At 43.4% G+C, this 288,358-nt stretch overlaps 1 protein-coding gene and 1 long non-coding RNA gene across 2 annotated transcripts; both read left to right on the forward strand.

Annotated features, from left to right (window-relative positions):
• Positions 1–40,515: 40,515 nt before the first annotated feature.
• hs3st3l (heparan sulfate (glucosamine) 3-O-sulfotransferase 3-like) lies at positions 40,516–187,974 on the forward strand. Its single transcript, XM_072558252.1, has 2 exons — positions 40,516–41,515; positions 186,544–187,974. The coding sequence occupies exons 1-2, from the start codon at positions 40,995–40,997 to the stop codon at positions 187,160–187,162; spliced, it is 1,140 nt and encodes a 379-aa protein (XP_072414353.1). The 5' UTR covers positions 40,516–40,994; the 3' UTR covers positions 187,163–187,974.
• A 27,184-nt stretch (positions 187,975–215,158) lies between these two features.
• LOC140463851 (uncharacterized) lies at positions 215,159–222,848 on the forward strand. Its single transcript, XR_011954792.1, has 3 exons — positions 215,159–215,308; positions 219,584–219,676; positions 222,781–222,848. It is a non-coding gene; the product is annotated as an uncharacterized lncRNA (long non-coding RNA).
• The last annotated feature ends 65,510 nt before the right edge of the window (positions 222,849–288,358 follow it).

Here is a 288,358-nt window from a genome sequence, read left to right on the forward strand (position 1 = left end):
CTCAATAAAGGAAAAGGACAGTTGTTTGTGTCTATATCACACCTTATCACACCCCTCTGCAGAAGTACTTTTTGGAGGTTTGAAATAAAATGCCATAATTTGGGAAGTTCTATTAAAAGAAAGGACAATAAATTTCATTGTCAGTGCCATGGAGGTGACTTTTTTTTATGAAAGGGTCAGAAAGTCATTTGGAACAGTGAACAAAAGAGACAGATTTTCCAAGGAAGCATGTCACTTAAGCCAATCAGTTAGCTGGGGAGTTAATTGCTGAACATTTACAATGTTTAGAGCTATAGATGGTCAGAGACCATGAATTTGTTGAGGTCAGAAGAAAATAAGTCATACCAACAGCAGGGACATTTTCAATTTTCTAGAAATCTACAAGCTGTGAGAGTCAAAAGGAAATCTCCAGGCCATCAGAGCTGCAAAGAAGTCTAAAGCTGTTTTAGAAGTATAAGGAGGAAGACGGGGATGAATCAATAACTTAATCTGTACCTACAGAGAAATGGAGAGAATTACATCTGATGCATGTGCAGAAAGTTGGTTGAGTAAGAAATCTTAATGGGAAGTGGTTGAGCATCCGTAAATGATACAGCTGAGAAAAGTTGAATTTTTTAATGCTTTTTTGTTGAGATCCTTATAAATTGTCTTTTTTTCAAATCCATTTATGGGATGTGGTGTCACTGGCTGGCAAGCATTTATTATCCATCCCTAGTTGTCCTTGAGAAGGTGGTGGTATGCTGCCTTCATGAACTGCTACAGTCCATCTGCTGTGTGTTGACCCACATTAGAGAGAGAATCCCAAGATTTTGACCCAGCGACAGTAAAAGAATGACGATACATTTCCAAGTCAGGATGGTGACATTATAGTTGTTTTTAAAATTTTATGTGATAATCTTATGCTATTTTGTCAAAAGTATGCTTGCAACCTCGTGTTCAATATCTGACCACAACGGTCACAAAATTACAAAAATAAACATTAGCATTACTGAAGCCAGGTTTTGTACTTCACGTGAATGGAATTAAATGGAAATTACTGAGTCAGTTTGAGGGCAGCCATTTTGTGGACAATAAAGCTCCCCAATAGTAATGAAATGAATGATAAGTCTCTGCATTTAATTTTTGATGCTGTTGATTTAGGGCACTGGGTGGATTCCCCAATGGTCTTTCATGAGTGGCATAAGATATTAGGCAATGACCTGAGTAGGCAATAGTTTAACATTTATACTTAAAGGATGACACCTCCAATAAGGAAACACTCCCTCACTGCTGCATTGAAGTGTCAGTCGAGATTATATGCTCAATTCTTAGAGTAAAGTTTGAACTCATAGCCTAGAGACAAGAGTGAACTGTCATAAACTGAACCAGGTTGATACTCCATTAACTCATAGTATGGACCTTTCACAGAGTGGTCATGAAAAACATCATTCTGTGACTGTTGAAATGTAGACCTTTGTATAACATTGATGCATTCAGACACCAAAGAAAAACAATTCATTCTTTTGCAGCTGAAGCCATCAGAATCTAGAGTGAAAACATTTGGAACCAATTTGTATAATGTGTGTCAGATTTCTAACCTTCCTTTAAACCCACAAGATAGCTTTCAGTGTGTGTCTGCATGCTGGCTTTATGAAAGGCTGTCTGAGCGGATAGTACTGAGAATAACAAGTGACAAATCCTTTCAGCTGTGCACCCACTCTCCAGAATGATAGCCTGATGACTTTGGAGCGTGATCCAACAGGTCATTGTGGAAACCTGTGTCAAGGGAAGAGGAGCCTTAGTGGTTTGCAATATGATAGCCTGTGGGTTGAACTGCTTGCAAGCTCCTTAACTCTTCCACCACTAAATTTCATTTTTAATTTCTACAATGCATTTAGATTTCAATTGTGTCATGATGATTAATGCAGATCGGAGCAGGATGGGGGAATAAAATCTAATTGTAGCATTGGATTTCCCAGAGTTTACACATAGTTTTGAGTAGATCGAGGTTTGAGTTAAAGGGAACACCTTCCTGCCAATCTTTGCCAATGTGTAGGATTATCCATCAGCTCCTGAGAATGGAATATATTGACTATGGTGAGAATGATTGTAGCATAATGAACCTTAGCTATTCAGATGGATTGAAGAGTTTAAGTCTGTTTATTTTAGGGCAATTTGTCACTACAGATGATCTGATAGAGGATCAAGTGATGAAAGCATTGGATAATGAGTCTGTTGATAGACTATTTCAGTTTAAAAGATTTGGAGGACAAGAGATATAAATTTAAACCACGCACGAGTAGGAATATATTGGATGTGAAGCTGTTCCTTCTAACAGAGAGAGTAGAGAGCTTCCAACATCCATTGATGTAATGAATGCTGTCACTCTCCATTCTCTTCAAGATGGAGCTGAACGTGTTCATGACACAAGTCACATCCATAGAAGATGTGGATCTATTGATTTACTGGATTTATTTTGTTTCCTTGAAGATAGTGAAGGAGAAATTTTCTAGAGTGGTTTTCCCTTCAATTTTTCGGCTTTTATTACTGTTCATCCGGGAGGTTACAGGGCAATGATAGAGAGGTGGGATGAGATGGCTAAGGAGGATAGGGTTATTAAATCAGGTCATTCCAGTCACCATGAGTGAATGATCATAACATGCCTTCCAACAATGTAATGTCTATATTTCTTCACAAATATGGAAATGATGACGCAGCTACACGGATCGCTGGAGAACATATTCAAAAGGTAAAAACAATGACTGCAGATGCTGGAAACCAGATTCTGGATTAGTGGTGCTGGAAGAGCACAGCAGTTAAGGCAGCATCCAAGTAGCTTCGCTTTTGCCCGAAACATCGATTTCAAAGCTACTTGGATGCTGCCTGAACTGCTGTGCTCTTCCAGCACCACTAATCCAAAACATATCCAAAAGGCAACTGTATCATCCAGATTTCCGGGTAAGAAGCATCAATTCACAGATGGAAACTTTACAATTAAGGCTCTGTCTGGATGGGATAATTTCTTAACAAACCTGAACATCAGATAATGTAGATTGAGTAGGCAAAGTATTGCTGGATTGCCTCTCCTGGTCTGAGTATGTCACCCTAAGAAATGTCACTGAGTGTGACAGGGTTATGAGATGTACGTTTCTGGTGTTGGAGATCCAGCTACGTCTACCAAACCATGTGGGAAGGTAGACATGGAGAGTTTCAGGGATCAAGAAAGATTATTGTGCCAAATAGTGCCCTCTTTGCCTGCCTGACTAATCTCAACACAAACTTACATTCTGCATTTCAAATTAAATCCAATTCCTTCCCAAACCTACATAAGTGGAACCATAACACGAAATTTAACAAAGCCTTTTAGAAAATGATAAATGAAAATGTAACAAATTCTTGAAAAAGAAAGGCAAGCTTAGCCAGCAACAATATGTTGAATCTAGGGATTGGTAAACTGTTGACAAAATGTCAAGGAATTCCCAGAACTCATCCCTCCTGATAAGACAGAGGCTACGTATTGTTGCATTTCTCATATTCACAAACCTCCAAAGATCTCCAGCCAAGCTTAAAACTGTCACCATTCTGCACTGACAAATGTATTCGTTGCAAATGAAAAAGAAAGATTATCTTTGATCCAAAGGATTCTGATGCCCTTGCAACAAACAAATGCAACACAGTAGTATTAGAATCTGTAAAGGGGAGAGTTCTGCTGAAGTCTTTACATCCAAAACATACCTGTCTCTTCTGCTTATGGATATTGATAGCCATAGTGTGTACACACATTATGATTTCATTGTGTCGTGCACATAAGAACATAAGATGATAAGAACTAAGATCAGGTGCATACCATCTGGCCTATCCAGTCTGCTCTGTCATTCATGGCAGATCTTTTTGTGCACTCAGCTCCATTTACACCCACTCACCTTAACCCTTAATTTCTTTACTGTTCAATAAACTATCGATCTTTACCTTAAACACATTCAATGAGGCAGCCTCAACTGCCTCACTGGGCGGGGAATTCCACAGATTCACAAACCTATGGGTGAAGAATTTCCTCCTCAACTCAGTCCCAAATCTGTTCCCCTTTATTGTGAGGCTATGCCCCCGAGTTCTAGTTTCATCCACCAGTGGAAACAACCTCCCTGCTTCTATCTTATCTGTTCACTTCATAATTTTTTAATGTTTCTATGACATCCCTCCTCATTCTTCTAAGTTTCAATGAGTTTTGTCCCAATCTACTCAGTCCTTCCTCATAAGCCAACCTCCTCAATGCCGGAATCAACCTAGTGAACCTCCTCCGCACCCCTCTCTAGTGCCAGTACATCCTTTCTCAAGTAAGGAAACCAAAACTATACACAGTACTCCAGATATGGTCTCACCAGCACCCTGTATAGCTAACTTCCCTATTTCCCCATTCCATCCCTCTAGCAATGAAGGACAATATTCCATTTGCTTTCTTACTTACTCACTGCGCATATTCACACCTTAGTGGAGCACCCTTTTAAAGCATGCGACAGGAAACCTTGTAACATTAAGTTCTTGTAGAAACATTCCCTTGGAGCCATTGTAGGATGACTGAGTGGTGTGGTGCACAATCGAGCAATGGTGCCAGACTTGCTGTTCAAGTTAAGCGTGCGCATTTTACAGATACGCCATACGCTCTCTTTTAACCCTCAGTCTCTTTACGTGTTGAGGTAGCACCCTTCCATCTTGGGAAAGGTCTTTCTGAGTCAGGAAAGGTGGCACAATCCCATCTCCTCTGTTGGGGTCTGTAGATGAAACTGTTGTGTGTGATCGATGGTGACAGTATCAAGAGATATGGAATGAAGGTGAGCAAATGCTCTTTACGGAGCTACGCATACCTTGGCTCTGGCTTTCTCTAACAATTCCATTAGAATTCCTGCCTGACCTGCCTTTCCTCAAAGGCAAAACAAAATCTGGTGCCAATCACCATGGAGATAGATGGCAAAGCAAAAAGGGAAAAGGTTATGGTGAAAAATTTAGGTGCAGACAACCTGAAAGTAAAATAAAAGAAAAGCATTCACAAAGGCAAAGAACACAGAGCAAGAATGTGCATTCACATAGCACCTTTCACATGCACAAGGACATCCCAAAACTCTTCAAGTCAATGAAATGTTTTTGAAGTGTTGAAAGATAAACAACATTGGCAAGGTCAGACAAATTGCAATTGGATAAATTATCGTTTATACTTGTTTTATGTCATTGTTTCAGGGCTAATTGTTTGTCAGGCCAACAAGAGAACTCCTCAGTGCTTCTTTGAATTGTCCGTTGGGATCTTTCACATTAATCTGAACAGGCAGATGGGGCCTGAGCTATTGCTGCTTGCATGAGACAGCACTTCGAACAATACAGCGGTCCACTGAAGTGTCAACGTAGATTATGCTCTCAAATCCTAGAATGAGACTTGAACCCCTTGCAGAATGCTACCAGTCAACCAAGTTGACAGCTACGCTTTGAAAAAAATGGCAGTCTGAACTCTTTGGCAGCAAGTCTGTTTTATACAGCTGTGGGTAATCTGGATCAGGAATGCTGCTGTCTTCTGCTGTGGGGGTTTGTACATTTAATAGAGCCTCCCTCTGTCCAGTCAGAAAATGCAGCCAGGACATGGCTAATGTATTCCCCACAGTTCCCAATGCACACAGCTGTTATCTAGCATTTTGTCAAGCTGATAGCTGGGACAGTATACCCCACAAAAGAGCAATGACGGTAGTTCAGTGAATGAACATGCCTTGGATCCTCAGAGTGACGTATTACATTTCTTGGAACATTTTCAAAGATTTGTCACTGGACTAGTAACACACCATTAAGGGAAGGCAATGGCCTAATGGTATTATCATCGGACTATTAATCCAGAGATTGAGTAATGTCCTGGGGACTTGGGTTCAAATTCCACCATGGCAGATGGTGGAGTTTGAATTCAATAAAACAAAAATCTGGAATCCACTGTCAGAAAAACAAATCTGGTTCACTAATGCCCTTTAGGGAAGGAAATCTGCCATCCTCACCTGGTCTATATGTGACTCCAGACCCACAGCAATGTGTGGTTGTCTCTTAACAGCAATTGGGGATGGGCAATAAATGTAGCCTTACCAGTGATGCCTATGAATGAATAAACTATAATGTTCTGTGGACATAGGTTTGAAATCCATCGTGGCAGATGGAGTCATTTGAATGCAACAAAAATATGGAATATTATAACCATGTAACTGTCATGGATTGTTGCAAAAAAAAGTTCACTAATGTTCTTCAGAGAAAGAAATCTGATCTCATTACCTGGTCTGGTGATTCCAATGTAGTTGACCTTTGACTACCCTCTAGGCAATGGGCAATAAATGCTGGCTGAGCCAATGACATTCACATCCCATGCACAAATAAGAAATATGCAGTCGATGGCTTTGAAATGGAACAGTTCTTGTACAGTTAATTGATACACACCTTAGTTTTAAAGGTACAGAGACTGTCAGTGGAAGAATAGTGCTTTATGCACCGTTTATATTGTCCCAGTGACATGAAGAAAGGCAATGATTTTGATACTTGGCTTTCTATGACTTTTACAGCACTAGGGTGTTCACTACAGATTCAAAATTCATAAGGATGTCTGGAACTTAGTTTAATTTTGTATTCTCGGTACATGGAGTGAATACGGTAACAAAACTGCTTCTGTAAGATGCCTAGCTTTGTACATATATGAAGAAACCTTAGTTTACAACATCACAAAGATGTGTCAGATTTAATATTTTTTCAATAGGCAAACAGAGAAACTGACAGAAAACATCTTAGATAGGCTGATTATTACCAGCATTAGAAGTTGAACAGCAGTCATGAATAACATCTCTGCTGTTTTTTTAAATGGTGCATGGCCTATTCATTTACGTGAGTAGGATCTTTAAATTTTTCTGTGTAGTGAATTTAAGGAGCTGACATGTACTTGGCCTATAAAGGAACTTCTGGGTTGCAGCATGGGAGCATCCATTATAGATCGTCTATAACTGCAAATACTCTGCCTCCAATTCTATACATCTGGAGCTGAGTTGCTATGCTGGGGGATGGTGGACAACTAATGTCACCAGCTGCTAACTGAGAGTCAGGGAAATTATGAGAGTGTGCAGTGGACAATTGCCGTACTCCCTCCATCCATTGGGCTCTTTGCAATAATCAAATCCTATTAACTCTGTAACATCTTCAATAAAAACTACCTGACACTTTGGACAGCAGTATTCATCCAAAAATAGCTCTCACTGGCTTTAAAAATGTACTGATACCTACAACCTCTCTTCTCAAATTATATCCATGTACAGTATATCTTGTTACTGAGCAGAAGAAAATGGCATTCTGTTTTATTTCTGCTGCTGGTTAATATAATGAAACATGGCAAGTGTATGGCACCAGGGGAGATCTTTATTCCAGAATTAGAAAGGTATTGTTAATGTGCCTGTGTGCTTTGCATGGGTTTGTGCCTGCTACATGTGTACACATGGCTAATGCATACATGTGTCTGTAAAGCTTTAGGGACACACAGACAAATACATGCCAGTTGTAGTCCTTTCCTCTGTCTGCATATCTTTACATTACCAAGCTGTTTTATCTGTCAGATAGTAGAGTCATACCGCAAGGAAACAGACCCTTCGGTCTAACCAGTCCATGCCAACCATGTTCCCAGACTAACCTCATCCCACTTGCTTGCATTTGGCCAATATCCCATCCCAACCTTTCCTATTCAATGTAAATGTTGTAACTGTACCCACATCCACCACTTCCTCTGGCAGTTCATGCCACACATGAGCCACTGTCTGTGTAAAAAGTTGTTCCTCATGTCCTTTTTTAAATCTTTCTCCTCTCACCTTAAAAATATGCTCCCTGGGGACTTAACAAGATGGCGGCGATTCTGTAGAACTGCTGTGGACAGCTCTGCCTAACAGCCAAGGCATACTGGTGTTTTTTGCCATCCTTGGCCAACTTATGTGGTGGAATCATTAGTTCAAAACCTTGCAGAACACATATTTATTAATATTTGAGAGTGGGAAGGATGCCAAAGGGAAAAGGGGTGAGCAAACAGCAGCAGGGAGGGCACTCCCCTGAAGCACCTACAACACCAGAGACTGCAGCAGCAGCAGCCTCTCCTGAACCTCCCAGGGACCTGACAGACTCACAGGGATTGGCTGCGGCAATGGAGAGACTTACCTTGAAAGTTGCGGCTGTGATTGAGAAGATCCGTCGGGAGATTTCGGGCCCTGGTCCAACTTATTGCATCCATGCTGCAGTAGCATGAGCAGGAGATCCAGGGCCTTGGGGAGAGGCTGGAGGAAGGTGGAGGGTCGAACTAAGGCCTCGAAAGCTGCAATGGAGTCCTCATCCATTCGGATCCAGGTGCTGGAGCAAGAGGTGCGGGCCTTGCGAGACCATATCGACGATCTCGAAAATTGAGGCCAGAAGATAAATCTCCGAATTGTCGGGCTCCCTGAAGGTGAGGAAGGTGAGCAGCCAGTCAGCTTCTTTGAAAGCTGGCTGCCAAAGTTTTTGGGCCTTCACATTGAGTCCAGCAAGCTGCAGATTGAAAGGGCTTATCGGGTTACACTGCTCAGGTCAGGCCCAGTGCAGCATCCCCACTCAGTCCTAGTGCACTTCCACTCATATCAGGACCAGCAAAAAGTCATAGAAGCTTCCAGATTCCTGGGAAAAGTTCCGCAGGCACTGCTGTACAAGGGGTCAAAAATCATGCTTTTCCAGGATTTCTCTGCAGCTATAATTCGAAAGAGGAAGTCCTTCGATGAAGTTAAAAAGAGGCTGAGGAGCCTGGGCACCCAGTACTCCATGAGTTACCCCGCAGTGCTCCATTTCAGCCACAAGGACTCAGTTTATACATTTGACTCAGCGGATAAAGCTAAAAACTTTATAGACACTTTTACGCAGACAGACTGGCCTGAAGAATACAGTTAATGTTTGTTCTCTTTTCCCTCTTTCCCCATGTTTTCCCTTCCTTTTCTTATTCATTTCTTTGCCCCTAATAATTTCTTTTATGGAAAGGGGGAAAAAATCCTTGGAATAACTTATTGCTTTTTTTTAATAACTGGATTTTCTGATTGAAAATTTTGTGGATGTTCTTTGTTGTCTCCCCCTTTTTTGTTTGTTTGTTCTGATTCTCTTTTAGTCACAAGTAGAGGTGACATGAAGCCAGGGATGGGTGGAGTGCTCATCCTGAGTTTGTCTTTTTTCTGTTGATTTAAGGATAATTTCCTTGTTTTTTTTCTGGTCTAAGGCTGGTCACGGTCCGGATTTAAAGGAGCTGTGAGGGAAGGAATGGGTAGGGTGAGTGCCTCCTATGTGCAGGAGGAAGAGTCTTCTATTCAAGGTTTTATAACTGGCTTTCTTGTAGTTTTTTTGGTAGTAATAGTTGTTTATAGTTATGATAGAGTAGTTTTTGTATATATAATTCTTCAAGTCCATGAGTTGTTATTTACTTGTGCTTGGACCTTTGTAAGCAGGATTCTCCCTCCCAGGGCTTCAAGGGTCTCTGAAAGGGGATATGGCTAAGTGTCTTATTAAATAGTGCACCTGGAACATCAAGGGAAGTAATTCACCTGTTAAAAGAAAAAATGCTTTCTAGCCTTAAGAGGGAAAGGGTTGATATCACTTTGTTGCAGGAAACTCATCTTGATGACGGGGAACACCTGAAATTACAACAGGGGGGTTATGACCGGGTATTCTTTTCATTCTTTACTATTAAAAGTAGGGGAGTGGCGGTACTTATCCAGAAAAATCTTCCGTTCACATTATTAGAGCAGGTGAAAGATGCGCATGGACGGTTTGTGATACTTAAAGCCCTGATACGTGGAGAGGAATATGACATTTTAAATGTCTACTGTCCTCCGGTGCATCCCCTCAAATTTCTGAATGGTGCTGTCTCTAAGCTGAGTGCTTTTGGAACACGGCACATTATTATAGGGGGGTGATTTTAATTGTCTTTTGGATCCGACAGTGGACAGGATGCCTTGTGGGCCCCCAATTATTTCTTTGAAGGCCAAGCAGGTGGTTGACTTATGCAAGGAGTTGGGCCTGGTGGATATTTGGAGATGTCTTCACCCTACCAGCAGGGACTTCACCTTTTTGTCAAACCCACACAAATGTCACATGAGGATTGACCTTTTTCTGGCTTCCTCGGCCCTTCTAGATTCGATTGTGGGTTGTAAAATTGGGACTATAGCTAACTCTGATCATGCAGTGGTATATTTGGAGATTAAGGCCAAGAGTGAGGGGCTAGGTTTGCGGCATTGGTGTTTGGACCCTTTCTCCTTAAGGATTCCAAATCTGTGGAATACGTTTTGAAGGAGTTTCAGGAATTCTTGACTATCAACTCAGGCACATCTAGTAGTCCATCTATGCTATGGGAGATTGCTAAGGCCTTTGCTAGGGGATTAGCTATTTCCTATTTGGCTAGCCAGAAACAACTGGGCATCTGCTGGGCGGCACATTTTGCGCGGCCTTCAGTGACTAAGGTACAGTGGATCACAGCCCTCCGGGCTGCCTTGAATTCAATCCTGACACAAAACGCAAAGAAAGAACTTGTTTTTGCTAGGCAAAGGCTGTTTGAATATGGGGATAGGCCAGGGAAGTATTTAGCATACCTGACGAGGAAAAAGTGTGCTCCCCACTCCATTACTGCAATCAGAAACAGCGCCGGGGTCCTTACGTATGATGCTAAAAAGATTAATGAGGCTTTTCGGAGCTTTTACTTTGAATTGTATAGGTCTGAAGGTTGTGACGACAGAAGGGCTAAAATGGAGGCCTTTTTTAAGAACCTGGACCTCCCAGGGGTAACCTTGGAACAGGCCTCTCTCCTTAATGCCCCCTTGACAGTTCAGGAAATACAGGAGGCAACTAAGCAACTTCAGAGTGGGAAAGCGCCTGGCCCTGATGGTCTCCCGGGTGAGTTTTATAAGGAGTTCAGAGGGATTCTGTCAGGGCCGATATTGAAGATGTACAATCAATCCTATATGCATGAATACCTACCACCATCTTTGAGAGAAGCTAATATTTCCTTAATTCATAAGAAGGGGAATGTTCCTGAGGATTGTGCCTCATACAGACCCATCTCTGTATTGAATTCAGATTTCAAGATTCTGTCCAAGATCCTGGCGTTAAGATTGGAAAGGTATTGCCCCGTATTATTAACGAGGACCAGGTAGGCTTTATAAGGGGCCGTAAGTTTTCTAATAATATTAGAAAGTTGCTGAATATGGTCCAAGTTTGTCAGCAACGATCGATTCAGGGGTTGGTGATTTCCTTCGATGCAGCGAAAGCATTTGACCAGGTGGAATAGCCGTATCTTTTTTATGTTTTAGAACAGTTTGGGTTGGGTGGTGTCTTTGCTAGGTGGGTGGAGCTTTTATATCGCCACCCTCTGGCCGCGGTCATTCACCAACGGGGTGAAGTCTGGGAATTTTAGGATTGGTCGGGGTAGTCAGCAAAGCTGCCCCCTCCCACCATTGTTGTTTATGTTGGTAATAGAACTGCCGGCAGAGGCTATTCATCAGAACATCCACATAACCGCTCCGGAAGTGGGATCGAGAGCACACAAGATTACACTGTATGCGGATGATGTCCTTCTGTTTTTATCAAACCCGATGACCCTCTGTACCCCATTTGATAGAATGTATCAATTCATTTGGGGCTATTTCAGGATATAAGATTAACTTTGCAAAATCGGAGGCTGTGCCTTTGGGGAACCTCAAGGATGTGCCAGAAGTTGAAGGTGGCCCTAAGTTCCCTTTTAAGTGGTCACGGGTGGGTTTCCAATACCTCGGCATTTTTATTACCCTCAAGTTTGATCTGTTATTTCGGACTAACTTTGCTCACTTGCTTGACAATATTAGGCGAAATGTCTGGAGATGGGAGGCTCTTCTAATTTCATGGCTGGGCTAAATATCTCTCATTAAGATGAATGTTCTTCCTCGTTTACTTTATCCCATGCATATGCTCCCTATAATGTTTCCCAGGTCAATGCTGCAGAAGCTTATGGGTTGGTTTGGTTCCTTTGTCTGGCATCCTGGGCAGCCTCTCATCAAACTTACTAAATTGCAGTTGCCTCAAGGAGGGGGAGGAGTTGATTTCCCAGACATCAGAAGGTATCAATTGAGTTCCCTGCCGTCCTTTGTCTGCGACCGGGTAGGTAATAATCCGAACTCAGTATGGCTGGATATTGAGGCCTCCCAGGCAAAGTGCCCTCTTATTAACCTGTTGTTCATGGACAAGATGAGGACATTGTCATTAGTACAGTCAAGGCATGGAGGGCACTGCGTCAGAGTGAGGGTTGCTTATCCAAGACTTCGCCACTTACACCTATAGTTGGCATGCCAGGGTTCCAACCAGACAGTGAGAGGAGTTTCTAGTTTGGGAGGCTTGTTTGAGGGGGAGGTTGTGATGTCTTTTGAGCAACTGACCCGCGAATACGGGTTGCCCAGCAGAGATCGTTTCCATTTTTTGCAGGTTAGAGATTTCATCCAGAAGAAGACTACACTTCTCACTAAGCCCTAGAAGCCCAATAATTTGGGTTTTGTTTCTTTTAATTATACTGATATTTGTTATTGATTGTATTTTTCAATAATTTTACATGTTTGTAAAGTTAAAATAATTTGTTAATAAATATATTTACAAAAAAAATGCCCCCTAGTTTGAAATGTCCCCACCCTAGGGAAAGGACACCTGCCATTTGCCTTATCTATACCCCTCAGGATTTTATAAATCTCTGAAAAGGTCATCTCTCAACCTCTTACATTCCAGTAAAAAGACTCCCAGCCGATCCAGCTTTTCCCTACAACTCAAACCCTCCACTCCTGGCAACTTCCTTGGCAAATCTTTTCAAACTCTCTCAAGTTTAATAATATCCTTCCTCTAGCATGGTGGCCAGCACAAGACGATGGTGTGGATATTGTATGGTTCATTGCTGAAAGATGTGTTGCTGGAAAAGCACAGCAGGTCAGGCAGCATCCAAGGAGCAGGAGAATCGACGTTTCGGGCATAAGCCCTTCTTCATTCCTGAAGAAGGGCTTATGCCCGAAACGTCAGTTCTCCTGCTCCTTTGATGCTGCCTGACCTGCTGCGCTTTTCCAGCAACACATTTTTCAGCTCTGATCTCCAGCATTTGCAATCCTCACTTTCTCCTCATTGTATGGTTCATTGCGTGAATACAGCAGCTCCTGCACTTTATGAAGGCTCTGAAGCCTTGCTAAATTGATAATTAGGGTGAATCTTTCTAGCCCACAAGATAACGCTTGTTCTTCACAACCATTAATAGGATTGATTTGCAATGTTGAATGATATGGCCAAGAGAATGTGTGACCGGAACTCTCAGTCGATAAAATAGATCAATGTATGAGATTCACCGACAGCATTTTGTGATAACAAAGGTTCTTCAATGGTATTATGTGGATGGCTGTTTAATGTTATTGACCTTTGAAGGGCTTCCAATCACAACTAAGTAAAGCACCCATCCACAGATTAAATAAGAAACACTTACTCTGCCATTCCAGGAGTACTGGATGAACAGAAAATTCATCCAGTTGATTATTGGATTACTCAAGCCATTGGCTTTGATCTTGACTGGAAATTCTGCACCCTGGCCTCTGACTCCAATCCTCTCCCTGGTAACTGCCTGGGTCTGGTTTGCAAACTTGATATTTGAGCCTGAAGTGAGTATCTGGTCACATGTCCATGCCATCTTCCCTCACTTTCTAACATTACCGGATTACACTTTCCCCTCAGCTCTGCTGCTGCTACTGAACCCCTCCTCTATAACTTTGTTATCTCAAGATATCACTGCTCAAATCCTGGATGGTGTCCCACATTCTAAACTTCCAAAACAAGGGCTCATCCGAAACTCAGCTATCTACATTCCTGCACACACAAAGCCGTATTTGATTTGGTTTAGGTTCATTGCAACACGTAGTCAGGTCCTTGGTGCAAGAATACAGTGAAAAGTGTACAGTAAGGCCATTCCTGGCACCATCTTATTTTCAAATTCTTTGGTACAGAAATAGAGAAGTAAATAAATAAGGGAAAAGTCAAGTGTTACAGTCCTTTCTTAAAGCATGGGACTGCATATGCTCGGGCACACTCTCCCCCACACTGGGCACACTCTCCCCTGCTCTAGATACACTCCCCCCCACACTGGGCACACTCTCCCCACACTGGGCACATTCTCCCCTGCTCTAGGCACACTCTCCCCCTGCACTGGGCACACTCTACCCCACACTGGGCACACTCTCCCCTGGACTGGGCACACTCTCCCCTGCTCTAGACACACTCTCCCCTGCTCTGGACACACTCTCCCCTGCTCTGGGCACACTCTCCCCCCACACTGGGCACACTCTCCCCTGCTCTGGATACACTCTCCCCCACACTGGACACACTTTCCCTCGCTCTGGACACACTATTCCCTGCTTTGGATACACTCTCCCCCACACTGGACACACTTTCCCCAGCTCTGGGCACACTCTCCCCTGCACTGGGCACACTCTCCCCTGCTCTGGATACACTCTCCCCCACACTGGACACACTTTCCCCTGCTCTGGGCACACTCTCCCCTGCTCTGGGCACATTCTCCCCTTCTCTGGGCACATTCTCCCCCACACTGGGCACACACACTCTGCTCTGGGCACACTCTCCCCCACACTGGGCACACTCTACCCTGCTCTGGGCACACTCTCCCCCACACTGGGCACACTCTCCCCTGCTCTGGATACACTCTCCTCCGCTCTGAGCACACTCTCCCCTGCTCTGGATACACTATCCCCCACACTGGGCACACTCACCCTGCTCTGGGCACACTCTCCCCCGCTCTGAGCACACTCTCCCCTGCTCTGGATACACTCTCCCCCACACTGGGCACACTCACCCCCGCTCTGGGCACACTCTCCCCACACTGGGCACATTCTCCCCTGCTCTAGGCACACTCTCCCCCTGCACTGGGCACACTCTACCCCACACTGGGCACACTCTCCCCTGCACTGGGCACACTCTCCCCTGCTCTGGACACACTCTCCCCTGCTCTGGACACACTCTCCCCTGCTCTGGGCACACTCTCCCCCCACACTGGGCACACTCTCCCCTGCTCTGGATACACTCTCCCCCACACTGGACACACTTTCCCTCGCTCTGGACACACTATTCCCTGCTTTGGATACACTCTCCCCCACACTGGACACAATTTCCCCAGCTCTGGGCACACTCTCCCTTGCACTGGGCACACTCTCCCCTGCTCTGGATACACTCTCCCCCACACTGGACACACTTTCCCCTGCTCTGGGCACACTCTTCCCTGCTCTGGGCACACTCTCCCCTGCTCTGGGCACATTCTCCCCTTCTCTGGGCACATTCTCCCCCACACTGGGCACACACACTCTGCTCTGGGCACACTCTCCCCCACACTGGGCACACTCTACCCTGCTCTGGGCACACTCTCCCCCACACTGGGCACACACACCCTGCTCTGGGCACACTCTCCCCCACACTGGGCACACTCACCCTGCTCTGGGCACACTCTCCCCCACACTGAGCACACTCTCCCCTGCTCTGGATACACTATCCCCCACACTGGGCACACTCACCCTGCTCTGGGCACACTCTCCCCCGCTCTGAGCACACTCTCCCCTGCTCTGGATACACTCTCCCCCACACTGGGCACACTCTACCCTGCTCTGGGCACACTCTCCCCCACACTGGGCACACACACCCTGCTCTGGGCACACTCTCCCCCACACTGGGCACACTCACCCTGCTCTGGGCACACTCTCCCCTGCACTGGGCACACTCTCCCCTGCTCTGGATACACTCTCCCCCACACTGGGCACACTCACCCTGCTCTGGGCACACTCTCCCCCGCTCTGAGCACACTCTCCCCTGCTCTGGATACACTCTCCCCCACACTGGGCACACTCTCCCCTGCTCTGGGCACACTCTCCCCTACAGTGGGCACATTCTCCCAGCACTGGGCACACTCTCAATTGCCAATGGCAAGGACAGGAGTGTAAGGGGAAAGGGACTTGGTGCGAGCAAGGAGTTAAGCAGCAAACATTTGGTTGACTTCATTCTTGGATTCCTGTGTGCCCAGTGCCGAGGTGATACTGTGGGAGCAGGTCAGGAAGCTATTGTGAGTGATCCTCCTGTTATGATTAGATTGATAAGAATGGAACCAGTCTCACCCAGCTGGAAGATCCTTCAGGAAGGATGTTGCTTTAGAGGGTTGCAAAATAGTCAAGAGGGACAAGAAGGGGGATGTTTACCTTTGTCACAGTCACATATGATGTCATGTATGACTTTCAGAAGATCTATTTTGACACTAGGCAGGGGCAGAAACCTTACTAAGGGAATTTGAAACTTGATTTGGGAGGTGACCACACTTTCGAGGAAATTGGTGAGAGAAGGAAGGTCGGTGGTGACAGGGTAGTCTGCCAGGAGAACGGCATCAAGGGTTAACTTTTTGAGAAGGAGGTCAAGTCGGCAGACTTAATAAAGAGAAGAATAGGTAACTATAGAGAGGGACCATTAATAACCTCAAATAACACAGAAGTGGTCTCCCCTAATTTTGACCAATATTTATCCTTCAACCACTATCACTCAACCAGTTTCTCAGGTCATTGTCCTGTGATTTGCTCTGTGTATTTTTAACAATACACCATTGGGGGTACATTTAAACAATCCGTCATTAGGGGTAAAGCACTTTGAGAAAGCTTAATGTTGTTGAATACAATTGTTTCTTTATTTATTTAATTGAACAATGCTCACTTCAAAGTTGCTTACCCGTTTTGTGTTTGGGGCACAATGCTAGTGGACTGTTTGTCATTCCAACAACTGCTGATCCATTCATGTACTTTCCAAACTCACAGCTATGCCTGTGTTCTGCCAAGGCTTCTACATGGCAGCCACCACAATAACATACTGTACTGTCCACAAATGTGGTGAGCAACCAACACTCTCTGCTGTTTACTAGGTATCCCGCTAAAAGCAGCAGGATATATAATTACATGTGGACTTGCATCTGTATTCTACATTCACACATTGTGTCTCTGATACCTGTGTGTATTGCACATACATAGCTGCATTTGAACACAAGTATCTGAAGTGATTATAGATACAATATGCTGAATATATGATATGTTTCCGTGTGCATATCTTCTGAATTCTTGTGTGATTTATGTACCATTTGTAGTTGTGGACATTAATGTGTAATCCAGTTACACTCTGTCCACAGAGCTCCGATCAGAGGAATATTAATTATTGTAGTGAGTGGTATTGGCTGCAATAGCATAATGATTATGTCACTGGGCAAGCAATCCAAAGAGCTGGAATAATTGACTGGAGACATGAGTTCAAATCCCATTATGGTAACTTGGAAATTTTAATTCAATTAATTTGATGAACATGAAATTTTTTTAAAAAATTAATATCAGGAATCATGGGTGAGAAATCACCAGATTGTGGCAAAAATCCAAATGATTCACTCTTGTTCCCTCGGGAAGGAAATCTGCTGTTCAAAATGGCCTGACCAAAAGGCCTCACCAGATCCACTGCAGCGCGGTTGATTACAGACTGCCCTCTGAAATGGTCTCACAGCCATTTAGTTATTTCAAACCATGACAGGAAATTCTGAACAGAACTTCTGTTTTAATTCACCCACAAGACATGGGTGTTGCTGCCTGGGCCTAGGACATGACACTGAGGAACTCCTGCAGAGTCACCATGGTAGGGGAATGGCCCTGGGTGGGATACTCTTCGGAGGGTCGGTGTGGACTTGTTAGGGATTCTGTGATGATTTTTATGATCTGTGATATCCTGGAGCTGAGATGACTGACCTCCAACAACCAGAACCATCTTCCTGTGTGCCAGGTGTGACTCCAACCAGAGGAGAGGTTGCACCTTGATACCCATTGATACTAGCTTTGCCAGAGAGATTTGCTGCCTCCCTCAGTCAAATGTGGCCTTTAAGTCAAGGGCTGTCTCTCTCACCTCACCTCAGGAATTCAGCTCTTTTGTCCATATTTGAACCAAGGCTGTAATGAGTTCAGGAGCTGAGTGGTTATTATGGAGTGGGTGCTGCCTGGTAACACTGTTGATGACACTTTCCATCTCTTTACAGCTACAACATGGGACAACACATATGCTAAAGTGTGGAGGCAGCATGCTATAAACAGTGTTGAGAGTTTGGTGCTGGAAAAGCACAGCAGGTCAGGCAGCATCCGAGGAGCAGGAGAATCAACGTTTCAGGCAAAAGTCCTTCATCAGGAATGAGGCTGGGAGCCTCAGGGGGTGGACCGATAACTGGGAGGAGATGGGGCTGGGGTGAAGGTAGCTGAGAGTGGGCTAGGTAGATGGAGGGGACGGCAATGGTGATAGTTCAGAGAGGAGGCTGGGGCATATAGGTGGGAAGGAAGATGGACAGGTAGGACAGGTCATGACGGTGGTGCTGAGTTGGAAAGCTATCATGTGGCCCAGTGGTTAGTACTGCTGCCTCATAGCATCAGGGACCCAGGTTTGATTCCAGTTTCAGGCTACTGTCTGTGTCGAGTTTGCACATTCTCTCTGTGTCTGGGCGGGTTTCCTCTGGGTGCTCCGGTTTCCTCCCACAGTCCAAAGATGTGCAGGTTAGGTGAATTGGCCGTGCTAAATTGCCCATAGTGTTCAGGGATGTGTAGGTTAGGTTCATTTGTCAGGAGTAAATGTAGGGGAGTGGGTCTGGGTGGGTTACTCTTTGGAAGGTCGTTGTGGACTTGTTGGGCCAAAGGGCCAGTTTCCACACAATAGGGATTCTAATTCTTCTCAAGTTGGGCCCTAAACATTGGCCTTACCTTGCCAGCAATTCCCACACCTCATGAACAAATTTTAAAAAAAGAATTCATAAAGTCAGACTATAGCATTCTCTGTTAAATGTTGAGTCACTTTTTTTTAGATTCACACTCTTTAGAACACCTCCATCTACACAAGGTAACAGCCACATTTCAGAATAATGTTGCTACATTTATTTACAGACCTGCAATTCTGTACCTTTTGAGAATCCCCCGCATTGTTGAACCTGCTGCTGTTTATAGTGCTGAGTGCAAGGAAGGAACAGGTAACTAAGCAATGAATTAACTGCCTAGGGATCCTCAGTGCAATAACAGATAGGCAGCAGTGAGCAAGTTGTCAACTGTTTAGAAGGGAAACAATTCTCCCACGATTGGGCGTTACCAAAAGCTGCTCCGTGTCACTCTTAATCCTTGTGCATTGCAAAGCTTTCAATCCCTTCAAGGTGTGATGTGCTGCCAGAGTCGGCAGCACATGCTGTTATGTTGTTCAGTGTCAAGGCTCATCAATATGAAATAAAGTTTCTGGGCTTTGGTTGGAATTCATTACCAAATTACGACAGATGAGTAAGAGAAAATATCAGTGCATTCTTTCTTTCTCAAGATAAGCAAACTGCTGAAATGTTAACTATTGAAACCAGTGTGAGAACTGAGGAACCCAGCACTTCCCCATTTTGGACATCTTTTGATGTTTGAGTACAGTTTTGTTCCCCAAAACGTAGCCCTCAGTTCAAACCACAGACATAACTCCCCCTTCTGTACAGTGACAGAACTGCCTCCATGTGCAGCCACCTGAGCGAGTTTGCTCATTAGGTCCAATGTCATTTTATGAACCAGGTACACTTTAAAGGTTAATCCGTGGGATGTGGCTCCGATTTTCCAGTAATATCATTTGTTCCTGTCATGACAGTAATCAGCACCCTGAAGTACTTATGGACATATAGAACATTTAATTGTGTGTTTCTTAAAAAGAAAACATTCATCCAAAGATAACTGTGAATGTAAATTCACTGGCTGCTTGGAGAGAGAGAGGGAGAGAGAGAGAGAGAGACTCTGGGATATTGCACTAGGCAAGATAGCTTGAAATATTGGGGCTTAAAAAAATACAAGTACAATACAAATTGAAGTTTAATCCCCTCAGAGTTATCTCAGACCATGAACATGATTCGAGAAAAAGGAGCAGTCGAGAGACGTGTGTCTGCCTTTCCTTCAAGAATACACAAGAACAGGGGTTAAAAGTCAATGCAATCCTTGGCTGGGTATACTAGGGAAGAAGGCATGCTAATGAGCTAAGGCACTTATGTGTAGCAACCTAAATTCAATTGTCAGTGTGCTGTGAGAACCAGCCACTGGTCACCCCTGCATTGCATGCAATGTGTTCCATCACTCTGAGTGCTATCAGTGTTCCACTATCTGTTGTTCCTGTTCAACCCAGAGACAGCTTTTAAATTCATATGTTTTTGGACTCATTTCTCCTTTCTAATCTTTGTCTGTGTTGGATTGCTATTTCTTCTTGCAACTAGTAATTAATAAACTCACTCCTTTGCAGAGGCAAGCAAACCTGACTAATTGGATACTTTCAAAAGATAAATGTGTTTGGAACAAAGGCAGGAAGTGCTGAAGAAACTCAGTAGTTCTAACAACATCTGTAGAGAGAAAAGCGGTTAATGTTTCAAGTCCAGTGGCCCTTAAGAAAAGATATCTATGAGGGATGGAATTCTTTGTAAAGTAATCTTATTGTAAATGACGAAGCAGATAGGGGAGCCAGTTCATTCCTCCTCATCAGGAAATTTGATAATTTGGGACATCCCGTATAGAACTGTAAAGACTTGGGGAACCTCACTCAGTCAGCTTCCCCATTTCCCCTTCCCCCACCTCATCCTAGTTTCAAACTTCCAGCTCAGTTACTGTCTCCTTGACTTGTCCGACCTGCCTATCTTCTTTTCCACCTATCCACTCCACCCTCTCCTCCTTGACCTATCACCTTCATCCCCTCCCCCACTCACCCATTGTACTCTATGCTACTCTCTCCCCACCCCCACCCTCCTCTAGCTTATCTCTCCACGCTTCAGGCTCACTGCCTTTATTCCTGATGAAGGGCTTTTGCCCGAAACGTCGATTTCGCTGCTCGTTGGATGCTGCCTGAACTGCTGTGCTCTTCCAGCACCACTAATTCAGAACCTCACTCAGTGTCCAGTTGTACTAGTCCCTGACCACTTCTTTTACCTGAGGGATGAGTGGGGGGGGTGAGGTGGAACAATAATGGTTCCTTACCAGGTCAAAGCAGTGGCTCAGTGATGGGCACTGCTGCCTCACAACTCCAGAGACTCAGTTCGATTCCACCTTCGGGCGACAGTCTGTGTGGAGTTTGCATATTCTCCCTGTGTCTGCGTGGGTTTCCTCAGGGTTTTCCATGTTCCCCCCACAATTCAAAGCTGTGCAGGTTAGGGTGGATAGGCTGTGCTAAGTTGCCCATAGTGTTCGGGGATGTTCAGGCTGGATGGGTGAGCCATGGGAAATGCAAGGTTACAGGAATAGGGTAGAGGAGTGGGTCTGTTTGGGATGCTGTTTGGAAGGTCGGTGTGGAATTGATGGGCAGAATGGCCTGCTTCCACACTGTAGAGATTCTATGTCATACCTGAAAACGGTTTTTCTTATGTCGCCTTTGTTGCTGGGCATCTAGCATCCTGAGCCAGATTAGACTGGTGCTGGAAAAGCACAGCAGGTCAGGCAGCATCTGAGGAGCAGGAAAATCGACATTTTGGGGCAAAAGCCCCAAATTCATGATGAAGGGCTTTTGCCCGAAACGTCGATTCCCATGCTTCTCGGATGCTGTCTGACCTGCTGTGCTTTTCCAGCACCACTCTAACCCAGACTCTGATCTCTAGCATCTGCAGTTCTCACTTTCATCTAGCATCCTGAGTCCTTGCCAATACAATGCCAGGATGTAAGAACAATTTGTGTATCACTGCTGATGTCTTAGAGAAAGTTCTGAAAGGCAAACAAGTAAAACTGGTGACTGAAACATACGATTGGACTGATCTTGAATATTTCAAAATGGATGCTCAGTACAGCTAATTCCTTCATTTCCAAGTCTGACTGTTTTTCTTTTACTGATTTTTTTTCTCCTTCTGAGGGAATCTGACAAAAAACATTCACATAAGAACACAGGTTCTGCTGAAAGTTCACAGATACCAAATGTTAACTCGGTTTCTCTCTCCACAGATGTTGCCAGACTTGTTGAGAATTTCCAGCATCTCCTGTGTTTACTTCAGAGCCAGAGAATCCCCACAGTGTGTAAACAGACCAGTCCGCCCGTCAATTCTGCACTGACCCTCCCACTCAGACTCCTACCCTCATGATTCCACATTTCCCATGGCTAATCCACCTAGCATGCACATCCCCGGACACTATGGAGCAACTCAGCATAACCAATCTACCCTAACCTGCACTTCTTTGGACTGTGGGAGGAAACCCACGCAGACTCAAAGAGAATGTGCAAACTCAACATAAGCAGTCACGTGACAGAGGAATTAAACCTGGGTCCCTGCTGCTGTAAGGCACCAGTGTTAACCAGCGAATCACGATGCCACCAATGTACTTTTGTTCAAGTCAACGCAATTTGGCTTAGGGAGGAATAAATTAGCAGCAAAGCAAATGCGAAGATATTATGCAAGGTGAAAGATAGGTTTTAAGGGTAGGTCAAGAGTTTGATAAGTTTAGCAAGTGAATTTCAGAGCTTGAGGGCTTGACAATTGAAATCCTGCTTCCAATATGAAAGACAATTCACCATCAAATGTACAAATGCATTACTCGTATCCCCTCATGAATAACATGGATGTCTACTACAACCTCCGAAATACCAGCCCTACCAATTGGAGGCTCAGAATTCAACACTACATCTTCACCTCCAGTTAGTTCTGGTTTGGCACCTGTCTTTTTAAATTAAGCACAATACATGGAGCTTAAATAAGACACCTGCATATCCTCTGTCTATACTGTTTCATGTGTAATAAGATTCCTCATCGCCATCTCCCTGGAAACAGGCTTCATGCACAGTTTACCAAAGTATGTGAGTGTTGTGATTATTTCAGGCGGATATGACAGCCTGTTATTTCTTCAATGAGGCTGTCAATTATGAGTTCCTAATTGGACTTGACAACTTGTTGATGGACAGTGAAAAGCAAGTGGGTTTAAAGCCCAGAGTTACGCAATTGTTAGAAGGAGGCCATTCTGCCCAATGTGTCTATACTAACACAGTCTTGGGCAGAATATTGCCCTTCCAGTTCGGGATTATTCTCCACCCTTGATGGCAAAGTATCTGGTGCGCTGACATCCGATCGCACAGCATCATCACATTGGGATAATATGATTGGCTGGTGGTCTTCACAATCAGGAGCTCACCCATCATTATCGAATTAAAGAGATTTCAAGCTCAAAAGTTTAAAATAGAATGTCTCTACACAAAGTCCAGGTTCAAATCCCACCTGCCCCAGAGGTACATACTGACATTGCTGAGCAGGTTGGTTAGAAAGTACTTAGACTTGAATAAATTGTCCAGTTTGCAGTAATGTGGCCTGTGAGTGTGTGAACAAGGCCCGGTGAGGATCTCAGTACTTACTTGTTCTGTTTGTCAGAGCAGATTTAGATGAAGCAGATGGAACCAGTGTTACAGTGAAGTGGGTCCTGAGTGGAGGTTTTGCATTTGTGCACACTGTTGTGAGGATTGGGCACCTCAAAGTTGCAGTCATATTTGTGTAAGTCTGCACCGTAACCTGGGTATTCACAGGAGAACGGGGATGGTGATTTTCTTGGAGACAAAACATCCAATGAGGAGGTGAGGACCATCAGGATGAACCTGCAAGAGACAATGAGGAGTCAGTTAAAGTGATGGTATAGGGTGAAGGCGCATCAGAGGACAGGGTAGTGGTGACCCAAGAGGTGCGCCAAGATGTATTATACAGCCAACTCTTTTTACAGAGTTAGAATGAACTACTTGCAAATGTCCAAAACAGTTTGCAATAGGAGATTGAGGCTCCTCGAATCCACAGTAAGATTATTTTTATTCGCTCGTGGCTATCGGAGTCACTGGCTGGACCAGCATTTACTGCCCGTCCCTAGTTGCCCTTGAGAAGGTGGTGGTGGGTTTCCTTCTTGAACTGTTCTGTAGGTAGACCCTACAATGCTTATCCAGGGGAGTGAGTTCTGGCATTTTGACCCAGCGACACTGAAGGACAGATTAGATATGTGATTAGAATAGTCAGGTGCTTGTTTTTGACTGATACAGACTCAATGGGCTGAAGGGCATTTTTCTGTGTAGTATATCTCTATGACTCTAAGACTGTATGTGTACAAGCCCATATGGCAGATGGTTGAAGGGGAACTTGTAGGTGGTGGTGGTCCCATTGACTGTAAGACCTGTTTGCTAGGGAGATCGCCTCCCACTCTTAGCTTGCACAACATTCCAGAGCTTACCTCATTCAGTATATACCATGCCTGCACAGGATCACTCTTGTACAATCTTACACTCACACTAGTAGGAGTACCCGCTGGGGTCAGGGACTTCCAATGTTCAGGTGGCTGTTGCCATAGTTATAGCCCAACTGGTCATCATTTCAAACATCACCTGCCAGGAAATGCCCTTCACAGTTCCAGAGTGGGTGGTTGTACGTGGGATATGGCCGAGAGAATCAAACTGGCCCCGAGTTCAGGGGCAGGGGCCTGTGAGGTCTGTGTGGATGGGATGGTGGAGAGGAGGCTGTGGCACCAGACCCTGCCAGCTTGACCCACCCGGGTCAGTGACATTTTGGAGGAATGCCCAACACTGTACAAAAAGAAGACTAATGTTGTTCTTCACTCTACCACAATCAGTGCCACCATCTTCTCACCGCTCCGTCACACTCACTCTATCCTTGCACACTCCCATGAAGCTTCATGGTGGAAGCTTCCATCATTGCTGGCAGCATTTTCTCTCAATGGCTCTAAGCCACTCCATTCCCCAAGGGTATTAACCCATCTGCTGTGCTGCACTCACTGGGTAAACCTCACCACCTCTGCCCACCACCCACCAGCTGTGTCGCCTTTCACCGCACTCAGTCCAAGCTTTTATCTCTTTGTAGGAGAACACGGCCCACAGTAGGGCAGAGAGGGTCAAAATCGATGGTGGGGGTGCCAGACATTTGTCTTTCCACCTGATACGAAGAAAGAACCCTTCTAGAGTAAGTGCTTGTAAGGTGCTCAAGCTTCTATCCAATTATGCAACTCGCTTCCTGTCTTGTCTTCTGCTGGTGCCCGATGTAACCCAGGACTGTCTTCTGCGAAGAAGAGCAGTCTGTCCAGCCACCACTTCCTGCTCTGTCTCTGAGAGAGGAAGCACCAGCAAGGCTGCCTCCTGTACTCACTCAGATCCTGACACCTCGATGGGTACTCTCACTCAATCACAGGTGGGTGCGCATTCGTGTGAGCACATCGCAGCTGGCAGAGGGAGGAGTGTCCCAGGTCACTGGGATTGCTGGAGATCAGGCTGCAGAGGGTGCTGTGGTGTTGAGCATGGATAACTTTGTGTGAAATGCACAGGTACAGGAGCAGCAGGCTGGCTTGTCAAAGAAACTTGAGAAAATGGACTGAAAGTTAGAGAACTCCACACCTGTAACTGGGCAGTGGTGCCTCTGGAATGCATCCATTCAGCTGCCTCCATTGTCCAGTGGCCATTGAGAACCTGGTCCACCGGGATGCTCAGTGGCTGCTGGAGGTGCACACAGAGCTGCACTCCATCACTGTAGCCATTGGCAGTCAGTGACAGGGGATTTCTGACCCTCAACCTCGCTCTCGGTGGGCCTTCCTCACAAGGAGAGAGGATAATGTTTGCAGGCTCCCAGCTGGAGGAGGAATCATAGACTGGCTGCCCCAATGTCTCCTCTTAGAACACTCATTAAAAATGAGTTTGGTATCTCATTATTTAAAAACTGCAACATTATTTTCTGCAATCCCTTGGTTTAAAGCAGCATCTTTTCCCATTTTTCAGTCCTCAGTCTAGTAAAATGAAAATGGTCCTTTCCGGAAGAGAGATGAAATACCATTTCTAAAATGCATTTCATCACAAGGCATATTAACACCTCGACAACAAACACAAGCCTTACATCTGTTCAAGTTCATGCATCTCTTATCCATGTCATATACAATCTTTATCATCTTTCTCTTAAATGCTTAATCTATTCTCCCATTTCTACATCTGGACAATGTGTCTGCTATCACATTATCAATTACCAGTAATGTGAAAATTCTTTATATTGAATGGTTATGTCAATAACCTCTGAGCAATCTTGCATTTCAGCTTTTAAACTCTTCAATACATGGTAGTAGATTGCGGTCAGTACAGGTTAGTGTTTCATTGTAATCCTGTCAGACATTAAAAATATTGAACAGCCAAAACTAATCCCAAGATCTCTTTGACTACTGGAGAGTACATCCTCTGATGTTAGTTTAATTTGTTTGAAATGTATCGTATTGGCTTTTCTTTTCCTAACTAATAAGCATGCAATATGATAGCACCTACTCCTGAGTCTCAAACATCAGTCTCCATTTTAAAAGGTTAGGAAAGTCAAGGGTGACCACACTGGTTAATTTATTAACTTTATCTTCAGCTTCTCAAAGTATGCTCGTCATTCTACTAACTGTACCGGCTTCACCTATTTCAGTGATAAAGTTGTTAAATATACAGCTGTTGTATTGAAGTTAGGAACAAATTTCCAAGAAAAACCACAGTGTCCTAAAAATCTCATGATGCCTCGTTTAGTTTTAAGAACAGGAATTTGATCAGAGCCTCAATGTTTGCCATTCATGCCTATATTTACTCTTGGCCTTTGATATATCTAGATGAGTTACCCTTATTTAATTTTGCAAATTCATTTTTGTCCCGATTTATTACTAAACCAGCTAATTGCAATTTATCAAACAGACCTTCTATTTTCTTAGATGTTCTTCCCATGAGTTATTGTACAATATAACACCATTTAAGTAAACTACACATTTAGGTACTACAGCCACTACTTGATTTGTAAGTCTTTGGGATATAGCTGTTCATTTTTCAATCCAAATGGCATTGCCCAACTTTAATTTTAACTTGTGCAACAAAGGTAGCTACTATTTGAACTGTTGATGCTAGTGGGACTTGACACTACTGAACAAAATCCATTCAACAGTTCAAATTTTGAAAGAAATGAATTAATGTCAACTTTGTTAATACAATCTTCTCATCAAGGAATTAGATATGAATCTGTTTTCAGGACTGCATTGACTTTTCTGTAGTCAATTCAGAATATTGTTGGCTTAGGAACTAACACCACCAGTGAGCTCCAATTATTTGACTAGGTTCTCTCAAACGATTTTCCAACATTGAATCACTATTTCCACTTTAGCTTTTTTTTTGAACACAACTGAAAGAGATGTTCTTCTACACACCCTGAGATTCCTGTGTCTATATCATGTCGAGCTAATGTAATTCATCCAGAGTATTACTAAAGATATCTTTATACTCCCTCAGCAATCTTCTTGTTGTCTTTCCTCCAAATGCAAGTATAGATGTCTAACTATTTTAGTATTCCTATATTGACACATTGAGATTTGCTTTGTGAACTTCTCCTTCTGCCTCACTTTTACTGTTGCATCATCTTCCACGACAAGTACTACCTGACATACTTGCACTTTCTAACCTTCCTTGTGATTATGTCATTTCAACATGTTCACATGACATAATCAATTTTCCTTCTTATGATCGGGAGTAGCTATCACACAACTCGCTTTACTAATCCTCCTGTCTACATAATAAGAACCACTGAAGTTTATTTTCAGAGGTTCACCTTTTCAAGGCAATAATACAAATGTCTTTGACACTGCTTGAAATGCTCTAGGTTTACCATGCTGGTCTGTCCATTCTTTCACCTTTGATAATTAAGTGTTGAATGCTCTTGTCTTACCTTACATACTCATGTGAGTCTGTCTAGAAACACAGGCACATAATCCAACATTGAGGATTCATCTTTTCATCTTGAGAACTTTTCCTTAATCAATTTTAATGGACCTCTTATCGTAAGCCATTGATCATTACAAATGGACTGAACTCAGCAGATTCATTAGTAAGAAATTTAATCTTTTGTCCCAGTCCTGTAGGTATTTGTGACAATAGTGGATGCATGGTAGCTGAGCAGTTAGCACTGCTGCCTCACAGCACCAGGGACCTGGGTTCGATTCCACCCTTGGGCAACTGTCTCTGTAAGGTTTGCGCATTCTCCCCCTTTCTGTGCAGATTTCCTCCTACACACCTGCATCCAAAGATGTACAGGTTAGGTGGATTGGCCATGCAAAATTGTCCATAATGTCCAGGGATGTGCAGGTGAGGTGAATTAACCATGAGAAATGTAGGGTTACAGGAATAGGGTAGGGATGTGGGTCTGGGTAGGATACTCTTTGGAGGAGTCAGTGTGGACTCGATGGGCCAAATGGCCTGCATCCGCACTATAAGGATTCTATGAATAGTCTTTAAGCATAGCTTTGAGAATCTGATGGTAGCTCTCCAATGCTCCCTGTGTTGGATATGTAGAAGGCTTCATTGGGCTGATTAAGTCCTGGAAAATATCAGGCCCAATGTGTGATCCAATTGTATTTCTATCATAATGGGAAAATAAAACAGAGTTAAATTTTCCACCACCACCTCAGCTGTAATTGTCCTCAAAGCAATAGTTTCTGGAAATCTGGTCGTCAAATCTGTAACTGTAAGGAAATACAAGTGTCTTGCTTTTGTCTTTACTAACAGCTCTAAAATCTACCAAGCCTCTGCTCAATGGTTCTTCAAAACCTGTGGGGATTAAACATGCTGGTTTGATTACATGTTGAAGTCACTACCTGACACGTGACATGTTTTCCAAAAAATTAAAACAAATTGGTGGAGAAACTCAGCAGGTCTTTGTTCTGATTTTCAGTATCTGCAGTCTTTTGCTTTATTTTGAAAATTACACTCATCCTGATGAAATCTTGGCCAGATAAAATTCTTGTTTACTAATGCCTCCATTTTCCATATTCCTACATGCCCTACTGTACGAATTTTCATGAGCTACTCACAATGTCACCTTTCAGTATTTGGGCGGTATCAACATTTGAGGAACAACATCCACTCCCCATCTGCATGTCACTGAGAGTGCCTCTATTTCCTTGTCAGAACTCCATTCTTAATGAAACGCGTTCAGTCTTAGCTTTGCTGAGAGCTGCCTGTATTAACAAATTCAACTGTAGATCTATTTCCTAAGCCTCAATTAATAATGTTATGCCAAATGCTTTCTCTGAATTACCCCTTCTTTAAATAATGTTTGAGCTGCTCTAACAGCTGCTTGTGTTATTACTGTGTCACCTGGTGATGGACTTGATTTAGCCATTGTTCTGGTCTGTACACACAATGAAAAAATACCTGTTCCCGTACCTGTGTTTCTCTTCAAACACATTCGGGTTTTCCATGATTTGGAGATGCTGGTGTTGGACTGGGGTGTACAAAGTTAAAAATCACATAACACCAGGTTATAGTCCAACAGGTTTAATTGGAAACACCAGCTTTCGGAGCATCGCTCCTTCATCAGGTGGTAGGGGAGGGTTTTCCATGATTATGGACGAACTTAACAACTTCACTCTTTACTCAGGGGTAAGTTCACTTCACATACAGCTATATTCTAACCTCGTACTGCCACAACTCCAGTTAAAAAGCCACACTTCATTTGCACTCTGCATAGTGGAACCCTTTACTCATCCTGTTTACTAGCACAATGGCTTTCTCTGGATGGAAAACTGGATCCTTGCCAGCAACGAGTTTGAGTAACTGCTATATGCCCCTCAACAGAGTTATAGGTTAAGCTGCATCTTTGAAATAAGAGAAATGGTTTTCGCTTTTGACAAAACCCCTTTCTACCCTTCATCTATCCTATTGACCTTATTTTTACTCATAGCAGTGCTCACCTCTGGTTATCTGGTTGCACTTCTAGTTGGTTTAGCATGGAAATACATTTAGATGGAAACTTCAAATAATTTTCATTTTCTATAACATAACTGGCACATTTGGAATGTAAAACAACTATTGAACTTTTTAATGATTAGACATAAAATACTGCATGTTAAATTTCAGTATCCTTTTAAAATAGTAATTCAACTATGCTTTGCAAAAAAAAAACCTACAATTTGATCCACGTTCCTTTTGAGTTCTCTTTGCAGTCTCATTCTTATGAACCTCAGTAAGTCCCGTGGACATCTCTCACAACTGGAAACATCTGAGTGAAAGTGTTCCACTTTATTCCAATGGAAACATCCTTGTCTTCAATTTCTACTTTGCCCTCAGTATCTTCCTTTCCAATCTGTGGAGGGAATTTTGGGGCTTGTCAGCTGCCCTTTTCATTCCTTTCAATCCCATCCTCTATTACTTCTCAGATTTATGGGAGTGATGGAGAAAAGGGTTTGTTTTATGGATCAGCTCATTATCATTAGCCATTTTTGCTGCCTGTTTAGCAGTTGCAAAACTTTGATCTTCAACATAGATTCTTAATGTGGAAGGTTGTGAGATTTTGAAGTCCTCTTAGCGGATAATCTCTTTGAGAGCTCCATATGTGGTATTCTTAATGCTCGTATTGATGGATTAGAATTACTTTGTTTAATTGTTTCAAATTCAACAAAGACTTGTCCAGGGTGTTTCCTTAAATTCCAAAAGTTTTGCCTACATGCTTCTGGAACTAACTCGTATTCACCCGAAATCGCCTGCTTTATGGCATCACAATCTTTTGAAACTTCTTCTGACATGGAAGTGTAAATTCTAAGTGCTCTGTCAATTTAATTCACAAGGGACAGCCGACAGCTTTTCTTTGATCAATCCATTTGTCTCGTTATTTTCACAAATGTCATAAAGACTGCCTTCACATCCTTTTCCTCAAGTTTTGGTAGAGCTTGTACAAGCTGAAACATTTCCTGACTAGATTTTAGAGAAAATATGACTCACATTTTACCTGTCAGACCATGCAATGGCACCTGAGGTCTCCTTTACCAATTGCCACATTTTCAGATGTTTTTTTTATGTCTAACTTTCTGCTTTGCTCTTTCCAACTATAACTCTCAGTTTCCCATTTTCATTCTTTTTAACCCCTTTCTATAGCAAGTTGCTTCATTCCACCTGCAAACCTCCAACTGCTTGAACTGGAACATAATATGAACTGGACTTTAGTGTTTCACTATTTGGAGCCCCTGGTTTCTCTTGTATTTCTACCAAGCACAAACACAGTGCTAATCCATCAATTATCCGTCTTTTTAGCTATGGACGTCAAATCCATTTCTTTTCCATTAATTTTCTAGCAACCTGTTTAGAGTTGTTATGGGATTTAAACCTGGGCCACCTGGTCTCGAGGTAAGAACACTACCACTGCATCACAAGAGCCCTCGCAATTCAATTTCCAAAATACTTGGCAATTCAATCAACTTGGCTTTTCTGATCTCTTTTAGTTTAATCAGAGACATTGCCTTCACCTGCTTAAGCCTTCAGTACGTTCTTGGGTCATCTTTCTTTAAGTACAAAACCTAGTGTTTCTTCCTCTATCCTATACCAGTAATTAACACACAATCTTACCTTGTCTTGCTTCCAGTATCTCTGACAAAAAGCCCCAAGCTTTAGTAGTACATTGGAAATTAAGTCCCATTACTCCTGGATCATCACATTGTGAGCATTCGACTAAAGTGCAGAATGCCCCAATTTTACCTAATTCAGAATCCAGGAAAATGCGTGCCAGGTTTTTTTTAGCATAAGAGGAAAATCATTACTGCAATCACAAACAGTTTTAACCAATGGCAAGAAAGGAACATGATATGCTAACTCATGATTATATAACTTAAACTCTACCCCTTTCAAAATATTCCCATTCACGTGTAAACAGACACAAAAAAAGTCAAGACAAGACACAAGTATTGTGGGAACTGAAAACCACAGTTCTGACACCAGTGCAGATTACCGGCACCAATTTTTTTTTAACTTTAGGTTCTTTCTAATTCCTTTCAAGTCTTTGAGGAGGGCACAAGGTTGTGGATACATCAAGTTGCAATCTTTCATTCACTGTTGCTGGTTGGCCTTTGTAGCATGTCTGAAGATGTTGCTTTCCCCCATTTTCGTTTCAAGAAGGCAATTCTCAGAGAGACAGAATGTAAATAGACACTCAAAACTATTTGTCATGTCTGCACTCACAGAAAGGAGAGAGAGAGAGATTCAGGTGTTCTCGCTTTCATAGGCTGGATGGTTCTATTGAATTGTTCAAACACAACGCTGTAGCCATCCGCCCAGGAATCAGTCAAGGAGGTGTTACAATGGTTAGTACATGAGAACATGCACAAATGATCCTGACTGAAAAGCTAATCTAAAGTATGTCACTGGGCAAAACTTTCCAGAGCAGCACCCCTGCAGAGCTGGCATCCCCACACTGCTGCTTGGAGATGCAGCTTACAATGTAACTAATTTTTAAACATCGGCAACATCTTCCAAAGTCACTTGGTTTAAAACAACATCTTTTCCCATTTATCAGTCTACCATCCAAAAAACTAAAAATGGTCTTTATATAATGATCAATGTCATGGCAAAGATTACTTATGCCTAGAGTCTGCAATTGATGTAATAGGTCATTGCATGACATACGAATGTGGAATATTGTGATTGCTCCTGTCTGCACCCTGCCATGTAGGTCCCTGGGCAGCAGTCATGGTTCTTATACATTGAAAAACCTTGAGGTGCCAGATTTACATAACGGCCTCATGCTCTAGAAGGATGGAAGCTGAACAAAGATGCAATGACAGACGTGGCGCAACATGGACTATCAGACTGATCGTCTGCTGAAAGATGAGAGTTAGGTGCCTGGGTGAATAAGGAGGAGCTGTCCTGAAACCTCCAGCCTGCTTGTCTCTGATGGTAAGGCGAGCTGTCCTCTGCACAAACTCATGACGCAGATGCCCTAGAGGAAGAGTAGGCACAAGATAACTTCATGTCATTGATGGAGATCCCCTCAAGAACGTGGACAAACCACTGCCTGGAGGGTGGATGCAGGGCCCTGCAAGGGAGCACCCTGATGGCTGTGAGATATGTGAGGCATTAATAACGCAGCAGCTTCAGTCGAACACTCAGTACGTCGCTCTGAACAACGTGCAGTCAATTGACATCTGCACACTTCTCTTCAGGACTTTCGCATTCTAGCTGACACCTGCCCAGCAGCCCTGTTAATGCCTGGAGTGAGCTGCACCTTGTAAACCTCAGACTTCATCTACCTTCCTTCGAAGATTTGTATAAAAATATGTGTTAGTGCCGTAAAAGTCCACTTGACGTATTTTCCCAACATCATGGGCAGACCAAAAGCAAAACAAAACGTACCCAATTGTGATGACTGTTGTGTCATGTTGAATCTTTCTGGGATGCTGCAGCCTTCCACACACCCTACCTTCCTCTGCAGTGCAGGCTGTGGGTAACTTTGGTGGGCATCCTGTGTTGGCTTTGGCCTTCAGGGCCCAGTCACGGAGGATGTTTCAAGTGAAGCTACAGGAGTACCATCTGCCACCACGCCACTAAAATAATGATCCTCTCAATGGCTGAGTGTTGGAGAGAAGGCTAGTCCCTTCAGAGGTGCAGTCATCCACTGGCAACAGCTACTTGACCCCAACCATGAGGTCTGTTTATACCTCCCTGCTTTCCAGAGCGGCACTAGGAGTTGGATTAGGTCTCCCATCTCTCTAGTTCTGTATCCCTGAACACAAAGCCAGGCGATGGGATGCAGATCAGTCTGATCCCAACCTGTGCCTCAGAACATGGCTGGATCAGCCCCTCCAACTCTATCACTCAGTCTGTCCAGGGTGGAAATAGAGCACTCTGATGACTGGGGGACTGCAGTGCACAGAGCTTGTCCTTGCCAGACTGTGCCAGGCCCCTAATAATTGACCATATCCCCTGCACATCACACCTTACAGATGGCTCCAGCAGCTCATCATCCAACTGGGACTGAGCACTTATCTGGATCAGTGCAGCAACCCTGCCAAAATCCTGAGTCACCTCTCCATTTTTCTCTCTTTCCATCTCTCTCTCCCTCTCCCTCCCTGGCTCATGCATGCTGAGTCAAGCCACTTACCATCCTGACTTGGAAATGTATTGCCTTCGTTTCAGTGTCCCCCAGTCAGACTTGTTGTATGTCTATAAAAACAAAATACTGGGGCTCATTGTGAGCTGTGTTTACACTGTTGCTTTGCCATCAGTGGGGGCGGGGGAGATCAGATGGTGTGGCACTGGGGAAGGTATGTGCACTGTAAGAGTGCACCAGGAACAGATTAGTTTTTGATTAGTTTCTGACAATTTGTGGCTGCCTGGCGACACTCTCTGATTAGTTCCTGGGCAGGGGGAGAATTTGGATGCTTATAATAGAGAGAGAGAAACCCCTGGGCTGGTGAAAAGCCAGATTCTGTGTCTCTGTCTCTGTGCAGAAAAATTATCTGAAGCCGGAAGAAAGCCACTTATTTATTCCCACCAGTAGCTGCAAGCTGTTGCCTTTAGCCTGTAACTTTATGTTTTCAGTTTATTCATCAAAGAAAGAGCCTGGAGAAAGCAGACCAAGGTCCTGGGAAACAAAAGGAACATTGCATTAAACCCTGTGGAGTTTTTTGTTCTTTCACAGGATGTGGGCACCTCTGGCTAGGCCTGCATTTATTGCCCATCCCTAATTGCCCAGAGGGCAGTTAAGAGTCAACCACATTGCTGTGAGTTTGGAGTCATGTGTAGGGCAGACCAGGCAATGATAACAAGTTCCTTCCTTAAAGGGGCATTAGTGAACCAAATGAGTTCTTCCCCAAACAAATTGCTTCATGGTGATCGTTGCACTCTTAATATCAGATTTTTATGAAATTCAAATTCCGTCGCTGGAATTGAACCTGCATCCCCAGAATATTATCTTGGTCTCTGGATTAACAACCTAACACCAATAACTCTAAGCCATTGCCTTTCTTGATACTATCAGCCTGTGTTTCCAATACTTTTTCCAATGCACCCATAATACTGACGTTTGTCTGTCTGTCAGTCTGTAAGCATGAGCAGAGTTCCAAAGGGAGTTAGATGGAGTTACAAGTTTCTTTAGAGACTTGATTATCTACTAAAGCTAGAACTTTACTTGTGATGAACAGTAGTGCTTGTTAACTATAGCAGCTTTGGTGATGATAAACTGGGGACTTTGATTAAATCAATGACTTTCATGGTGACCCCAGGGTAGTGGGTCTCGAGAATCAGCCATTTTCCTGAGTGAGTCAAAACAGAAACGTGAAATAGCTTATTACCTGACAGTTAAGATGATAAGATGAACTAGTTTCAGATGGTTAGTTACATTGACTCTCGATACTAGATGTTGGTATTTCCTCAGAGATAGGAACATGGCTGTAGACTGTAGACAGTAGAACTATCAATGGATTAACTCCTTCCCGAGACAATCATTTATATATCAGTGACCGAAGCAATTCCAAAGTTTCTGAGTTAATCCTGTGAAGCTGTTTTATGCAACACAGCCTCACCATGTTAAAAAAACTCTATGCGCAGGTTTTTGGCAGAGGCCTTAACCTCACTGGGCAACTTATAGCACCTTGTGGGCTTATGCTTAAAATGTCGACTCTCCTGCTCCTCAGATGCTGCCTGACCAGCTGTACTTTTCCAGCGCCATACTTTTAGACTCTGATCTCCAGCATGTGCGGTCCTCACTTTCTCCCTGTTATAGTGCTATGTCAGCAACACCCTGCATCCTGGAGAAGTAATAATGGGGAACAAAGAAAGATTGGTACTTTGCATCAGTCTTCACAGTGGAAGACACCAGCAGCATACCAGAACTTCAAGAGGGACAGGGGGCAGAGGTGAGTGTCTTGGTCATCACTAAGGAGAAGATGCTGAAAAGTCTGAAGGTGGATAAATCACTCAGGCTGGATGGATGACACCCCAGGGTTTGGAAGGAGATAAATGAGGAGATTGTGGTGGTGAGTTTTCAGGAATCAATAGAGTCAGGGAAGATCCCAGTTAACTCAAAACTGGCTAAGGTAACACCGCTGTTTAAGAATATATTATTGTCTGGTTAGCTTGACCTCATATGTTGGCAAGATTTTGGAGTCCATTATTAAGGATAAGATTATGTAGTACTTGGAAGTGCATAGTAATATAGGGCTGAGTCAGCACAGCTTCTTCAAGGGGAGGTCATGCCTGAAAAATCTGTTAGAATTCTTTGAGGTGATAGTGAGGAAGGAGAGTTAGATGAAGGAGAGCCAGTGGATGAGATATATTTGGATTTCTAGAAGGCCTTTAACAAGACACCACATAGGAGACAGCTAAATAAGAGAAGAGCCCATGATGTTAGAGACAAGGTGCTGGCATTGAATAGAGGATTGGTTGAGTGGCAGAAAGCAAAGATTAGGGATAATGGGGTCTTTTATAATATGGCAGCCATTGACTAGTGGAGTTCTGCAGGGATCAGTTTTGGGACCACAACTATTCATGTTATGCATTCACGATCTGGATAAAGGAACTGAGGACATTGTTGCTCAGTGTGTAGTTGACACGAAGGTAAATGGATGGACAGGTAGTGTTGAAATATTGTGAGCAGTTTTGAGCCCCGTACCTAAGGAAGGATGTGCTGGCATTAGAGGGGTCTATAAGAATAATCCTGGGGAGGAAGGAGGATGTCATATGAGCACCGGTTGAGGACTCTGGGTCTGTACTCAATGGAGTTCAGAAGGATGAGGGGAGATCTCATTGAAACTTACAGAATACTGAGAGATCTGGATAAAGTGGACATGGAGATGATGCTTCCAACAGTAAAGGAGACTAGGACCTGAGGACCCAGTCTCAGAGGGAAGTGAAGACCCTTTAGAACTGAGATGAGAAGGAATTTCTTCATCCAGAGATTGGTGATTCTGTGGAACTCATTGCCAGAGAAGGTTGTGGAGGCCGAGTCATTGAGTATATTTCAGATAGAGGTAGATAGGTGGTTGATTGGTAAGGGGATCAAGGGTAATGGGGAGAAGGCAGGAGAATGGGATTGAGAAATATATCGGCCATGATTGAATGGCGGAACAGACTTAATGGGCCTAATTCTTCTTCTATATCTTATTGTCTGCCAGTCCCTAGGGTTTCCTCTACATGTAAGGCTGCAATTCTATCCTCAGCTCTCTGACTCCTCATGAAGTTGTCAGTTCCTGCAGTGAGAGAGTTCAGAGTGTGAGGAATTGACTGATTGCAAAGGATGGAGTCTTGACATTTTTGGATGGGGACTGTGGGGAACACCAGGTTGCAATTGAAAGAAAAGCAAGGAAGCCTTGTATTTATAATTATACTTTTCCCAACCCGCAGCCATCTCAAAGTGCTTTGCAATCAGAGACGTGTGGTCGCTTTTGCAATGTTGGAAACACAGCTGCAAGCAAATGCCCGCAGTCAGTGAAAAGCAGAACTCTGTGGAAATCTCAAATAAAACCAGAAAATGCTAGAGAAACTCGGCAGGGCTTGGCAACATCTGTGGAGAGAGAAACAGATCTGGAAGAGCACACTTTCAGACAGTGGGAGGAAACCCATGTGGATACGAATGTGCAACCTCCACACAGACAGTCACCCAAGGCTGGAATCAAACCCTGGTCCCCAGCGCTGTGAGGCAGCAGTGCTAACCGCTGAGCCACTATGCTGACCCCAGTCTTGACTTCTTGTCTGCCAGCCCTTGAATGATATTTAAGACCTGGACTTTGTGATTTTGAGCCAATTGTGTGAACAACTGAGCTAGCAGTATGCTACTCAAGTGCATGTGAGCTATGTCTGCTGCAATGAAGATTTGAGGAGCAGGCTGGAGAGGGAGAGAAATGTGGGTCACAAAAGAGATATGTCAGTCAAAAGAATGATGTGCCAAGTTGGTGAGAGAATGAGTGATGGCTGCTTGCTCTGAGGTTCAATTTACCAGAGGTCATTGAAACGATTCTGACATCGATTTTTATTTAATCACTCACAGGATGTGGGCATCACTGGCCAGGTCGGGATTTATTACCCATCCTTAATTGCCCAGAGGGCAGTTAAGAGTCAATCACATTACTGTGGGTCCGGAGTCACATGTCGACCTGACCAGATAGAAAACAAAATCAGAAGTTGCTGGAAAAAAAACTCAGCAGATCTGGCAGTCTCTCTGGAGTGAAATCAGAATTACCATTTCAGGTCCTGTGACCCTTCTTCCGTTTCTGATTTCCAGCACCTGCACTTCTTTTTGAACCAGGTGGGTTTTTCCCAGTAAATGACTATAATTTCATGGTCATCATTATTAGAACCTTAATTTCAAATTCTTCGACTGACACTATCTGGCATGGTGGGATTTGAGATTAGAGCGGTGCTGGAAATACACATCGGGTCAGGCAGCATCCGAGGGTTAGGAAAATCAATGTGTAGGGTAGGAGCCCTACACTCCTGATGAAGAGCTTTTGCCTGAAATGTCGATTTTCCTGCTCCTCGGATGCTGCCTTTTCCTGCTGTGCATTTCCTACACCACTCTAATCTTGACTCTAATCTCCAGCATCTGCAGTCCTCACTTTCCCTTTTGGTGGGATTTGAACCCAGGTCCCAAGAACATTAGCTAAGTTTCTGGATTTACAGTGTAGCAATAAGACCACTTGGTCATTGCCTCCTCAATCCAGGTGCTGGGAGTTCCCGCCCATTGCACAGAGCCCCTTTCCAACTTGAGATCTGCTTGGGTGAGTCCATCTTGCTCCTCCTGCTGTCCTCTGAAGCCCACTTCCCTCACTGCCAGAGTAATGACAAAAAGCCCTCTCCTCTTGTCCCCCAACTCCACCTGCCAGGCACTTTGAAACTCCACCCTGACATTACATTCTCCCTCTGAACAGTTGCCGTTATTGTGAATCCAGGTGGAGTTCCTGTCAAAATTCCTCCTTTACGCACCTTTCAGCTTGCGGTCTAAAAACATATTATCAAGCTGAAATGTTAACTTCTTTCTCAGGGACCCTGCCACACCTACTGAGTCTTTTTTTTCCAGCATTGTTTCAAAATACAGATTTCAGATTTCCAGCAGCCACAGTCTTATGCTTTTGTATCCAACCATCACATCTGTTTCTGTTTGCATCCACATTGGCCCATTTGGTGTCAACAAAACAATCTTCTGTCATCTCGTGTTAGCACTTTAAAAAAGAAAGATTTATTTTCTGGATTTCAGTGAAGAATAATCCTTTGAAATTTCTGTCACACATAGTCAGGGTGGTTAAGAAAGCATTTAGTATGCTTGCTTCATTCCTTCATTGAGTATAGGAGTTGGGACTCATGTATGGGATATTGGCCAGGCCTCTCCTGGAGTATTGTGTGCAGTTTTGGTCTCCCCATTATAGGAAGGATATTACTAACCTGGTGAGCATTCAGAAAAGATTTACCAGAATATTGCTGGGAATGAGTTATAAGGAGAGGCTGGCTAGGCATGGGCAGCATGGTGGCACAGTGGTTAGCACTACTGCCTCACAGCGCCAGCCACCTGGGTTCAACTCCTGCCTCAGGCAACTGTCTGTGTGGAGTTTGCACATTCTCCTCTTGTCTGCGTGGGTTTCCTCTGGGTGCTCTGGTTTCCTTCCACTGTCCAAAAATGTGCAGGTCAGGTGAATTGGCCATGCTAAATTGCCCGTAGTGTTAGGTGCAGAGGGAAATGGGTTTGTGTGGATGCGCTTTGGCAGGTCGGTGTGGACTTGTTGGGCCAAAGGGCTTGTTCCCACACTGTAAGTAATCTAATCTATAAGGCTGGGACTTCTTTCACTGGAGCGTAGGAGGTTGACGGGTGACCTTATAGAAGTTTATAAAATCACGATGGTGAATAGCAAGGATCTTTTCCCTTGGGTGAGTTCAATATGAGGGGGAATATTTTAGGGTGAGAGGGGAAAGTATTAAAAAGGACATGAGGGGCAACCTTTTTACACAGAGAGTGGTTTATGTGTGGAATGAATTACCAGAGGAAGTGATGGATGCAGGTACAGTTGCAGCACTGAAAAGACTTTTGGATAAATTAATGAATGGGAAAGGTTTGGGTGGGGGGATATGGGCCAAACACGGGCAAGTGGGTTGAATTTAATTTGGGAACATTGGTTGGTGTGGATTTGACTGAAGGGTCTGCTTCCGTGTTGAATGACTATAATTCTGCAGATCATTTAATGAGAATCCCAGATGGATTCTGACGGTGACAGGAGTATTTTGAAAGTTTTCAGAGTCAATTTGCAGAAATACTTTTTTTCACAAAACCTCTTCATGTCACAACACATCCCTGTGGCAGGTGGGACTGAATCAGGGTCTTTGGCTCAGAAGTAGGAAGGCTACCAATTTCTACAAAAGGCCTGTCGAATAGCAATGCATGAGGGATTGGCTACGATTTGAACCCAGGACTCTCACATATAAAGATGTTGGTTAATATCAGATCCCTACACCAACCAAACAGCAGCTACTAAAAAACAGCACTCTAATCTAACAGCGACGAACAGGATACAGTGTAGACCCGCCTTCTCGGGGAGGTGTTGTCCAATTTAAATACCCACACCTCCAATCCGGCCTGACCCAATGAAAATAGGCTGGTCTGGTTGGGTCGGACGCAGTGTGGGAGACTCTGTGAATGAATGAATGAAAAGTTGCCGGTTGCCAGTTCCTCTGCAAGAGGAGGGGGTTAGAGAGCAGGGATGATGCGGGTCTGGAGGTGGTGTAAGAGAGAGGGAGATTAAACTCAGCATCACAGACAGCGAGAGAGAGAAAAGGGAAAGAGATTAAACTCAGCAACACAGAGCGGGAGGCAGAGTAAAGTCAGTATCACAGAGAGAGAGAGAGAAGGGAAAGAGATTAAACTCAGCATCACAGAGAGAGAGATTAAAGTCAGTATCACAGAGAGAGAGAGAGCATTTAAATTTTGCTCCACTTCCAACAGAGACCGGGAAGGGGTATTATATATTTTTAAAAAGCCCTAAACAGCCAAGAAACTGTGAACAGAGTGTGGCTGGGCGCTGGAAGAGTTGGCAGAGCAGCGGATATGGAATGATGGTGCCTAGTGCTGGCAGAAGAGGAGATGAAGGGGCACTGATGCCAGTGGGATGCCTGTGTTTTGCTCTGAGGGATGGGGTGTAGGAGCGAGCAGCGGCTCAGGCAGGTTCCTGCACACACTGCTCGCCATGTGCTCCGTGCTCAGTCTCTCCCTGATCTGCCTGTCTCTGCTCGCCGCCCGCTGTCACTCGCTGCCGCTAGACACCAGGAACCAGGAGGCGGTCTGCACCCACCAGCGGCCGGCACAAGGGATCCCGGGGCCGGACAGCACCTCCAGGCCGGCCGGACAGGAACCCTGGGCCGGCCAGGACGGCACGGAGTCACAGCAAGGCAGCGGAGCCCCGGAGGTGACCGGGCTGCCTCCTCTAGCCCCAGCTAACAGCACTGTCAAGGCGGGCAGCCGCTGGTGGGGCGCTCTCCGGCGGCTGCCTGAAGCTCTCATCATCGGAGTGAAGAAAGGAGGGACCCGGGCTCTGCTCGAGTTCATGCGGCTACACCCGAGTGTCCGGGCGCTGGGAGCCGAACCACACTTCTTCGATAGACACTACGGCAAAGGGCTCCAGTGGTACAGGTAAGGGCAAGCTCACCCACACACACACACACTCACTCACATACACACACACACACACACACACACACACACACACACACACACACTCACTCACACACACTCCAACACACACACACTCCAACACACACTCACTCACACACACACACACACTCACACACACTCACTCACATACACACACACACACACACACACACACTCACTCACACACACTCCAACACACACACACACACTCACTCACATACACACACACACACACACTCACTCACACACACTCCAACACACACACACTCCAACACACACTCACTCACACACCCACACACACACTCCAACACACACACTCCAACACACACACACTCACACACACTCACCCACACACACACACTCACCCACACACACACTCCAACACACACACACTCACACACACTCCAACACACACACACTCCAACACACACACTCACACTCCAACACACAGACACTCACACTCCAACACACTCACACTCACTCACACACACACTCACACTCACTCACACAAATTCACACACACTCACACACACACATTCACTTACACACACACACACTCCAACACACACACATACACTCACACACATATTCACACACACACACTCACAATCACACACTCACACTCATACACACACACTCACTCACACACACACATTCTCACACACACACTCACACACACACACACACGCATTCACTTACACACACTCACACACACACTCCAACACACACACACTCACGCACATACACACTCCAACACACACACACACACACACACACACTCACACACACACACTCAAACACACTCACATACACACACTCACTCACACATTCACACTCACACACACACACACACACACACTCACACACACTCACTCACACACACTCCAACACACACACACACCCACACTCACACTCCAACACACACACTCACACTCCAACACACACAGACACTCACACTCACACACACACACTCACACACCAACACACACACACTCTCACACTCCAACACACACACACTCACACACACACTCCAACACACACATACTCACACACACACTCCAACACACACATACTCACACAGTCACATACTATCACATACACCAACACACACACTGTCATATACAAACACTGTCACATAAGCCAACACACACACTGTCACATACACACACACTGCCACATACACCAACACACACACTGTCACACACACACATACTGTCACATACACCAACACACACTGTCACATACACCAACACACACACATGCTCATACTCACACACAGTCAGATACACCAACACATACACAGTCACACACACAGTCATACACACTCTCAAACACAGTCACATACACTCTGTCACACACACTGTCACATACACCAACACACAGTCACACACATCAACACTCCAACACACACCAACACACTCTCTCGCACACACACCAACAAACACACAGACACACACACAATCTCACATCCACCAACACACACTTTCACACAGTCACACTCATACACAGTCACACCCACACACAGTGACTCACACACTCGCGCACACATCAACATGCGCGCACACACACCATCACACACATACTCACGCCCAGCTCACCAACATACACATACAAATCCACTCCCTCAGACACACACAATATCACACTTTCTCTCTCTCACACGCTGACACAAACACACTTTCATACAGTATCTGTACCTCCCCTCAACTCACCATGACACACACACACTGACACAGCCCTGTACACGGAGAGAGCACAGCAGCGAGCAAACAGCTTCCCGGCGGAGAGATCTCTATTAGATTCTAGATCCCCTCTGAACGGCCTCCCACACACAGTCTTCATTCAGAAAGCAAGGTCCCAGATACCCTCTCGCCCAAGATGGGCTCCCAGATTGGGCAAATAATCAATATCTAGCAAACTCAGAGCAGCCGCGTCAAGTATCCAGAACACGCTCTCCCACTCTCATTGTGTCCCTCCCTCTCTGTGTCCCTCCCTCACACACTCAGTTTCACTCACACATGCACTCAGTCCCTCATACACAGACTCCCGGATACACAGACTCTCTCAGACTCTCCTTGACAAACTATGCCGATTGCCCAGAGGTGGAAAGGGCTGGGTTAAGTGTTACCAATACAGACGGGTCGCTATTTACGGGAAAATCTGCCCGAGTTATTAACCTGTGCCAGCAATGGTCCATATCCAGTGCTGCTGTATAATTTATCTGTTTGCAGTCTAACAAGCCCATTTATAGTCATTATCGGTGCTCATTTGTCTCTGTTTCTCTATTTATCATATCACATTATTACCTAGAGCTGTAAATTGTCTATTAATCTGTAAATATTGTTGTACAATCATTTACTGTGGGCGATCGATCTAACGGGATACAGCGATCCATACCATCTGTCTATATCTAGTTTCCTACCGCCTATGCTGTGATCTCATCAATCTCTCTGCCACCATCTCCATACAATATCCATCGGATTTTTCTCCTTCACCTCGCCACTCTCTTTCCCCAATCCGAACTACTCTTCCCTATCAGCTTGCTCTCTCTTTCTGACCGCGCTCTGAAATCTCTCTCTCAGATATCGCCCTGCTCTCGGCTACACCCTGGGATCTTTCCTCTCTCTTTCTAGCCTGGTACCCCCTGGCACTGCCCAGCTCACTCCAATCTTTTCTCACCCGCCCGGGACACTGGGCAAGTGGCAAACTCCCGAGAAATTGGGAAACCTGTCGGTTAGAGCCATTGCCTCTTGGACACATACTGTGCGGAAAAGGGAGAATTCCAATTGTCCACCTTTGTGCAGGCCATTGATATTAGAGCAAACTGGGTCAAATCTCTCTGATAAAGAAACACACCGTTCGGCCAGTCTGACAGTTTCTGGTGTTTAAACTCTCCAAGAGCCAGCTCCAGACCCTCAATATCTCACCCCACTCTCTTTCAGCATCTTTACTACAGGTTCACAACCTCATATATATCAAAACTGTTGGTGTCAGTTTCACACTGTTCCCCTCCAGCCTCCCTCCTCTCCCCCACTCCTTTTCAATTTCTCCCTCCCCCCACCTCCCCTCCCCAACCTCCCTTTCCTGCTCTCCGCACCTCCCATCTCCTCCTCTCCCTTCCTCTCCCTCTCCTCCCTCCCCACCTCCCTCTCCCCCACCTCCCTCACAGTTCTCCACCTCCCTCACCCTCTCTCCCCTCCTCTCCCTCTTCTATCTACCCCTCCCCAACCTCCTGCTTCTCCACCTCCCTCTGCCCTAACCTCCCTCTCTTGCTCTCTCCCCACCTCCCTCTCCCCCTTGCCTCACCTCCTTCCCCCACCCCATCCCCCTTTCCCTCTCTCCCCACCCTCCTCTTCCCCCTCACCTCTGTCTCCCCCTCCCACCACCTCAATCTTCTTCCCTTCACCCACCTCCCTCTCCCCTCACCTCACCTCCCTCTTCCCCCTCTCCCCTACCTCTCCCCCTCTCACCTCCCCCTCCCTCTCTCTCATCTGCTCCCTCCCCATCCTCTTTTCCCTCCCCTACCCTCTCTTTCCCCCTCACCATCCCTCGCTTTCCCCATCCCTTTCTTCCCCACTCTCCAACCCCCCTCTTCCCCCTCCCACCCCATCTTCCCCATCCCTCTTCCCCACCCCTCTTTTTCTCCCCTTTCCCCATCCCACGCTTCCACCCATTCCTCTCGAGATTTCACCCCATCCCCCCCTTTCCCCATCCTTCTTTCCCCTTTCCCCATCCCTCTTCCCCTCCCTCATCCTTTTCTTCCCCCACCTCCCCATCCCTCCTTCTCCTCCTCTCTCACTTTCCCCATCACCCACCTCCCTCTCTCCTTCCCTCTCTTTGTTTCTCTCTCACCTCCCAATCTTCCTTTCCCATCCTCCCTTATCCTGAAATCCCACACTGAGACAGTCCCCTCATTCCCACTTTTCCTCATCAACCTCTTCTGCTGCACTTCTCCAGCTGTGCAGAATGGATACCAACTCAACCGAGTAAAGGTCTTGGGGGGTGGAAACAATAAAAGTTGGAGATCACAGCAGGTCAGCCGCCCTCTGTGGAGAGAGAAAGAGCAAACAATTTGAGTGTAGACTTTTCATCCAAGCTGACATGAAGTGTAGAGGGGGCAGCATTTATGCTCTAGGTGGGGGTGGGGGAGGAGGGGGCAATGGAGGGCTGGTGGAGAAAAGATGTTGATTAGTTCAGGTTAAGTGATCAGAATGTGAGAATTGCAGAAGAATGGTGGGTCTGACTGCCAGACTGGAAAGAGCAGACAGTCCCACTGGGATTGGGGAGAGTGGAGACACTACATGGTGACAGAGAGTGTAATAAGTAATGCTCAAGGAAAGGGGGAGGAAAGGGTTCACAATCTGAAGGTGTTGAACTCAATATTGAGCCCCGAAGGTTGGAGAGTGCCTGGTCTGAAGATGAGATGTTATTGCTCCAGTTTGTGTTGCGATTTGCTGGAACACTGCAGCCAGCTAAGGACCGACACATGAAGGGCATGTGAACCGGATGCTGTGTTAAAATGGCCGACCACAGGAAGGTCAGGGTCATGGTTCCCACATGGACTGGAGGTATTCTGCAAAGCGGTCACCCAGTCTGCATTTGATCTCCACCGTGTGGTGCTGGAAAAGCACAGCAGGTCAAGGCAGCATCCGTGGAGCAGGAGAATTGATGTTTCAGGCATAAGCCCGAATACTTCATCAGAGAGGACCTATACCCAAAATGGTAAAAACAATGACTGCAGATGCTGGAAACCAGATTCTGGATTAGTGGTGCTGGAAGAGCACAGCAGTTCAGGCAGCATCCAAATAGCTTCGAAATCGACGTTTCGGGCAAAAGCCCTTCATCAGGAATAAAGGCAGTGAGCCCTGAAGCGTGGAGAGATAAGCTAGAGGAGGGTGGGGGTGGGGAGAAAGCAGCATAGACTACAATGGGTGAGTGGGGGAGGGGATGAAGGTGATAGGTCAAGGAGGAGAGGGTGGAGTGGATAGGTGGAAAAGAAGATAGGCAGGTAGGACAAGTCCGGGCAAGTCAAGGGGACAGTTACTGAGCTGGAAGTTTAGAACTAGGGTGAGGTGGGGGAAGGGGAAATGAGGAAACTGTTGAAGTCCACATTGATGCCCTGGGGTTGAAGTGTTCTGAGGCGGAAGATGAGGCGTTCTTCCTCCAGGCGTCTGGTGGTGAGGGAGCAGCGGTGAAGGAGGCCCACGACCTCCATGTCCTCGGCAGAGTGGGAGGGGGAGTTGAAATGTTGGGCCACGGGGCGGTTTGGTTGATTGGTGCGGGTATCCCGGAGATGTTCCCTAAAGCGCTCTGCTAGGAGGCGCCCAGTCTCCCCAATGTAGAGGAGACCGCATCGGGAGCAACGGATGCAATAAATGATATTAGTGGATGTGCAAGTAAAATGTTGATTCTCCTGCTCCTCAAATGCTGCCTGGCCTGTTATGCTTTTCCAGCACCACTCTCTGGACTCTGATCTCCAGCATCTGCAGTCCTCACTTTCTCCCAGCATTTGAATTCTCCAGAGTAGGCCCCATTGGGGGCAGCAAATACAATATCCAATATTGGAAGAAGTAGAGGCTTCACCTGGAAAGACTGTTTGGACCCTTGGCGGATGAGCAGGGAGGAGGTGAAGGGGCAGGTGTTGAACCTTCTGCACTTCCACTCATTCCGTCTTAACACGCAATGAAAAGTGAGTGCCTGAGATTCTCCCAGTCACCAGGAGAAGCTGGAATGTGTAAATGGAGCAGATCACAGGGGGTGCTGGAAGTGCTCAGGGTTTATTATTGGTGGAGAAAACGCTAACAAAGCAGGCACATACAATCTGCCAACACCAGAGCGTGGAGCAAGGTGAACCCTCACTGACGTCCCCTTTAGATTTCGGGCTATTGCTTCTAATCAGAGCTGAGTGGAAATATTATGGGATGCCAATTGCAATCATCAAGACCAGATCACCCACAAACTGACAGGCAGCACATTGCCTGGAGTTTGACAATGACACTTAGCATCACACGGAACTGGAGATTTCACCAGGTCCTAACTGGGCTGTGGGCCTTTGCTACTGCATTTATATCCAGCATCATGCACGAGTCTGCCTCCTGACCAAACAAAACAAAACTACTCGCAGTTGTCCCAGTGTATTGATTTCAGCAAAGACTTGCATTATTGTTTAAAACCAGCGCCTCTTGTTTCATGTTTTACACACACACACACACAGAGTCATAATGCAGATGTCGCACTACCGTTTACTTGCCATTGGAAGGAGCTGCAATGCACTTCCTAGGCCCCTGCACGGTCTTACAGTTTCAGGTTGAGAAAGGAAAGCTCGATTTTGTTTTATAAATGATAAAAGATTTCACGACCTCATTCACAAGTTTAAAGCTGCCACATCGGCGCCATCTGGCGGTGTTTCCTCGTCTCATTTCGGCAGCTCTCAGCCGACTCACAGACTTGACCCCAGTCTGACTTTGTACAGGTGGCAAATGCGTCTTTCTTTTAAAAAATACTGTTCAAATAGTTCTCCACTTTTCTAGAAAGGAGAGGAAAACATGGGAACAAGGATGAGAGAAAAATAATGTGAATTAAAAAAAAAACAAATTGATTTGCTTGCTGTTAGAATGAACCCTCAAAGTGAGCTTTGCATATAAATATCAGTTCAACATTGTCATACAGTGATACAGCACGGAAACTAGTCCCCGCCAACCATGTTCCTAAACCAAAGTAATCCCACTTGATCGCATTTGGCCCGAATCCCGCCAAACATTTCTTGTTTAGGAACTTAGCCAAATGTCTTTTGAATGTTGTGACTGTACCTGTATCCCCCACTTTTTCTGGCAGTTCATTCCACACATAAATCATTCGGTTTAAAAAAAACAATTACCCCTCATGTCCGTTTTTAAAACTTTCTCCTTTCACCTTGAAAATATGCCCTCTAATTTTAAACTCCCCTACCCTAGGGAAAAGACTCTTAGTATTCACCTTACCTAGCCCCCTCCTGCTTCGTGAAAAATGTCTCAGTCTATTTTTACAACTCAAACCCTCCATTCCTGGCAACACCCTGGTAAATGTTTTATTTACCCTCTCCAATTTAATAATATCCTTTCTTTTGTTTTACCTTTGTTAATTGAAATTGTTTCCAATTTTACGAGCTAATTATTGAAAGTTCATTACAAAATCTATTATCACCTGTCCTAAAGTTAGAGCACACCAATAGAATAATTGGTGGAGCAGAAACTAGTTTATTTTTAACTAAAGATATGGTTCATTGCAACACACGCGCATAATCCTGATCTACAGTGCCAAGTTATTAACTGACTAATTGCTAAATCTCTATTACATGTGGAAAATTAGGGACAGCTGCCCTGTTATTAATCTGGAAAAAAAATGAAAGAAGATTGTTTTGCTTTTGACTTTCAACATGTCTGAGTTTAGTGCACTGCTCGACTGAATCAGGAGACTGAGTGAAGGGTTTGGTTAACTGAGAGGCGGGGAGAGGATGGTGGTAGTGGGTAGGAATGGCATGGGGACTGGGGAGAGGAACCAGCAGGAGAGCTGCTGTGGGCCAGCATCAGTATCTCTTAGCAACAGGCCTACAAAGGGGGATTGGCAGAGGCCCGGGGAGCAGATTTTTGGCACTTCAAAGTGGCTGTGTGTGTGGTGAGGAATCAGTGGGCATGTGCCATGTCAGTAGTAGGTGATTTTATGGAACATTGTCACGCCATATGGTGTCCTCCGAAGGATAATGAAACTCTTAGCACTTGGAGAAACAAAGCAGTTCATTACGGGGGAGTGCTGTGCCCTGTATGTCGAGGTTTATAAAATCATGAGGGGCATGGATAGAGTGGGGGATTTCAACATTACAGGACTTGGGTTTAAGGTGAGAGGAGAAAGATTTAAAAGGGACCAAAGGGGCAACTTTTTCACGCAGAGGGTGGTGCGTGTGTAGAATAAGCTGCCAGAAGAAGTGGTGGCGACTGATAAAATTACAGCATTTAAAAGGCATCTGGATGGGTATCTAAAAAGGAAGGATTTAGAAGGAAATGGGCCAAGTGCTGGAAAATGGGACTAGATTAATTTAGGATATCTGTTTGGCATGGATGAGTTGGACTGAAGGATCTATTTCCGTGCTGTACATTCTAGAATGGAATAACGGTGAGTGCGGCAGAATGTTCATTCAAGTTTAATACCTGGATTTTCAAATTTTGATTAGATTTGGTGAGATGAAGGCATGGCCCCTCTTTCAGCTGCACTGTCATATGCTTGCACCAGTTCCACCCAAATTCTTTACTGTTGTGAAGATTGAAAATTGTCGTGATCCATCAGGGAAGGGCGGGAGAGTGAGGATGAAAAAGACATTTGAGAGCATGGGGCAGGGGAATGAGGAACTCTGCAAGTGAGAGGAGAAAGCGACTTTTCGTGTCAGAACCCGCGACCCCAGGATTTCAGCTCGTGACTCCACATGGGGTTCCTTATGGGAAGGCCTCTGCTGGAAGTCTCATATCTGCAGTGTGCAGCTGCTCTCAAAGTAATACGAAGAAATAAAACTTCTAAAAGTCCAAATTCACACCTGACTGTATAAATGAAATTTGTTCTTTCAAATCTATGCTGCACTCCCTCCAAAATCGTTAAATCCATTCCCAGAGTGTGGTGTCTAGAACTGATCACAATATTCCAGATGTGGCCTAAAAATAGCATTGTTCTGCTGAAACCCTGTGACCGATGGATCTCAGTATAATGCCCTCCCAACTGAGCTATTTCAGCATTATAGTAGAGATGTAACTTGTTCCCCATTGTATCCTTTAGATATACAGGGCAGCATTCCAAAAGCTTTATCATCTTCAGTTCATGACATTTTTTTGATCTATATATCCAGACCTTTACTATTTGTAGCTTCTCACCAGGTAGGAAGTTTCTTTTCCTACCTTTATGAGGTCCAAAGTGAATGACCTTCCAGTTGCCCAACAATGAAATCCATTAGCCATAGCTTTGCATGTTCTCTTACTATATCTGTATGTGAATATACCTGTGAACATATGAACTGGGAGCTGGAGTAGGTCAATTGCCTCCTGAGCCTGTGACCACAATCTCATCTACTCTTAAAAGCAAACATATCTCTTTATAATTTTATGCTCCCAAGTACATGACTTCTACCAGCACTTATCTTTGTTCATCAGAGGTTTGACTTTAAGACTCTTTCTCTAAAAAGTAATGTGAACAGTTGAGATCCGAAAGCCCATTATCCTAGGATATCACTAGTCACATCCTGACATTTACAGTAGCTGCTCGCTATTTGCTCTCTGTCTCTTGCCACTCAGCCAATTTCATAACCAGGTTAATAGCTTGCCTTCAATTTCATAGACTTCAATTTCATCTAACAGTCTTTATTTAGAAACTTTACTAAATGCTTTTTGAAAATCAATATCAATGCTATCCATAGACATTGTTCTGACTGCTACTTTAAACACTACTACAAAAAATTCAGTGAAGCAAGTTTTACTTATTGATGAGCTATGCTGACCTGAGGTTTGCACGGGTTTGGATAAAGGTCTACTATCCATTATGGACTACAGTGGGGAAATACATTTATCAATCAAATGTGAAGTTTGTTTGGTTATTTTAACTGTGATAAAGAACAATGTGGATATGTTGTAATAACCCAAAACACTGCTTTAGTCTTGGATTGAAACCGAAAATGCTTAGGGGACTTGACAGTGTAGATACAGTAAGTTTGTTTTCCCTTGTGGGAAAGTCTAGGACCAGAGAGCATAATCTCAGGATATGGGATTGTGCATTTAAAACAAAGTTGAGGAGGAATTTCTTCAGAGGGTAGTAAATCTGTGGAATTCTTTACCACAGAGGGCTATTGAGGTAGGGTCTTTAAGTAAGGCTGAGATAGATTTCCAATCATTCAGGGAATCAAGGGATGTAGGGTAAAGGCAAGCAAGTGGAGTTGTGTTTTACTGGATAAGTCAAGATCACATTGAGCAGAGAGCAGACTCGATGGGTCGAACAGCCTACTTCTGCTCCTGGGCCTTGTGGTCTTATGAAGTGAGACCACTGATAATGATTATGTATGGGCATTTAACGGGCGGTGGGGGGGGGTGGGGGAGGAGGGTGGCGAGGAAGGGAGTGAAGGAGGGCAACAGTGTCTAGCTGCTGTGACACCTTGTATAATAATATTACAAACAGTGTGTGAGATGATTGTAAGAGAATTGATAATGTGGAGCCTATGTGTGAGAGTGCCATCCAAGCTTATCGGGTCGTTATTTTTAACCAACCTGTTCATAAATCTTATTCTCCACCTCTGGAGTAGTTGAGACTTGTACCCAGGCCTCCTGGTTTTAATATTGATACCTTACCCTCTATGCACCATATATACCCTCTATGTAGGGCATGACTTACCCATATATGATGGGCAACTGTCATCGCACAATTCATTCTTATTTTGAACAAGGAATAAGTTCAGATAATTTGTTGAACCTTCTTAGGATTGATGATTTAAACAGCAAACTTCTTTCTGAATTAGCTTCTAGTCAAAGCAAACCAGGACCATGTGGTGAAAAGTTTAATCTCCCATCGACTTTTTAATCTTGCTTGGAGATTGTGATTTATACCAGCGTAGGATGGAAAATTAACATCTCCCAGTTGGAGATCCTATTTTTACATGATTGTGTTACTGTGCAGAGGATGTGTCTATGCTGAATGTGAAATTCATGCAAATGCTCCCACTCTTTGTGTGTATTGGTAAAATATTGGTTTTGTCTCTGTGTGTTTATACATAGCTCTCTCATTATCTATCCCATCGTTTTTATCAACGTACATATTGTAGAGCTACACACATAATATATTTATCTCTATCACCTGTCATCTAAATAGCCCATCTCACATACAGAGAACTCCTGAAGGAACTTTGTCAGAGTGTAACCGTACTGTGCTAAAGAAGGATAATTGACCATAAACCTGTTCAAGGAAGTATATTTTTAAAGCAGGTTAGAGAATAAGAATTGGGAGAGGTTGGAGTTGTAGGGTGCAGGATAATTCCAGAGCTTGTAGCCTAGATGAACAGCTGCTAATGTTGGGAACAAAGATGGGTAGAATCACAGAGTCATAGAGATATACAGCATAGAATCAATCTCTATGGTCCAACTTGTCCCTGCCGACCAGATATCCCATCCTAATCTAGTCCCATCTGCCAGCACTTAGTCCATATCTCTCTAAACCCTTCATATATCCATCCAGTTGTCATTTAAATATTGTAATTGTACCAGCTTCCACCACTTCCTCGGGCAGCTCATTCCGTACATGCTCCACCTTTTGCATGAAACGGTCGCTCTTTAGGTCCCTTTTATTTTTTATATCTTTCTGCTCTCACCTTAATCCTATGCCATCTAGTCCTGGACTCCCCCAGCCCAGGAAAAGACCTTGCCTATTTACCCTATCCATGCCCTTCATGATTTTTATAATCCTCGATAAGGTCACCTCTCAGCCTCCAACACTCCAGGGAAAACAGCCCCTTTCCAAGTTTCACAACATCTTTCTTATAGCAGGGAGACCAGAATTGCGCACAACATTCCAAAAGTGGCCTAACCAATGTCCTGCACAGCCACAACATGACCTCCTAACTCCTGTACTCAATGCTCTAACTAATAAAGGAAAGCATACTAAATGCCTTCTTCACTGTCCTATCTACCTGCGAATCTACTTTCAAGGAGATATGAACCTGTGCTCCAAGGTCTCTTTATTCAGCAACAGTCCCCAGGGCCTTACCATTAAGTGTATAAGTCCTGCCCTGATTTGCCTTTCCAAAATGCAGCACCTCACATTTATCTAAATTAAACTCCATCTGCCACTCCTCAGCCCACTGGCCCATCTGATCAAGATCTTGTTGTACTCTAAGGTAACTTTCTTCACTGTCCACTACATCTCCAATTTTGGTGTCATCTGCAAACTTACTAACTATATCTCCTGTGTTCACATCACATCATTTATATAAATGACGAAAAGCAGTGGACCCAGCACTACTCCTTGTGGCACTCCACTGGTCACAGGCCTCCAGTCTGAAAACCAACCCTCTACTACCACCATCTGTCTTCTACCTTCGAGCCAGTTCTGCATCCAATTGACTAGTTCTCTGAGTAGGAGGATTTAGTTGGAGAAATGCAGAGTTCTGAGTGTTATGGGCTGGAGGATGTTAGAGGTAAAGAGGGATAATCCTGTGATGGGATTGGGACATGTGACTGAAAATTTTAAAATCGAGGCCTGTCATTTGGGAGACACTGTGAGTCGATGAGCACAGAGGTGATGTGGGTGCAAGTGGGTTATTGTCTGTACGTTACTTTTTGACCGCTTGGGTCACCCTTGCCAACAATATTCACTTCTATTGGCACCAACGAATACCAATAGTCTGGGACAGCTATTTCCTCAGTCTGTGTATAATTTACAGATCACAATTGGGCAGACATCAAATCCTTCTCACATGACAGAGCGAAGTTTTATTACCAAATTCTAAAAAAAAATGACATTCCTCTAGCTTCATTTCTGAGGCAGTTGACTGGTGTTGCAGTTCTTGTGAAATTTGCTCCTCTGAGACATGATATCAATGTGTCCATTGTAAAGGTTCCTGTTTGTGATTTTGTTGCAATATCAAGCAGTGAATCTTTGTGGGTTATTTTTATGTCAGCAGAGATTGAGAATTATTTTACCTTCAGTCCAACTGGCCTGACACTTAAAACTTTGACCATGTTAAGTATCTTGAGTCTCTCTATATTCATCTCACCTCAATAAGTAGCATGTTCACCAATTGTTGTGTTCTATAACCACTAGGAACGGGCCTTGAACCGGCCATCATGAAGATCACCAGCTTTTGCATCCTAACATCGCCTATTTCCACCTATTGCCCCAATCCAAATACTGTTGAAACTCTCTCCCATTATTTGCCACCTCCAAATAGTTTCAACAATCTCTTAGCCAGTTTCCTATCAAACATCTTTCCCAGAACCATGGTTCATCCAAACTTCTGCTATCCCGCATTATACCTCACACATCCCATGGCTCAGATACCTTAATGTGGAAATGGCTGACATAACTGCCTCTGGAATCTGGTTCCGAATCCGGTCTGAATTGCTGGGGTGTAGGTCTTCTCTTTCTATTGGTAATATTGCCTCGACAACAACAAAGCTGGTTAACATTATTACCAGGATTTATATAGTGCCTTTACCTGGTAAAGCATCCCAAGGCACTTCACAGAACTTCACAACAAGTTTGATGGCAAGCTCTTTGGGCAACACAGTGGTGATTGTTTGGGTGGGATGCTCTTTGGAGGGTCAGGTGTGGACTTGATGGGCAGAATGGCCTGCTTATACACTGTAGGGATTCTATGATTGTAAGTCACATAAGAAACTATTAAGACAGATGACCGAAAGCTTCGTCAAAGAGTTAAGTTTTGGCAAATGTCTTCAAGGAAGAGAGGGAGAAGATTTGAAAGAATATTCAGTAATATAAGGGCTAGGTAGTTAAGGCACTGCCACCAATGGTGAAGAGATTAGAGTTGTAGACATGCAAAAAGCCAGAATTAGAAGGAGAGAGGCTTGCGAGGCGTGGCCTGGCAGAAAATGACATCTTCCAAGCGCAGCTGCGATAGGTTGTAGGTTCTCTGTGTAAAGTTATGTGTAACTCAATGTTGAATTCAGAGTTTCACTCAAAAGTTTGAAGAAAGAAAATGTATTTTTCCAACAAATGAGGTGAATCTGGAAGAGGGATGATGAAAAGTCTAAGTGTGTTTAAGCTGAAATCGTTATTTAGGGCAGAGAAGATTTCAGTGACAGTGTAAGAGAAGTGTCCAACAGTTTGCATTTTGGCATGGGATATGGGCTAGTGAAGTCGATGAGTTTTTAAAATCAATAGATAATAATTTCATAGACCCCATTATTAAAGTTAAGAATTAATAACTAATAGAATTCTATTCATTGCTGTGATGGGATTTGAATCCAAGTTGTCAAAGTATGAATTGAAGCATCTTAACTATTCAGGTGGCGTTACCACAATAACCTTCCTATAACCAGGTAGAGTAGGTGGGAAGAAATTACTAGAAGTGTTGTTATTCAAAGGGCACAGATAAAAGCAGGTGGGAAATGAGTTGAAACTTCTGTATCTTAGCAAGTTATGATCTACAATGGTCTGCCTCAAGGGATGGTGGAAGCAGATTTGATGGTGACTTTCAGAAGGTAATTGGATATACCCTCATAAAGGAAAATCTGCCAGACTAAAGGAAAAGAACTAGGGAATTGGACAAACTTGTGGACGCATTCAGGAAGCTGACATATTGACGAGCCAAAAGATATCCTTCTGACCTATCTGATTCTATTGTTTTCCGGCAGAAAATCCTCCCTGCGTTGGAGACGGCAGAGTAGTGCACCTGAGTATTTGTCTGTGTGACAGATTGTTTTACATCTGCAGTCAAGGAGATCGGCTCACCTGCTCCTCGATGTATTTTTCAGGAGCTGTCAGAGAGCTGGCAGAATTGTTAATGAAAGTGGGGAAATCAACACCTCGAGCACTGAGTCTACCCTGCACCAAATAAATTGCCTGATTTCTTAAAACAACAAACAATTAGCTTCAGTCCTCTGGAGTACTGTTTATCACCTTGTGAGCATTCCAATTACTTTGCTTGATAGCTAGAAAAACATCAGGACTAATGTGTTAAGTTGGGTCTCTCAAATCCTCTCCAAAATTGTATCCAGTTCAACCCTTGAATGATGTGAACACAATCTCAAAAAGAAACCTTGCATGTAATTCTCAAATTGTTTTGAATTGGCAACACTGTCGTCAAACACTGACAATTAAATCCAAGGCAGTGAGATTTGTATTTCCCCTTCTTTAACCTTCTGGTGTAATGGCTGTCTCCCTATTTAGGGGCTCGAGGCTCTGGGTCCAAACCCCATTTGTAGCTTGTCTGATCAAGTTAATTACAGCTTATTCTTTTCGGTTAATAATAACAAGGTTCCATTTCTTGCCCATGCCCAGCTGTCACTAAGAAATCCAGAGGTTGGACTTCTCCCTGAACCACTGCAGTGTGTGTGGTGATGTCGTAGAGTCATATAAAATGGAAACAGATCCTTCGGTTCAACTTGTCCACACCGACCACACATCCCAATCTGACCTAGACCCATTTGCCGGCATTTGGCCCTTTATCACTCTAAACCCTTCCTATTCATATACCCATCCAAATGCCTTTTAAATGTTGTAATTGTACCAGCCTCCACCACTTCCTCTGGCAGCTCATTCCATTCACGCACCACCCACTGTGTGAAAACCCCTCTCACCCTAAATCTATTCCCTCTAGTTCTTGATTCCCCCACCCCTGGGAAAAGACTTTGTGTATTTATCCTATCCATGCCCTTCATGATTTTACAAACCTCTATAAGGTCACCCCTCAGCCTCCGACACTTCAGGGAAAACAGCCCTAGCCTATTCAACCTCTCCCTATAGCTCAAATTCTCAGCGCCAGAGACCCGGGTTCAATTCCTGCCTCAGGCGACTGACTGTGTGGAGTTTGCACGTTCTCCCCGTGTCTGCGTGGGTTTCCTCCAGGTGCTCCGGTTTCCTCCCACAGTCCAAAGATGTGCAGGTCAGGTGAATTGGCCATGCTAAATTGCCCGTAGTGTTAGGTAAGGAGTAAATGTAGGGGTATGGGTGGATTGCGCTTCGGCGGGGCGGTGTGGACTTGTTGGGCTGAAGGGCCTGTTTCCACACTGTAAGTAATCTAATCTAATCTAAACCCTGGCAACATCCTTGTAAATCTTTTCTGAACCCTTTCACAACATCTTTCCTGTAGGAAGGAGACCAGAATTGCATGCAATATTCCAACAAAGGCTGAACCAATGTCCTGTACAGCCACAACATGACCTCCCAACTCCTGCACTCAATACACTGATCAATGAAAGAAAGCATATCAAGTGCCTTCTTCACTATCCTATCTACCTGTGACTCCGCTTTCAAGGAGCTATGAACCTGCACTCCAAGGTCTCTTTATTAAGCAACACTCCCTCGGATCTTACCATTAAGTGTATAAGTCCTGATAAGATTTGCTTTCCCAAAATGCAGCACCTCACATTTATCTAAATGAAACTCCATCTGCCACTTCTCAGCCCACTGGCCCATCTGATCAAGATCCCATTGTAATCTGAGGTAACCTTCTTCGCTGTCCACTACATCTCCAATTTTAGTGTCATCTGCAAACTTACTAACTGTACCTCTTATGCTCACATCCAAATCATTTATATAAATGATGAAAAGTAGTGGACCCAGCACCGATCCTTGTGGCACTCCACTGGTCACAGGCCTCCAGTCTGAAAAACAACCCTTCACCACCACCCTCTGCCTTCTACCTTTGAGCTAGTTCTGTAGTCACTGATGGAATGTCAAAGGCTTAACAACCAATTTGCACATGGCAAGTTTCCTTGGAAACATTCTGTACCACTAATAGGCTTGTATCATTTGTACATTCAGAGGAATATTGTGTTTCCATATTGGGGTCAGATGGAATGGTTATTGGTGTTGAAGGAATGATAATATATCTGAATGGTGTCTCTTTGGTGAGAAACAGGAAGGCTTGTATTATATAATATCTTTCATGATTTCAGAACATCTGCCAAAAAAGCTGTGTAGCCAGTAAACTGCAATACAGTTACTGTTGTAATGTGGTGGTTAATTTGTACACAGGAAGATCCAACAAATGAGGTAATTACCAGATGCTATCAGTAGCATTGCTTTGGAGAAAATATATTGGCTGGGAAACCAAGGAACACATTTGCTCTTTCTTTCAGTGATGTTTTTGTTTCACCTTGAGAGAGGAGACAGGACCTTGATTTAATCTTTATCCCAAAGTTGACCCTGCCAACCCACAGTGGAGCACTCCTTCCATCTGTCCTGGAGGATCAGCCTGCATTCTGGTGCTGGAATGTCTGAACTTGGACTTGAATCTTTGACCCAGAGGAGTGAGCGTGTGTTAACCTGTGAGCTAATGTTATCTGGAGGCCATGGTGTACCCACAACTTTGCTCCTTCTGTTCTTTAGCACCAGCTTACTGAGATGGGACTGTACTTCCATTGGTCAGGTTACTAGGATGTAGTTGTGGGCCCTTTTAGCCAGAGGCTGGAGTCTCAGGATGCTGATGCCTATTTGGTCTGGGGCTGGGGGCTTTCTAATTGTGGTAACCACCTGAGATTTTATTTCCATCATCTGTGTCTCTGACTGAGAACACATTGTTTGTAGAAAATGCTGAATTCCTATATTTGCCATCTGGCATTATTCCAATCATTGTACAGATTTCTGGTGTTACCTCCTCTCAGACTCCCACTCACACTCCTTTCTCCTACATTTTCTCACACTTGCCTCTCACTGAGTTTGGCGATTCCAGGTTTGCTGCATTATTATGGGCAGGATCAGTAACAGGCACCACGGGGACACTCTAGTCATTTAAATGTGTGGGTGTTTAATGAAACATTGCGTGTCCTGTGATAATTGCATCGTAAGTCACCCTGCAGCGACTGTTATTACCAAATTATATTTTGTAAAAGATTAAGGAATAAAGAGCACATTGCAAAGGACAAAGGAGTCATGGTATCCTTCTATCTGACAGTGGCTTTGGTACTGAGCAGTCTCCAGAAAGAAAAGGGAGAGAGGAATCTGGTGCATTCAATCCTGATCTTACAATAAAAGGCAATCGCTTATACCCGTGTGATAAATTTACACCAGAACCCCAGTGCTATAGCCTTCCCTATCTCAGTCACCTCCTCTAGCTGTACAACGTTCCCTGTCTCTGTAACCTCCTACAGCCCTCTCTCTGTAACCTCCTACATCCCTCGCTGTCCCTGTAACCTCCTCCAGCTTCACTCTCTCTCTAACCTCCTACAGCTGTTACTGTTCCTGTAACCTCCTACAGCCCTTACCTCTCTCCCTGTCTCTGTAACCTCCTACAGCCCTCTCTCTGCAACCTCCTACAGCCCTCACTGTCTCTGTAACCTCCCACAGCCCTCATTGTGTCTGTAAACCTCTATAGCCTTCACTGTCTCTGTAACCTCCTACAGCTCTCACTGCCTCTGTAACCTCCTACAGTCCTCACTCTCTCGCTAACCTCCTACAGCATTCACTGTCCCTGTAACCTCCTACAGCACTCCCTGTAACTTCCAGCCCTTTAGTCCACCTTGTCACTATAACTGACAGCCCACCTGATCTCTGGAACTTCCTCCAGCCCTTCACTCTTCTGAAGTCATCTGTAGCCCTCCGGATCTGGTCTCTTGAACATCCCTGATTTTCTTATCCTGATCACTGCAGCCATTGTGCTGAGGCATTGGATCTCTTAAACATTCACTTGAAGATTCTCTGCCAATCTACCTCTCTGCTCCCTCTTTACAATTCTCTTGGAAATCGAATTCTTTAACCAAGCTTCTGGTCATCTTACCGAACACCATCGTATGTGGCTTTGTGGCAAATTTTGTTTGCCAAACCCTCCTGTGACGTGCCTTGTGAGATTTTGGTTTATTAAAGGCTCTGTTGAGATACAAAACTGAAACAGCTAATGCCAGACATGCTCAGGTCAGACAGCATTGGTGAAGAAGACAGAGTCTGTGTTTTAGGTCAGTGACCATTTGTCAAAACTAGAAAAGGTTGCAGATGCACCAGATTATCACCAGATGCAGAGGAATCTGAAATATTGAGGACAATAACCTGGAGCTGACTGAGCACCCCCACCATTGCTCACCATCATTCTCACAATCACTCTCTCAGTTTATCAATGAGTAACACAGGTAGGTGACAGCTGCCTGTGGAACAGAGCCTCATTGTCAGCCAGCACCTTTCAAACAGCTAGAAAAGACATTGCAATTGAAAAGAGAAATATAATCCAGGTGTTTCTGCCTTCAGAAACTCAGCGGTTAGCACTGCTGCCTCACAGAACCAGAGACCTGGGTGTGTGTGGAGTTTTCATGTTCTCCCCGTGTCTGCATGGGTTTCCTCCAGGTGCTTCAGTTTCCTCCTACTGTGCAATGATGTGCAGACTAGGTGGATTGGCTATGGGAAATGTAGGACAATAGGAGTGGGTCACTCTTCGGATGTACGGTGTGGACTTCCATAGAATCCCTACAGTATGAAAATAGACCATTCGGCCCCACAAGTCCACACCAACCCTCCAAAGAGTATCTCACCCAGACCCAACTTCCTATCCTTTCCCTGTAGCCCCGCATTTCCCATGGCTAATGCACCTAAACCGATGAGCAATTTAGCATGACGAATTCACCTAACCTGCACATCTTTGGACTGTGGGAGGAAACTGGAGCACCTGGAGGAAACCTACACAGACATGGGGAGAACATGCAAACTCCACACCTGAGGTCAGAATCAAACCTGGGTCTCTGGTGCTGTGAGGTAACAGTGCTGACTACTGAGCCACTGTACCGTCCTTGATAGGTCAGATGGCCTGCTTCCACATTATAGGGATTCCATCACTCATGACCTGATCATTTCATTTATTCTGCACTGGAATCAACCATTGATGGATAAATAGATTATAATTTTTAATGACATCACTTAAACTTTGCTCCCTCCCCATCTACAAAGGCTTCAGTTTCTAACACACACATTAACCTCATTGACTTATTCTGAATTGACCAGTCCTCCCTCACTTTTTACTGTTTTATTTAATCTTGATTAGCACTTCACGCCATTCTTCCATTTTGCGTGAGTGATGTTTGCTAATTTAGCTTGTTTTTTTTAAGTAATTTCTTTATACCTTTCTGCCAAGGTCCCTAGCATGTTAGCACAGCAGTTAGGACTGCTGCCCCACAGTGCCAGGGACCACGGTTTGACTCCTTCCTTGGGCAACTATCTGGGAGGGATGCTCTCTGATGGGTTGGTGTGGACTTGATGGGCTGAATGGCCTGCTTCCACACTGTGGGGACTCTATGATTCTAAATCGGGTGGTTGTGGGTCCAAATCCAAATCCAGGGAATTGAACATCACAAATCAAGCTGACATTGCAAAACCTGCCTTTGGAAAGTTGGGAGCAGACACTTTCTGAACAAGTCAGCTTCACAGTAACATGTCCATTAATGGATATTTTCCAATCAACCTAGTCAAAGATGTTATTATACATCGCTGGAGCAGATGGAATGAACCCAGGCCTCCTGGCCCAGAGGTATGGACACTTATGGTGGCTCAGTGATTAGCACTGCTGCCTCACAGTTCCAGGGTCCCAGGTTCGATTCCAGTCTTGGGCAACTGTGTGTGTGGAGTTTGCACATTTTCCCCGTGTCTGCGTGGGTTTCCTCTGGGTGCCCCGGTTTCCTCCCACAGTCCAAAGATGTGCAGGTCAGGTGAATTGGCCATGCTAAATTGCCCATGGTGCTAGGTGCATTAGTCAGAGGGAGATGAGTCTGGGTGGGTTGCTCTTCGGAGGGCCGGTGTGGACTGGTTGGGCTGAAGAGCCTGTTTCTGCATTGTAGGGAATCTAATCTACTACTGTGCCATGTCTATTAATGGAATCTTAGGACAGATCAGTCCTTTCTGGCAATGTCAGTGATTTGTGTGCAAACCACACTGGTCTGTCATAGTTGAAAGCTCTATTGTGGTATTTTTAATCAACCTGCCCAGAACTCTGGAGGAGGCGGGACTTACTCAGAGGTAGGGACATGACCAATACAGCACAACAACACTTGGAAATTATTAGTTTGGACACCTCCAGTGCAGGTGAGACTCTCCTATCTGGAGGAAGGGACACTCCCACTGTATATACAAGAACCCTAAGCAGATCTCTGTTGATTGTTGATCAACAAGTAGATCATTTGCCTTATTGGTGAAGTCAAACAACCAACATTTGGGGGTGAGGGAGTTTGGAACTCCATCTATTTGACATTGCAAGCACTGACCTGATGTTCTGTCTTCACTCTCTCTAAAACAGGGTCCTCATTTGTTCGGGTAGGTGGTGTGGTTTTGACTAGTTAAAAGTCCAGCGCTTACTATTCTCAGATCTTGGTAAGCTTTACCTATGTTCACCATGGTTTGATAAATGTACCAGATGGAAAAACTACATAATGAGCAAGAGTTAGTTTCTCTGCAGTTTGTGAAGGATTATGACGCTGAGTTCAATTTTATTTGGTAAATTGGGTAGAAACAGTTTGCAAGATTAAATGGAGCATTTTGCATCTTGGCTGCTATTGATCAGATTCAATGAATGGATAAAGGCTGTAATTGTAACAATTTAATCCCATTAGATTGAACAGAACATTTCACACTTGTTCATTCGCTGTTCTGTAGAGCCTTTGATTAGTTCCCAATAGCACAGCTCATCTTGTACAACTGCAGCATAAATACAATCACGGTAAGATTGGCTACAATTATACTTGCTCTTCAGGTCAGATTTTGGGAACTGAAACTGGCTTCTGGTCAACAAAGAAATTGTTTAGTCACATTAACTGGTCTGTGCAGTTATAGAGTCACAGATGTAGAGCACAGTAATAAACTCTTCGGTTCAACTCATCCATGCCGAGCAGATATCCTAAGTCAACCTAGTGCCATTTGCCCATTTGGCCCTTCCTATTCATGTACCCATCCAGATGCCTTTTAAATGTTGTAATTGTAGCAGCTTCAACCACTTCCTCTGGCTGCTCATTCCATACACGTACCACTCTCTGTGGGAAAAAGTTGCCCCTTAGGTCCCTTTTAAGTCTTTTCCCTCTCACCTTAGACTCCCCTCCCTGAGAAAAAGACCTTGACTTTTCACACTATTCATGTCCCTCATGATTTTATAAACCTCTGCAAGGTCACCCCTCATCCTCCGACCCTCTATCTAGGACTCACTGAACAAACGTGCTGATTCGATAGAAAAACTTCAATCTGTTCTGTTTCAAAGTAGTGTATGATTTTTGTAGTTCACTCCTGCACATTCACAGCTAAAGTGCTAAAGGCGATAGTGTAACTCCAGTGATAAGTGGCCTGAATAATAAAAAAGGGAAGATCTTCCATTACATAAAATGTTTTTTATAACCTTAGGATGGTTAAAATGCCTCACAGCTAATAAAGTACTTTTGAAATATAGTCACAGTTATAATTCAGGGCACTCAGCAGGTAAGCTGGGGACACAAACTCTCACGAACAGTGATTACACAATGACCAGACAATCTGTTTCCATGATGCTAGTGGCGGGATAAATGTTGCCAAGATACTGAAGCGAACTCCCTTGGTCGTCTTTGAAATCATGCCGTGGGATCTCTTCTGCCTCTGGAGAGGCTTTGTGCCATATATCCCACTTGAAAGAAAGCATCTCCAAAATCAACACTCCACTAGAACCGCATTGGAAGGTCAGCTCAGATTTATGTTCAGCTGTAATTATTCTGAGATGTTTCCCGTATCTGAAATACGAGAAGAGACAGTCTGGCCTATCAATGTTCACCCCCTATTTCACTGCATACTCCACCATCTGTTTATAATAATTGATGACATATAAACTTTTCATATACTCATTGAGTACATGTGCCAATGAAGGCATCCTCTTCTCTTTTCTCGTCTCTTTTCTCTTTGCTATTCTGTATTCTCTCTTCTGTTCTCTGTTCTATATTCTTTTCTATTCTATATTCTATTCTGTAAGAGTTCAACATAGAGGGACAGGAAACATATGATTTGCCCTAATGCAAAGGGTAACACCATGAGAAATGCATTTCAGAATCTTAACCTGCTTGTTATTTCTAGTGAACATGTAACATGCTAAATCACTGTACACAGTGAACAGAATGATTCTTCACTAAGTATCATCTTGAACAACTGATTGTGAAAATATTTTCATTCCAAGGAGTGTTAATGATCCTCCATTTCCTTAGCAGACAGAATGCCCTCTGGTGACTCAGATTCAGAGATCCCCTCAGCGTTTGCCAGTGTGCTTAGTTGTCAGGCACGGATTGAGATATCTCTTTATTTTAAATCTATCTTTACCTCTTGCTGTGCTGTGCCGGATTGCCTGGAACTGGGAATATTTTCAAAACAAATTGGTTTCATTAACTTCCTTCAGTACAAGTGGAAGATAAATATACTTATTATCCAAGTGCTTGCCTGAGATTTACTTCCTTTAATCGAGCTGTTGTTTAAAGAGCTAATCTTTTTAAATTGCCTTGAGCTGTTTTAATATTGTAAATATGTGACTTAGAATTATTCAATTTGAGGAAAAAAATCTATACATGCTTTTTTTTTGTAAAGTAAGTTTTGTTACTTCTGTATAATTATAAAATTGGATTTAAACTTGCAATATGCATCTTTCAGACTTCTGTTTCTGGATAAAAGTGCATTCTTTAACAGCAAATCTCTAATTTGAAGATTATGCCTCTATCCTCTGAATTCCACAACCAGGACAAATAGTTAGGGGTCAGTAAAGATTCATTTAAATATCTGAAGATGATAGCTCTCTGGATAGTACCCGATTGGTAATAAACATCATGTTGGATTGAATTCAGCTTGAGGCTGAATGAAGGGATGGACGTTTCGTGACTGCGGTACAATAAACAAAGGAACTGAACTGCAATCATGATTGAAATGGTATTGACTGGAGTTAAGGGAGATTGTTCGTCCAGTTGCCATGGCGGGAATGGATTGGAACAATGCCCAGATCCCTTTTCTGCCTGAACCCCGCTGCTCCATGTGCTGACTTTCATGGCTTCTGCCTACAAGCCTCTAGATAGAAGTGTGACTCCAACAGAGGTCACACAATAATGGCACAGTGTACATATGCAATTCTCCAAATGTGCCCTTTTCATAAAATAAAACCAAAATCTGCCTACACATATTTCATTTATAGCTGCAACTTATTCAATAAACATGATCTATTATGAAAATGATATCTCATGAACAAGTACTATTCGTTTATTCTAGTCTGCCCCCTTTTATTGGTTCCTTCATGTGCATTGCATACATAATCTTTAAAGCATTCAAGTCTTCCAATAACATGAGTGCTGGTTATTGTTGGCTGTTCATCTGGTTTCTGATCACCCTTGGGTGATGTTCCTACTCTCATAAGTGTGTGATTAAAATTTGGAGAAATTCTATTGTCATATCCATATGAATAGGCACAGAAATTTCAAAGCCATCCTCAGTCACTAAATGATATCAAGTTGAAGATTGAAATTTGTCATTATTCTCTGATGTTTCTTGCAGTATCTAGCTCCCTTTCAGCACTGAAAATCCACACAATTATAGTTCATACTTCTGATATCATGTTGCATTGTCCTTTAGTTATTGGCTTTTGCCTTCATGCCTCGACACAGAAGAGGGATCAGTTAGCTCAGTTGGTTGGATGGCTAGTTTATGATCCAGAGTGTTGAAGTGGGTTTGATTCCTACACTGGCTGAGATTAACATTAAAGTCTTCTTCTCATTTTCTCCCTCGTGGGTCATGCTGATCGTCAGGTTAAACCACCCCAGTTTCCTCTCTCTAACAAGACAGCAGCTCTCTGGATGGTTGGACTAAAACAGAAAAGGTACCACAATAGAATCACTTGCCTATGGCAAGTCACAGTGCACAAGCTACAATAAGGAAGTACACTTCTCCAAACCCTGATCCCTCACTTGTTTAATTAGATCTTGATATATTGAGATGGTGTCCATGCAGATCTATCAATACTTGGTATTGTATGTTCCAATAGTCAGAGTACTGAAATATGGTTTGCCTAAGCTACTAGAAATTAATGGGTTTGTGCTGTTTGCTATTATGTTCATTGTCAAGTTGATGCAATGATAAATACAGATGAGGCGATGCTTTTTCCTTCAAAGCTCATTCATCTGTCACTGTCAGATGAGTAAAGGTTAGTGTTTGATGATGATTCATATTGCCAGCGCACAATGAGCAGAAAGGACAGGTGAGTCTGAAAACAACAAAAAAAATCATACGATCATGTTCCTATTATGAAAAGGGAAGATAAATAAATACTTGATTAACTGGCAAAATGCTATAAAAGGAGTTGGAAAAACACTTTGTGTTATAGCTGTGACAGCATTGTTCATTAGCCATTGAATAAATGTCTGAGAGGGAAACAGGCTCACTTAGATAATATTGGCTTGTCGAACAGATTATTGTTCCCTTAAGGAACACAAAAGCCCTCAGCAATAGTGAACCAACCATGGCTAACAAGAAAATTTAAAGACACTCTGAAGTCAAAGGAAGTAGCTTATAATTTAACCATAAAGGTAGTAATCCTGAAGATTGGGAAAACACTAGTATTCAGCAAAGGATGATAGCGAAATTAACAGGAAAATTTAGGAATAACCTCACAAGAAACAAACTGATTGTACAAAGAGTACATGAAACAAGAGTAAAGTGTGGCTCCTTTTGAGGCAGAGAAAAGTAGAAAACAATGAACCTCATTCTCACTCTCCCCTAAGCCCCTCATTTCTCTTCAAACAGTCCCCCACCCTATCCATCCTAACCCATGCCATCCCACCCATCCCCTATTGCCCCAAATATCTCCTTTTCAACCTAGTTTTACCAGAACAGATAGCATTTTATAGCCCCTATGCCAAATTAATGCTAATATGTGCCCTCCATATATGAGTCTTTGCCCCTCCACCTACCTTGGACAGTCCTCACAACCCATATATAAACTTTAAAATTAAAGGTCGATTAAACAATGTTCTAAGCATTTTTACAGACTTCATTTTTAAAAAAAGCTCATGAAAACCCACTTAATGTAAAATTAAATAGCAAGCAATGTTTTTTTAAAGAGTCCCGTCACTTTTTTTCAAAGGCAGACCTTTGAATGTCTTGGCAGCTTGGCAACTGCTGGGTCCATTTGACCGCTCCCTTTGAAAGGTGCTTTGGACAGCTTTGACAATTGAATTTGGCAAGTCTATTGACAGTCTCAGTCTGATCTAGCTGTAAAGTATCCTATGTGCTGACCCAAAGAAGCATCTCAGCTCTTCAACACAATGCTCTGGCAATTCCACACGAATCCACAAAGTTCAGAACTGCTCTTAGCAGGCCTAATCTGCAGATTTCAGGTTTTGCACCTCAGAGGTATCAGATTCTCTGTTTAAAATAATTAAAATAGCTGGCTATCTATGTACGTGCATGAAATGCCACACTGGAGGTGCTCTCTACTGTGGGAAAATCTAGGCCTTTGTATCTACTTGCACATTGGAAGGTCAGAAAAAAATTCCAGAAATAGTGAGAAAACAAGTGAAAATGGGGAGTTTAAGTGTTTGAGTATTAGTAAAGAAACAGTACAGGAAAAATGAATGAGACTAAAAGCTATCCAATGAGTTGATAACAAGCTCAATTGAACCTTAAGTATTTATTTAAACGTAATGGATAAGCTGCCAATTTCAGCGCTTGCCCACCTAAAGTGTTGTGGGGCTGAGCTCAGAGGTGGGTGAGAAGGTGCTGAAATAGGTACACCCCAAATTTAACATGTTGCTGCTCATCCCAACTCCCTTCACTGCCAGAAAGCACATTGTTACAATGCCATTATTACTGGACAATTCAATCCAAGGCTGAAATCTGGTTTACTACATCATAATTTTGTTTTGTTTCGGTTTTAATGAGTTAACCTCTAACTGAAGCATAAGCACACATTGTTGAAGATTTATTGTTAAAATTAAAGTCTATTAAGCATAAGAAATGAAGATGGAATATTGTGTGCAATTCTGGTCTCCCTCTTATTCGAAGAATGTTGTGAAGCTTGAAAGGGTTCAGAAAAGATTTATGAGGATGTTGCCAAGGTTGGAGGATCTGAGCTACAGGGAGAGGCTGAACAGGCTGGGGCTATTTTCCCTGGAGCTTCGAAAGCTGAGGGGTGATCTTATAGAGGGTTATAAAATCATGAGGGGAATATGGATAGGATAAGTAGACAAAGTCTTTTCCCTGGGGTGGGGGAGTCCAGAACTGGAGGGCATAGGTTTAGGGTGAGAGGGAAAAATTTTAAAATGGACTGAAGAGGCAACTTTTTCATGCAGAGGGTGGTGCGTGTATGGCATGAGCTGCCAGAGGAGGTGGTGGAGGCTGGTACAATTACATCATTTAAGAGGTATCTGGATGGATATATGAATAGGAAGGGTTTGGAGGGATATGGGCCAACTGCTGGCAATTCGGACTAGATTAGGTTAAGATAAGGACGAGTTGGACCAAAGGATCAGTTTCTGTGCTGTACAACGCTATGACTCTATAAGATAAAATAGAACAAACCCAGCTATTTATACATAATATGCCTTTAAAGATTTTGAAACATAGTCGAAATATAATCCCATCAATCCCAAAACCCTCTTTTAATCATTATCAAAAACACCCTTTTCTATTACTGTTACCAGAGAAAAACCTTTTTTTCAACTCCCAATCTGGAAAATCTGATAACTTTTCCTAGATATTTCATTTACTTGAGTTTAAACATTCTTGGCTTTTAATAACCTTTTCAGGGTTTTATCAAAACACTTCTGGTGTGGAACTGTCGCTATCTTCTTAACTCAAAGGTGAGATGATTTTACTACCCTCTTCCCTTCTTGGGAGCATGATTTTGTACATCCATCTCCTGCCAAGAAATTCTGCACCAGTGCTTCAAAATGGAAAACTTTTTGTTTTAAACCAAGCTAGCAAAAAGCTTTAAAACTTCAGAATTTTCTCAAAGAGAAACTGTGATGCACAATTGCTTGCATGGTTCAGAAATAAACCCTCCTGATGTAAAGGAAAACCCTTTGTTTTGAAAGCTGTTTAAAAATAAATTGGCTGCAGAAATAGCTACAAGTTAATCATTTAACTCTTCAGTCAGACCGAAAAACCCATATGTCATTAATTCAAAATTCAAGAATCCAAACTTAAAATAAATGGTATTAAAAATATATATAAATCACACTGTCTATATCACAGCATAAAATTCATGCCAGAATTTGACAAATTTGGTCAAGTTAATAAGATTGTCACATGCAGATTAGATGAATGAGAACTAATGGATGAAGTGTACTTAGATTTTCAAAAGCATTTGATAAGGTCCCGGCTATTCACAATCTATGTCAATGTCTTGTGGAAGAGGGTTAGAAGAATGTGTTTAAGTTTGCTGATGATATAAAGTTAAATGGGAAAATAAGCAGTGAAGAAGTGAATTACAAGATAACTTCGCAGATGGACTGAGATGCTGGGATTTGTGAAGTTAGTGCCTTTGGAAGAGAAAGACAGAATATTTTCAATTGTCAGAGATTGGGAGATGGCAGTACTTAGTGGGATCTGAGCATCCTTTTCCCAAGTTGTAGTTTATTAACATATAGTAGGCAGTTAGAAATGCACATGGTATCATCACATTTATTACTGAGGGATTGGGGTATAAGGGTAGTTTTGCTACAGTTTGATGAGTCTGGAGGAGATCTGGAGTACTATAGACAGTGATAATTTCCATATCAAGGGAGGATATGTTCCTTCTGAGCTAAGCAGAACTAAGATTCATTTGTCTGATTACTGGGATGAAGGGATTTTCCATGAGGAGGATCGAATGGAAGGGGACTGAGATGAGAAGTTCTCTGAATCCTTGGATTTCTCTACCTCCCAGGGAGTTGTGGATATAAGAATATATTCGAGACAGAGATCAAGTGAAGGGAATTGGAGATGTGTTGGTAGTATGAGAAAGGAAATTGAAGAAGCAGATCAGCCGTATGTTTGTTGAGTGGTAGAGCAGGCCAAATGGATGAAACCTAAAAGGTACTTCATATACAACTCTGACAGAGAATTAGATTAAATTTCTCTTCCTGTCAATAGACAGGTCAAGCTTTTTGTTTTACTCTTAGGATCAATTGAAAGGTAATTGTATTCAGGTCCTGGACATTAAATAGGGATTAGATGGTTCTTTTGTATACAAGAGAAACTGTAAATAAAAGCTTTTAAGTCTATGACAGTTGGACTCCAGTGAATTATCCTTCATGACCTGGCTATCTTAGTTATAGAATATACAACATAGAACAGTACAGCACAGGCCCTTCAGCTCTCGATGTTGTGCCAACCTTTTATCTGACTCTAAGATCAAATTAACTGACATACCCTTCATTATGCTGTCATCCATGCGCCTATCCAAAAATTCGCTAAATGTCCCGAATGTATCTGACTCTACTACCACAGCTGGCAGTGCATTCCACACACCCACCACTCTCTGTAAAGAATCCACCTCTGACATCTCCCATAAACCTTTCTCCAATCACCTGAAAATTATGCTCCCTTGTGATAGCCATTTCCGCCCTGGGCAAAAGGCACTGGCTATCCACTTTATCTATGCCTTTCATCATCTTGTACACCATAGCAAAGATAAGTGGGAAAACGGAGAACTGGGAAGCTTTTAAAGAGCAACAGAGGATTACTAAGAAGGAAATACGCAGAGAAAAAAATGAGGTACGAAGGGAAACTGGCCAATAATATAAAGGAGGATAGTAAAAGGTTTTTTAGGTATGTGAAAGGCAAAAAAATGGTTAAGATTAAAATTGGGCCCTTGAAGACAGAAACAGGGGAGTATATTATGGGGAACAAAGAAATGGCAGAAGAATTGAATTGGTACTTCAGATCTGTGTTCATTGGGGAAGACACAAGCAATCTCCCTGAGGTAACAGTGGCTGAAGGACCTGAACTTAAGGGAATTTATATTTGCCAGGAATTGGTGTTGGAGAGACTGTTAGGTCTAAAGGTTAATAAGTCTCCAGGGCCTGATGGTCTACATCCCAGGGTACTGAAGGAGGTGGCTCGAGAAATCATGGATGCGTTGGTGATTATTTTCAAGAGTTCGATAGATTCGGGATCAGTTCCTGAGGATTGGAGGGTGGCTAATGTCCTACCACTTTTTAAGAAAGGTGGGAGAGAGAAAACAGTAAATTATAGACCAGTTAGACCAACTCAGTGGTGGGAAAGATGCTGGAGTCTATTATAAAGGATGAAATTATGGCACATCTGGATAGTAGTAACAGGATAGGTCAGAGTCAGCATGGATTTATGAAGGGGAAATCATGCTTGACTAATCTTCTGGAATTTTTTGAGGATGTAATTCTGAAGATGGATGAGGGAGATCCAGTAGATGTAGTATACCTGTACTTTCAGAAAGCTTTTGATAAAGTCCCACATAGGAGGTTAGTGAGCAAAATTAGGGTGCATGGTATTGGGGGCAGAGTACTAACTTGGATTGAAAGTTGGTTGGCTGATAGGAAACAAAGAGTAGTGATAAACGGCTCCATTTCGGAATGGCAGGCAGTGACCAGTGGGGTACCGCAGGGAACAGTACTGGGACTACAGCTTTTTACAATATATGTTAATGATATAGAAGATGGTATTAGTAATAACATTAGCAAATTTGCTGATGATACTAAGCTGGGTGGCAGGGTGAAATGTGATGAGGATGTTAGGAGATTACAGGGTGACCTGGACAAGTTAGATGAGTTGTCAGATGCATGGCAGATGCAGTTTAATGTGGATAAATGTATGATTATCCACTTTGGTGGCAAGAACAGGAAGGCAGATTACTACCTAAATGGAATCAATTTAGGTAAAGGGGTAGTATAAAAAGATCTGGGTGTTCTTGTACACCAGTCAATGAAGGTAAGCATGCAGGTACAGCAGGTAAGTGAAGAAGGCTAATAGCATGCTGGCCTTCATAACAAGAAGGATTGAGTATAGAAGCAAAGAGGTTCCCCTACAGCTGTACAGGGCCCTGGTGAGACCACACTGGAGTACTGTGTGCAGTTCTGCTCTCCAAATTTGAGGAAAGACATTCTGGCTATTGAGGGAGTGCAGCATAGGTTCACGAGGTCAATTCCTGGAATGGCGGGATTACCTTACACTGAAAGACTAGAGCGACTGGGCTTGTATACCGTTGAGTTTAGAAGACAGAGAGGGGATCTGATTGAGACATATAAGATTATTAAAGGATTGGATACTCTGGAGGCAGGAAACATGTTTCTGCTGATGGGTGAGTGCAGAACTAGAGGACACAGCTTAAAAATACAGAGTAGGCCATTTAGGACAGAGATGAGGAGAAACCTCTTCACCCAGAGAGTGGTGGCTGTGTGGAATGCTCTGCCCTAGAGGGCAGTGGAGGCCCAGTCTCTGGATTCATTTAAGAAAGAGTTGGATAGAGCTCTTAAGGATTGTGGAATCAAGGGTTATGGAGATAAGGCAGGAACAGGATACTGATTAAGGATGATTAGCCATGATCATAATGAATGGTGGTTCAGGCTCGAAGGGCAGAATGGCCTACTCATGCACCTATTGTCTATTGTCTAGTGTCTATTGTCTCTATTAAGTCACCTCTCATCATTCTTCACTCCAGTGAGAAAAGCCATAGCTCACTCAACCTTTCTACATAAGACATGCCCTCCAGCTCAAGTAACCGCCTGGTAAATCTCCTCTGTACCCTCTCTAAAGCTTCTACATTCTTTCTACAGTGAGGTGACCAGAACTGAACACAATATTCCAAGTATGGTCTAACCAGGGTACTGTGGATTCGCAGCATAACCTTATGGCTCTTAAACTCAATCCCCCTGCTAATGAAAGCCAACACACCATACACCTTCTTAACAACCCTTACAACTTGGGTGGCAACTTTGAGGAATCTAAGGACATGGACCCCAAGATCCTCTGTTCTTCCACACTGCCATAAATCCTGCCTTTAACCCTGTAATCTGCATTCAAATTTGACCTTCCAAAATATATCACTTTTCCAGGTTGAACTCCATCTGCCACTTCTCAGCCCAGCTCTGCATCCTGTCAATGTCCGTGTTGCAACCTACAACAGACCCTCCACACTATCCACAACTCCACCAATCTTTGTGTCATTAGCAAACTTACTAACCCACTCTTCCACGTCTTTATCCAAGTCATTTATGAAAATCACATTGAGCAGAGGTCCCAGAACAGATCCCTGTGGAACATCATTGATCACCGAGCTCAAGGCTAAATACTTCCCATCTCCTACCACTCTCTGTCTTCTATAGGCCAGCCAATTTTCCCTGTATCCTATACCTCCTTATTTTCTGAATGAGCTTACCATGGAGAACCTTATCAAATGCCTTGCTAAAATCCATATACACCATATCCACTGCTCTACCTTCATCAATGTGTTTTGTCACATCCTCACAGAGTTCAATAAGGCTTGTGAGGCATGACCTGCTCCTCACAAAGCCATACTGATCATCTCTAATCAGACTATGCTTTTCCAAATAATTATAAATCCTGTCTCTCAGAATCTTCTCCAATAATTTTGCCCACTACTAATGTAAGCCTGACTGGTCTATAATTCCCATGGTTATCCCTACTCCCTTTCTTGAACATGGGAATAACATTTGCCACCCTCCTTTCATCAGGTACTACTCTAGTGGATGCAAAGATCATTGCCAAAGCACAGCAATCTCTTCCCTTGCTTCCTGTAGTAACCTTGGGTATATCCCGTTGGGCACATGGACTTAGTTATTCTCATATTTTTCAAAATTTCCAGCACATTCTCCTTCTTAACATCAACCTATTTGAGCATATCATTCTGTATTACACTGTCCTTACAAAGGACAAAGTCCCTCTTACTAGTGAATACTGAAGTAAAGTATCCATTAAGGGCTTTCCCATCCTCCTCCAGGCACAAGTTCCCTCCACTATTCCTGATTGGCCCTACCCTCACTTTGGCCATCCTCTTAATCCTCTTACTCTTCACATAAGTATAGAACATCTTGGAGTTTTCCTTAACCCTACTCACCAAGGCATTTTCATACCCCCTTCTAGCTCTCCTAAATTCATTCATCAGTTCCTTCCTGGCTACCTTGAAACCCTCTAAAGCCCTGTCAAATCCTTGCTTCCTCAACCTTACTTAAGACTCCTTCTTCCTCTTGACTAAATGTTCCACATCTCTTGTCATCTGAAGTTCCTTCAGCCTACCATCCCTTCCTTGCCTCAGTGGGACAAACCTATCCAGCACTTGCAGCAAGTGTTCCCTAAACAATCTCCACATTTCTATCGAGCATTTCCCTGAGACTATCTGTTCCCAATTTATGCTCCACAGTTCCTGACTAGTAGCATTGTAATTCCCCCTTCCCAATTAAATACTTTTCCATACCATCTGCTACTAACCTTTTCCATGACTATAATAAAGGTCAGGGAGTTTTTATCACTGTCCACGAAATGCTGTCCCACCAAAGGATCTGACACCTGACCTGGTTTGTTGCCAAGCAGCAAATCCAATATGGCCTCCCCTCTCGTCAGCCTTATCTACATATTGCATCAGGAATCCTTCCTGGACACACCTGACAAAATCTGGACTAAGGAGGTTCCAATCAATATTAGGGAAGTTGAAGTCACTCATGACAACAACCTTGTTACTTCTGCACCTTTCCAAAATCTGCCTCCCAATCTGCTCCTCCGTGTCTCTGTTGCTATTGGAGAGCCTGTAGAAAACTCCCAATAACGTGACTGTTCCTTTCCTGTTTCTGACTTCCATCCACACTGACTCAGTAGACAAACCCTCCTCGACAGCCTCCTTTTCTGCAACTGTGATATTATCCCTGATTAACAATGCTACTCCCTCACCTCTTTTATCTCCCTCACTATTCCTTTTGAAATATCTAAACCATAGAACATCCTGCTCCTGTGTGATATTTAAGTCTCCATAATGGCCACAACATCGTAGCTCCAAGTACTGATCCATGCTGTAAGTTCATCACACTTATTTCTAACACTTTTTGCATTAAAATAGACACACTTCAACCCGTCAGGCTGACTGCAACTTTGGCCTCTCAACTGTTCATCCTTCCTCAAAGAGTCTTTGCACATCGTGTCTACCTGTTCACCAGCTACCCCATCCTTTGATCCATAGCTCCGGTTCCCATCTCTCTCCCAAACTAGTTTATGTTATGCATTTACTATTCAAACCTCGCTTTCCTGAGGCAGCAACTGTTCACAGCAATTTCTGACACTTCCAGCATAGTGGCAATGTCACTGCACTGTAATGCAGAAGCCCAGACTAACGCGCTGTGGAGATGCGTTCAAATCCTGCCATAGAATTTAAATTCAATGATTAAATTTGGAACGTAAAGCTAGCCTCAGTGACAGTTACCATGAAACTACCATTGATGTTTTTTGAAAGAAAACTGTCTCATTCACTAATATCCTTTAGGGCAGGGAATCTGTCGTCTTTAGCTGGTCTGGTCTACATGTGACTCCAGGTCCACAGCAATGTGGTTAACTCTTATCTCCCCTCTGAAATGACTCAGTAAGATATTAAGGATGGCCTTTCCAGTGACACCCACATCCCAGTGAAAGAGTAAAGATAGTGGAAAATCCTTATGATTAATGGTGTTAGGTAAGGCATTTCAGGATATTAAACCAATGATATTGGAGAAATGATGGTTTCAGTCCAAGTCAGGTTGGTATGTGATGTGGTGGCTATCGCACCCACCCCTTATCTTTCCCTGTATTCAGTACAAGCTAAGGAAGGACTGTTGAGGGAATGCTGGTGGGCTGATACGGAACGTGCACACACACTCACTTACTCGCATGTGATGCTGGTTTTACAGTGTCACAGTGATTCCTGTGACAACACTGCCAATCAAGTGGCCTGCTTGAGTTCAGTTTTCCCTAGCCTTGTGGGTTTCCTATCATTCTCCTCGGATGAGCATTCTGAATGTTAGACAGGCTTCAAGGGGTGCTCCAATGGGCTACTCTGCCGAAGATTACTTCTGCCCTTCTGTTGTAGTTGATGTTGTACTAACTGGCCCAGTTGGGTTTCTGGTGAAACATGATCTTCCCTACCAGGACATTCAGCAATGGTGGAGGCATTGAAGACCAAAGGGATGCTGTTCAACTTCAGTTTGACACTTGTGTACATTACCTGCTTTGTGTTAGTGCAAGTCTGGATGCAATCCATATGCTGGTGTAAGTTGGCACCAGTTGCTTCTTTATTAGTGGAGCTACAATGAAAGTGAAAATTATGTTCTCAATAAAAGTCTCACTGCTTAATTGGGGAGTGACATACATGAAGCAACTGAGGATAGACCAAGTGTAATCACAGGGGTCCCTGAAAGAAGGATTGTCCTGGGGCTGGCTTGACCGGCTCCTCCTCATATCAACAATAAGAAACATCCTCCTTAGTGCAAACCATTGGATTGTTTTTGTATCAATATTAATGTGAAGTATTCTGTAGAATCCAGTCTGGATAATGTTGGAGGCTACAGTAACCATTTTGTATTCAGATTCAGCTCCTGCAATGAGCCTGAATTGAGATTATGGTGTGCTCTGGTGCCAACATGTTCTTGAAGAACTGAGTGTCTGTTAGTATGTTACCAGTGACTAACCCTTGCTTGGTGACTATTGATAATTACAATACACATTGAGGAAGCTGTGCAGAGTGTGATCAAAGATTGATTAGCATATTTCCTTTTTATAGTATTGAGATAAAACTGAAAATTTCAGGAATGTAATGTAAGATGTACTGAAGTGTCCATCATAGTTTCAATTCATATGAAGTTTCATATGTTATGTTGTTCATTAAAGTTTTGATGTGGGTGTGCAGGCGTTGGGCTGGGGTGGACAAGTTCAAAAGCCACATGACGCCAGATTATAGTCCGACAGGTCTATTTGAAATCACACCTCAGCGTGACTTCAAATAAACCCTGTTGGACTATAACCTTATGTTGTGCGACTTTTGACATTAGAAGTTTAACTAGGACAATGTCTTGAACACTTTTTTCTCTGGAAATGCATTAAAATGGTGCTATAGGGCTAGCTAATGTCACTGCCTTCAGTGTAGCTGGACCATTCAATGTCTCAGTAGGCCTTTGATCTCTGCAAACTAAGCTATGGATCTTTTTTTTATTTTGGTGTTGCTCTGCTATGAACATACAAAAGAAAGAATGGTAAAAGGTATAAACCAATTCTTTGTCATTGTTCTGTCAGGGAGCATCCTGCTAGGACAAACAAAAAGTGGAGTCTTTGAAATATATTTCCATTGACAATTCCGTTTTTTTTATTGCAATGATAAATGTTTTATCTTCCTTCTATGTCAGCTTGACTTCAAAAGGATGAAAAGCACATATCCCAGGCTGATGGTGTAAATTCACTCTTACTTTGTCATTTAGATGTGGATGTTGGAGTCTTGTTGGGCTCTCCATCAATGCTATGTAAAATTGTTCATCACAAATGTATGATCAAACTTATGAAAGAAAATCATGAAGACTTTGGAACTTTCATTCTTTAAAACAGAAAGACACTTTGTGCTTGACATAGTTCTGCCTCTGCTTAGCCTTAGTTAATAATAAATACGAATTAATAATTCTAACCTGAAGCAACATCTCTCCTTTCTAGCTCATCCCATTCTCCAGCCCTATCCATGTCACTCTCTAACTTCATCAGTTCAAATGTAAATCAAAACACAGCTGGGTATGGATTTGAAAGTGCTGAGTACAGCTAGAAGATCCTTTATCCAAACACCCAAAAGCTGAAAAGCTCCAAATTCCGTTTTTTTTCTGAAGTTCTTTTCTCATTAACAGGGTTGTTTGGCGTGCAAACAGTTAACCCAAGTTGATACCCACTTGATGTGTGTCACTCAGATGTGACGTGGGGGGGGGGGGGGGGGGAGGGGCATGGCCAAACACCAACAGGCCTGGGGTTTCTCTGTGAATGTCCCCAAGTTGACACCCACTTGATGCATGTCACTCAGATGTGACCTGGGCGGGGGTGGGGGGGGGGGGGGGGCGCGATGGGCATGGCCAAGCACATTCTTAGGTAGAAGTCTGCTCCTCTGGTAAGACTTTTTTAAAATTTCACCATTAAACTGTCACTTATTCTGAAAACCGAAACATTCTGAATTCTGAAAACAGCTGGTCCCGAGCATTTCGGATAAAGGATCTTCTACCTGTACTGAGGTAGTCGCTGGAGAGCAAGAGTAGCTCGGTAGCTCTTTCAAGAGCTGGTATAGACATGATGGGTTGAATGGCTTCCTTCTGTACTTTAAAAGTTGATGATTCAAGAGAATCAAAAAGTAGTTTCTATGCATATGCCTGAGATAAATGAGTTTGCTGTTTTTCACTGAATGTGCCTCAAATATCACCTCAAAAGGGGAAAGGTTAACCAAGGTTAGGCAAAGTTTAAGCCCTTAAAGCTTCCAGGTTCTTAAAATCATGGAAGTTAAAAAGTTTTGTCTTTTCCCCGTGTCTGCGTGGGTTTCCTCCCACAATTCAAAGATGTGCAGGTCAGGTGAATTGGCCATGCTAAATTGCCCGTAGTGTTCGGTGCATTAATCAGGGGTAAATATCAGGTAGGGGAATGAGTTGCTCTTTGGAAGGTTGGTGTGGACTTGTTGGGTTGAAGGGCCTTTTTCCATACTGTAGGGAATCTAATCTAATGTCATGCCTATCCCTAATGTCCATAATTTTAATGGCTCACTGGGACATTTCAGAGGGCAGTTAATCTGTGGGTCCTGAGTCATATGTTGACTGGACCAGGTGAGGATGACAGAATTCCTTCTTTAAATGGACATTAGTGAATCATTGGACCATGCAGAATTAAACAAATTAATTCCCCAAAATCCAATTTTTTAAAAAATTTAGATTAGATTCTCTACAATGCGGAAACAGGCCCTTCGGCCCAGCCAGTCCACACCGACACTCTGAAGAGTAACCCACCCAGACCCATTTCCCTCTGACTAATGCACCTAACACGATGGGCAATTTAGCATGGCCAATCCACCTAACCTGCACATCTTTGTGATTGTGGAAGGAAACCGGAGCACCCGGAGGAAACCCACGCAGACACGGTGAGAATGTGCAAACTCCACAGTCGCCCAAGGCTGGAATCAAGCCCGGGTCCCCGGTGCTGTGAGTCCGAGGTTCAATTCCAGCCATGGGCGACTGTCCGTGTAAACTTCACACAGACAGTCACCTGAGGAGGGAATCGAACCCAGGTTCCTGGCACTGTGAGGCAGCAGTGCTAACCACTGAACCACTGCATCACATCTTGGCCTTCCCAGTGACACTACATCACATGAACTAATTTTTTGAAAAAAGGAATCTTAGTGAGAGATAGTGTGGAGCATGTATGTATGTAGCTTGAGAAGGAGCATGAGCAAAGGATTGGAATAACAATATCTGATAAAGAAGAGAAAAGAAAGAGCAGTAGGAAAAAGAGGGTTATTTCCATAAGCTGAAATGTCAATGATCTGTCATATGTGTTACTCATCACTTGGAGGAAGAAGAACTGAGGGAAACAAGAGGATAAAATGTATTCTTGACTGAGGACTTCAATATCAACCAGTCAGAATGGCTTGGTATCACACAACTGACTGTGTTCTGAAGGGCATAATGCCAGACTATGTCTGTGGAAGTTTGTAAGGAACCAGCAAGAGGGAGAAAACCTACTTGCCTTTAAACTCACTGGTTTACCTGCCACTGATGCATCGTTCCAAGTCATTATTGATGGGATTGACCAACCATCCAGTCCCAGTGAAGAAAATGCCCTTGCACCATGTTGAGGACAGTGTCCTTTGTGTTGTGTAACGCTACTGCCATGCTAAAAATAGGATGGATCAGAGTAGATCAAGCAACTGGTCATCCCTGAGGTCATGTAGGTCATAAACAAAACCAGAATTCTGGCGGCTCAGTAGTTAGCACTACTGCCTCCCAGCGCCAGGGACCCAGGTTCAATTCTAGTCTCCAGTAACTGTCTGCATGGAGTTTGCATATTCTCTCCGTGTCTGCATGGGTTTCCTCCCACAATCCAAAGACATGCAGTTTAGGTGAACTGGCCATGCTAAATTGCCCATTGTATTCAAATACGTGTGGGTTAGGTACATTAGTCTGGGGAAAGTGCAGAGTATTAGGTTAGGGAAATGGGTTTGGGTGGCTTACTCTTCGAAGGGTCGCTGTGGACTTGTTGGGCCAAATAGCCTGCTTCCACACTGTAGGGATTCTATTCTATTGAGGGATGACCTACAATTGCCAAGGTACCATATCCCTCTCCCATTATCATCAAGCTGATGGTTTCCATGAGAGAGATAAGAAAGTTAACATCATCCAGGACAAGGAGCCCGCTTTACTGGCAACACATCCACAAACAATCAATTCTTCAACCACAAATGTAGCAGAACCTGGGAACCTGCAATTTCCCCTCCAAGCCACTCACCATCCTGACTTGGAAATATATGCCCATCCTTAATTGCATTTCCTTACTGTTGCTGTGTCAAAATCCTGGAATTCCCTCCCTAACAGCATTATGGGTCTACCTACACCATAGGGGTTGGAGCATCTTAAGGAAGCAGCTCATCACTATTCTCTGAAGGGTGATGGGAAATGGGTAATAAATGGTAGCTTAGCCAGTAGCACCCACGCTGCATGAGTGCATAAAAAAATGTTAGGAAATTATTGAAGAGAGTGGATAATGCAAAGTTTGAGTTCTGACAGTATTCTGTCAATAGTACTCAAGAGCTGTGCTCCAGAATTAACCATACCCCCAGCCATAGTGCTCCAATACAGCTGTAACAATGGCATCAATCTATCAACATGAAAAATTTCCCAGGTATGTCCTGTCCATGAGAAAAGAAGGACAAATTAAATTTGGCCAATTAGCACCCCAGCAATCTAGTCTTGATCCTCAGTAAAGTGATGGTAGGTATTATCGACAATGTGATCCAATCGGCATTTACAATGCAATAACTTGCCTACCGATTTGGGTTCTGCTAGGTCAACAAGCTTCCAGGCGTAAGTACAGCCTTAGTCTCCATGTGGTCAAAACAGATGAAATCCAGAGGTAAGGTGAGATTCTGGAGTTGAGAGGATTGGGTTATGAGGAGAGATTGAGTAGGCCCGGGCTATACTCATTGGAACTTAGAAAGATGAAGGGGCTTTGGATCGGTTTTACAAGTTGTGAATGTGTGGAATTCCTGGCCACTGAAACAGTTGAGGCTACCTCATTGAATGTTTTGAAGGCAAAGATAGATTTTTGAACAGGACATTAGATATGATGCAGAGCTGGGCTGAGGAGTGGCAGATGGAGTTCAACCCTGCCAAGTGTGAAGTTGTCCATTTTGGAAGAACAAATAAGAATGCGGAATACAGGGTTAATGGTAGGGTTCTTGGTCAGGTGGAGGAACAGAGGGATCTTGGGGTCTATGTACATAGATCTTTGAAGGTTGCCACTCAGGTGGATAGAGTTTGTAAGAAGGCCTATGGAGTATTATCGTTCATTAGCAGAGGGATTGAATTCAAGAGTCGTGAGGTGATGTTGCAGCTGTACAGGACTTTGGTTAGGCCACATTTGGAGTACTGTGTGCAGTTCTGGTCGCCTCACTTTAGGAAAGATGTGGAAGCTTTGGAGAGGGTGCAGAGAAGATTTACCAGGATGTTGCCTGGAATGGAGAGTAGGTCATACGAGGATAGGTTGAGAGTTCTCGGCCTTTTCTCGTTGGAACGGCGAAGGATGAGGGGTGACTTGATCGAGGTTTATAAGATGATCAGAGGAATAGATAGAGTAGACAGTCAGAAACTTTTTCCCCGGGTACAACAGAGTGTTACAAGGGGACATAAATTTAAGGTGAAGGGTGGAAGGTATAGGGGAGATGTCAGGGGTGGGTTCTTCACCCAGAGAGTGGTGGGGGCATGGAATGCGCTGCCCGTGGGAGTGGTAGAGTCAGATTCATTGGCGACCTTTAAGCGGCATTTGGATAGGTACATGGATGGGTGCTTAATCTAGGATAGAAGTTCGGCACAACATCGTGGGCCGAAGGGCCTGTTCTGTGCTGTATTGTTCTATGTTCTATGTTCTATGTTCTATGAAAGGATTATGATGAGCGGGTGGGTAAGTGGAGCTGAGTCCATGAAAAGATCAGCCATGTGTGTATTGAATGGCAGAGCATGCTGGAGGGGCCAGGTGCTTATTCCTGCTCCTAGTTCTTATGTTCTAACATGATGTTTACAAAGCCATCTTGAGGCACACTGTTGGCAGTAGGGTTCTTGTGGTGCAGTGGTTGTGCCCTTACCACTGAGCCAGGAGACTCAGATTCAAGTCTCACCTGCTCCAAAAGTGTGCAATAACATCACTGAACAGGTTGGCTAGGGAAATACCTGGCACAACTTTGGTATGCCTCCCTCCGGTCCATCAAGGGCCAGGTATAAGTCCCACACACAGATGGCAAAGTGTCAAAACATGTGTAAACAGCCTGGTTAAAATCAATTTTATTGTTTACAAAACTGAAATATAGAAGGACCCAGTGCAGTACATCACTACCTGGGGGTCAATATAAGATTCTGTCCTGAAAAGTGCGCCAGCAATGACTCATTGCCTACAATACCATTGTAGATTGAATCATGGCCGAACAAGTTTAGACCTATAGTTGGCATCCATTCATTTGTGTCTTCAGTCAGGCAGTTCATCAATAATGACGTAACTTTTCCAGCTGTCTCAATCCCCTTGGCATTCAAAATTCTGACTGTCTGTTTCGCGAGCCATAAGTTGCGTAGCCAGACACTGGAAATTATTGAGAAATGACAATAAGCAGCTGTAAAGGAATAACTCAGGCCCAATTATAATCGTAGACGAGCTGAGAAAGCACTGTCCCCTTGGGACAATCAAAGGTAATTAGCTGTTTAACGTGATTGTGCACCTCTGGTTTTAATAGAGCCCCGGTGACTTGCTAAATACTGTAGGGGGGTGGTTTGCTCACTGTAATATATTGAAGTAAGAGTCTCTCTTGGAAACAACAGAGCCCCGACCGCCGCTAATTGTCTCGAAACGCAGCACCCACCTGTTTGTAATCATTTCACTGACATGTCGTCACCTTGTGGCCTTTTTGGATTCAGCCCTGATTTCAAATTGGAAAGAACAGTTACCAAGGGGAATGGATTCAGACAGTAAAGTTCCAATTGTCTTGTTACTAATTAGCAATGGCAGCAGAATGTGAGGCCATGAATCTATATGGTTATAGTGGTGTTACAACATCTGGTTTTAATCCCCTTGATAGCAATGACACAACAATTTACTGCAATGTCACCTGATTGAAAGAAGAAGACCATTTCCAGCTAAGAACTTAATTGTTTAATTTGATTCTGAATTCCACTGTTCTCAAGCTTGTTTCCTGGTATTTTACTCAGAATTCATCCTTCAACCCATTGGAAGGAAAACCAGATTGGTCTTTTTTACATTGCATTCTGTCATTTTAAATTGCACTATCATTGGGAGCCCAACCTTCAGTTGATATCTGATATCTGGAACAGTTGCCCCACCACCCCTCCCAAACCATTTACCTCACAGTCCTCCTTTTGAAAAATTCTGTAAACTACTCTCTTTCTCAAAATGTTGGTGACCCAACCTACTATCCCTTTATGCAATTTGGTGCCATGTTTTGTTCCATAATGCTCCTGCAAAGACCTTGGATGGTCTTATTATCTTGAGGGTGTTGTATAAACTGCTGGTGTGACCATGATGGATACAGATTGTCTGTCAAGTTTCTGACATTACCATAGTGACTACCCTTCAAGAATTTAATTTGTGCAAAGCATTTTGGGCATTCTTGCTAAGTAAATACAGCTTTCTGAATTTATTTCAACTGAGGTCACGTCATAGAATCGTGCAATCCCTACAGTGTGGAAGCAGGCCATTCTGTCCATTGGGTTCACACCAACCCTCCAAAAAGCATCCCACCCAGCCCCAGCCACCTACCCTATCCCTGTAACCTGTGGCTAATCCACCTAACCTGCATATCCCTGGACACCGTGGACTATTTATCAGCACATCTTTGGACCGTGGGAGGAAACCTGGGGACCTGGAGGAAGCCCACGCAGACACGGGGAGAATGTGCAAACTCTACACAGACTGTCACCTGAGGGTGGAATTGAACCCAGGTCCCTGGCACTGAGGCAGCAGTGCGAACCACTTAAGGGGATATTAATGTGCTAATTGGAGTGAAGGGTATTTTCTACACCTAACACCAAATATTCCAAGTTTTGATGTCATTTAAAGAGCGAAGCTATCTCAGTGATGTACCTGTGAATGGGAGAACTGACGGGCTGAATGGCCTCCTGATTCCAGGCTTTAACAACTCTGTGAACTGCTACATTCTGCTCTTTAGGTTGGCTAGCCCTTGTATCATCTCTGGATGAAGTCACTAACTTTGTGTGATAGTGTGTCTGATCCAACTTTTTTGTAGGAGGTATGCACCAGCTCAGAATTGCGCAAGACTGTATGTTTTCTTTCAGCGAAGGTGGGATCTGCAGATGCTGGAGATTAGAGTCAAGATTAGAGTGTGCTGGGAAAGCACAGCAGGTCAGGCAGCATCCAAGGTGCAGGGAAATTGGTGTTTTGGGCAAAAGCCCTTCATCAGGAATGACTGGTTTATTTATCTATTTATTTTCTTTATTCTTTATTCGTTTCTTTATTCTTTCCTGGCTTGTGAGTGTCAGCACTAAGGTCAGAGCTTGTTCTATGTGCCTAATTTCCCTTGAACTGCTTGTTTACTTGGTCATTTGAGAGCGTAGTTAAGAGTCAACCACACTGGTGTGGGTCAGCAGTCATCTGCTAGCCAGACTGGGTAAAGATGGCAGATTGTCCTTCCCCAAAAGGTATTAGTGAACCAGATGAGTTTTTACAACACTCGATGATCATTTCATCGTCTCCATTATTGAGACTGTCTTTATATTTCTGGATTTTAATCACTGAATTTAAATTCCACTAGCTGGAATTTGAACTCAGAGCACGCAACTGGGCCTATGGACCACTAGATCATGTATAAACATTACAGATGGCTTCTCAATGCTTTGACACTGGTGCAAACTAATGACCATTTGTTCAGTATTTACAGAGAAGTTGTTAAACATCCTAGCTCTGTGCAGTGTTACAGCGGCTGACAGTGCTTAGGCTGCCCTTGATCTATTAGTATAAGTGTTGTCAACCCCTTATGATACAAAACCAGAGACATTCCGATTCCACTCACACCTTCGTCAACTGGTCAACCTCATTGCAAGCCGACATTTTGTAGCTAATGGGAGAAGGCCTCGCCATCAGTCAAACTAAATAAGGAGCAACGCAAGTTCTGTATTCATCCCTGGAAGAGACGATAGAGCTCTTGAAAATGATCTTCATCAATCCCTGACAGGGGTACTTGGGCCTTCTGGCCAAGAGGTAGAGACAGTACCATTGCACCATATGACCTATAATAGAGTTTCTGAAAGGACTGAGTACCTAATAAGTACTTGGAGACTATTATTGGAATACATTTAGTAGAAGGAGTGGCAGCAATTTGCATGGATGTTTTGTACTAATATAAGACTTTCCAGATGGTACACTAGTTCTTTTATTGTAGAATGGCAGGAGCTGAAAGGCTATTCTTAACTAGTCTTCATAATACGAAGAGGCCTCTGCAATTTTCCAATATTTTCCTCTATTTTCCTGTTTATACAGGAATAGAAACTAGGTAAAGCTTGGATGTTGAAACTGTTCTTATTTACTTACTCACATGTTTTTGTTTGGTGCCTTCGGAAATTTAGTTGCATGTTGGTAATGAGGAAAGGAAATATAGATTGTATTTCACCTTTTGATTCTTTCAGCCACAGGCAATGTTGTATCTACATCATCAGCAAAGAGATGGGCTCGACCCTACAGTTATTTATCGCAGATTTTAGGATCTTATTTGCTTAATGTTCCTCCCCAGCTCTACTTGGTCTTGTTGAAGATTGCCAAAGAGTTTGAAATTCATTTCCTAGTTTCCCCCTCAAAGCTCACAAAGATTTTATTTCTTCCTTAAAAAGCGTCCATTTTCTTTAAGTGAATGCACTGTATAAGTTGCTCCAATTATCTGATGTCTGCACTGATTTAAGTCAGCTCCCTGCATCAAGCCTGAGCTGTGTTGTAACTTGTGAATAATTGTATTTGTTAATTTACAGATGAATATTTTCATCCTATTAGCATATTAGATTTCTGGCCGGATTTGTACTAATTTTTATCCAACTCAAACTGGATTTTGTTAAGATGAAGAAAAAGCTGTCCTATAACAGTGAGTCCAAATTTGTGAGCTCTAATTAATGATCTTCAAACCAATTTCCAGGTGCACTCATTGGAACTATTATGATATTCTGAGGCACATATGTTGCTAGTTAAATTCACTTGGCTGGGTGAAACGAATCTTACTTGTATTCAGTTAAATTGGAAGATATGGATCTCCAGAACTGGGGCAGTTTGTTCTTGCAAATTTCTGATGGATTTGGCCAGGGTTCCAGACGGGATTTGCAAAGGAGGAAAACTGGCACAGAATTTCCACAACTGATTCCCTGCCAATCTAGTTCCTGAGTTACAGGAACCAATGTTCTCAAACTGATAGTTGGCGATGAGTGAGATACTGCACTGTGGTCACACCGTGGATCGATGATACAAACTCAAAATTCAGACATTGGCTGATGACCAACTACCTGCAGACTGTATTGATGTAGCCTCAAGGGCATAGAAAAGCTTCCAAAGTGGTTTACTGAGAAGGGCACCATTAAAAAAAGGTTTTGACATAAAACCACAGAAGGACTTTTCGGAACAAATGATACAACTTGGCCAACAAGTTGGATTTTAAGGAGCAACTCTCATTAAAATGGAGGGAGGAGGAGAGACCTATGGAGAGAATTCCACAGCCTATTGCCTTGGAACTGGAAAGCACAGCTGCCAAATGGTAGGGCAATTATAACCGGGATATGTGTGAGCACAGGATATGGGGTTTGACATAAAGAGACCTTGAAGGTTTGCGGGACTGCAGGCAGTTAGCACAAGGGGGACACAAGGCTCTGTGAAAGGATTTGGAAACATGTTCTTCAAATGTCGTTAAAATGACTGATGTTTTAAGAATTGGCACAGCACTTGGCTGCGAGTCAACACAGGTCAGTAACCAGAGGCATCACAGGAGAATCGAATCTGGAGCCAGTCAGGATATGGGAAGCAGCAGTAGACAAGGTGGTTAATTGGCATTTAGTACACTTGCCATCATTGTTCAGACCTTTAAGTTTGGAGTTGGGAAGTCATGTTGAAGTTGTACAACTCTTCGGTGAGGCCTCTTCTGGAGTGCTGTGTGCAGGTCTGGTTGCCCTGTTATAGGAAGGTCATTATTAAACTGGAGAGAATTCAGAGAACATTTACCAGGATGTTGCTGGGAATGGAGGGTTTGAGTTATAAAGAAAGGCTGGATAGGCTGGGAGATTTTTCACTGAGGCATAGGAGGTTGAGAGGTGACCTTTTAGAGGTTTATAAAATCATGAGAGGCATAGATAAGGTGATTGGAAGGTGTCTTTTTCCAAGTGCAGGGCAGTTCAAACCTAGGGACCATATCTTTAAGGTGAGAGGAGAAAGTTTTAAAAAGACATGAGGCAATGTTTTTACAATTCTTACACTGGTTTGTGTGTGGAATGAACTGCCAGAGGAAGATATGGAAGCAGGTTCATTTATGACATTTAAAAGACATTTGGATAATTTCATTATTAGGAAAGTTGTGGAGGGTTATGGGCCAGTGCAGGCAAGTGGGATGAGATTATTTTGGGAAAATGATAGGCCTAGTTGGACAAAAGGATCTGTTGCTATGCTATATGACTCTATGACTTTATTTGTTAACGAGTAAAATCTGGCTAACTTGTTTCTAATACTAAAATAGGTACAGTGTAAAACCTATTTAATTAGCCATATCCTCACCCGTGTTAAAGTAAGTATTTATTGTTACCAAAGCAAGAGTGTGACCAGAAAGATATCAATGCAAACTCTTCAATCTTAGGGTGTAGGTTTGCTCGCTGAGCTGTAGGTTTTATATACAGATGTTTCATTACCTGCTAGGTAACATCATCAGTGGCGACCTCCAAGTGAAGCGAAGCTGTTGTCTCCTGCTTTCTATTTATATCTTTCTCTTGGATGGGGTTCCTGGGGTTTGTGGTGATGTCATTTCCTGTTTGTTTTCTGAGGGGTTGATAGACGGCATCTAGATCTTTGTGTTTGTTTATGGCGTTGTGGTTGGAGCGCCAGGCCTGCAGGAATTCTCTGGCATGTCTTTGCTTAGCCTGTCCCAGGATAGATGTGTGGTCCCAGTTGAAATGGTGGATTTCTTCATCTGTGTGTAGGGCTACGAGGGAGAGAGGGTCGTGTATTTTTGTGGCCAGCTGGTGTTCGTGCATCCTGGTGGCTAACTTTCTTCCTGTTTGTCCTACGTAGTGTTTGTGGCATTCTTTGCATGGAATTTTTTAGATGACATTGGTCTTGTCCATGGGTTGTACTGGGTCTTTTAAGTTTGTTAGCTTTTGTTTGAGAGTGTTGGTGGGTTTGTGTGCTACTAGGATTCCGAGGGGTCTCAGTAGTCTGGCTGTCATTTCTGAAACGTCTTTGATATATGGTAAGGTGGTTAGAGTTTCTGGCTGTGTTAGGACAATCTTGGTTGTAGCAAGTGTTTGTTTTGAAGTTTTAGATGCAACCTGCTGATACCTTAAAATTTGGGATACATATTTCGATAGTTGGGAAAAACATGCAACACATACTGACCATGGGTATAAAGGGAATACAAAACTTCTATCTGTAGCACTTGCCTGATCTAAATAGACCCACACCAGTGGGGGGTGACTCTGAAGTGACTGAGTAGCCCTCTCAGTATGGACGGCTCAGCATCACCAGTTCAAACTTAATGAGAACTGGATAATAATTGCTGGGCTTGTCAGTGGCATTTACATTCCAAACTTAAAATTTAAAATAAGTCATTGCAATTTCCCTCATTGTGTCAGTTCCTGTGTATCATTTCCCTGCTCTTTTAAAGAAACAGTGCCGAGGTAAATGTATAAAATGTATCCCTGTCCAGAAAAAGTTAGTGAGAAGCGTTGAGTATGGGTATTAAAAACCAGCTTGTGTCTCAGCCAAAATGGGAGTGTTGGCATGTGTGATCTCCTATTACCAACCCACAATTTCCATCCTGGCACTGACTAGGCTGGTTCAACAGTAGCTGGGTGATATTGCAGTGCTGACAGCTGACTGCCCTTTGTTTCAACATTGACTAACCCTGTGCTGCTGCCCAGCTGCCCGTGTGGTACAAATTGGTACAGGTCTAATTAATGAGCATCATGTTATACTAAGTGAGTGGCTTGCATTGCTTTTACTGTTGAGACAATGGGCATTTTTCTTGACCTTTATCACCCTTGGTGCTACCAAAGCCAGTGAGAGCTCCATGTTGCATTGCACTATTGCTGCATTTATAATGACCGTACTGCTGCCTGGTTGACTTCACTTGGGCACACACTGGGAATTAAACTAGAATGCATCAGTCATTTCTTTTTTGCATGCCTGTTTTACACAGAGTCCCCTTCACCTGTCACCCCTATGTTCTCTGACCTGCAACAGCTTTCACTAGCTAAAATGTTTGATTTTAAAACACTTGCCCATATTTTCAAATTGTTCCATGGCCTCTCTCCCACTCTACGTTCATAACCTCCTCCCAGCTCAAGGATCTCCGTCCTCCAGTTCTGGATTTTTTTGGACATTCCTTCTTTGCATAATTCATCTAACAGCCCAGCTATATTCTCTGCCTCCATATGTTACTGCCTTTTTTTGCCTAATTGATGCTCCTTTTTCTATCATTTTATGTATTTGAGATTCCCTTTTGTGTTAGCTCCCTCCTTGCTTTCTGGGTTCTGTATCCTCCCTCTGAGCATACTATATTCAGTTTTAGTTATCAATTCTTTCTCTAGCTGAAACCTGTCAAGTGCTCACACTTTTTCTATTCATATCGCCTTTAACTGTGCCCAGCCTTCAGCTGCCTTGGACTTAATCTCTGGAATATCTTCCCAAATCGTTTTCACTCTTCAACTGTTTTTCTTACAAAATGCTCCGTAAAACCTACCTCTCTGACCAAACCTTTTTGATAGGAGCACATTACTGCAAACGCTGGGATCTGTACTGAGAGCAACAAATGCTGGAGATCACAGCGGATCAGACAACGTCCATGGAGAGAGAGAGCAAGCTAACATTTCGAGTCTAGGTGACTCTTCATCAGACCCTGAAGCATCGGTGCAGACTCGATGGGCCGAATGGCCTTTTCTGCCCTGTAGGGCTTCTCTGATTCTGAAGTCTCTTCCTCTTTTGTTTATGTGTTAATCTCTGTAGCATTAAGCTGAGGACAGCAAGCGGACATAGCATCATTGAGTCATAGAGTAGTACAGCACGAAAACAGACCCTTCAGTCCAATTCGTCCATGCTGATCAGATATTCTAATCTAATCTTGTCCCATTTGCCAGCACTTGGCCCATATCCCTCTAAACCCTTCCTATTCATATAGCCATACAGATGCCTTTTAAATGCTGTAATTGTACTAGCCGCCACCATTTCCTCTGGCAGCTCATTCCATACATGCACCACCCTCTGAGTGAAAAAGTTGCTTCTTAGGTCCCTTTAATATCTTTCCCCTCTCACCCTAAACCTATGCCCTCTAGTTCTGGACTTCCCCACCCCAGGGAAAAGACCTATTCTATTGATCCTTTCCATGCCCAAAAATGCTATGCAAATGCAGCTGTTTGTGTAGTTCTGGACCTTTGAGGGTGCTAAGGTTTACTTTTTGCTGCCTTCCGGATTCCGCATCAAACTAGGTTGAAGCGTCAATCTAATGACATTCACTATTTTCATTCTGCAAAATGACTGAGGATGCCTGGATATAGTCACTCTGCCAATTTTATCACTGTCTAAGGTGAAGTGGGCATTGCATCCTTGGCTCCGTGGCTGAGAATCTGTAACAGACTCTCTGTGAGTAAGGCTGCAGCACACGCTGAGGTCAAAATGTAACTGGAGAACCTGGGTAAGTTCCAGGACAATGCTTAGTGCATGTGGAGCCAAAATCCAAGAGAGGGCCTGAAGTCCGTTTGACTGACCTTGTTCTCGTTCAGCCAGTTATACATAAGGTCTGTTCAAAACCTTCAGGGAATCTAGGCAGCCTGGGATTCAAGAAGGGCAGGTAAAGAAACGTAGCCACAGTTCAGCCCCATTCACTGTTGCACATGTGCCCAGGCTAGTGCCATCAAATAGCTTCCAATGCTTTCACGTCTCTGTTAAAAATCACACAACACCAGGTTATAGTCCAACAGTTTTAGTTGGAAGCACTAGCTTTCAGAGCACTGCTCCTTCATCAGGTGGCAACCACTTGATGAAGGAGCGACGCTCCGAAAGCTAGTGCTTCCAACTAAAACTGTTGGACTATAACCTGGTGTTGTGTGATTTTTAACTTTGTACACCCCAGTCCAACACTGGCATCTCCATATCATTCATGTCTCTGTGTTAGCCTCTATAATTGTGTCAGTTTTAATAGGCTATTGCCAATGGGTCTGCAGCAGCCTGCTTTTCACCTAGCAGGGACTTTATTTGCTGCAAATGAATGACTCTGTTAGTTTCAGTGCAATAAGCAGCATGATGCAAAGCGTGTGTTTCCTGGGACAACATATTATAAACTGGGTTAATTGCTTCTATTGGTGCCAGACATACGTTATTTGCATATGAGCAAAAGAGGTAGCTTTGAGAGCCGGCTTGGGCGCAGCTGTTGTCGGTAATCTCCACCCTGCAATCCTTTTAAGGTAATTACACCCTAACTGAGAATGATCAATCATATAATCAATGGCAACTTAACAAAAGGCACATTGCTGTGGGCCTGAGATGAGCCCAGTTGGCTTCTGTTCCTAAAAGCTCTATTGAAGAATGTTTCTGTGTTCCTTGGCCACCCAAGGTTCATTTCTTTTCCCTTCCTTTTTCTAATAATCTTCTCTTTCCCTTCTGCTCTTCCTCTTGAAGGAGCTAAACCCCGCTGTTAAATGGCTCCATGACAGCAATCTCCCTGTGGTGGCTCGCTCCCCACAGGCTCAGGTTTCACTCTGGGTACTGACAGATACTGGTTCACTGACCAGGGTGGACCCATGTCCCCCATATCTGCAAACATAAGGCTTAATGATCAGAAACACATGTGTAATAGAGATGTTTCAGGCCATTCAGCCCATCCAGGCCATTCTCCCAAAGCAATCTGCGATTTCCTCACCCTCTCCCCAGCTACAGAAGCACCCACAATCCATCACAGAGAGTGGTTCGTGTGTGGAATCAACCGTCAGAGGAAGTGTTAGATATAGGTACAGCTACAACATTGAAAAGACATTTGGATGGGGATATGAATCAGAAAGGATTGGAGGGATATGGGCCAAACGCAGGCAAGTGGGACTAGTTTAGTTTTGGAAACTTGTCGACATGGATGACTTGGACCAAATGGTCTGTTTCTGTGCTACGTGATACTCTGAAAGGAGGCCAGAGATCTAATCTCCCCCTCCTGTACTGCTCAGAAGACCATTATTACCTGTTAATCATAGTGCGAGTGAAGAAGTGCTTCCTGATATCAGTTCTGAGCCTGCAAATATATCAACAAGGAATGAGAGTGGTCACTCAGCTCTTTGAGCTGCCATATTCAATAAGGTCATTTTTGCCTCACCCTCTACATTCCTGCATACCACCAAGCCAACCTTTATCGACCTCTCTCTCTCAAAAAAAAGAAATAAAGATTCTTCATCCACTGCCTTTTGAGGAAGGGAATTCCAAAGACTCACATCCCTCTGAGAGAAAATGTGGTTGCATGATCTGTGTTTTAACTGAGTGACTCTTTACTTTTTGATTTGATTTGATTTAATTTATTATCGTCACATGTATCTAGTTACAGTGAAAAGTGTTGTCTTATGTGCAGTACAGGCAGGTCATGCCATACAAAGTGCATTAGGATAATTGAACAAAGTGAGGAATACAATGTTACGGCAGCAGAGAAGGTGACAGAGTGCAAGGATGACGTTAAACGTGAAAGCTGAGAGGTCCATTCAGAAGTCTAATAACAGCGGGGAAGACTTTTAAACTATGACAGCCAGTTTCAGATTCTCCCGCAGGTGGAAACATCCTTTCCACATCCACCTGTTCAAGACCCCTCAGGACCTCATCTATTCATCTCTGGCTGTTCTAAACTCCAGGTGATATCAGCCCTGTCTATTCTTTCCACATAGGGCAATCTGCTCATTCCAGCTATTACTCCTGTAAACCTTCTCGAAACTGCTTCCCACACATTAACATCTATAACTATGGTGACTAGGCCTCGATAGAGTGCTCCAGATGCAGTCTCACCAAAGCCCTGTATAACTGAAGTATAACCTCTCTGCTTTTACAATTAATTCCTCTCACAATAAAACATAACATTCCATTAGCTTTATAATTACTTGCTATACCTGCATACTAAACTTCTGCAATTCAGCAACGAGTATACCCAGATCCCTCTGCATCTCAGAGCTCTGTAACCTCTTACTGTTCAGGTAGCATGCTTCTTTTGCATTTCTTTTTCCAAAATGACTGGCACGGTGGCACAGTGGTTAGCACTGCTGCCTTACAGCGCCAGGGACCTGGGTTCTATTCCCACCTCAGGCAACTGTCTGTGTGGAATTTGCACATTCTCCCCGTGTCTGCGTGGGTTTCCTCTGGGTGCTCTGGCTTCCTCCCACAGTCCAAAGATGTGTAGGTTAGGTGAACTGGCTGTGGTAAATTGCCCATAGTGTTAGGTGCAAGGGGGAATGTGTCTGGGTGGGTTGCTGTTCGGAGGGTTGGTGTAGACTTGTTGGGCCAAAGGCCCTGTTTCCACACTGTAGGGAATATAATCCAAAATGTATAATTTCACATTTTTCCACATTGTAGTCAATTTGCCAGATCTTAAGTCACTCACTTAAGCTGGGCATGTCTAGCAGCTCCTTCAGTCCTCTACACAACTCAGTTTCCTACCTATTTTTGTGTCATTAATAAATTTAGTCACTATCCCTTTATCCAAATCATTTCTATAAATTGTAAAGAGTTAAGGCTCCAGGACCAACCCCTGTGGTACACCACTTGTGACATCCTGCCAACCTGAAAATACCCATGGTCTCATTGTTAGGTTTTTCACAACGTCCTCTGGTCTTTTGGTTATTGATTTATTTGCAATCATCTCAGGACCTTGGCAAATCCCTTACCGTGTAGCCCAGGAATACCCAATAGATGAAAATAATATGGACAACAAACTGGAAGAGATTATTAAGTGCCCAAATACATCCAACCCAATTAGACCGAAAGAAACTCTGACATGTTTTTGCTGAATTGACAATGACAACATGAACTTTTACTCATGTATTTGTAACACAAAAGGCTCCAGGTACTTTGAAAGATGGTTTCATGCAGGAAGGGAAGAAAAGGTCATTGGAGGTGACTAAGACATGGTTACGAGTTATGTGTTGAAGAGACAGGTAGTAAAAAAAGGAAGAAACTCTCCAGAGGGGGAGAAAATGGTCGAAGGCTGTCCAACTAGTGGTGAAAACTTTGGAAAGTAGGATGGCCAGTGAGAACAGTGGTATTGGGATTCCATATTGGACAAGATGGCTTTGACACTGTCGAATGTTGGAACTTTGGAAGCTGGAAAATAAATTGTTGGGGAGATCACACCTGGGTGTGACAGAAGGAAAGATGCAAAAGGAAACTTGTCGTTGTTCATTACACATGATGACATTATGTTCAGAAAACAGTCTGGGAGATGTTCATTTCGGTTGAGAGAAAATTATGAAGAAACAGGTTTGCAGTTGGCACAGCACTTACAGCTTACATTTAAAATGAACAACTAGAGGCCCTGTTTGTCAAGGCAGGCTGGAGCTAAGCCAGACTGACTAGACAGGACCTTCCATTTGATTTCTAGGCTGTGCTGAGTTGGCTAGATGCAGTCAGGATACTTAAATTAATCCTCGGGAGCCCTGTACTCAGGAGGAAAAATAATCAGCAAGAGTTCTTGCTCTTCCTGGCGATTATAATGGTCTCTCCTGGAGAATGGGAATGGGTCTGCTTTGATGCTAATTCCAGAGCAAATGACCCAATTGGGACACCCACTCATTTGTGAAGAAAGGCTGTTTCAGAGAGGGTGACCATAATGCCGAAGGATTTAGTACATTCAGGAGCGGAAGAGAAGGGAAATCATATAAACAATCTCGTATGGTTTTAAAAAAATGTAACTGTATTTCACTCAGGCTGTTAATTCTAAATACTCAGCCGATGTGTGGTATAAACTGAAGAGCTGATGAAGACCCAAGGGAAACAATTCATGGCATTAACCATATGTTACCTGGGATGTTTCAAGTTATCAGATCATTATTTGAATAAAAGTCATACATCAGGCAGTTTTTATCACAAATCTACTGCAAGGACACACGCTGTATTGGAGGCAGGTCAAGTTCAGCAACATTCAGGACTGGTGGCCACAATGGTTAAACCAGTGGAGAGTCATGGGATCTGCACTTGGAATATGCCAGTGGGTCTGTGTGGGGCACTTTGTTGCTTCTGCACGATTTCTATGTTCAATTACACAGTATCACCTGATTAAAAGCCAGCAAACATGGGGCAATAATCCCTGTAATTTGCTTAGCTGTTATGTGAGACTCTAAGGTCCATGCCCAGCAACACACTCTGGACGTGGAGGCCATTTGTTGGCACACCTGTCAATGTTACAAAGCTTCACCTGAAACCCCGAAGCTTACAGAAGAGACGTTGCTGTGGGTATACCTAGCCCTCAAAGGCTATAATAGCTTACAAATGCAGAGCCACCACCTTTTCCAGGACTATTAGGAATGGACAATAAATGCTGGTCCAGTCACAGGCAAGTAACTTTTAACAATCCTGTTTTTTTTAAAAATTGTAATGGCCAGGGTCAACAGTACTCTGACCTGTTCTGCTTAACAGCAGTGCCATTTTGTTTCATTCTATTGAAAACTATCCAGTTGCTGTTCAATGTTCCAAGTCCCAAAAACTTAAGCCATTTTATCTCTCTCCAAATGCTAGTAAGCATGGGATTTGCATCTTTTTTCTTCTTTGTTTTTATCTCTACTTTTTTGACGCATTTGCAGCTACAGGAAAAATACAATTCCTAATCCTCTAGTTTGTGTGAATAAAATTATGTTCAGTTCCTACTCTTGCCCTGAAAGAGATAACTTGTTAGAACGGAGTCCCTTGGGGTTGTTCAGAGTCCTCGCTGCCAAAAGGATCAGTCTGGCTGATGCTACATTTCCCACTTTTATTTAATCATTTGTCTTGCCTTCTGCATTCTCGTCCAACGCACTGAGGGGCGACCATCTCTCTTTTTCTGCTGTTAACATGCTAACTGCAGATATGTCAATATTTTGCATAAGTTCATTAAAAAATTCTCACACAAAAGCAAAGTACAAGATTCCAAATGACAGTCAATTCGAAATGTTCACTCCACCATGCCTCTCAACCTGCTGAGTTTCAATTCTGTTTTTAAACAAAATGTTAAGCTGAGTATAAGTCCGTCAGTTTGTTATGGCAATGGTTCCGGCTTTTTTTGGACATTTTTAGCCTGGATGCTTTGCCACTAAACATAAAGTCAGCACTCCAAGCCAGACCTGAGTTCTGCCTGCCTGAGCAATCTTGCTGCATTGCCAACCTTATTATTTTAACACAACCCCATGGGTGCAATTCTCCTCAGTAATTTACACGAGTCCTATTCAATTTGCTTGTCTTTGAACACAGTGACCTGTGACTCGCGTCTTCCAACCATTCATTTAAAGAAACAAAAATAACTAGGGTCACGGCGGTGTGGCAGCTACCTGCGGTGACTTGTTGTTGCGGACTCAGTGAGTCATGGGATTGGAAGGTCAAAGTTGGGCAATGACTTGAAATGCAAAACACCTCCTTTTGTGCCTGGCAAGGCAAGCACGACTTGCGAACCGCAGGGAGAGAGTTTGGGACAAGTGTATAATGGGAACTCTTGCGCTCACACTGGCCATTTCTCGAGACGATCGAGAGGGAAATAGCAAAGGGTTGATGGGTACTCTCTGAGGCACACTGCTATCAAACTGAAATTGATTATCTTCAACTCAAGTGAGATTGTACATAGGGCTTGGTGCTTTCTTTTATTTTTAAAGCACCCTCAACATGACTTTGGCAATACAGAGATGTCTGACTACAGACAGAATGAATCAGTACTTTTTGGCTTGTGATACTGGGCTCGGGCATTGGTATGCAGGCTATGGATGAGTTAGTAGGCTCCCTGTGGAAAGCCAGGGTTACTCACAGGTCACGGGTGCATCTTGTGATTCAGTTCCTATTCAGTTATAATGTTGGCAGATTATTACTAATGCCTGTAAACCACAAAGTGTCTCGTTGGTAAGCTGCTTTGCTAAGAACACTCTTTGGCGGCATTGAGCATACATCAGTCCCGGAATGGGTCTGGGAATGTGTCTGTAAATTCACCCAGAAGGAAATGAACAACTTTACATTTCCAATTTGCTGCTCCAGACACAGTCACCTGCTGGGGGTATGGTTCCACAGGCACCTGCTGCCCTCTGTGTGTCCCTCGCCCAGTGGCCATTCATCATTTGTGAGCTGGCTAGACGCTATGTTTTGTGTAGTTACTCTCTCTGGAGGCAGATCACAGCTGAGCCTTGCAGTGGCCATGTAAATGTACTCAGTAGCTGGACAGAGAGCATCTTGGCTAATTTACCCCTCCTCACCCTCACCTTCCCCTTCACCACCCACTCCTTTTTAGTGGGCAGGTGTGGTTTCTCCACATTGGCCTCAATGAAGTTTACAGGCATTGCGTATGGGGACTGCACAGCTCAGTGCCACACTTTATGACACACTTCCTGTGAAGGAAGGATATTGCTACTATCTTTAATGTTTGTGTTTGAAACAGGTCTCCTCAAAAAACACTCTCACTGTGTAGCAAATGGTACTATTTATGTAGCACAATGAAGAAAGATTCTCTAAATGTACATTTATATTTTTCAAAATGCCATGAAAATTTCACGCTTCATATCCACAAACCTATTTTCTCTTCATCTTAACTTTCTCTTGTTTTTCCATGTTGTTTTACATTACCGTGTAGTTGCAGTCTCTGACCACGAGGCACCTTGTTAGTTATCAATATTTAATTACTGCATGAGGTTGTGAAAGGCATTGTTTATATGCAGGTCTGACTTTCTGTCTTAACTTCTTTATCCCGTGTCCAACTCCATTGTATATTTAAAACAAAAACATCACCATCTGACCGTTGGTAATGCCAACCACAGTTCACTTGCTGTCAGCAGTGTTATACAAAAGATTAATGTGATCAGATTTAATTCCTTTCTGCTCTTTTCATGGAGGTATTAACCTGTTTGTTTTAACTGAGCTAATATCTCCATTATAACATTTGCAAACAGTAATGTGTAACCCTTAACCTCTCTGAATCCTCCAGGATTGACTGTTGACAAATTCTAATTGGCTGGGAATGCATCATGCCTAAGGATTAATGCTTCTCTTGGGTCCATGCAATCTTTCCTTTTCCCACAGAACTTGAGACAGCAAAGTAGCACAACTGGTCAACCCAGGATATTGGAAACCAAGAAACAAGGATTAATCTGCATATTGACAAATGTGATCTTCCTACATCTGCAAATACATGACTCACATCTCAATTAAACAACCATTGCCTTTTATTCTTTCTGACTTATGAGCCGACAGAGCAGGAACAGTCTCCAACTAGAAAGTGCCCCACAGTGAGAGTTGAATGTGCAGTCTGGGATCAGCCTGATAATGTGGGCTCTCAGTTCATGAAGGATGAGGTTAGGGCTGGAGGGAGGAATTTAATATCTGCCTTCATCAGAAATCTCCCTTGCACCCATTATCGCACCAATACATTTGACTGATTCTTTCCAATAAAGCTGCGGTTGAATATTATTGCTGTTCCAATAAATATACAATCATACAGGTGAGGGCTTTTGTGGTGCAGTGGTAGTGCCCCTACCTTTGAGCCGGGGGGCTGGGTTCAAGTCCTACCTGTTCCACAGGTGTGTCAAAGCGTCTCTAAACCAGTTGATTAGAAAATATTTCAAACAGTGCAAGCTGTTATTCTTTCAAGGGTCGACTTGGCCCCAGGTATCAAACTGTTGTTACAAATTGGTTACTCACCTTTTATTGATTTTTATGGAAATGAGAATTGGGTTACATCGAGAAGAGGAAAGGAATTTGTAATGGTGCCCGGGAGGTAGCTTGGAAATTCACTATTTAAAAGCGTCTCTTTGAACCATTAACATTCCAAATACTATTCGGGTTAAACCACACCTTACATGTTCAAATCTATCCAGCTGTGAAACAGTTTTAATCATCATATTAAGACCAACAACAGTCTTCCTTCTTCCTGCAGTCTTCAGTCGACCTGCTGCTCTTTGCTGACTCAGGGCTATGGTCTTGCTTTCATAGGAAGGGTTTGGAGGAATGTGGGCCGTGTGCTGGCAGGTGGGACTAGATTGGGTTGTGATATCTGGTTGACATGGTCGAGTTGGACCAGAAGGTCTGTTTCTGTGCTTTACATCGCTATGACTCTATGGCTCTAAGTGAGATTTGGTGCTTTCTGCACTCCCGTAATTGCTTTTTAAGTGAAAGGAAGTGAGATCCAGTGATAAAGGGAGGCTTGCATTTATATAGCCACGCTCATGGCCTCAACCATTTGAAGTATGTTCACCATTTTATTGCTGGAAGCAGTGGAGTTCATTTACACATACCAATGTTCATAAAAAGCAGTGAAATATCGACCTGGTCATCTGGTTTTTTTTAGTATCATTGCTTGAGGGATAAATGCTGGTCAGTGCAGTTGGAGGATTGGATCTTTTATGTCCCACTAAGGGACATAAAGGTTAGAGCCTCAGTTTAATGACTCATCTGAAAAACTGCAGCGTGCAAGTTGTGCTGCACTGAATTCATTCAATCTGGAAGCAGATTTGTCCTAGTTCATTACCTGAAATGAATAGAACCTGATTAAACAGATCTATTGATGTAACCATGTGTGGCAGCCTTCTAGATACTGAGGCGAGACAAAAGGACAACAAAGAACACGAACCCAAGCTTGAGTTTAATTGTCAAAGTCTGCAATGTGCATTTGCGTGCCAGGGCTTTTCCTGTGTGTGACATATTTTCCATACAATGCTCGATAGTGAAGAAGGCGTTTGGTATGCTTTCCCTTATTGGTCAGAATACTGAGTACAGGAGTTGGGAGGTCATGTTGCCGCTGTACAGGACATTGGTTAGGCTACTGTTGGAATATTGCATGCAATTCTGGTCTCCTTCCTATTGGAAAGATGTTGTGAAACTTGAAAAGGTTCAGAAAAGATTTACAAGGATGTTGCCAGGGTTGGAGGATTTGAGCTACAGGGAGAGGCTGAACAGGCTGGGGCTGTTTTCCCTGGAGCATCGGAGACTGAGGGGTGACCTTATAGAGCTTTACAAAATTATGAGGGGCATGGATAGGATAAATTGACCAAGTTTTTTCCCTGGGGTCGGGGAGTCCAGAACTAGAGGGCATAGGTTTAGGGTGAGAGGGGAAAGATATAAAAGAGACCTAAGGGGCAACTTTTTCACACAGAGGGTAGTGCGTGTATGGAATGAGCTGCCAGAGGAAGTGGTGGAGGCTGGTACAATTGCACCATTTAAGAGATATTTGGATGGGTATATGAATAGGAAGGGTTTGGATGGATGTGGGCCGGGTGCTGGCAGGTGGGACTAGATTGGGTTGGGATATCTGGTCGGCATGGACGGGTTGGACCAAAGGGTTTGTTTCCATGCTGTACATCTCTATGACTCTAGGACTCATGTATCACTGATCAGTAGCAGCCAACTAATCCACAACATTGAGGAAAGCTGACACAGTGCCTAAATGATGATCACTCAAACAAAAATATGTACAAATTGGAAAATGAGCTTTGAATAAAAACCTACGACCAAAATCATTACTTCAATGTAGACTTAAGTTCTTGGATTTCAGGATTTGTATTGGTACTGTGAAGATGATTTTTCTTTATTTGTTCATGGGATATGTGTATAGCTGCGTCAACCAGTATTTGTTATCCGTTTATAATTGCCACGTAGAAGCTGGTAGTGATGAGTTACAATTCTTGGGCGATAGAGACATCCACAGTGCTATTATGAAGGGAGTTCCAGGATTTTGACAAAGGACACTTGAAGGCATTATAGTTCCAAGTCAGGATGGAGTGCGGCTGTTATAGAGGAGAAAGCAAGGACTGCAGATGCTGGAGATCAGAGTCAAAAACTGTTGTGCTGGAAACGCACAGCCAGTCAGGCAACATCTGGGGAGCAGGAGAGTTGACATTTCGAGCATAAGATCTTCATCAGGAATGCACATGCCTGGTGAAGAGCTTATGCTCGAAATGTCAACTTTCCTGGTCCTCGGATGCTGCCTGACCAGCTGTGTTTTTCCAGCACCACATTTTCTGGCTGTTAGGAAGGAGCTTGGTGTTCCCTTGCATCTGTTACATTTATTTTTCTGATTGGTAGAGGTTGTGGATACACCTGTGGATATTGGTACTGTCGAAGGAAGCTTGGTTAATTGCTTTAGTGCATCTTGCAGATGGTACACACTGACATCACAGTGCATTGGTAGTGAAGAGGGTGAATGTTGAACGTAGTAGATGGGGTGCTACCGAGTGGGCTGCTTTGTCCTGGATGGTGTTGAGTTTCCTAGGTGTTGTTGGAGCAGCACTCATTCAGGTGAGTGGAGAAAATTGTATCAAACCCCTTTATCTCAGTTTGGTGAAACAGGAGCATGATAATCTCAGTGGTGATAGGAAGAGCTCAGGGGGATATGAATTTGTTGCAATGTAAGCCACAGATGGACCTAAGATTTCCTTAGTTGTGCTATGTGGGGTAAAAGACCAACAGGTTGAAATTGGGCAGAGGTGCATGACAGGTAACATTGTATTTTTCCTGCATCTGCAGCACATCTGACGTTCAGTTCTTGAAGTTGGTGCGATTGAATACCAGTGTCTGATGTGATTCTGCATGATTTGTGCCTTTACCATGTCATCTCTGACTAGACGCAGAAGTAGAACTTTCAAAGTGGTGAATTTCATTATTTTGGAAAGGAAATGATGGTGGAGATTTAGTTCTGATGGTCAATCAGCTGTGATAGCTGTTTACTGTCTTAGGCTCACTTCAAGAATATTTAAGCTGTTGGTGTTACGTCACAAAATTATATACTCTCTGATTCTGATGGAAATTCAGGAGATAATTGATTATTTCTAGCTTAATATGATGCTGCAAAGTAGAGGCATGAGGATGGATGGTGTTATCCCCCACAAGTCATTCTTAGTACTTTTTCACTTGCATGCATGTACATGAAAAACTAAGTGGACATAAAGCATAATCTGGATAAAATAAAGTAATAATATTCACTCCCTTGTTACTTAAGTTCCTTGTTCAGAACTGTCCGTAAGGACTTGCAATATGGACCCATGTGAAGAGTCCAACTACATGTTGTGCAGGTCCAAAGGCTTGAACAGAAGGGAGAGGAACATTCATGAATGCAGGGCTACCACAGGTTGAAGTGACACAATGGTGACAGAGCTGCATGGGAAAACAGAGAGGCGGTCTAAATTAGACAGAGAGTAGGACCAAGATGGATGTGATGAAGGGCAATGGTGAACACATAACAAAACATATTGAGCTGCTGGCCTGGTAAATTTATTTATTAACACTCTTGGATTCTGAATTCGTTTTTTGTTAGAGTTGTTTTTATCTATAGTGGATTAATGAGAATGCAATATGGTTGTGGGTGGATTCTTTTCTATATTTGAGTGAGTCACATGATCCTTTGAACCTATCACATCTATTTTGGGTCACAAACACTTTTAAAGCATGACATGCTTCATAAAACTCGTATTTTTATCTTTCTCACTGTTTATTTTTTGAACCATGATCCATCAATGAACACGACGGGACAGTTTATTATATTAAAAGGTAATTTAAAAATATAGTCTGCTGGTAGTGCAACCTCAGGAAAGAAAAGCAAGATTTTCTATATAACACTTTCAAACACATTTTTTAAAAATCTACCTTTTTAGCTTTGATTACACTCATAATTATTTGGGTCAAGAAATAATCTTACATTAAGTTCATTGGCAGGTGTGAGAAATTTGAAATATCCACAATTTTAATGAACTACATTTCCTTTCAAAAGGGCTGCCTAAATTTGTACAAGTGACTGTGTAGTTCAGGAGAAATGAAGATTGATTGGAGTTGCATTCCTTGATGCGTAGTGCGTCTTTCTTTTTTAAATTGGAAAACTTAGTCATTGAGGAAGCATTCCCTGCCATCAATATATTTGGTAATTTTCATTAAAACTACTGACTTGGGTAAACTCAGCAGTAACAAGATGGATGTCTGTAGTGGTAATGACTTCCAGATGTCTTTGCAGTAGGTTAAACGCAGCTTGGTGTACTTTTATTTTAATGCTTCATCCATCAAATACGGAGAGCAGCAGTGGGAGGTGGCAATGGAGGAAGTGCCACACATTTATTTCAAATTTCTGGCCACCCCAATTACTTTCTTTAAAGTGAAAATCCGTGTATAAATGAACTGTTCCCTCTCACTTGGCTCGGGAGGTCTTTATGCTCAACAACAATAAATGAAGAATCCCTGTGGTTGACTTGTTCTTGTCTCTCTGCCTGGCACTGAACTTGAACCTCTCCATTGGAGCGGTTAGTTGTTCTTCAATTTTTTCCACTTTCAAGCTTCGTCCTTTGATGAGGTCGATACTGGAAAAAGATTGTCTCCCACCTGCCTTCATGTCACAATGTGTTACTCTATGAATGTATTTCATGAGGTTGTTAATATAGTGAGTGCTTGGTCATATGCAAAAGTTTATCTTTTTCAAAAAAATTACATAATAGGAACAGGAAGGCATAGAGGACCAGTTTGAAGATATTTTTCTCTTCACAGAAGCTTCTTGATTAATTTCTCCCTTTCCCTATTCAAACCACCAATGGTCTAGAGAATGTCTTCCTCAGTTCTCTACCTGAAGACTAAGCTGGACCCACAGTGCTGCGATTTTCACCTTGTTTGATCAAAGATTCAGATCATAAATCCTCTCCATCTGCAATGGGGATCAAACAAATCTGATTCACGCCAGCCGTACAGCAATATGCACTTCTATGACATGTTGAAGTACAGAGCTATGAATGGTGATTGCAGAGGCTTCAATTGACTTCACATCACATACATGACCAGAAATCGCTTCCATTCTTACAGTTTGTCATTGGTAGATTTTAATCATGGTTAGTTCCTTGGTCATCCAGCCCTGAAATGGGATTTGAATCTGCAGCTTCTAGTTTAGAGGCAGGGATCCAACTCATTGTTTTACAACTCATCCTCGAGCTAAATTGTCAAAATAAAAACAGCAAATGGTAAAGCTAATCAGTGCGTCAATCAGTACAAGGTAGACAATGACGAGACAGGGTAGGCACAGAAAGGATGTTCTCGATGACTGGAGAATATGGAACAATGGAGCACAGATTAAGAATATGGTGTCAGCCATTCAGGAATGAGGTGAGGAGAAATCTCTTCACCCAGAGAACGATAGGCCTGTGGAATTCCCTGCTACAGAAAGCAGTTGAACCAAAACTTTGAATGGTCTCAAGAAGGAGTTAGATAAAATTCTTAGGGTTAAAGGGATCAAAGAGTATGGGGAAAACTTGGGAACAGGGCACTGAGTTGGATGATCAGCCATGAATGATTGAACAAACTGAAAGGGCCAAATTACCTACTTCGGCTCCTTTTTTTTGATGTTTCTATATTTCTATGAATGAGAGTGGACTGATGGGCCAGTCACTGGCTGCTGTGGATTTCTCCTGCTTTTTGTGTGCAGGACATACCTCTGCAATTTTCCACATTATCGGGTCAATGCCAATTTAAAAAGAGCATGTTTTATTGATTTCTCTGTAAATATCACTGTGAAGCTGTTTGGTCATAAGTCAGTGGCTCAAGGTCTCATACTTTGCTGATAGACGTGATATCCACAACCCTCCAATTACCCATGCATTGTATGGGAGATCCTGCCAGTGTTGTGCGTGCACAGGATGTTTCGCTCTGTTCTTTCACTAACCTATCAATGTCAATCTACTGTTGAGCCAGTGCATTAATGCAAAACTTAGGGCTGAAACATTCACAACAATCTTTTTGCCAGAAGTGCTGAGCAGGTTATCCATCTCAGCATCCTCAGCGGTCTTCAATATCGCACATCCCGGTCTTCAGCCAGTTCGATTCACTCCACGTGATATCAAGGAATGGTTGGAGGCATCTGGTATTGCGAAGGCTATGGACCCCAGCAACATTCCAGCTATAAAACTGAAGACCCATGCTCCGGAACTTGCTGCACTTCTAGCCAAGCTGCTCCAAATTGGCATCTACCTGACAGTGTAGAAAATTGTCCAGGTATGTCCTGCACACCAAAAGCAGGACAATTCAACCACCAACCCATCAGTCTACTCTCCATCATCAGTAATATATTTCTATATTTCTATGAATGAGAGTGGTGGCGTGGTGGCGTGGTGGCTCAGTGGTTAGCGCTGCTGCCTCACAGCACCAAGGACCTGGGTTCGATTCCTACCTTGGGCGACTGTCTGTGTGGAGTTTGCATAGTTTCTCCATGTCTGTGTGGGTTTCCTCCTACAATCCAAAGATACACTGCTAAATTGCCCATAGTGTTAGGGGTATTAGTCAGGGTTAAATATAGGGTAAGGGAATGAGTCTAGGTGGGTTGCTCTTCAGAGGGTCAATTGATAGATTCTTGTTGTCTCGGGGAATTAAGGGCTACGGGGAGAATGCGAGTAAGTGGAGTTGAAGTGCCCATCAGCCATGATTGAATGGCGGAGTGGACTCGATGGGCCAAATGGCCTTACTTCCACTCCTATGTCTTATGGTCTTATAATGTAATGAAAGGTGACATCAACAGTGCTATCAAGCAGCACCTGCTCAGCAATAACCTGCTCAGTGACACCCAGTTTGGGTTCTGCCAGGACCACTCAACTCCTGACCTCAATACAGCCTTGGTTCAAACATGGACAGAGAATTTTCGAGGTGACATGAGAGTGACAGCACTTGAAATCAAGGCTACAATCAACCGAGTGTGCTATCATTGAGCTCTAGCAAAAATTGAGTTAATGGAACTCAGGGAAAACTCTCTGTATTGGCTGGAGTCACATAGGAAGGTGATTGTGGTTGTTGGAGGTCCATCATCTCTGCTCCAGGACATTTCTGCAGGAGTTCTTCAGGGTGGTGTCCTAGGTCCAAACATCCTCCATCAGTGACCTTCCCTCCATCATAATGTCCGAAATGGGGATGTTCACGGATGATTACACAATAATGACTCTTCAGATACAGAAACAGTCAACGTTCAAGTGAAGCAAGATTTGGACAATATCCAGGTTTGACCTGGCATGTGGCAAGTAACATTTGTGCCACACAAATGCCCATCAATGACCACCTCTAACAAGAGAGAATCTACACATTGCCCCTGGACATTCAATGGCATTTACTGTCTCTGAATCCCCCACTATCTACATTCTTGGAGTTACCATTGACCAGAAACTGAATTCAACTCACCATATAAATGCAGGAGCTTTGAGAGCTATCAGGAATCTTGTAATGTGTAACTGACTCCTGAAGAAGGGCTTATGCCCGAAACGTCGATTCTCCCGCTCGGATGCTGCCTGGCCTGCTGTGTTTTTCCAGCACCACATTTTTCAACTCTGGTACTCCAGCATCTGCTGTCCTCACTTTCTCCCACGTGTAACTGACTGCTGACTCCCCAGATTCTACAATCTATAATTCAGGAATAGTTGAGTGTAGCTCCTACAACGTGCAAGAACCTTGACATCATCCAGGCCAAAGCAACCTATTGAAGGGCCCCACATCCAAAAACATTCACTGCCTCCTGAACTAACGCTCCATAACAATGTTCTACCAACTGCAAGATGGACTGCAGAATTGACCTAAGATCCTTAGGCAGCACCTTCCTAACCCACAATCACTTCCATCTAGAAGGTCAAGAAACAACAGATAGTTGGGAACACCTGTACATTCCCCTGAAAGCCACTCACCACACTGACTTGGAAATATATCACTATTCCTTCACTGTCACTGGGTCAAATCCTGCAGTGCCCTCCCTAACAGTATTGTGGGTCAACCTGGAACACATTGAGTGCAGCGATCCAAGAAGACAGCTCTGCACCATCTTCAGAGCAGAGGATGGACAATAAATACTGGCCTAGTCAGCGACACCTATTTCCCATGTGCGAATGCAAAATAAAATCTGCCTGTGAACTCCTTTAAACATCTTCAAATTGACTATTCCTTCTTTATTTACACTCAGTAACTATATAGATTCTTATTGAAGCCACTCAGACAAATTATAACACAGCTCTTGGATTTAATCTATGATTTTCTCATTCAGAGGTACCAACACTAGTGCTACAAGGCCATTATCCCCAGGAGTTATAAAGCTTAATCTACTCAACCTATCCCCATGATTGAATTTTTTTAGCCCCAGTACCATTCTGTCCATGGCAGGCACTAAAAGGACCATATGTCTACCTGGTGATGCAATGTTCAGAACTAAATACAGTTCTCTGAAACATATTCTTACAAACCTATATAACTGTAACAGAAATCCTGTCCCTCTCTTCATTCCAGCCTTCTCAAGACCAAAAATTCTTTTGCAGAATAAATACACCATTAAGCAAACAATAAGTGGTCACCTATACTCAGTATTGCATTGACTCAGCAGTGGTCCACTCTTCATATGTATGCACAGTCGATGAAAATGATATTTCCCAGCACAGAATGTATATTCAATTCTGAGTGGTTTGGAGTGAGTAATGGCTACAGTGTAATTAACAAATTTAGAGGAACATCTTGGAAATACTCATTGTTATCTGCATTCTGAAAGTACCGGGATATAGTTTTATGGGACCTTTCCCAAGTGTCATTCTTTGTATTGAAATAGTGAATACCAGCAGGTTACGTAACTATAGGGCATTACCACTAAGGTTCACCTGGTCTTCAATTAAAGCAGCTTAAACTTGTATCCAGAGATCCTGCTTTGCTCTGCAGAAATTAGGAGTGGCATAAAAATAGAGAATGCAGGAGAACCTCAGCAGATCTGACAGAATTACAGTGAGAGAGACTAAAATAATGCTTTGAATTCAATTTGACTCTTCAGTTCTGAAGAATAGTCATATCAGACTTGAAACATTAACCCTGTTTTTCTTTTCACAGATGTTGCCAGACCTGCTGAGTTTCTTCAGTATTCTCTGTTTTTTAATTTCTGATTTATAGCATTCAGAGTATCTGGCTGTTGTTATGAGTGTCACAATGGGTTATACAGGTTGATTTTCACAACCAAGAGAATGCATGTTGCTCAGGAGATGGCTTCTGTTCTGTTTATATAATGGAATTTATAATTACTCTCCTAATTTGTCTCATCATTATTTATGGATGCATTACCTAAGCATCTTTCCGTAGAACCATCAGAAATAAGTTATAAGGTATCACACTTTAAAAATAAAATGTTTACATCCTTTAATTTCACTGATTTGACAAATAGTGGGCTCAGAACTCCAAGAGATTGGTCTTAATGCAGCTGATCACTGGAGGTCAACTATCAGCTAAGATGAAGCTTGCTAACTGTTTTTTGCCTTTGTCAGGGTTAGTCATACAACAAGGCAAATACTGGGATACAGATGCAACTGCAACACCCTTTGTCACCCAATGCCTTTTAGAATCATAGCGTCATAAAGTCATAGAGATGTACAGCAAGGAAACAGACCCCGCAGTCCAACTCGTCCATGCCGACCAGATATCCTAACCTAATCTTGTCCCATTTTTCAGCACTTGGCCTACTTCCCTCTAAACTCTTCCCATCCAACTGCCTTTTAAATGCTATAATTGTACCAGCCTCCACCATTTCATCTGGCAGCTCATTCCACACATGCACCACTCTCTCTGTGGAAATGTTGTCCCTTAGGGCAATGGAGTCATGGAGATGTACAGCATAGAAACAGACTCCTCAGTCCAACTTGTCCACACCAACCAGATATCCTAAATTAATCTTGGCCCATTTGCCAGCATTTGGCCCATATTCCTATAAATCCTTCCTATTCATATACCCAATATACCCATCCAGATGCCTTTTAAATGCTGTAAATGTACCAGCCTCCACCACTCCCTCTGGCAGCTCATTCCATACACACACCACCCTCTGCATGAAAAAGTTGCCCCTTTGGCCACTTTTAAATCTTTCCTCTCTCACCTTAAACTTATGTTCTCTAGTTTTGGTCTCCCCATGCACTTTACGATCATTGTATGATATGGTATGATAAGTTGTTGATAGAAATATGTTGATAGAAAAGATGTTGATGGAGGGGGTGGCATGGTGGCTCAGTGGTTAGTACTGCTGCCTCACAGCACCAGGGTTCCAGGTTCAATTCCAGCTTCTGGCGACTGTCTGTGTGGAGTTTGCACATTCTCCCTGTGTCTGCGTGGGTTTCCTTTGGGTGATCCGGTTTCCTCCCACAGTCCAAAGATGTGCAGGTCAGGTGAATTAGCCATGCTAAGTTGCCCATAGGTTAGGTGCGTTATTCAGAGGGAAATGGGTCTGGGTGGGTTACTCTTTTGAGGGTCGGTGTGGACTTGTTGGGCCGAAGGGCCTGTTTCCACACTGTAGGGAATGTAATCCAATACATAAGTGTATCTTCAGGGTTGAGGCCACATGACTGGCATTGATTTGCTTGACTTTGAATATCTTCAGTTGCCATTACTAATTTACTGGAGTTTTCTTTTGAAGAAGAATGGCTCATTGAGGGTAATGCTGTTGATGTGGTTTCCATTGATTTCCAGAATGCATATGATACAGGTGCCGCACAACAGACCTGTGAGGAATGTTTGGGTAGAAATAGTGTGTAAAGTATTTGATTAGCACTACGTAACAATATTCATTTGATGAGCTGGTGCAGACATGATGGGCCGAATGGCGTCTTCCTCCTCTGTAACAATTCTGCAATTCTGCATCAGACCCAGAGGAAGTTCTGATGTGAGATCAAATTGATTCTGTCCAATCTGCTTTCTAAGAAGATTGATAGAGTGAAAATGAAGAATTGAAAGACACATACACAATGTTAAATAAAACATAACAAGGAAGCATTAGCCAGACTTCTACAAATGTACTGAAATGGATTCTAAATGGATGGACTACACTCTACATGGGACAGAAACATAACAGGGTGGTGGCAGGTAGAGACAATATAGGGAAACAGAAATTTAGATTATGATACAGTCTAGATATACTTATTCATTTATATTTTTATCTTGGTTCAGACAGGAATAACCATGGAATAAATGGCATTGTGTATATAAGACACCATATAAAAGTTGCTTGCTTTCTATTGACACTAACAATGTGAATGCTACATTAACATCATGTCAGGTTAATGTTTGATATCTTCAAAATGTTGGGATACTCCAATTTCCTTAAAAATTAAATTTCAGTTTATCTTGTAAACATCCTTTGCACCTCTCTGATATGTGCTGCCTTCTCAGATTGTTCTCTGGGTTTTCAAAACTGGAAGGAGAGGCTGTATGGGTGCAGCCAATTATCACATCTCTCAGGAATGTTTCTGATGTTATATGACTAAATATAGTAGATACTTTCTGACTAGTTGGATCCCTCAAGCAATGAGATGAGTTACCAGTTAATCAGATAGTTGGGGGTACTGGGAGTAAAATATTGCCCAGCATCAGGGGAAGATTTCCTGCTTACCTAATGCTGCTGTGGGATCATTAGAAGCCACCTAAGCCAACAGTGTTTGGGGCCTCAGTTCTGTGTCTTCTGTGATGAGCCTCGTCTCCAGCAGTGTAAGGCTTCCTCAGTACTGCACTGCATTGCGAGCCGAAATAGAGGATGGAGGCACAGCTTTCTGATCCAGAGCCAAAGTGTTAAAAACTGAATCAATCTAACATTTGTGACCACATTCAAATAGAGATGGATGCGAGGAATTATAGACAGCCTAAATAGATGTTGACAGATTTGTCAATAACAGCAAAGGTTACTGATCTGGAACAGATGTGGTTGAAATATTAACTTATCACTTGTGAGGGTTGAACTTCATTTTGTTCTTTACTAATATTATGCATTTCATTTCTTGCTTTTCTGAAGTGTTGCCACATTTCTATATGGACGCTGGTTACCGTTTATATTTGATCTGTGACAGGTTCAAAAAAAACAAGGACAGAGAATGCAATCAAACTAACTGCCGCAGTGCCTAGGATCGATAGATACCCCATTTGACCTTGAGTTGAAATGAGTATCAAAATGCTTAGCCCTGGTCAGTAGATATTCAGTTACAATCAGCGAGGGTCACATCCTGTTTCAATCTAATTTGTGCACTCTCCATGGAGATTCATGTTCCACTAGTAAGCACTCTGTGATTTCAGGGCCTATCAATAAACTGCAGAGTTCAGTGCAATGCTGGTGAAGCTGTTGGCACAGACAATGTTCCAAGGAGTTCCTGGCAGTGGAGGAGGTGATTAAAACTTTTCTGTTTTGTGGATAGACCAGTAAAGGTGAAACTGTCTTCCTTAGGCGGGAAAAGGTTGACAGGAGATTTGGTCGAGTTGTTGAAATTCTTGAGGGGTCCAGGCAGAGTAGTTGAAAATTGTTCCCACGGGAAGGATTGTCGAGGAGAGGGCACAGATTTGAGGTAGTTGGTTTAAAAAAAAAGCATCAGGGAGAACTTATTTTCACACAACTAATGGTTATGATCTGGAATGCACCAGCTCAGAGTGTGGTCGAGGCAGATTCAACTGAGGCATTCATAAGGGGATTAAAATCTGAAAAGGGAGAACATGCAGGTTTACAGGACAAGGCAGGGAAATGACACTGCCCACTCAGAGAGTCAGTGCACATATAATGGACCCTCTTCACTGCTGTAACAGTTGTGTGCTTCTGGTTGGCTTTGTTGATGTGGAATCCCTGAGTAGACATAGAAGAAATAGAGCGGCAAAGAGGAAACAACTCAAGTTTCCAGCCTGCAAATCCCTTTTGTTTTTGTACTTTAAAAATGCAAGAAATGGAGACAATGTTGTTCAAGTCAGTCAGCACATCCTCCTGGTTAAACTTTCTAATATGGAGTTTACCCAGGTCCCTTCATCTCCTGCAGGATACTCCTATGTGTTTGCTTCTCCATGAGTAAAACTAAATTGGGGAACGCGTGCTGAAACACAGAAAAGGAACATAAGTGGAAAGTCTCAGTGGGGTCAGGCAGTATCTGTGGAGACCACAGGTATGTCACACTTTCTGAGTGTGCGCTCCTTATCTCATAATCCTGAGATGTTGATTTACAATTTCTCTCCACACATCTTGCTTGATCCTCTGGGTGCTTCTGTCATTTTTTTTATGTTTTGCTTTGATATTTTTCATATTTTGTTTCTGGCCCATAATGCTTATTTTTACATACAGCTCACTTATCTCTCTCTTCCTTTGAGCAGCCATTAGTTCTTGTTTGGCACGTACCCTGCCTTCGAGAAACTACATTTTACTTCTTTGTTCTTGCACTGGATGGGCATCTGTCACCCATCCCTAGTTGCCCTTTGACTTGCTAGGCCATTTCCAAGGGTGGTTGAGAGGCAAGCACATTCTTGTGGGTGTGGAGTCACATGTAGAACAGACCCAGGCAAGGATGATAGCTTTCTTTCCCTCAGGGGAAGTGGTGAACCATATAGATTTGTACGATTATCACCAGTCACCGTTAAGTTAGCTTTAATTCCAGATTTCACCTTTTATTGATTGAATTAAAATTTCACCAGCTGCCATGGTGAGATTCAAACCTCCTGTCCCCAGGAACATTAATATGGGGTTCTGCTTTACTAGCCCAGTATATGTTCCCCCTAGCTTTGAGAGGGTGCGGATGTGAACCACATTTGAGTCTGTAGGTTGCAAGACTGTATCCTAGACTGCCATTTACATGCAGCACTGAGGGAGCGCAGGCATGTCAGAGTTGTGTGTCTTTTGGATTGGTTATTAAATTAAGCTCAGGGAATGTAGTCACTGTTATAGTGATCAGTTTGCCTTAGATCTGTTTGCTGTGATTGATTAACAATAGACTATGCAGAAGGAAGGAGGTGAAATACAAGGGGTCGAAATTTATTTTTTTTTAAGAAAAGTGCTGACCCTATGGTAAAAGACAAAGACATTGTAGTTATGGTGTAAGCTTCATTGCAAATCACAAATTGCTGGTTGCAATTTTATAAAATCTATTACTGGTTTACTGCACATTGAATAAAAACATGTTTAATGAGGAAGGTATTCCTGATTTTGCAGATAATAGGGAGACTCTGAATGCCCCAGTGAAAAGAGTGTGAAATGTAATTTATCTATCAGATAATGATTTGACTTGAGAAACGAATGGAAAAAACTACAGTTTCTTTTGCATAATTATGTTATTAATGCACTTTAAACATTGATGTATAGCTTGCAGCTATGTATATCATCTAGCCAGCTTTCTGCTTACTCCCATCAACAAAGAAAAATGTAACAGGGGTCATTAGTTGCAGTCTTAACATTATTTATTGAATTAGCCTGCATTCATTTGTTTTGCCTCCATGTAATTAGTTTCCTTTCAGAATCTGTACTGCCATTAAAGAGCCATTGAGGTAAGTTTAACTTGAACTGAACGTTAATCAAAGGTTTATAACCATTTCCATTCAATACAATTACTGTCGGAGGCACTTTCTGCATCTTTCAGCAAGTATATGATACTGTTCGTAAAGAATACTTTTCAGATGGGAACTTTCGTTTTAGCCAGTTCAAGCACAGTGCTAATAGAATTTATGTTTCATTGATACATTTGTTCTTTTAGAATTGTTGATAGCGTGCTGTTTGGAGATTTGTTTTCAAAGTCATTGCCCTCAGTTTTGCTTTTAATTTTGGACATATAGAAGTTGTTGGTGACTGTGAACTGCAAGGATCTCCAATGTATTTAATAGAGTAACGAAAGCATCTTGCATCCGTATTGTGCTTTGATGATAAATAACCTTCAGAGGAAGCATTTTGAACAATTTTTAAAAATTCATTTTGTGAAATGTGGGTGTCGTTGGCTGGCCATCCCTAGTTACCCTTCACAAGTTGGTGGTGAGCTGCCTCTTGAACCACAATGTGGAGGTGGCCGGTTTTGGACTGGGGTGGACAAGGTCAGAAATCACACAACACCAGGTTATAGACCAGCAGGTTTATTTAAAATCACAAACCTTTTGCGCACTGCTCCTTCGTCAGGTGAAGGACTCTTGATCATCACCTGACAAAGCAGCAATGCTCCAAAAGCTTGTGATTTCAAATAAACCTGTTGGACTATAACCTGATGTTGTGTGATTTCTGTTCTTAAACCGCTGCAGTTCATCTGCTGTGGGTTGACCCACAATGCCATTAGAGAGGGAATTCCAGGAGTTTGACTCAGAGGCAGTGAGGTAACAGCAACATATTTCCAAGTCAGGACGGCTAGTGGCTTGGAGGGGAACCCGAAGATGGTGGTATTCCCATCTATCTGCTGCCCTTGTCCTTCTAGATGGAAGTGGTTGTGGGTATGGAAGGTGCTGTCTGAAGAACTTTGGTGAATCCCTGCAGTGCATCTTGTAGATAGTGCACACTGCTGCTACCAAACATCGGTGGTGGTGGGAGTGGATACATGTGGATCTAGTGCTAATCAAGCAAGCTGCTTTGTCCTAGATGGTATCAAGCTTCTTGAGTGCTGCACACATCCTGGCAAATAGGGAGTATTCCATCACATTCCTGAATGTGACACTGATGATTCCAAGGAGATGTTAAGCTGGATGAACAGAGGCTTGGTCAGAGAGGCAAGTTCTGATGACTATCTTACAGACAGGTAGTTAGGTCCCCACATTTAGTGAGGGAATTCGAGAGCTTGAAATTGGGACTATGGTGGCTGAAACCAGGGCCACCTATAGCAGAGCAATTAAAATTGGGAATGCTCAAGCAGTTAGAATTGGGGGGGCACTTGAACTCTAGGGGAGTGATGGAGTCAAAGGAGAATACAGCGGAAAGGAAGGTCCAGGTTCTGAAGGGATTTGAAAACAAGGATTAGAATTTTAATACTAAAATTGCTTGATCAGGAGCCATTGTAGATGAATAAAAATTCAAGGGAATTGGTTGAGTGGCATTTGATTTGAATTAGGACAGAGGCAGCAGAGTTGAATGATCTCAGGTTTATGGAAGTCAGAACATCAGAGTCTGGTCATGAGTTCTGGACTATTGGAACAGACCGATCTAGAAGTAACAAAATTATGGTAAGAGTTTCAGCAACCGATAAACCGATAAGGGTGGAGCTGCTGGGAATTCAGTCATAGCCATCGAATTAAATCCAATGGCTAATCAGTGGCAGTATGGTGGCTAAGTGGTTGAACTGCTATCTCACAACACCAGGGACCTGGGTTCGATTCCAGCCTCAGGCGAATGTCTGTTTGGAGTTTTCACGTTCTCCCTGTGTCTGTGTGGGTTTCCTCCCACAGTCCAAATTTGTTGCAGGGAAGGTAGATTGGTCATGCTAAATTTCCCATAGTGTCCAGGGGTGTGTAGGCTGGGTTATATTGATGACAGTGCATCCTGTGTACCATTATGAAGAAACGCACCAGTTCAGCCAATGAAGACAGCTGTGTGTATTAATCAGAGCTAATCTGACACTTGTACCTGGTTCACTGCTCGGAGATTGTGCAGGGCGAACAACAGTGCAGCTGTCCTCTAGTGCAATAATGGTAGTCGTATGTATTTTTGATATACATGCAAGAAATTAAATTATATCTACCTTATTGCATTATAAATCAAATTCTTTTCTGTTAACACACAATTGCTTTTAAAGGGTCAGCAGTTGCAACTTGGCTTGCCTTTTATATTGATAACACATTATCGCAGCACCTTTCATGTTCCTCTTGAATACCAAGTACATGTTATGCTTTTGTTTTCCTCTCCCATATACAGTTATAGAAATATGCAGCGCAGAAACAGACCCATTGGTCCAACTCATCCATGCCGACCAGATATCCTAATCTCGTCCTATCTGCTAGCACTTGGCCCATATCCCTCTGAGCCCTTCCTATTCATATACCTATCCAGATGCCTTTTAAATGTTGTAATTGTCCCATCTTCCACCAATTCCTCTGACAGCTCATTCCATACACACACCACCCTCTGTGTGAAAAAGCTGTATCTTGGGTCCCTTTTATATCTTTCCCTTCTCACCCTAAACCAATGCCGTCTGGTTCTGGACTCCCCCACCTCAGGGAAAAGACCTTGTCTAGTTATCCTATTTTCAATATGAAGGAATAAGTAGCAGTTCTAACCTGACATGCCTGGCAGGAAATTCACAGGACTGTGATAAATGCTGAATATGCATCTTAATAATTCTTTCGCTCAAAATGTATTGTTTACACTTCTTCATTCTGTCATTGTGTTGCAGTCAAAATTCATCACGCAGTCTCCTTACATTTTAAGCCTAACCTAACCAATCTTTCCACAGCCAATTATTAAACTTTAGTTTGTGTATCCTGCAACGTAAACCATTTTCCATTTGAATGAATGGATGGACTCACCTTTGAAAATAAATGTCAGTGCAGTTCAGTTGAAGAAGGATGGAGTGCCAATACCAATTATGCAAACTGAAAAGGGTCAGACCAAGCCAATTGTGGTGGTTAGCTGATGCCACAAACACAGCAGGGCAAGGACATTGTGGGGCAAGTCAAAACTGAGTTCCGTGGATAATTGACAAGATAATGTTCAATTTTGATTTTTCACCCTACCAAATATTATTGACTTAGTGGCAAAAGAATAATTCAGGCAAGGTATCAATCCAACATTGCTGCTGATCTCCTCATTGTCTGACAAGTTTAATATTTCTCCCAATTGAGCGTCAGCAAACAGACGGGTTATCATTCTTTGAAGACTTTAAAGCTATGGAAGTCACACTTTTCCAAATTATTGGCCTTGATATTTTCTAATCAACTTATTCAGAGCTGCAGTAATACACTTCTTGATAGATGGGACTTGAATCCAGTCTTCCTGGTTCAGCAGTAAGTACATTACCACTGTGTCACAAGAGCCCTCCAGTTAATCTCCTTAGCTATAGAGGATCAAATAGAGGACATGAAAGATAGGTATAGAATCATAGAGTTCTATAATCATGGAAACTGACCCTACAGTCTAACCTGTCCATGTCACCAGATATCCTAAATTAATCTCATCCCATTTGCTAGCATTTGGCACATATCCCTCTAAACCTTTTCTGTTCATAAACTTATCCAGTTGCCTTTTAAGTGTTGTAATTATTCCAGCTTCCACCACTTCCTCTGGTAGCTCATTCCATATGAACACCACCATCTGCCTGAAAAAGTCACCCCTTAGGTCCCTTTTATATGTTTCCCCTCTCACCTTAAACCTATGCCCTCTAGTTTTGGACTCCCCTACCCTGAGAAAAAGACATTGACTGTTCACCCTACCTATGCCCCTCATGATTTTATAAATAGCTCAGCCTCCTACACTCCAGGGAAAATAGCCCCAGCCTATTCAGCCTCGCCCTATAGCTCAAACACTCCAAGCCCGGCAACATCCTTGTAGGTGAGTTTTGAGAACTCCTTGTTACATCCTTATAAATCTACTCTTCACCCTTTCAATTGAATAACATCTTTCCTGTAACCGGGAGTCCAGAATTTAATGCAGTATGCCAAAAGTGACCTAACAGTGTCCTGTAGTGCCACAACATGACATCCCAACTCCTCTACTCAAGATGTTCACCAATGAAAGCAAGTGTACCAAATGCCTTCTTTACTATCCCATCTACTGGCAACTCCACTTTCAAGAAACTATGAATCTGCAAGGTGGGAGAATCAGATGGTTCTTGTGGTCCATGTGCAGTTTTCCATTCAGCTATTTAAATGAATGCAACTTTGTGTTTGCAGTGTTCCAAGCCGTGATACTTCGGCAAGGGCAGCAAATGAATGGGGACACTACCAACTGCTGGTTCCCTTCCAAGTCACACACCATCCTGATTTGGTAATGAATCACTGTTTCTTCATTGTCACTGGGTCAAAATCCTGGAACTCCCTCTCAAACTGCTTTGTTGGTGTCCTCCACCCCAAGGACTTCAGTAGATTCAAGAAAGCAGCTCACCACTTTCTCGAAGGCAATTAGTGATTGGCAATAGATTCAGGCACAACAAGCGATGTCCATATCTCACCAACGTATAATAACTTTATTTCCCACAGTATGCTTTTGCCAATTGTAAATTAGGAAAAAATCACCCACAGAACTCCTGTTTCACCTCATTAATTCCTCATGCTATGTACTACCATGTTTGAAATGTATTTTTGATGGTATTTACCACCAACAAGTTGATGTCTTACTCTCTTCAAGTTGCAATAAGGCTCTTGGCATCTCACTTTACAAAATAGTTTTTAATTGGGTAAGCTGCAGCCATTAATTGCAAAAGCATTCCCAGAAAACTGTTCATCTGGCAAGTAGTTTAACTACTAGAGTAAGCAAGTTGTAAGTTAGCTGGGAGTAGAAGGTTAAAGGAAAGAATAGAAGTTGGACATAAAAATGTAAGGAGACTGTGCCATTCACAAGATTCAATAAAACAGCCCACCAAGGCCACTTCAGCAGCACCTTCCAAACCCATGACCTCTACCACTTGGAAAAATAAGAGCAATAGGGCCATGCAAACATCGCTACCTGCAGGTTCCCCTCCAAGCCACACATTATACTGACTTGGAACTATATTGCCATTTCTTTAGTGTCACTGGGCATAGATCCCAGATTTCCCTCCCAAACAGCTCTGTGGGTGTCCCCTTCATCATGTGAAAGGCAGTGGTTCAAGAAGGGCACTCACTTGTCCATCATCCAGCCCAGGGCAAGTAGGGATGGTTTTGGCAGTGATAGCCATATCTTGTGGACACATAAAGTGTAAGGAGCCTGTGAGGTGAGTCTTGGTTTCACAATGGGAGAAGGAAAGAACATGGTAGTGTATGTGGTGCTAAAAAATGATACATTTTAAAAGAACCTTGTACTGTATGACATAAATCGATTCAAAAATAGATTTGATGTGTTTCTGGAAAGAAAAGGAATTGACAGAGATAGGAAGAAGCTGAATGGATGTGTATTGATGATCTACTGAGCCTAGTAACCTTTCCTGTTTCTAAAAATTCTTCTGTTATGTATTACAGCATTGTATCACTGCACTGAATAACCATTTACTTTCAAGTTATAATCCTGTTATTGAATTGCAACCTATAATGGGAGTACAAACCCTGATAACTGACAGTGCAATAAAACTCATTAATATTCTGCAGTGAACATGATCACTTATCATCGGCATAGAGCAGACTGTCGTACACACTGGAGATGAAACAGAAGCCTCCCACAAATAAAACAGTAGATATTATAAAAATATAGTGGGCACGAGGGAGCAGGTTCTAGGCTTTGAATCTAATCAAGCAGGTCAGGTGCTGGTTATTAACTGCGGGAGTGTCTTGATTAGATTACAGCTTTGTAACTCATTTACGGTTATATATTTTCACAGGATAATTACATCAGATACTGCTCTGGCCACTGTCTACGTTATTTCGCAAATGTATTCTTTTAGAATGCATTACCAATGTCACCACAAGCAGTTCTCCGAACAGAATTGTTCAAAGTTAGTTTGTTCTTCCACATAAGATATGGCCAGTCCTTTTATCAAATATTTCTGTACGTTAAAGTTTCTCGAGTCGAACATTACTCAGGGACCACTGGACATACAGACTTCGATGCTCTATCCATTAGTTTCACCAGACGGTGAAGACTGGCTTTTTGCCAAGTTTTTAAGACCCTGTAAGTCCTTCAAAAACGGTCGGATATCTGGATTCAGAAGCCCCACCCTGTTTCTGATGAACCGTACTTTTGCTGGTAAGGGGGTCAGGAGTGATTCACACTGGAGGAAAACGCAAACTCACCTGGGCCAATTGGTTGTAAAGACTTCAGCCTTGTCTTTTGCGTTGATGTTCTGTGCTCCCCAACATTGAGTCATGGAGCATGGAAACAGATCCGTTGGTCCAACCAATTTATGCTGAACATAATCCCAAATTAAACTAGTCCCACTTGCCTGCTCCAGGCCCATATCCATCCAAACCTTACCTATTCACGGACTTATCCAAATGTCTTTTAAAAGTTGTAACTGTACTCACATCCACCACTTCCTCAGGAAGTTCATTCCACACACGAACCACCGTGTAAAAAATTCTCCCCTCATATCTTTTTTAAATCTATATCCTCTCACCTTTAAAATGTGCCCCCTCGTCTTGAAATACTGCATCCTAGGGAAAAGACACCGACCATTAATCCTGTCTATACCTCTCATGATTTTATAAACCTCGATGAGGTGACCTCTCAGCCTCCTACGCTCCAGTGAAAAAAAGTCCCAGCCTATCCAGCCTTTCTTTATAACTCAAACCTTCCATATCCGTCAACATTCTCCCAAGGGTGAGGATATTTGTGGACCCTCCTCAACCTGTTGTTTAATTGTCTACCAGCAAATATAACTGGGCATGAGACAAACAGAACTGCAGATGCTGGGATCCAAAATAGACAGACAGGAGGCTGGAAGAACACAGCAAGCCAGGCAACATCAGGGGGTGGAGAAGTCGACATTTCGGGTGTAATCCTTCGTCAGGACTGGGGGTGGGTGTAGGGGGAGCTGTAGCTAAAGCGGGTGGCAGGGGCAGGGTGGTGAAGTGGGGATAAATGAAGATAGGTAGAGGGTACGACCTATCTTGGTCGTATGGGAGGTTGGTCAATGGGAGGAATGCATCTGGTACTGGGTGTGGCAGAACTGCAGAGTATAATTCTAAACCACTGGTTGTGAAATTGCTTCACCCATTCCATTACATGATGTTGTTGCTGTTTGGTGTGATGTAGTTCAGTATTGTAACTTCACCAGGTTGACACCCACATTTTAATTTATATTTAGTGCTCCTTTGGCATGCCCTCCTGCACACTTAGTTCAGCTAAACTGGGTTAGTCTCCCAGCCTGGTGGTAATGCTCGATTGGCAGATATGCCAGACCACGAGGTTACAGATTGTGGTCGAATACAATATTGCTGTCGCTAAGGGCCGACAGTGCCCCATGGATGCCCAGTTTTGAGTTGCTGGGTCTATTGGAAGTCAGTCCCATTTGGTACTAACATGTGGCATGATGGAATGTATCCTCAATGTGAAGGCAAGATTTTGCCTCTGCAAGGATTGAGGAGTGGCTTCTCCTCCTGACACTATCATATTTGGCTGTCTCTGTAACAAGTAGATCAGGGAGGGTGAAGTGAAATAATTATTTTCCCCCTCTTGGTTCCTTGACCAGCTTCTTTGGGGCCTATCTAATAGTTCTGACCTTCAGGACTTGACCACTTTGGTCAAAAGAGCTAATGAGTTACTCTGGGTGATGGAGATTGAAGTCCCCAATTTGGAGTATGTTTTGCACCCTCAATGTTTTCCTCGTGTTGTTTTAAACATGAGGAGTATTGATTCATCAGCCAGGGGAGGACAGTGCATGGTATTCAGCAAAAGAGGTTTCCTTTCCCATGTTCAACCTGACACTGGGGTCTCTTGGGATAGGACATACTCCAGGAAGGGGTGATGGTGGTGTCTGAGACTAACTTTAAGCCCAATAACTGACTGTATTTATAAAACACCTTTATAGTATTAATAATTTCAACAGGTACTTCAAAGGAGAAGTATAAAGCAGAATTTGACACCAGACTGTGTAAGGTGATATGAGGACTGAAAGGCGTGTTATAGAGGTAGGGAAAGGAGGAGAGAGAGGCCATAAAGATAAGTCAGAGAATTCTTAGGGCCTAAGGAGCTAAAGGTACAGCCACTAAGTCAAGGCCAGAATGAGATGAGCACAGATATCTTAGGGAGTGTTCATGGAAGATGGGAGTGAGAGAAAAGGCCCATAGAGAAATCCCCCTGGACATACACAAATGTCTTATAAGCTATAATGCACAAATATTCTTCAAATCCTAATCGTTTTACAACTTTAAGTGTAAGTGTCCAATGGAATTGCATCTGGTTGCATATACATTTCAGTCATTAGTTGTAAGCCCTGGGGTTAGGGGAGGGATTTTGCAAGGCCTGTGCAGTTTAAACAAGGCCGGCAGATAACAGCTGAAGGAAAGATGGCTTCCTAATTGCATGCACATCTGCTAGCACACAACAAGCAGCTGATGGGATCAGCTTTAGTCTATATCCATGCTCCAGCTGCCAGTTTTTCACCAGCTGAGGCCTACATTAGCATATGCAGCCTGCATTAATCAGCCCTCCCTGACAAAGTTAGCAATTTTGACCTGATTCTCCACATGCTTGTTAGGGTTTGATTTGACTAAATGATGACGTGGCACAGCATTGCCCAGCAATATGGAGTAAGCAACTAAATGAAGGGCACTGGGCCTCTCTGCTCGAAGATTAACAAGCAATTATTTATGTCCACAGGGCTGCAGATTTTAATTGCAAATTCTGTCATCTGAAATTTATAGGAAAAAGAAGTTGGCCAAAAATTTGCACTTTGCTTGAAAGGCGTTTGACATCTTTGTATGATTTGGTTTTGTTTGTGTTATCATTTATACGGTATGGGTCTTGTGTAAGATAATGGTTCTGAAGGGGTTAATGTTCACGTTACATTGTCTCCACTAAATCTACGGATGTCACACACAGTCTGTGGGTGGTGAAAAGGAGCCTTACTCTAGCTTTCTGATGGAGTAGATTTATTTGCACTAGCTCCCTGACCAACATAAAGAAAATACAATATAAAGATAGGCTAGGACTTTTCTCATGGGTGCATAGGAGGGCAAGGGGTGACTTTATAGAGGTTTATAAAATCATGAGGGCCAGTGATAAGGGGAATGGCAGGAGTCTTTTCCCCAGGGTGGGGGTGTTCAAAACTGGGGGGGGCATGTTTTTAAGGTGAGAGGAGAAAAGGTTTAAAAAGGACGTGAGAGGCAACTTTTTACACAGAGAGTGGTTGATGTGTGGAAGGAGCTGCCAAAAAAAGTAATGGATGATCAGGAAAGGTTTGGAGGGATATGACCAAAAGCAGGCAAATGGGACTAATTTAATTTGGGAACATGGTTGGCATGGACTAGTTGGAGTGAAGGGTCTGTTTCCATGCTGTAAGACTCTATCGGTAGATTTTCTGTAGATAATCAACAGTGATGTTTCCTTTAGCACTCCTCGCTAGATCAGCCTGAGACAAATCAGAGAGAAAGGAGGATTGGTGGCAGTGAACCAGCTTAACTGCCACTTTACTCAGTCCTACATGCTCGAAATGTAGGGAGTGGTCATCTGGGGAAATGCCACATGCCTGAAAGGCAGGACCTGAGACATGCAGTAGCCAAGCTGATAGATCCCAATTACACTGGGAGGGGTTATCATCAGGGAAAGTCTAACTTCACAAAGTGTTACTAGCTGGTGACCACATAGCTGAGGGACAGTTAACTACTTGTGTTGAAGATGATTAACAACAAAGTTTAGGTTACTGACTGGCTTTTTATTTGTTTGTGGGTTGAGGGTGTCACTGGATTATGGGTGTTGCTGGGTTATGGGTGTCACTTGGTTATGGGTGCCACTGGGTTGTGGATGTCATGGGGTTATGGGTGTCTCAGGTTATCAATGTCACGGGGTTATAGGTGTCACTGGGTTATGACTGTCACTGAGTTATGACGGTCACTGGGTTCTGGGTGTCGTTGGATTATGGGCGTCACTGGGTTATGGCTGTCACTGGGTTATGGCTGTCACTGGGTTGTGGGCATCATTGGGTTATGGCTGTTGCTGGGTTATGGGTGTCACTGGGTTATGGCTGTCACTGAGTTATGACAGTCACTGGGTTATGGCTCTCACTGGGTTATGGGTGTCACTGGGTTATGGGTGTCACTGGGTTATGGTTGATGTTGGGTTATGGGCTTCACTGGGTTATCCATGTCACTGGGCTATGGGTGTCACTGGGTCATGGATGCCACTAGGTTATGGCTGTCACTGGGTTATGGGTGTTGCTGGGTTATGGCTGTCACTGGGTTATGGGTATCACTGGGTTATGGGTGTCGCTGGGTTATGGGTGTCACTGGGTTATGGGTGTCACTGGCTTGTGGGTGCCGCTGGGTTATGGGCGTCACTGGGTTATGGCTATCCCTGGGTTAGGGGTGTTGCTGGGTTATGGGTGTCACTGGGTTATGGGTGTCACTGACTTCTGGGTGTCGCTGGGTTATGGGTCTCACTGGGTTATGGGTGTCATTGGGTTATGGGGGTCTTTGGGTTATGGCTGTCACTGGGTTGGTCGATGTTTTTTGCCCAGAGGACAAGTAAGCAGTCACTAATTTGTTCTTGTCTGGAGCACATGGAGCCAGAAAGGGTAAACATGACAGATTTCCTTTCCTAAAGCAAACTGCATGGGTTTTTATGACAATCGACAATGGTTACCTGGTTCTCATTAAAGCTGCCTCGTTGACCCCGATTTTTATTAGCGTTAAAATTTCACTGTCTGGCACAGACGGAGGGTTGGGCTGTAGTGTTTCATTTTGATGGTCTAGGTGGTGAAGCTGTCCTTTAGGAACTCTCCAGTGCATTGGTTTGCTCACACAAACTGTAATGAGTGTAAAGTTACAAAGATGGCCTGCTAGTTGTTTCTCCTTCGTGGACGCTGGTAGCTTCACCATCAGAATTGGTTTCACTCCTCCATTCACTCGAACCCTGCTGCATAATCGATCTGGTGGCATTCAGTTGTACCTGATCATTATGCACTGCCACTTCCAGCTCTCTGAGTAGTGTCAACATAGTGTGTAAACTCTCATCATGTTCAGCTTTGCTGCTGCTATTGACTGGCATGCCATCTACAATGCTGTAAATTCCTTGTGTCTTTTATGTACTTGATGGACGAGCCTCCAGAGCAGTTTCTGACCTGGTGGAGTAACAAATGCCAGCCAACTATTTGGGTGCCCGGTTATCTAGCAAGCTGAATGCAGCAAGCATGAGACAGCAAGTTGGAAAATGGTACCTTATAGTTCCCCAATCTGATATTGAAACTGTAACAGTATCTGGTTACAGTCAAGCATGTGGTTACCTTGCCCAGAGCCAGCATCTATAGCATTTCCTCTTGCTGGCTTCATTCAAGCCATTGAGGTCCAGATTCGATCTCACATTGCCATGTCCTCATGACAGCCATAAAGTTCACCCATTTTTCACACTTTGCAATCTTGGTGGGTTGTCCAGTTTCTACATACACCCCCTGCTTGATCTGGTCGCAAAGTCCTAGGGCCATCATTTCGACTGTTTCCTCTTGATTGAACTTTGCACATGAGCTTCACAAAAGTCAGGTCGCCAATTCAGAAAGAAACTGTTTTGAACACATTCAGATTTGGTCGCACTCCTCCAGTGGGTTATCAGTACAAGTTTATAACAGGCTTTGCTCTTTGTTCTGCAGTTGTTCACCTCGGTCCCGATAGTGAGTTGTGTGCTCCCCAGAGAAGCGTAAGCCTCATGATTTTGTTATGACGATGTTTATCACACTTGGGCTGTAGTCTCTGACCCCCCGCCCCCCCCATCCCCTTTCCCCACCCAGGTTACGAACGAGTTCTGTTTTTTCTGCTGTTCGTAAGTCAAATTTGTATGGAAGTCGGAACAGATACGGGTTAATTAGTTGGCCTGTTCATTAGGACAAAGCATTGTACGTAACTCGGATTTTTAAAAATAATTTTTAAACATGAGAAGCGGGGGGTTGGTTTGTAAGTATGGCACGTTCGTAAGTCGGGCGTTTGTAACCCGGGGACTTCCTGTACAACATTATCTTGCTCTCTTTCAGTATCTAATGAACCATTCTTAGTTATTCTCACAATGCTGAGTGGGTGAGTGAGTTAATATTTGTTTAGGTTCCTGCATTCAGCACTGACCTGATAGTAGGTCTGTTTCTGTTTTCTGGATTATATCTGTCATCTACTTCCAACTTCATCAATTGTCATGCTTCCAAAACAAATCGCTGCTACATTCACCTGGTTCACCCCACTCCTCCCCTCCCTCTGGACTCATTCTAATTGCCTCCACCCCACCCCTCCTGATGCCTCTCCCTGTGCTCACGTCAACCCCCTCTGTACTGCCTCTCTCTAGATTCTTGCCCCAGCCAATTCCCACACCTCTTCCCTCCTCCCCTCCAATGATCAGCTCTTGGCTCACCACCCCTCTCCCCATACCTGTCTCTGAGAGTGACCCAACTTCCCCATATTTCTCTTCCTCTTGGCCTGCAATCTTTTGTCACATCTTGGCTCAGCCCCCTCCTCACCCTTGCCCCATCCCTTTCTGAACTAGGCAATCTCTCCCCACCAAACATGCATCTCTCTCTCTCACCTCGAACCCTCTCCAAGCTTTCCTCCTCTCACCTCTGGATGACTGCCTTCACTTTCCCCTCTAGAGCACCTGCCCCACTTGATCTCTGGACTGAAGCCCAATGGGTTCAAACACCCTCTCCGGCCTTGGTAGAACTGCTCTCGACCGCACCCTCACCTGACTCTTTCCCTGGAGTCAGGCCCCCATTGGATTCAGACCACACGTCCAATAAAGTGGCAGCCATTTCTGTTAGCCAGTTCTGAACCTTTGCAGTTTTAACTTACTCTCAGGCAATTCCCTCCCTCCAACACCTACATGCATTACCACGCAAACCAGGGAACAAGTCATTAAAATGCCAAAGCTGTTGATGCCAAATTTGTCTCTGCAATGACTTTATGTAAATCGGGTTACTGAAACCACGTTTAATCTTTGAATTATGAATTGCCTTCGTTTGAAATTAGTTTTGGGTGCAGAGATTAGAATCCACAGTGACTTCTGAATAATGTCGACATTACTGTTAACAACTGCATCATTCATCACAGCTCCACTGTACAAACACAGAACTAAAACAAAATGGAATAAGATAAACTGTTTTGGGGGCAAAAGGAGGAGCCACATAACACCACCATTTGTTTCTGGAGTCATTTTATTAGTTATTTTCCAAAAGAGGAGAGACACATTGTAACACTCATTATTTGCCTGTCAGAAACTCTGGTCATATGTTGGATGTTTGCTTTGATTTTCATGTCCACTTGCATCGTGTGGGTGTGATGCCTCCTTGCAGTGTCAGTTTGTACCTTCATAATGAACACTGCCTCTCAGTCACATTTTATAACCAAGATTGCCAGGGATTGTTTTTCTTTTTAAAAGCAATCACTTTTTGCATCCCATGGTGTCTCCCAAGAATCATTAAAAGGTCGTTGTCACTGAGCTTTTTCCCACGCACAGCCCTTCTTTAACAGCCCTTGGACAGGTACATGAATAGGAAAGGTTTAGAGAGGTATGGGCCAAACACAGGCAAATGGGACTAGTTCAGTTTAGGACGTGGGTGGGTTAGGTTGAAAGGCCTGTTTCAATGCTATATGACTGTTGGAACAGGAGTTGGATGTCCCACCTATTGAGTTTGTTCATAGAAGATCACAGAATCCCTACTGTGTGGCAACAGGCCCTTTGGCCTATCAAGTCCACACCAACCCTCAGAAAAGTAACCCACCCAGACCCATTTCCTGAATCTATTAGTCTACATTTATTCCTCACTAATGCACCTAACCTACACATCCCTGAACACTACAGGCAATTTAGCATGGCCAATGCTTCTAACCTGCATATCTTTGGACTGTGGGAGGAAACCAGAGCACCCAGAGGAAACCCACGCAGACACGGGGAGAATGTACAAACTCCACACAGATAGTCACCCGAGGCTGGAATCGAACCTGGGTCCCTGGCGCTGTGAGGCAGCAGTGCTAACCACTGAGCCACTGAGCCACATTGAATTAGAAAACAGCTGTTTTGTAGTTCAACTGCATCAACTCACCTCTGCTCAATTTTCACTTTGAAATCTTACTGAACAAAAATCTATCGATTGAACATTTCTGGTTGATCTGGCTTTAATTTCTTCATCTAAAGAGTTTCAGAGTTGCACCGTCATCTGTGTTCCGAATTGCTGCTTGCAAATGCATTGGGTTAGGTGGAGTGAGGAGGGGAAGAAATTTGAAGGAAATTGGGCAGCTGTGTGGAGTTTGCATGTTTTCTGTACGGGTTTCTTCCAGTTTCCTCCCACAGTCCAAAGATGTGCAGATTCGGTGGATTGGCCATGCTGGGATGCTCTTCAGAGGGTCAGTGTGGACTCATTGAGTCGAATGTTGAGAGTGTGGTGCTGGAAAAGCACAGCAGGTCAGGCAGCATCTGAGGAGCAAGAGAATCGGCATTTCGGGCATAAGCTCCTCATGAAGGGCTTATACCCGAAATGTCAATTCTTCTGCTCCTTGGATGCTGTCCGCCCTGCTGTGCTTTTCCAGCACCACACTATCAGCTCTGAGCTCCAGCATCTATAGTCCTCACTTACCTCTTGTTAAGTCGAATGGCCTGCTTCCACACAGTAGGGAATCTGTAATTCTTCTGTTAAAAGTTGGAAGTGTCATGGAGCAGAAGAAATCACAAGAAGGGAGAAACTTGGAGGAATATGTGGAGAGAGTGGGAGATAGGTTAGTAACTCAGAGTGGGGAAGGGGAGATGGGGGTGCTTGGTGATAGAAATTGCGCTTAACACTTTAGGGAATGGAAGAATGTGTGAGAACTGTTTGACAGAAGAAGCCATGGAGCTAGGGCTGGGAAAGTATGGAGTGTTACCTCAGGCAGAAAGAGTGCTCCCTGGTACCTTCCAGCAATCGAATTTCTAATGTCCCATTTCAGACTTCCATGTACTTAACTAGAGAAAGGCTGAGTCTACTCACAGCTCCAATCCGAGATTCCACTTCACTTCCAGGGTAATTATTTGACTTAGCATTTCATAGGATTTTGTTCACAGTCTTTTGTTTTAAGAGTTATCAGAATTTTCTCATGGGAAGTTTCTTCTGTTCTTCTGGACTGGATTCTAGTTCCATCTCAGTGACTAGGTTCAAACCATGGTCATCACACTCCATGAGTTGTGCCAGAGGAAGTTTTTGATTTTGAGTTTGATTTTGATTTTATTGTCATGTGTACTCAAGTGCAAAAGCACAGGAATACAGTGGGAAGTGTATAATGCCATCACTCAAGGCACCATCTCAGGTTCAATTGCCTAGGTACAGAATCTTAAGCACAAGATAAGAAGAAAGGACAAGGTTAAAAGTTAAACATTGCTGTAATTAGAGGATTGTAGTAAAACATGCAAAATAAAGTTAAAAGTTACACATTGCAAACCTTCTTAGTTTTAAGTAGCAAATAAAGAAATAAAGCTGAAATTAGAAAGTTTGACTGGTTCTTATTTTGCAATAAGTCTGAATCTGCTGTGATTTCACCAAGCTTTACCTAAAGAAACATCACACTTTCCAAAAATCCTTTCACAAATCATAGAATTATCTCTGACATGTTTTTGTTCAGTTCTGTTTATTCCTTCCAAAGCGTTGAATGCACTCCTTTTATGAAGCAGCAATGATTTGATCAATGGGGAACCATTGGGAGGAGTTACAGTGGGAGACAGAGTGCCATTAACAGCAGTAAAGCTATCAAGGTCTGAGCTGCTTCTTCAGCCCATCTCCCCTGATGACCATATTGGCAAGCACCGTTGAAAGAAATGTACTTTCAGAAATTGACAGCAGCATTGTAAGACATGGCATTGAAAGGGAATGCATGCTGACATTCAGAAAGGTGAATAAAGCAGCTGAATGCTTTTACCCACAGGAAGGTATAACAAGGTGGGTTTTCTTTACAGTAGCTCACTCAGGATGCATGATTCAATTACCTTTATGGTGAGACATCAAACTATTTGCTACTTGACAACAGAAAATGTCCATGAAATCCCAAATGCTTTTCCATTTTGATGGACCTCAAACCTCTTTCTTAATGTGGCCCTTTAAGGGTCTAGCTCCAGAAATTCCTTCTTGAATCCATGTCTGTTGTCCCATCAAAAGAATTACCTAGTTTTGTTTTGTTTCAACCGTTTGGAAGGAGAAATTCTCCCTGATTTCAATTTCTTGCCTCCAGTCTATTCCTTATTAGTTCTGCCTGGTATTCGTCCCTCAACATTGGTAAGCAATTTACCTGGATCAATGCTATTTGTAATCTTGCATATTTGAATTCTCTGCAAAACCCTCTGTTGCACAGAAAGTATGAACAACTTCCATAAGACTGACTTGATCTGTTGATTCACAGAACTGTCTTCCTTCCTCACCCTCAAATTGACCCCGCACAGTATCCCGTATATATTAGAAACCTCCAGAAACTGTGAATTCATTTTATGTTAGTCTTTTGTTGAGAAGTAATATTGTCCTTCCAGTGTCCTGATGCCATTGCTGCAATCAGGTCAAACACGTTGTAAAAAATAATTTATGGTCCTAATCATCGTGACAGCTATTGGTGAACCTCACAAAAAATGCAACTCTCTTAAGAAATGCCCCTAAAACGAAAGTGTAATATTGATTTGAAAAAAGATACTGGGTTTGTGGTAATGCCGATTTTTAAAAAGACTTTTTCACTTTATGGATACATCCCGCAGGCTATGAGCTTAAGTGCAGACAATCATTATTCACTCCTTGGAATTGTTGCGAGTTTTATGTGTCATTATTAAACTACACTTTTATATGGGTGGAGTGAAAGAAGGATTTGCAAGGGGATGCCATGGTACAGAGTCAAGCAGGTTTCCCATGATTTAACAACACTAGCATAAGTACAGGGTCCCAGGATCAATTCCAGCTTCGGGCGACTATCTGTGTGGAGTTTGCACATTCTCCCCGTGCTCCGGTTTCCTCCCACAGTCCAAAGATATGCAGGTCAGGTGAATTGGCCACGCTACATTGCCCACAGTGTTAGGAGGATTTGTCAGAGGGAAACAGGTCTGAGTGGGTTACTCTTCGGAGGGTCGGTGTGGACGTGTTGGGCCGAAGGGTCTGTTTCCACACTGTAAGGAATCTAATCTAAAGAAAAAACCTATACTCCTAGCATGATACAATACAACCTGTGGGAGAAGAACAGTGAGGAGCAGAGTCTGATCCATTCTCTACCTTACACTTTCCACTGAACCTTCCTGCTCTGGAAATCTGTGAGTGATGATGACATGGCATAGGCAACAGGACATTTAGGACCTTGGTGAATGACAGGGCTAACAGCCTATCTCCTGAGCTGATCAGATTTCAGAGAAAGTACTGGCAATTGGAAGCTGGGTGAATTTAAGTCAAAACAGGGCCAGAAATATAAATTGGACTAATGATTGATGGAGAGAGAGAAATGGCGCAAATAATCTACTATCAGATGAAATGAATGCTAAATTTGAATTCTTATTTTTTTAAAACAGCAAGGTTGAATGGTGTCGTGGGAATGCAAATGATAATGTAAGGGTTTTAGGATCCTATAGCAACCTTACCATGGAGCTGCTCTTCACTAGGTAGAAATAGCACAGTATAAGTGGAGTTAGAAAGGAAAAGAGAACTGTGCAGAAAAGCATATGGAGTAGACTGATCAACATAGGTGGTAGATTTCATGTGATAGCCTTTCAATACAGTATCAGTGAGATTAGAGCCAGGTATCTCAGGTGACTCAATATGTAGATAGGCTGACTAGAGGGGAGGCCATATTAGATTTGATGCTTAGCAACAAACCAGACCAGGTGTCAGGTCTGGGAGAGCATTTCAGAGATCGTGATCACAACTCCCTGACCTTTACTATAGTCATGGAGAGGGTTAGGAGCAGAGAGTATGGGTAAGTATTTAATTGGGGGAGGGGGAATTACAAAGCCATTAGGCAAGAACTGTGGAGTATAAACTGGGAACAGATTTTCTCAGGGAAATGCACGACAGAAACGTGGAGGTTGTTGAGGGAGAACCTGCTGTGAGTGCTGCATAGGCTTGTCCCACTGAAGCAAGGAAGGGATGGTTGGGTGAAGGAACCTTGGATGACCAGAGATGTGGAACATATAGTCAAGAGTAAGAAGGAAACTTAATTAAGGTTGAGGAAGCAAGGATCAGACAGGGCTCTACAGTGTTATAAGGTAGCCAGGCAGGAACTGATGAATGGACTTAGGAGAGCTAGAAGGGGGTATGAAAACGCCTTGGTGGGTAGGGTTAAGGAAAACCCCAAAATGTTCTAAACTTATGTGAGGAGCAAGAGGATGGCCAAAGTGAGGGTGGGGCTGATCAGGGATAGTAGAAGGAACTTGTACCTGGAGTCAGAGGAGGATGGGGAGGTCCTTAATCAATACTTTGCTTCAATATTCATTCGTGAGAGGGTCTTTGTTGTTTGTAAGGGCAGTGTGATACAGGCCGATATGCTCAAATAGGTTGATGTTAAGGAGGATACGCTGGAAGTTTTGAAAAACATGAGGATAGATAAGTCCCCTGGGCCAGATGGGATATAGAGAGAGTGATGATTTGTCATCCTTGGAAGAGACTTCGCAGTAAGGTTATAATCAACTGGGAGAAAGTGAGGACTGCTCCTTGGAGGCTGCCTGACCGGCCATTCTTTTCCAGCACCACACTCTTCGACCCAGACAGGATATACCCAAGGTTACTATGGGAAGTGAGGGAAGAGATTGCTGCGCATTTGACAATGATCTTTGCATCCTCACTGTCCACTGGAGTAGTACCAGATGATTGGAGGGTGGCAAATGTTATTCCCTTGTTCAAGAAAGGAAATAGGGATAACCCTGGGAATTACAGACCAGTCAGTCTTACATTGGTGATGGGCAAATTATTGGAGAGGACTCTGTGAGATAGGATTTATGATTGTTTGGAAAAGCATAATTTAGTTATAGGTAGTCAGCATGGCTTTGTGAGGGGCAAGCCATGCCTCATAAGACTTATTTAATTCTTTGAGAATCTTACAAAACACATTGATAAGGTAAAACAGTGGATGTGGTGTATATGGATTTTAGCAAGGCATTTTATAAGGTTCCTCATGGTTGGCTCATTCTGAAAGTAAGGAGCCATGGGATATAAGGAAATTTGGCTGTCTGGATACAAATTGGTTGGCTCAGAGAAGACAGAGGGTGTTAGTAGATGGAAAGTATTCAGCCTGAAACTCAGTGACCAGTGCTGTTATGCAGGGATCTGTTCTGGGACCTCTGCAGTCTTGATTTTTATAAATGACTTGGATGAGGAAGTGGAAGGGTGGGTTAGTAAGTTTGCCAATGACACGAAGGTTGGTGGAGTTGTGGATAGTGTCAAGGGCAGTTGTAGTTTGCAACGAGACATTGACAGGATGCAGAGCTGGGCTGAGATGTGGCAGATGGAGTTCAACCTGGATAAGTGTGAAGTGATTCATTGTGGAAGGTCAAAAGTGAATGCAGATTACAGGGTTAAAGGCAGGATTCTTGGCAGTGTGGAAGAACAGACGGGTTTTGCGTCCATTGATCCCTCAGAATTGCCACCAAAATTGATAGGATTGTTAAGAGGGTGTATGGTATGTTGGCTTTCATTAGCAAGGGGATTGAGTTTAAGAGCTGGGAGGTTATGCTGCAGCTCTATAAAGCTTTGGTTAGACCACATTTGGAATGTTGTGTTCAATTCTCATTGCCTCACAATAGGAAGGATATGGAAGCTTTAGAGAAGGTGCAGAGGAGATTTACCAAGATGCTGCCTGGACTGGAGGGCATGTCTTATGGAGAAAGGTTGATGGAGCTGGAGCTTTTCTCATTGGAGTGAAGAGGGTGAGAGGTGACTTGATGGAGGTGTACAAGATACTGAGAGGCATAGATAGAATGGATAGCCAGAGAATTTTTCCCAAGGCAGAAATGGGTGTCACGAGGGGCCGTATTTTAAGCCGATTGGAGGAAGGTTTGGGGGAGATGTCACAGGTCGGTTATTTATACAGAGAGTAGTGGGTGTGTGGAATGCACTGTCAGCAGAGATAGTAGAGTCAGAAACATTAGGGACATTTCAGCGACTCTTGGAGAGGCACATGGATGATAGTGCAATGAAGGATATGTAGTTAGTTTGATCTTAGAGCAGGATAAAAGATCAGCATAACGTCAAGGGTTGAAGGGCCTGTTCTGTACCATAACGTTACCTCATAAGGTTTCTCTTCCTCATTTTAAGCTGCAGCTCGACTTGTGCATTATGGACAGAGATGACATTTATAAAAGTTGCTGGCATTTTGGTAGAATATGTGCTGAGTCATGAGTATCCCTCTGCATTCTCAATTATTAGCAACTCCTTAACTGTGCACATGCTTTATATGAAAACCCTTGGCAGTAATCATACCAGAACGTGATTCCTTTCTTGCACACCAGCCACTTGTCTGGCGGAGGTCACTATCTGGCAGTGTGTACTCTTGAGTGTTTCCCAGAGCTCTGAGCGCAGCGCTATCAAAAACCAACCACAATGGCTTCAACTAGTCAACAACGGGAGTAGTGTGAGATATGACCTGAATGCTGCAGAAACATGTATATGTGTAGCACATTTAATGCAGCAAAGAAGGGGGAGAAATAATCGTATGAGACCAAACCACAAACTGGTATACTAGGGCAGGGCTTGATCCAAAAGGTAACTTATAGGGAACTGACTGAAAGAATAGCGAAGTGGGGAGGGAATCCCTTTGGTGTAAAGACGCAGCCACAATATAGGGCAAAGCAAATGAGGGCTGCAGCACATGTCAAAGTTGGAGGAATGCAAATTTTGAAGGGAGTTATGTTGACTGTCTGTTATAAATGATCACTGATGAATTTCCCCTCATGGGGTGTCGTCTGAAGAAGGAATCCAGAACTAGAGGCATAGATTTAAGGTGAGAGGGGAAAGATTTAAAAGAGACCTAAGGGGACAACTTTTTCACACAGAGAGTGTGTGTAGGGAATGAGCTTCCACAGGAAGTGGTGGAGGATGGTACAATTACAGCATTTAAAAGGCATCTGGAAGCGTATATGAATAGGAAGGGTTTAGAGGAATATGGGCCAAATGCTGGCAAATGGGACTAGATTAATTTAGGATATCTGGTCAGCATGGACGAGTTGGACTGGAGGATCTGTTCCCATGCTGTACATCTCTATGACTCTAACTGGACAAAGTTGAAAATCACACAACACCAGGTTATAATCCACAGGTTTAATTAGAAGCACTAGCTTTCGGATGCTGCTCCTTCATCAGATGGTTGACAGTGCTCCGAAAGGTAGTGCTTCCAAGTAAAGCTGTTGGACTATAACCTGGTGTTGTGTGATTTTTAACTTTGTCCACCCCAGTCCAATACCGGCATCTCCAAATCATGTCTAATTGGACCGGCTGTGTAGCCCCACATAGTTGAGTCAACTGTGACTGTCCATTGCCTTGGCTAATCTACGAGAAAGTACCCACACAAGACACTAGGAGGTTATTGAGAAGATTAAATCTGTGAGGAAAGGGGTGATTAGGCTCATGTATTGATCAAACAGTGACAAATACACTCAGTTCTTTGAACTAATTTGTCAAAACAGGAAACCCATCAGCATCCAGTTAGGTACAGCTGTCGCCTCCACCAGCCTCCCAAGTGAGCACCTCACATCTGTGTCCATCCAGGGAAGGAAGATGAATGATTGTCTTCTTTCAACACAATGCTTGGAGTGCAGGTGCAGAACCTGACTGCAGAGAAAGGGGGATGGTAGGCTGGGGAGAGGCCCATTTTTAACCCTTGTACCACTGAGTAGTCATTTTAGCCTCAACGCTTCTATAGATATCTTTTCTCTATACACTGTCTGCCTTTCTTTTGAAATGCAGTCCACACACACACCCACTCTTCGACTCTTCCCTGTCAGCTCTCAGTGAATGACCATTCTTCACTTAAGAACATAGATGTGGGAAATGATCAGCTTTTCCTCTTGGCCTGCACGTTGTTTCTATTTAGATAAATCGCCCTCTTGAATGGCTGAATTTTACCTGCCTACACCACCCTTCCAGACCCTTGACTCTGCTGTGTGAATTTTTTTCTCTCCCATCTCACATTTGTTTATCTTGCAAAACACTTTAAAAACTGTACCCTCTGTTTTTTCCCAAATGGAACAGTTTCTCCCTATCAACTCTGTTCACATCCATTGTGATTTTCTAAACCTCTATCAAGTCCCCTCTTTGTTTTCTCCTCTCAGAGATAAACAGTCCCAACTCCTCCAATGTTTTGTCATAACTGAGATGTCTCTTTGCTGGAACCGTTATGGTAAACTGCTTCTGCACTCTCTCGAATACATTCACATCTTTGCTATAATTTGGTGTCTAGCACTGTACCAAATCCTCCAGCTGAGACCTAATCTCATAACCTCCTTGCTCTTATACACTGTGCTCTTATTAATGAAGCTGAGAATGCTATATTAATGCTTTATTAACTGCTCTCTCTGTCAGGCCCATCACTTTCAATACTCTGTGTACATATACACTTCGATCCTTCTGCTCTTATATCTCCCCCTTAGAATTATTTCATGTCTGCTTTCAAATCTGCCACCTCTCTGTCCACTCCACCAACTTGCAACTTCCTTTAGTAATTCTACATTGTTTTCCTCACAGTTTCCAATTCTCCCAAGTTTTGTGCCATTTGCAAACTTCAAAATTGTCCTTTGCACAATAGAATCTTCATCATTTATTTATATATTTGGAGAAGCAAGGGTTCTGAAACCAGCCCCACGTGGAACTACACGACAAATTTTCTTCCAGTTTGCAAAATAATCGCAGCCATTACTTTCTGTTTCCTGTCCCTCAGTCAATTTTGTACCTGTATTTGTACTGTCCTTTTTATTCTAGGATCTATAACTTTCTTCACAGGTCTGTTGTGTGGCATTGTATCAAGCACCTTTTGGTAGTCCATGTTCATCACATCAATAGACTACCCTTCTTCAAATTTCCGTACTATCTCTTCAAAAGCTCCAACAAGGTAGTTAGACATGACTCTTTCCATGACAAATCCCTGCTAACTCTTCTAAATCAACCCACCATTTTCCATGCAACTATTACTGCTATCCCAAGTAATCGTTCTAAAATCTGCCCCCACTGTCAAAGTTAAACTGATCTCGATTGTCAGGGTCTGTTGCACATAGAGTCATGGAGAGTTACAGCACAGAAACAGACCCTTCAGTCCAACTTGTCCATCCAACCGGATATTCCAACCCAATCTAGTCCCACCTGCCAGCACCCAGCCCATATCCCTCCAAACCCTTCCTATTCATATACTCATCCAAATGCTTTTTAAATGTTGCAATTGTACCAGCCTCCAACACTTACTCTGGCAGCTCATTCCATACATGTACCACCCTCTGAGTGAAAACGTTGCCCCTTAGGTCTCTTTTATATCTTTCCCCTCTTACACTAAACCTATGCCCTCTAGTTCTGGACTTTGTCTATTTATCCTATCCATTCCCCTCGTGATTTTATAAACCTCTATAAGAACATAGAACATAGAACATTACAGCACAGTACAGGCCCTTTGGTCCTTGATGTTGCACCAACCAGTCATACCAATCTGAAGCCCATCTAACCTACACTATTCCATGTATGTCCATATGTTTGTCCAATGACGACTTGAATGCACTTAAAGTTGGCGAATCTACTACCGTTGCAGGCAAAGCATTCCATACCCTTACTACTCTCTGAGTAAAGAACCTACCTCTGACATCTGTCCTATATCTATCACCCCTCAATTTACAGCTATGCCCCCTCGTGCTCACCGTCACCATTCTTAGAAAAAGGCTCTCCCTGTCCACCCTATCTAACCCTCTGATTATCTTATATGTCTCTATTAAGTAACCTCTCAACCTTCTTCTCTCCAACGAAAACAGCCTCAAGTCCCTCAGCTTTTCCTCATAAGACCTCCCTTCCAAACCAGGCAATATCCTAGTAAATCTCCTCTGCACCCTTTCCAAAGCTTCCACATCCTTCTTATAATGTGGTGACCAGAATTGTACACAATACTCCAAGTGCGTCCGCACCAGAGTTTTGTACAGCTGCAGCATAACCTCATGGTTCTGGAATTCGATCCCTCTATTAATAAAAGCTAAAACACTGTGTGCCTTCTTAACAACTCTGTCAACCTGGGTGGCAACTTTCAAGGATCTGTGTCCTGGACACCGAGATCTCTCTGCACATCTACACTACCATTAATCTTACCATTAACCCAGAACTTTGCATTCCGGTTACTCCGACCAAAGTGAGTCACCTCACACTTGTCCGCATTAAACTCCATTTGTCACCTCTCAGCCCAGCTCTGCAGGCTATCTATGTCACCCCTCAGCCTCCGATGCTCCAGGGAAAACAGCCCCAGCCTATTCAACCTCTCCCTATAGCTCATATCCTCCAACCCTGGCAACATCCTTGTAAATCTTTTCTGAACCCTTTCAATTTCACGACATAATTTCGATAGGAAGGAGACCAGAATTGCACGCAATATTCTATTGTCCAAACACTTCTCACCTTGGTGAGGAGATGATGAGCCATAGCACAAGATACTGACAAAGATGAGGAGAGAGAAGACAGGCATTAAATTTGTGTTATGGAATCCTCAAAATAAAAATAAATAGATAGGCATCACATTGAAATAGAACTTGATTCATTCACAGAATTATTGGATTAGATTGCTCACTTCAAATGTGAGCCATTCGAGTTAATGCTGGGTTACCCTGTTCAGCAGCAGTTAGCACATACAGACACTCCTGCTGAGGGAGAAGCCTGGTTAGCCATAACTAAGGATTGGTACACAGCTTGAGTTCCATTTTATCATTTTGGACAGGACTGAGTGTGAACTCTTCATAAAGGCAAAAAATATTGGTGTGAAAATCTCTCTCTTCTGATTGTCTAAAAATAACAATTCCTCACAGGTTTTATCTGTTCAAAACCCTGTTAGATTTTACCAAACTTGTTTGTCCATTCATGGCATTATGGACTGAATGACACATCAAATTCTAGTTCAGAAAAGTGAGTGCTAAAAGCAATTGTACACAGCGTTACACCATACATCATATGTTACCATCACAATGTACACTGGCATATATGTGCTGAGGTGATGTGTGCCTATAATACAGGTGCATTATTTGTACATGCAAAATTGTTTTCGCCAGTTAAAACAGAGCAGTTATAATTACATCACATATGAGAGTGATAGCGCAATAACACAACATGTCATATAATATGCAAAGCACTGTTGGGCTATTATAAAATATTGCTATTGAGTGTTGTGTGTACTATTGAGGTACAATTTGTATCTTGCAGTTGGTGTGCCATTCTGTAAAGTTGACAGTGTATGGATTAATGGAGTTCAGACATTTTTGAACCGAGGTCTATTAGCCAAAATTTCGCTTACCAAACCAGTGTGCCAAACTTTTATTTTCACTCATTGGGGGTAACCATGTTCATCAATGACTTCCCCTATCATAAAAGAAATAATAAGAATTGATATTTGCCCAGTGTTCAATTCCAACTGCAACTGAAACAGTTTGTGCCAACATACAGCAAGATCTGGACAGCTTTCAGGTTTGTACTAATGTTTGCCAGACTGTTGCTTACCACCTATGTATCGAGCAATGATTATATCCAACAGTGGGTTGCTTAGTTTGGATGGCTGCTTTGCAATGCAGACTGATGCCAACAGTGTGGGTTCAATTCCTGTACCAGCTGAGGCTACAATGAAGGTTTCACCTTCAGCTTTCGGTTCACCTTTCTAATCTGGAACTGTGTCAACTTTAGCTCACTGTGTCCAATAAATTCCCCTTGTTGTTCAATTCCGTTACCATCACTGAATCTTTCACATTCCTGAAGGTCAATGTCTGAATAAGACTTAAGTGTAGGCCACTCTGCTGTTTGAGTCAGCTTCAGCATTCAATAAGATCAGGGCTGATCTGATTTTTAACCTCACCTCTACATTCTTGCCAATCCCTGATAATCTTTCGTTTCCCTTTGTAATCGTTAAAATATTGAAATATTCTGCAAAATATTTAAAGATTTGGTATCTTTTGAGGAACGGAATTCTAAAGACTCTCAAGTCTTTGAGAGAAAAAAAGTGGTTTCTAAACTCTGCCCTAAGTCGGTAACCCGTTATTTTTAATGTAGCCTGCTTGAACAGAATCCCATTTGCCACCAGAGTGGCATGGTGGCTCAGTGGTGAGCACTGCTGCCTCACAGTGCCAGGGACCTGGGTTCAATTCCCTCCTCGGGCAACTGTCTGTGTGGAGTTTGCACATTCTCCCCGTGTCTGCGTAGTGAATTGGCAATGCTAAATTGCCCATAATGTTCGATGCATTAGTCAGGGGTAAATATTGGGTAGGGGAATGGATCTGGGTGGGTTGGTCTTCGGAGGGTCGGTGTGGACTTGTTGGGCCGAAGGCCTGTTTCCGTACTGTAGGGAATCTAATCTAATCTTAAATATTTGTTCCCTCTACTGCCTACACAGACATAGGCAGCTAAGTATAAAACCTCTGCAAAATACACTGTAACAACTTGCTATAACTCCTTCAACAGCAGTTCCCAAACACTTGACCTCAATGACTAGAAGGACAAGGGCAGCAAATGCATGGGAGCACCACCACTTGCAAATTCCCTTCCAAGCCCCTTACTGTCCTGACTTGGAGTTTCAACTAATAATAGGGTCTGTGAATGGAATGTTGGCCATTATTTGAAAAGGAATGAAGTATAAAAATAGGTGCTCTTGTGAAGACAAATCCAGGTAAAGGGCTTATGCCCGGAATGTTGATTCTCCTGCTCCTCGGATGCTGCCTGACCATCTGTACTTTTCCAGCACCATGCTCTCGACTCTGATCTCCAGCATCTGCAGTAATCACTTTCTCCCGGTCTTTGAGAAAACCCAGCGTTAACTTGAAGTGGGAAACATTTGAAGTGAGCAGCCTCATCCAACAATTCTGTAAATAAATCCAGTTCTATTTCAATGTGACGGGCTAGACCACACCTGGAATGCTGTGATCAGTTTGGGTCCCGCTATTTAAGGAAAGAAATACCAGCATTGGAAGCAGTCCGGATAAGGTTCACTCAACTGATCCTGGGTATGGAAGGACTCTCTTATGAAGAGGGGTGAGTAGTTTGTGCCTGAACTCATTGGAGTTTGGAAGAATAAGGGATGACCTGATACAAGATTCTTCAGCACTTGATACGGTAGATGCAGAAAGAATGCTTCCCCTTGTGGGAGAGACTAGAACTAGAGACAATAATCTCAGAAGGAGGAGGCCCCATTCAAGTCAAAAATGAGGAAGAATTTCTTTTTTCAGAAGGTAGTGAATCTAGACTTCTTCACTTGAAGAGGATAGGTCATTAAGTATATTCAAGGCTGAGTAAGAGAATCAAAGGTTTTGGGGAAAAGGCAGCAAAGTGGAGTTGCATTATCAGCTCAGTTATGGACTCATTGAATGGTGGACTAGTCTCAGTAAGGTGAATGGCCAACTTATGTTCCTATGTTTTGACATCTTATTGAACAATGCTGGCAATTCCTTCAATGCTGCTGACTTAATAATCTAGAACTCCCTTCCAAGGAGCACTATGACAGTATTTCCACCAAATGGGACTAACGTGGTTCAAGAAGGTGACTTACTGCCATCTTCTCATTAGAATTTAGATCCGGGCAGTAAATACTGGCCCAGCCAGGGCTACCCACCCCCTAAGAATGAAGCGAAAAGCCTGAGGAATGAGATGCAATCAATTTCTGTCACTCCACAAAACAATAAAGCACCCAAGTCATTGTTAACAATTAAATTACAGGCCCCTTTAATTAATACTAACTTTTTCTATTCAAGGCAAATACATTCATATTTCAGCTCGTATCTCTCATTTTCCCTCCGGCTATAAGAAAGTGAGATCCTCTGCCTCTTTAAATATTTCAGATTAGTATTTCCCAGACTGGCTTCTGCTTTGACAGTGAGTCAAAGACCAATGTATGATCGATCACTCCCTCAATGCTGTGCTGTGGAGAGCTGTCAGTCAAAGTGACCACCGTGAATGAAAGCTTGCTTCCTCCGGCTGCTGCCCCATTCTTCCACTGAGTGCCTCGGGCACCTGAGTGCTCTGATTAGCTCTGCCCCTGCTGGGTCCATTGAATGAAACTCATTTGTGCATTAAGGCTGCCAACTGTGATGGGATGTGCTCAACAACTCCCCATTGTCTTAAAACTGATGTGATATGCGGCACTACACAATTTTGATGGCAGATTCATCTGGTAGTCAGTTTAATTGTCTTAATCAACGTTCTGAACGAATTTGTATGCCTAGGATTTAACTCTTCACAAATGATCATGACCAAGTAAATGAACGGAATAGGGAATTATGTAAAACTCCTTCTGGTTTAATTAGGTAAAATATTGTGGGAGGCAGGGAGGTGAGCAAATACTTGGTGTGCATCCCTTAAAGATGGTCCCATGCTTGCAGTGTATCTGTCTTTGCACTGATTCCTGCTTTAAGTTGTGATAAAGTTAAAAATCACACAAAACCAGGTTATTGTCCAACATGTTTATTTGGAAGCACTAGCAATCTACGTTTGTTCAATGTATCATTTCAGTTGCATGACCATGTAAGCTTTTGCTATAAGTTGTCTCATGATCTTGCCCCACAACCACTTGATGAAGGAGCAGCGCTCCGAAAGCTAGTGCTTCCAAATAAACCTGTTGGTCTATAATCTAGTGATTATAGTGATTTTTAACTTTGTCCACCCCAGTCCAACAGCGGCTCCTCCACAATAAGGTTGATGGCACTGTGGTGTGAGTGTGGGGATTTAATATTCCTGAGGCTCTCCTGTGTATTCTTCAAGGACAAAATAACTTGTGATAATACAATGTGTGATACAGCAAAAGCCATTTGACCCAACATGCTTATGCCAGCCTTTTGACTCACTCAATGCAAGTCATAGAGTCATAGAGATGTACAAAATGGAAACAGACCCTTCGGTCCAACCTGTCCACACCAACTAGATATCCCAACCCAATCTAGTCCCACTTGCCAGCACCCGGCCCATATCCCTTCAAACCCTTCCTATTCATATACTCATCCAAATGACTCTTAAATGTTGCAATTGTACCAGCCTCCACCATGTCCTCTGGCAGTTCTTTCCAGACACGTACCACCCTCTGAGTGAAAATGTTGTCCCTTAGGTCTCTTTTATATCTTTCCCTCTCTCACCCTAAACCAATGCCCTCTAGTTCTGGACTCCCCGATCCCAGGGAAAAGTCTTTATTTATTTATCCTATCCATAATTTTGTAAACCTCCATAAGGTCACCCCTCATCCTCCGATGCTCCAGGGAGAACAGCCCCAGCCTGATCAGCCTCTCCCTGTAGCTCAAATCCTCCAACCCTGACAACATCCTTGTAAATCTTTTCTGAACCCTTTCAAGTTTCACAACATCTTTCCGATAGGAAGGAGAACAGAATTGCACGCAATATTCCAACAGTGGCCTAACCACTGTCCTGTACAGCTGCAACATGACCTCCCAACTCCAGTACTCAATACTCTGACCAATAAAGGAAAGCATACCAAACGCCTTCTTCACTTTCCTATCTACCTGAGACTCCACTTTCAAGGAGCTATGAACCTGCATTTCAAGGTCTCTTTGTTCAGCAACACTCCCTAGGACCTTACCATTAAGTGTGTAAGTCCTGCTAAGATTTGCTTTCCCAAAATGCAGCACCTCACATTTATCTGAATTAAATTCCATCTGCCACTTCTCAGCCCATTGACCCATCTGGTCCAGATCCTGTTGTAATCTGAGGTAACCCTCTTCGCTGTCCACTACACCTCCAATTTTGGTGTCATCTGCAAACTTACTAACTGTACCTCTTAAGCTCGCATCCAAATCATTTATGTAAATGACAAAAAGTAGAGGACCCAGCACAGATCCTTGTAGCACTCCACTGGCCACAAAAACAACCCTCCACCACCACCCTCTGTCAAGTAACAGAATGAAAATCAGGTAAAATGTACAATGGATGTGTAATCTGATGTGGCCTTTACATACTTAATGCTCAAAGTCATAACTACCTCCACTATCTGCTACTCACCCAAATTGTTGTTTCCTGTTGTACCTGTCCCTTCCACCCATTGTAAGTAAATTGAGGGTATTCATTAAATCTCAGTTTAGTATGTCCATTAAATAGGTAAAAACAATGACTGCAGATGCTGGAAACCAGATTCTGGATTAGTGGTGCTGAAAGAGCACAGCAGTTCAGGCAGCATCCGGGGAGCAGTAAAATCGACATTTCGGGCAAAAGCCCTTCATCAGGAATAAAGTGATGAAGGGCTTTTGCCCGAAATGTCGATTTTACTGCTCCCCGGATGCTGCCTGAACTGCTGTGCTCTTCTAGCACCACTAATCCAGAATGTCCATTAAATAGCCTAAAGAAAATAAGATTTAATTAGGTCTGAAATCAGCTACAGTCAAAGCATAACTTGCCCCTTTCTGATGTTCTGAAAGAGGTAAATTGTCAGGAAGCTACAAGGAAAATACTGCTATTGGCCAAGAAATGTTTCTGTACTGACCTGGTCACTCACACAGTCCTGGAGTAGACTATGTGGCCTGGACATCACCACTGGCATGACAAGAGGCAAGAGTTTATGTTTCTCTAGGTCACAACATTGAATAGGTCACTTTCAGATTTTGGATACATGGTGCACACTTTACATAAAGAATGGATTTGTTTTAACTGCTGTCAATGTGAAGTGGTAACTGACTTGTTGAAATGATGCCATTTAATTCACTTCATTTTAAGTGAAATCTGAACTTGCTCAGAATAATGGAGAATCAAGGAGTTGGGTGGGGGTGAATCTATTTGTATTTACATGCTTTCATCACTTAATTCTAGTTAAAAGATAACAGTGGCTGCAGCCTAATCCCTTTCCATTTCAGTGCTGTATTTTTATGCTAGCTCTGGGAACATACAAAAGAAGATAACACAAGAGGATCAAACGTCTCTTGTCTCCACAGCAGAGAGGTCAGAACAATAGAGAGAGAGGAGGTGGGAAAAAACATTGGCACTTACAGAGATATTGAGTTTGCAGAGAGCACTTCTGAATAATTGATGTACAGCTCTAATAGACTCCACGGCTCCCTAATGGGACGGGGTAAACACTGAAGTGTTTGAGACAAGGCCTGGCAGGAGTGAAGGAATAGATAATGTATCCTGGCAGGGGATTCGATGAGCTCCCACTGAATCCCGTGTACCGAGGGCCTATACTCAGCTGTAGGCCTTCCCTTGAAATCAATATCGACATCAAACATAAACCAAGAATCAGGCAACAAAAAGTGTCATTTTAACATGGGAGAGCTTTATAGACATATTTTCTAATGTCATTTTGATTCCTATAATTTGTTGTATTACAGTTTATTTTTGTCTCCCTTTGAGTATGGAGGCATTGGATAGGATTTCTGTTCATGGAGTTTATTAGACACGAATAGAAGACTTAAAAAAATTTGTCATTTTTTTCCATTCTAATTTTCTCTCTTTTTCTCATGAGTACACTGAGCAGTGCTGGGTTTGCTATTCCTAGAATTGGATAGGTTCTGAAAGTCAGGTTGACATGGCCCCATCCCCAGCAACCAGGATTGTCCCAGCATCTTCACGTCTTGCTGCGCTGTTTGACGACAAGTCCAGCAGCTTGCCCACTGGATAATCCACTTCCTGGTTTCTCACAGCCCGTCGACAAAGGTGTGAGTTGTTGTGAGATGACTCCTCACCTACCCTTGTCATGTTGTATGAGCTAAAATGAAAGCAAAGACTCTGTGGCTGCTGCAAATCCAGCACAAAACCACAAGGCAGCATGGCAGATCTGGAGACAGAAGCAGAATTCGCGATTTGAGTCTGGTGAACATGAGTCGTTAATGGGATTGACGCGTTAATGTTGCAAAATGCCTCATTAACATCCAGTTTCTCATCATTCATAGAGTCATAGAATCATACAGCACGGAAACACATCCTTTGGTCCAACTCATCCATACCGACCTAGTTTCCCAAACTAAACTATTTGCCTCCATTTGGCTCGTATCCTTCTGAACCTTTCTTATTCATAGACTTACCCAAATATCTTTTAAATGTTGTAAATGTACCTGCATCCACTACTTCCTCTGACAGTTCATTGCACATTCGAGCTACTTGCCCCTAGTATTGCTCTTAAATCCTTCCCCTCTCACCTTAAAATTATGCCCTCCAGTTTTGAACTCCCCTACACTATGGAAAGGAACTTTACTATTCACCTTATCGATGCTCCTCATGATTTTATAAACCTCTAGAAGGTCACTCCACAACTTCCTACATTTTCAGCCTCTTCAATCTCTCCTTCTAATTCAAACCCTCCAGTCTAGGTAAACCCTCCAGTCTTGGTAACACCCTTGCAAATTGTTTCTGCACCCCCTTCAGTTTAATAATTTCCTTCCTAGAGCTTTGCCAAACAAATCGAACGTTGATAATATTCGACATGGAAATCAGATCTGGTGTGGACACACGCACACACACGCGCGCACACACACACACACCCGCATTAGCACGTTTCTCCATATCATTGCTGTTAGGTCCGTGTGCACTCAGGGACACATATTCAGATTGTGGACTGGACCAAGCTGCATCTCTGAGCTGTTCACTTACCCATTCTGTTCCCTCACCCTGAGCTTACCTGAATGTTCACAGCAGCTCTGCATTACAATTTTTTTATATAGGATCCCTATAGTGTGGAAAAAGGCCCTTCAGACCAACAGGTCTACACCGACCCTCCAAAGAGTAACCCACCCAGACCCATTCCCCTACCTTATTATGCTATATTTACCCCTGACTAATGCACCTCACCTACACACCCCTGAACACCATGGACAATTTAGCATGGTTAATCCAGCTAACCTGCACATCTTTGGATTGCGGGAGGAAATTGGAGCACATAGAGGACACTCACACAGACAAGGGGAGAATGTGCAAACTCCACATAGACAGTCACCTGAGGTTGGAATGAACCTAGGTCCCAGGCTCTGTGAGGCAGCAGTGCTAAGCACTGAGCCACCATGCCACCCACAGGCTTGTCTTGCCTGGCCTTGACCTTTGTGCACTTTGTTCTGTCAGCCAGAGATACCAGGCTTATAGTATTTTTGTATTGACAAGCTGTTTAGTGCAGGCACAGAACAAAGCTGTTGGCCATCCTCAGTCAAGCTGAAATGGATGGTCTTCGCTCAGGGGCTCTGGCATAAGACATCAAATGCAGCCTCAGATCTCAGTTCAGGAGCTTGGCCACAGTCAGATAGCCAGTTAAGGCAATCAGAGTCAGGATGTTCTCCATGTATTAGAGAGAAGATACTGACACTTACACAGGCGGAGTAACAAAAGTCATTGACCTTCTGCGTACAGTGCTTGGTATTCCTCCAGACAGCTGACATACTGACCATGGCATGGTGTGGTGTAATGGCACCCACTGTTCATCCTGGGGAAGCAGGAAGTCCCTTATCAACAGCATTCCATCTAACAGCAGGCTGCCATGTTTGGGACAAATGACAGGAAGCATGCAGGGCACTTACAGACCAACAGTCCTTGTCTGGGTGCCCAATGGGCTCCTTAAAATGGCACTAGCAACAGGGATGCTAGTTATTCCAGGATATCGTGGCAGTATTGAGCTGTTGCAGGAACAGTGCATGATAGAATGGGGATGGAATTAGATGTGAGGGACACCATAAGTTTGGGGTTGGCAGTTACTGAGGTGCAGTTGGTAAGATATTGGGAGAGAACGTACCTGGACTCACAGAGAGAAACCAGGATTTGTTGAAACTGACAAAACCCTTTATCATTAGCTGGACGTGATCTCTTGCTCTGAGATGCTGTGGACAGATTGCCTTGTTGGCTTCCTTGTGGGTTGATAAAGTATTAATCTACACCTATCCTGGCAGCTTTGGTCACGTCATGCTGATATCTAAGCCTGCCATTGCCCGTACACTGGGTCAGTGTTAACGTTATTGATACATACCGGGAGGGGGGCGGAGAAAGTATTGACTGCCAACAGCTTTCCAGATATGATTAACACACCCAAAGACTTTATTTGACATCTCATCTTCAGGGAACTGACAAATCTAATAGCCATTTTTCTTTAACACTCTTCCATGCAAATGGAGAGAGATAGTCAATTAGCTCTCGGGAAACCTATTGATGTTTTAAAGCAATTTCCCCAACATATCGACTCTGTGCAGAAGTCACTTGACTTTCTAGAATCCATTTTGGAATGGTTCAGTGTCTATTATTCCATATTACTTTTCAAAAGTACAGTGTTCACCATCCTCGCAATACAGTCACACACTTCCAAAGTACTTAGTGAAGTGCTTGGTGTTTTGAGAGCTGTTGTGCAAGTGCCTTTCTTCCTAATGGAAACCTTTTTCTTTTCACTGAGCTCTCTGTGCATATTAAACTGGTTTCATAAATCCAAATGTTACATTGTCAACAACTCAACCTGGCACTAGCACCTCGATAAGGTCTCTGCAGTGGAAGAGCTCCTACTGAGTCTGACAAAAAATGAATTAACAGGAAATAATAAGGGGATTGGCACACGATGAGCTTTCCATCACAGATATTAGCAATTTGTTTCAGTGTGCATGTCTATATTTGATTCCCCCAGTTCTTCACAGTGGGTCCACTTCCTCACCTCAGATAAGAAGGTTGTTCCAAGTCCTCTCCAATGCATGGGCACATAATCCAGATTGCTTACCCCAAATGGTACTGATTGAGTGCGTTGGAACCAAACCCATGGCCTACTCTTCAGTTTTAAATATTCTTAATCAACCTGTTGGATGATGTTATTGCACTCTGACAGATGTCAGAGGTAGTTTCTTTACTCCGAGAGTAGTAGGGGCGTGGAACACACTGCCTACAACAGTAGTAGACTTGCCAACTAAGGGCATTTAAATTGTCATCAGATAAACATGAAAATGAAATAATATAGGATGGATGGGCTTCAGTTTGGCTCCACAGGTCAGTGCAACATTGAGGGCTGAAGGGCCTGTACCACGCTGTAATGTTCTATTTTCTATACTTCAGGGGCAGGATTGAGAGAATCAGGTTGATAACAGATCCCAAGAAAAAATATTTGGGGAATGTCTGTAAGATTTTTTTTGGAGCCACTAAGGAACAGGCAATTCTAGATTTGGTGATGTGTAATGAATTAGGAAGCTTAAGGTGAAGGAACGTGTAGGGGACACTGATCATAATGTATTAGAATTCACCCTGCAGTTTGAGGGCAATGGGGATGCTGGAATCAGACATAAAGGTCCTCCAATTGAATGAACGTAACTACAAAGCTATGAGGGAGTTAGCCAGAGTTGGATGGAAGTAGAGCTGGGCAGGGAAGACAGTGGAATAGCAATAGCAGGAGTTTCTGGGAGTAATTCGAGATTAACAGCAGAAATTCATCCCAAGGAAGATGAAACATACTAAGGATGAGGTTACCATGACTGACAAAGGGAAACCAGCAACAGCAGCATACAATGTTGTGAAGATTAGTGGGATGCCAGAGGATTGAGGAGCCTTTAAAGACCAACAGAGGACAATTAAAAAATACAATAATGGGTAGCACAGTGGCTCAGTGGTTAGCCTCACAGCACTAAGGACTCAGGTTTGATTCACTCTCAGGTGGCTGTCTGTGTGGAGTTTGTACATTCTCCCCGTGTCTTTGTGGGTTTCCTCCGGGTGCTCTGGTTTCCTCCTACAGTCCAAAGATGTGCAGGTCAGGTAGGTTGGCTGTGCTATATTGCCCGTAGTGTCCAGGGATGTGCAGACTGGGTGGATTAGCCATGGGAAATGCAGGGCTATAGGGATAGTGTCGGGGTGCCTTTGAGGTTTAGGTTGAAATGAAATGTTTATCCATCTTGGGAGATCTGCATTGAAAAAAGTCTAATGATGTTCTTTCAAAGATGAGCAGGGCAGTTCTCCTGGTCCATGGTCATTTCTTGAGCAACATTCAAAGACTGATTGTCTTATTGTATTTGTTTGTGGGATTTGCTGTGCTGCACGAGAAAGGGTAAAGTCACCTTCGTCCTAACAGACCATAGGGCTGCTCTCATTAGACAGTGACAACTGGTTAACCTGAGGTCCACCATGCCTCAGGCAAGGGGAGAGGCCTGCATGGGAACCTTAACCACCACGGGAATTGAACCCATATTGTTGGCGTTACTCCATATTGATAGCCAGCAGACCAGCCAACTGAGCTTACCATGATTCCCTACATGACAGGCAGGTATTTATTTTCTAAAATAGACCCAGGAAGCACAACTGTCCAGAAGAGACACTTCCCAGTGCTGTCATCCTCTAAGACTGGCATCTCCCTGGAGACAGGGCTAGTTATGAATGGAACACTGTGCATTGACTTATCTACAATGCAGCAACATTTTGATTTTATTCGCTCAGGATGTGTGCATCACTGGCAAGGCCAGCATTTATTGCCTATCCCTAGTTACCCAGAGGACAGTTAAGAGTCAACTACATTGCTCTGGGTCCGGAGTTACATGTAGGCTAGACCAGGTAAGGATGGCAGATTTCCTTCCCTAAAAGACATTAATGAACCAGGTGGGTTTTTCTGCCTCTGACAGCGGTCATCATTAGATCCTTAAAATTCCAGCTTTTTAAAAATTCAAATTCTGCCATAATAGGATTTCCTGAACCTAAGTCTCTGAATTAATAGTCTAACGATAACATCAGCAGACCATTACCTCCCCTGCATATAGGATCAAAAGAGTTTTGTCTATAATGAAGCAAAACTACATATTTTATAAATTGTTTTATAAATTGAGAAAGGCAGGTGAAAATTCAAAATGCACAGGCCAGGGACTTGGCTATAGAAGCATTTTATTGCCTGTAAAGTACTTTGGGGTGTTTCGAGCTTGTGAAAGGTGCGGAGAGAATGGAAGTTCTTTCCTGCATCTTTCACGTCTCCTTGTGTTTGCCTCAAGTGCTGGAGAAACTAAGAACATATCAGGCACAGTCATGTCAAATCAGACTCCCTCCAGACTCTCCTGCCACTGAAAATGTTTGAGACCCGAACTTGGCATCAGCTGAACAGTACATTTGGATTTACTCTGTCTCCTCCACTAGCCTTTGTGACACTGATGTGTTCCTGCAGTCTGGGTTTGATTCTGCACCTGCCTTTCCCAATTTAAAAAGCAATTTTTTTTTAAAAAGCGCTTGGTTTGTTCCAGCGACAAAATCCTTAGCCAATTCTTCTGATCCCATATGCTGCTCTATTGTAGATAAGTCCACCCATAATGTTACATTCAGAGCACTGGGGAGATGCCATTGTAGATAGACGGCATTACTGGGATCTGTTTGTACTGTGCAGCTGCACTGTGTTGTTTTTTTGGCTCTGTACGAGAGGATAAGTGTCTGAGGCTCGTGCCAAGATGCTGCGCAGAGTTAATTACATGCCACAGCTGCGGAGTGCAAGCTGGCACAGGGTGGTGCCAAGTGAAAGCAATGGCATCCGCCTGGTGGCAAAACCAAGTGCCACACTGATGACAAGGACGTGTCTGCGTAAACACATCTCAGCTTTGTGCACCCCGCTACAACATGCGGCGGTTCCTTCTGCCACTTGACGGTGTAACAGATCTCTCTCTGATCCTCCCACACCTCCCAGTAGCACCGTAGTGGTTTGGCTGGTACTGAGCTCAATCCGTGGTGTTTCAAACCTGGCGTCATCCTGGCCTGACTGACTCCAGCTGTAGATGGGAAGAATCTTCCCACTCCCTGAACATTGGCAAGTCAGTTTGGAAAATACAGGAAAAAAAGCACTCAAAGCCAGACCTTAAAGGCCCAGAGTATTTCTGCCTTGTCTTGCCAGTTAGCACGGACACAGAGCTAGGTAGCCTGTCATGGTTGGCTCTATTTTCTGGAGGTCAATCATCTCAGCTCCAGGACATCTCTGTAGGAGTTCCTCAACGTAGTGCATGAGGCCCACTCATCTTCAACTTCTTCATCAATGACCTTCCCTCCATCATTAGGTCAGCATTGGAGATATTTACCAATGATTGCACAATGTTCAACACCATTCATGCTGCCTCAGACACTGAAGCAGTCCATGTCCAAATGCAACAAGATCTGGACAATATCCAGGCTTAACCAGGAAAGTGCCAAGTAACATTCATGCCACACAAATGCCAGGCAATGACTATCTCTAAGAAGAAAAGTTCTGGCTATTACTCAATGACATTACCATCACTGTACCTCTCTTATCAACATGTTAGGTTACTGTTGATCAGAAACTCAACTGGACTAGCCATATACATATTGTTGGTACAAAAGCCAGTCAGAGGCTGTTAATTATGAGATGGGTGACTCGCTTCCGGATTCCCCAAAGCCTGTCCATCAGCTACAAGACACAAGACAGGAGTGTGATGGAATACTACTCTCCACTTGTCAAAAGTGAGGACTGCAGATGCTGGAGATATCAGAGTCAAGATTAGAGTGGTTCTGGAAAAGCACAGCAGGTCAGGCAGCATCTGAGGAGCAGGAGAATCGACGGTTTGGGCAAAGTCCCTTCATTGGGAAGGGCTCCATTTGTCTGGTTGGGTGCAGCTACAGCACATTCAAGAAGCTAGACACTACCCAGGACAAAGCAATCCCTCAACTGGTATCCCATTACCAGCTTCCAGATGTATTCCTTCCAGCATTGATGCACTGTGGCATCAGTGTATTATTGACAAGATGTATTGCAGCAACTTAACAAGGCTCTTTAGATATTACATTACAAACCTATGACCTCTTTCATGCAGAATGACCATTTGCATGGGAATACAACATCTTGAGGTTCCTCCAAACCACACACAACCCTGGTTTGGAAGTAGGTCACTAGTCCTTTAATGTTGCTGGGTCAAAACCTTGAAACTCCCTCCTTAATAGCATTGTGGGTGTACGTACACCACATGGACTTTGTAAAAAGTCAACTCACTGCCAATTTCTCAAGGACAATTAAGATGGCCAATGATTCCCACATCCTGTGAGCACAGATTTAGGTTCAGGTTGGTTTAAAATGGAATTCAGAATTACTGTATGAATGATTTCTGTTCATCAAAATCCTTGCATGTTAACCACACAATAAACAACTTACCCACCTCTCCAATAGGACTCAGAACCTCCGAGGGTGGGAGGACTGGGTTGAGGGAGAATTAAAAATCAACCAAGTTTCTGTCAGCTACTTGCATGACCATTGAGTCAGAAACTCTGAGTGGACATATTCCTCACTCATCCAAACAGCAATTGCTTCCTTCCCTGAAACCCTCACTTTTTTCAACTTACAAAGTGAAACATTCTTTTTCTCTCTAATTGTGTGCACTTTGATCCCAGGAAGTTCCTGAATACTCCTGACCCCCTGACCCCCACCCAGTGACCACTGTGGGCCCTCCTGTTTTGAGGAGATCTGGGTGTTGGGATGTATCTGTGGAACCTTAGCCGAGTACAAATCAGCAGCTTTAAGATGAAAGGGACAAAATGAGATGAGAAAACAATCAAAAAGAAATTGCTCAAAACATATAATTATAGAGAGATGCAGCACGGAAACAGACCTTTTGGTCCAACCAGTCCATGCTGACCACAATCCCAAACTAAACCTGTCCCACGAACTTGCACTTGGCCTGTATTCCTTCAAACCTTTTGTATTCATTAACTTATACAAATGTCTTTTAAATGTTGCAACTGTACCAGCATCCATCACTTCCTCTGGAAGTTCATTCCACACACAAACTACTCTCTGTGTGAAAACTTTGCCCCTCATAACTTTTAAAAATCTTTCTCCTCTCACCTTAAAAATGTGCTTCCTAATCTTGAAATCCCCCTATGCCATGGAAAAGGCTCCTGCCATTCATTTTATCTATGCCTCTGATGATTTTATAAACCTCTACGCCACCACTCAACCTCTTATGCTCCAGTGAAAAAAGTCTCAGCCTATTCATCCTCTCCATATAACTCAAACCCTGAATTCCCAGCAACATTCTGATAAATTGTTTGTGAACCCTCTCCAATTTAATAATAGCCTTCTTAAAACAGAGTGACCAGAACTGAACACAGTACTCCAGAAGAAACCTCACCAATGTCCTGTCCTGCCTCTATTTGATGTGTTTTGCAGTACAGGAGAGTTTGAGAATACTGCATTCATCAGACTCTGTGAACTTTGGCCTGATACTCCTCAGCCCATTAAACAAGAATATCACCATTTGTCGTTTGTTTCTGTGGAAACTCCCTAATTTGCAGGCTGCAAACACAGAGCGGCAACATTGGGAAAGGTTAAATAGGAAGCAGAGATTGCTGGCAATACAATTCAGGCAGCATCTGTGTGGTAGAATTGGGTCTGGGTTCTAGAATCATAGTCACTGAGTCATACAACAGACCCTTCAGTCCAACCAGTCCATGCTGACCATAATCCCAAACTAAAGTAGTCCCATCTGCCTGCACTTGGTCCATATCCTTCCAAACCTTTCTTCTTCATGTTTCTCTCCAAATGTCTTTTAAACGTTGTAATTGTACCCACATCCACCACTTCCTCAGGAAGTTCATGCCACTACCAAACCACTCTCTGTGTAAAAAGATTTGCCTCTTATGTCTTTTTAAAATCTCCTCTCACCTTAAAAATATGCCCCCTACTCTCGAAATCCCCTATCCTAAGGAAAAGACAACTACCATTAACTCTATCTATACTTTTCACTATTTTATGAACTTCTATCAGATCGCCTCTCAAGCTCCGATGCTCCAGTGAAAATAATTTCAGCCTATCCAACCTTTTTAGAAAGTAACCCACACCGATATTGATAAATATTAACAACTATTATGAAGTTTATATGCTATTTATAGGGCTCTTGTGATACAGCTTCGGGAAGCAATGGCCTAGTGATATTATCACTGGACTGTTAATCCAGAGACCCAGAGAATGTTCTAGAGACCTGTGTTTAAACCCCACTGCGGCAGATGGTAGAATTTGAATTCAAACTAAATCTGGAATTAAGAGTCTAGTGATGACAATGAATTGATTTTTGGGGACAACCTCTTTCGGGACATTCGTGTTTCACTCCTTTAGAGGAGAAAGCTGCTGTCCCTACCTGGTCTAGCTTCCATGTAACTCCATACCCACAGCAGTGTGGTCAATTCTTAACTGCCCTCTGGGCAATTAGGGATGGGCAATAAATGCTGGCCCAGCCAGTGATGCCATCATCCCATGAATGAATAAAAAAAGCATTGGTAGTGTCCTACCACTTATCGTCAGGATGAAGGAAGGTATGAATTAGGAGGGTTCGAGTCTAACCTGCTCCAGAGGTATTTAGTAACATCTCTGACAAGATTGGTGAGGAAACTAGATTCCTGGCAAAAGGTAACAGTGAATTTAATGCTAAAACAAAAGCAAAATGCTTCAGAGGCTAGAAAACATGAAAATCTAGGTGTGGATTAAAGCTGACAGGCCTAAAACTTTAACTCTGTTTTTTAATATTCAACAGAGAGGTTGAGTATTTCCAAAATTTTCTGTTTCTCAGGTTTCCAGCATCTCCTGAACTTTGCTGTTGTATTAATGTTTGAACGGGGCATCAAAGGTTGCAGATTGGCTGGAAAATGAGTGTTCTTTGAACAATCTCTTTCAGCCATGTGATCAGCATGTGGGGACAAGAATCTAGTCTTCTTGCTGATGCGTTTTGAAATAGCTTCTATTTTTGAGGCTGGAACGTTAAATCTTTGAGGGCCACTGAGCAAAAAAAACCTTGAAGCAGGGGGGGGATAAAGACGTCATTGTGTGCAGCCGAGTTAATGAAGTGAAAAATAAATGACGACAGCTATGTTCGCTGAGGACAAGACTCTAATCATTCGATCAGTCACACCTGGACCTGACCCATTAATTGTTTTGTCAAATGTGCAGATGATCAGAAGATTCAACACCAACAATTTATCCCCCTGTTGTCAAGCTTTCAGTTAAAAAAAAACCCTTTAGCGCATCCATCTGTTAGCCTTTATTCATTCACATTATTCAGTGGAGAGATGGATTGTACAAATATCTAAATTTAATCAGCTGCACCTCTCTGCACATTGATGATGATATTAAGAGGGCTCTCTCACATATATTAAGAGGGCTCTCTCACAGATGGTAAATCTTTTATGCTCCCCTCTACAAAGTTACGCCTCAAAAAGAACTCGCATCCTTCTAACTTTTGTAAGCCTAGACTTAACTCAGTTTAGATGCTAAAAAAAGATGTTGCCAATGGTTAAGGGCAAGGATTCTTAGCAGACTTCAAAATGGCTGAATGGGACTAGAAGTAAATTAGAAAGTAGTTATCAAAGTTACCCAACAAACAAAAACATTAAAAACTCAGAGTTAATGTTTTAGCCCCAGTGAACCCCCTCCTCAGAACAGATGCTGCTAGACCTGCTGAGCTTTTCCAGCAACTTCTGTTTTTGTATCAGCGTTACCCAGTTGAAGCTAAGCTGATTATAATAAGGGAAAAGAGACCTCGCTTCTTGAGGCACAGTGTTAGTGTCCCTCCCTCTAGACCAGGAGACCTTGGTTCCAGAGGTGTGTGTCATAAGTTGATTAAAATGTATCTGCTTGCTTCACAATTTCAGGAAATCCCTGCGGGTTTGACAATACTTTTGAAATATATAGTCACCACTGAAAGAAGAAGCTTGACAGCCAAGTTGTGGAGATAGCAGCAAGTAAATAAGGACCATACATTTCTTAAGTCTTTTTGCAGAGAATTCTGGGAATCCTTAGGTCAGGTAGTTTTTGTGAGATGTTTCAGCTGATTGTTAAAACTGCCGCTTGACCTGATGAGGGTTTTTCACATTTTCTGTGCATGTTTCACATTCCCAGCATCAGGATGCATTTAATTTTGTGATCTGTGTTCGTGATATTGTTATTTGTTCAACAGATGTGGGTGTTGCTGGCTTGGGCAGCAGTGATTGCCCTAGAGAAGGTAGTGGTGAACTGACATCTTCAACAACTGCAATCCTTCAATATATCTACCAGGATAGCTAAAGAGAGCTGTGTTTATCCTCTTTGAAGTAGTGCCTAGTGATGTTTTACCTTCACTGGACAGGGTAGACATAGTCTTGGTTTAACATCTCATTGGATGGTCCATCCTGTAGAGATTTATATTCCACAGTTGGGCTTGAGTCCATTACTTTTTGCTTCTTCTGCTTTCTATGGAGCTGGAGCTAACTCCTTGTGTATCTAAAAGATCAAGAGGTGTATGATTCCCTATTTGAACTTGTCAATGTTCTATGTTTATTGAGTTAGACCATGGCATGAGCAAATACTCTCAAGACAAAAAATCGAAAGGAAAGCTGGAGAAAGGTTAAAAGTCAGACAAGAGTGTCATGGTAACCAAAATCAGATTGTAAAAATATTGAGGTGCTTGTAGCCACCTCGAATATTATCCTTGATAGCCATTTGAAAAGGAATATGTACTGTAAGTTCTCCATTTCTGAAAAATGAGTTGTCCCAATTGGGCCACAACAGAGGTTTGCAAATTCAAGCGAATCCAACCACGTTTGAGGAAATTCATAGGTTTGTGCCCATGATCCCTAAGGTTTGTTTCATGATCTCAGTCCAATCAGTAGAAGGAAGCATTTCGCACATGCCAAACATTTCCCCAGAGACAAGAAAGTAAATGCTGAGGGAAATGAATGGATGTAACACCCATTATCTCCATCTACAGTGGAATATGATTTCCTACTGGCCCAGTCACGAAACGATGTGCATTAAAAATAGAGGGAAAACACAAAATAACCAACTGAAAAGAAGAGAAGAATATGAATTCTGTTTCTTTGTTAGCTTGCTGAGTTTCAACCAATTGATTGTCCATTTCGAGACTTTGGCTATGAATTGGATTTTAAGAGGCTTATATATTGTTCTTGCCCTGAATATCTTTCTTGCACCTGGGTGGGGAAAGGGGGGAGAGAGCTGTAGAATTTATAAAGGTGGAACCGGGGTGGTGGGGGGTGTTGTGTGTGTGTGTGTATGTGTGTGTTGGGTCTGAAGAGTTTTGGAATATTCAAGTCCCCCAGTGACAATGGAATGGATGAGGGTGTCAGAGGCATGAGTGGAGTAGGACAGTGTTACAAAGGTAGAAATAGGCTATCAGAATGTTGGCAGGGATATCTGGCCATCTTCAGGTCAAATAGGACAGGGAGAGGAGTGGCTGGGGAACAGAGTTCATGGTGAACACTGGCTTTGCCAATATTCAGCAGACAAAATTACCGTACGTGTTCAAAGACAGGGTGTTGATTGGGCAGTATGACAATTCAGAGACATTGGGGATGTGGGCAGAGTTGTGCTGCAGTAAAGTTGGGTGTTGTAAATGTACCTCTGCTAACTGACATTATGTGTTAGATGTTGACATTGAAGGGTGACATAGCAATGTGAGGGAGGAATGGGCTAAGGATAAATCCTTGGGGAACACCAAGTATATCACTACGTGAAAAGGAAGAGAAACCATTCCAGATGTGGCTATCACATTATTGATAGGAATGGATCAGGAGAATACTAACCCAAAAAGTATTGTGCTGGAAAAGCTCAAGCCGGTCTGGCAGCATCCAAGGAACAGGAGAGTCAACGTTTCGAGCACAAGCTCTTCATTAGTGACTACTGTGCTCAGCATTTCCGACACTTCCCTGATTCAAATGGAGGATAAATAACCCCTTTTACCAACTCTCCACAAAACAACCTGAACTTTTCATTCTTTTTCTGCAGTAAGCCAGCAGCAGGTGCCTGAGATTTGCTTTGGCTGTTGTTGTTATTACACGTGAATTTCAAAGATGTTTAAGTATTAAAAAAAAGACTTGTTAACAAAATACAGCCGACGTAATTACACTGACAATTATAAAATTACTTGGATTGAACAGATTGCTATATGAGGAAATGCCAGACTGGTACCATTGGAGATATAAATATAGATAGTAGGTTTGCAACTGACACCAAAATTAGAGGTGTAGTGGACAGTGAAGAAGCTTACCTCAGGTTACAATGGGATCTTGATTAGACCGGCTGAGGAATGGCGGATGGTGTTTAATTTAGATAAACGTGCTACATTTTGGAAAGGCAAATCAGGCAGGACTGAAACATTTCATGGTAAGGTCTCTGAGAGTGTTACTGAACAAAGACACTGTGGAGGGCAGGAACATAGTTCCTTGAAAGTGGAGTCGCAGGTAGATAGGATAGTGAAGAAGGCATTTGGTACCCTTTCCTTTATTGGTCAGAACATTGATTATAGGAATTGGGAGGTCATGTTGTGGCTGTATGGGACATTGATTTGGCCACTTTTGGAATATTGTGTTCAGTTATGGTATCCCTATAGGATGTCCCGAAAGAGGTTGTCCCCAAAAATCAATTCATTGTCATCACTAGACTCTTAATTCCAGATTTAGTTTGAATTCAAATTCTACCATCGGCCACAGTGGGGTTTAAACACAGGTCCAACTTACAACCTTCTGTACTACCTGTGGCACCATCCTTTTTACACAGGAGGCAAACAATCCTCACCACAGGCCGCACTGAACATTATAACTCTGGAAACTGTCTGTTGTCTCTGGTTTGAACAAACCCTGAATGCTGCATCCTAATTGATGACTTCCATGGAAACATGCCTTTCAGGTGAAGCACTCCCAATGCTGTCCCTTCTCCCAGGCCTTGGCCAGTCCCTCAGCTGTACAGAGAGACCACAAAGAGCTCACATAGAGAGGGTTCAGCACTTGGGTCGATGGGTCAATGGGCCAATGGTGCAGACAACATGGTGTACATAATTTACACAGCATCCTGCATCTTGATCAGTTTGAATGCACCATAACCCCTTGCCCTACAAAACCACAAAGCCCTATGTTTACGCAAATTTGTCAAAGGAAGTAAAGTGAATGTAATTAGAGTCATAGAGATGTACAGCGTGGACACACACCCTTCAGTCCAACCCGTCCATGCCGACCAGATATCCCAACTCAATCTAGTCCCACCTGCCAGTACCTGGCCCAAATCCCTCCAAACCCTTCCTATTCATATACCCATCCAAATGCTTCTTAAATGTTGCAATTGTACCAGCCTCCACCACATCCTCTGGCAGCTCATTCCATACACACACCACCCTCTGAGTGAAAAAGTTGCCCCTTAGGTCTCTTTTATATCTTTCCCCTCTCACCCTATAGGAAGGATGTTGTTAAACTTGAAAGGGTGCAGAAAAGATTTACAAGGATGTTTCTGGGGTTGAAGGGTCTGAGCTATAGGGAGAGGCTGAATTGGCTGTGGCTGTTTTCCCTGGAGGGTCAGAGGCTGAGGAATTACCTTATAGAAGTCTGTAAAATTATGAGGATCATGGATAGGATAAATAGACAAGGTCTTTTCCCCAGAAAAGAAGAGGTGTAGGGTGAAAGGGGAAAAATTTGCAAGGGACCTAAGGGGCAACGATTTCACGCAGAGGGTGGTGCGTGTACAGAATGAGCTGCCAGGGGAAGTGGTGGAGGTTGGTACAATTACAATGTTTAAAAGGCATCTGGATGGGTATATGAATAGGAAGGGTTTAGAGGGATATAGGCTAAATGCTGGCGAATAGGACTAGATTAGGTTAGGATATCTGGTCGGCATGGATGAGTTGGACCAAAGGGCCTGTTTCCGTGCTGTACATCTCTATGACTCCATTTCTATCTTCTTGAGTTTAGAAGATTCAAGGGGACTTAATTAAAACCTGTCAGATCCTGTGGGAGAGTTTGGAGCTAGGGGGTCATAGTTTAAAAGTAAGGTGTTGCCCATTTAAAATAGAAATGAGGAAACACTTTTTCTCTCATTGAGGGATAAGAGTCTTGGGAATTTCCTTCTTCAAAAGGCAGTGGAAGCAAACTATTTAAATATTTTAAGGTCGAGGTGGATAGATTCTTAATTGCCAAGAGGCTGAAAGATTCTCGGGGGGTATATAGAATATAGGGTTGAGGTACATTCCGATCAGCCATGATCTTATTGAATGGTGCAGCAGGCTCGAAGGGCTGAAAGGCCTCCTATAGTTTCCTGGTCATGTGCTTTCTAAAGTGCACACTATTTTAAATACACAACACCAGGTTATAGTCCAACAAGTTTAATTGGAAACACACTAGCTTTCGGAGCGATGCTTCTTCATCAGGTGATGAAGGAGCGTCGCTCCGAAAGCTAGTGTGCTTCCAATTAAACCTGTTGGACTATAACCTGGTGTTGTGCGATTTTTAACTTTGTACACCCCAGTCCAACACCGGCATCTCCAAATCATGACCACTATTTTAAATGGAGAAAGTGAGGACTGCAGATGCTGGAGATCAGAGCTGAAAATGTGTTGCTGGAAAAGTGCAGCAAGTCAGGCAGCATCCAAGGAGCAGGAGAATCGACGTTTCGGGCATAAGCCCTTCTTCAGGAATGAGGAAAGTGTGTCCAGCAGGCTAAGATAAAAGGTAGGGAGGAGGGACTTGGGGGAGGGCGTTGGAAATGCGATAGGTGGAAGGAGGTCAAGGTGAGGGTGAGAGGCCAGAGTGGGGGTGGGAACAGAAAGGTTAGGAAGGCGGTGCTGAGTTCGAAGGGATTTGACTGAGACAAGGTGGGGGGAGGGGAAATGAGGAAACTGGAGAAATCTGAGTTCATCCCTTGTGGTTGGAAGGTTCCTAGGCGGAAGATGAGGCGCTCTTCCTCCAACCGTCATGTTACTATGGTCTGGCGATTGAGGAGTCCAAGGACCTGCATGTCCTTGGTGGAGTGGGAGGGGGAGTTGAAGTGTTGAGCCACGGGGTGGTTGTGTTGGTTGGTCTGGGTGTCCCAGAGGTGTTCTCTGAAACGTTCCACAAGTAGGCGGCCTGTCTCCCCAATATAGAGGAGGCCACATCGGATGCAGCGGATGCAATAAATGATGTGTGTGGAGATGCAGGTGAATTTGTGGCGGATATGGAAGGATCCCTTGGGGCCTTGGAGGGAAGTAAGGACACCTCCCCCCTTACTTCCCTCCAAGGCCCCAAGGGATCCTTCCATATCCACCACAAATTCACCTGCATCTCCACACACATCATTTATTGCAACCGCTGCACCCGATGTGGCCTCCTCTATATTGGGGAGACAGGCCGCCTACTTGCGGAACGTTCCAGAGAACACCTCTGGGACACCCAGACCAACCAACCCAACCACCCTGTGGCTCAACACTTCAACTCCCCCTCCCAACTTCACCAAGGAATTGCAGGTCCTTTGACACCTCCATCGCCAGACCATAGCAACACGACGGTTGGAGGAAGAGCGCCTCATCTTCCACCTAGGAACCCTCCAACCACAGGAAATGAACTCAGATTTCCCCAGTTTCCTCATTTCCCCTCCCCCCACCTTGTCTCAGTCAAATCCCTTGAACTCAGCACCGCCTTCCTAACCTGCAATCTTCTTCCTGACCTCTCCGCCCCACCCCCACTCCAGCCTATCACCGTCACCTTGACCTCCTTCCACCACATTTCTAACACCCCTCCCCCAAGTCCCTCCTCCCTAACTTTTATCTTAGCCTGCTGGACACACTTTCCTCATTCCTAAAGAAGGGCCTATGCCCGAAATGTCGATTCTCCTGCTCCTTGGATGCTGCCTGACCTGCTGCGCTTTTCCAGCAACACATTTTCAGCACTATTTTAAATGGTCTCCTTCCGATCCGTGTCATTCTGTGATTTTGCTATTCCACATCGGTCTCAATTTTCATCTTCCCTCTTGGCATCTTCTCCTCAGAGGTAAGTCCTCGACATACCCAGCTTGTCCCATTCTCCAGCCCTATCTCTGTAGCCCTCTAAATTCATCACTTTCAAATACATATCCATCTCTCTTTTGAAACCTCCTCTGAAATGATTGTCTTTCCATTTTGTCCCAGTGCAATACATTTTCTTTTGGAAATTCAACCTTTTTTTTCTTTCAATTTGAACAATTATGCCCCTCATAATTTTGTAAACCTCTATAAGGTCACCCCTCAGCCTCCGACGCTCCAGGGAAAACAGCCCCAGCTATAGGGAGAGGCTGAACAGAGGCTGAGGGGTGACCTTATAGAGGTTTACAAAATTATGAGGGGCATGGATAGGATAAATAGGCAAAGTCTTTTCCCTGGGGTCGGTGAGTCCAGAACTAGAGGACACAGGTTTAGTGTAAGAGAGGAAAGATATAAAAGAGACCTAAAGGGCAACTTTTTTACGCAGAGGGTGGTACGTGTATGGAATGAGCTGCCAGAGGATGTGGTGGAGGCTGGTACAATTGCAACATTTAAGAGGCATTTGGATGGGTATATGAATAGGAAGGGTTTGGAGGGATTTGGGCCAGGTACTGGCAGGTGGGACTAGATTGAGTTGGGATATCTGGTCGGCATGGACGGGTTGGACTGAAGGGTGTGTGTCCACGCTGTACATCTCTATGACTCTAATTACATTCACTTTACTTCCTTTGACAAATTTGCGTAAACATAGGGCTTTGTGGTTTTGTAGGGCAAGGGGTTATGGTGCATTCAAACTGATCAAGATGCAGGATGCTGTGTAAATTATGTACACCATGTTGTCTGCACCATTGGCCCATTGACCCATCGACCCAAGTGCTGAACCCTCTCTATGTGAGCTCTTTGTGGTCTCTCTGTACAGCTGAGGGACTGGCCAAGGCCTGGGAGAAGGGACAGCATTGGGAGTGCTTCACCTGAGAGGCATGTTTCCATGGAAGTCATCAATTAGGATGCAGCATTCAGGGTTTGTTCAAACCAGAGACAACAGACAGTTTCCAGAGTTATAATGTTCAGTGCGGCCTGTGGTGAGGATTGTTTGCCTCCTGTGTAAAAAGGATGGTGCCACAGGTAATACAGAAGGTTGTAAGTTGGACTGTGTACCCCCACTGACTCTACATGGCTGGAATTCACTACACCATTCCAGGGGACATGAATTGATCACTTAGGATCAGGAGGAGCTGTCCACACCTCCTTGAAGGCCTAGGATGATGACCATGGTAGGTACTTCCTTCTCCTGGGTTCTGACAGCCTTGGGGGTGGTGATGGCTGAGAAGTATTATCGCTGGACAGATGGCAGGAATTTGAATTCAATTTTTTTTTAAAATCTGGAATTAAGTGACTAATGATGACCACAAATCCATTGCTGATTGTCAGAAAAACCTACCGGTTCACTAATGTCCTTTAGGGAAAGAAATCTGCCATCCTTACCTGGTCTGGCCTACATGTGACTCCAGACCCATAGCGATGTGGCTGACTCTTAACTGCCCTCTGGGCAATTAGGGATGGGCAATAAACAATGCTTAGCCAGTGATGCCCACATGCTGTGAATGAATGGCCACTGCTGCTGGCATTGCTTATTCACAAGCGAGGGATGGACTTCCTTCCCGCAACCAATTAGTGCTCCTCAGAGCGTCAAATTGCTGGTTGGCAAGAAAGTCAGCCACTCAAAAGTAAAATCCTCCCCGTGAGAATCTCAGATTTAGACAGGAGGCTCCGTTGTCCTGGAAGGTTTTCTGTCAAGTGTTTCTGCTTCTGGGATTAACATTTTGAAAGGAGGACAAGAGCTGGGATTAGAATAGTCAGTCAGTTGTTTTTGAAAGATGCAAACTCAATGGGCCTGTAGGACTCAATGGGCCTGTAGGACTCAATGGGCCTGTAGGACTCAATGGCTCTACGAGGTGTTTACTCTGAACATTTTGAAATGCGAAATGTCCGCTGTGATCCATCTGTTACCCCAGGAGACCCCACTATTCGTGAAACTATTGTGTAAAGGCTGGATGGTTCCTGCTGCACCTTCAAAAAGACCGGAGCATCTTGAAAACCGTTACAAGCCATAGTTTTCTTTGCCTCTGTCATGAGGTGGTTATCTCTGGAAAAAGCTGAAGGACTTCAATGTCAGCGTTTCGCTGTAAAGTGCAGTCAGACCGATTTCAGCGCAATTAAAAATAGTCTTGTGCCAGGAAATAAGTGCAGAGATTGTGTATGTGCAGGAGAACAAGGGCAGTCCTCCTTCAGGGAGATCTGAATTGGGCAAATGGAGTCATACAAGGTCATTAAAAGCACAGAAAAAGATCTTCACAGAGTTCCAAACAGAGTCAGCACTTTGAAGGCTATTCTCAAGGGCTCCTCCCAAATGTACTTTAATTACTTTGACTCCAGTGACCTTACTTGCATTTATTCATAATATGAGGTGTGTCCCTGCTGCCTGTGAGTTTCGAAGCCACACTCTTTGAGTTTGTGCATACTTGCATGGTGCTCCATCTAGTGGTTGCAGACCCTCTAGAGATGTATCCTTGTCATTGTAGTGAGATGACAGCAGTGACGACATAGGTAAAGTCCATGACACTTCATTGACAGTAAATCACTTTGGGATATCCTGAGAAAGGTGATATCTAAATGCAAATCTGATTACGTTTTCTCTTTGCCTTTCACCCACCCACCCACGCACACACATGCGCGCACACAAACACAAACACACACTCAAGCACACTCGCACACCCCCCCACACACACACAAACACACACACACACTCGCACACCCACACGCACATACACACTTGCAAACCACACACACACCACAGTCTCACTCACACACACACACACATACACACCCCACCTCCCACACACGTACTCACAGACATATACACACATACATGCGCACACCCCACGCGCACATGCACTCACATAGACACACATATACACCTACACACATGTACACACACACACACACGCCACACACAAATGTACTCACACAGGCAGATGCACAGATACACCTATACACACACGTACTCACACAAATACTCACACAGATACACACGTAAGCACCTACACAAATACACACACACGTACTCACACAGACAGGTACACATATATACCTACACACATGCATATACACTCACACAGACAGATACACATATACACCCACACACACATGTACACCACCTCAGACACAAATATACTCACACAGACAGATACACATATACACACTTACACACACACTCATCCAGACAGATACACACATGCAACCACACACCCACCCATCCCACACACATGTACTCACACAGACAAATACACACATACCCCCACACACATTCACACAGATAGGTACACACATGCACCCACACACACATACCCACCCCATACACATGTTCTCACACACACACACATGCGCACACACACACACACACATACTCACACACACGTGGGGTAAAGCTTTGCGGCTGGAGTCAGAGCTGTAAGATAGCAACATCTTTACTTTGTCTCTTTATCAACATAACACCATGTAGGTGTGGGTCAAGAGATAAAGATACTGGACAAAGTAATCTCATGTTAACCACAGGTTCCTGTCTGTGAATCATTGGTGCCTCAGTCTTGCCAAGAATGTGACGAAATGGCCAATGAAGGTGGCCGCACGTGGATCATGGCGATGAGCAGGTGCAGGAAGGAGACTTTCTGTGGGATGGTAATGAGTGGCAGGGCCCGAGAGAAGGAACCGCAGGCGGCTCTTCATGCAGATGAGAGAGCAGGTGTACTCGTAGCCTTTTTAAACATTAATCAAAGCCACTGGCCTTCTCTTTAAGCCTGCGGAATGCAGATTAGATACCAGTGCTGCACTTGCCCATCTTGAGATGAAAAGAAAGTCCTTTTCGATCATTTGTCTTCCTCTTGTATGTCACCAGTGCTTGGTGATTAATGTTGCACAGAGCCAGACATCTGCCTCTCGGACACTTATTAATGTGAACGCTGGGAACAATGATGTTCAGAGCCTGGCCTTGTGCGAAAGTGTCACTGAAGGACAGCAGCAGTTCTCCACAAATCATCATTGAGTGTCGACACTGCACAGAAGTGGTTCACATCTGGCTCTGTGTGACTTGTGCTTGTCTCACACTTGTACTGCCTGCTGTAGCCTGACTGCCCAGTGTGTCAGAAGGATCTGAGTGCAGGAAAAGCTCTCTGTGTGATTGAGGAGCTGATTAGTCTGGTGCACCAGATAGGTAGCTACCTGGCTCAGCCTATACAGACTTAGAAATACCAAGCAAAGTCCTGTATGATAGGTAGGCTACGCGTGAACCTCTCATTTAATCTGGTATCAGTGTGTCACGCTCATGTTTTCGATTCTGTGTTAAGAAAACATTGAACTGCACTGTACCTCAGAACTGATTGAGCCTTAACTGACTTTGTTAATTAAAGGAAGAAATATAGTGCATTTATCTAATCCCTTTTGCATCTCTAGATGTCTGTAATTACTTTACAGCCTAAGAAATAGGAGCAGGAATAGGCCATCTGGCCCCATTCGATAAGATCAGGGCTGATCTTTACATGGACTCAGCACCACTTACCCACCTCACTCACCTTAATCCTAATTCTTTTACTGTTCTAAAATCTATCTATCCTTGCCTTAAAAATATTCAATGAGGTCACCTCAACTGCTTCACTGGGCGGGGAATTCCACAGATTCACAAACTTCTGGGTGAAGAAGCTCCTCCTCAACTCAGCTCTAAATCTCTTTCCCCTTATTTGGAGGCTATGTTCCCTAGTTCTAGTTTCGTCCACCAGTGGAAACAACTTTCCTGCTCCTGTCTTATCTACTCCTTTCATTATTTTATACGTTTCTGTAAGATCCCCTCTCATTCTTCTAATTTCCAATGATATAGTCTCAGTCTACTCAATCTCTCCTCAAAACGGGACTTTCTCAACTCCAGAATCAATCTAGTGAACCTCCTCTGCACCCCCTCCAGTACCAGTACATCCTTTCTCAAGGAAGAAGACTAAACTGTACACAGTACTCCAGGTGTGGCCTAACCAGCATCCTATCTAGCTGCAAGCCAGGCAGCGTCAGAAGATGGAGAAGTTGATGTTTCGGGTATAGCCCTTCTTCAGGATTGGGGGTGAGGTGACTTCTCCACCTCCAAATGCTGCCTGGCTTGCTGTGTTCCTCCAGCTTACTGCTGTTTACCTCGGATTCCAGCATTTTTTGTCCCTATACAGATGCAACATAATCTCCCTATTTTTAAATTCCATCCCTCTCGCAGTTTTTTTCTCTTGATTATAAAGGGAGCTACACATTACATTGGAAATTTGCAGAAAAGCAAAATGCTTCAGATGCTGGATATCTGAAACAAGCACAGAGAATGCTGGAGAAACTCAGCATGTCTAGCAGTGCCTGTGGAGAGAGAAACAGTGAACATTTTGAGCAGGATCTTGACTTTTCTTCCAAACGTCCTAGTTCTCCAGCATCTGCTGTTCCTTGTCTCATCTCATGGAGATTCAAATGGCTGGAAGCGAAGCTGGTTTAAACCTAACATTGTGACAAAATATGGAGAAAGTGAGGACTGCAGATGCTGGAGATCAGAGTCGAGAGTGTGGTGCTGGAAAAGCACAGCAGGTCAGACAGCATCCGAGGAGCAGGAGAGTTGACATTTCAGGCATACCGTTGATGAAGGGCTTATGCCTGAAACGTCAATTCTCCTGCTCCTCGGACGCTGCCTGACCTGCTGTGCTTTTTCAGCGCCACACTCTCGATTGTGACAAAATGTGCTCAGTGATTACAGCCCGTTCCAGGCTAAAAAAGGCCTATGGAGGGGGGAGGGATATTCTTCCTGTTATAATTTAGGAATGTGAAATTGTCAGTGATCCTTTCTTTCATACAAGGGAAGCCTATATCCCGTTTGCTTCTTCTCGTGTGGATTTAAACATTGGTTCAAGTCCTACTCCAACATTTAAGCATAAAAATAAAGGCTGACACTCCAGATCTTGATCAATTCTGTCAATGGGCTGAGGAGTGGCCTGTGGAGTTTAATTCGGATAAGCATGAGATTTTACATTTTGGTAAAACAAGGGCAGGACTTACACGATTAACGGTTGAGCCCTGGATAATGTAGAGCAGAGATGCCTCGAGGTTCTGGTACATAATTCTTTGAAATTTGCTTCACAGGTAGACATCGTGATTTAGATTAGATTAGAGTAGATTACTTACAGTATGGAAACAGGCCCTTCAGCCCAACAAGTCCACACCGACCCGCCGAAGTGTAACCCACCCAGACCCATTCTCCTACATTTACCCCTTCACCTAACACTACGGGCAATTTAGAATGACCAATTCACCTAAGGTGTTTAGCACACTTGCCTTTATTGCTTAGACTTTTCCAAAGAACATAGAAAATTCACAGCCCAGGGACAGGCCCTTCAGCCCTCCAAGCCTGAGCTGATCCAAATCCATTGTCTAAACCTATCGCCCAATACTGATGCATCTGTATCCCTCTGCTTCCTACCTACTCAATGCATCTGTCCAGATGCACCTCAAATGAATCTACCGTGCCTGCCTCTACTACTTCTGCTGGCAACAAGTTCCAGGCACCTGCCATCCTCTGTGTAAAGTACTTTCCACAGGCACCCCCTTAAACTTTTCACCTCTCACCTTGAACGCATGACCTCTCGCTATTGAATCCCTCACCCTGGGAAAAAGCTTATCTCCATCTACCTTGTCTCTACCCTTAATGATTTTGTAGACCTCAATCAAGTCCCCCCTCAATCTCTTTTTTTTCTAATGAAAACAATCCTAACCTACTCAACCTCTCTTCATAGGTAGCACCTTCCATACCAGGCAACATCCTCGTAAACCTTCTCTGCACCCTCTACAAAGTGTCCACATCCTTTTGGTAATGTGGCGACCAGAACTGTACACAGTATTCTAAATGCGGCCGAACCAATGTTGTGTAAAATTTTAACATGACCTGCCAGCTCTTATACTCAATCCTCCATCCGATGAAAGCAAGCATACCATATGCCTTCTTGACCACTCTACCACCTGTGCAGCCATCTTCAGGGTACAATGGACCAGAACTCCCAGATCTCTCTGCTCATCTACTTTTCCCAAGGCTCTTCCGTTTACAGTATAGTTCGCTCTAGAATTAGACTTCCCAAAATGCATCACCTCACATTTGCCTGGATTGAACTCCATCTGCCACTTCTCCGCCCAACTCTCCAGCTTATCTATCTTTTCCTGTATTCTTTGACAGGCCCCTATGCTTTTCGCTACTCCACCAATCTTCATGTCATCTGCAAACTTACTAATCAGACCAACAATGCCCTCTTCCAGATCATTTAAGTATAGGAGTTGGAACACCATGTTGAGGTTGTACAAGATGTTGGTGAGGCCTTTTCTGGAGTGCTGTGTGCAGTTCTGGTCACCCTATTATAGGAAGGCTATTATTAAATTGGAGTGGGTCCAGAAGAGATTTACCAAGATGTTGCCAGGAATAGAGGATTTGAGATATAAAAATACACTGGAAAGGCTGGGATATTTTTCACTGGAGTCTAGGAGGTTGAGGGGTGACTTCATAGAGGTTTATAAAATAATGAAGGTTATAAATAAGGTCAGTGACAAGCGTAGGGGAATTCAAGACAAGAGGGCATATTTTTAAGGTGAGAGGAGAAAAATTTTAAAAGGACGTGAGGACCAACATTTTTACACAGAGAGTGGTTTGTATGTGAAATGAACTGCCAGAGGTGGTGGCGAATGCGTGTCCAGCTGCAGCATTTAAAAGACGTTTGGATAAATACATAAACAGGAAAAGTTTGGAGGGATATGGGTCAACTGCAGGCAGGTGGGACTAGTTTACTTTGGGAAGATGGTCAGCATGGACCGATTGGACCAAATGGGTTTGTTTCCGTGCTATATAATTCTTATGACTCTCGGACTACTGCATTGCCAGAAGCCCTGAGATTCAAATAAATATGAAACGGGGTCCTCATCTGTCTGTTAGCTGGAGGTTAAAAAAAATGGCATTATTTCAGGGAGAAAACCAGGGTTAGAGTTACTTCAGGTGCCCTAATTAATATTATTCCCTCAGTCAATATCACTGAAGTAAGAGATTACCTGGTCATTATCAAATTGCTGAGTGTTGGAGTTTACTGTGCACAATTTGGCAGTCTTACATTACACAGCAGCAAGTAAAACGAAAGTACATCATTTTCAATAAGATCGTGCTGGGATGTTGGGTGGTTGTGAGAAATGATTACAAATGGAAGGCTGTTTTCTAAAGGTCCCAAAAGAAGCACAGGGTTTTCATAGTCCAGCAAGCTAATGGTATCAGACATGCATTAACTGACCCTTCCTCCTCCTGACAGACATAGCAGCCATCATACATTCTGTATATACCATGTAACAATAGCAATTGCACTTCAGTTGTGACTTGTTGCTTTGAGATATTCTGATCTTGCACTGTAAGCAAAACAATGCCATAATCCACATGGGGAGAAAAAGGCAAACTGAAGCAGACCAGCACAAAAATGCAAACATCTGGGGGTTCTTACTTTTGAACCCGCACTGATTTGCTAGCTTGCATCCCCAAGGAGTTACCATAAGATGTAAGAGCAGAAGTACCCCATTCAGTCCATCAGTTTTGCACTACCATTCAATAAGATCATGCTTGATGTGACTAATTTTGTTAGAGTCTGATGAGGCCATCATCACCAGAAGGCTGGTTTTGATCTTTCAGAGTTGGCATGATCATACAGCCATCTATCTCAGCCTAGAACATATGTTAATTCACACAGTCTAGACAGCCCTTTGCAGTAAAAAGAACCACAGATTCACTAGCCTCAAAAAGAAGAACTTTCTCTTTATTTCTGTCCTGACTGGGCGATTCCTTTATTCTGCCAATGTGCCCTCATATCCTCCACTCTCTCAAAAGGGGAACCATTCTCTCAGCATTTACTAAGTCTAGCTCTCTCAGAAGCTAAAATGTTTCAATGTGCTTGTCTCTCATTCTTCTAAACACCAAGGAGTACAGTCCCATCTACCTCATTCCCTACACTGCCATGTTCATTTTATTCTTCCTTCAAATTGGTCTCCCGATACTGAGCTGACTCTTTGCAGTAATTCATGGTCACCATTCGGAGCAGGCTGCTAGAGATTATTAATTGAAAGATTACCAGACAAGCTGTTCTCCCAGAAACCTGGAAGGAGAGGAGTTCATGTTGCAAATGTGGACCTTGTTCAGCACAGAATACCAATTAAATTTCCAACAGGCTGATTCTTAAAATAATGTTCTCAGCCTAATGGATGGGATTTGGTTTTCAGTCCCTTCTGCTCAAACTCCACATCTCTCAACGAAATTTGTTCGTAGTTATTCTCATGAATGGACTGTCATTTCCTTGTCTTCCCACTCTTGTGTTCCAACTACATTTTGCTGGTGGTTTCAGGCACCGAGTCGGAGTCTTTTGCAACCCATTGAACCGAGCTTTCAGAGTTCCATTGATATATGGGGGAGGTTGGATTCAGAGGAGATACTGACTTCAGTCAGTTCGAATACGTTATCCAACATTTTTTTTTCATTAAATCATTATTAGGATGTGAGCACCACTCTCAAGGTTCCACTTGTTGCCCTGAGAAGGTGATGTTCGGCCATCTTCTTAAAATATTCTTGCACAGAGGTGGGAGTCACTGGCTGGGCCAATGTTTCTCGCCCATCCTCAGTTGCCCATGAGAAAGTGGTGGTGAGCTACCTCCTCAAACTACTGCAGTCCACCTGATGTAGGGATGCCCACAGTGTGGTTAGGGAGTGAATTTCAAGAATTTGACCCAGTGAATGCCAAGGAATACAATTCCAAATCTGGGTGGTGAGTGGTTTGGAGGGTACCGGTACTCCCATGTATCTGCTGCTCTTGTTAGTCTGTGCGATAAATTCGCTGGTATGGAAGGTGCCTTTGAAGGAGTTCGGTGATAATTGGCTTGTTACTCCTTCAGAGAGCAGTCAAGAGTTAACCATGTTATCATGTCTCAGATACGAATCAAGAGCACTTGGACAAGTTGGGCCCGTCAAGATTCACCTGAGAACCAGAGAGTGGGACCAAAGAAAAGCAAATTGATGCAACCTTCCAGTTTTTTGAAGAGTTGGCCAAGCATAACTCACATACAGTAGTGACAGAAGGAATTCTAGGCTAAGCCTGAAACCACCAGACAAGTTGTCGCTATCCTCTTACAGAACAGATTCCTCTCCCAGACACAGTACCATCTGGAGTGAAAGAGTTTTCATTTGGGGAAAGGTGTTTCAACGCAGCATATTGTAGCTCTAGCAATTTAGCTACAAGCAACATTGTGGGACTTGCACCCATAAGCTTGCATTTGGACTCTTAAGGACCTGTAAAATCTGGCAAATAATGGATAATATTTGCAGATCCAAAGCAAAGTAATTAGTCAAGCATAATCCAAAGGTTGGATATAGACAGTGAGCTGAAGTATCTTCATGCTGACTGCACACTACCTGTGCCATGTGTTGACACTGAATAATGGATAACTCGAAAGTTATAGTTAGGTCTCTTGGAAGTGGTGGGTATTAAATCAAATCCCTCTTAAGCCTCAATAGATTATCTTGAGTGTGTGAAACTCTCATTCATTTCACAGTGTGATGTCCAGCACACGCCTCCTAATTAAACACTAATTACTGTTTTCAATGGTATTAGATCACTAGAACAGATTATTAAACAGTTTTCTCAAGAGTACTTAATAACCAATTAAAACTTATAAGCCTGTGGGGAAGTAATTAATGAACTCAAGCCTCCCATTGTTTTTAATGGTGAAGGATTAATAAACACGTCTGTTATTGTGAATATTTAACTCTTAGAGATTTTATAGTGTCACTTTCTTGTTTTTCCACCTCACAATGCAATCTGCCGAAGCCTCATCCACCCGGGACTGTAATTAAGATGTTCTACACTAATCGGAAACCATTTCACTACTAATCGTTTCGCTGCTATTCTTCTGTGAATTGAACGGTTTGCAAGGAAGTCTTTCTTTGGCACATCAAGTTTTTTTCAGAAGCATGATTAATCTACTCATTGAATGTTTAAAATAACTGCGATCACCTCTCCAGAGACTGAGAGTAGGTAGGATCATGAAGTAAATCAGAAAGAAATGACAGTACTCCTGGACTGGGGTTGAAATCCTTCAGGTGGGAAAAGAAGACAACAGAATGATCAGAGGTGCCACAGTTGTCCGGCCCTGAATTGGATCACGTGGCAATACAGATGGCTGAAACGTTATTTCAACATGGCCCTGAAACATAGAAGATAGAAAGTGCACATTGAAGCTTAGAAGAGAAAATTTCAAATTTGAGTGGCTCCTGTCAATGACATAATGTCCGCATTACAATGGTTACTTTGAAGGAAAATGATCCGGCTCCAAAATATTTAAGACTGTGTTCTTGTGAAAAACCACAAATAAATCATTCCAGGACCAAATTCGCTGCATAAATGAGGGTTTAAGCAATAGTCTGGGACACTTAGCCCTCCAGCCCTACTTCCTTGATGCCTCAGGGATTATCTGATGTGTCCTCGAGACAAATGGTTCAGGCATTAGGTCAGTGTTAGAACAATATAGCAGGAACTGTAGTGTTACATAGAGGGATGTAAAAATGATGCTGTGTCAAAGTGCTTACCGTTTGACATTTCTTCCAAACCGAAAGTTTATTTCAATATCAATTAAAATGCCCAACTGATTGGTTCAGGCATTTGATACTCTTTTCCAGTATCTGTTGCTCTTTTTACTCCTACTTTTTAAACCAGAATTCTCTTTGTAACATTAGTCCATTGTGTCAATGGTTTTCAAATCCAATCGATGACCTAGCTCCTCCCGATCACTGTAATCTCCCCTCAGTCCTGAAAATCTTCATGATATTAGTGTCAACCTAAGTTGAGAGCATTCCCATTGTTTTTGGCTGTGCCTTCAGCTGTCTGAGCCCTAATCACTGGAATACCGTCTACAAACCCTTCCACTTCACTACCTCAGTTTTATCCTGAAGACACTGCTTTAAACATCTCTGTTTGATCACGGTTTTGACCATTTCTCCTAATACTACGCTGAATCACTCAGTGTTAAATTGTGTTTTACCACCTGAAGCATCCTGGGAGGTTTTGTCTGTTAAAGGCATTAAATAAATGCGGAAGGCTGCGCATATAGGGCTAGAGAATGGGATGAGCTGGGTAATGTTTTTGGGAGCTGATACAGACACAATGGGTCAAATGGCCTCCTTTTGCATCGTAAAATGCTATAATTTCATAAGACTTCAATCATTCCCATAGTCTCAGCACTCTCTACCTTCAGAAAGCTGGCCAATACATTTAGAGGGAATTAATTTCTAGGGCTCCTTCCAACATCATCTTCAAAGAGCCATCTTGGGCCAAACTTCACCCCTAAATGTAACAGTGACAGCCCATAGCTGGAAATGAATCCAAAAGTGAGAGGAAAACAGTTTAAGAAGGACGTGAGGGGCAACGTCTTCATGAAGAGAGCGGTGCGTATATGGAATGGGCTGCCAGAGAAAGTGGTTGAGGTGGGTACAATAGCAACTTTTAAAAAGGCATTGAATAGGTACATGAATGGGAAGGGTTTAGAGGGATACGGACCAAAAACGAACAGCTGGAACTAGCTGAGTGGGCACCATGGTCAACATGGAGCAGTTTGGGCTGAAGGGCCTGTTTCAATCTTGTACTACTCTCTGATTCTATGACTCTAAAAGTCACTGTGCCCAGTATTAACTTTCCTTGGCCAGAGAGGATGAGCTGGCTGTGTCTGGGCTGAACGAGTGAGTTCAACAAACATAATACTAAATATCTTTGTCCCACAACTAAGGAAGCTCCATTTTTATAACGGGGATTTAGCCAAACACTGAAACAGAACTGAAGGAGGTGAAATGGGGGCTTTGTGGGTGGGGGTGGGGTGTTGGGGTCTCGGGGTGGGGGTTGTAGAGAGAGGTGGGGTGCAGTAAGGATAGTTGAAATAGTAATTCCAGAGGTTAGACTTTGACTGTTTCATCGATTATTGCTCTCAATTCTCTCAGGCACCTCATTCTCATTTATATATAATTAAATTGTTGATTTTGCGCAGATAGACCTAACTCTGCCGTGCTGTTTAGCAGCAAATTCATCATGCAGTCTATTGCCAGTTGCAGTAGAGCAGAACATAGACCCATATGAAATTGGAATGTTTGTCCTCTTTAACACATTCTTTTACACCATTAAAGAGAACTCCCAAACATTTCACTGTGATATATCCATATAAACAATTCAAGAATTATACATCCAACAATACAAACTTAACACAGACAATAACCAATTTAAAATAAATTGGTTCAATGGGACTATTTAAATATTGGATAGAGAAGTCTCAAATGAATGAGTTAAAGCTCTATTTACTGTGAATAGCAGTTTCTTGATTAACATCCCATCTCTCTCACAGGCACACATACACTCAAACTTGCTCACACACACACATTCTCTTACAAGCACACACTCTCTCACACACTTTCACATACTCTCTCACATACACACTTTCACACACAATCACATACTGACAGACACACACACAAACGCATACACACTTTCACACACTCTCATCCACGCGCACACATTCACAGTCTTACACGTTCACTCTCTCACACAGACCCACACACTCAACACATCCACATATTCACATATTCATGCACACACTCACTCACACACACCCACATACACTCACACACTCAAACACACACTCACTCACAGACACACACATTCACGCGCACATCCACTCACAGACACACACATGCACACACACACCCTCACTCTCGCGCACACACACACTTAACACATCCACATACTCACATACTCATGCACACACTCACTCATACACACTCTTACACTCACATGCACATTCTCACACACACACTCATACTCTCACACACATTCTTTCATGCAGACTCTCTCTCACATACTCACAGACACACACACTCACACATGCATGCAAACAAACATACAACACACTCACCCAGACACATTTTCATTCAGACTCTTACTCTCTCGCACAGACACACACACTCACACATGCACACAAACAAACATACACACACTCACCCAGACACATTCTCATTCAGACTCTTACTTTCTCACACAGACACACGCACACACACTCTCTCTCTCTCACACACACACTCTCTCTCTCTTACACACACTCTCTCTCTCTGTCACACACACTCTCTCTCTCTGTCACACACACTCTCTCTCTCACACACACTCTCTCTCACACACACACTCTCTCTCTGTCACACACACTCTCTCTCTCTCTCACACACACACTCTCTCACACACACACACTCTCTCTCTCTCACACACACACTCTCTCTCTCTCACACACACACTCTCATGCACTGTCTCTCCCACAAACACAAAACACACAAACAAACACACACCTGTGTAGCTCCAACCTCTTCTTCATTTGCCCCTTCACTACTGGCTATATCCTCCATCACTTAGGCTGCACTTTAGAAGCAGAGAAACAGGAGTTGGCTAGTGAGCCCTTCATTCCTTTTCTGTTCAATTAAATCAAGGCTAATCTGTAACACCAACTCCATTTATCTACCTTTGCTTCATATCCCTTGATACGTTTATCAAGCATAAGTCTATTGATTCCACTTTTGAAAGCTTCCATTGTGTCAGTAGGCATGGGCTTTTAAGGCAGAGCACTTAAAATTTTGACTGTGGTTTCTGTGAGAAGGTGTCTTCTGACTGCCTTTCTGAGTGATCAAGATCCGGTTTAAAATTATGTCCCCATTGTTCTCTGTTGCACCTCCACAAACAGGGAAACATTGTGTGGATCCTGGAAGTTATAAATAAATAACACAGAAAATGTAGGAATAATCCAGCCGGTCTGGCAGCATCTGTAGAACAAGAAGCAGAGTTAATGGCTGGAATTTAATGTCAGTGAGGGAGATCTCATCCATGGCTGGAGAATCTGTAGTAACCTCCTGCCACTTGTGAATGGAAAGCCTGGGGAGATTTCATTGCTCTTAGGTTTGAGGTGGGCCTTCCCCAAAAGTTAGGAGTCAGGGCAAAACCCTGATCCTTGAGGACTTCCGGTAGCAGCTAAAGGTGGACAATGAGCATGAGATGTAGAATCCATAGAATCACTACAAAGTAGAAACAGACCTTTCGGCACAACAAGTCCACACCAATCCTGCGAAGGGTAACCCACCCAGACCGATTCCCCTACCCTTTTACTCTGCATTTACCCCTGACTAATGCACCGAAACTTACTTGAACACAATGGCAGTATACCACAGTCAATTCACCAAACCTGCACATCTTTGGATTGTGGGAGGAAACCGGAGCACCTAGAGGAAACTCACGCACCCATGGGGAGAATGTGCAAACTCCACACAGATAGTTGTCCGAGGTGTAGAAGTGACCCATTCTGTCCATCAAGTCCTCACTACCATTCAGTGGCTGATCTGATAATCCTAAAGTCCACTTTCCTGTGTTTTCACAGTCCCCCTTGATTCCCTTACGGATTAGAATTCTGTCTTTGTCTCAATTGGCTGCTGCTGGTTATGATCCCAATGGGATCGTCGAGGATCATCCCTGGATCCCTAGACACAGGTCATGGAAGCGTGAAGGTTATGGGGAGGTGGCTGGCAGAGAGCCGAAAGCAAAGGCCGGGAGATGGCTTCCAGCACTAGCTGGCACCTGCCTTCCTGATACCAGTGGGGCACCAGATATCTGAGAGTGTGGGATGGTCCCCTCCCCACCCAACCACGCAAAGCCGACTTGGCAGCTTTATGGAAGCACTGGATGGCCATGTGATGCCCCTGTGATTCCTGAGCTGCTATTCCTCTCTGGCAGGCTGAGGGTTAATACAGTCACATGGCTCGTTAATGAGTCTCCTAGCCATCATGCAGTGTGTGGATAAGTTGTGCCCGTCAGTTCCTTCAAGCCCTGTCATAACCGTGGGAGGTGCATGGCCTCCCATGTAAAGTGCCATCATGTTTCTCACCATGAGGGGTCCATTAAAATTCTGTCTAATGTTTTAGATCAGTGGCTTGTTGTCGGACATAATCCATTAACCCCCTTCAACCATTTTAAATACCTCAATCAGATCATCAATAAATCCTCTATAAGCTGAGTTTACATTGACTGGCCTTACTAATCAAACCTGAAAAAGCCCCAACATCACTCTGAGTGAATCTACGCTATGGTGGCACGGTGACTCCATGTTTACCACCGCTCACAGTAACAAGGGGCACATTTTTAAAGTGAGGGGAATGAGATTTGAAAAAGACAAGGGGAAATGTTTTTTACACAGAGGGTGGTTCGCTGTGTGGAATGAACCTCCTGAGAAAGAGGTGGATGTGGGTATAATTATAATGGCTAAAAGACATTTGGATAAGTGCATGAATAGGAAAGGTTTGGAGGGATATGGGCTAGGAGCAGGCAGGTGGGATGTTTAGTTTGGGATAATGTTCGGCATGTTCTGGTTGAACCGAAGTGTCTATTTCGGTGCTGTATGACTCTATGGTAAAGGTTGAAAGTTGTTAGTATGATAAGGCACGCATTCCTTTACTTCCAATGCCCACAAAGCTATAGACATAGTGGTCGTTCTATAGATGTTTTTAATCAACCCATTCAGACATGCTATGCCAAACCACTAGACCTGGAACCGAGATGTCCTGACACTGAGGTAGGGACACTACTACTGTGTCACAAGTAGTTGCTCTGTGAGCTACGAAACAAATGATGAAATTTGAGAGCTGAACAGTGATTGATGCATCAAAATATCTTTGTAAATCTAATGATGGTTGACATTTTTATGTCGTGTTGGCCTTAATTATATGAAACGGCTCTGTTCGAAGCTGCTTGCTAAGTTGTGTTTGTGATAAGCAAAATAGATTAAGAATATCAGAAAGAGATACTCTTTAAATGTTAATGTTAATTGAGCTGCAGCAGTATTTGGTGAAGCGGTGAGTTTTTTAAAAAAAAACTTTTTGAAGCCGAAATCAACAAACAAAATAAATCCATGGATGCCTTTATAAACAAAGCTTGCAAATGGCTCCCAAAACACTTTCAGAGACTAAATATTGCCAGCTAGTGCTTTCATATTCTAAGTGCATCCTTGTAGTGACCAAAATTACACCCAGATCAAAAATTCATGTGAATGTACTCTCCCACAGGCAAGGAAAATGCTTGTGTGGTCATTAAACCTCTTTCAGATTGTTAAAAACAGGGCTACTTCATTCCATGGTTTTTGAGTGCATGACTAATTGGGAGTCTATTGATAATTACAATGGAGTCAATCAGTGAGAGTACCCCTGTCAAGCCTATGGAGAGATAAGAGGCTGTTCAGTGAAGGCTAAAAGGCTGCATTACAAAAAGAGCATCAAGAGGAACATCAAAATGAAAATTCCCCGACCACAAACGTCCCTTTCATCTGAGAAATATTCTGTAATGTGACTGTTACAGGAAATTGATTTTTTTTCCTCTCTGTCTTAATAATGGGCTCTCTAAACAGCATTAACCCTTTACACTGAGACCTCAGTAAACAGCGTTAACCCTTTCCCTGTGAGGTGGCTATCAGGCCACAGAGCTGAATATTGGGAGACCATATTCTACAGGGAGCTCTTACCCTACTTCACATTCAGATGATTACAGTCTCACTGTTAAGTGAAACTAGACTTCAGTTGTGGTGCCATCTCCACCTTTTAAATTCTCTTCTAAATACCTGAATCTTGACAATACATTCAACGAAGGCAAAACCGCAGATGCTGGAAATCTGAAATAAAACCAGAGAGTGCTGAAGGAACTCAGCAGGTTTGGTAGCTTCTGTGTCTGAGTGAGAGAAACAGAGTGAATACTTTAAATCTGATGTGACCTTTTTTGAAAACAGAAAGTGCTGGAGAAACTCAGCAGGTTTACCAGTACTTTAGAATGAAGAAGAGGACTTGACATATTAACTCCATTCCTTTCGCCACTGGTGCTGCAAGACATCCCGAGTTTCTCCAGTACATTCTGCTTTTATTCCTGACAAGTGGACTTGCTTGATTATGGGGGACCAGCGATGAAAGACACGCGAGAGGAGGTTGACCAGATACTGATGTAAAACCTCGCGTTTCTCTCCAAGCTAAAAAAAAGGTTCTGGAGACAAAAATAGAATTTCATTCAGAGTACAGAGTTGTAACTTCACGATAGGATTCAATCCCACATCCCCAGAATTTTACCCTGGCATTCTGATCACTATTCCAGGGACATTACCACCACCTCCTCAATCGGTATGCATTTGGATCTTTTTTTTAATTCACTCATCGCTGGCCAGCATTTGGTGCACGTCCCAGCTGCCGTTGAACTGAGTGGTTTGTTCAGCCATTTTAGGAGGCGGATGAGGTCTGGAGTCACATGTAGCTCAGATCAGCTAAGGATGGCAGATTTCCTTTCCTGAAATCCATTAGTGAACCAGTTAAATTTTCTGACAATTGATCAACAGTAGCTTGTTAACGCCAGATATTTTTTTCATTGACTTGAAATTCCGCTGTCTGCTGTGATGGGTTTTGAACCTGGGTCCCCAGGACATTAGCTGAATTTCTGCATTAATATCTGGCAGGAATGCCACTAGGCCATCGCCTCACCAGGTCCTACACATTTTAACTGCCCACCTTTTCTCCTGATAGGCAGCGATCATATTACCATTGAATTGTTTGTCTCACTCTAACTGCCATCCACCCTCTCCAATTCAATCCCTGTAAACAGGCTGACTGCCCACTTTCCTCCCTGGCAAAAGCTATTCTCTTGTGGCTTGTAAAACAACCTTCGAAAGGGAAGAAATTGAAGCTACCTCTCCCATCATAACTCTGTTATTTTGCTCAGAAGTGCAGGACACCAACAGTGGGTTTTGCTGGATTGTTTCGGACAAGCTCGAGGATGAGAGGGTGTTGACCATGAAATTAGGCACTGACCTTTGAACTGAGGGTAATTTTGTATCTGTGAGCTATGTGGTTGGAGCAGCCCAGGTGGTGACCTTGTAAAAAGCACTCCCTCATTTGCTCTGTGATCAGGGCCTGCAATTTGTACTCAAAGTAAATCCTTGAGGCAGTGAAATGATTCAAAGAAGGGCAGCAGTTTGCTGCATAATGGGGAGGCTAAGGGACTGCAGTGTATTGTCACTAGGGAAAAGAAACTGAAAGGGATTTCACCAAACAAGGAATCAATTGACTTCTAGTGCCACGGCACTTTGAACAGAAATAAGAGAAAACCAAGGGGTGAAATGTGTTTGTAATGTTTTAGTCTCTGCTCAAGATTGACACTAACCTTCTTCAGAACTTGGATATTTGTATAACTGTTTCCATTTAAGTAGAAGATTGGTTTGACATTGATAACTTTTTTCATTGCTTGTAAGTTGCTGTTAATATTCCTCAGACATACTGAACTGAACATCTGGGTAATAAAAATATTGGCTGTATCCTCTTTAACGTAATCCGACCATATGTTGTGTGTGGGTGGAGCTGCTGTAATTGGAGGTCAGGGGATAGAAATGCGTTTGGGCCCAGTCTTGGCACTGTTCTACCAGCCCAAACCCAATGGTCCTCGTGCTCACCCTAAGTTGTAGGTGCCACATGAGGGGGAAGGCTTTTGATTTCAGCCACGACCAGCCTATCGTCTGTTGTTGTCGCAGGAGGTGAGATGGGGTCGGAGGCTTTAGAAACCATGGGAGGGTGAGTAAGATGCAATCACTGCTCTTATATAATCAGGGTGCATAGAGCTGGTCCTTAGTGTTACTCCCACCTCAGCTGACTGCGGGGCTTGGAATAATTCCTGAGGGTGATTCTCAAAGTGTGTCAGGCGCCCTAGTCAGAGAGACAAAGAGCTGATTCTGGGGACACATCTAGTCTGAATCCATGGAATATCCAGAAGTTTTGCAGTGAGACTGATGGGCTCAGGCTATCTCCATGCTTGCCTGGTATACTCTGCACCTAGCTACAGCCTTGTATCAACTTTTGTCTGCTCTGTTTCTTTTCTTTGCGGACAATACAGTCCGTACATATACATTCGTGTAATGATACTGGCGCAAAATGGGAGTAAGATACATCCAGAGTTTGCCTCAGGAAGGACAGAATAGTTTCCTACAGTTTCTGTGTAATTGTTTAAGCTCCTTTCTAATTGTTTGCCTTCACTGAGACCTGCCCTACACTCTTCCTTTCGGTGCATCTTCATAACGTCAGTGGACACTATATTAAAAGTGGAAAAACTTCTGCCAACATTCAATACCCAATGCTTTACTAGAAGGCGGAACTAATGATTGAGTTCTCCTTTTTCCTCTTTATTAATTTGAAAATCACATAACCAGGTTATAGTCCAACAGGTTTATTTGGAAGTACAAGCTTTAATTGTTACCTGATGCAGGAGCAGCGCTACGAAACCTTGTACTTGCAAATAACCTGTTGGACTATAACCTGGTGTCGTGTGATTTTTAACTGTGTCCACCCCAATCCAACACCGGCATCTCCCAATCATGGCTCTTTGTTAAAGCTGATGTGTCCATTTGGATATGGTAGTGAGATTAGGGGAAGTTGTTGTGGCAAAATGGGTACATTGAAAGGCAATTATTCACCCACAAGAATTTCCATGGGTTTGAATTTGAGTGTTGCCCCCATGTTGCCCCCTGTTCAATAGCAGGTAACAGAAATGTGCAGTAGTGGTTGCAAATTTTGCAATACTATCAGAGGAACATTTTGATGTAACCCATCTCTGTTTAATGTTAAGCTTACCATGCTTTAGATTGAGAACTACTTCACACTATACTGTGCTTTTAATGTAAAGAAATGATCTAAGATGCCCCCATAGGCAAATAAATCTTTATTGTTCAGTGCATGGAGCAGCCAGTTGTGAGGTGGCATGGCTGAAATAAGAATTCTCCTTCCTATCACGGCTTTCACAACCTCAGGATGCCATTAAAAACAGCTTCACAGCCAACATGGTGTCTTTGAAGTGTACGTCATTACACTACTGCAGGAAATGCAGCAGCTACATTATGCACAGAAAACTCTCAAAACACGACCATGTGATGAATGTTGGACAGAGATTAAATTACTTACAGCATGGAAACAGGCCCTTCGGCCCAACAAGTCCACACTGACCCTCCGAAGAGCAACTCACTCAGACCCATTCCCCTACATTTACGCCTTCACCTAACACTACGGGCAATTTAGCATGGCCAATTCACCTGACCTGCACATTTTTGGACTGTGGGAGGAAACCAACGCACACACAGGGAGAACGTGCAAACTCCACACAGACAGTTGCCTGAGGCAGGAATTGAACCCAGGTCTCTGGCGTTGTGAGGCAGCAGTGCTAACCACCATGCCACCTGAGCTTGAGGAATAGATGGAAGAGCCATCTTGACTCAAAACATTAGCTTGCTTTCTCTCTTGCCTGACCTGCTGTGATCTCCAGCATTTGTTATTTTCATTTGAAATAACTCCCCTTGCTCTTCTTTGAATATTGTCTCAAGATCTTTTGCAACTGAGAGTTAGAACCTCTATTTAACATCCTACAGACTGCACTTCTGTCAGTGCCATGCTCCCTTAGTAATGCACAGCTGTGTCGACCTGGTTGATGTGTTTAAGTCTCTAACATGAGACTTGAACCAACAACTTTCTGACGCTGAGGTGGTGAGGCGTACCTTCTTCTATTAAAGTAAGCACCATAATTATTATCCTGAGGTAAATTTCCAAGGTGCCATATTAACTCCATTAGAAATGAGGAGCAGTTATATCATGGATAGAGTACAGATTAAACAGACCTGTAGCTTTAAGACAGCCACATATCGTCATCACGCATCTCATCTTAAGTCACTCTCACTGTGTTATTGGAGTCAGTGTAGTCAGGACATGTGTGTGTAACTTACAGGAGCATTAGCCAGCATCGAACCCATCCTGCGGGTGTATGTCCACCTTATAAATAGTAACTGTTGTAAATTATATCAGATATCAGACTCAAGAAGAACTGGACCCTGTGTGGTATTTGTGATCTGAACTGAGATGTAGTAATCTCCAAATTGGCACCACAGCAGGTGACACTCAGCTCCTTTCATTAATGTTACTGGAGACACAATGACAGTCTGAAAGCACACAAAATGTACATGTGACAGGGGCTGACATTACACCATTCTAACCTCATTATTATCAGGCCCCATTCAACATTAAAGACAAACAAGTTACTTAGTTCAAGGTGCCCATTTTCTGTCATATAAATAATCTTTTTTTAACCTTTGAAAATAAACAGGGAGTGTCAGAGTCATAGAGTCAGTGAGTCATATAGTATAGAAAGAGATCCTTTGGTCCAACCAGTCTACACCAAACTAAACTAGTCCCTCCTGCCTGCTCCTGACACATATCCCTCTAAACCTTTCCTATTCATGTCCCCATCCAAATGTCTTTTAATTGTTGTAACTGTACCCCCATCCACCACTTCCTCAGGAGATTCATTCCACACACAAACAACCCTCTATGTAAAAAAATCTGCCTTTTATGCCTTTTTAAAATCTCTCTCCTCACCTTAAAAATGTGCCTCCAAGTCTTGAAATCAAGAATCCTAGGGAAAAGATAACGACCATTAACTCTATCTATATACTTCATTATTTAATAAACTTCGATCAGGTCACCTCTCAACCTTCTAGTCTTCAGTGAAGAAAACCCAGCCTATCCAACCTTTCTTTATATAACTCAAATCTTGCAATCATTTAGTAGATCAAACAGCATGTGTGGATTGAGGAAGCTAGACTTTCAGATGAATGGAATTAGAATCATAGAGTCATACAGCACTGAAACAGACCCTTTGGTCCAACCAGTCCATGCTGACCATAATCACAAACTAAACTAGTCCCACCTGCCTGCGCTTGGCCCATATCCCTCCAAACCTTTCCTAATCATGTACTTATCCAAATGTCTTTTAAACGTTGTAACTGTACCTGTATCCATTTCTTCATCTGGAGGTTCATAACCAAGGCCCTGCTTTTAATTGTGTAAATCCTGCCCTAAGTTTAGACCATCTGAGTTGTTAGTGCATCTGAGGTGTTAGTGACTATCTTCCAGATGTTACCTGACCACTGCAACCATGATCTGTTTTGGGTTCAGATTTACGACATCCACAGGTATTTTGACTTCCATATTCAACTCAATTCCCATTGAAATGCGGCACACCTACTGTTGACTCCATTCAATTTGTGAAGGTTTGAGTATCTCCACCTTGTGATTGGAAGATGTGCAAGCATCTTTGATTGTGACTCTTTGAGGATAGGTGTTAGTGGGCATATGTGGGATTCTCACTGGGCACTTAACGACTAACTTCTCTGTGATTCCTTGCAGGAACCTGATGCCCAAAGCACTTGATGGTCAGATTGTAATGGAGAAGACGCCTAGGTATTTTGTGACAGCAGAAGCCCCGGGGCGTATTCACGCTATGTCCAAGGACACCAAGCTGATTGTGGTTGTACGGGACCCAGTGACTCGAGCGATTTCAGACTACACCCAGATCATCTCCAAAGCACCGGGCATCCCCGGATTTGAAACGCTCACTTTCAAAAACAGGACTACAGGCCTGATTGACGCGTCCTGGAGCCCAATATGGATTGGGATCTATGCTCAGCATTTGGAGAACTGGCTCCAGTATTTCCCCTTGTCTCAGATGCACTTTGTCAGTGGGGAAAGGCTGATCAGTGATCCAGCTGGAGAACTGGGAAAAGTCCAGGACTTCCTGGGCCTGCAGAGAATGATAACGGACGAACATTTCTTCTTCAATGAGACCAAGGGTTTCCCTTGCCTGAAGAAGCCACAGGGCAATGGCAAACCTCACTGCCTTGGCAAAACGAAAGGCCGGATCCATCCTGACATTGACCCAGAAGTGATAGAAAAACTGCGGGAATTCTACCGGCCTTTCAACCATCATTTCTATCAAATGACAGGGCAGAACTTTGGCTGGGAATGAAGGAGTCTAGGAGAGGCCACCCATTGAAGAAGGACTGAAACACTTGCTGGAAAGGAGGAGATATCGATCAGGGCACCAACAGATCCAAGTTCTCACGTGATGTCAAAGATGTAGTCCATACATTCATCATCCACAGCAGGACTCCTGTCAGGGATATGGGCGTTCTGCATCTACTGAGTGACAGACTGTGGGAGGGACTGGGTGTCTGAGTGTGAAGACCCAGACTACGGATGATTTCACTCAATATTTACTCAAATCTTCATCCCACCTTTAAAAGGGCAATGTTCATCTTGCGAGGCAGATTGACTTTATTTTTTGCTTGCAATGGTCCTGAGTAATTTTTTAAAAAATATATGCATATATATAAATAGATATATTGATATATATCTATTAACAGCAGTGTCTGTAAAGTGAATAATGTCAGGGCTAAAAATCCCTTTAGATTCACTTGCACTCAAAAACTACCACAGAAAGTTGCCGTTTTAATTAAGGAATGCTTTCGCTGTCCTATGTCACGTTGTATTGTGATTTATCACTTCCTTCGTGTCTTCACAGTTACTGCTTTGTTGTAACAGCAGTGTTCTGACATCATCGATGAGCTTAACTGCTTGCATTGTTTTACTTTAATTTCTAATAGTCCTGAAACTAATTTCCTTTCTCTTCTCTATATTACGACCTGTGATATAAATGAAAGGAGAACAGTGGGGGATAGCTCAGTTGCTCCACTTGTGGGAAAAGCTTTTATAATTCACTTTGTGCTTGCCATGAAGAAATCCTCCACTCTCATCGAATAAAGCCAGTCTTCTATTGTTCTCTGTTGTGTATCCTTTCTATTTGTTGTACATATTATATATATGTGTGTGTGTGTGTGTGTGTGTGTGTGGTCATTTCTCACAAAATCATTCTATTTTTTACTGTTGCAGTAAAGTCCACATAACCGAAGTAATGCTGCTTCTCTTTTTTTGTCTCATTTGAGCATTTTTTTGAAACTTCAACAAAAAAAAAACACATTTCTGAGCACCTGCAGGCAATGATTGCCTGAAAATGATGGCCATGTATAAGGAACGGTCTACAATCTACTACTGCCACCACCAAACACAACCCCAAAGCCCCATCCCCCTCAATACACCACACACACACACATACACACATACAAACACACACTCACTGTCTCACACACACAATCTCTCTCACACACATGCATTCATCTCACTCACTCTCTCTCTGACACACACTCACACATAGGTACACTCTAACTAACGCACACACACTCACTCACTCTCCCTCACACACAACCTCTCTCATAAACATGCACTCATCTCGCTCACTGTCTCTCTCACACACACGCTCACACACAGGCACACTCTAACTAACACACACACACATTTAGGTATAGTCCTTGTAACTGAGCCCCTGCAAATACAGATACAGTTTGGGGAACATCACTATTCCCCACCCACCCAACGTACCCATTACTCCCTCTCCCTTGTTCCTTGCAAATATTGATACTACTTGGTGGACCCATTCAATGCAAGCCTTGGATATATTTATGAGAAACTCCTTGAAAACTTAACATAGGCTGAGAAGCCCCTCGTTTCAGTGGGCAACTCAAATGAAAACACAGCTGTCACTGCAGAAAATGTATTTAGTACTAGTGTACAGCAACAGAAATAATATTAGTTAGTCAACAAAAATGTAAATCTGGTGATTTCATTGGGATCTCCTTAAGGACCCTCTTACTTCCAGGGATGACACTTTGAGAACACCGACTTTTAATTAAGGGCGAACAACAAGAAGCAACTGATGGAAGTGTGATATACTGCTCGAGTGCAGCAATTTTACTATTAGCTATTCCCTGGGGCAGTCAAAATGCCAGTCTCTGTGTTGAACTGAATGATAATAAGTCACTTGCTGTAACAAATCACTTGCTTTTCATATGACGCATTCGCTAATTTAGCCATCTCCATTCTAATGTATGTAAGAAGATTCACGTGCCTCCCATCATCAGTGCAGCCCTTAATTATCTAGTTGATGCAAACCCTTCTCGACTCCTGGGAGTTTAATCTGAATAAAACAGTCAGAACTTACTTCTGGTGTTATAAAAGCTATCTGTCTCCTGCTTCCGTTCTCTTTATTTGTGGTGCGCTTATGAGCAGCTTCCAAAGTCGAAACTGTGTTTTCCTCCAGGGAGCATGATAAACTCTGTCACTCTGCTATGCTTCCTGGATGATTATATCTTGTGTGGTAATGGCAAGGTATTCTCCTTTTTGGTCATTCTTACGTTGATCAGATGTTCTGGTTTTGCTGGGGCTCTCCCAGACTTTCACTAAATGCTCCACCATACTGACAATCACCCCCAAATTAATTCTATCTCCCAATTTTCAGCTTTCCCATTCATTGAGTCTGAGTTGCATCGATCCCCTTGGATTTGCCCATGGATCACCCTTTGCTCTGCAGTATTACATTATCGAAAGGGAGAGATGGTGGCATTGTGGTAAGGTCACTGGCCTTGTCTCATGATGAGCTAGACTAATACTCAGGGGGTCCCAGATGCAAATCCCACCATGGGCAGCTCCTGGCATCTACATTCCATTAACTAAATCTGAATAGTTTCTGACATGGTGACCATCAAACCTCACTGATTGTTGTAAAAATCTGTTTGGTTCAATTATCCTCCACATTAATCTGGTGTAGCCCACACGTGACTCCACACCCGCAATAAGTTGGATGACTCTTCAATGCTCTCTGAAATGGTCTAGCAAACCGATGGTGCAAAGGGCATTTGGGAATGGGCAATGCAAAGTTGAAATACTGTGCACAGTTTTGGTCTCCTTGTGTAAGGAAAGATGGTCTGGTTACTGGAGGAAGTGCAGTGAAGTTTTACCAGACAGATTCCTGGGATGGCAGCATTGATGTCTGAAGAGATTGGTTAGGACTATACTCAAGACCTTGGAGTGCAGGTTCATAGCTCCTTGAAAGTGGAGTTGCAGGTAGATAGGATAGTGAAGAAGATGTTTGGTATGGTTTCTTTTATTGGCCAGAGTATTGAGTACAGGAGTTGGGAGGTCATGTTGCGGCTGTACAGGACATTGGTTAGGCCACTGTTGGAATATTGCATGCAATTCTGGTTTCCTTTCTATTGGAAAGATGTTGTGAAACTAGAAAGGGTTCAGAAAAGATTTACGAGGATATTGCCAGGGTTGGAGGATTTGAGCTATGTGGAGAGGCTGAACAGGCTGGGGCTGTTTTCCCTGGAGCGTCCTTATAGAGGGGTGACCTTATAGAGGTTTATAAAATTATGAGGGGCATGGATTGGATAAATAGACAAAGTCTTTTCCCTGTGGTGGGGCAGTCCTGAACTAGAGGGCATAGGTTTAGGGTGAGGGGGAAAGATATAAAAGAGACCTAAGGAGCAACTTTTTCACGCAGAGGGTGGTACGTGTATGGAATGAGCTGTCAGAGGATGTGGTGGAGGCTGGTACAATTGCAACATTTAAGAGGCATTTGGATGGGTATATGAATAGGAAGGGTTTGGAGGGATATGGGCTAGGTGCTGGTAGGTGGGACTAGATTGGGTTGGGATATCTGGTCTGCATGGATGGTTTGGACCGAAGGGTCTGTTTCCGTGCTGTACATCTCAATGACTCTATGACTCTATACTCACTGGAGTTTAGAAGAATAAAGGGAAGTCTCATAGGAACATATAAAAGTCTAGCAGAACTGGACCTGGGTAAAACACTGGAAGGATATTCTTGATGGCCATGGAGTCCAGAACCAGGGGGGTCACAATTTAAGGATAGATCGGCCATGTCGGGTTGCGATGAGGAGACATTTCTGCACCCATAGGATGGTGAGCCTGTAAAGTTCTCCGTCACAGAAATTGATTGAGGCCAAATCATTGAATGCTTTCAAGGAGTTAGATATAGTTCTCAGAGCTAAAAGGTATCAAAGGGTGTGGGAAGAAAGTGGGAACATGTTACTGAGTTGGATGATCAGTTATGATTATATTGAGGAGCAGAGTAGGCTCAAAAGGCCGAATAGCCTCCTTCATCTCCTATTTTCCATGTTCCAATGTTAAATACCTGCTATTGACAACTATATCTCACAAAATACTTATTTATCAAAGGTACATTTCCAGACAATGCCTGGATAGCACTGCCAGCTGAGGTAGCAGGGAATGGGCAGCAGGAAGGTGAAAGGAGCTGGTGCAGTAGCAGGGTCTGATTTCCCCAGCAATTCAAACACGGTTTTATGGCCACTCCATCGGTTCCCATCATAAAAACAGAGAAAGTGAAGCCTCTGAGGAACTACAAAGATAAATTGTTTTTTGTTGTCAGGAAACATTTCCTCAGGGACTGTGGTCACCCAAGTCATTACAATGGTCCATCACATTGACAGAGAATTCAAACAAAATCTACAGAACAATCTGAGCAGTTAAATCATCCCAAATTTTAATATCCTCCATGTGCTGGAAACCAGGCCTGAGAGAGTTTGAGGCCTTTACCCTCTGACTCTGCACCCCCACCAAATCCCCTTGCTGGTTCATCATATTATGCTCCTCGTTTGTAAGTGGGCAGATTTGAAATGAGGAAATAGGAGCACACTATAAAGATACAGGTCAGGTCGGATGAAGCCATGACTACAGTCTGATTTGCAATTTCAGTTTGAATGGGGAATGGGGAGGGAAAGGGGAAGGCTTTGCTCAGTTTCTCTGTCCGTCCAATCAAGCTGAGAAATGGATGGAACCTGATGATAATCTGATCCTGGGTCAAACTTGCCAGTAGCTGTTCCCATCTATTGACCAGAAGTTCATCGGCATATTATAGAAACAGGGCCCTGATTTCACTGCTGCAAATCCCCAGACAGCACTTTCCAAACCTGTAATCTCTACCACGTAGAAAGACAAGGGCAGCACATGCGTGGGTCACCACTCGCTGCAGGTTCCCCTCCATTTCCTGACTTGGAAATATAGCACCATTCTTTCAGTGTCGCTAGGTCAAAATCCTGGAAATTCCCTCCCTTTTAGTATTGTAGGTCAACCTACAGTATACAGACTACCGCAAGACAGAAAGCTACAGGGCTGTGAGCTGTGTGCAGAAAGATGGGATATGAAAGGGCATCTGGGTTGGCATGGACAATGTGGGCCAAAAGGTCCCTTTCTGTACTGTATCAATTCTACAGTTCTAAGGAGGCTCACTCCCACCTTCTCAAGTGCAATATAAAAGGGCAACAAACTAGTTTACCTGGCAACGCCCACATCCCTGAAAAGAATACACATCCCTAATATACTTGGGGATTGAATGACAAGTATAAGTTGTACTATCACATTGGAGGAGTGTAAGAGCAGGTCTAATGAGGAGATAGCCGGCTTAAAGAAACAACAGGCTGGCTTGTGTTGGCAGTGTGTGGATCTATCACAGGGGCATCACTGGCAGGATGTTGAGCAGAGGAGTTTCCATATCACAGAGAGAAACAGCATGTTCATGTAATCAATCTCAGAGCAGGATTGCAAGCTGCTTACTTCCCTCCCTGTCTAGATTGAGCAAGGTGTGTGAAATTGTGTGAGCCATAAACTGGGAAAGCGAACAAGTGAGCCTGACATGCAATAACCAAAGGCAGCGGGCACTTACATCTCCCATTAAATGAAGTGGTCACCATTTATAGAGATGAAATAGCCTTCAAACCTATTGCACTGTTGGGTTAAAGAGATTACACGAGAAAATCACTGGATGGGTAATAGCCTGGCCATCACAAAGAGAATTTATATTAAAAACCTGACAAAAACTCACAAGGAAGTCTGTGGAGGTTGGAAAGGGCATCCATGATGTGGAGAGACAATGGCCAGAGTTACAGGGCATCGCAAATCAACACGGCCAGGAGTCAATTGTCCAATCATAATACTTACAAATCTGTGTGGAATATCACCCAGTTTCTGTCTGCCATCACTCAGTTGTCACACTTTCTCACCCCTGGGTCACAAGGTGTCTGGTTCAAGTCCCACACTAGGGTTTGAGCCTGGCACTCCAATGTACTACTGAGGGAGTGCTGCACTGCCAGAGATGCTGTTTTATTAGATAACATAGTAAAAGGAGTACCAACAGCTGTGTGAATGGCGGAGGGAGGGGGGTGTGGGAGATCCCATAACACTTATTAGGTGTCTTTGTCAATATGTAGCACTCATTAAAAACTCCAGTCGTCATCTGGTTAGCTCAGAGAGAAACCTTAGTAATCCCTAGACCATAGGGGGTTTGCTGATCGTAATGATACTTTCCATTGCTCTATTGTAGGAGGTGAGCATTACTGACTATGTGGCTTGTATTGCCCATCTCTAACACACCTTGAGAAGGTGATAGTTGCTGTCTTGGGTTCAGATTACCAACCACTAGCAACTCCTTGGGATCATAGATTCCCTACAGGGTGGAAGAAGGCCATTCAGCCCATTGAGTCCACATCAATCCACTGAACAGCATCCCACCCAGACCCATCTCACTCCCCTACCCCTGTAACCCTGCATTTCCCATGGCTAATCCACCTAACTTGCATATTCCCAGACACTAAATGTAATTTTCCATGGCCAATCCACCTAACCTGCACATTTTTGGATTGTGGGAGGAAACCAGAGCATCCAGGTGAAACCCACAGAGAGAATGTGCAAACTCCACACAGCCACCCAAGGCTGGAATTGAACCTGGGTCCCTGGCGCTGTGAGGCAGCAGTGCTGACCACTGAGCCACACTGATTGGAGTAGCTTGTTGCCAGCAATCCTCCTTTTCATGCTGAGTCTATGAGCCTTATCAGTTGCGGAGGATGGATCACTGGTGAGTCTTAAAAGAAGAGGCATTTGTCTTAAGTAATAAGTTATAGTTTATTGCTTAATAGGAATAAGTACATAGTTACAACTATAAAGAGCCAGGGGTTATAAAAAGAAAGAAAAAAAATAAACAGGAGTGTACCCTTTGATGTGAAGGGCACTGCTTGTCACTGGCCACTCGGGTGTTTTCCCTTTTGAGAGTTGGATCAGTGTGAGTGTGTGTGTACGTGCAAGGACTCTCCTCCTTAAAAAAAATAAAGAGCCAGGGATGACATGTCCACTTGTCCTGATGCCAGGAGACTTCAGATGCCATGAGTCCAGAGTCAATACAATGGGCGCCATAGACTCACATACCACACTGCTATCACCTCCGCTGAATCACTGGCATCTCAGTAGTTGTGATTGGGACATTGTCTGCAAGGTCAAATACTCTAGATTTAGGGGGTGGGATGTTAGGATGGGAGCAAGAGGAGGATGTTTTGTCCACGGGGAACTGCTGACCTGCAAGATGCCCAATTGTGGACTTAATTGAGGTGACAGAGGGACCCCTGCCCCAGCTTCCACCCTTCCATCTGATCTAATGCCTCCAACACCAACATTGTCAGTGAGTGGGAAGAAGTTGAATCCCGCCTCATGTCTGACTATGTGGCTTGTATTGCTCATCTCTAACACACCTTGAGAAGGTGATAGTTGCCGTCTTGGGTTCAGATTACCAACCACTAGCAGCTCCTTGGGATCATAGAATCCCTACAGGGTGGAAGAAGGCCATTCAGCCCATTGAGTCCACATCAATCCACTGAACAGCATCCTCCCCAGACCCATCTCACTCCCCTACCCCTTGTAACCCTGCATTTCCCATGGCTAATCCACCTAACCTGCACATTCCCAGACACTAAATGTAATTTTCCATGGCCAATCCATCTAACCTGCACATCTTTAGATTGTGGGAGGAATGTCAGGCTGTTGTTTGATGAGTCTGTGGGACCCACACATCCAATTTTGGCTCAAGCCCCAGCAGTTATTAAAGAAAACGCTGGCGGTTTGACAGGGCTCTCTACCCTCCCAGGTGCATACATAAGATTCCACAGCACTATTCCAACGATGCTCACCGGCGTTATTCCCAACGTTTTGAGCAACACGTATCCCATAATCAGCATCACAGACACAAATTATTCCCTCATTGCTGTTTGTGGAAAGTTGCTGTATACAAAGTCGTTGCTCCACTTCCAACATTAGAAGTGAATAACTATTCATTCACTGCATTGTATGAAGCAATGATTTAATAGTATAAGCCTAATGGATTATGACATGGTGATGTAACATCAATCACTAAAAGAGAGAGAGAAAGATACAGCAGGACTGAGATTTCTTGAAGAAGATATTCTGGGTTGATGTAAGTTTCAAGTGATTTGTTTAGTGGCTGTCACAGACTTAAGTGTTAGTTCATCATAGGAGAAAGTGAAGACTGCAGGTGCTAGAGAGGACTGCAGGTGCTGGAGACCAGAGTTGAGAGTGTGGTGCTGGAAAAGCACAGCAGATCAGGTGGCATCTAAGGAGGCCTTCATGAGGCATGATGATGAAAGGCTCTTGCCTGAAACATCAATTCTCCTGCTCCTCGATGCTGCCTGACCTGCTGTGTTTTGCCAGCACCACACTCCCGAGTCTGATAGCACATCATGGAAGAGATAAAGTTCTCATAGTTGTGGCAAACTAGCTGGTACACTGTGAACAAGTGCATTTCACCAAACAGCTTCCTTTTCATAAGAAAACAACAATATTTTGTATGCATTGCCATTTACAGTTACAAATTACATCAGGTCCTCAATAGCAAAGAAAAATGATCACATTCTGCACAATCGAAACTGTCCCACTTTCATCAGTCTCTGCACAAACACATTTCATCTGTTGTATGTCTATAGTCTTATGGTCTCCAAAGTTTTCAAATTTTCTGATGACATGAATGGAAGTTGTTGCCAGTTTGACTGGCACCAGTCTGTTCCTGGAGTGATATTCCTTCTGTGGAACGCATCATTCTAGTAGTGAGAGTTTGATCAGAGCAGTGTGTTTGTCTTTCAGATACAATGCCTCTGCTGGATTGATGACTTCCAGAGCATGCTCAGTTATTGTTGATAGCTTCATGCTTTGAATGAAACTGCCTTCATATCTTCAGCAGTGAGTTTGCATATGTGCTTAATCTGTGATGATAAATTAGGCAGAAACCTTGCTGGATAGTACATATATTTAACAGGTCATTGTACTGTTTTCGCATTCATTGGGTCAATGCAGCTTTGGTACATCCCTCACCTTGTCAGGATCCAGGTGAAGTAATTGATTGACAGTACATGGCCCTGACCTATGTAGTTGACTTTAGTCATTTTCAATTGCATTTTCTTTCTCAGCATCAGGTTCATCGGACTAGGTATCTCTCTCTCTCTCTCAAGCAGTTGCACTAGATTCTGATCATGTTCTGCAATGGTTTCTTCCATTGTGTCTCCCCACCCATGGACTAGGCTAGCAGCCCATCCTCAATAACTTCCACTCTGGGAAGCTCACTGACAATGTTGAGCTGCCTTTGTTAGCACTCTTCTGGAACAGTGGATATACAAGTGGTATATATCTCCCAAATAGCATGAGTACATTGTTAGAAAACTGCTGCTTTCATTCAGTTCATTTGCCAGTAACCATCCCTCACACTGAAGATTATAAAGACTTCTGTGTTAACATGTTGTGGTGAGACCTATTCAATGGTTGTTCAGATGTAGTGAAATCTAATCAAGCTTTATTGATGAGATGCTTGGGATTTATGTTCCCTCTCAGTTTTCCATTGTCAACATGTTGCTAATCCAGTCTATAAGATGGTCACTTCCTTGTTTTCTCTTTTCTTTTCGAATGCCCTGTCTCGTTTTCCAAGCTGGACTCGAGTGCAGCTAGAACTCTCCTCAGCAGCTGCTGACTTGATCTCACACTCTCATTTGCTTCCAGATGGTCCTCACCAGGAGACATCCAAGATGCGGAACAACATTGACGTGCCTTTTAAGGATCTGTTCAGCAGTCAATGCCAGTAGCCTGTGAAAGTCTGTAAACCTCTTCTGGCATGTGTACAGTTACTAATCCAAGCTTTAGACTGAAATGAATGGTGTTTCTGTAATGTCTTTCATCTAAAATACTTCCCATTGCATTGGGTTCTCAACTTCATTTCTCCCCATAGAATGAGTATCATTCCATCATTTGCCCATACATTTGAGGGCTTCATTTTCGGATCACCTGTGGCACCTTGCACAGGTCTGCAAAACTTATGATGTTGTATGAAGCACCAGTGTCACCCTGGCACTTCAATATTCACTTGTTGCTCTTCTCCTGCAGACCTCATCCTAATAGTCACCAACTACTTATCACCTTTAGACCAGAAGATGCCAACCTGGCATTGTGTGGTTTATTGGAATTGTTCATAGACATTTCTCCAGCAGCCATCTTTGTAGACCCATTTTGCTTCTTTCTAGCTAAAGGCTTGCATGCAAAGTAATTTAGCTTGTTGCAGTTAGAGCACTGTTTTCCCCATACTAGACATGCTTTCCTTCCATTTGTATGGAATCATCCTCAATATTCACTTCATGTTGTTTCTCAAGTCTTTTTTCCCTTTTCTTCAATTATTTGTTCTCATTCAGTTTGGAATATTGCAAAATGCAACAACTGTTTTTTGTTTGCATTAAACCATTCTACCTGATGATTAGCAACCTCTCAATGGTAGGCTTCTCCTTTCTTAGCAGACATGCTCTGAAGGCAGGATCTCTGATATGTCCTTGTGGCTGAAGTTCAAATGTTGCTTGATAGCTCACCTGGAGGAACACTTTGAAACCTTTTCTCTTTTAAAGGTGGTTAATAAATACAGGTCATTGGTGAATGTGCATTTCTCCACCAGATCATGCGTGTTTGAAGCCAGGACGCAATCTCATAAGTTTATTTTTAGTTCCATGATCGTTCTTTATTGTCACATGGGATGTGGCACTACTGGAAAAGCCATCATTTATTGTTGAATCATAATTACCTCTGAAATGAATAGAATGCTTGCCATTTTCAGAGGGCAGTTAAGTGTCAACCACCTTCCCATTTGTCTCGTCACATATGGGTGGCACGGTGGTTCAGTGGTTAGCATTACTTCCTCACAGCACCAGGGACCCGGGTTCAATTCCTGCCTTGGGCAACTGTCTGTGTGAGTTTGCACATTCTCCCTGTGTCTGCGTGGGTTTCCTCTGGGTGCTCCGGTTTCCTCCCACAGTCCACAAATGTGTAGGTTAGGCTAACTGGCCATGCTAAATTGCCCAAAATGTTAGGTGGATTAGTCAGGGGTAAATACAGGAGGGTGGGTTTCTCTTTGGAGGGTCGGTGTGGACTTGTTTGGCCAAAGGGCCTGTGTCCACGCTGTTGGTAATCCTATCTAATATAGACTGGACCAGGTAAGAGAGGCAGATTTTCTTTCTTAAAGAGTGTTAGTGAACCAGATAGATTTTACAACAATTAATGATAAGTTCATTGTCAACGAGAGTTAGCTTTTATCCTTCATATATTCATTGAATTTAAATTCTACTAGATTTTGTCCCTGGGAGCATTAGTCTACACCTCCAAATTCAAGAGTGTTGTTCTGGATGTAGGTTTGCTAGCTGAGCTGGAAGGTTAGTTTTCAGACGTTTCGTCACCAGCAACATCGTCAAGCTAGTAGACCTATGCCTTACTACTCACTTCACCTTCAACAACAAAACCTAAAAACAAACCAATGAAGTAACCATGTATCTCCAATATCAGGGTTCTTAGCAGACACAGTAATGCAGAGGTGCGAACAAACAGCTCTGCCAACTATCCAACCCAAACGTTGGGTCCACTACATGGATGACACCTTTGTCATCACTAAATGAAACAAATTAGAGGAAACCTTCAAGACCATCAATTATACCCTTACTGGCATAAAATTCACTAAATAGGAGGAAAACAACAACAAAGTGCCACTCTTAGATGTTACAGTAGAGCGAACAGCCAATGGGGAACTTCAAACCAGCATCTACAGGAAAACAACATATTTGGACCAAATATTGAACTACAGAAGCAATCATCCCAACATCCACAAATGAGGCTGCATCAGAACATTATTTCAGAGCCACCATACACTGCAGCATAGAGAACTACGCAGGGCAGAGGAAAATCACCTATTCTGTGTATCCAAAAAGAATGGGTACCCAACGAACACAGACCACTGATTTCTCAACAACAAACCCAAACAAGCAGACAAAATATGTCCAGAAGCCCCAGCCACACTTCCCTACATCAAAGACACCAAAGACTGCCAGACTACTCAGACCCCTTGGCATCATGGTAGACCACAAACCCACCAACACACTAAAACAGCAGCTAATTAATTTGAAAGACCCTATACAGATAACAAGCAAAACTAATGTCAATTATAAAATATCTTGCAAGAACTATAACAAACACTACATTGGACAAACAGGCAAAAAACTAGACATGACCACAAAAAGACATGACCCACTCTCACTTGTATTCTTAAATACAGATTAGGAAGGACACCATTTTGACTGGGATAACACATCCATCCTAGGACCAGCCACACAGAGACACGCACAAGAATTCCTAGAAGCATAGCATTCCAACCGGAACTCGATCAACAAACACATTGACTTGGATGTCATTTACCACCCTCTGGGAAAAAGAACAGGAAATGACATCACCATAGGAAATTATGTCAACGCATAAAATTACATCACCAACTCATGGAAACCCAAACGTATAAATAGAAAGCGGGCTACACCACCAGTGCTTCATCCGGAGACTCACTGAACGTATTGCCGAGTATGGTGATTAAATGTCTGGAAACGAACCTTCCAGCTCAGTAAGCAAACCTGCATCCAGAACCTCAACCTGAGCTACAAATCTTCTCAAACAAAACCGCAAGAGTGTGGTGCTAGAAAAGCACAGCAGGTCAGGCAGCATCCAAGGAACAGGAGAATTGATGTTTCAGGCAAAAGTCCTTCATCAGGAAAGCATTAGCCAATACTTCCAAACTGTAAGTACAATGGCACGAGGATTACACTAAAATCTCTCCAAATGGCAGTAGGGAAGCTACAAGGAGTATGGGACTATTGACTGAGGGCTGCATATGTGCAGTCTCGCATCCCCCTGATGTGCGCTATCTTTGAGGAAAGATTTTGTGGCATTTTTACTAACACGTGGCTTGTCTTTTACCAAGATAGCATCAGGGAGTTGAGCTATTGAACAGAGATAAACTCAGTTTCAGCACTCTGAAGATGTCAGCTGAAATTAACACATCATGAAATTCCTCTACCGCTGTTCTTGGTTTTTGCTACAGATTCTCCATGGAGCTGCACCATCAGAGATGTTTTTTTCAGATGTTCATGTTAATCTAAGATATTGCCTGCCCTCTCAATAGGATGCAAAAAATCCCAGCGTGGCTGTTGTCAAATAAGAGAATTGGCATTCTCCCTGGTGCCTTGACTAGTATTTACCCCTCAACTCACATCAGTAACACAGGTCATGTGGGCATTGTCGCTTTGCTGTGTATGGGAGTATGCTGTGCATAAACTGTTGTCTATGTTTCCTACACTTCAACACTTTGAAAGGGCTGCCTGTAAAACACTGTATCAATGCAAGTCTTCACTGTGGCTTTGTAAAAGGCCAAGAACAATTAAACTGCTGACCAAAGAGTTGAGTCACTCAGTTCAGTAAGATACACGCTTAGTCTTTGGAGTCTGCCTGTAGACATCACATGTTAGCTCAGTGTTGAAGTTACCCAGAGAATCCTTGAACCAGGGTTCAGGAAACATGGATTAGTATTGCCAATGCTCATCACTAACTATTACCAGTCGCTTAAAAGTGATTGAACATTGATTAAAACCAGGGTCTAGCTCATGGATGATGCTTTTCATGGTTAAATAGCTTGTTGATAGCTTGCTATTGATGTCATTCAACCATTCAAGTAACAGAGCTTTTACAAGGTTTGACTGGCAGATGTGTTTCTGGTGATGGTCTACAATTGGGGGACTCGATCTCTAAATAAGAGATAGGTCATTCAGGACTGAGATGAAGAAGAATTTCTTCACTCAAAGGTTGATGAATCTTTGGATTGCTGTACTTCAAGGGGCTGTGGAGACTCAATCCCTGAGTATACTCAAAACAAAGGGTCAATAGGTTTCTCGATACTCAAAGTGGAGTATGGAGGTGCAGAGAGATGGCATTGAGGGAGAAAAGCTGTGGTCCCATTGAATGGCAGACCAGGTTCAAGGGGCTGAATGGCCTACTCTTGCAATAATTTTCTATGTTCCTATATTTTGGCTCACAAATGAAGAATGGCCATGTGGCAGGAGGGAACAGGTTCAAAACAATCACCAAACTGCAAAAGACAGCTCAAAGGTAGGAGTTGGTATCAAAGGATCAGAGGATATCTGACTGCCATTCCCACCTCTTGGTGGTGCCTGACTTGTTGTGTGCTTCCAGCCGCCTGCTTGTCAATTTTAGATTCCCATATCTGCAGCTTGTTTTTGTCTCGAACTGTCATTCCCACCTAGCAAGACCCACTGGGGGTCTGTGGCCTCATTGAATTTACCCGTAACTGTTTTAAGTGATACAAGCCACACTTGTCAGAATTTTAATATACACCTTCACCATATCCAGTCAGCACAGTGAGTAGTGGCCTTTATTAAGATGAAGTCTTCTGCTCTATTTGAATTTTTTTTTCAAAATTCACATCACTTTAGCTTTGATGGTGGATGTTTGGGATTTGACACTCCCCCATTTAGGTTGTGCCAGTGCTTATTAAACAGTGGAATATTCTTCAAGCGATGAAAACTCATTCTGTAGTTGTCTTCATCAAAGTGAGAGCTGACAGAATTGAGTAATTGTATTTATTGTTATCTTCCATGCAGTGACATCATCGAGTGTCCTAGCAATAGGCACAACTCACGATATTATTTTGACAACATTGTGGAGTCACACCCTTGAAACAGCAGTGCCTCCTGCCACACAAATACCGCCCTAGGTCACGGCGAGTAAGGTTTTGAGATGCTTGATTATTGAGAAATTCTGCCGCCTGTTTGCCACTGGGGGCCCTCACAACTTGCATGGCATGTCCTAATTTATTTAATTATACCACACAGAGAGAAAAAACATTGACTGTAAAGCAAAACCAGATCACAGTCGAGGGGTTTGTGAATCATCCTAACAAAGTTGGAAGTGTTCTTCCCTCCCTTAAATACTGTGTTGGTATCCTAGCCAATATTTATCTCTTAACCAACACCACCATTATTTGAATATTTATCTCATTTAGTGTGTGTGGGGGGTTATTGTATAAGCTACACTGAAGTAAAGACTAAACATCAACATTTTGTTCCTTCTTCTTTCATTGCTAGGACACTCTGCTGACACCGCGTGTGGTATCATTTATATTCTACAATTACTTTTCTGGAAGATTCAATAAATTTTCCAATATTTCTGTAGAAAAGGAGAATATTCAGCCCACTATCCCTGTGCTTGGCTCTCTGAAAGATCACATGACCTTTGTCCCACTGCCCTAATTCTTTCTGGGTAACTAACTGGGGGCTCCTCATCTTCACATATCTGTCCAACACCCTCTTAAAATTAGTTAGCAAAGCAATCTCCACTATCTTTGTCAGGTAGTGTTCCAGATCCTAGGAAACTGTGAGGACTGCAGATACTGGAGATCAGAGTCGAAGAGTGTGGTGTTGGAAAACCACAGCTGGTCAGGCAACATCCAAGAAGCAGGAGAATTAAGCATTTCGAATGTAAGCATATTCCTGATGAAGAGTTTATGTTCCTTGGATGCTGCCTGGCCAGCTGTGCTTTTCCAGTACCACACTCTTCGACAGTATTCCAGATCCTGACAATTCTCTGAGTAGAAAACAATTTTCCTCATCCCGTCCTTGACTTATTAATTCAACCACATCCATTCTATCAAAACTTACCATCTTCAGAGCATCTATGAGGTCACCTTTAGGCTTCTTTAGTTCTAAGGAGAATAGTCTCAACTTTACCAACCTCTCCTCAGAAGTAAAGCCCCTGATCCATGGTCAACTTTTTCCATAACATTTCTAAAGTTTTTATAGCTTTTTTGATGTGTGGTGTCTAGACAAGTCCACAGGACTCCAATGAATTATAAAGCTTACCGTGATCACTTTGGTTTTAATTTTATTTTGAACCTTTATTTTGAACCATCTCCTCAACTTACGGTGTAATTTTTTTAAGGATTTTTGGAAGTGGAAGCTTCGTTTTGGAAATTGTGCCATCCACAATACACTGTCTTTCCTCTGTTTCTGAATTTTGAACTGTGAGATTCACTGATGGGTAACACAAAATTTCTTTCAGCTGAATATTGGGAAAACTGCAGCCATTATCCTCAGTCCCAGACAGAAACTCTGTTTACTAACCGCACCCACCTCCCTGATAACCGTCTAAACAAGGAGGTTGATAACACTGGAATCATATTTGACCTTGAGACGTTCAGAGAGAAATGGGTCTGGGTGGGTCACTCTTCGGAGGGTCAGTGTGGACTTGCTGGGCCAAAGGGCCGGTTTCCATACTATAGGGAATCTAATCTAATCACGTATCCAATCACATATGCATGCCATCACTAAGCCCACCTCTGTGATACTACACGATTCTGCCCTTGCCTCAACTTGTCTGTTGCTGAAATCCTCATTCGTGCCTTTATTAATTTAATTGTTAACATCTTAATGTGCTCCTAGCTGGTATCTTATCTTCTGCCCTCCATAAATTTGAGTTCAACCAAGATTCTGCTGTCTGAATCCTAATTTGGACAAAGTCTCATTAACCTTGAGTTTACTGGCCCTCAGTTCCTGAGTCTTGAGTCTCATCCTTGATTTCAGATAACTGAAGAGTACTCAACACTTTTAAGGCCACACCAGGAAAGAGTCAACATCTTAGGGTGAGGCAGACAGCTATAAGTCTGAAGGCAATGACCAGCACCTTCAGTGGAGACTGTCCCCAAGAAAGCTTTTGTCCAGATAGACCTCAAGATTATAATAGCAGAGTAAAAATTGGTCAAACGTGGTCATGAAGTTGCAGTATTGTCCATCCATTATCTTATTCCTGACTCTCAGTCCTGTTTGATTGATTTTTCTCCTATTGATGTGAAGCCTTATTCATGTCTGAATGAACATTTAATCGACAAGACTCCGGTGCTCGATTTGGTTCAACTCCAGCCTCTCTGAGAAGAAATAATGAATTGATTGAGGACTGAATTGGCACTAATATTTCACCAACAATGGCGAAACATCCAGGGTGTGTGTAAACAGCATCGATACAGGTAGGGGAGCCTTGTTCCCAACTGACTAGAGGCAAATAGCTCGATTGCAATTCCTCATCCTTCTCTCTTATTGTCAGATTTCTCATAGCAGGAAAAATAAGAGCAGAAGTCAGCAAATGAAGGATCAGGGTGGCCATGTTTGAAGTTTAGGTGGAGAGACAAAGAAAATCTTTGGGAATGAAATTTGAAGAAGCTGACTGCAGTGTAAAGACTTAATGTTCAATATACAGATGTACAGTATGGGTCCTCAGTGATGTAAGAGATCACATGACAACAGGCTCTGGAGACAGATCATTCTACGTTAAGCCTCATGCTAGGCCTCATCCTGCAAGTAGTTGGAAGAACATTTAAGAGAAGGTAAATTTACCAACAGCCTACCTTCCTGTTGGTTCCTGAGCAGACTTGACCAGGTGGATGGTGAAAGAATGTTTCCTCTTGTGGAAGAATGTAGAACTGGGGGTCAGAGTTTAAAAATGACGGGCCGCCCTTTGACAGAGAGGATGAACCATGATTTTCTCTCAGAGGGGTGTGAGTCTTTGGAATTCACGTCCTCAAAAGGCAGAGGTGGAGAAGTTCTTGATAACTGAGGGTATGAAAGATTATTGGGGACATGTAGGAATGTAGCATTGAGTTAAAGTCAAGTCAGCCGTGATCTTATTGAATAACTGAGTGGGATCAAAGGGCTGGGTAGCCTGCTATTGTTGTTTTTTGTATGTTCATATCCTGACCAAGGTCACAATCTTCCCTGCTTTCCACTACATGGACAGCAGACTGATCATCTCTGGTATTAGCACAAACAGATGTAGAAGAGTCAGGAACCAGTCAATACAGTTTAAATGAACCAGAAGCATTATGAGGAATTGTTTTTACATAACACATTATAGTTAGGGCCCACTGTCAACCACCAAGACCCAGAACCTGAGGTATCATGCAGGATTTGCTGCATTGTCCCCTCTCCCAACCATGCATCATACACAAGTGAGGTGAAATCTTTGAGGAGCTGTTGCTCCAATCACAAGGTTGTTTCTCTCCTGCAAAGGCCACTGATAGGTTCATTCATGAGCCTGTAGCAGCAAATGGGAGAGTACACTGGTCTGTGACTGGACAAGCAGCCAGGGAGGTAAATGGCTGCAGTGAGGGGGTCATTGAGATTGTTGATAGTTAAATTCAAATCTGGATTAATATTTCAGATGTGCTGAGTAGGCTTGTAACTGCATGATTAAGCTTTATGCAAATTTGATGTGATTTGATTTATTATTGTCACATGTACTGAGATACAGTGAAAAGTATTGTTTTATGGGTGAACCAGACAAATCCTACCTTACATATGGACATCAGGGTATTCGAACAGAATGCAGAATCAAGTGCTACAGCTACAGAGAAGATACAGGGAAAGATCACCTCAATCAAATGTGATTGCAATTTATTAGAACTGTCCTCATTTGTCAGTAGAAGCTATGTTTAGGTTTTTTTTGTGGAATTATCTGTCAGTTATTTTGAAAGGAAAACTTCTTACTAACTTATGCCCCTTGCCTTGTGCCAATTTAAGTTCTATGGTGTTGAGTAAATTGGAGCTTCCATTGTATGTTGTGGCTTTTAGTTTAATGGAGGGTTGATCATTAAAGATATTAGCCAAATTCTTCGAATTCAGCTTTGGTGTGAGTTCACTGGTCAACTTAAAGACAGGAATTGTCATTATGACTTGAATGCATTGTCTAATAGAGTCCTGGAGATGTACAGCACAGAAACAGACCGTTCGGTCCAACTTGTCCATGCCAACCAGATATGCCAACCTAATCTTGTCCCACCTGCCAGCACCCGGCCCATATCCCTCTAAACCCTTCCTATTCATATACCCATCCAGAAGACTTTTAAATGTTGCAATTGTACTAGCCTCCAACACTTCCTCTGGCAGCTCATTCCATACACGTACCACCCTCTGCGTGAAAAAGTTGCCCCTTAGGTCTCTTTTATATCTTTCCCCTCTCACCCTAAATCTATGCCCTCTGGTTCTGGATTCCCCCACCTCAGGGAAAATACTTGGTCTATTTATTCCATCCATGCCCATCATGATTTTATAAACCTCTATAAGGTCACCCCTCAGCCTTCGATGCACCAGGGAAAACAGCCGCAGTCTATTCAGCCTCTCCTTATAGCTCAAATCTTTCAACCCTGGCAACATCCTTGTAAATCTTTTCTGAACCCTTTCAAGTTTCATAACATCTTTCCGATGGTGCTGCACAATTTGATTCTCTAGGACAAAAAATGCATTAACCAAAGTTATGGAAGGTTAAAAGGGGGTTGGAGGAACACTGGGTTTGTGTAAGGGGCTGGAAAGAACCAGGGCCCATGATTTGTCACTCTAGGTCTGGTTGTAATGATCTGCAATGCACTGACCACAAGGTTGGAGGAAGCAGATACAATAGCAGCAGCCTGGGCTGAGAGGCTGCCATGCCAGGCTGAGATGTCAGTATGCCAGGCTGAGAGATACCACCACCCCCGGGCTGAGAGACATGCCAGACCGAAAGAGAGATACTGCTATGCTGGGTCCAAACTTAGGCCAAGAATCTGAATCCATGCAGAGGCTGGGAACTCAGGGCTTTGCTGAGATGAAAGAAGGAAAGTGTGCACCAAGGAGAAAAAAAAAGAAAAGAAATGGTCAGAGCAGACATTCTCTGGCCGAGGAGTCCTACTCTAGTGCCACCTTGGAAATAAGTGACAGGGTTATGGTAAAAGGAGCAAAAAGAATGGGATGATTTCAAGAGATATCAGGCAAGATGGACTGAAAGAACTCCTGGTGCTGTATCGTGCTTTGATTCTGTAGTAGATTTATCATAATTCTAAGATTAGATCAAAAGATTGGCAATCTTCAATGAGTCAGTGTTATTTGATCAGACACTGATTGCCTTTGATTGGGACATACTCTGTCTCCCCACCAACCATAAGTGAGATGCTGCCCGTACAGTGAGGGATGCTGGTCAGCCTGCATAGTGATAGGTTCACGTGTAACACGGTTAATGCCAACAGCAGCAGGCCAAGCTCCTTAAGTAAACCCTAATTGGTCACCTATGGTCTGGAAATGATAACGAATCAGCAAGCTTGACTACGGAATTCTTATCTTGAACTTAATTCCAGTGGAGGTAAAAACAAAGACTGCAGATGCTGGAAACCAGATTCTGGATTAGTGGTGCTGGAAGAGCACAGCAGTTCAGGCAGCATCCAAGTAGCTTCGAAATCAACGTTTCAGGCAAAGCCCTGATGAAGGGCTTTTGCCCAAAACGTCGATTTCGAAGTTAATTCCAGTGGAGACAAGATAACAGTGGGATTTCAATTTAACATCACCCCACCAAACATAGTGCTCACTGTGCCTCCAAGCTTTCCATTTCTAGGAATAGACGATTCTGCTAACATCGTCAGGCCAGTAAGATTGTACATTTCCTACAGGATGGGAAAATTCTTGCGTGATTATTTCATGTTTTGATTATTTTACAGAAAGCAGAATAAATATTGAAACAGGGGATTAAGGGAGAAAAGAAAATCCAACAAACAACATTAAAAATAAAATTAATTTCAGTTTTTATTTAAAAATCCTGTTTTAAAGATTGACTGCGAAGGAATAAGAGATCATTTTTATTAAAATGATTTTCCAAGGTCATTGAGGTTGTTCATCACTAATTGTCACCAACTGCAAATCAGTTACTCTTTTACGCCTGATCAAACAAGGCTGTATACTTAAAAACCGAAAGAACTGCAGATGCTGTTAAATAAGAAACAAAAACAGAAATTCCTGGAAAAGCTTAGCAGATCTGACACCATCTTTGGAAAGAAATCAGAGTTAACGTTTCGGGTCTGGTGACCCTTTCTCGGGTGGCATATCTTCCTTGATTTAAAAGTGAAAATAGCAGATAAAGAGTCAAAATTCAAACCAAATCACTGATGCTGTGTGCATTGCGTTTGTGAAGATGATATTACATTGTGTGGAGAAGGAAGCTGGAGAATCACGGACAACAGATTCTAGATTGTTTTGTTTAACTTTGTGTCCTAGCACCAGAAGTTGCTGTCACAATTAATACAGTGACAGCAATGAACTGAGACAGTTTTACTGCATTATTGCAGCAACTTTCAGGATATTGTAATATGTTTTAGTTTAAAGCAGTGGACACATTAATATTAACACATGAATTAGGAGCAGAGGCATGCCATTCACCCCTTTGAGTCTTCTGTTATTTGATTAGATCATGACTCGTCAGATTGTTACCTCTAATCCATTTTCATTGACACTTTAGACCCTTTGTCTCCCTTGTTAGCTAAGAATCTATTTATCTCCGTCTTAAAAAAATTCAATAGTTCCATCTCCACCACTCTCTGGGGAAAGAGAGTTCACCAGACTTACGATAGTCTGAGAGAAAATAAATTCTCCTCATCTTTGCCTTTAATAAGAATCTCCTTCTTTTAAACTGTGACCCCTAGTCCTAGTCTCTCCCATATGGGAAACATCCCTTCAGCATCTATCCTGTTAACTTCCTTCAGGACCTCATATGTTTCAAAAAGATCACTCCAGAGGATACAGGCCCAAGCCTGCCTGACCTTTGCTCATAAGATAACCTGCTTATCACAGGAATTGGGAAAATGCACCTTCTCCGAACTGCTTCTAAGGCAATTATGTTCTATATTAAATAAGGAGACCACAACTGTACACACTATTTCAGATGTATTCTCACCAATTCCCTGTGTAACAAAATAACTCTACTTTTCCTTGCACTTGTCTTCCTTACTGAATTTCTTCTGGGAGCACAAAGCTTTGTGTAAAAATTCTGTGTACTACAACAGCTGACCCCCTTATATACGTCTTAGTACACAACCTGAACGAGATTGAGAAACACCAGAATAGAAAGAGAAGCATAGTTAGCTTCATAATGATGATGAATGAATCTGAAGAAAAATTATTTAATCCTGAAAGAGTCACAAGACAAACAATCTGCAGCCATTGTTAGAGGTGTCCGGAAATGACTTCAAAAAAATTACAAAATTCAACAGCCATGCATTACCTCCCACATCCCTGGAGAGGGTTCTGAAGGAAGGGGGTCCCAAAGGTTGTTAGTGCAGATGTTTAAAAGAGAGGTCCTGCAGATAGATAGTGCAGACTGTGTAACAGAGAGATCCTGCAGATAGATAGTGCAGGGTCTGTAACAGAGAGATCCTGCAGATAGATAGTGCAGGGTCTGTAACAGAGAGATCCTGCAGATAGATAGTGCAGGGTCTGTAACAGAGAGATCCTGCAGATAGATAGTGCAGGGTCTGTAACAGAGAGATCCTGTGGATAGATGGTGCAGGGTCTGTAACAGAGAGATCCTGCAGATAGATAGTGCAGGGTCTGTAACAGAGAGATCCTGCGGATAGATAGTGCAGGGTCTGTAACAGAGAGATCCTGCAGATTGGTAGTGCAGGGTCTGTAACAGAGAGGTCCTGTGGATAGATAGTGCAGGGTCTGTAACAGAGAGATCCTGCAGATTGGTAGTGCAGGATCTGTAACAGAGAGGTCCTGTGGATAGATAGTGCAGGGTCTGTAACAGAGAGGTCCTGCAGATAGATAGTGCAGGGTCTGTAACAGAGAGGTCCTGCGGATAGACAGTGCAGGGTCTGTAACAGAGAGGTCCTGAGGATAGATAGTGCAGACTGTGTAACAGAGAGGTCCTGCAGATAAATAGGGTCATAGAGTCATGGAGATGTACAGCATGGAAACAGACCCCTCGGTCCAACCCGTCCATGCTGACCAGATATCCCAATCCAATCTAGTCCCACCTGCCAGCACCCGGCCCATATCCCTCCAAACCCTTCCTATTCATATACCCATCCAAATGCCTCTTAAATGTTGCAATTGTACCAGCCTCCACCACATCCTCTGGCAGCTCATTCCATACACACACCACCCTCTGAGTGAAAAAGTTGCCCCTTAGGTCTCTTTTATATCTTTCCCCTCTCACCCTAAACCTATGCCCTCTAGTTCTGGACTCCCCCACCCCAGGGAAAAGACTTTGCCTATTTACCTTATCCATGCCCCTCATAAATTTTGTAAACCTCTATAAGGTCACCCCTCAGCCTTCGACGCTCCAGGGAAAATAGCCCCAGCCTGTTCAGCCTCTCCCTATAGCTCAGATCCTCCAACCCTGGCAACATCCTTGTAAATCTTTTCTGAACTCTTTCAAGTTTCACAAGATCTTTCTGATAGGAAGGAGACCAGAATTGCATGCAATATTCCAACAGTGGCCTAACCAATGTCATGTACAGCCACAACATAGTGCAGACTGTGTAACAGAGATGTTCTGCGAATAGATAGTGCAGATTGTGTAAAAGACAGATCCTGCAGATAGATAGTGCCAGACTCTGTAAAAAGTAGGTGCTGCAGATAGATAGCAGACTCTGTAAAAGAGAGGTCCTGCAGATAGACAGTGCAGACTGTGTAACAGAGAGTACCTCCAAATAAATAGTGCAGACTCTGTAAAAGAGAGGTTCTGCAGATAGATAGTGCCAACCGTGTGGTAGAGAGCTCCCACAGATAGATAGGTACAGACTGTGGTGCAGAGTGAAGCTGTGCTGTTCTGGATGACAATTAAATTATATGTGGAAATCTCAGCCACAGTTATTTATTAGTGTCTCGAAAGCAAATTCAGCACAGACTTTGAAAATGAAAAGAATGTGACTGGTGTGTACAAAGAGCTAGGGGATTGCGATTAATTGGATCACATTTGAAAGAGCTGGCAAATGGACCTGGGCCCAATGGCCACCTTCTGTGCTGCAGGATTCACTGATTAATCATGAAACTCAGACACAAGACTCCGGTAAATACAAATCAGCAAACCCCTCGCTCTTTAAGTGCAAAGATACCACTTGCGTGGGGATAGAAACAATGTAGTAGATCATTATTAGTCAACAGACACACACTTGCATAATTTATTTTAAGTTATAAGTGCTGAGGGTAATTATCAACAGTTCATAACTGCTGAAATGCTCTTTATTTTAGAAATATATCAATGTTGTTTTTTAATTTCCGTATGTGCTGACTCATTACTACTGTAAACATAATAAATAAGCTTACAATTCATTGTGTTCAGGAAGTAGTGAGTGTGGGTATTGCCTCTATTGCAAGGTAGTTAAGTCAGTGATACAATGCAGTTAATATTACAGAGTTAAATAAGTCAGTAACCAAACTGCTCCAGTTTTTACTGATGTATGTTTAGGACTGTTGATGTTTCACTTTGTGCTTATGGAATATTCAAAGCAATGGAGACTTTTGTCCTGAGGGATCTGTGTCCCCGGGAGCATTAATTTCCTTCTGGATGGGCTTTGAGATCATTACTGTGAACCATCTCAATGCTGGCAAATACACCTCCCTTGTAATGTACCACCGAGGATTAGCCTTGCTTCAAATGAATGCTGGTGTGAACATGCTATGTACTTCTATAGTCATATCTATAGGTTGTCCTGCTCATAATAGACTTCAGTCTGCACCAATGTCTCTTCACAGATTCCATTGACCATATGGCTTTGAGTTCTCCACTAGCCTCTTTGATGTTTCTCTATCCAGCCCTTATGTAAGAGCAAATTTTCCCCACCTTCTGCATGCATGCCTTATCAATTCTTTACTATCATTCCAAGATACATTATACCACTATAGTCTTAGAATTCCTCCAGCATGGAAACAGGCCATTCAGCCCCTACTGACCCTCCAAAGGTTATCGCACCCGGATCTTTCCCTGTCCCTATCCCTGCATTTCTCATGGCTAATACACCGAACCTGCACATCTTTGGACAGTGAGAGGAATCCAGAGCACCCAGTGGAAACCCACGCAGACACGGGGAGAATGTGTAAACTCCATACAGACAGTCACCCGAGGCTGGAGTTGAACCTGGGTCCCTGGCACTATGAGGCAGCAGTGCTAACCGCTGAGCTACAGTACTGCCCACATGGTGTAGCTCTCTCGTCCAGTATTTCCATTCTGCTTTTCAGGTTGTTTTCCCTGGAGTGTCAGAGGCTGAGGGGTGACCTTATCGAGGTTTACAAAATGATGAGAGGCATGGATAGAGTGAATAGCCAAGGTCTTTTCCACAGGTTTTGGGGATTTTGAAACTAGAGGGCATAGGTTTAGGGTGAGAGGGGAAAGTCTTAAAAGGAAGCTAAGTGGCAATTTTTTTCTTGCAGAAGGTGATGCGTTTATGGAATGAGCTGCAGAGGAAGTGGTGGAGACTGGTACAACTACAACATTTGTAAGGCATCTGGATGGGTATATGAATAGGAAGAGTTTAGAGGAATATGGGCCAAGTGATGGCAAATGGGACTAGATTAATTTAGGATATTTGGTCAGCATGGGCGAGTTGGACTAAAGGGTCTGTTCTGTGCTGTACATCTCAGTCCTGAAGAAAGGTTACACCCGAAACATTGACTTCTCCACCACCTGATGCTGCCTGGCTTGCTGTGTTCTTCCAGCCTCCTGCCTGTCTACTTTGTACATCTCTATGGCTCTATGACTAATACTTGACTGTAAGTCTCTGCTGATGTCAGAGTTGCTGACATTATCATCATTAACACATTCATTACATAACATCTTACAAGCATATTCAACAGCAGGAATGATCCATGGATGCAAACGTACCTCCTTCTACTGAAACCCTAACCCTGTCTGAGCAATATTGCATTTGTTTGTGTTCTGACCTTCAAAGCCTCTCTGAATGAGATGGTGAATGATGAATTAAGAGCAGCATGTCTTTTATCATGACCTACATTGTCAGGGAACGATGTTGGAGCTCACTGGATCATGGCATGTGGGACAATGCAGAAAATAACAAAGGGCAATGAGATTCCCCTAGACAGCAATGGGATTGTGTTCAGAGAAGGTGTTTTAATTGAACTGGTTGATCAGGATAATGCAGGGAACTCTGCTTCTCTCCTTTAAGTTCTACAGCAGTGCATTAATGTCCAGCTGACTGAGCAAGTGGATTATGGTTCACCATTTCATCCAAGGTCGGGACCCCCGTGAGTCTGAGACCCTCAGGGCTGCTGTATTGGCCTGAATTCAGTGCAGAACTATGTGACGTCTGGTGAGGATGTTCCTAAATGTGCCATAACTGATACACAAAGCAACGAATGTTGATCATTTTCACCCTCTCCTTCCTTTCTAATCAGTTATAAGAAATCGAACATCATTTCATACACTCACTCTATCAGAGACATAGGAGGTGCAGTCTAAAACTAACATCGTTGAGGCATTCATTTGAGATTGTTTCAATGAGCAGGAGGCTAGGGATCGTTTTAACAGGGAAGAGGTGAGCCACATTTTATCAGTTTTGTTTTTGCAATCAGATAAGAAGGTGTGTGGTTTAAAAACAAACGGGACACTTGATGTCAGCATGGGCTGTGAAGAAACAAGCCATTAGTTTTACACAGATCTGGACTTCAGCCTTAAATGGTCCTACTACCACTGGAGGGAGCCAGTTTTGAGAAAAGAAATCACTTACCGTGGATTCTGAGGAGAGAGGTGTCATCTCTTTTAACATCAACATAGAATATTCGTTTCAGAAACTGCAAGACTGGGTTAGGGGTGGACTTCAACATTGTTCTTAGCCCATAACTGACACCCAAGATTTGACATATTCAAAGGTTGCTTGAGTTGGAAAGCAGATGCTAGAAATCTGAAAGAAAAGAGATAAAGAGGGTAGGATGGTGGATCAGTGGTTAGACTGCTGACTCACCAGAGACCTGATTCCATCCCAACCTTGGGTGACTGGCTGTGTGCAGTTTGCACATTCTCCCCGTGTCTGCATGGGTTTCCTCCAGACGTTCTGGTTTCCTCCCACAGTCCAAAGATGTGCACGTTGGCTGGATTGGCCATGCTAATCCGGGCGGCACGGTGGCACAGTGGTTAGCACTGCTGCCTCGCAGCGCCAGAGATCCGGGTTCAATTCCCGCCTCAGGCGACTGACTGTGTGGAGTTTGCACGTTCTCCCCGTGTCTGCGTGGGTTTCCTCCGGGTGCTCCGGTTTCCTCCCACAGTCCAAAAATGTGCAGGTCAGGTAAATTGGCCATGCTAAATTGTCCGTAGTGTTAGGTAAGGGGTAGATGTAGATGTAGGGGTATGGGTGGGTTACGCTTCGGCGGGGCGGTGTGGACTTGTTGGGCCGAAGGGCCTGTTTCCACACTGTAAGTAATCTAAATCTAATCTAAAGATCTAAATAGTGTCCAGGGATGTGCGTGCTGGGTGGGTTAGTTGTGATAAGTGTCGGGATAGGATGAGAGGCTGATTCTGGGTGGGGTGCTTTTTGGAGGTCGGTATAGACTTGATGAGCTGAATGGCCTCTTTCAGCATTGTAGGAAATTCTATGAAAACACTGGAGTGGTCAGTAGCTAAGACAACATCTCAGAGAAAGCAATGGTATTACACAGCTCAAACTCATCATTGAAAACACAAGGAGGTGACAATAGTGTTAGGTGAACTAGATTGGAAAGAGACTCAAAGGAACCTAAATACCAGCATAGATAGCTTGGGGCCAAATGGCCTCTTTTTGTGCTGTAAACTTTGTGCAATATTAATCCCTTGAAAGCCAGCCAACTGTTAGTGTTGCTGTCAGAGAAATTTGCCCAATAGGTTAGAGATCACAAAACACAGCTCAAAGTGAAATTGACAAAACAGTTTATTGCAAGCGATATCACTGGAGGAGAAAACAGACCAGCTGACCCAGAACTGACAGTCTGCACAGAGATCAGATTTCTCCTCTCAGAGCTGAGGATGAGACCAGTGTTATAGTAATGCTGCACGATGACACTGATTAAGAAATGGGAAACTACAATGTTTCTGGAAATGGAGTAATTTAGTTGCAAGGATGCTAATTGGAAAACAGTTTATCGGATGTATGTCCTATTCCTTCACACAGTGCAACATGCTGACAATATTCATGGTTCCATTCATCTTCATAGGTAGGTGTTAAAGTCTTTTCTGGAGTGGTGAGGTGCTTCCATTTTCCTGTGGTGCCTGTCTGTCTGCCCTGCTCTTTGTGCGGCTTTGGTATTGCTGAGTTGTGAAACTGCCCTTAGGGCTTTGAGATCTCTGTCATGTCCATGGGACCTTAAAGCGTATTCCATTGTCTGCGTGCTGCCTGACTCAGTTTGTGAGCTGCTCGGGGAATTCTGGGTGTCCTGGTACAATTTGGCCAATTTGCTTTTGTGGGCCTATTGTGGGTTAGCAAATCTTTTCCCACAGTTGCTTATTGACTGAATTGTCCAGGATGAAGTTTGTAAGCTGGAAGGTTCGGAAAGGGTCATTTCCAGAGCCACAGAGGTAAGGCAATCCCTAAACAGTTCTCTGTTTAATCGAGCTGACTGGCTCCTCTAGCTTATCTCTCCACGCTTCAGGCTCACTGCCTTTATTCCTGATGAAGAGCTTTTGCCCGAAACGTCGATTTTGCTGCTCGTTGGATGCTGCCTGAACTGCTGTGCTCTTCCAGCACCACTAGTCCAGTATTTGCTTTCCAGCATCTGCAGTCATTGTTTTTACCTCAGGGTCATTGGTGATGAGCATCCAAAACGGTTCTGGGTGCGAAAGCAAATTCTTCAAGTTACACTAATCCAGCAAAATTGGGAATGGTCAGCTCAATACGCTAAAGCACCCTTCCCTCGACCAGTCAATGTTTCAATTGGTAACCCACTTGCATTACCGCGTTGCCTTTGGCTGAGGTGCATTGATTCATATGCAAGAAACATTAGACCAGAGCGCCTCATGGAGTGGGGAGAGGGTGGTCCGGCCCCTTAAGTGGGGTCACAATCTGATATTTTGTGATCATGACAACAATAGCTGTCCCTCTCCTTCCCCTCACCCACTGAGGTATCACAATGGTTCTCAAAGCTCGGACTGGGGTCACGGTGGCAAATCATTCGAGTGCCACTGCAAGAGATGCATCAGGATAATTTTAAAATGTCCTGTAGATGGGGGACCGTTCTGAAATAGACTCAGTAGTTTCCGGAGTATACTTGACAGGTCAGGTAGAGAAAAACAAAGTGCAAGTTTCTAGCCGATGACTGTAGTATGAAGGTTGTTAGGATCACTGTCTGGAACAGTGTAAGTAGCGATGATGTAAAACTTAGAGGAAAATCATCATGATTTCAGAAGAGTTGGATGTACTCTTTAAAGCTCTATCAAGATCCGTAATATGGGGATAGAGGGTTTGAGTTATAAGGAGAGGTTGGATAGGAGGACTTTTGTTGCTGGAGTGTAGGAGGTTGGGGGATAACCTCATAAAGGTTTATTACAGACATGAGGGACGTGAATAAGGCGAATAGCAAAGGTTTTTTCCCTAGGGTGGGGGATTTCAAAACTAGGGGGCATATTTTTCAGGTGAGAGGAGAGAGATTTAACAGGGACCTGAGGGTAATTTTTTTCACACAGAGGGTGGTTCTTATGTGGAATGAACTGGCAGAGGAATTGGTAGATTCAGGCACAGTTACAGCATTTAAGAGACATTTGGACTAGTATATGAATAGAACAGGTTTAGAGTGATATGGTAAAAATAATGACTGCAGATGCTGGAAACCAGATTCTGGATTAGTGGTGCTGGAAGAACACAGCAGTTCAGGCAGATTCCTGATGAAGGGCTTTTGCCCGAAACGTCGATTTCGAAGCTCCTTGGATGCTGCCTGAACTGCTGTGCTCTTCCAGCACCACTAATCCAGAATTAGAGTGATATGGGACAAAAGCAGCAAGTAGGACTAGTTTAGATCGGGAAACGTTATCTGCATGGATGAGTTGGACTGCAAGGTCTGTTTCCACACTGTATGACTCAATGACTCTATTACTTCAAGAAGATGTTAGCGGTTAAAGCTACAAAAGACTCAGTAATCAGGACGCACTGCAGAACTTTACCTAGTCCCCAGCACCTGCCAAACCCACAGCCATTTCCATTGAGAAGGATAAGGGCAGCAGATACATGGGAACACCACTACCTGCAAGTTCCTCTCCAAGCCACTCACCATCCTGACTTGACAAATATATCACTGTTCCTTCAGTGTCCCTGGGCCAAAAGTCTGGAATTCCCTTCCTAAGGGCATTGTGGGTCAACCCACAGCCTGCGAACTGCAGCTTGCTATCACCTTCTCAAGGGCACCTGGAGATGGGCAATAAATGCTGGTCCAGCTGTCAATGCCCACATCCTATGATGAAGAAAACAGAGAGATCAGCATGCAACAATGATGGCAGCTGTGAAGAGCTATAAAACTTCGAGTGCAGCTTTAAAGAAGATAGGAAGGCAGAACTGAAATAGTGGAGCCAAAAATGTCAAACTTGGGACAAGGACTTCAAAGCTGCTTCATGGATGGATGGAGATAGAACCAGTCAGGACATTAACTGATAAAGGCATTCAGACTGCACTACAGAAAGAGAGAGAGTGAAGTAAGTCGCACTTGAGCAATTGCAGGCTTTGTGTCAGAGAAATCGATCAGGTGTGTGGGATCTGAAGGGACCTTTACACAGATATAGAAAAAAATCAAATTTACTGGCACACTGGGACAGCCGTATTGGGAAATCCAGCTTCCGAGAAAGTGTGTCTTCAAATGAAAGATGAAGCTGTCCCAGGGAGAGCCACAACATGTGGAGACCACGAGGCAGAAACATACAACCCAAAAATTGACAGCAAATATTCGAGATTGTGGAAACGCAGAATGAAGAGATTATTAAAGTAGTTTTCAATAGTTTTGCCTGATTTAACAAAGGAATGCCTCGTCTAGGGGAAGCTTCTCCAGGTGAAGGCAGCGATGGCAGTGAAAGGCAGTGTGAGTCTGAGCACCATGGAAACGCTTCCAGCAATGGAATGAAATTGAAAACATTGAGTAGACTTTCCAAAATGCACCATCTATCCTAAATATACTAATACTGAGGACCTTGGAGACGTCAAACAACCAAATCCAACTCAAAACTGGGCAGCTTGGAGAAAAAGACTTCACGCCGTATAGAATTGCTTCAGGATTACTCAGCAAGCTTGAAACTGAACAAGTGAACATGACTGCAGCAGAATTGAATACTCTGTGAATTAATATCGAGTTACATAACATTTAATAAACTAGTCTTTGGTTAAGCCTTTCAAAAGCTTAATAATCTCTCCTGAACTGGACTCACCAACATACAACAATCATGCTGATGAAATGTACCTCTGTTTCACTTGCTACAGAGTATTTTCAACATTTTCAACCGTTTTTGCTTTATATTCTGTGCTTTAATATCAGCTCCGGTCAGTGTGTACCTTCTTGCACAAGCTAGAAAGTTCAAGTTCCACTGTCAGGGGCAGTGATGCCTTTTTGATGAGGTATGTAACTGGAGGAAAAATAACAAAGAACTGTGTATGATGGAAATCAGAAACCAAACAGAAATTGCAGGAAAGCCTCAGCAGGTCTGGCAGAGTTAACTTTTCAGGTCCAGTGACCCTTCCTCAACTCAACCTGCTGCATTTTCCAGCAGTTTCTGACTGTGTGTATGTAACTGAGGCCCTGTCTTCCCTCAGAGGCAGACATAAGAACTCATTGTATTATTGCAAAGAGGGGATTGAGGACTATGTAGAATCCCTACACTGTAGAAGCAGGCCAGTCAGCCCATTGACTCCACACTGATCCTCTGAACAATATCCCACCCAGACCCATCCCTATCCCTGGAACACTACTTTTCCCATGGCTAATCCACCAAGCCTGCACACCACAGGGCACTATATCCTGGCCAATCCAGCTAACCTGCACATCTTTGGACTGTGGGAAAAAAACAGAACACCTGAAGGAAACCCACACAGCCATGGGAGAATGTGCAAACTCCACACAGACAGTCACCCAAGGCTGGAATCAAATCTGGGCCCCTGGCACTGTGAGGCAGCAGTGCGAACCACTAGCCATCGTCCCACCTCCAGCAGACTTGCCCCAGTATCATGACCTTCATGTGTTTTCTCAGCAAGCACCATATTTCCTGCATTGCAGTGGTGACTACATTTTGGAAATAATTAATAAATATGGAACCCTTTGAAAAGTCCAACATTGTAGAAAACACAATAGTATCATATTTTTCTTTGATTTTGGGCCTTATCTGGCATCATAATGATATAGTTTCTGAGGAACATATTCTTAGAGTAAAAGTATTGTTAACCTTTCATTCCACAGCTCCCTCTTTAACTATTAACACTTAACCATAAACATGTAACATTTTACTTCCTTCGCCCCCAACAGGTCTCTTTCACCTGAGATATTAATCTCCATCAACATTCTCAACTCTCCTGGAGGACATAGTGGATATATGTGTTCCCTCCTCTGTCTGTGATGGTAGGTTTGCAGCTTCTCTAAGCAGTCAACTCTTCAACATTCAGTACAAATGAAGATCAGAGAGGGAAAAACTGAAGAGATAACCTTCCAGCACTCAAATGATCATAGCTCTGTTAAGAGTAGGCTTAGGAACTGGTATTTTTTCTTTTTGTCCATCTATGTACAGAATGTGTGCATTTTAAGTTGTTCACTCCAGATAAAGTTCTTTGGCGTTTGCAGAGCACAAGCCCCACTTTGATCATTCACAAGGTATTTTGTCAGTGATTGCTTTTCACAGACATTGTGGAGGCCTTCCGAGGAAATTCTTCCTACCCACACTCCATGGGTTTCAGACTTCCATTATTTAATTATAATCTATAAATGGTCACCCTTTTAGCAGTAATTTACCTCTTTTAAGAGGTCAATGGTTATGCTAAAAGATTAGTTAAATCACATCAGCAAAAAGTGCACTTAATGTCCTCTATAGACACAGATCTCTCTCCTTGCCTGAAGACGCGTCTATTAAATAAATTGCTTTCACATTTTGCCATTTTTGCAGAAGAAATTCATCACATTTATTTTTCAATTTGACTTAGGCTTTATTATTATTGCTTTTGCTGAACAAGACTTAATGCTGTTTTGGAATTCCCATGGAAACGGTGCAGGATGGCATAGGGATATAAAAAACGGCCTGCGTCAGTAACATAAAAGCATTTAGAAAGTTAAGGGCAGAGATCACTCTGAACCTTTAAATACAGTCAATTGCCATTAAATGACTAACCTCTTTTGACAAGATTCTATTAATCTATATCACTTAACATTTCCAGTAGTATTCTGCTGTAATTTATGGTCCCGAAAGTGTATATGTATCTCTTGGGAGTCAGCTGTGGTTCAGTAGTGATACTGTTGGTCTAGGATATTGTCAGTTCAAGTCCTTCTCCAGCCATGTGACCACAGTCCAGGCTATCAGTGCTGTACTGAGGGAATGCTACACTGCTGAGATACTGTCATGTGGCTAATGGGAAGATGGTCACATTCTGGGAATGTTATAGGCTAGCAATTCAGTGCCTCTGGGCTGACACTCTAGGGTCATGGGGTTGAATCCTACCATAGCAGATCATGTAGTATTAATACATTGAAAAAAGATCTGGAATAAAAAATGAACTCGTGTAATGGTGACCATATTGATTGTCTTGAAATAGCATCTTGTTTATTAACATTCACATGGGTAGGAAATCTGCCATCCCTATTTGGTCTGGCGTATATGTGACAGAACTGTGGTAGGCTCTTAACTGAAATGGTCAGACAGCTAATTAGTTTAAGGGTTGGGCAATAAATATCTGCATTGCCAGCAACATCTACATCCCATGTATCCAAGATCTTAATAAACACAGATGCTGAATATCTGCAATTGGTTCTTCTTCAGTCAAAAATCACACAACACCAGGTTATAGTCCAACAGGTTTATTTGGAAGCACTAGCTTTCAGAGCGTTGCTCCTTCATCAAGTAGTTGTGGAGCAGGATCATAAGGCAGAGCATTGATCTTCTGGCACTATTAAAATATAAGAGAAAATCGCAGCTTTAGAGCACAGAGTGCAGTCACATAAATCTCTTCTCTTTCAATTGAACCGTAAACAAATTAGATAACACCTGGTCGAACATTCTTTGGCGAGAAATCAAAAGAAAGCCAGTGATCTGTCAGCACCTCAGACTGATCTCAGTTACAGACAAACATCTACAACACTTATACTGGAGCGGGCATCTCATAAAGGTCCCAGGGACATCCAGGAAATGACTTAGCTAATTACTCTATCCATGCTTCTTATGATTTTATAAACCTCTATAAGGTCACCCCTCAGCCTCCGACACTCCAGGGATTTTGAAAACATCCTGGGATTTCTCAAGGTCCCGAAAGATGTATCAAAATGTATGTCTTGCCTTTTGTTTCTAAGCTCTTCTGCTATTTCCGGTAACTTTACTCCCTCTGCTCCTAACTCAACTTCCCTGGAGTGTCGGAGCCTGAGGGTGACCTTATAGAGGTTTATAAAATCATAAGAGGCGTGGATAGAGTAATTAGCCAAGGTCATTTCCCTGTATTGAGGGAATCCAGAACTAGAGGGCATAGGGTGGGAAGGGAAAGATTTAAAAAGGACCTAGGGGTCAACTTTTTCATGTAGAGGGTGGTACGTGTACGGAATGAGCTGCCAGAGGAAGTGGTGGAGGCAGGACAATTATGACATTTAAAAGACTCCTGGATGGATACATGAAGAGGAAGGGTTTAGAGGGACATGTGCCACTTGCTGGCAAATGGGACTAGATTAATTTAGGATAGCCATTTGGCATGGATGAGTTGGATTGAAGGGTCTGTTTCCGTGCTGTACATCTCTATGACTCTATAACTCTAAGTCTAATAACAACAGTCTCATGGTCACCATTACTAGTCTAGCTTTCAATTCTAGATTTTTAAAATGTAATTGAGTTGAAATCACATGAGCTGCTATGGTGGGATTTGAACCCACATCCACAGCACATTAACCTGGGCCACTGTTTCAGTGACACGCTACAGTACTATTGTTGGATACGAACAGGCCACTTTCTGTTTCAGAGGCAACTGTGCTGCTTTGAACAACAGCATTGGTGCAGACTGTTGAGGGAATATTGACAGTAAATCGATGAGAGGTTCCCGAATTTAAAGGAGACGTTACACGGAAAGGGGAATGACTCAAAGTGACTGGGAAATGGCTTGGAGATGGGTCTTTGGAGATGGGTCTTTGGAGATGGGTCTTTGGAGATGGGTCTTTGGAGAAGGGTCTTTGGAGATGGGTCTTTGGAGATGGGTCTTTGGAGATGAGTCAAGAGATGTTAAGCATTGTGAATAAGTGCAAGGATTTGAAAGGCTTAATAACAAAGAGTGACTGTAATGATGGCGTGTGGGCTTGGTGGTGGATAAACAACTTTGAATCTTGAAGGAGTAAGAATCAACATCCAGGCCTTCCTCATAGTTTCTGTAGCAACGTCCGCCATATTATTGGCTCATGATTGCTATCATGTAATAAACTGCATTTTTTTTTGGCCAAGCGCTTCTTCTCATTAAACTCTAAGTGGTTTTCCTCTTTAATGGCAGAAATCCACCCAGTCAGAGTTTACGCCTTGAGGAACGATTGTGAGAATTCAGCTTACAACAACAAGGTACTGTATTACAGCGGCCTCAGCTTTAAAATGCCCACTTTCTAAATTTGGTCTCACTTTCCTGCCTGGTTGTGATCATTCACATTGTTGAATTCACAGAGAGCAAGCATGTACACAGTAATTAAAAAAAACAGTATGTCAGTTGGGTTGTGATATAATAATGCAATCCAGGTAATAGAATGTACAACCAGTGTCAGTTCACAGGCAGAGCTAATGACATGCCTGATATATATATGGCAGTTATTAAATTTCTTTCTGCACAAAATGAGCTATTCACTGCAGCGCATTTGGAATGAGAATTCTTCACCATCCACCTCAACCTGCAGAGAAATCAGACAAGTGCTATTTTCATACAATGGAGAGTACAACTCTGCCACAGACTGAGTGCAGCAGATGGTGACCAGGCTGATACTTGGGGGGGGGGGGTGATGCTAAATGAAAACCGGAAGCACTGTGGATGCTGTAACTCAGAGACAAAAACAGAAATTGCTGGAAAAGCTCAACAGGTTTGGCAGCATCTGTGGAGAGAAACCAGAGTTAATGGTTCAGGCCCAGTGTCCCCAAAACATTAACTCTGACTTCTCTCCACAGTTACTGCTGAGCTTTTCCAGCAAGTTCCATTCTTGATACTGAAGGTGGCAGGTCTGTCCAATGAGGCTAGATTGGTTCAAATGGGCTGTATTTACATGAGCTTAGAGGAACGGAAGGAGATCTGACTGAAACATATACAATTCTAACAGCACTAGTCAGACTAGATGCCTTGCATGATGGTTAGCATAGTGTTGGCCGTCTCAGGCTTTCTGTTTCCATCACTTCATTTGGATGTGAGCATAAGAGGTACAGTTAGTAAGTTTGCAGATGACATCAAAATTGGAGGTGCAGTGAACAGCGAAGAGGGTTACCTCAGAGTACACCAGGATCTGGACCAGATGGGCCAATGGGCTGAGAAGTGGCAGATGGAGTTTAATTCAGATAAATGTGAGGTGTTGCATTTTGGGAACGCAAATCTTAGCAGGACTTATACACTTAATGGTAAGGTCCTAGGGAGTGTTACTGAACAAAGAGACCTTGGAGTGCAGGTTCATAACTCATTGAGAGTGGAGTTGCAGGTAGACAGGATAGTGAAAAAGTCATTTGGTATGCTTTCTTTTATTGGTCAGAGTATTGAATACAGGAGTTGGGAGGTCATGTTGCAGCTGTACAGGACATTGGTTAGGCCACTGTTGGAATATTACGTGCACATCTGGTCTCCTTCCTATCGGAAAGATGTTGTGAAACTTGAAAAGGTTCAGAAAAGATTTACAAGGATGTTGCAGGGTTGGAGGATTTCAGCTACAGGGAGAGGCTGAACAGGCTGGGGCTGTTTTCCCTGGAGCGTTGGAGGCTGAGGGGTGACCTTATGGAGGATGACAAAATTATGAGAGGCATGGATAGGATAAATAGACAAAGTCTTTTCCCTGTGGTCAGGGAGTCCAGAACTAGAGGGCATAGGTTTAGGGTGAGAGGGGAAAGATAAAAAAGAGACATAAGGGGCAACTTTTTCATTCAGAGGGTGGTACATGTATGGAATGAGCTGCCAGAGGATGTGATGGAGGCTGGTACAATTGCAACATTTAAGAGGCATTTGGATGGGTATATGAATAGGAAGGGTTTGGAGGGATATGGGCCGGGTGCTGGCAGGTGGGACTAGATTGGGTTGGGATATCTGGTTGGCATGGACAGGTTGGACCGAAGAGTCTGTTTCCTTGCTGTACATCTCTATGACTATGACTATAATTGTCTTTTGGTATCAGTCTTGAGCTGCGCTTTTGGCTTGCGACTTTGGGTTGTTCTGCCTGGGAATGAATGCTCTGGGTCTTGTTCTGGGAGATCATATGTTTCAGCATTGTTTTCATTCCAGCAGGTATAGTCACAATGAGACTCATTGGTCAGGACAGAGGAGATGTTTTTAAATGATTCCATTGTTCTGAAGTTGAATGGAGTGTGTGAAAAGATGGTGAGTTATTTTTGGAACTCCTGTCTTTGGTTTCACTGCTTCAGAGCTGAGGCCTAGTTATAGAGTCATACAGCAAGGAAACAGACCCTTCGATCCAACTCGTCCACACCAAACTTAAGTAGCCCCACTTGTCTGTATTTGGCCCATATCCCTCCAAACCTTTCCTATTCATTTACTTATCCAAATGACTTTTAAATGTTGTAACTGCACTTCCATCCATCACTTTTTCTGGCTGTCCATTCCACAAAGAAACCACTCTCTGGGTAAACAAAAAATTGTTTCTCACGTCCTTTTTAAAACTTTCTCCTTTCACCTTAAAAATATGGCCCATAGTTTTGAACTTCCCCACACCATTGAAAAGACCCTTGCCATTCACCTTATCCACACCTCTCATGATTTTATAAACCTCGATAGGGAGGGATTTTGTTAACTCCTCAACCTCCCACAGTCCAGTGAAAACCTTTCAGCCTAACCAACCTCTCCTTGTAACTCAAACCTTCCATTCCTTTCAACATCCTGATAACCCGTTTTTGAACCCTCTCCAGTTTAACAATATCCTTCCTATAACTTGGTGACCAGAACCATACACAGTACTTCAGAAATGCCCTCATCTACTTTCTGTACAAAGTCAGCATGATGTCCCAACTCCTGTACTCAAAGGTCTGAGCAATGAAGGCAAACATGCTAAACATCTTCTTAACCACCCTGTCTACCTCTGACACAAATTTCAAAGAATTATGAGCCTTGGTAAGTTTCTGCCATGCATTCTGCACTTTTGTGCATAGGGACACTCATTCTTTATCCTCTTGGACTGCTGGTGTTGGTGATGTTTTTATAAGATGATATACACTAATGGTTATACAAGTTGATGATCTGCCCAGCAGCTATTAGCCTCCCACATGATCGACCTACATAGGCATCACTTAGATCTTTGACCTAGTAAATATTTAAATAACAACTGCTAGAGGCTGAGAATAAGATTTTGAGACTGTTTTATTCCAGCAACACAAGGAGATGTCTGCCTTAGATTTTGGTCTAAAGCTCTGAAGCATACAGAAGAGTTGATTATTTTTATGCTGAAAGCGTCCTCATATCATCATTCCAATCTTCCTTCACACGCAGCAAATAAAATAAATATCTCTTCTGTATCAAAGATGTGTTGTGGTCTCTGTCACCCAGCCAATTGTTGCTGTTCGCCTGCCCTCACATTGGTTGTTGCTCTCTCTCCCTTTATCCGTGTCTATCTTACACTCTCTCCTCCCAAAGTGTTGTAAGAGTGTAATCATTAACATTTATTTACATGAGGCCTACTCACAACAGGCTCTCAGCCCCCATAAGCTTAAATCCATGCAAAGTTGAAAGCTGCCTTCTCCATCCAGCATGAGGTATCATTTAACCCTCAGAGTCTAAAAATCTAAATTCCCCTTAACAGACTCAAACAATGACGTAATCCAGGAGGGACCAGTGTTTCTGTGTGGCTTTGTGTTTGTGTTTCTGGTGTTTGTTGATGGGGCTTGCTGAACTCACTTTCAGAGGAGGACACCATTTGCATTCTCCCCATTCCTGAAGAAGGGCTTATGCCCGAAACGTCGATTCTCCTGCTCCTCGGATGCTGCCTGGCCTGCTGTGTTTTTCCAGCACCACATTTTTCAACTCATGCCATTTTTTCCCAATGGTTCCTCCCCAGTTATCAGCATCATGGCTACGATGGTATTAATGACCCTCGGAAGGGTGATCTTGTTCTCTTTTGGGGTGGCAGTGAGGGTTTCACATGCATCAGAATAGAAAATTAAAAATCACGCAACACCAGGTTATAGTCCAACAGGTTTAATTGGAAGCACTAGCTTTTGGAGTGTTGCTCCTTCATCAGGTGGTTGCTGTTCCCCTGCCCTCACGTTGGTTGTTGCCACCTGATGAAGGAGCAGTGCTCCGAAAGCTAGTGCTCCCAATTAAACCTGTTGGACTATAACCTGGTGTTGTGTGATTTTTAATTTTGTACACCCCAGTCCAACACCGGCATCTCCAAGTCAGAATAGAAAGTTTCCTCAATATCTTCACCTGAGTCCAGGGTTGAGGTGTAAGCATTGAAGACTCTAGCATGTCGATTATGACTGAGCTAGGTGTAGATTGTCATAGGGCTTTGAGTCATACTAACTGGGGCATTCTGCCATTGCATCCACATTCCAATTCTTGATGGCAAAACCCAATACCTCAATGCTGGTGTTGCCTTCCCAGTAGAATGTGTCTCCCCACTTGTTCCTGCAGCTGCCTCTCCCCAGGAAGGCACATCTCACTGGGGACAGTGATGTTAGTTTTGAGTCTCGATAGTTTACATGATACATTTGCAGCCAAAAAGAGTGGTGCTGGAAAAGCGCAGCCAGTCAGGCAGCATCCGAGGAGCAGGAGAGTCGACGTTTCAAGCATAAGCTCTTCATCAATGATACGTTTGCGGTTCATCTTACTGTGGCAATGAGTGTTCTCACAATTCAAGCTGCAAACTTCAGAGTTTTCTTTCTGTGACTGTGAAGGTGCTGTTCCTACAGATTATGATTTGCCATCCAGGAGAAAGTCGGACAGCCTATCTTGAGGGCAGCTCCATAGCTAGGCCCTTCCCCTTTTGGGGTGAGGAGGGGTATCCTGGAGGACTGTTCTGTCATAGGTGCTGCTACCCAAAAGACGCATCTGTCTCATCACAGGAGCCCAATGCCACTTATGCAGCTGTGTGTATCCTCTGTCTGTAGATTCTTGACTGGGAACTCCCAGGGTTAAGAAAAACCATTCTCCATCACCAATTCTCCATTGCAACAAGTCCTGCCAATTGTACCCTGTTAGACACCTGCACTATTATTGACTGCACTCTCTGCTTGGCTTGATTGTTAGATTTTGGTTTTGATAGACTCATTCTGCATTTTTAGAATGTTCTGTTTTTTGCTGCGGGTTTTCAGGATTTGTGGCTCTTTATGAATTGTCCTTGTTCTTTCAGAGAGGTTAGATTAAAGGAGTTTTCTGTGCCATACTTATAGATGTGCACAAGGACAGTAAGGAAGTCCCACACAGTGACAACTTAATCAGCGGAAAGCAATAAAAGATTACCTTTTGAGAAATGAAGGAGCAGGATTTATCTCAAGGTGCAAGTGGACTGCTCTAGAATCCTCTGGGAAGCATTTGAAATCATCTAAATCACAGAAGTGCAGCCCTTAGGAGACAAATATAACAGATAAAAATGAGAGGATTACCAAGAGTAGGAGGTTAATCCCCTAAACAGCTTGTCCAACAGTCCTGTTATCTTTCATCAGCATAGCTAGAATTACATAAAACATTGCATGTCTATTAACTTTTCCTCAGATAACTACAGTTCAGCAATCTAAAATGAAATAGATTTTTCAATTAAGTTTTTTCATCGGCTTTCTTAATTATAAAATTTAATCCTTCATGAGCAGAAGACTGCAGACAAATGTTGACACAACTGAATCCCCAGCAAATGATCAAAGTCTAACACAATGCAAACTTCGGTGTGTTTGGATGAGTGTCCAGTTATATCATACGTCCCTGGTAGATGTTACCAGCCTCATCCATCTTTTCTCCTTCTTACATTGTTCAAGTATTTTAGAAGCAGAAGTGATCGTCATCCTGTCACCTACTCACCATTTACATTGTCTTTTCTGTGGGTCTTAGTTTTATGCTAAGATCTGAGAACAAAACCGAGACTGGCACTTCAGTGTAGGAACTGCAGAATGCTGCACAGTTTGACACGTCACCTGTCACACAAGATGTTAAGACATTGTGCATTTGCCTGTACAGGTGAGAATAGTAGATCCTAAAGTCTGTATTCAGAGAAGGGGAAGCAGTTATCCACATGCCCTGCCCAAATACCACTCAAAACAAATCATCTGCATTTATCTAGTTGGCTGTTTGTGGGTCTTTGCTGTGTAGAGATTGGTGCCACTTTTTGTCTATTCACAAACAAGTTATGTTGAGATACAGATAGGAAGATAGGAATGGGTGGCATGGTAGCTCAGTGGTCAGCACTGATGCCTTATAGCACCAGGGTCCCAGGTTCGATTCCAGCCACGGGTGACTGTGTCTGTGGTGTTTGCACGTTCTCCCAGTGTCTGTGTGGGTTTCATCCAGGTGCTCTGGTTTCCTCCCACAGTCCAAAGATGTACAAGCCAGGTGAATTGGCCTTGTTAAATTGTCCATAATATTAGGTGCATTAGTCAGAGGGAAATGGGTCTGGGTGGGTTATTCTTTGGAGGGTTGGTGTGGACTGGTTGGGCCGAAGGGCCTGTTTCCACACTGTAGAGAATCTAATCTAAAAACAGATTGGCCAGCTAATTGATTCAAAGGTAATTGGGCATGGAAAACAAATGCTGGACTTCCCAGTGACACCCAACACCCATAAAATAATAATATAGGAAGAGAAGAGTCCTTCTGGCAGGACGGTAACATTCTTACCCCTGAGTCGGGGGAGCTGGGTTCAAGTCCCATCTGCACCAGAGTTATATTGTAATATATTTGAATGGAGTGATTCAAATGCTTAGAGATAGCAGACATTGTACTATTGAGTCTGTTGTAGTGTTCAGTTCCACTATTTCCTGAACAACTCAACTAAACCAACTTGCTTCCATAAGCCTGTCCGTTCCTGCCTAATAAATATCTGTCCAATTCGATTTTGAAATCTTTCATTGACCATTAGTCTCACCAGTGGTTTGTGAAATTGAGAACACAAATGTCCAAGCATTAATATTTTCTTTGCCGCTGCGAGAGTCGCATTAAACAGCTTGATGTTAAGAACGACATTTCTTTGGAAGTTCTTCTTATAGCTCCGAACAAGAGTCACATTGGACTCAAATTGCTAGCTCTGTTCGTCTCTCCACAGAAGCTGCCAGACCTGCTGAGTTTTTCCAGCAACTTCCTGTTTTAATTCCCTGAGGCAGATGGATTTTTTTCACTTACTTTCTTTTTCTTCTTTTTCTCCTTCTTAGGCATCCCTCTGGGACCCAGAATGGTCTTCTTCCTCTCTGCAGTTGTCTCGTGATTGAAGAGTCCATTGACTTCCACCCCATGTTGCATCAATTGCACAATCATCCCTTTCATAACGGATTTTCTCCTGACAGCCATTTTATTGTACATCTTCCCTTTTGTTCTTTTACTCCACCCCAGCTTCCCTGCTTTTGCCCTTATTTAAAAGCTGTCACAGTTCTAATATTTCTGATAAAAGGTCAAGCACTGAAGGCTAACTCTGTTTCTCTCACCACAAATGTTGCCTGATTTCCAGTGTTACCTATGCTGTACCTCTGACAATCTGAGTCACAAAGTTCCAACTAGTAGCTCCAATCTGGGACTTGAGGGTGAATATTGAGGCTAATACTCCAGCACAGTGCTGAGGGAGTGCTACACTGTCAAAAATGCAGTCTTCAAATGAGACATTGATCTGTACCCCATCCACCTGCTCAGGATGTATAGTGAGTTTTGAGAAGATTTGTAGCTCAGGTTGAGGTAATAGATGTAGGTTTGGTTGTTGAGCAGGAAGGTTCATGTTCAAACATTTTGTCACCATAATAGGTAAAATCTTCACTGAGCCTCACTGCTGATGATCCCTGCTTTCTATTTGTATGTGTGGGTTTCTTTGGGTTGGTGATGTCATTTCCTGTGGTGATGTCATTTCCTGTGTTCTTTCTCAGGGCGTGGTAAATTGGGTCCTAGTCAATGTGTTTGTTCATAGAGTTCCGGCTGGAATGCCATGTTTTTAGGAATTCTTGTGCGTGTCTCTGGTTTGTCCTAGGATGGAGGTGTTGTCCAAGTTGAAGTGGTGTCCTTCCTCATCTGTATGTAAGAATATTAATGAGAGTGGGTCATGTCGTTTTGTGGCTAGTTGATGTTCATGTATCCTTGTGGCTAGTTTTCTGCCTGTTTGTCCAATGTAGTGTTTGTTACAGTTCTTGCATGGTATTTTGTAAATGATATTAGTTTTGATTGTTGTCTGTATAGGGTCTTTCAAGTTCATTAGCTACTGTTTTAGTGTTTTGGTGGGTTTGTGGGCCACCATGATGCCAAGGGGTCTGAGTAGTCTGGCAGTCATTTCTGAGATGTCTTTGATGTAGGAGAGAGTAGCTAGGGTTTCTGGACGTGTTTTGTCTGCTTGTTTGGGTTTGTTGCTGAGAAATCGGCGGACTGTGTTCATTGGGTACCCATTCTTTTTGAATATACTGTGCAGGTGATTTTCCTCTGTTCTGCATAGTTCCTCTGTGCTGCAGTGTGTGGTGGCTCACTGGAATAATGTTCTGATGCAGCTTCATTTGTGGATGTTGGGATGATTGCTTCAATAGTTCAATATTTGGTCCGTATGTGTCGTTTTCCTGTAGATTGCTGGTTTGAAGTTCCCTATTGGCTGTTCACTCCACTGTGACATCTCAGAATGGCAGTTTGTTGTTGTTTTCCTCCTCTTTAGTGAATTTTATGCCAGTAAGGGTATTATTGATGGTTTTGAAGGTTTCCTCTAGTTTGTTTCGTTTAGTGATGACAAAGGTGTCATCCACGTAGCAGACCCAAAGCTTGGGTTTTAAAATGTGTTGCTGGAAAAGCGCAGCAGGTCAGGCAGTATCAAAAGAGAAGGAGAATCGACATTTCGGGCATAAGCCCTTCTTCAGGAATGAGGAGGGTGTGCCAAGCAGGCTAAGATAAAAGGTAGGGAGGAGGGACTTGGGGGAGAGGTTGGGAATGCGATAGGTGGAAGGAGGTTAAGGTGAGGGTGATAGGCTGGAGAGGGGGTGGGGGCGGAGAAGTCCGGAAGAAGTTTGCAGGTCAGGAAGGCGGTGGTAAGTCTGAGGGTTGGGACTGAGAGAAGGTGGGGGGAGGGGAAATGAGGAAACTGGAGAAATCTGAGTTCATCCCTTGTGGTTGGAGGGTTCCCAGGCAGAAGATGAGTCGCTTTTCCTCTAGGCGTCGTGTTGCCATGGTCTGGCGATAGAGGAGGCCAAGGATCTGCACGTCCTTGGCGGAGTGGGAGGGTGAGTTAAAGTGTTCAGCCATGGGGCGGATGGGTTGGTTGGTGCGGGTGTCCCAGAGGTGTTCTCTGAAATGTTCCACAAGTAGGTGGCCTGTCTCCCCAATGTATAGGAGGCCACATTGGGCGCAGCGGATGCAGTAAATGATGTGTGTGGAGGTGCAGGTGAATTTCTGATGGATATTGAAGGATCCCTTGGGGCCTTGGAGGGAAGTGAGGGGAGAGGTGTGGGTGCAAGTTTTGCATTTTTTGCGGTTGCAGGGGAAGGTGCCGGGAGTGGAGGTTGGGTTGGTTGGGGGGGGGGTGGATCTGACAAGGGAGTCGCGGAGGGAGTGGTCTTTCCGGAACTTTTTCCCAAAGCTTGGGTTGGATGGTTGGCAGAGCTGTTTATTCGAGTCTATGCATAAGTGCCTATACTAAGAACCCTCATATCAGAGATCTCAAGGGTGTTCCATTGGTTTGTAAGTTTGTAAGTTTGATTGTTGAAGGTGAAGTGGGTGGTAAGGCATAGGTCCAGTAGCCTGATGATACTGTCCTTGGTGATGACATTGGTGGTGTTTGGTGCAGGTGTCTTTGGGTCTTCTAATAATGTAGTCAGTGTTTCCTTGGCCAAGTTGATGTTGATTGATGTGAACAGGGCTGTTACATCAAAGGAGACCATTATTTCAGCCTCTTCTATCTTCGTGTCTTTGATGGTCTTCAGGAATTCTTGAGTGGAGTGGATGGAGTGAGTCTTCTACTGAGTATTTTAGTCTTTGGCGTAGCTCCTTGGTCAATCTGTAAGTTAGTGTTCTAAGCAGCAAGACTATGGGGGCTCCTGGTTTGTGAATTTTGGGTAATCCTTAGAAGCGTGGTGTGTTGGATCCATTTGGTTTCATTTTTTGGAAATCGGTCTTATTTATTTCTCCAGATTTCTGAAGTTCTTTGAGTAGGGCTGTGATTTAGTTCTCCAGCTGTAGGTCAGGTCTATCACTACTTGTTGGTAAGTGTTGGTATCTGTAAGTAGTGCATTCGCTTTTTCAATGTAGTCTCTTTGGTTTAAAATGACTGTCAAGCCTCCTTTGTCTGCAGGTAGGATAACTGTGTTTTTTTTCTCTTTTTCAGTCTTTCCAATGCTTTCCTTTCTCATGTATTGAGTGTGTTTCCATCCTTTTTTCTGCTTAATGTTGGTGCGACTACCTGTCTGATAGTTTGCTGGGTTTCTTCTGTGAGTTGGTTGTCTTTCAGTGTTGTTTCTAATGCTGCAAAGAAATCTTTCTTATTCATATCCTGGAAGTTGTAACTTAATCCTCTTACTAAGACGGCTTTTTCAGTGTCTGTTAAGGTTCAGCCAGATAAGTTTGTTTATCTATGCTTCTGTGTTGTCAGTGTTGTTACTTTGTGTAAGTTTATCTAGTTTTTTATGCAGGTCTAGTTTTTCATTTTCTGTGTTTGTCACTGTCTAATATCTGTGGCTTATTGTACTGTGTCTGTCCAATCATGGTCTGTTGCATGAGTGAGTAAAGATTTTTGGTGCTAAAATTTTCCAGTTATATTTAAGGAGTCTGTTGTGGGCAACGTTAATCATTTCTCTCAGCATTCTGTGGCCATCTTGCTCTGCTATTCTTTTAGCTGGTGGGGTGTTAAGGGGAGGTTTGTATTTAAGACATTTATGTAGTACCTGTTTTCTTAGGCATTCGTGCAGGAAGTACAGGATGTATAAGATAGGACAGAATCACAGAATCCCGACAGTGTGGAAACAGACCATTAGGCCCAACAAGTCTACACCGACCCGCTGAAGAGTAATCCACCCAGACCCATATCCCTACATTTACCCCTGACTAATGTACCTTACCTACACATCCTTGGACAACTCGGCACAGCCAAATCACCTGACCTGCACACTTTTGGATTGTGGGAGGAAACTGGAGCACCCGGAGGAAACCCACGCAGACACGGGGAGAACATGCAAACTCCACACAGACAGTCACCAAAGGCTGGAATCAAACCCGGGTCCCCGGTGCAATGAGGCAGCAGTGCTGCCCCTCCGGCACTAGTTCGGAGAAGAAGGTGGAGGGGAATTAACCTAATTTCCGAACCAATAGAACAGTACAGCACAGGAGCAAGCTTTTTCGACCCACCATGTCTGTGCTGATCATGATGCCATTCTTAGATAATCCCATCATAGTGTGGAATCCCTACAGTGTGGAAACAAGCTATTTGGCCCAACAAGTCCATTGACTCTCCGAAGTGTATCCCACCCCTGATGAAGGGTTCTGACCTGACATGTTGATTTTCCTGCTCCTCTGAAGCTGTGCCTTTTCAGCTCCACGTTTTATCGACTCTGACTTCCAGCATCTGCAGTCCTTACTATCTCCCACCCAGACTCACCCTCCTACCCAATCCCGGAAACCCTGTATTTCCCATGGCTACCCCACCTAACAGATACACTCTTGGCAATTTAGTGTGGCCAATCCACCTAAACCTGCACACCTTTGGACTGAGAGAGGAAACCCACGCAGACAGGGAAAGAATGTGCAAACTCCACACAAATAGTTACCCGAGGCTGGAATCAAACCCAGGTCCCTGGCACTGTGAGGCAGCAATGCTAACCACTGAGCCACCATGCCACCCCATCTACCAGCATTTCCCTCTATTCCCTATCGGTTTATATGTCTGTCAAAATCACTCTGAAATGTTTCAATCGTATCTGCTTCTCCCAGGCAGCTACCTGTTTAAAAAAAAAACTTGCCTCACACACCTCCTTTAAACTTCCTTCTCTCACTTCAAACCTATGCCCTCTAGATTACTCATTTCCACCTTGGGAAACAGACGGATTGTCCATGTCTCTCATAGTTATATTAGGTCACCTCTCAGCCTCCAGTGTTCTAGTGGAAACAACCCAAAGTTTGTGAGAAGATTTGTAGCTCGGGTGCTCGTTGTTGTGGTTCTGTTCGTCGAGCTGGGAATTTGTGTTGCAGACGTTTCGTCCCCTGTCTAGGTGACATCCTCAGTGCTTGGGAGCCTCCTGTGAAGCGCTTCTGTGCTGTTTCCTCCGGCATTTATAGTGATTTGAATCTGCCACTTCCGGTTGTCAGTTCCAGCTGTCCGTTGCAGTGGTCTGTATATTGGGTCCAGATCGATGTGCTTATTGATTGAATCAGTGGATGAGTGCCATGCCTATAGGAATTCCCTGGCTGTTCTCTGTTTGGCTTGTCCTATAATAGTAGTGTTGTCCCAGTCGAATTCATGTTGCTTGTCATCTGCGTGTGTGGCTACTAAGGATAGCTGGTTGTGTTGTTTCGTGGCTAGTTGGTGTTCATGGATGCGGATCATTAGCTGTCTTCCTGTTTGTCCTATGTAGTGTTTTGTGCAGTCCTTGCATGGGATTTTGTACACTACATTGGTTTTACTCATGCTAGGTATCGGGTCCTTCGTCCTGGTGAGTTGTCTGAGAGTGGCTGTTGGTTTGTGTGCTGTTACGAGTTCTAGTGGTCGCAGTAGTCTGGCTGTCAGTTTGGAAATGCTCTTGATGTATGGTAGTGTGGTTAGTCCTTTGGGTTGCGGCATGTCCTCATTCCGTTGTCTTTCCCTTAGGCATCTGTTGATGAAATTGCGCGGGTATCTGTTTTTGGCGCAATTTCATCAACAAAGCCTCCACATCCTTCCTGTCATGTGTAGACCAGAACTGCACACAACTAATTAAACTCTAACTAAAGTTTTATACAACTGCAACATGACTTGCGAACTTTTCTACTCAATGCCATGGCTGATGAAGGCCAGCATATCGTATTCCTCTTTACCATCTTATCCACTTGTGTTGCCACTTTCAGGGCACTGTGTACTTGCACCGCAAGATCCCTCTGTATATCAATGCTCTTCAATCCAAAACCGGGACCAATCAGTGATGCTTTTGTCAGTTTCAGATCGTATTTCCTGTACCGTGACACTAGCAGCACTTCAAAACTTCTGTATTGAGATGGTTGTGTAAAGGTAAGCCCTACATAAATGCAAATTCTCTTTCTGACCATGAAACATACATTGTTCATCCCCCAGATTTGTGTTCTCTATATGTTGCTCATCCTCTGGATTTACGTTCTCTATATGAATAGATTACTTACAGTGTGGAAACAGGCCCTTCGGCCCAACAAGTCCACACCGACTCGCCGAAGCGCAACCCACCCATTCCCCTACACCGAACACTACGGTAGAGTACAGCATGGCCAATTCACCTGACCTGCACATCTTTGGACTGTGAGCGGAAACCGGAGCACCCGGAAGAAACCCACGCAGACACAGGGAGAGTGTGCAAACTCCACACAGAGAGTTGCCTGAGGCGGGAATTGAACCCAGGTCTCTGGCGCTGTGAGGCAGCAGTGCTAACCACTGTGCTACTGTGCCACCATGCCGCTCATATGTTGTTCATCCCCCGCATTTGTGTTCTCTATATGTTGTTCACTGCCTGGATTTGTGTTCTCTATATGTTGTAAGATGGCGGTGGAGTAGGACACTTCAGCTGGAGCTCATCCACTCTCTTTTCTTCATTTCCTTTCCTTTTCCTTCCACTTTTCCTCTTTTTCTCTTCTTTTTCTTCTCTTTGTCGCCCGGCCTCTGGCGACGATTCCCGGCCTCTGGCGATGACTCCTGGCCTCTGGCGACGACTCCTGGCCTCTGGTGATGATTCCTGGCCTCTGGTGATGATTCTCAGCCTCTGGCGACGACTCCCGGCCTCTGACGATGATTCCCAACCTCTGGAGATGATTCCCGACCTCTGGTGAGCATTGATTCCCGGCTTCTAGCCAAGATTCCTGCCCTCCAGAGATGATTCCCAACCTCTGGCAATGATTCCAGGCTTGGCCCAGTGGCCTCTGGGACGTGACGCAGCAGCCTCCTCCCAAAGGTTCCTCCTGGCATGACATGTTGCTGGTGCAGTCTGGAACCAGGACCTGGAAGCTGGGTGCCAGCGTGGTCTGCTGGACTGATCCTTTATATCTGTAAGGCTGGGCATTTTATTTCTCTATTGTCTAAGATCCTGTAACTAAAGAGGCTGTACCTCGATACTTCTTGTTTCTAAGTTCGGTACTGTAATTGGCAGCGTATGTGTGACAATAAAGGCTAATTCCATTCCATTCAATTCTATTAATTCTATTCTATTCTCTTCTGTGATGGAGGCCACCTCAGGAATACTCAGGGCTAAGTAAATGGATGGATTCCGGATGTAATGAGCTACCAGCCCCACTTCAACTTCTTACTTTTCAATGTGAGTGTGTGCACTTTGTACACAAGTGTTTGTAACAACGTTCTCTCCACAAAACTCAATCCTCAAGGGAATTCCTCCCTCAGCTTATCCTCCAGCCTGGCCTTGCAGTAAGGACACACTCTTGACATGCATACTTTCACAGTCTCGATGCACAATGCAGATTTAAACCATTTACGCAGCTGGTTAATGACCCCATTTCTCACCTTTACAAATGTTCATTGTTAATCTAAATGACTCAGTTGAGCATGTCATTATTCATTAATGACCAGACCACATACAGTATTAGAAATCTCTCGCATTCCAGCACTTCCAGAAAATTCTAAAAAGGTATAGAATCGAATCAGCACTGATCATCCCACCCAAACTTCCCCCACTCGCTCCCCCCCACCCCCCCACCCCACCCAATAACTCCACATTTCCCATGACTAACATACCTAGCCTGCACACTATGGGGCAACTTAGCATGGCTAATCCACCTAACCTGCACATCTTTGGACTGCGTGAGGAAACTGGAGCACCCAGAGGAAACCCACGCAGACACGGGGAGAATGGGCAAACTCCACACAGACAGTTGCCTGAGGCTGGAATCGAGCCCCAGTCCCTTGTGTTGTGAGGCAGCAGTGCTGACCACTGAACAAACATATCATCCAGGTAAAAACAAGGACTGCAGATGCTGGAAACCAGAGTCAGCTTTTGCCCAAAATGTCGATTTTCCTGCTCCTCGGATGCTGCCTGACCTGCTGTGCTTTTCCAGCACCACTCTAATCTAAACATAACATACATTCGCAGTCTTTTACAGCAATGAAGAATACCATTTGGCCCATTGTGTTTAGGTCATCTTGTGAGACTTATGCAATTCCTGTCAGTTGAATTGACTAGATTTAGAATGTGCTCCCTAAAAGGGTGTGAGAAGGTGATTCGATAGTGACTTGTAAAAGGGATTTGGTTAATGCTCAATGTGAAAGCACTGGAAATGGTGCAGAAAACATTCAAGGAATTAGTTCCAGGAATGAAGAATCTCACTTAGGAGAGTACTTCAGACAAATCGGACTGTTTGCCTTGAAGGGAAGGCTGAGAGGAGATGGGATTGAGTTATCAAAATCATGAGGGATCTGGTCAGATCTGACGGGGGGTAAACTGTTCCCTCTCAGGAGAGGATCAAAAACAATGCACATACATTTAAATTAACAGACATAATAAGCAAAGGTGACACAAGGAAACCCTTTTGTGTGCAGTGAGTGACAGCAAGGTACAACGTGAATGTTCGAAAGGAAATTAGCCTTGTCTGAAAAGGAAGAATTTGCAGAGTTATGGGGAGAGGGCAAAGGAATTGTACCAAGTGAATTGCTTATTCGGAAAGCCAGCTCGGAAACAATGGGCTACATGACCTCCTCCTGTTCTCTGTGACACTCCTTCTGAAAAGGAGGTTCTCATGCTCAGACAACAATCAGAAAGTAAATTGTCTGGGACTACCTATGTCCAACAGTTAGGGAAATGCAACAAGTGGCTCCTTCTTCTCAACAGAATTAATGAATCTCAGCCAGTTAAAGTTGGCCGTATCAGTCCCGTACATCAGAGGCAATATTACTGGCATGGGTCTTGTCTTTCGGCATCTGTGTTAGCAATCAAAAGGGATGCACTGCCACAGAGAAGGAGAAGAGGAAATGCCCATGAATTCAGGGAGCACATTATCTTAAAGTTGAGGATGCCAAGGGTCCTGGTATAAGATATTGCCAATGTTATCAAAGTGTAAACGTGCACTTATCAAGAATATCAGAGTCTCCCAGTGGTTCACAGTTGAAATATCAACCGATGGAACACCAAAGAGACAAGTCAGCCCCTCAAGTCAGTTTTCCCATTGCACTAAATTGATGATTTAGTGAAAATGTCAAAAGAAATCCTGAAAAAGGTGATAGAATATTAGTCTTTACCTCAAAATGGTTTGGAAAATGAAAGGGGAGAGGTTCTGTTCCCTCCCTATCAACAGTATACTCTCTGACCTGGACAGTATACTTTCAGTAAACATATATTGGCCTTGGAGTGATTGCAGTGTCACTTCCCCAGAATGTTACAGGGGTCAATCATGAAAGCATATCGCAGAGAGTGTCTTGCATCTCTTTACTTTTAAAAGATGCTAATGGAACTACTTCAGATGATTAAAGGAGTTGACAGAATAGATAGGAACTGTGTATCGTCTTTGATAGGGCAAATCCAGAGCAAAATCTTAAAATTTGAAACTGACTATTGAGCAGCACTACCAGAAAGCACTTCCGAAGACGAATGTTAAAGAATAAATGTTCCAGTATCTCGGACCCCAAAACGATCGAGGGAAAAGAATGACTTCTACTTCCATATCTTTGTGACTGAAATATGAAACATTGTCACTTTTCACCTGCCTTCCTGGACAACCCATCCATTTTTTCTTATGACTATGGTCACAGACTCTGGATATGCTGACAAAGCCACCTGAAGAATGATATCATCACCAAACTGAGATACCAAGGTGATTGCAAGGTGTTAATTGTATTGCCCTTTTGCAGTGAAAGAACCCAAAGGAATTGAATTGAAATAATTGGGTTTGTAAGTCAACTTCCTGGTCCGTTGGAATATATGCTTCCAGCAGATCTACAGATGGCATACTAGCACTAGGATTTTATTGGGAATTGGTCTGTTACTGAGGGGCAGCATGCCGCGATGCTCCAATTTGTTGGAAGAGGAGAGATACTCCCTCTGTCCTCCAGTTAATCTGAGATTCTGAAGAACAATTTTGCAACATCGGTGTGATATTTGCATGTCTGACACCAGGCACCCAAGCCTTCCATTAAGAAAGCATGCAGATTTATTTCCATCTTTGTGCGCACATGCTCAGTATGAATTAAAATGTGCTCTTGAATGGGTTCTCTGTGTCTTCGTACAAGCTCAGGTCAGAGTTGGTGGTAAAAGCAAAATATTGCAGATGTAGGAAATCTGAAATAAGCACACTCAGCAGGTCTGACAGCATCTATGCAGAGAGAAACAGAGTTAACATTTCCAGTCAGGAATGAGTCTTTTGTCACACATTTCTCCAGCATTCTCATTCTTTACACAGTACAGTACATCGGGGTGAGTCTGTCAGGCAGAAGGCTGTAAAGATTCCAACAGCTTCGCAAAACACATGATCCTGAGACCACAGGCACATCACAGCTAGGCTCAGAAGCTCAGTCACATCTTTATTAATGTAAGGTCTATTCCCAGGGCAAAATGACCACTGTGATCCATGCACCCCTGATATCAAATTACCATTACATTAAATATCAAACTATTGCTAAGATTCGGAAAACAATATTGCACTGCATCTATATAGAAACCAGGCTTGTTACCAGAATTTGCAACTTGAGTTTTGGCTGTGTTTATCAGATCTGAAACCTGGTTTAAAATTTAAGCTGAGAAATTGTTACAGCCAGGTTTCTGGAAGGGGTCGAATTTTGACACAACTAATAATGTGATCAGTGTTGCCACTGTCGGTCAGATGGCCCTCTCCCCGTCACTCGTGCTCGCGAACTGTAATGCCCCACCTAGTGGTGTTCTCAATAACTGCAGCCATTCATTAAATCCTATCACTACGCAAAGTGCTTCCCAGCCAGCAATGTGCTTTTGAGGTACAGCCACAGTTGTTGTATCAATTTACTCACAGCTGCAATCCACAAACAGCGATATATGGTTAATTATTTTTTTAAATTAGGTTGGTTGAATGATAAATGCTGGTCAGAACACCAGGGAGATCTCTACCCTCCCTTTTTTTTTGAATAGTACGATAGGAGCTCTTACTCCTGCCCAAGAGGGCAGACAGGTCTGCGTTTATTTAAACTTTAATGTCAGTTTGTATTGAATTATTGTAGTTTTGGACTGAGCATTTGCGTCCCCTGAGAATTAGGTTGAGTCTGTTGACTGTTATCACATTAATCTGGGCCCAGTTCCAGTTGTAGCTGCTGAAGGGAAAGGACAGTGTGTTCAATGTCAGTAACTGCTGTGCTGCACAGAAGGGAAATTTGATGGTTTAGCATCGACGATGCTAAGCTTTGTGTGATGGGACAGTATGTCAGAAATTTGCAATTCGAGGTCAGCATGTCCAAACTCTTGGTCTACCCAACTTTCCCAATTGTTTATTAGGGAAGGTCCAGCCAGAAAAATGAGATGAAAAGCTATAACTCAGACTATTTATTTTAGTCGTATAAAACCATGAGCAATAATGGTCTTGTTCTCCCATTATTAACTTCAGTTTTGTTGACTCGATGGATATTGGTTAGTTTGACTGAGAATTAATGTCTGGTGAAGACTGCCATAGGCGAATATTGAATAAAGTATTTGGTCTAGACATGTGTTGCTATATGCAATTGATCTGGCTGTCTGTCTTGTCATTGAGATTGTAATTGGAAAGGAAATACATTCTGCTACACAGTGACCTGTTGAAGAGGGAGAACTTGGTATATTTATCAATGTCTCTCAGTTGTAACTTTTTAAAGAAAATTATTCTCAGGATGCGGCCTGCATTTATTGTCCGGTGCTAGTTGCCTGAGTGCTTTTTAGATGAGATTCAATTCCCTACAGTGTGGAAACAGGTCCTTCGGCCCAACAAGTCCACACTGACTCGCTGAAGAGTAACCCACCCAGACCCATTTCCTCTGACTAATGTTCCTAATGCTACAGGCAATTTAGCATGGCCAATTCACCTGACCTGCACATCTTTGGACTGTGGGAAGAAACCAGAGCACCCGGAGGAAACCCACACAGACACAGGGAGAACGTGCAAACTCCACACAGTCAGTCGCCCGAGGCTGGAATCGAACTCGGGTCCCTGGCGCTGTGAGGCAGCAGTGCTAACTAGTGAGCCACCGTGCTGTCCCAACTTTGATGCAATATTGCTAGCTGCGTCACTGCATGATGACAGGTACGAGGCAGTGGGTGATATTTAATGACCTTCCCCAGGGTGGGTTTGAAAGAGGGTGCAGGGAAATGCGGTAATGGCAAGTGGTGCCTCTGTCACATTGCCACCTCCAACTCAAGGCTTCAGCAGAGAAGCCTGTGGATGGCTTTCCCATCAAGCTGCCAAACGAACCGTTATGTTTAATTAATGCTCACTTTAAGGCTTCATCTCACTGACTCCAGTAAAACCAGTGGAGGGGAGGCAATGGCTTAATGGTATTGTCGCTGGGCTGTTAATTGGGACACCCAGACAATGTTCTGGGGTTCGACTCCCACCATGGTAGATTTGAATTCAACAAGTGTCTGGAATTAAGAATCTAATGATTGTTGTGGGGGAATACTCATCCTGTTCTGTAACATCGTTACCTGGTCTGGCCTACAGGTGACTCCAGACCCACAGCAATATGGTTGACTGTTAACTGCTCTCTGGGCAATTAGGGATGGGCAATAAATGCTGGCCTAGCCAGTGATGCTCACATCCTGTGAAAGAATAGATACTAAATGAATATTTTGAATCAGTATTTACTGTGGAAAAGGATATGGAAGATATAGACTGTAGGGAAATAGATGGTGACATCTTGCAAAATGTCCAGATTACAGAGGAGGAAGTGCTGGATGTCTTGAAATGGTTAAAGGTGGATAAATCCCCAGGACCTGATCAGGTGTATCCGAGAACTCTATGGGAAGCTAGAGAAGTTTTTGCTGGGCCTGTTGCTGAGATACTTGTATCATCGATAGTCACAGGTGAGGTGCTGGAAGACTGGAGGTTGGCAAACGTGGTGCCACTGTTTAAGAAGGGCGGGAAAAGCAAGCCAGGGAACTATAGACCAGTGAGCCTGACCTTGGTGATGGGCAAGTTGTTGGAGGGAATCCTAAGGGACAGGATGTACATGTATTTGGAAAGGCAAGGACTGATTCGGAATAGTCAATATGGCTTTGTGCGTGGGAAATCATGTCTCACAAATTTGATTGAGTTTTTTGAAGAAGTAACAAAGACGATTGATGAGGGCAGAGCAGTAGATGTGATATATATGGACTTCAGTAAGGCGTTTGACAAGGTTCCCCATGGGAGACTGATTAGAAAGGTTAGATCTCATGGAATACAGGGAGAACTAGCCATTTGGATACAGAACTGGCTCAAAGGTAGAAGACAGAGGGTGGTGGTGGAGGGTTGTTTTTCAGACTGGAGGTCTGTGACCAGTGGAGTGCCACAAGGATCGGTGCTGGGCCCTCTACTTTTTGTCATTTACGTAAGTGATTTGGATGCAAGCATAAGAGGTACGTTAGTAAGTTTGCAGATGACACCAAAATTGGAGGTGTAGTGGACAGCGAAGAGGGTTATCTCAAATCACAACAGGATCTTGACCAGATGGGCCAATGGGCTGAAAAGTGGCAGATGGAGTTTAATTCAGATAAATGTGAGGTGTTGCATTTTGGGAAAGCAAATCTTAGCAGGACTTATACACTTAATGGTAAGGTCCCAGGGAGTGTTGCTGAACAAAGAGACCTTGGAGTGCAGGTTCATAGTTCATTGAAAGTGGAGTTGATAGGATAGTAAAGAAGGTGTTTGGTATGCTCTTCTTTATTGGTCAGTGTATTGAGTACAGGAGTTTGGGGGGGGGGGTCATATTGCGGCTGTACAGGACATTGGTTAGGCCACTGTTGGAATATTGCCTGCAATTCTGGTCTCCTTCCTATCGGAAAGATGTTGTGAAACTTGAAAAAGTTCAGAAAGGATTTACAAGGATGTTGCCAGGGTTGGAGGATCTGAGCTATAGGGAGAGGTTGAACAGGCTGGGGCTGTTTTCCCTGGAGCGTCGGAGGCTGAGGGGTGACCTTATAGAGGTTCACAAAATTATGAGGGGCATGGATAGGATAAATAGGCAAAGTATTTTCCCTGGGGTTGGGGAGTCCAGAACTAGAGGGTGAGAGGGGAAAGATATAAAAGAGACCTAAGGGGCAACTTTTTCATGCAGAGGGTGGTAGGTGTATGGAATGAGCTGCCAGAGGATGTGGTGGAGGCTGGTACAATTGCAACATTTAAGAGGCATTTGGATGGGTATATGAATAGGAAGGGTTTGGAGGGATACGGGCTGGGTGCTGGCAGGTGGGACTAGATTGGGTTGGGATATCTGGTCAGAATGGACGGGTTGGGCCGAAGGGTCTGTTTCCATGCTGTTCATCTCTATGACTCTATGACCTGCTGACAATGGGCTTCTCCACACACCAGGAGCACAACATATAAGCCTGTGTGGGTTGCATGCAGACTCCGATAGGGGGAGCCCCTCATTCATAAAGTCCTGATAGAAGGGCACAGCATCAGGAAGTCAGCCTTACTGAGAGCCTATTCCCCTCATTCTGCTGTTGATCCTCCCTCATTGACTCCCACCATGTGAAAGTGAGGACTGCAGATGCTGAAGACTGGAGCAGTACAGGAAATGCACAGCAGGTCAGGCAGCATCCGAGGAGCAGGAGAATCGACGTTTCAGGCACAAACCTTTAATCAGGAATTTCTGATGAAGGGGTCCGGCTCAAGCATTGATTCTCCTGCTCCTCGGATGCTGCCTGACCTGCTGTGCATTTCCTGCACCGCTCTAACCTTGCCTCCCACCATGTGACACTCATCTTGCCATTAGTCATTCCTGATGAAAGGTTTTTGCCCGAAACATCGATTCTCCTGCTTCTCAGATGCTGCCTACCTGCTGTGCTTTTCCAGTGCCAAACGTTTTGACTCTGATACTCCAGCATCTGCAGTCCTCACCTTCTCCCACTATTTTTTTTCTGCCCTGGATTGTTCCATACTGCTGAACCTCCAGTGGTGGTATTTCCCACAGTAGACGCTGCCTCCCTGTGGTTGCTGCTGAGCAATGCAGCTTGTGGTATTTGGCTCTCGGCCCATGGGGCATCCTATCTGCAGGGTCCTGATCCCACATAAGGCCTGCAGCTGACCTCGCGGCTATCTGGCTTGTCATAGGGAGGACTTTCCCAGAGGTATCAGTGAGACCTCACCACATCTATAAAACTCCCCCAGTATGTTGCCATGGGACTGGAGTTGGGATAGATCTGGTTCAGTGAGGGAAGCAAAGGGCATTAGTAAAAGAGTAGGACTTTTCCAGCGATCTGACGGCATTTTACTCAAAACACCATTTACAAATTTTTAAAACTGTACGCAAATCCTCATGGTGGAACTTGAGCCCATGTTTTTCTTGATTTAACAGGTTTGAGCCTTTAACCTATTGGTTAACAGTAACATTCCTGTTACTTTTTGTACCGCTTCCCCTGGGAGGTAATGTACTGGGTGTTGAAATTAAGGGAAGATTATGTCATTTACATTATTGAAATTTGTCATTAGTTTGGTTCCGACTGGGAATGATTGACTTTAAACAGTGCTACCCATTTGGTGAGGAAGATGATTGCGTTACATTGCCCCTGCAGGCAGGAGGAGGAAGAGACTCAGTGCAGAAAACCTTTAGCATATTGTGATGATCCTTTGTTCTGTTTTTGTTTGAAGTGCGGTTTTAAGGCAGAGGTGCCAAGCAGTCTCCGCCGTCCCACTAAAGAAATCAGTTCGTGAGGCCTAGGGTTTGACTTTCAAAGTTGGAACAATAGAAGCAGCCTAAATGGGTGTGGCCAAGCTTTCAGTGAACCAATATTTGGTTGACACATGTTGACTCTCTTGAGGGACGCAATGAGAATTCATCACATTTTTGTAACCTTTACACTCACTGACTCCCAAGATCTCGTCAGCCTCCTAGCTTCTCCTCCCGATTAAATGTCTGCTTCTTCTAAACTTCATTCAACACACATCTCGGCTCATGCTAACTTCTGGTTAGTCACTGATAGGCCTAGTCTATAGGCCACCAAATAATAGCACCGCATTGGGGTGGGCAATAAACAAAGAAGTGACTCATGCCGGTAAATGCGGTATGGCAATTATCATGGGGGAGTTTTAATCTATCTGTCAACTGGTCAAACCAGCTCAGTCAGTGTAGCCTTGAAGAGGAGGAGTTGAGTGTATCCGTGATAGTTTTCATAAAACTGGGCGGCACGGTGGCACAGTGGTTAGCACTGCTGCCTCACAGCGCCAGAGACCCGGGTTCAGTTCCCGCCTCAGGCGACTCTCTGTGTGGAGTTTGCACGTTCTCCCCGTGTCTGCGTGGGTTTCCTCCGGGTGCTCCGGTTTCCTCCCACACTCCAAAGATGTGCAGGTCAGGTGAATTGGCCATGCTAAATTGCCCGTAGTGTTAGGTAAGGTGTAGATGTAGGGGTATGGGTGGGTTGCGCTTCGGCGGGTGCGGTGTGGACTTGTTGGGCCGAAGGGCCTGTTTCCACACTGTAAGTAATCTAATCTAATCTAAATAGTATGTCGTGGAACCGATGAGGGAGCAAGCTATCGTCGATCTGGTCTTGTGTGATGAGGCAGGAATAATTAATGACCTCATAGTTAGTGATCCTCTTGGAAGGAGTGATCCTTCCAAGATGTTTGATTTTGGAATATAGATGGAGAATGTGAAGATAAAATCCAATATCAGGGTCCTGTGCTTCAACAAGGGAGATGACAATAGGATGAGGGAGCAGTTGGCTTAAGTAGGCTGGAAACAAAGACTTTATGGTGGGACAGTTGGCGAGCAATGGAGGACTTTCAAAGCAATTTTTCAAAGTGCTCCGCAAAAGTATATTTCGGTGAAAAGGAAGGATTCTAAGGAAAGGGATAATCTGACATGGATGTCTAAGGAAATAAGGGAGGGTATCAAATTGAAGGAGAAGCATATAAAGTGGTCAAGATCCATGGGAAAGCTTTAAAGGTCAACAGAAAGCCACAAAAAAAGCTCTGAAGAAAAGTAAGATGGAACAGGAAAAAAAACCAGCACAGAATATACAGACAGATAGAAAAAGTTTCTATAAATATATAAAGTGAAGAAGAGTGGCTAAAGTAAACATATGTCCTTTAGAGGATGAGAAGGGGTATTTAGTCATGGAATAAGTGGAAATGGCTGAGGCATTGAACAGATATTTTGTGTCAGTCTTCACGGTGAATAACATGCTAGTAATTGACAAAGAGATGAAGTTAGGTAGGGACCTGGAAACAATCATTATCATGGAAGGGGTAGTGTTGGGCATGATAATGGATCTAAGGATAGACAAGTCTCCTGGCCCTGATGGAATGCATCACAGGATACTAAAAGAACTGGTGGGAGAAATAGCAAGTGCACTTGTGAATTTTGGTAATTTTCCAGCAGATTGGAAAACAGCAAACGTGACACCACTGTTTAAAAGGGGAGGTAGACAAAAGATAGGGAATTATAGACTGGTTAGCTTAACTTCTGTAGTAGGGAAGCTGCCTGAGTCTATTATCAAGGAAGAAATAACAAGGCATCTAGATAGAAGTTGTCCCGTTGGGCAGAAACAGCATGGGTTCACGAAGAGCAAATCATGCTTAACTAATCTTTTGGAATTCTATGAAGACATTATGAGCAGGGTGGATAATGGGGACCCAGTTGATGTGGTGTACTTAGATTTCCAAAAGGCCTTCGATAAGGTGCCGCATAAGATAAAGATGCATGGCATTATGGGTAATGTATTAGCATGGATCGAGGATTGGTTGATCAACATGAAGCAAAGAGTAGGGATAAATGAGTACTATTCTGGTTGGCAACCAGTAACTAGTGGTGTGCCTCAGGGATCACTGTAGGGTCTACAATTTTTCACAATTTATACAAATGATTTGGTGTTGGGGACCATGTGTAGTGTGTGAAAGTTTGCAGATAGCACTAAGAAGAGTGGCAGAGCAAAGTGTGCAGAGGATGTGAACCCTTGCAGAGGAATGTAGATACTTTAAGTGAGTGGGCAAAGGTCTGGCAGATAGAATGCAATGTTAATAAATGCGAAGTCGTCCATTTTGTTTGGAATATGTAAAAAGTTGCAACATGCTGCTATGCATAGGAACTTGGGTGTCCTTGTGCATGAATCACAGAAGGTTGGTCTGCAGGTGCAACAAGTAATTAGGGAGGCATTTTATCTTTCATTGCTATAGGGATTGAGTTTAAAAGCAGGGAGGTTATGTTGCAGCTGTACAAGGTGCTGGTGAGGCCACACCTGGAGTACTATGTGCAGTTTTGGTCTCCTTACTTGAGAAAGGATGGACTGGCACTAGAGAGGGTGCAGAGGAGGTTCATTGGGTCGATTCCAGAGTTGAGAGGGTTGACTTATGAGGAGAGACTGTGTTGACTGGGATTATATTCATTGGAAGTCAGAAGAATGAGGGAGGAGCTTATAGAAACATATAAAATTATGAAGGGAATAGAGAGGATAGAAATAGAGAAGGTGTTTTCACTGGTGGGTGAAACGAGGACAAGAGTGCATAGACCCAAAATTAAGGGAAGCAGATTTAGGACTGAATTGAGAAGGAACGTCTTCACCCAGGAAGTTGTAAATCTGTTGAATTCCCTGCCCAGTGAAGTAGTTGACGCTACTTCAGTAAATGTTTTTAAAGCTAAGATAGATTTTTTTTGAATAATAAAGGAATTAAGGGTCACGGTGAGAGGGCAGGTAAGTGGAGCTGAGACCACAAGAAGGTCAGCCATGATCTTATTGAATGGTGGAGCAGGCTCGAAGGGCCGGACAGCCCACTCCTGCTCCTAGTTCTTCTGGTCTTGCGTTCTGTAAACTGCCATTTAATTAGTCTCATTCTGCTCTTCAGAATCTCTCCATGTGTTTTGTCTCTCCTTTGAAAGCTGCTTTGAAACTAATGTCACTGACTTCACCATCTGTAAACAGTCCTAATGCATCCTCTTTTGCCTCTGTGTCAGGTTTTGTTTTAGTCCATTCCGACAAAGTGCCTTGTGTGACATTTTACGTTGCTATAGGCATCCTATAAATACAAATTGTTGTGTGCATGTGATGAAAAATGAGGCTCATATTGTGATATGTCCAAGGCTGTTTTCACTTCCCATCTATGAGTTGCGACTTCATTTGGTATTTGGTTCTGGTGATGAAGTTAGAGGTGATCTAACTGCAGAAAATATCTTGGCAAACAGAGACCTGCATCAGTGTTAAAGATAGAAAGGGACAAAGCAAACTCGAAGACAGGGATAACTGAAGGAGAAAGGCAAATGGAAGAATGATTAACAAATATAACAATGGAAACTATTCAAATTAATGATATTTCAATGAATGAGTGTAGACCAAAGTTGCATTATTCAGAAGGGAGGCTTACACCTAAGTATTTATTACTCACAGGCAAACTAATAATTTGAACACAAAATGTCGAGTAAATATTTAAAAGTACAAACAGTGAGATTAATGATGCAAATAGATGGTGTAGAAAGAAAATAGCAAGTATCATGACAAGTAATTTCGAGATATTAATGATCACACAAAATCAGACTAAAGTCCAACAGGACTAAAGTGCAAGCTTTCAGAATGCTACTCGTTCATCAGGTGGCTGGTGGGGCAGGATGGTAGGACACAGAATTTATAATAAAAGATCAAAGTGTCTTACAACTGTTGCGATGTATTGAGCAAACCTAGATTACTGTTGAGTCTTTAATCACTTAGAATGGTTGCAGGGTTCGATTTATTAACGTGTAAATCTCAGAACTTCTTTCAAGTCATATTCCCAAGGTAACTTATTAAAATAAAAGTGACATCTCAGCTCAAACAACGCTTTAAAGGTGTGAGGTTAGAGTCTTTCTGTATTCCAACCTTGAGTCAGACTGGTTCTATTTCCAAAGTGGAATTTATAAAATGTCACATGGACTGACTGCCTGCAGATTGTGTACTTTTTGAGCAAAATAGAATGTATCTGCAAATACAATTCTGCAAATGCAAATTCACCCCATGGACTTATGTGTGTGTGTGTGAGGGAGAGAGAGAGAGCAAATGTGTGTGAGAGAGAGAGAGACAGACAGACAGAAAGAGAGAAAGAGTATGTATCTCTGTGTATCTGTGTGTGTGTCTGTGTGCATGTGTGAGACAGAGTCTGTGTGCAAGAGTATATGCCTGTGAGAGGGTGTGCGCCTAAGTGTCAGTGTGGGTGTGTGTCTCAGAGGAGCATATGCATGAGAAAGGGTCTGTGTGAGGGTGATCATGTGTGTGTGTGTCTGAGTGTATAGTGTCGTGGGGTCACCTGTAGTGTGACATGAATGCAAGGTCCCGGTTGAGGCCATCTTCATGGGTACTGAACACAGCCATCAGCCTCTGCTTGGCAACTCCACATTGTTATGTATCCTGAAGTCCGTCTTGGAGGATGGTTACCTGGAGATCTGAGGCCGAAAGGTCCTGACCACTGAAGTGTTCTTGACTGGGAGGGAACATCCCTGTCTGGCGATTGTTGTGTGGTGTCCAATCATCCGTTGTTGTAGTGTCTGCTTGGTCCAGCCAACACGGCATCCTTGCCTGCAGCGTATGAGATAGACAATGTTATTAATGATAAAAGGTGGGGTTGAGGCAGATATGGGGCCATTCAGAAAGGAAGGGAGAATGAGAAGATCAGTGCCACTTACTTACCTCAGCTTTTAACGAGAAGTTATGTATCAGAAAACCACTAAATGTTGCTGTGAATCTGCTGTGGGAGGTTAGAGAGAAATGGGACAATGTGGGTATGAGCAGCAGGACTCTTTGTCCAATGATCCATTCTGAATTCTCCAAATTACATTTAAACATAGTTATCTTAAACCCCAAAATTCCAAACCCTCCTTAATCTGGAGTCTCCAAGCCCCTTCTTAAATCTGGAGATATGAAATAATTCTGATGCTTTCCCTGCACATGAGAGTATTGGCTCACTCCAGAACTAATTACTGTGTGACAACTGGGTTTAATCTATGTAATCACTCAACACTATTTACCTTCTCATTTGGACTCCTGGCTGAAATTAATTATGTTGTCAAGCTCTCGATACTAAGCAATGTTTTCCTTGCTCCTGGCAGTCTTCATGCTGGAACAGCCTCTTCAGTCAGTGCTCTGTCCAATGCTACCATGTCCTCCTGCCATCAATCTGTCATTTGCCTAACAGTGAAAATGTCTACGTTGGTCATCAGTCAATTTCCTTGGAATATTTGTGCTTTTCCTGTATAAACTGTTGCCTTTCGGTGCTTTTAGAACCTGCTTAATGAAAAGATGAAATGAAAGCAAAAACTGCTGAAATACACTGTAGATCTGGTAGTATCTGTGCAGAGTGGACAGGATTTATGCTCTTTGAATAATCCCAGATAGTGGGACCAGTTCTGGCTCCTGTCTCAAGAGCTAAAGGCACACAACAGTCGGAATCTTGGATTTTGCCATTTGGCAGGTTTTCTTCCATGTTGTTGCCCGATAAGTGATGATAATCAGGTTGGAAGCAGGAATCCATTAGGATGGCAGAGGCAGGTAGGTAACAAGAGGACTTCTCAAAATGGAGGTGCCCTCATAAATCTGACTAATACTTGGGGAAAAAATGGATTATTGATCAAAGTATATGGACAGAAGTGGTTTGGAAGAATATGGGCAAAGAGCAGGCAGGATTAGATTAGATTACTTACAGTGTGGAAACAGGCCCTTCGGCCCAACAAGTCCACACCGCCCCACTGAAGCACAACCCACCCATATCCCTAACCTAACACTACGGGCAATTTAGCATGGCCAATTCACCTGATCTGCACATCTTTGGACTGTGGGAGGAAACCGGAGCACCCAGAGGAAACCCACGCAGACACGGGGAGAATGTGCAAACTCCACACAGTCAGTCGCCTGAGGTGGGAATTGAACCCGGGTCTCTGGCGCTGTGAGGCAGCAGTGCTAACCACTGTGCCACCGTGCCGCCCATAAGGCGGGACGAGTTTAGTTTGGGATTATGATCGGCATGGACTGGTTGGACCGAAGGGTCTGTTTCTGCGCTGTAGGACTCTGAGTCATCAGTTTGTAAGGGAAGTCCCTCACCAGGGGGAGTTCGGGCCAAGGCTGTAGCCTTTACATTTACGTGGAGTCATTCTCGAAACTGTGACCCTTCAGGCCGCTACCCGAAGCTGCCACCAAGATATTGTCGGCCTTTTGACTCTGTGATATCTCAGGTCAACGTTCTCACTGTCGGACCTTTAATTGGATGTCAGGCAAGATCAGTTGAAAGTAGGAACACTTGGGGAATGGACCTACTGTGTATGCTTCAAATCTGGCTCCCAATCCTACCGTTGCATCCACCTCTCTTGAGCTGGGAAGATTCTATCAAGGTTGGTGACATTGATATTTTCCCAGGTGTTCACTCCTGGCACCTTGTGCCACCTGTGGCAGCACATGGTACTGGGTAACGATTTTTGAATTCCTGAAGAAGGGTCACTGAACCCAAAACATTATCTCTGCTTTCTCTCCACAGATAGTGAGTTATTCCAGCAATTTCTGTTTTTGTTAACAGTTTGTAAGATTGTTCACTGCTACCCATTCTCCTCCATCTCTGCTTTGTTTTTGTAACATCTGCAACCACGAATGAGATGCCGGAGAACTGGAAGATGGCTTTTATTTATACTGTGTGCTCTTATTTAAGAAACTCTGCAAGGAACAGCCTGAGAACTATAGATCGATGAGTCTGACATCAGTGGTGGGTAAGTTGTTGGGGGGGGATTCTGAGAGACAGGGTTTACATGCATTTGGAGAGGCAAGGACTGATGAAGACCTTATGCTCAAAACATCAACTCTCCTACTTGTTGGATGCTGCCTGACCGGCTGTGAGTTTGACTTTTGACTCTGATTAGGAATAGTCAGCATGGCTTAGTGCGTGGGAATTCGTGTCTCACAAAATTGATTGAGCTTTTTGAGAATGTGATCAAGAAAACAGATGAGGGCAAATGTTGTCTACATGGACTTTAGTAAGGTTTGGTAGACTGGTTAGTAAAGTTAGATCACATGGGATTCAGGGAGAGCTTGCCCATTCGATACAAAATTGGCTTGATGGTAGGAGAAGGAGGATGGGGATGGAGGATTGCTTTTCAGACTGGAGGCCTCTGACCAGCGGTGTGTTTCACAGGGATCAGTGCTGGGTCCGCTGTTGTTTGTCATTTATATAAATAATTTGGATGAGAATATAGGAAGCATAATTAGTACGTTTGTGGATGACACCAAAGTGGGTGGTATCGTAGATAGTGAGGAAGGTTATCTAAGATTTGAATTGGAGATGCCGGTGTTGGACTGGGGTGTACAAAGTTAAAAATCACACAACACCAGGTTATAGTCCAACAGGTTTAATTGGAAGCACACTAGCTTTCGGAGCGATGCTCCTTCATCACTATCACCTGATGACGGAGCAGCGCTCCAAATGCTAGTGTGCTTCCAATTAAACCTGTTGGACTATAACCTGGTGTTGTGTGATTTTTAACTAAGATTTTGAAGGGATCCTTGACCAATTGGGCTGATAGGCTGAGGAGTGGCAGGTGGAATTTAAAGGAGAGAAATATGAGATATTGTCTTTTGGTAAGACAAACAAGGGTGGGACTTACACAGTTTATCATAGGGACTGAGAGTGTTGGAGAACAGAGAGACCTAGGGCTTCAGGTACATAGCTTATTAAAGTTGCATCACAGGAAGACAGAATGATAAAGAAGATATCTGGAACAGGGTGAGTGTGTGGTAGCAGACAGAAGATAGAACATAGAACATAGAACAATACAGCACAGAACAGGCCCTTCGGCCCACGATGTTGTGCCGAACTTCTATCCTAGATTAAGCACCCATCCATGTACCTATCCAAATGCCACTTAAAGGTCGCCAATGATTCTGACTCTACCACTCCCACGGGCAGCGCATTCCATGCCCCCACCACTCTCTGGGTAAAGAACCCACCCCTGACATCTCCCCTATATCTTCCACCCTTCACCTTAAATTTATGTCCCCTTGTAACACTCTGATGGTGGCAATTACTGTAGAGGAGTGGACATCATTGACTTTCCTCCTGCACTGCTGGGCACACTTCTCAATGACAGGGGCTGCCCTTCCCTGGGTTACAGGCTGGCAGTGCCTGGTGTTGTGCCCTCCACAGATGGAACCCCATTATCAATCAGGACCTGTGTCCCCCTGTCCACAGAGGGGTTACCAATTTCCTCTTCTCTGCATGTCCAAGAAAAAATCTCACAAAAGGTGTGGGCTGACTCTAACGCATCATCTGTTTGTGTAATGGTCATTTAAAAAGACATTGGCCACAAAGGTGGCTGCTGTTTCAGGATATCCCAACATTGGTGACTTCTTCCCATTACCCCAAACAGTAGAATTGGGCAAACATCATGGCACCATGTGTACTGGGTTGGTAGATAATGACGTTAATTTGGGACAATAGAGTGAGAAAGCTTACTCAGCCCCACAGAGAGAAACCCTCAATGAGACTGGGAGAATATGATATTTGCCAAAATTTCACAAGCTACAGTTCCTTATTTCTATCCACAGACACAGTATGATTCAGTGAAATGGGTGAAGCCATTATGACATGGAATTATAGAGTCATAGAGGTGTACAGCATGGAAACAGACCCTTCGGTCCAACCCGTCCATGCTGACCAGATATCCCAACCCAATCTAGTCCCACCTGCCAGCACCTGGGCCATATCCCTCCAAACCCTTCATACTTATATACCCATCCAAATGCCTTTTAAATGTTGCAATTGTACCAGCCTCCACCACTTCCTCTGGCAACACATTCCATATACGTACCATCCTCTGTGTGAAAAAGTAGCCCCTTTGGTCTCTTTTATATCTTTCCCCGCTCACCCTAAACCTATGCCCTCTAGTTCTGGACTCCCCAACACATGGGAAAAGACTTTGCCTATTTATCCTATCCATGCCCCTCATGATTTTATAAACCTCTATAATGTCACCCCTCAGTCTCTGATGCTCCAGGGAAAACAGCCCCAGCCTGTTCAGCCTCTCCCTATAGCTCAGATCCTCCAACCCTGGCAAAATTCTTGTAAATCTTTTCTGAACCCTTTCAAGGTTCACAACATATTTCCGATAGGAAGGAGACCAGAATTGCATGCAATATTCCAACAGTGGCCTAACCAATGTCCTATACAGCCGCAACATGACCCCCCAACTCCTGTACTCAATACTCTGACCAATAAAAGAAAGCATACCAACGCCTTCTTCACTATCCTATCTACCTGTGACTCCACTTTCAAGAAGCTATGAACCTGACATGAATATTAACCTCTTCAGGCCATTACCTTAGTCAGCAACCCCACCTCAAACATTTTCCCCTTGGTTAGCTCATTAAACGACATTGTATAAAACTGTAATGCATTTGCTGCTACCAGCTCTCGCCCCAAGTCTATGACTTCACAAATGCAAGTGGCCTGAATGTTCCACATTTTTCTGAGAATGCACTTGGAAGAATTGATTGCTGGGAAACTGTTGACCCTGACTTTCTTCTGCAGACCACTTCACTGCAGGAGGATCATTTATCTCTTGTGTATTTCTCACGGAGGGCATTGTTCTTTTTAGACATGATTGTTCCTTCATTAGCTTTTCTGGACCCTGAATCTCCTGAATTTTCCTCCTGGGAGACAGCTACTCTATTGAAATAAGTACTCTCTTCCTTGTATTAGCCCTGATTTCTGGATCGTAAGGTGGTAATGGTAATAGCAAAATACCGGAAATCAGAAACAAACACTAGAGAAACTCAGCAGGTCTGGCAGCATCTGTGTAGAGAGAAGCAGAGTTAATGTTTCAATTCCAGTGTAACACTTCTTCGGAACAGACCTTGTTTCTAAAAACTGAAACTATGAATGCTGTAAATCAGAAACAAAAACAGAAACTGCTAGAAAAGCTTTGGCTGTGAAGAGAAATCAGAGTTAAACATTTAGGGTCAGGTGACCCTTCCTCATCTTATTTCTGTTTGTTTCTTTTTTTTTTGGCAGTTTCCTGGAGGCTTGGCCCAGGCTGTTCCTACTTCTTGCCTGTGTCCTGGATGTGTGAACATTGGTTCGGTTGTCACTGAGTCGTACCTCCTTCAAGCTGTTGATCAGGCTTAAGTCATCCGTTGTGGTTACATGAGTGGTGAAGTAAACCTTTACAGACTCTCTGCCATTGAAGGACGGCTGCTTACTCAACACTCTCTCTGCCACCTGGTGTTGATTGTTCTGTTCACACAGATAATTGAACTTTTCTGCCAATCCTGTAAAATCTGTGACTTTCTCTACTTTGACAATGTTAACCAGCTCTCTGATGCCAACATAAAGTGATTTCATTTGATTCTGTTTGGGTCCAGCCAGGAGTCTGGGAATCTCGAGGAAGTCTTCTGCTGGTTGATTTTCAACTGGTCGGTCAACAGCAGTTTGTTCCTCAACCAGTTGTTCCCTCAAAGTTGTTGAATTCCTCCAACTTTGAGGCAGCGTGGTGGCTCAGTGGTTAGCACTGCTACCTCACAGCATGAGGGTCCTAGGTTCAATTCTATCCCTGGGTGACTGTCTGTGTGGAGTTTGTACATTCTCCCTGTGTCTGCGTGGGTTTCCTCCGGGTGCTCCAGTTTCCTCCCACAATCCAAAGATGTGCAGGTTCGGTGAATTGGCTATGCTAAATTTGCCTATAGTGTTCTGGGATGTGTAGGTTAGGTATACTGGTAAATATAGGGTAGGGGAATAGGTCTGGGTGGGTTACTCTTTGGAGGGTTAATGTGGACTTGTTGGGCTGAAGGGTCTGGTTCAATGATCTTTTCTGATGAAGTTGAGGTCAAGACATTCTTGCAGGCTCAAAAATGAAGCCGGTTGATTGAAAACAATATGTACATTTTCAACTCTCTTCTATATGTTGGGTTGCAGTGTAACTTGTGGTAAATTCCTAAACTATTCTCTGTCAGTTATATCTTTTATCATCTTTATTCTTAAACAATTCAAAATGGTGCCAGATTGTGGTGAATGTTGAAGTTTTTCACTGTGTTTTACTGTGTTCCTCACTGTAAAATGCAAGTGACAACAAGTAAGTCATGGCACGGTGGCACAGTGGTTAGCACTGCTGCCTCACAGCGCCAGAGACCTGGGTTCAACTCCCGCTTCAGGCGACTCTCTGTGTGGAGTTTGCACATTCTCCCCGTGTCTGCGTGGGTTTCCTCCGGGTGCTCCGGTTTCCTCCCACAATCCAAAGATGTGCAGGTTAGGTGAATTGGCCATGCTATATTGCTCTTCGTGTTAGGTGAGGGATAAATGTAGGGGTATGGGTGGGTTGCGCTTCGGCGGGTCGGTGTAGACTTGTTGGGCTGAAGGGCCTGTTTCCACACTGTAATGTAATGTAATCTAATCTAAGACCAAAGTCCTGTATCTGCATGAAGCTATAACCCGAATCTGATGTTCACCCTCAATGAAAAATGTATTTTAGCTTTGTGTTTCTGGAAATATCATTTTTCACCAACGCTCATGGAGCCATTTGGCCTCTGGAGCGTGGGTTATTTACAAAAAGCACCTGGACTTGTTCATTATCAGATGAGACTGTGTTTTTGGCTTAAACGTGGCTTTGTTGCTTGTTAGTAATTGGATCATAAGGAACTTTAAATAAGACTTGTGTTCTCAGGGCTGCATAGAATGAAGCACAGTGCCACCAGCATCCTCATTAAAACTTTTTTGGGAAATTGGCAAAATAGTCAAATGTTCGTGGACTCTATAAATTCACAATGTAATTTATCAGACCCCCCCCCCCGCATGACAGGGCCTCTTCATTTTTATATTGCGCTTTCTCGATATGGGAGAATACTAAGCTCCCATTGTAAGACTGTGGCTGGGATTATCGGGCATTCAGGCATTGAGAGGTTTACTCCAACAAAATACAATGTAGATCTTAATTATTTATTTTGTCATTAATTTGCACTCCTTCTGGAGCCATCTTTTGTGACCACCTCAACATCAACTCCTTTAGCTTTCCACCATAATCACGTATTTCGGTCATTTTGGCTTCCTTTTTTGAATTGAATTAGCTTTATTGTCACGTGTGCTCAAATACGTTCTGTGTAAAGTTTATAAATAACCACTTCCAGCGCCATCCTCAGTACAAAGGTACCAAGGTACAGCTTCTTCAGTCACATGAAGGGGTGGTAGGTATAGGACAGATGTTAGGGGTAGATTCTTTACTCAGCGAGTCGTGAGTTCATGGAATGCCCTGCCAGTAGCAGTGGTGGACTCTCCCTCTTTATGGGCATTTAAACGGGCATTGGATAGGCAAATGGAGGATAGTGGGCTACTTTGGGTTAGGTGGGCTTGGATCGGCACAACATCGGGGGCCAAAGGGCCTGTACTGCGCTGTATTTTTCTATGTTCTATGTTCTATGATTAGTTACAGTATAACAATGTCACCAACACATGGTGCCATCTTAGGTACAGAGTACCTCGGTACAGTCCTGAGTTACAGAATAGAGAGATGAAGAAAAGCAAGTTACATTACAGATGTACACTGGTCAGAAAAACAAGAACCAAAGTTATGTTCTTTTCCTATCCTCCCTCCTCCTACCAATTTCACTCTCTGGCTGTGTATTTGCCTAAGGAGAAAGTGAGGACTGCAGATGCTGGAGATCAGAGTTGAGAGTGTGGTGCTAGAAAAGCATATCAGGTCAGGCAGCATCCGAGGAGCAGGAGAGTCGACATTTGATCAGGAATAAGGGAATAAGGTTGAGAGGTAAGTGGGAGGGGTTGGGTTTGGGGGCAGTTAGCTGGGAAAGCAATAGGTGGATGAAGGTATGGGAGAAGGTGATAGGTCAGAGGGGGCAGTGATGGACGGGTCCGGAGGGCGGTGCCAAGTTGGAGGCTTGGGAATGGGATAATGAAGGGAGAGGAAATGAGGAAGCTGTTGAAATCCGCATTTATCCCGTGTGGTTGCAGGGGCCCAAGGCAGAATATGAGGCGTTCCTCCTCCAGGTGTCAGGTTGTAATGGTTTGACAGTGGAGGAGGCCCAGGACCTGCATATACTTGATGGAGTGGGAGGGAGAGTTGAAGTGTTCAGACACGAGGTGGTGGGGTTGGTGGATGCGGATGTCCCAGAGATGTTTTCTGAAATGATCCGCAAGAAGACATCATCTCTGGGACACCCACACCCACCAACCCCACTGCCCCGTGGCTGAACACTTCAACTCCCCCTCCCACTCCGGCAAGGACATGCAGGCCCTGGGCCTCCTCCACCGCCAAATCGTTACCACCCAATACCGGGAGGAAGAACGCCTCATATTTTGCATTGGGACCCTGCAACCACACGGGAAAAATGTGGATTTCAACAGCTTCCTCATTTCCTCTCTCTCCTCATTATCCCAGTCCCAACTCTCCAACTTGACACCGCCCTCCGGACCTGTCCATCACTGCCCCCTCTGACCTTCTCCCTCAGCTTCATTCACCTATTGCTTTCTCAGCTACCTCCCTCCAACCCCACCCCCTCCCGTTTATCTCTCACCCCCGACCCTCAAACCTCCTGATGAAGGGCTTATACCTAAAATGTCGATTCTCCTGCTCCTCGGATGCTGCCTGACCTGCTGTGCTTTTCCAGCACCACACTCTCGACTGCATTTGCTTAAACACTGTCCATTTCTTAGATCTTTCTGGAAAGTCATCAGCTCAAAGCATCGATTCTGTTGCACTCCCCAGCCATACTACCCTGACCTCCTGAGCAGTGCTAGCATTTTCTCTTTGTTTATCTGCAGGATTTCTGCTTCTGCTTTCATGAAACATGATGGTCACCTCTAAGGAATGCTTAGTTCAGAAGCTACCTCACAGGCGGCATGGTGGTGCAGTGGTTAGCTCTGCTGCCTCACAGCACCAGAGACCTGGGTTCAATTCCCGTCTGTGTGGAGTTTGCACGTTCTCACTGTGTCTGCGCGGGTTTCCTCCGGGTGCTCTGGTTTCCTCCCACAGTCCAAAGATGTGAAGGTTAGGTGAATTGGCCATGCTAAATTGCCCGTAGTGTTAGGTGAAGGGGTAAATGTAGGGGAATGGGTCTGGGTGGGTTGCTTTTCGGAGGGTCAGTGTGGACTTGTTGGGCCGAATGGCCTGTTTCCACACTGTAAGTAATCTAATCTAATGTAGGTCCAGAAGCAAGGACCACTGCCAAGTTCTAGCATCTACTTAATGCTTAGTTGGTGGCCTATGTCTGGATGAAATATTAGCAAGCCAACAAGAAACTTACTTCAGGTATCAACATTTTGTGAAGGAAAACAAAATCTACAAGGTTAAAAAACATCAATGCAAGCTTGTGGGCTGGAGCGACATTAATTGTTTTTTTAACTACAGTTAACAGTGAAGTGTATGAAGCAAATGAGCTAAGTGGCCAATTTTGGACATGATCTTGTTGAGTGTAAGTGATAGATAACAAAAAACTCTGTTATTCAATGAAATAATCCATGACACTGTTTTGTTCACTGAACATAATCACTCTTCAGAGAAATGTTCTTTATCTTCTCATGCCTAATGATGCATGAGGCAGACAAAGCATGTACCAATGTTCATTTCCAAAGATTTTTCTTGAAACAGGTTACTATCCTGTAACTGGAGGCTATAAACTGAGGGGTACCACTTTTCATCAAGCTTAGCAGAACAAGCAATTCTCTTGCTTTTATTTCCTGTCAAAGGTGTATTGGATGAACGTATAGGTTGGTATTAAAGTCAATAGTGTGATGCTGGAAAAGCATAGCAGGTCAGGCAGCATCCGAGGACCAGGAGAATCATTGTTTCGGGCAAGAGCCCTTCATCAGAAATTGTTTTTAATTTTTCTGATTCCTAATGAAGGGCTTTTCCCCAAAACATCGACTCTCCTGCTCCTCGGATGCTGCCTGACTGGCTGTGCTTTTCCATAACCACAATCTCGACTCTGATCTCCAGCATCTGCAGTCCTCACTTTCTCCTTGGTTGGTATTAAACCTGCTTTGACTGCACTTTTTATGGTCCTCATGAGGGAGACACAGTCTTGGGGTTTCTGACTTAAAGACACTGCATTGCCCACTGCAGCTCAAGACCTCTCAAGAATTACAGGGGGGTGTCCAAATGACTGATCATACACTGAATATAGTCTGAGTTTGACCATGAAATAGAAGCCACGAAATGTAGAAACTTGAACTGGTCCAAGCTTATGTTGCAAAGGTTTAGTACACGAGTCCACTTCCGATTATTTCCAAGTCTTATTGTCTTTAGCTTCTGGTTAAAGTTCCGGCAATTTACTTATTAATCCATATCTACCTCCCAGAATTTGGTCAGTCTGATTAAAGTTAGCATCTGCAGGTTTGAAAGGGACAGCTCTTTTTTTAACAAAATTTCCTCCTCTTCAACCATATCTTTCGCTGTCCCCATTTTTTCTTGTTTTGTTTTGCTTTCTGAGGTTTAAGGGCTTGATGAAATCTTTTGATTGTTCCTAGCAGAGGCAGGAGCTAACTCCTAAGTCAGATCATGAGTATTTGTTGTTAATAACACTACAGTCACAAAAAGTCAGCAAACAGGTTCCACAGGTAATTGAAAAGGCAAATGGAACATTGGCTTTTATTTAAAAGACAATAGAGTGTAAAAATAGATAAGTCTTGCAAAAACTATACAAGGCACTATTAGACAACACCTGGAATATTGGTTGTTGGCAAAAGCAACGTGATGAAAGCACTAATTTTCTAATGACATCCTGGATGATCTTCAGGAGATACAGATGATTATTCATCACTTTTGGTATTTTTAATGCTCCAAACTATCTGCAACTAATTTACATTTAGATGAGATTAGATTCCCTACAGTGTGGAAACAGGTCCTTCAGCCCAACAAATCCACACCAACCCTCCGAAGAGTAACCTCCTCCTCCCCCCCCACCCCCCAGACCCAGTCCCTTACCCTATACTGACCCCTGACTATGGCCAATTCACCTGAGCTGCTGATCTTTGGATTGTGGGAGGAAACCGGAGCACCTGGAGGAAATCCATGCAGACACGGGGAGAATGTGCAAACTCCGCACAGACAGTTGCCCAGGCTGGGAATATGAACGCGGATCCCTGGTGTTGTGAGGCAACAGTGCTAACCACTGAACCACCATGTCACTCCGGTGGGAGAGGGATTCGGAGTGATATCATCTGGGTATGAAATAAAAGCAAGGGAAACAGATATGAATTACCATCATGCTGCCCAGAGCAGCACTCCTTTTGGAGAAAGTTTAAGATGCTGAGACAGAGTGTGAAACTTCCTAGAATCAATGAGAAGCAACAGGTTGGCACACTCTGGGCATTGTCACTGCCAGTAGTGACACTGAAAATGAAAGTCAAACACATTGCTTAAATCAAGTGAATTAACCTTCATGATAGAACTCTCCAAGTGCTGCATGAGGTAGGGATGAAAAAAATGACTTGCAAATATTAAGGATACAACTGTTCCTTTAAGAGTATTGGGCATGGAGAGATGAAATGATAGCCTAAGGTGGCATCTTGTACAAAGGGAAGAGTCATTATCCCTAAAGAGTAGAAAAAAAGAGATGATGATGCACATTGGTGCAACCCATAAAAGATTGAGCCAGGCCTAGGGAAAGAATGGGAAATGCTGTACTGAACATGAGCAATTAGATTAAGAAATACCAGAACAAGCACTGTGCTTCTAATAAATATCAAGCTAAATTGCTATTTATGACACACATCCCAGACAGGCCATAGATGTAGTTGGGTGTAGACCTCTTCAGTCTCACAGGAATTCATTACCTTGTCACTGTTGACATCTATTCTGACCAATCAGAGTTAGACCAGTGATAAAAATGATTACCAGGGAGATTATAGAATCTCTTCAGCAAACTCTAGTCAATGCGGCATTCCAGATATTGGGGTGAAGAATTGGGAAATACAACACCACACATTATTCCCACACAAACTCCAGTCAAATGGAAAATGCTGAGGGAGCAGTAAAACTTGCCGAAGGGTAATAAAGAAATCTATTGCAATGAGCGCATGTACCATTAGGAGACAGTGCGATTTAAAGACTTTAGTTGGAATCTTCCCAGACCCTGGATTATATAAGCAGCAGAGAGTCAGTGTGGAAAAAATGGAGAGATTGGAAGAAATTATGTTTCTGATATGAGGCTACAAATGTTCAGTTTGTACAGTGAGAGGAGAATCTCACTGGTGAGCAGTGAGGGGCTTATTGTATCCGTTTTCGTGCCATTAGTACCGAACCTTACCTCATTGGAGTGAAAGTTGGTCTAGGAAGTCGTCCACTGTCACTTTGGGATTCTACTCAATGAAAATCAAGGGGTTTGCCAGGGTTCACTACTGCAATAGTTGGGGAAGTGAATTGTGGAGATTGCAAGTAGTCTGCTGGAACGTAGAGGGAACAGTAATTGTGAAGGGAAGCAACTGACAATGTAAGTTCAGGTGACGATAGAGCATTGGAAGTCATGGGTTACACAAGGTGGAGTGACATCAGTTGTCACAACCTCCCTGGCATGGGTGAAGGGCACTGGCTGTGCATCACAATCGTTGACATGGTTTAGTTATAGTAAAGAAGCTGTAATTCAAAGGTTGGGTCAGAACATGTGCAAACTCAACAATGATGAGGAACATGGAGAAGATGTTTCAGGGTGAAGAGAATTCCTTTAGACACAAATTTATAGTAGTGTCAGACCACAAACCCCAACTAGGGATATTTAAAGAAGACAAGGCCGTTCCACCCATAGCTTTAGGTCAAATTCAGTGGTTGGCTCTTATTCTCAGTGTATACAATTACAAGTTGGAATACCATCCAGGCTGCATTGAGCTGCCTCCCACTGGCAGATACAATACCGGTGGTGCCTCCTCTGGAAGAGTCCGTTCTGATTTTAAACTTCCTGGACACCCTTCTGGTTACCACTAATAATATCTGGTTGTGTGCACAAAAGGACTCAGTCTCGGCAAAACTAAAACAGCTGGTAGTGATGGGGGAAACAAAACCGCAGGATTGAAACCTTTCTGGACCCAGCAAGAACAGATTCCTGTAGAGCACAGCACATTACTGTGGGGAGAGAGAGAGTGATGGTCCCGAGCACAGGTTGTCACCAGGTACTGACTGAACTCTAGCGGGGGAGGTCTAAAATGAAGATGTTGGCGAGAGGTTATCGCTGGTGGCCAGGATTGGATGCTGACATAGCTGCACTACTGGGGGAATGCCCAGGGTGTCAACAAGGACAAAAAGTACTGCCAACAACTCTCCCATATTCATGGGAATTGCCGGGTAAATCTTGGACTCGGTTACACTATGCAGGATCTTTTGTGGGCTCAACGTTCCTGGTCATTGTGGATGCCCATTCAAAGTGGTTGGACATGAATAGAGTTCATTCATCAAATGCAGGCTTGACAACTGAAAAGGTGCGAGTATCATTTGTGATACACGGTCTCCTGGAAGTATTGGTCTCGGACAATGAGACCTTCTTTACCAGCAGGGAATTGGAGGATTTCCTAAAATCAAATGGCATTTGGCACAAAGGGGCAGCTCCATACCATCCATCACTCAATGGTCTCGCAGAAAAACTGGCCCAAATGTTGAAGGCCGGCTTGAAGAAACAGCCTTCACCTTCACTCGATGCCAAACTCTCCCGGTGCCTGTTCGATTATAAGTCCACCCTCATGTACCAACAGCTTCAGCAGAGTTGCTGATGGGGAGAAGACTCTGTACCAGGTTAAACCTGATATTCCTGGTCCTTGGGTGGGAGGTGGAGAGGGAAGGGAGGTTGGTGTGAAATGGTGTCAGGAGTGCCAATGCTGGCCACGGATGTCCTCGAAGCAAGAGAGACAGTTTACTTCAGAGGACAAAGTTTGGGGTCAAAACCATGGAAATGGCTCTGTGTGGGTATGAGATGAGTCAATGTGAGGTCAGGTCCCACGACGTACAGGTGAGACTGACTTGGGCAAACATATGAATCACCTGAAAGCTTTTACCTCGCAACCGGGGCAGGCGCACAACATACTCGGCCCCTCAGAACAGCCAGAAAGGCTATCAGGAACCATGGGTTCCCCTCTCCATCTCGCACCGAAGATATCTCAGGATCTGAGATGAGTGTAGCCATTGTCACTGCCTTGATGCCATTACCACCTGAAGAAGAGGAGGAATGTCTTCTGAGACACTCCGGGTGCAAGAGACGGGCTACACACTGCCGATGTCTGATTCAAAACCGAAGGAACCGGAACTGCTGCAAAAACGCTCGAGGAGAGGCGATAAAGATCTACATGCCCAGATTTGGAGGGGAGGGATGTAGTAATTAGAACAAAGGCCGACTTGATCTCCTTGACTATGAGATCCTTAATTGGGCCAATCAGGGAGCCCTGGCTGACAGATATAAACAAGAGATTTTGATGTGAAGGGCAGTGCTTGTCACTGGTCACTCAGGTATTTTCCTATCTTCCTGGTGGTGGAAATTGAATAAAGATTCGTGCACTTTGTGTCTTTCACTGTGTCTCACACCTGCACACACACACACCATGGGTGCTGGGAAAAAATAAGCACTACTGCAGTTAGGCGGTAGTGTGGGGGTAGAAAAAAAAGAAAAAAAAAACATGATGATTTTGTTTTCAAGTTTGTTTCATGCAGCCTAGTTGTAATAAGTCATGGTCAAAAACTTCAGCTTCTAGTCTTCCTTTAGCAATGTTGAAGTGTGGTTTTGGGTATTTTGTAATCTCACTGATAGGCACCAATATCAGCTGGTTTAATACCTGGTAGTCAATGTAGCAGAATAGTTGTCAATGGTGAAAATATAATCAGTCCCTGCAAAACTGAAGGGATCAACTCCATGTTATCTGGGATGTTGCTTACCATACTTTTTAGCTTACTTAACTTAGTATCCATTGCAAGGCCTGGCTGATGTGATCTTTAATCTAATTTGTTCACATTTGGCCATTAGAGCACTTTTCTTTCCTTCAGAAAAAAAAATAAACAAGAGATTTTGATGCGAAGGGCAGTGCTTGTCACTGGCCACTTGGGTGTTTTTCTATCTTCCTGGTGGTGGAAATTGAATAAAGATTCGTGCACTTTGTGTTTTTCACTGTGTCTCACACCTGCACACACACACCATGGGTGCTGGGGGAAAAGACAAAAAAAAAACAAGAGATTCCCACTACTCTAGGGAATAGCTCTGAGCTAGCTGGTCAGAGTCCATGTACTGTGCACATATAAATAAAGGATGACTTGATGATAGGATACCAGCTTCCATGCAGTTATTTCACTGTGAATTCAAGTACTTTCAGCACAACTATAAGAGCATTAGATGTTGGAGCAGAAGTAGGCCATTCAGCCCATTGAATCTTCTCTATCCAGTGTGATCATGGTTGTCCTGAGGTTGTAGTATACTGTACACATTTGGAACAAAGAGCTGACCTTGTGTTATTTGCCACTTTAGCTTACAGGGACCTGGGAGATGCACGCAATTAAATAAAGATGAAGATTTTATACAGCTCTTTGTGTGGAAACTTTTCGAATTGTGAAATGGGATGGCTGTGGTTTGCTGAAACTAGGAAGCCATTGATCTAAACTGTGGATTGCAGTCTCTTCTGGCTCACACCCTTAAATTCAACGCATTCTCCCTCTGTTGTTGCTTCTGTTTTATTGTTGGTGCAATTGTCAAAGCCAATCATAGCAGCTGGCTAATGTCCCACAGAAATGTCATCAATGGCAGCTCCATAGGGAAGCTGGTTTCCAATTGTCTAAACACCACAATAACAACTGTGATGTATGGCATTTATGTTACAGTCAGAACATTTTAATAGGAAAATCCATCATGGAAATTCACTTTCCTAGCCTAACTCTGACCTCCTTAACTTATGCGTGTGGCAGATGGGAACACAGCCTGTGTTGGAAGATAACAGAAGTAAAGCACAGGACAAAATTATCGCAGCAATTTAATGATGTTGATGGAAATCACTGGGGATTTTCAATTTCTGTTCACTTCATTTGGACTTGACTAATTGGAATTTTGCATCTGAAACCCATCTCTTCCAGCAATTTTATCATGATAATGATTGTCTTTAATAGTAACTGCTAGTCATTCATATACATGTTCAGTAGGAACAGTATGAGTCCATTCATCCACATTTACCTTGTTTCATCATTGAGTTGGAATTTGATGGTTTATATCTCAACTCCACTTCCCTGTCTTGGCTCAGTATTTCTTTAAAACCCAATTATGTCTACATTGTGGTAAGGATATTGAGAGTGATATTCAACTGGTTTGAACAAAAGCCAAACCTGGACCAATTCAATTTTCATCCTGCTACCTTACACTCACTCGCATTGCCAGATCAACACTAATATGAGAGAGTGACAATTTCTGTCTCTTAGTGGATTGAGGGTTTGTGATGGTTCGAATCTTTGATGTGTTAATTGATGTGTTAATCACCTTGATTCCCCTGGACACTTGTTTCTGTTTGTTGTATAGTTCTTATAATGGAGACGTACCTTCAGTGGTGCCATAGAGTCACAGAGTCCTACAGCAGTGAAGCAGAACCTTAAGTCCAACTTGTCCACGTCAATCATAATTCCCAAAACTGAACTAGTCCTGTGCTTGATCCATATCCCTCCAAACATTTCTTATTCATGTACTTATTTAAATGTCTTTTAAATGTTGTGACTGTATCTGCATCCACCATTTCCTTGCCCTGGCAAAGTCCTCTGCATCTGGTGGTAAGAAAGAAGGTTCAACAGCAATGCCTTCTCCACAAGCCAATCTGCCTAATATTCAGATGATAACTACTCAAGACTACTTCTGCTGAACGGAGCATATCATTCACATAGTTAGCACTAAACATGGCAGTGTCAAGAAACTCCCAAGAGGACATCAGAAATGCTTTAACAATGTCAAATGTCCATGTTGACTCACGAGTGACCCTGGCTTGTGACTGACAAAAAGTGAGGAACGTTTACTCAGGAAGTCAGCAAACTCATCGAGAGACTCCACTGGGAGCACCCAGAGGTGAAATCAAGGCATTTGAACACAGCATGAAAACCCCTGGACAAGTCACCTACTTGACCTGAAGGAGCAGCTGCCTCACATGAGGCAGATAACGCAGATCATGCGTTGGACTCATCAGCTATCCCAGAATCCATTGAACTCAGATAGAAGGGAGTCATCTTCAATCCCAAGCAACTGCTGAGGATGAAATACCTCCTCTGAGTGTGATGGGGGGAGGTGATGGTCTCTTAGTTAATCCTGAGTTTCAGGTAATGTTCTGGGGACATGGGTTCAAATCGATCATGGCATATGGTGGAAATTTACTTTAAAAAATAAATCTGGAATTATGAGTCAAACGATGGCCATGAATTCATTGCCGATTTACAGAAAAACCCATTAGGTTGGCTAATGCCCTTTAGGCCTACGTGTGATTCCAGGCCCACAGCAATGTGGTTGTCTCTTCAGTGTCCTCTGGGGAATTAGCAATGGGCAATAAATGCTGGCCTAGCCAGCAATGCCCTCATCCTGTGAATGAATAAAAATAAGTTGGATATTTAAATACCAACACATGAACAAACTTGCAGAATGAATTTGTAAATTATAATTCATTTCCCAATAGCACTGTGGTGTAATTGTGTAGGAGCAGTAAGCTAGTCATATATTCCTTGGAAAATCTCTAACTATGATAGAGAGTCAGACGAAGCTGGTGATACTGATCCACATATTACTAAGAATAGACACTTCAGGATGTAAGATGAATGATTTTGCCCCTTGAGTGATGGCATTTACACTCATTTCAAGAAGAATAGGACTCAAAAATAGAGAGGTTAAGAAAGCTATAAAAATACCAAGTGCAACTAAGGGTGATAACCCGAGCTGAGCCAGGGAAGTTTGGACATGTGATTACTGTTTTCTCTAAAAAATCAAAGAAGCGTTCCAATAGAAACATTTAAAGCTATGAAGGGGGTTTGACATCAATAAGAAGTGCTCACTTGGGGAGGAGTCTAAAACAAAGGACTGTAAACATGAAGTGGGCAGTAACTCCAATATGGAACTGACAAGAAATGTCTCTACTTCAGTAGTGTTGGAATATAGACTTGTATAGCACAGGGAGTAGATGAGGTAGATAGCATTTAACACCTCCAAGGGAAAGCAGCAGCAATGATTTGTATTCCTATTCACTGGTGGAATGCGGGCGTTGCTGGCTGGCCAGCATATAATGCCTTTCCTTCATTGCCCTTGAGAAGGTAGTGGTGCTGTGCTGCCTCTGGAAAGCTGCGGTCCAAATATTGTGTCCAAGTGAGGAAGACGGGAAAAGCTGGATTTGTTGATAGGATTGAATAAGTAATTATGTTGTATATTTATCATAAAGCACCAAATTTAGACCCTTATGGCAGATAATTCTACAAATTACACTCCAAATCAACTGAACCATATATTAATGTGCCATACACTCAAGAAAATTAATTTTGTGCAGCTTCCAATATTGACGCTCTGGAGCTGTAATGATGATGAAAGTAAAGTAGCAGTAGGGTGCGGGGAGGTACCGGGGAATGGGGAGATATGGGCTCTCCTTACACTAGCCCTGCTTGAATTTTGGATAAAAGTGATCAACAATTAAAGATTCCTTTTAAGAATTGACCAGTGTAGCACCCCTCCCACATAAAAAAGCAGGACCCACTTGATATGAGCAAATTAGATCAAGAGTTAGCTTTTCAACCTCTTGAGCCTACTTTGCCAAGAGTCAATGAATTCCACAATAAGTTCACAGTTGATTCTTATCTTAATTCCATCAACGTATGAATTCATTTCAATATAGGTACATGTGCTGTGGTGTAATTGTGTACAAGCAGTAGGCTGGCCATGTGCTCCTTGGGAAGTCTCTAAATGTGATAGAGGGTCAGAAGAAGCTGGTGATGCTAATACACATATTACTAAGAATAGACAAGGTAAAAACAATGTCTGCAGATGCTGGAAACCAGATTCTGGATTAGTGGTGCTGGAAGAGCACAGCAGTTCAGGCAGCATCCAAGGAGCAGCGAAATCGACGTTTTGGGCAAAAGCCCTTCATCAGGAATAAAGGCAGTGAGCCTGAAGTATGGAGAGATAAGCTAGAGGAGGGTGTGGGTGGGGAGAAAGTAGCATAGAGTACAATAGGTGAGTGGGGGAGGGGATGAATGTGATAGGTCAAGGAGGAGAGGGTGGAGTGGATAAGTGGAAAAGGAGATAGGCAGGTAGGACAAGTCCGGACAAGTCATGGGGACAGTTACTGAGCTGGAAGTTTGAAACTAGGGTGAGGTGGGGGAAGGGAAAATGAGGAAACTGTTGAAGTCCACATTGATGCCCTGGGGTTGAAGTGTTCTGAGGCGGAAGATGAGGCATCTGGTGGTGAGGGAGTGGCGGTGAAGGAGGTCCCAGGACCTCCATGTCCTCGGCAGAGTGGGAGGGGGAGTTGAAATGTTGGGCCACGGGGCGGTGTGGTTGATTGGCGCAGGTGTCCCGGAGATGTTCCCTAAAGTGCTCTGCTAGGAGGCGCCCAGTCTCCCCAATGTAGAGGAGACCGCACCGGGAGCAACGGATACAATAAATGATATTAGTGGATGTGCAGGTAAAACTTTGATGGATGTGGAAGGCTCCTTTAGGGCCTTGGATAAAGGTGAGGGAGGAGGTGTGAGCGCAGGTTTTACAGTTCCTGCGGTGGCAGGGGAAGGTGCCAGGATGGGAGGGTGGGTTTTAGGAGGGCGTGGACCTGACCAGGTAGTCGCGGGGGGAACGGTCTTTGCGGAAGGCGGAAAGGGGTGGGGAGAGAAATATATCCCTGGTGGTGGGGTCTTTTTGGAGGTGGTGGAAATGTCGGCGGATGATTTGGTTTATGCGAAGGTTGGTAGGGTGGAAGGTGAGCACCAGGGGGTTCTGTTCTTGTTATGGTTGGAGAGGTAGGGTCTGAGGGTGGAGGTGCGGGATGTGGACGAGATGCGTTGGAGGGCATCTTTAACCACGTGGGAAGGGAAATTGCGGTCTCTAAAGAAGGAGGCCATCTAGTGTGTTCTGTGGTGGAACTGATCCTCCTGAGAGCAGATACGGGATGGCATTTTTGCAGGAGATAGGGTGGGAAGAGGTGTAATCCAGGTAGATGTGGGAGTCGGTGGGTTTGTAAAAAATGTCAGTGTCAAGTCGGTCGTCACTAATGGAGATGGAGAGGTCCAGGAAGGGGAGGGAGGTGTCAGAGATGGTCCAGGTAAATTTAAGGTCGGGGTGGAATGTGTTGGTGAAGTTGATGAATTGCTCAACCTCCTCAGGGGAGCACGAGGTGGCGCCTATGCAGTCATCGTGTCGCGGAGGAAGAGGTGGGGAGTGGTGCCGGTGTAATGACGGAAGATCAACTGTTCTATGTAGCCAACAAAGAGACAGGCATAGCTGGGGCCTATACATGTGCCCATGGCTACCCCTTTGGTCTGGAGGAAGTGGGAGGATTCAATGGAGAAATTGTTAAGGGTGAGGACCAGTTCGGCCAAATGAATGAGAGTGTTGGTGGAAGGGTACTGTTGGGGATGTCTGGAGAGGCAAAAACAGAGGGCTTGGAGGCCCTGGTCATGGCGGATGGAGGTGTAGTGGGATTGGATATCCATGGTGAAGATGAGGTGTTGGGGGCCGGGGAAACAGACGTCTTGGAGGAGGTGGAGTGCGTGGGTGGTGTCTCGAACGTATGTGAGGAGTTCCTGGACTAGGGGGGATAGGACAGTGTCAAGGTAGATAGAGATGCGTTTAGTGGGGCGGGAGCATGCTGAGACAATGGGTCGGCCAGGGTGGTCAGGCTTGTGGATCTTGGGAAGGAGGTAGAACCGGGCAGTGCGGGGTTCCCGGACTATGAGGTTGGAAGCTGTGGGTGGGAGATCTCCTGAGGTGATGAGGTTCTGTATGGTCTGGGAGATGATGGTTTGGTGATGGGGGATGGGGTCATGGTCGAGGGGGCAGTAGGAAGAGGTGTCCTCGAGTTGGCGTTTAGCTTCTGCGGTGTAGAGGTCAGTGCGCCAGACTACCACTGCGCCCCCTTTATCCGCTGGCTTGATGGTGAGGTTGGGATTGGAGCAGAGGGATTGGAGGGCTGCGCGTTGTGAGGGTGAGAGGTTGGAGTGGGGGAGGGGTGTCGACAGGTTGAGGTGGTTAATGTCCCGGCGGCAGGTGGAAATGAAGAGGTCAAGGGCGGGTAATAGGCCAGCGCGGGGTGTCCAGGTGGATGCAGTGTGTTGGAGGTGGGCGAAGGGGTCCTCGGAAGGTGGGCGGGAGTCCTGATTGTGAAAGTAAGCTCGGAGGCGGAGGTGACAAAAGAATTGTTCGACATCACGGCGTGTATTAAATTCATTGATGTGTGGGCGGAGGGGGGTGAAGGTGAGTCCTTTGCTGAGGACTGATCATTCGTCCTCAGTGAGGGGGAGGTCTGGAGGGATGGTGAAAACTCGGCAGGGGTGGGAGCTGGGATCTGGTGTGGGTGTGGAGCTGGGAGTGGGGTCGGAACCTGTAACTGGAGTGGGTGTGATGGTGGGGGGAATGGGGGTGGAGTCATGAGCAGGGGTAGTGTTCCCCTTGGGTTTCTGGGGGAGTGGGGATAGTGACAGTGGGGTCTGTGGGGGGGCGTGTCAGCAGAATGCAGGTGAGTGGCGCTAGTGAGAGTGGAAGTGGTGGTGACCACGGCAGTAGGGGTGGCGGAAATCACTGAGCATGTGGCATCAGCGATGATGTGAAGGGCGGAAGTGGCTGTGGGAGTGGCCATGATGGTGGTGGAAGTGACATCATCAATCAGCGTGGGGGTGGCAGCTGCATCAGCCACAGGGCTAATGGCGTTTGAGTAGTTTCCTAGGCCAGGGGAAACTTCTGGAATGTTTGAGGAGCGCTGGTTATGGAGGTGGGTAGATAAAAGTTTGTTGTACTTACAGTTTTTGATGTTTGAGATGGAATTGAAATACTGTTTGTTGAGAGTATGAATTCTCCTGAGGATGTAGTACAGAGTGGGTCCTTTGCAATTCTGAGAGAGTGTGGCCCTCAGCTGAGGCAGGGCTGACTGTAGAGAGGTTAGATGTCGGCGCATTGCTGCAAGCGCGGAGCGGAGGATCTTGAAGGAGAACTGTTGCTGGTGTTTTTGAATCTGTAGTCTGGAATAGACACTTCAGTTAATAAGGATGTAAGATGAGTGATCTTGCTCCTGGAGCGATGGCATTGATACTCAATACCAGAGGAAAATCTGTGGTCTTCAGTCTTATGAATACTAATCTCATACCTTTTGGGTAAGGCAGTATGATGGCTCAGTGGTTAGCACTGCTGCCTCACAGCATCAGGATCCCAGGTTTAATCCTGACCTCAGGTGACTGTCTGTGTGGAATTTGCATATTCTCCCTGTGTCTGCGTGGGCTTCCTTCAGTTGCTCCAGTTTCCTCCCATCGTTCAATGATAGGCAGGTTAGGTAAATTGGCCATGCTAAATTTCCCATATTGTTAGGTATATTAGTCAGAGGGAAGTGAATCTAGGTGGGTTACTTTTCGGAGGGTTTGTTTTGACTGGTTGGGCCAAAGGGCCTGTTTCCACACTGTAGGTAATCTAATCCTTTCTGTGACGGAGTTCCATCAAATGTTTCATCATTTCTTTCCTGAATAGCGAGACTTTGATTTGAAATTTAAGTTCCCCTTGGGTTGGACTCCCTCAAAAATTGAAATGCTTTCTTTTTACCTACTTGATTCTTTCAAAATCCTGGAATTGCCACTTACAATGTTATTTTGCAGGTACTCAAAACATACTTTATGTAATCTCTCCTCACAATCTACCCTTGGAGCCTTGACCATACCCTGACAATATCTGTGCTGCAGTCCTTAAAAAGGCTGTTTGCTCCACTGTGACCCTCAGGACTGGAGGCAATACTTCAGATATCGTCTAAACAGGGCTTTGCATGATTCTAACAAAGCTTCCTCCCCTTCCTCCACTGTGTCCTTGTTGGAAAGTCTAATATACCACTAGCTTTGTTGGTATTTGCACCTGAAGAGGGAGAAGATTACTTTGAGCAAAAATCCAATCTTTTGTATATGCCTCCCATTCATCTCCCTCTCTTGTTCGAAGAGCTCTTTGTGTACATAGTACATAGAAACTTTCACCCTAGGTTTTATAGGAACGTAGAATCCTTACAGTCTGGAAACAGGCCATTTGGCCCAACAAGTCCATACCGACCCTCCAAAGAGTAACACATCCATATGCATTCCCCTACGCTATTGTTTGACATTTCATTTGACTAATACACCTAACCTATACATCCCTAAAGACCACAGGCAATATAACATGGTCAATTCTCCCAACCTGCACATCTTTGGACTGTGGGAGGAAACCGAAGCACCCGAAGGAAACCCACACAGACATGCGGAGAATTTGCAAATTCCTCACAGACAGTCACCCGAGGCTGGGTCCCTGGCACTATAAGGCAGTAGTGACTCAGTATGATACATTTTAGAACATGGTCAGCAAAGGATTGGTACCAAAAGCTTCACGCTGTTAATCTGTGATTCCACCGCAAACACAATTCCTTCCTAGAAATAATTCTGAAGATCTTACCTAAGTTTGGAATATGGGAATGGGAGCAGGCCATTTAGCCCACTGAGCCTGCACCCCCCCCCCCATTAAATACAATCGCTGCTTTAATGCTTTTTATCCAGACTATTCCCATATCCCTTTACCACCATCAGTAATCAGATATTTATCAAACTCATCCTTAAACGTACTCCATGTCTCAGCTTCAGCACTCCTCTGGGATAAAGAATGCCAAAAATTCAGAATCCTCTGAGTAAAATACTTCCTCCTTATCTTGGACCTAAGTGGCATCTCATTTATTTTTACATTTTTAAATTAGATGGATTCAAGACAGTCATCAGTACAATATGGTTTCATTTATCATAGCAAACATCTCAGCAGGTTTAATTTATAAATACCATTTTGAAGGGTTCAAAGTAGAAATCATGGTTGAAGTAAAGATGGGTGTAGTATGAGTTCAAAATGTTGAGGTTGAGTTGACAACTCACAGGGTACATTGTTGGCTTGCCTGTCAAAGGGACTCAGTTCAAATTGCAGGCATAATGAAAGCCTTTGATCAGGTTGTGGAGAAAGTGAGGTCTGCAGATGCTGGAGATCAGAGTCGAGAGTGTGTTGCTGGAAAAGCACAGCAGGTCAGGCTGCAAATGTCAATTCTCCTCCTCGGATGCTGCCTGATCTGCTGTGCTTTTCCAGCAACACACTCTCGACTTTGATCAGGTTGTGTCAATAGTGGTTGGTATTGGATCTAGTTTGTGACGACAGAATGCTCCCTCTCAAAGGGATGAATGTCATCAGTGAGATTGGCTCTGACTGCACCAACTGTCATAGAGGGCTGCTGATGACAGCTGGGAGGCACTCAGCAGGTCAAGTTGCACCAAGGATCCACTAAATACTTGGGAAGTGCTGACATGTTATGGGAGAACATAATGGAACCCATTATTTGAATGTGTCTCATTTTCCCCTTTCCTGTTGCAATTAAAGGCACTTCCATTAGATTAGTCACAGCACAAAACAATTCAATAACGTAGTCACTCTACAATCAAAAGTGAGACAAAACATCTTCTTAGCTATGGTAAATTTGAAATGTAAAGTACTGATGTTTACAAACGTACTCCTGCAAACTAAAGTTTATTCCTCAAACTTTCCTGCTCAATATCATTCATAACTTCTTTTTATTGCTTTCTTGAGATGTGAATATTACTGATCTGTTGCTCATCTTTAATTCATCCTTGATCAGATAGTAGTGGGCAGCCTTCCTGATGCTGAGGTGCAAAGGAGATGGTGGTAATGTTTAAGAACCTTTTAGTTCTTTTTGTTCACGGATGTTTGAGCTGTATATTAATGGTGTGATAATAATTTCTGGAGTTACTGAGATACATGAAATGAAGAAACTAAATGAACATTAATACAGGTACAGCTGTCAAAGCAAAGAGACTCAGCATCTACTGCACTGTAAATGCAGCTTCTTCAGGCTGAGTAACTCTTCCAAACTGCTACCTTGGGAATAACATCAGTCAATAAAGCAAAATGAACAGTTTAAAATGGAACTGTGTTAATATTAAACACTTTTTTTATTACTTGTTAAAGAGTTTTGACAGGCAAATATGCCCTTTAACCTCGAACTGACATTATTGATGAGGCCACCACACCAACCGAGTTTATTACCCAATAATTACACTGTTTAAAAAGGGCAGCCTTGCAGCTAGAAAGTACCTCTCAACATTGCCTCAAGACATTTCATACACAGCAAATGACTGAAGGACAACAAGTGTATCAGTAAACAGTGGCCATTTTGAAAGCAGTGAATAAAATACTGTGGCGTAGCATATTAAAGGAGGTTCCTATCGCAAAAGGTATGAAGTTATTACCAGGAAGTAACACTCAAAACATCAGGTCTTCACTTTCCTTCTGTGTAAGGCATCAACATGATGGCGCTATCAGGGAGTTGTTGGTGAGGATGGGATGGGTTTCTCAAAGGGCACCATTCTTGCAATCATGTGGAGAGCTTCTCTTGTGCCATCAACAAAGCCTGTGATGGGAACACGATAACTTTCAATATTTATTGATAACTTGGATGAGGGAATTGATTGTCCTGGATGACACAAAATTTGGTGGGAAGATAAGTAATGAGAATAACCCAACGAATCCACACAAGGATATGGACAGAACAAGTGAATGGATAATCACTTGCTGGATGGACTATAATGTGGGAAAATGTGAGCCTATGCATTTTGGCAGGAAAAAATAGATCGGCTGCATATTATTTAAATGAGGAAAGATTGCAGAAAAGTTTGGAGCCCATGTGCATAAATCACAAAAAGCCAGCATATAATGAGTTTTAAGAAGATTTGTAGCTCAGGTTGAGGTTTTGGATGTAGGTCTGCTCGCTGAGCTGGAAGGTTCATTTCCAGATGTTTCGTTACCCTACTAGGTATCATCTTCAGTGGGCCTCAGGCAAAGCAATGCTGAAAATTCCTGCTTTCTATTTGTATGTTTGGGTTTCTTTGGGTTGGTGATGTTATTTCCTGTGGTGATTTTATGTCGTGTGGTGAAGTCACTTCCTGTTCCTTTTCCTCAGTGGGTGGCAGATGGGGTCTAACTCGATGTGTTTGTTGATCGAGTTCTGGTTGGAATGCCATGCTTCCAGGAATTCTCGTGCGTGTCTTTGTTTGGCTTGTCCTAGAATGGATGTGTTGTCCCAATCAAAGTGGTGACCTTCCCCATCCCGGATGTGAGGATACTAGTGAGATAGGGTCATGTCTTTTGTGGCTAGTTAGTGTTCATGTATCCTGGTGGCTCGTTTTCTGCCTGTTTGTCCAATGTAGTGTTTGTTACAGTCCTTGCACTGTATTTTGTAAATGACATTAGTTTTGCTCATTGTCTGCACAGGGTCTTTCAAGTTCATTAGCTGCTGTTTTAGTTGGTGGTTTGTGGTCTACCATGATGCCAAGGGATCTGAGTAGTCATTTCAGAGATGTCTTTAATGTAGGGGAGAGTGGCTAGGGTTTCTGGACGTGTTTTATCTGTTTGTTTGGGTTTGTTGCTGAGAAATCGCCGGACTGCGTTCATTGGGTACCCATTCTTTTTTGAATACACAGTATAGGTGATTTTCCTATGTTCTGCATAGTTCCTCTGTGGTGCAGTGTGTGGTGGCTTGCTGGAATAATGTTCTGATGCAGCTTCGTTTGTGGATGTTGGGATGATTGCTTCAGTAGTTCAATATTTGGTCCGTATGTGTTGTTTTCCTGTAGATGCTGGTTTGAAGTTCCCCATTGGCTGTTCACTCCACTGTGACATCTCAGAATGGCAGTTTGTTGTTGTTTTCCTCATCTTTAGTGAATTTTATGCCATTAAGGGTATTATTGATGGTCTTGAATGTTTCCTCTAATTTGTTTCGTATAATGATGACAAAGGTGTCATCCACATAGCGGACCCAAAGCTTGGGTTGGATGGTTGGCAGAGCTATTTGTTCAAGTCTCTGCACTTACTGCCTCTGCTAAGAACCCTGATATTGGAGATCCCATGGGTGTTCCGTTGGTTTGTCTGTAAGTTTGGTTGTCGATGGTGAAGTGTGTGGTAAGGCATAGGTCCACTAGCTTGATGTTACTGTCCTTGTTGATGAAGTTATTGGTGTTTAGTGCATGAGTCTTTGGGTCTTCTAATAATGTAGTCAGTGTTTCCTTGGCCAAGTTAACGTTGATTGATGTAAACAGGGCTGTTACATCAAAGGAGACCATTATTTCAGCCTCTTCTATCTTAGTGTCTTTGGTCTTCAGGAATTCTTGGGTGAAGTGGATGGAGTGGCATGACTCTTCTACTAAGTGTTTTAGTCTTCGGTGTAGCTCCTTGGTCAATCTGTAAGTTGGTATTCCAGGTCGTGAGACAATGGGTTTGAGGGGGGCTCCTGGTTTGTGAATTTTATGATAATCCGTAGAAGCGTGGTGTGTTGGATCCATCTGGTTTCATTTTTTGGAAGTTGGTCTTATTTATTTCTCCAGATTTCTGAAGTTTTTTGAGTAGGGCGGTGATTCAGTTCTCTAGTTTGGGGTCAGGTCTATCGCCACCTGTTGGTAAGTGTTGGTATCTGTAAGTAGTGTGTTAGCTTTTTCGCTAATGAACTTGAAAGACCTTACACAGACAATAAGCAAAACTAATGTCATTTACAAAATACTGTGCAAGGACTGTAACAATCACTATATTGGACAAACAGGCAGAAAGCTAGCCACCAGGATGCATGCACACCAACTAGCCACAAAAGACATGACCCTGTCTCACTAGTGTTCTCACATATGGATGAGGAAGAACACCACTTCGACTGGGACAACACATCCATTCTCGGACAAGCCAAACAAATACACGCACAAGAATTCCTAGAAGCATGGCATTCCAACCAGAACTCGATCAACAAACAAATCGAGTTAGACCTTATCTACTATCCACTGAGAAAAAGGAACAGGAAGTGACATCACCACATAAGATGATGTAATCACAGGAAATGACATCACCAACCCAAAGAAACCAAAACATATAAATAGAAAGCAGGAGTTTTCAGCATTGCTTTGCCTGAGGCCCACTGAAGATGTTACCTAGTAGGGTAATGAAACATCTGGAAATGAACCTTCCAGCTCAGCAAGCAAACCTACATCCAAAGCCAGCAAATAAATTCAATGGGAAGGTAAATGGACTGTTGGCTTTTATTTTAAAGGGAATAGAGTATAAAAATAGTGAAATCTTGCAAAAACAATGCAAAGCGCTAGTCAGACCAAAGCTCTGAACAATTTTGGGTCCTTATCTCTGCTGGCATTAGAGACAGTCAAGAGAAGATTCTCTAGATTGATTCCAGGTATGATAATTTTCTTTTGGGGAGAGGTTGAGTCGGTTGGGCTTGAAGTCATTGGAGTTTAGAAGAATGGGAGGTAACCTTATCAAAGAATATAAGATTCTTAAAGGGATTGGCAAGGTAGATATTAAGAGGCTGTTTCTCCTTGTGGGAAAAGTCCAAGACCAGAAGTCATTATCTTCAGATTAATGGGACACCAATTTAAGACAGAGATGAGGAGGAATATTTTCTCTATGGTAGTAAATCTGTAGAATTCTGTACTGCAGAGGACTGTTGAGGCGGGGTTATTAAATATATTCAAGGCAGAGATAGATTTTTTTGAATTAATAAAGGAATCAAGGGATATGCAGAAAAAACAGGAAAATGGAGTTGAGCATTATCAGATCAGTCATGATCTCATTGAATGGTGGATCAGATTGTTGAAGATTAGATTGTATAGATGGAACAAGGATAAGATCAAGAGATATAGGTGCAGGATGGGTAGATGTGATCGGAGATCCCTGTTTGCATGCAGGGTAAATGCTGAGCTGAATGGGCTAAATAACTTGCTTTTGCTCCTACATCCTTTGGTATTATGGGAGCCAATGAACATCCTCTGCTCAGATTTTCAGAAGACATTTGATAAAGTCTCAAATGAAGGTTATTGTGGAAAATACAAGCTCACCTGAGAAGAATTAGCTTTATTGTCACATTTACTGAAATGAGTACAGTGAAAAGTTTACAAGTTGCCAGTTATGGTGCCATATTAGGTACAAAGGTACGGAGATTCTTTAATGCAAGTGCTTTGGGAAAAATTTAGGAAAAATAATGAAATTAACAAGTTCAGTATCACAACTCGTGGTGTGGGTTAACATATTGGCAAAGATAGAAGATTAGGAGAAAGTGAGGACTGCAGATGCTGGAGATCAGAGTTTAAAAATGTGTTGCTGGAAAAGCACAGCAGGTCAGGCAGCATCAAAGAAGAAGGAACTGGAAGAAGAGTAGATGTGATTGGACCTATAATTAGGCATTAATGGAATGATAATGTAAACACTTGCTGGTGAAATGAGTGTCCCACCACCTGAGGCAAGAGAATTTAGTCCGAACTGAATTCTTTTAACCTTTTGTCCATCTTAGCTGCTGGCTGTAGTTCTCACTTCGGTGGAGAGCTAGAGAAACATCTGCACACAATAACTCATGAGGACTTGAAATGAATGTTCAGGCTTGAAGAATGACTATGAAACAATGCCAGTGTTGAAGATTAGATTGTATAGGTGGAACAAGGGTAAGATCAAGAGATATAGGTGCAGGATGGGTAGGTGTGATCGGAGATCCCTGTTTGCATGCAGGGTAAATGCTGAGCTGAATGGCCGATTTGTGCTAAACTTTTATGTAATTGGGACCTGTTTTGGTAGACCAGGAGAAGACATGCTGTTAGCAGCATAGCTCAGTATTCCTGGCTCCATACCAACTTTGGATTAAGCATGCAAAGCATTTGTCTTATTAGTGATGTTGGCCGCTTGGGTACAAAACAGCAGTACAGATTGACGAGAGGAATGGAATTTTTAGCCCACCCCTTCGCCAATCCCAATGGCATAGTACCTGTCTCCAGTCTGCAACCCCCTTGCCATGGATGTGCCAAGGATTGGGCATTCTCAGGCACCTCTCTATAATAATTGCACTGTATGGTAAAATATCTTGGCACCATTATCAACTCAGAGTGCCACACTGAGATTTATCTCTGAGTGAACAAGCTACCAAGATGAAGATGGAGTTCTATTGTTGAGCTTTCTCTTTCTCTCTCCTTCTCTCTTGAGGTTGGCCGAGTTTGCGACTGACAGATGGTAGAAGAAACAGCTGCGCTGTTAACTCAACAAAAAAAAAGTTTAATTTACAGTTAAAATGATGAAACAGCTACCCCCTCACCAGCTTAGGGCTAAGCCAATATTTCACTAGGCGATGATGTCTCACACACACGCACGCACACACTTACACAAATACAGCTCCATTCATCTCCAGGCACAGAGGTAAATCTAATTCAAATTAAGTAGGAGCAGGAAGGATGAACCGATGTCCACACTTTGTATCATTTTGACAGAACTCCATTTACAATAGGTTTTAGCAACTGCCTCACTGGGATAGACCTATTACCGACCATGAGAAAAATGAGCCGATGCACCTGCGTTAAAATGGCTGTTAAGAACTCAGCTCTAAAGACTACAAAAGTAAAATAAACACAACACGGTTAAATTCAGCAGACTGCACACAAACAAAATTAGCTTCATTCATTTTGCTCCACTCTCGAGCACCTGCCATTTCAACTTTAATAAAGAGGCTGGGTTGCTGCGCTGGCGTAAATTCTGTGATTTCATTTAATCCGCAGTCTTTTACTATCATCAGTCACCTTGTGACATAAATGATGATCTCTGCATGGATGTTTGCAATGCAACTAACCTCTATGCTGTAATCTTCCATTGTGACCATATAGCACTGCGCACAATTTGTACCAATGGAGCAAAATTAAGTGAAAACCACTGACTTGAAATGATCTCAGAGATATGAATTAGGGCGGGACTGTATTCTTGGAAAAATCACATGAAGCGTTGGCTTCCAGTCTAGATGCTTTTTCTTAACATTTATAATGTTTCTTGACAAAAAAGGGCATCACTGTGAAGAACCTCTAAAATATACTTTACCATTTTAAGTTGTAGTTGGCGAAGTATACGTTGGTTCAACTTCCTGAAATAATATCCATGTAACAAGACCATTCCAACCTATTCTGTATGCTTTCCTAAATGCAGTTTAATTTCGGTTAAAAAGAAAAAACAATTCACTGACTTTTCCTTTTAAGCTATATTTAAGTTTTGGATAAAATCTTATCTTGATAAAATTAACCTGACGAATGTATCCTGATAAATACCAATGATTTCAACAACTTCCCACTTTTCCCATAAGGGAAGAACATGAAGTGTTTGTGGGATTAGTTAATGCTCTGCTATAATACCTCCTGGGCTTCTGCAATTCCATAACTGAGGAGATGAGATTCTGCTGTAGCTTTGTAGGTGTCCTTGAAAAAACCTGCATTAGAATAGCATCCTTCACTGTGGCTCAGTGGTTAACACTACTGACTCCCAGTTTCAATTCTACCGTCAAACGACTGTCTTTGTGGAGTTTGCCTATCCCCCTGCGTCTGTGTGGGTTTCCTCCCACAGTCCAAAGATGTACAGGTTATAGGATAGGGGGTGGATCTGGGTGGGATGCTCTGTAAGAGGGTCAGTGTAGACTTTCACACTGTCGGGATTCTGAGTCACATTCTCAGGATGCCCCATTATCACAAGATATTCTGATAAATGAGCTGATGTGACTTGAGGAAGCTATTACTGAGTCTGGGGAAAGGGGTGGGGAGGGACGGAGGAAGGTAGAACACTCCAGTGTCTCTCCAAGGAAGTGAGGGAAGGTCCTTGAAGTAGCCATTTTGGAAATGATGGTTTGGGTGTAACACTGTATGTCAATGTGTTATTATGAAATGAAGGAGCAATTTTTCAAAGTGAACATTAATGCATCATTCCTAATGCAAAAAATATATTGTTGTCCTAGGGAGACTGCTCCAAGTAACTTTAAAATTGTAGTTTAAAACAGTAAGGGGTTATCATTTGAAGTAAATGTGTAGAATTTTAAATGGACTGACTGTATATCAGTTAATCATGCAATATCTGGCCTTGAAGAGTTAACCCTGGGGTTATTAATTGGGACTATGAGATGTTGAAAATGACCGATCTGGTAGCTGAAAGTTCCCTCAATTTGAAAACCATACTAAACTAACATGGAGGCATTAATCAACACAGTGATACACAACGCATGCCTTGATTTCTAACTCAACAATTCTGAAAATCTGACCTCCTCAGTGCTTTCAGTTAACTTTGGGAAACATGGACTTGTTATGTGGAGCAGTGATGTGGAGGTGCAGGTGTTGGACTGGGGTGTACAAAGTTAAAAATCAGACAACACCAGGTTATAGTTCAGCAGGTTTATTTGGGAGCATTGCAACAGTGCTCCACAAGCTAGCGCTTCCAAATAAACCTGTTGGACTATAACCTGGTGGTGTGTGGTTTTTAACTTTATCTGGAGCAGGTGAGACCTGAACCCTAGCCTTCTATCCCAGAGATAGAGACACTAGTATTGCACCACAATAGCTCTCCTGGTGAATTATTTAAAGAGCCACATTGTCACTGTATCATCATTAATTCTATTAGCAAGTTACTCACTGTCTGGTGGACAACTAGATATAAACTATTAGTTTTTTGGTGTCGTGACCAATTCCATCTATAGCAATGAGCCGCAGGTTCACTATCTTGCACCCCTTTTGATTTTATAAAGTTTTCTCACAATAAATTGGAAATCAACCTTGGAGAATAATCTAACCCCATTGCAGTGGGCAGTGAATTCGACCGGCACATGACAATATTCACTGGGCAGTGATTTGGCAGATTGGGAGATGAGTTCTTTAACACAAAAAAACCCAGAATTGCTGGGGAAATTCAGCAGGTCTGGCAGCATCTATGCGAAGAAAGCAAAATTAATGCTTCGAGTCTGGTGACTGTTCATCAGAACTGTTTCATTTTAGTGTTCATAACACGTCCTTGTTGTGAGGCGTATTTGATCTCAGTTTAATATATTGCTAGTTACGTCAGCTGAAAGGCATTAAAATGCCATAAACAGCATTAGATCAAAAGATAGATTTTGTGAGCCTGTACACTCGCTGAGGGGGCTGGCAAAACAGGATACCAGATTGAAGATTAAAAGTGGAGCCACTCAGCAGTACAGGCAGCATCTGTGCAGAGAAAAGCAGACTTACCATTTTGAGTCAAGCATACCTGTTTTTCTTGACATCTTTTGATATGTTGAAGAAGACATATTGAACTCAAAACCTTAATGCGGTTTCTCTCTCCACAGATGCTGCCAGAGCAGTTGAGTTTCTTTAGCACTTTCTGTTTTGATTTCAGATTTCTCGTGTTTCGCTCTGGTACCAGATTGGAGAATCAGACACCGAAATGAATGTCTGATTCTTGGGTGGTGCTAGAGTTACAAGTTTTGAGAAATGTACCTGGCATTTCCTAGCTCTGCTCCTGATTGTGAACTGATCTTGTTCAATCCTCAGAGAGTGACCTTGGTCTGTCTCCAATCTTCTCTCTCCATTTACCTCGGTACATCCATAATTTTGCTTGTGTCCTAATTCAAACTAACTCCCATTTATCCATCATCCTGCTGATCTCTGAACTACATTCACTCTCAATGTGCTAAATCCTCCATTTAAAAAACCCCATCCATCTGTTTAAATCTCTCCATGACCTTGCCTAGGACCATGACCTTCCTTATCCCAATAACCTCCTCCTGCTGTACAACTCTCCAAGATCTCTGCAATCCTAGCTCCACTTCTGGTTTCTTTTGTATCTTTGAAAATCCTCCACCTCAACCCTGGCCATTGAGTCATAGAGTCATACAGCATGGAAACAGACCCTTTGGTCCAACCAGTCCACACCAACTATAAAGCCAACATAAACTAGTCCCACCTGCCTGCGTTTGGCCCATATTCCCACAAACATTTCTTCTTTATATATTCATTTATTATTATTAATATTAATTATAATTTATTTATTCATTCATTATTCATATGATTGTCTGGGTTCTGATTTATGGAATTACCTTCTTAATTCTTTCACTCTGATTCATTCTTTCAGGTTGCTCTCAGAACCTTCCCATTTGACCAAATCCTTGGCCAACGTAACTCAGTGCCGTGTGATACTAGGCATATAGGTCATACATCCTAAAGGTTGGCAGATTGCACCAAGCACCACAGCCTTTTGACTGTTCACAGCATGTATTGTACCCAAGCAACGTGTGTTTGCAAGATACACAACGCTGGTGTTCAACATTAGATGTGATTCTGTGACTGGACAGTATTTGCTAAGCAATCCTGTTTGTTTGAAGAATTACACTGACATCCAATTTAGGATCTTGATTCAAGCTCATAGTGTGGCACACTTACATGTACTGAAGGAACATAGGTTAATATACAGGGTCCTGTCCTTTGCAGACAGAAAAATACAGGTATAAACACTGTGCATATCTTGAATCAACAAAATGAATAACAACTATTCTCCGATTTATTCCCTGGTGCAATTCTTTGGCCAATTAGAGTTAACTTGCCAAGTTTAAACTTAAACAAAGCTTGGTAATTAGCTGTCAGACATCATTACTGGTACATTCTTCATTACAACTCCTTAGCGCACAATTGCCACTCTCCTCTCGTACAGTACAAATGCTGTTTTCCCCCTCTACCTTTTCCTCTGTTCTGCTGAGAACATGGTGAAAAACTTCAACAAAGTGTGTCTCTTTTCAGCAACACTTAGATTCTGAACTACTGCAAGTTATTTTGGATCAGCTAATTATACTTAATGGTGAATATCTGGGTAAGTTACAAGCATATGGTAGATTACCAGATTCTATATTGATAATAAGGAAGAATTTGCATTTATATAGAGCATCTTTCATCTGCTCAGGATGTCCCAGGCTGCATGTCAGCCAATGTTTTTCAAAGTGTACTCAGTGCTGTAATGTAAACAGGAGTCTCAGTGTGGATGAACAAAGTCAGCTCTTTCGAGGGCAGTTGCTGCATGGCTTTGGAAACGAAGTGAGGGAGAGCAGAATATTCAGCTTTCCCCCTGTTATCCTTTAATTCATTCCATGGACCCGCTTGGCAAGAGACCAGATTTTATGACTGAGCAGTGCAAAATGCAATTTGTCACCCTTTATAAAGACGACACAGCAATTCAATCAGAGTATTAATTAAAAAGGTGTCCAATAGACCATTTAATGCTGTCATCTCAATCTCGTGTTGGATTGAAGTCAAAATACATTAAATCAGTCACATAATGAGCAATGTAGTAGAACCAATTGGGAACAGTGATGACTCTGCTGAAAATCACACTCAGAGTCTATGTGAGATGTATACTATTCAGTCCGGCATTTTCCATCTGGGTAGGGTTCAGTGGAACTAACTGAAGGGACATTCAACAGTGCCTATCAAAAGGAGGTTGGAGCTACAGTTAAAATGGCATACACACAAAGCTATGGAGAGAGAGGGTGGAGGATGTTTGGAACTCTCTTCCACAAATGACCGTGGACGTTGGTTCAGTTGTTAATCTTAAATCTGAGATAGATACATTTTTGTTCAGCAAAGGTTTTAAGAGATATTGGCCAAAAGCAGGCAAATGGAGATATGGCCACGATCAGCCATGACCTCACTGAATTGCAGAATAGCCTTGAGAGGCTGAATGGCCCCCTCCTGTTCCTGTGTTCCTATGAAAAGTAAGGGAAGCAGGAATAACTGAATGGTCCTTTCATAGAGCTGGCACAGGGCACAAAGGGCTGAGTGACCTTCTCCCATGATATAATGTTTAATGATTATTTGATACTTCAAAAAGTTTTTTGTTACCTCAATTTCTGCTGAAATATTAATGGAAATAGACACTGTCCTCATATAGATGGTGAATAGACTTGATTCCTGTAGATTAGAGCTAACTAACTAGTCAAACCTGCACATCTGGATAGGAAATTGACAGCATTCATAAAAGGGATCATGGTTATAGTTGACACTAACTAGATATGATTACCTGGATCAATCTCACATGGCTCTAGTTAAATTTTAAAAAGGTATTATGGAAAGATAAGATAGAAATACTCCATAAAAACCATCGAACTACCTCACCATCAGATCCTTGCTGCTGGGAAAGATGGTTAAAAATGAGAAGTTTCCCAATTTGGTAGACCCAGCTCACTTACAAATATGTGTCAGATCCAATTTTCAGTCTGGGCGGTCAGGACACAATGTGTCATGTCCATTGACCCTAGAAGCAGATTGTAGACAGCTAAGAGGGTGTGGGGGTTAATAATGAGGTGAGCTTGTTGGAAGTGCCACTTTGTTTCCCTGAAACTTCTTTCCAGTCTCTCAATATATGGTTAGGCTGTCTAGCCCTTAGCCGTACACCATCCCATCTACTTCCTGTGCCATTCGTGCTTCTTCCATGGTCCCCATGCCCACTCAATAAAAACTATTTACAGAACCACTGAGACGTGCAATGGCAGTAGTAAGCATTGAAATGCTGAGGGAAACAATAAAAAATTCAGAAATCTGCTGTCCCTTGCTCCCCACAGAAGATCCCTATAAAGAGATTACTAGTGTATGCTGGTTTGAGGCCAACAGCAGGAGGAGCACTGCACCATGCACTGAATGGTGCAGCAGATTCCATGGGGTGAATGGTACACTTCTGCTCCTATGTCTTATGGTCTGATGTGCAAAATTGGAGCGACACTTGGTGATGACCTAAAAGCATTAGTACCTTAGTTTGCTTCCACAACTCAATTCATCTACACATCTCCTCTTGCTACAAATGATAAACAATAGTTATAAATGTATCGCTTCAGATGTGTGCAGCAGTAGCTCAACTATTTTGATTGGGTTCCCGAAGACTTCCTCTTAGTGAGCATCTTTGTCCCACAGTTCATTTTCTTCTCAAAAAGGACTGCATATCCCAGAGATGGGTCACAGGGACTGTTGTCAGTGCCATCATGATGGGCGGCATGGTGGCACAGTGGTTAGCACTGCTGCCTCACAGCGCCAGGGACCTGGGTTCAATTCCTGACTCAGGTGACTGACTGTGTGGAGTTTGCACATTCTCCCCGTGTCTGCGTGGGTTTCCTCTGGGTGCTCCAGTTTCCTCCCACAGTCCAAAGATGTGCAGGTCAGGGTGAATTGGCCATGCTAAATTGCCCGTAGTGTTAGGTAAGGGGTAAATGTAGGGGAATGTGTGGGTTGCGCTTCGGTGGGGCGGTGTGGACTTGTTGGGCCGAAGGGCCTGTTTCCACACTGTAATGTAATCTAATCTAATCTAATCTCCTGTGTTTGGGCATCCACATTCTGTTATAGTAACAATATGTTTTGAAGGTGTAGAGGTACTGTACCTTTAAGAGAGTTGAAAAGCTAGCAAGGACAAAGCACACAGAGTCTGCAAGTAGGGAACAATGT

This window comes from Chiloscyllium punctatum, chromosome 39 (genome assembly GCF_047496795.1).
Source record: "Chiloscyllium punctatum isolate Juve2018m chromosome 39, sChiPun1.3, whole genome shotgun sequence".
NCBI lineage: Eukaryota > Metazoa > Chordata > Chondrichthyes > Orectolobiformes > Hemiscylliidae > Chiloscyllium > Chiloscyllium punctatum.

Coding starts and splice junctions, on each gene's coding strand:
- hs3st3l (XM_072558252.1), top strand. CDS start 40,995: ATGCCTGTGTTTTGCTCTGAGGGATGGGGTGTAGGAGCGAGCAGCGGC. Junction 41,516..186,543: donor AAAGGGCTCCAGTGGTACAG/GTAAGGGCAAGC, acceptor GATTCCTTGCAG/GAACCTGATGCCCAAAGCAC.